This window comes from Rhinolophus hipposideros (assembly GCF_964194185.1).
Source record: "Rhinolophus hipposideros genome assembly, chromosome: 17".
Lineage (NCBI taxonomy): Eukaryota > Metazoa > Chordata > Mammalia > Chiroptera > Rhinolophidae > Rhinolophus > Rhinolophus hipposideros.
The window spans coordinates 805,948-1,094,305 of NC_138063.1; positions in this window are offsets into that span (position 1 = coordinate 805,948).

Genomic DNA, 288,358 nt, shown 5'->3' on the forward strand with positions numbered 1-288,358 from the left:
GTGTCAGTTTGTTCTGGTGTTGACGGGATGCCGCAGTGACTTACCTCCTGTTCACGTCAATTAGCCTGGTTAACACTCATTTTGTCATTCGTCATTTTGCTTAAAGTGGCAGGAGGTACCGAGGACGGCAGTAAGTGAGGACTGTGTGTCCTTCTGTGGGGTCTTTGTCGGCGTATCTACAGGCTCCCATGAGCTCTGTGTCTTTGGGCTTCTCGTGTTCGCAAGCCTGCAGTTGGTGACATCAGCCTGAAAATTGAAAGAAAAATGTGCCAGCCCAACTGGGTGAAGTAAAATAGTGACACAATGGGAAGTGCCAGGGAGCACACTGCCACCTAACACCCGGCACGACTGCCCCGGAGGAAGGAGGGCTGGCCTCTGAGAAGGCAGGTAGTTTTACCTCCGTTGTTTGCTCTCAGGAGGAACCGGTGCTTCGGCGTGGTGCCACCTGCTCCTCGGCCATCACCACTCAGCACCCTGCAAGCGCTGCTCAGTGTTGGGACACACCCGCGGCGCTCCACACCGGTCAGCGCCCTCAGAGGACCCCGGAGGCGTGAGGCTGAGAATGACCCAGCAGATGGTAGAGTCAGCAAGAGGCAGGGTGGAGGCTGGTGCCTGCTCTCGGGCTAGACGGGGATCTGGCCTGGGTGCTGATGTGTCATCATTTGTTTGGGATAAATTTCTGGTGGTTCGTGGCATCTGCGGCGGAAACCATAAAGGTTCCTCTTCATTGGTGGAAAGTTCTGGGTTATGTAATTGTTTAGCTTTTAAGAGAACTCTAATCTTTAAGGGATTCTGTATACCTTGAACTGAAACTATTGAAATAGCTTCTGTTACAGAATTACAGCAAGTTATTTCTCACTGGGAAGGGCAAGAGGGCTCATCAGAGCAGGTCACAGGCATGCATTTGCTTCATCCACCAATTTACCGAGTGCCATGGATGCTGTAAGGAAAAATCCATCAGACGAATACCTGATGAGGGGCTCAGCCTGTCTGGTTACGGGCAGACTGCGGCCATGCATTTTGGAAACTCCCCTGGAACTCCAAGGACATCATTTAGCTTAGAAATGCATTATTAATGTTCCAATTAATAGGAATTCTCAGTGGTATTTTTGGGTGACTTGCATGAGAACCGATAAACCTCATAAACCACGATGCAATTGACCCCCACGGGAAGCAGCAGCCCCCTTCCTAGCTCTGCATGCTGGCCGCTGGCCCTGCTCACTCGCCTTCGTTACTAGACGTAGATGCGTGTCTTCTGAGCTCAGGCTGAATCCTAAACCAGAGACCTCTCACGAGAAAGCGCGTAGCTCCTGCAGCACACAGTGGCTGCTTCTGGAGCCATCGCCATCAGACGCTGGAGATGGATGGGCGCTTTCAAGGTTGCTCACAGTGATGCCAAGGCTTTGCACACTTCCCTGACATTTGTAAATTGCTTTTTAGCTTTACTCGGTGCAACGTGAGCAACTTTTTGTGTCCTGCTGGAGGTTGCAGATACACGCGGCGTGTGCGAAATGCAGAGCTGAGGTTTCGCGGCAGGTAGGGGTTGCTGGGCCGTCATCCTTCTGCATCAAGTAACTAAGAAATCTGAACCAAAGCAGGGCTTCCTTTGAAAATCTTTGAGAGAACTGGTCCTATGGAAGCACATCTGTTTCTGAATGAATGCTCTGGGGGGCCTTTTGATGAGGAGAGTGCATTACAAAGTCTTGCTTTCTGCACTTTTCCTTCATCTTGAATTTCTGAGGTTTCTCACCTCTCCTGCATTTTCCTATCAAATTTGCTATTAGCAGTCCCGGGTATAAACCCTTGTGGCCAGTGGCACATTTGGCTCTGCCATCGGAGTGGCCGGTGGGGCTGGTGGGGCTGGCCTGTAGCACCGGGGCCTGGGTGTCTGCCACCCGCGCTACCCTCTCATCCATCACGACTTAGGAACGAGATCAAGCCTGACCTCAAATGTCACCCCATCCCAACTTCCTGCGTTTTTCAACTGGATGTCACTGCTCAGCCTCTGAGCCCCTGTGTATGTGGCCCCTTCCTTTTGTGGCATTTGTCTTCCTCTGCCTCACTGGTTTGGGATTACATCTTCCCCACCCCCGCTGCCTTTCATGAAATCTCAAACTCCCTGAGGGGAGATAGCCTTAATCCATCCATCTTATCATCTCCTGAAATATTTAATTGTTACATAGACAACACCCATTGAAATGTATTAAACTGAATGGAAATGCCACTACCGGTCCTGTGTATTTCTGAAATTCTTCATTTATTTGGAACTTAAAAGCTTTTTAGGCTTAAAAAACTCACCCCAAGGTCCTGTTGCAATGTGTAAACTCTGGGAAGGAAACCCCCAAGTGTGCCCTCAGCTGCAGCCCAGTGGGGATTAAGTGACCTGGACACCAGTGGTCCCGGGATGAGGAGTGAGGGGCTGCCCCATGCAGCCTGGGCCGTCCCGCACAGCAGCAGTGATGGAGCCGGGCCTTCACACTCTCCTTTTGTGGACAACTGCCGCCCGACAGACCGCCATGCCAAGGCTGCGTGGCCAACTATGGTAGAAGAACCTAGAACTCAGGTCTTTTGATGGCTCAGAACTCTCTTCCGTGAGTTACAAGCGGGAAGCTTTCATGTGATAACATGGCGCTGAATAAAGGTAGAGCCAGCGCACTCTGGATTTTCTTATCGGTGTCTTTCCAAGCCCCCAGCCGGGGCTCAGGCAGTGACAGCCCCCTGACCTCCCAGCTGTCTGCTCAGCGAGTGTCTGCTCAGCTCCGGCCCAGACCCGCGCCCGGGCGTGACGGGCTCCTCAGGCTGCTCACTCCCTGTCCACCTCGTCTCCAATGGGATGTCAGCGGTTAAGCCTCCTGCATCCTGTTTGTAGAGACAATGCCTTTACCGTAGATATCTCTTTTTCCTCGTGTTTGGCTCTTGATTTTCCAAGCCTTATTTAGGTTAGGATCCTACAAACTAACAAACGAACTTCCCAGAATCTGGGGTTTCGTCTTCCTTTGTCCGTCTGAAATTTTGCTGCACCAAACACCGTTGTCAGTCAGTCTGCCCTCTGCTGGGAGTAGCTTTGCCTTTCGTTATAGAGAGTGTTTCTGCGTAGGGTTTGTTATGAAGGAATTTGAAGGAGTGGCAGGAACGCTGAATGGGAGGGTTTCAGTGTACGAAGTGAAGTCTCGGTCCCTGAGGCTGGGTGGCCGACTTCCCTTCTCCCTGGACAGTCCGCCTGAGGTCTGTTCTGTGCCCGCACACCCCTTTTGTATCGCAGCCGTTTGTTGAGTGAATGCGAGTTTGCACTTCTACCCACAGCCCAGCCCAGCATTCAGCATAGTGGGCGCTGGACAATCCTGAGGCAGTTCTGTTTAGAAGAGACCCACTAAGTGACAGGCACCGTGGATTGTGCTGTGCCCATGTCACTTCATTCCCGCCCTGGCCTCTCTGTGAGGGGCAGTGACTGAACCTCTTGCTGCTGGCAGGAATCCAGAGCTGCGGCGTCACCTGCCTCCACCACACGGCCGGTAAGTGGATCGGGTTGGAGCCAGGCTGTCCGGCTCTGAAGTCTGTTGCACGCGACACGAAGCCATGAGGACACGCCCCCAGGAGCAGTTTGCACGAGGGTGCCGGTTAGCCGGGTGCTGCGTCACAAGCCAGCACAACGTCCTGGGGGCTGCAGTTCCCGTGTCCGTGGGTCCATGGGGCTGGGCTGAGCTGAACGTGCCTGTAGACAGTGGCTTCAGTCCCAGGTTTCAGTATGAGTTTCTCATTCCCTGGGACCAGCGGCTGCTCACAGCCCGGCAGATGTTCAGAGCATAGCTGCCCAGGTCACATCTGCGGACAGTGCCACCTCCTAGGAAGTCGTGCCAGGATGTGGACGTGAGACAGTCCCGGGGGTGAGGGAGGGAGACCGACAGCTCCTCCCAGCACGACTGAGACGTGGGGGGGCAGTCAAGCTGCTCGGCCACTGTGGTCACAAGAGCAGTGACCAGAGGGCCTGGTGTGCAGTGAGCTCACCACCTGGGGCTGAAGACAACTCCGGAGAGGAAGCGGGCAGGCTTCCGTTAGGGCAAGAGCAATGGGGGCTCCACACAGTTCCCGCAGGGCTGCTGAAAGGGCTCATTTGCATATGTAAATCAGAGGCTACTTGTCTAGTAGCCTCAGTACTTCATAATCATATCTGGCATATAATATGCAGTATGGTAATGTTTGTAGACATGAGGTGTGTCCAGATACCATACATTAAGCAATTAATGTCTTTTAACATCGAGAAAATTGGTTTCTGTCTACTGACAGTCTGGTGCTCAACCCACCGGTTTCTTATTTAACTTTCGCCATTAGGGTTGCTTAGCACATTGAAATCATGTTCATTATTAGCTTCAGGCAGGAAAAAAATATACAGCAACAGGACACTTGCCATTTTGTGAGGTTCAGACCTTCTCTCCATCAGCTAATTATCCCTAATGATGACAGCAATCGTTGGTCAAAGAAAGAAGCACCACTGTTTGGCCACTGAGGACGCGCTGGCAACTGTGTTCGAAGAGTCGCTGCACTTACTGGACGCACTGTGCACGCGCCTGGTTCCGTGTCGGAACGCCCCAAAGGTACCGACTGAGCTCGACCCCGAATCCTAACGCTCGCCTGTCAGACGTAGGAGCTGTTTCACCCGGGATGTCGGCTGTTCATGCTGGGAAGTCCCAGAGAAGACTGCTGCTCCCGCGCTGGCTGTGTGTCACGTCGCGTCATGTCTGTCACCACTTCCTTGTCACAACTCCGGTGGATCCTGGGGGACTGGAATAACATGGGAAGTCACGGACCGACCTGCACAACAGGGGAAACACAACCGGGCGCCCCTTGAAAGCTCACAGATTCTTGGAAAGCGTCTGTAGGAAACGTGACGCCCATTACAAAGTTGTAAAGACACCGGGCTCACATCTGCCTCTTTTGAAGCCATGATGCTGATCAAGAAAGAGTCGTCAGAGCTCGGTAGAGGGTGTGTGGACAGGAGGGGGGGACGTGGCAACACAGGTTTTCTGGGTTGGAGGCCGGACCCCAGGGGAGGGCACCTGGGGGACCCCGCATCTCATCCCCCAGTGACGGCAGCCTCTGTCTGGCAGTTGGCAGCAGTCGCGGCCCTGCCTGTGGGATACACATGTGGCCGAGGTGGTTTGGCGGCTTGGAGTGTCTGAGCTGCTGTGGCAAATCCCCCAGTGCTGGCAAAGGACACTTTGTTTTCTTTTTCCGTTTGGCGCCCGAGAAGTCTTCTCCTCTTTCCTGGCGAAATGGACACAAAGGGCTCAGTGTGCTTAGAGTGTTAACACCGAGAAAAGGACTCTGGGAATTTTAAAGGCATCTAATCTGACAATTGATGCCGTAGTTAATTCCTAAGTGAATAACTGATCAGCTCCACGTTTTCCAGGAAATCGCAGTGTGACGCAGCGTGACATAATTCCAGATTACGTATCATTTTATTTTATCTCAAAGAAGCATAAAAGCCAAATACGTCTCCGCTTGGCACTGTTCCTTCTCTTGCATGTCTGGACTGGCAATTTGACTCATTAATAGGTAGCAAAAAAAAGAGATCATTACAAAAGAGAGAACTGGCTTTAATTTTTGCAGTTTTTATGTGGTTTGGATTATGAAGATGCCAGGCGGCGGCCAGCCTGGAGAAGGATGGCCTCTTTGCTTAGTGGGCAGACAAAGGAAGCCCTTGTCACGGCGACGTCGTTAGTTTTAAAGCGTTAAGGAAAATCCATTTGTTTGAATATTTTTTCTTAAAATGCTAACAAGGAGGCCACTTAGTAGCCATTTGGTTGTGGTTTTTATGATGTGAACACCCCCCAGCAGGGACTTCCTGGTGGCGATGGCCTCCTGACCCATGGGAAGCCCGGTCGGCTGGCCTTGTGGGGACTGGAGTGACAGATAGGTGAAAGCGAGACAGCATCATGGGAAATGATCTTGTGACATTCTTGTTTTAACGGGAGACCCTGAAGCCCCCATGGCACACCGAGCGAGTCGGCCTCGCTCAGTTGGGTCCCTTTCTCCTTTGGGAAGTCACAGATGATTGCGTCTGTTTATGGGCCCATTGTGCAACCACAGGTGTAGCAGTGCACTTAAAACGTTCCAAAGGCCAGTGTGGTCTCTGCTGGTCACCAGCCTCTGCTAATTCAAGGACACTTTGTTGTTGTTTTGGTGGTTCTTTTTTTCCTATAGAACATCTAGGCTCTGCTTCTGTTTGCCTCTCTCCTACCTCCATCCCACCCCTCAGCACTGCATTAACTGTTGCAACGGCAAATAAGAAAAGAAATAAAACAAACTAACTTCTCAATAGCTCCGGATACACGTTGTGTGGTAGCAACAAATCAGATCCATTAAATGAGGTCTGTACTGGAAAAACCGGAAACAGTTTTGCTGTCCTTGGATGGTGCAGGAGTGACGGCGGACAGGCCGGCGGCCTCGGCCGTAGACACCGGCGGGCAGCCTCGGTTCTGCCATCACCCGCCTGAGGTCACCGACAAGACACTTAACCTCCGTGCCCACAGTTCTTTCATCTGTAACGTGGGGTCACAGTACCCAGCTCATCGGGTGGGTCCTCGTGGGCAGTAATTAGATCGCAGAGTGGCCGTTTGTCTTGGGGGCTTAGGCGGCCAGCACCACAGGCTCCAACCGCGACTTTCTGCAAGATGGCCTCAGTGCCGTCTTTCCGGTTTCCATGGAGTCCTCAAGGACGCAGAAAGCTGCACACATTAAGAAAGGTTCAGGAAGCAGAGTGAAAGTGGCAAGAACCATATGATGTCAAAATGTACAAATGTACAGAAAGACGATTGGAACACGGCAAAGTTAGCATGCCTCTGCGCGTGGGGTTTTAGGTGATCTTAAAAAGAATACTGATTATCCTTCCTCCGTTGTTTGAAATAATTGAGTTATTTTTACAATAAGAGAAGAGAGCCTTCCCTTCTCAACCTCAAACGTCATGAGAAAGGGAAAGTCTGTGTATTTCATTCATTCAAGCTGCATTGACACAGCATTGTGAATTTAAAAGCTGGAGGTATGTGGTGAATTAAAAACCCTTGGGCCGCTTTGTCCCAGAGGCTGTGCTGCTCGAAATGATGCGGCCGCTGGCACTTAGTGACAATTAAGGGGAGGGAGGGGCTGGCTCTGCTCTTCCTGGTGTCCCGTTGCCACAGCGCTCAGAACGGTGGCTGGGATTTGCAGAGGCCTGGGCTCTGCTGCGTGCTGGCTGCTTTGCCCTCAGAGTCTGTCCGTGTGGAGAGCACAGCGTGGCCGAGAAGCTGGAGGGCCGTCTGCCCCCAGAGCTGCAGGAGGGACAGACCTGTGGCCATGTGAGTAGTCAACTGGGTTTTACTTGGTATTTTTTTAGCCAGAGGACTTTTCTCTGTATCGAGAACGTTACATTAGATTTCCATTGTTGTGGTTAGTTCTAAGATACTGTGCGTCAAATTCAAGTCTCGTTAATCCCACTGGAAAAATCCCAAAATAAGCAAAACCAAAAAAAGTCCCCTGAAGTCTGATCAGGAAATGAAGTCAGTCACTGATGCTTTCCTTCCAAACGAGTGTGTTTTGCTTATGCTCCTGTGTGTTCACAGGCACCGGGCCGGATGGGGTGACTGAGCCCCAACCTCGTGTGGCTCTGCAGACCGTCCACGGAACTCTCGGACACACATCTTAAAAAGATGTGGGCCACCTGCTGGCCCATGTGACACCAGGGTTTCAGGAGGGGAAGCAGAGCGCCCCACGCGGAAGGAGGTGCTGGTGGTCAGCACACACACAAGGGCTGCTGCTGTCCACGTATGACCCGGAACCCCTGGTCTCATCCCACAGGAAACGCTTTTCCACTTCCTGCCGTGCAGGCCCCCAAACCCGATGGGCGCTGGCCGCCCCCCACTGCTCTGCGTCTGGGTGACGTGCAGATAATGGCAGGAGCCGCACAGCCGTGATAAACTGTACTTTCCCCAGCAGCCCAGCCCTTTGAAGTTGCAGACAGTTTCATGATAATTGATAACCTAATCTCAGCCCAGCCTGGATGGTTTTCCCTTTCTTTCCAAGCTGCTCTGCAAGGACAGAGTTATTACAGCATGTGTATTGATCGCTGGGTGGAAAGGCCGCTGTGCGGAAGCCACACTGTGAACACAGGTTTGGGGAAAGGTGAAATCTTGGCGAGACAGAAGAACAACCTGTGGGCCCAGTTGCATGTCGGGAGAGAAGGGCCTTGTTCTCCTTACTACCTTACGGCGAGACATGGCAATTACCGCTGTGAGGCCGTAAAGAAGTTGTTAATTGCAGGTTTATGCCCTTGTAGCCCAAGTTGGAATGAAGGGACTAAAGGTTACAAAGCGGCACTTAAAAAAAAGTCACAGGTGATTTCCTTCTCCTTCCTGGTGGAATAACTTAATTAATAGTCAGGTTTGGCCTGATGAAGAAAAGAACTCTCCAAGAGGCATCTTATTAGAATAATTAAATTTGTCTATACCCTCCAATTTGCTTTTCTTAACTGTCTGTTCTGTTTTTATTTTCCTTAATTATCTTTCGAAATCTTTCAGATGTGGGGCCAAGAAGGCATTGGGTATCAAATGTGCCTCCCCAGCAGGGCGGTGATGGGCACCCACAGGCCCAGCGAGAGCTGTCACTCACTACCCGGCTTTCCGGAAGGTCCATGAGCCCCAGGGGGCCGAGCGGTCCCCTGCCCCATAAAGCCTTCCGCCCCTTGGTTGCACTGTCCCGGCCCCAGGTAACATGGCCCTGGGGTGCGGAGGGTTTCCCCCTGCGGATTCAACCAACCACCGACAACCACTGCGCTTTTCCATGGATGCGGACTGTGTGCGTTCTTCTGCACCTTCACACAAGCGACCCGAGAACCTGAGGATTTGGTATCCGTGGGGGCCCAGGGACAACTGTCTGCACACACACGTACACACATGCATAACCCTGTCAGGAGGGGAATCGTCCCTCGTGTCCTTGGCAGGTGTGCCACGTTTCATCACAGCAGGTACATTCTGCACACCCTTCGGGCGCTGCTCTGTCATGTCACCTAGGTCCTGGACACGCTGTGCATGGGTGTGGCTATTCCTATGCCATAGACGGGGACAGGGGGCTCCCTAGGGACCCCAGGTCTGGGGCGGGGCTAGACCCAGGTTTCTTTCCTTCCTCATGGACTCTTACTTGTCTTTAAATGCCATATGAGGGAGAGAGAGACATAAAACCTTTTGTGTTTCTCTAAATGATGGAGTAATAGAGACGCCAAGATGGAGAGAGGAGTAGTAATTTTAAGGCGACGCAGAAGCTCACTTGGAATCTGCTTCCTCATTTCATCCAGGTTTCTCGGATCCCCGTGCTCTGTTTTCACAATCTTACTAAAAAGAGTGACATTAAACCGGAAATTAATCTCAATTTTTCACATTGTCCACAGACTCCCTTTTGAATTAGAAACGGTGTCTGAATTTATGTTAGTGTGTTCAGGACCCGAAAAGGCACATTAGTTGGGGAAAATGTTTCCAGGAGTAAACATGGCAGTGCCCTGTGCACTAACCCATTCCAGGAGGAGAAAACTGAGCCAAAGGGACCATCACACGCACGTGCACCTGGCTCTTTAGGGAACGCAGTGCTGGTCTCATCGCACGAGAACGTTCTGGAAACCCATCGCACGAGGGCTGTAGAACGAGACCATGCAGGGTTGCGTCTCACACAAAACCTGTTTCCAGTGTCTGAACTCCTGATTTTTAAATCACGTGCACTGATCAGTAGGAGAGCAGAGCTGTGGAGGGCTATTTTTATTTCTTGAGGGTGGAGGGTCCTGGACAAATCCGGGTGTGACAAGCCGTGCCCTGTGTCTGATTGTGCGATGGTGGGTGAGGGTGAATGAGGACAGGGTCCAGGTCAGGAGAAGGCGTGGGGAGAGGGGTACCGCGATGTGTGGGGTAGGGCGCTAGGCCAGGCAGGGACCAGAGGGGGCAAGGGTTACACGAGCAGTCCCCTTCCCGGCTCGTCCTGCTCCGTGTCCTCCTCACATCCTCTGCCATCTCCTGTGCGCTCAGTGTGGTGTGTTTCTGTGCTTACCTGGACCAGCTGGTTACCTGGCCTGTGGAGGACTGATCACCCCAGCCCCAGGCATTGTGGGCAGAGCCAGTCCAGAGGCCACGTGACAGACAGGGACAGAGCGTGGGGGAGGGGCTCAGCGCCGTCCCACAGGCTGCCTGTCCCTTGGGGGCTCGGCTCCCCGCCCTGCATCCTCGTTGCAATGGCCTTTGTCTGCTGCAAAGGGCTGGGGGTTTGGCTCTTAGACGACCCCCACTGTCTTCTTGTAAAGGGCAGAAATGGGACCTTCTGGCGCTCTTCCCATTTGTCCCCTGACAGGTGCGGTCCTTGAGTAAAAGAAAACGAACTGATTGGCTAATAAGAAATGAGGTGGGACATGGGCTGTGTGACTAGGAGGGGCATCAATGGGGCAGTAACTCATGTTTTACTCCCTCATCGGTAATGAAAACACACAAACGTGCCCTTTTGTGATATGAACAGAAAATAAAATTATGCCCCCAACACCCCCATTAGGACGGCAGTGTTTATGCTGCCCGTGGCCTTGGGAACAGAAGGCATGAACAGGGAGGTGACTCCCAGCTGTTGCCGGGGCAGTAAGGGCGGAGCGGCCACGTCGGGTGGCGTCTTTGAAGAGGCGCACGCTGCGGCGAGGTGAGCTAAGCTTCTCTGCTTTTCTTTGTTGCTTCTCTAGCTGATGCCGCTCCTGAGAAGCCACAGTGACTTCATGGCCACAGGGGGGACGAAGGGACAATTACAGACAGTGATACCAGCACGCACTGTGGACAAAAATAAAGGGCAGAACAAAAGCACCATTCCTTGATCAATCCGGCAGCAGATTCACTTTCCCCAGCTTGAGAAGAGCAGGAGTCGGGTCCTGAAACCACACGGCAGTGCTTGTGGCCTTGATACCACACAGCGGGGCCTCGTGGCCCTGACGCCACACAGTGGGGACTTTGTGGCCCTGACGCCACACAGTGAGGCCTTTGTGGCCCTGACGCCACACAGTGGGGCCTCGTGGCCCTGACGCCACACAGTGGGGCCTTTGTGGCCCTGACGCCACACAGTGGGGCCTCGTGGCCCTGACGCCACACAGTGGGGCCTTTGTGGCCCTGACGCCACACAGTGGGGCCTCGTGGCCCTGACGCCACACAGTGGGGCCTTTGTGGCCCTGACGCCACACAGTGGGGCCCTTGTGGCTGGAGTGCCTAGCTGTGTGCATGTCGGTGTGGAAAGTGCCGTCAGTGGGTGGTGAGATGTACCTGCTCTGGTCCTGACCCTGTTGCTTTGGTCGCCTGATGTCTCTGTAGAGTTTGGTTGACAAAATGTGCTTGTTTCACGAAATGAGATGTCAGGGAGAAGAATGAAGGAAGTGGTTTGAAATGATCCTTAGCTGGTGCTGTGGGAAGGGGAATGGCCGTCTCACCAGAATAACGCTGACTACTTGTGTCTTCCCATGGTCGCAGCGAGGGAGGCTTGGGAAACCCCGTGGTGAGGACACAGGAGCGGTGGCTGTGGCTCTGTGCTCAGTCCGGTAGCTTCAGCTCTCCTGCTCCTAACAGTCTGCCCAGGCGAGGGGCAGGGCGATGACGCAGGTCGTTCCAGGCTGGGTGGCTTCTGCGAGGACACTCAGGCTGCCCGTCAGCCTCTTCCTCATGGTCCCTTCATCCATGCTGGACTGGGGACAGTCATGGCCGTCTCAGCTCACGTCCCCCCAGCTCACGTCCCCCCAGCTCACGTCCCCCCAGCTCACGTCCCCCCAGCTCATGTCCCCCCAGCTCACGTCCCCCCAGCTAACGTACCCCCAGCTCACGTCCCCCCAGCTCACGTACCCCCAGCTCACGTCCCCCCAGCTCATGTCCCCCCAGCTCGCGTGCCCCCAGTGCGTCCCCCGAGCTGCCACCCTGACCTTTTGTGCACAGCATTTACCTGAAAGGCCCCGTCTCATCACCCACCATCTCTGTGCAAACCCGTGATCTTTCTGGTTGGCAGTAGCTGTGTCCCTCTGAAATCGTGTGCGCTGCTTCATAGCTTCAGATCACTTTTAACTCCTGGGCATTGATTTACGAAACTCCTCTTCCAGACCGCCAGTTCTCCAAGAGCAAGGCCCAAACGTGGGGTGACTTTCTCTGTCCAGCACACAGGCCTGTGGGCCCGGTGCCCCTGGTAAGGGGTTGACGTGAGCAGAACCAGCCCACCTCTGTGTGAGCTGCATGGAAGGAAGAGAGTGTGTGGGGAAGGCAGGAGGGGGTGATGGGCGAAGACGTGGACACAGGCGGGGGTGGGGTGGGGTGGGGTGGGGTGGGGTGGGGTGGCCCTGAATGCCGCCTCCTGGGGCCATAGGGAAGTTTGGGGTTTGGTTTCAGCAGCAGTCCCTTGGCTCCCTTTGGCAAACAGCCTCGGGACATAAACATTCCCGTTGCATTGGAAGATGGAACAGTTAGGACCTGACCAAAGGCCGGGTTTCAGGCATTTTCCCTGCTGTCAGGATTTCCACTTGGTGCTTTCGTGAGGCACCATTAGCGTCCGCACTTCCTCCCCCTGGGTGTTGTGGATGAGCTTACCTGCCCGTCAGAGGCATTCGGGGAAACTTACTGAGGCGGATTCTGCACTTCTGAGCACACAGTGGCTTTCGTCTAGAAAGTGGATGTTTTCAGGCCATTAATTCCTAATGCAGACTAACTGCGCATTGGATTTGAATTGCGGACGGAGGCCAGGGCTCACTGTAGGGACAGGGGCGTCTGTGTCCCCAGGGGTGCAAGTGGCAGCCCTGTGCTGCCCTGTGAGGGAGCGCACCCACTGGGAATGCGCCCAGGTCGTCCCTTCCCCCAGGGGCTGATGAAGGGCCCTGGATGGGGCAGGCTTCGCGCTTACCCTTTGGACGAGAGATCCCACTGCCTCCAAGAGCGCAGAGCTGGGTTATGGCAAATGCTCCGAGTGCACACAGGACACGCAGGTGCATGCGCAGGGAGTAACAGCCTTGCCCGGGGGCTGGGGATGAGCTGACCCTCTGTGGGTCTCTGGGGGCCTGACCGTCTAATGTTGGGTGACACCGTCAGAAAGGGGACGTGCAGATCAGGAAGGTTTCATCTTACCCTGTGGATATGGGAGCAGCGTTTCTCCAGCGGAAGAGGGAGCTGCTGAAGATGGGATAGGAGGGCAGTCTGGTGGTGTGGGCGGGTCAGAGGTCAGAGCTGGGGCATGCGGGGACAGGAGGTGACCACTGCGACAGCGAGGGCAGGCAGTGGGCCGCGGGTGCTTTCAGATTCCCTTCCCTGGTGACAGCGCTCTCCTCACCACCTTGTACTGGCTGTGAAAAATACAAGTTTTTAATGAAAATGTTACTTTTGTGGACATGTCATGACTTTGTTATTGTTACTGTCAAATAATGGAGTGCGAGGTTAAAGCCCTCTCAGCGCTGCGTTCTGGTGTGATGGGTGTCGGAGACGCAGACCAGGGAACGGAAGTCTCTCCGGGCCCTCAGCCTTCCTGACGCGTGCGGAAGGGCGGCCCCTTTTAACCACTGTTTTCAGCAATGGGGGATTCTAGTTACTACAGTTAGTCAAGGCAAGAAATAAGGTGTACGATTTCTGGAAAAGAGATGAAATATCATTTTCTACCTAAAAAGGAAGACAAAACAGGTGGACACTGATTTAAAGAACAATAAAATCTGACTAAGAGCAGGAGAGACAAGTATGGGAATAGTAACAGTTTCCTTCCATACCCTAATAACATGCGTGGACATGTAAGGGGAAAAGTTCTTGTTTGTGTTAACAAATGCCTAAAGATAGTCAGACACCAGTAGGATTTATAAGAAAACACCTGAACTTTACTGAAAAACAAACAGAAAGATTTGAATAAGGGGAAATATACTGTATTCTGGATAAGAACACCATATTGGAAAGGTATGGAGTCTTCCAGGGCTGTTCATATAATTCCAGTAAAAATCTCAATTGGATGCTTCTCGGAACTTGAAAACTAATTTAAAAAATCAGAGCTGTACACACATGCATGCACATACACGCACGTGAACGCACACACGTGCACACACGTACACGCATACTCCCTGAGATGCACCTGATCATTGTTCTTTTTATTTCTTCTGGAAAGGCTGAAACTTAGTCCACACAATTTAGATTCCAGTCTAATTACTTTTCTGTTTGTCTGATTAATATTTGATTTTTATCTCTTTCATACCCCGGTTATAGAATTGTTCTAGAGAATTCACACAGTTAGCAAAGCTTTCTCACCTTTTTCGGATTTCCCTGAGGCCGTGGTCCAGGTCCCCACATTGGAGGTGGCACGTCTGCAGTAGGACAAAGCTGCCACAGGATAGGTTAGAGCAGGGGTGTCCAAACTGCGGCCCACGATCCATTGTTAACTGGCCCGCAGGAAATTCCAAAAATATATTTAGTTTACTTAAATAAACCAGGTGAGGCAATACGACTTCACCTCGAGTGCGTGGCCCGGCTGTTTGTATGTTTTACCGCATATGGCCCTTGGTGAAAAACATTGAAAAAAGTTTGGACACCTGTGGGTTGGAGCGTTGGCCCCACAGAGCTGTGCGTTACCCCGACCACCCAAGTCAGAGCCATGACAGTGTCAGGTGACAAGCGTGACTGTCCCTGGCGATCCTGGCCTGTGCGGAGAGAGGGAGGGTTTGGGGTGGGGAAGTGGGGCCTGGAAGAAGAGGGCGAGGCCACAGGATGTGGGGACTGGAGGGGAAGGGCGATGACCCCCCTCCCAGTCTGGAAGCTGCTCTAAGAGGCTTTGGGGGCCAGGGAAGGAGCCAAGGGCTGGGTCCCTTCCCCTGAGGGCCAGTGCGCCCCATTTCAGCCCTGCCCAGCCTTCTGCTCAGTCCTGTGCTGCCCCCCGAGACCCCTCCTCTCTGACCTGAGACATCTGCCTTCCTGGGCCCACAGGTCCCCACATGTCCAAACAGGAGCTCGTTCTGCCCGGACATGAGGTTTGCTTATTTGGGTTGTAAAAGGATAGCATGTTTATAGTAAGATGTTTCAGATTTTCACATTAAATAAATTAATTTAAAAATGGCATTCTTTTGCTCACACAAATGTGAATGAGGAATGTTGTGAAGGTTCTGATTCAACAACCCTGTCGGTTGGAGGTTGGCAGGGACAGCCTGCTGCTTGTTGCTGTACAGCCTGCAAACTGAGAATGGTTGTTACATTTTTTTGATGGACCAAAAAAATCAAGAAGAGAATCAGATTCCTTGACACGGGGAAATTATCTGCAGTTCCAACTTCAGTGTCCATAAATAAGTTTCATTGGCACACTGCCACACATCCGTTTACAGATTGTCTGCCCTGCTTTGTACCACAACCAACACGTCTGAGCCACGAAGCCCAAGTATTTACAGCCTGGCCCTTCACAGAAAGTGACGGGAGAGCCTGCCTTCTCCTGTATGTACAATCCCCCCTAAATCCTACGGATGGGGAATTTCTTACAAGTGTGTGACTGCTCAGTGTGCCCGCAGGCTGGGAGGTGATGGACTGGACAGGACGCGCGGCAGAATCAGCTCCGGCCCACGCGGGCACGTTTCAGGAGCGGAGGGGCCTCTGCTCTGGCAGGACCTTCCGGGTGGCTCGCGCCTGTGTGAGCTGCTCGTGAGGCTCAGCTCGGCCCCGCGTGAGGCCTGGCCTTTGCTGACGTGACGTGAGCAGCTGCCCACATCCCTGTACTTCTCCTGGGTGTGACTGTGGCGGTGGTTAGGGGTGTGAGACCCACATGGCGTGGCTTCCGGTTTGGAGCATTGCTTTCGATGGACACGATAGAAATCAAAGTACTAATGGAAGGCGGTGTTGATGTGTCCCATCTCTGCAACTTCTGATCACACAAGAACAAAATTATGGAGGAAATGTGCCTTTTTAGAGCTGAAAAAACAGAGGCAGAAGTTCAGGGCCTGGCCGGGTGTTTCGTGGGCTCTTACCAACTGCGTCCTGGGGCGTCTCAGGTGACCTTCCATTTCTCACAGCTTTTTAAGGTGACTGTGTGATGCCCGGAAGGTGGAAGGTGGGTTCCTTGTCAGTGGCGTGTCCTGATGTTGCCAACATTACAACTCATCCCAATCTGCCTAAGCCGGTCGTCTCCAAGGACAAAACTTCCCTCAGAGCTCGACTCGTGACACAGGTGCCTGGGGACAGAAAGCCACTGCGTAGGGAGGAGCGCGCCAGGCTTTGGGACCTCGAGGGGCAGCGGGCAGGAGGTGGGGGAGCAAAGCCTGACTGCTGCAGAGCGTAGGTGCTGGTCACTGTCGCAAAAAGCGCCTTAAGGCTGATGACAGTGAGATGGGCCGGGCTGGTCTGTGCCACGTGCGCCCCACCCTCGCACGCCCGTCCTCATCAGCACAGCACCGCCCGGCTGTGCGCTGCCGGGAAGTTGGGCTGGTGCAAGGTCTTGTGAGAAATGACTCTTGCTCACACTGAGGGCCCTCCGTCTATTTCCTCTGGACTGTCTGCCACCCCGGCCCCGCCCGTGTCAGCATGTGGCCCTGGGCACATCTCCAACCGCTCTGAACATGGTTTTCTCATCTGTGATCCAAGGGTGAGAACGGCACCTGCTGCCTGCTGTGTCGTGACACCGGCGACATGGGAAGGTGCCCGTTGGGTTCACGCCAGCCACAGTCCACGTGGCACCTCTTCTCTGTCTTATTCTGCACTGTGACAAGCATGTTGCTGTTTCCTTCCTTACTGGGGCAACAGAGGTCGTGCTGCATGGCCCGCCTGCACCTCCTCGTTCCCGTTCCCAGCTCTGGCGTCCGCACGTGGACTTGCCGCCCGGGGCAGACAAGACTGGGCTAAGCCATGGTCCCGAGCTGGGCAGCTGCCCCAGGACGCCAGTCTGGGGCTCTGACCGTGGATCCTCGGGGCTCGCAGTTCTGGAGGCTGGAACGCTCACTGTCATCTTGCAAACCAAGTTCAAAGTTATCTGGGAGGCTGCAGCCCCACACAGAGGCCGGGGGCTGGGGTAACCAGCACGGCGGCGAGCATCTGGGGGCCGGCTGGGGCTTAGTCTCCTCTGCGAAGCAGCTGTGTCCTTAGTGCCAGGGCGAGGTCTCCTCTCTGTGCAGCTTCATTCCCTATGACGTGGTGCTCGTTGAGGTGTTCAGTCGTTGAGCAGCACATGCTGGGTGTCACACTCAGCTGGGGACACGGTGGGGTGCTAGACCAAGGCCTGGGGTCCAGAGGGCATCTGTGGGGAACACGAGGGCAGGACGACTCCCACGTGAGTGGCGGTGGGGTCTCGGTGGCCTGCTCGGCCCCTCCAGGCTACTGCTTCCCGTTTGTCGGGCAGGATGATAGTGGGGCTTTCCTGGCCACCCTCCCCGCCTTCTTGCACATATCTCCCCCTGCCCCTCCTTTTCCCACCACCATGTGCACAACCGGAAAAGTATTTTGTTGCTGTCTGCCCACCGGTTGGCTCCGTGGGGGCAGTTTCCTGTCTTGGTCATTTTGTGCTCCAAGAGCCAAGGACCTGGACACTTGGTGGGGCGGTTCACTGAATGGCCACTTCATGGGTCTGTTACTGGGATTAAGTGAGATGGAGTGTATGAAGGCTAACACATGGCACATGCTCAGTAAATGCCAGCTACATGTGTTACTGTTGCATTCCCATCGTATGTTATTGTTGCATTCTCGTCGTGTGTTACTGTTGCATTCTCATCGTGTGTTACTGTTGCATTCCCATCGTATGTTACTGTTGCATTCCCGTCGTGTGTTACTGTTGCATTCCCATCGTATGTTACTGTTGCATTCCCATCGTGTGTTACTGTTGCATTCTCGTCACCTGTAGATGTGTCATTGAGTTATGCTGTAGCAGAAGGGGACTCTGATGAAATCTGATGAGACCCGAGCTCTACAACAACAGGCTGCACTTTGTTCTTTGACCCCAAGAGCTTGGCACGTGAAGGGTGCATGGTGACACTGCTGCCTGTGCAAGTCACACAAGTATCGTCATCTCCTTACTCATGATGACCTTCTTCCCACGAGGGTAGCACATGGACAGCCCTGGAGACCTGGGAAGCTAGAGATGAGCAAAGACAGCAGGTGGTGGCCTGCGTGAGCCTGGAGCGCCCCAGGGGCCTGCATCCCCTCTGGGTGGCCTGGCAGCACCTGAGAACCCTGTGTGTCCAGAGGGCTGTGGTGCCTGTGGGGACAACTTGGCTCTAGGAAACCCACGCCGGTGCCTTGCCGTTCCCCCAGTTTTCCAGTTGGCTTCTTGGGCAGTTGGCGTGTGGGTGGCCTTTCCTTGTCAGCTCAGGCAGGGTACATCACAGGACTCGTGGCCTTTTTGCACAATGACTTGACTCAGTTGCTTGACCTGGTGGCCCAGCAGCAGCTCATCTTTGTGGGAGCAGCTGCTCCGACCCTCTGGCCACGGCAGGCACAGCCACCAAGCAGAGTTCTTGTGAGACTCCCCGGGACTATCTCCAAAAATCGGAGGAGCTGTTTCTGCAAGGCCGACAGTGAAAGAGGTCTTTGCAGAAGCCGTCGCGTTCCCAGATGCGAGCTCCTTACGAGGCATAGGCAGGGCCTCCACACTGCTCTTCTTCTTTTGCTGGGAAATAATTTTCTTATTGGCCTGCAAACAAGAATTGTAAAACATCGGCTGTTCTCCATTGATTTTTCAGAAGAAAAGAATCAGCGAAAGCAGGTACCTTGTTAGGGGCAGATTATGCATGAAAGGAATGTGCAGAGCATTGGGATAAAAAGCCTCAGTCACCGAGATGCCTCAAGTTGGCCTCTGGGACAAGTGCCTCTTAGCTCATTTCAAACTGAGGCCCATTCTTGGGACCCTGGGTGGATTAGGAAATAAAACAACACCCATTGTCCCGTCCGTTGTGGCCACACTTGTGTTAACTCGGGTTAATTGAGGCTTGTGCTTCTGCAGGGTGGGTTTGAGCGTGCTGCTGCAGCTTTGTGCAGATTGGGGTGGAAATTATTGCAGGTGGTGGCTTTGCTCTGCCTGATAATGAGAGAGGGAGGGGGTGGGGAGCGAGGGAGAGAGGGAGGGATGGAGGGAGAGAGAGAGAGGGAGTGAATTTGGTCGAGCCCCTGGGGCCTCATCCTGCTGGGTCCTGCTGGAGGGTGCACGTTGTGGAGCTGGGGAGAAGCACGGAGGTGCCATGATGTCCTGCCGAGGGCCCAGGCCCCCTTTTGGGGACATACAGGGCTTTTGGAATGTTCAATATTAACGTGGTTTTATAACATGACCAGGTAAACAGAACTGTAACTGTGACTCAGCTTTTGTCACTCCTGAAAACACCCCAGAATAAAATGCAAGTCTAGTGACCTCGATGCCACCAGCATTTGCGCTTGCCGTTTGCTAGCAGGCACTGCGCTAACTTTCTAAGCAGCCAGTGGTACGTGGGCTCCCAAGTCCCTGAAATGTAAAGCTGGCATCAGGGCTGTCTGCAGTGATCCAGGAGGCCACACTGCCCGCCCTCTGCTGTGGGGACCCTCCAGGGCCTGGGGGCTTCGTCGAGGCTGGGTGCAGGCTGCTGGAAGGTGTGCTCCCCACCCCCAGGCTGATGCCCTTCCCAGGCCGAGCTGGGTCTCGGTCAAGGGCCACTCAGGGCCTGGAAAGTGACATAAGGAAAAGAACCCTATGCACACGTGGAAGAGACACCTTCCAGCTCATTCTAGAGTTTCTCCCAGTCTCATTTGTACCTTTCTGGTCAGTACTTGCTGGCTAAAAGGTTGTGAATGGGGTGACTGAAGGGAAGACTGTGGGGGGCTCCAAAAAGGCTCATTTGTGATTTCTGCCGACACTTCACCTTCCAGCCTCCCTGCTTCTTTCCCTCTGGCTCTTCCCACCTCCTCTTTCTAATTAAGCCAAACGTGAGAAGACACCTGCAGGGCGGCAAGCAGGAAGGCCGGGGGCCCCTCCTATGACTTTGGTGCCAAGTAGGGGGTTTGAGGAGCATAGAGGCACGAACAAAGCTGGCCTGGGGCTGAGCTCAGGCAGGAGGCCGCATCAGCAGGCACCCATGCCCTTGGCTGTCCATTTTAAACAAACTGCACCTCAAAGTCCAGTGAAGGCACGGGCCTTTTGGAAAGTTGTTGAAAGTGATTTAAATAAAAAACAAAAAAAACTGTTACAAGAAGGATGAGAAGAAAAAGGTACACGAGCTGGAAGGAAGTCCCACAGTGGAACCTGTTGAAAATCCTGGTAAATTAGGGTGCATTTTACAAGTCCGTAAACGTGTCCATAAAAATAGATTTTGTCCCCAGCCTCTGTGGCCAAGTGCCCCCTGCTTTTCTCCGGCCATACCCTCCCCCCAATACGGTACATGGGGTTTAATGTCGTCAGTCACACACGCTGAGACCGTGTCATCATCCTCAGAAACAAGCAATTCAGGCTGAGTTTCATGGGGGAAAAAAATGAGATGGTCAGTGACCAATGCTTGGCTATAGTAATAAAATGTCTAGACAGCAATTAACAGGCATTTCCCTTAAGAAGGTAACTGTGTCATCAGGCATCTTCACTGCTCAGAGGAGCCCGTCTGGGTCTGTCCCACCTAAGCCTGACTGGCACGTGTGCAGCTATGGTCACAGGACGGGAGCTCGCCCCCCAACCCCCAGTTGCTTGGGTCCCTCAGAGGGACATCCGTGGCGGCCCCACTCCAAACATGGTGCTGGAAGAGGCCCTAGGCCCGTGTCTGGGTCCTTTCAGTACAACTGCCAAGCTTTTTGAGCTGGAGCTGGGAGCAAAGGCCAGGCAGGCCTGGCGGTGGTCATATCCAGAGACCGAGTCATCTACTCCTCCTTTACCTGGCCATCTGTGACAGGAACAAGGAAACAGGTGTCACAGCCACTGTGTGCCAGGCTCCCTCTAAGTGGGGACAGCCTTCATCTTCCCTCCGCGCTCTGTCCTACCCCCACTCAGAGCCCCCTGTTCAAGTTCCCCACCCCCGAGGTCTCACCCCCCACCCCACCCCCACACCTCCAGATGATGGGACACTTGGTTGCTGGCGCAGCTGGAAGGTAGGCTCTGCTTACTCCAAGGCGCGGAAAAGGATAAGCCTGACTGTTTTCAGCAGTGGAGCCCCTATACGAGTGTTTCTCAATGATCCCAGAAGTCCTAAGGGTTTTTTACTCAAGCCAGAATGAGAGAAGACTCTAACCCCAGCCCTTTAAAAACAAAGCCAAGGAGACCTTCATTTTGTTTCTCTCTGTGGTTATAAGTGTATCACGCGCTCCCAGAGAAAGTGTTAGAATGCAGGCAGCGGGAGGGGAAGCCCGACATGCAATGCGAGCGACGTGTCTCGTCCCGGAAGCTCCCTCCCGTGTCAGCACCTCTGCCATGGCCTTCAGGACACTGTCGGTTCAGGTGTCACCAATACTCGCAGTTGCTATCTGTCCTTCTGCAACAGGAATGTTATGCTCCCGTAGGGAGGGACTCTACTGCAGCCCACAGAGACGGCCTTCTGCACATTTGGGGAGCCCTGAAACCTGTTTCAAACAGACAGGCTGCCCCTCAGAGCTGAGTGAATACTGGCGTGCCTGACCGTTACAGCCCAGCTCTTCTGATGTCCCATCGCTGAGGCCGCCACAGCGTGCTGTCCAGGCTGGGATGGGGGGGGGTCACTGCGCCATTTCATGGGTGCCTGAACGAACCCACGGATTAGCAGGGTGGAAACAAATTACCCCGAAAAATTATATTCTCTCTCTCAGGCTGCAGATAAGCACACGGATTGCAGCACAGGATGAGTCTGTGCCTTAAATTACACGACAAAGTGCGACTTCCAAACGTAAATCAGTTCTTTAAAATGGGCGGTATTTGTAGAATACACATTTTCTCGTGATTTGCCTGGTTCAGCAGTTGGGTATCTGGCATTCAGCCTCACGTCGACCTGTTCGTTTTCTCAGGAGTGTTCATTCATCGCTCAGCTTTTCTTTAAGAAGAACAAGTGTAGACAGAGCAGCGTCGTCTTGTCTTCAAGAAGCAAGAGGCAGGGCCCTTTCTCTCGCGCTGGCTGTCCTCCCGCCTCTGAGCCTTGGGCGTGTGCTGACTTATCCTGGCTCACGTCTTCCTAACGCTGTGCAGCTTGCACCACTTGCCCTCGAAGCTGGGCTCTGTGGGTCACTGTGGAAAGTACAGAAGTTGTCGCACATCGTAGGGCCAAGTCGTGCCTCATGTGCAGTGGGACCCGAGAGAACGTGGTTCAGGAGTGGGTGAGGCGGAGAGAGCAACTCGGCCCACACTGGCCTTGGTGTTTGATTTCTCGTTCCTATTTCCAGGTTGTCACGGGCCTTAGGCAGAGTGAGCCGAGCACTTTGTGTAAGTATGGAAACGGTTTGCCAGGCTCCCCGTGACCTCGTCCGCCCTCGGGGTGTCACGGTGGCTCCAGCAAGCGCCGTCCTGGGCTCTCCTCGCTGTCCGGCTGTCTCAACCTTCCACACCCATGCCTGCTGCAAAGTTTCCCGAGAAATTTACATAATTGTCCATTATTCCAGCTCAATACTTGCCCCCTGCCAACTTTCCACAGTATATCCATCTCCCACCCCTGGCATGCGTGCGGTCCGTTGTCTCTGAGGCGTTCTAGAGATTGTAAATAAAGCCACAGTGCTGAGAGGCAGACGAGATGGAGCCGGTCAGGGCTGGAAGTCGGCAGCCCACTTATAATTACAGTGGAGTGGTACGAGGTGAATTCCTTCCACCCATAGATTTAATTGTCATCAGCTGCTGGGGATGGGGTGCAGAACTGGGGGAAGGGGCGGCACTCAGAGCCCGTGCAGCCGATGAGCTCATCACTGTGTCTGCAGCTGGACAGACGTGCGCCCTGACACCTGCCAGCATTTCTGCAGAGATGGGTGTTTCAGAATTGCAAACCCGGGAATCCTTGTCCACCAACAAGTGACACGAAAAGGACATCAGAGCCAAGTGGGAAGCAATCTCCTTTTAAAAGAAAGTTAGCAAACTAAACATGTAAAAGACGGCTGCGTTCTCACTCCCCAGGTGTGCAAACCCACAGGCCAGAGGGACAGCGCCATCCCTCCCCCATGCCAAGCATGGTCTGCGAGTGTCTGCTGCCAGCATTAAGCGTGTGTAGGGTCCTTCCTGGGCTCATTTGTGGTCATGTGGACATAGCTCGGCTGATGGCTCTTCCACTTGGTGAAAATTTGTTGTTGGTTAATGCCAGACTCCAGCAAGGATGATAGTACCAGCACCAGGGCAAGGATTATAGGTAAGAAACAGTTACAATCAGAAAGCTGGTCATTATCCCACAGCCACAATTGCACTTTTGAATTTTGCATTTCTTGAACATTTTTGTTCTCAATCGCAATGGCTTTATTAATGGGAAGTGCCTTCTGGAAATAGACTAGGATTCATTCTGAGCAAAGAAGGCACATCCGGGTACATGTGGGCACGCCCAGCTCCTCAGCCACTTCGGGGTGACTGGACGAGTGCCGTTTTTCATGGTGGGGGGCACCTACGTCTTTGTGTGAAAGGCAGTGGAACCTGGCATGCACTTGGATGGATGAGCCTGGTTCTGGCTGCTTCCCTAAACTTCAGATGGGTTTGCAGCCCAGCCCGTCCATCAGTGGATGGCTTCAGGGGCAGCTGAAGAGGAGAGCACGGGAGGGTTCTCGGGGCGCAGATGGAAGTGGCCTCCACGGGGGTATCATCCTGAAGACTCAGAAAGACCTCACAGTTCATGCACATGGAGAAACTGGGCTTTGACTGTTAACGGGTGTGCAGCCCCTGGGAGTGCCAGCTCAGCCCCTCAGCCGGCCACCCCCGTCCTGGTCCAGGTTGGCACGGCCCTTCTGGGCTGAGGCTTGAAGTGGCTTTACCGCACACATGTGCTCTTCTGTGGTGCAGCTGCACAGCCTGGTGACCCTGCAGACGTAGGCCCGCCCCTGCAGTGACATCCCCACACGGCACCTCCTGCGCCCTGTACGGAGTTTGCCGACCAAGAGTCAGGCCAGAGGCTCACGTAGGAGCATAGCAGTTGGGGGAACCGAGTTTGGAACCAGACTTCTGGGTTCGAATAGTGGCTTTACAACTACACGTGACCCTGGGCACATCACACACACAGCAGCGTGCCTCAGTTTCCTCATGTGTAACACAGGACACACTGCACAGGTCACGGTGAGTTCCCGCCCGTGCTTGCTGCTGTTATTTCGCCGGAAGGCGTGTGTGCTGTGCAGATGTGAGGCCTCGTCCCACCGTGCAGGGGACGGAGGTGTCGACCACATGCAGCCCCGTTCCTTCTGCTTCCCGATCCCCACACGTGTGCAGGTCCAACACGTAATGTCATTGAGAAAAACCTCTGAATAAAACTTGGCTTCACCCGGCTGTGCCTGGGTCCCGGGAAGAGGCCGCAGTCTGCCCGCTGGAGCCGGGGCAGTGGCTCTGGTGACACGTGCTGCCTGCAAGGAGGAGCTCGGGGACATCTGCCAGATTTCCTCCTCAGTGTTAGGAGGTGTGCTTAAACATCTTCCCATTGGCACATCAAGTTTCATTTCTTCTCACATGTCATTTTATTTCTAAGGAACACAGAACTCGTATGTAGAAGTGGCCCATGGCGTGGTTTGTCTCTGAGTTCCTCTGCCACGTACTGTCCTGCTCTCCTGTTGGCAGTACCACCTAGTTCAGCCTGAACAGAGCATGTTCTGGGGCGCGGGGCAGCTGTTGTCAGGCCAAGAGCCGTCGTTCTCATGACACCTGCCCATGTGTCAGCGGCTGTGTTGTCCCAGGCCAGGAAACGCACACGACCGAGAACGTGACCTACTCCACTCAGATGCACTTGCCCTGGCTGCAAGTTTTGGGGGCAGCTGCTCTTTTGGGGAAAAGAAGCGTGAAGTCAAACTTTCCTTCTGGGCTCATTGGGCTTAGGTTGCACTGAAATCAGACACCTCCGAGCTGCAGAGGCTGGAGGGAGAGTGTCCCAGGCTACCCTGGGCTGCAGAAGGGAGGCCCGGCTCAGTAAAAGGGGTTCCAGGCTGCTGCGTGGTGCCGGTGATGTCCTTAACCTCTCTGAGCCTCAGTTTCTCTATTTTTAAAAGGCAAATAGTACAACAATTACGAGGATTCGTGACTGTCCTAAAAGGTTCCATATCTAATGTGAGTCATAAGTGTTATCATCATGAGTATTATTAGTGGGCATTGAGAAATAGTAACAATGTCATTGGTGGCTCAGACACCCCCACACGCGGTCCCCGAAGCAGGCAGAACATGGGCCCAACGTTAGTCAACGTTTAAATCTTTGCTGTGGGGAGGGGCCTTTGCCCCCTGTGGACAGTCTCCTGGGAGCTACTGATGTCATCAAGCCTCCTGAGTGACCTAATGTGTCTGGTGAGGGGACATTCAGGTTATTTACGTTGTATACTTAATTAGGGTGCTCATCAAACCCATTTGGGCGACTCGATATGAAAAGAAGCAGCAGCGATCTTTATGAGAATCATCCTGTGTAGAAAGATTAAGCCAAGATTGTGGAATGCTTGGGTGGAAAACATCAACAAACCACCTCCTGCACCCACCAAGAGGGCAGCCTCTGAGAAATGAAGGGGGCCCTGGACTGTCGCTGCTGCCCCCCCAGTGCTCGCGCTGCGCCCAGCCAGGCCACCCATGAGACGTGGGCCCATTAGGAAACAGCTGCCCTGAAAGGGCGGCCGGCTGCTTACATTTATTAAATCTGGGAGAGGCCCATCCATCACGGCAATGGGTTTTAAGTGTTTGCTGGGCAGGGAGAGCCCCACACGCGCTCTTTGAAGTGTCTTTACTGAAGGTAAACATCTGAAGGACATAAATAGCTGGGTCTTCTCTCCAATGAGCAACCTTGTCAGAGGGGCCTGGGCGGTGGGAGGACCTCTGAAAAGGAAAAGCAATAAAGGAATCCTTAGGACAGCAATTTGCACATTTACTCCTCTTTGATATGTTAACTAGATTTTTAAAAATGGAATTCTTAGTCTTTAGAGGTGCTTGGGCTGGGCCGGCCTCCTGAGAACCTGCTATGAGATTAGCCAGGCACTGGAGGAGCTCCATGAACCAGTCGGGCTCCGCCACAGCTGCCTGATCCCCGGGACGAGCAGGAGGGCGGGACCCCAGCCTCCGCGAGGCCTCTGACCCCAGGGAGTTTGTGGAAGAAGGTCCCCTCTGAAAACTAGGACCATTACATGGCCCTGAAATTTACAATGTTTATTTCATGTTGTCAGGATCGTTTTAAGACCAAATAGTTCTGAATGTTTAAATCGAATGCTTTTTAATCTCATGAAGGCTGATCAACTGTGTTAAAATGTTTTATTATAACATGACATGTGGTAATATATGTGATTTGACATCACGTGAAAAAATGAACGGCAGGCCATGCAAATCAACAGGAAAACCGAGGCTTCAGAGTTTGGTGGGTCGAGTGGTGTTATCATTAGTTTCTGCAGATGAATTTGGTTGTCAAAATCGGAGTCAGATCACACACCCCAAACTCCTCCAGGGCTCAGGCACATCACAGGGTCAGTCAGTCACACCCCTGAGCCAACGGGGGTGGCACCGCTTCAGGGACGTGGAAGGCAGCCTTGCCCACGTGCCCACGTGCCCACGTGCCCACGTGCCCCACCTGGAGGCCTCCCACTGCCAGCCAGACATTGTCCAACACCTCCCAGCCTCAGCCGGTGCGCAGACTCCCCAGGGAACCTTTCCCCTCAACTAGTGATTTTCAAACTTGTGTTCATGACCCATTAGTGGTAGGCAACCCGCGTTTGGACAGAAACAATAGAAACCGTGGACTAGAACGACCCCCTCGTGGCCGTGGCTGTCACCTGCGGGCACCATTGTGATCTGAAGTACTTCCTGTGGGGTGTCGGAAGGCGTCGCTGGCCTGGACTGGGGCCTGTCCCTGGACCCCGCGAGTGGCCCTTTGTCATCCCGATTCTGTGTGCGGTTGCTAGTTTGTCCTCTCCGGTGGGGCTGTCTTGCTCCCCGTGCACTGACCACCGGCCGCGAGAGGCCCTCACCCTGTATCACCCACGCGGAAGAAGCAACGAGTGACCAGTCTTAAACCCTGTTGGGGAGGGGGCATCTGTGCTGCCCTTGGACTGGACAGAGCACAGGCACGCCGGCCCTGGGCCTGCTGGGAGCTTGGGGGCTGATGCCGCCCAAGGGGGGGCCCTGGGGTTTGCGACGACCAGGAGTCGGGGGTGACCTGCGCCCCAGGGGACGGTCCCCCCACTCGCTCAGAACCCTCCACGGCTTGTTCGCTGTGTGGGAGCGCTGGGCTACGCACTTGACCTTCTCCAGGGAGTGGTGTGGAAATCGAACTTAAACAAATCGTGCCTTGTATTTCGTATTCAGTCAGGGAGCTTACTTTTTTCTCTTAGAGAACTTGGAGGTAATACCGTTTTAAAAAACAGAATCCTTTTTGCCGTGTAAATTGTAAGGCCTATAACAGTGTTTTCTTTCCTCCCTTTTAATGTAGATGCACGTTTCAGAAGAAGGCATGTCTGATACACATCTTAAATGCCATATGTATGTATTACATGTAAAATAAACATCACTATTAGATTTTAAGGCTTTGAACAACACAAATTAGTCTCTCCTTCTTTCCATGCCTCCCTCTCTTCATCCCTCCCTCCCTTTTTCTTTCCTTCCCTTTCACTCTTTCCTTCCTAAATCTTATCTTGACCTTAATCCTTTAAGTGTCTAGCTGTCCAAGCAGCCTTCCTCAGAGAAATGTAATCAATACAGTTGAATGGACCCTAACGTGATCGTAAACAGGCCCCGATTTCCAACCTGCTCGCCTGGCCCAGACACCAGCCGAGCTGCCTGGTTAATCCCCACCCTCATTTCTTCCACAAACATTTGCCAGGTGCCCATTCTGTCAGGCCTCAATCTTGGCCTTGGAATGACAAGAATAAGTAAGATCCAGCCCCCTTCTCAAGGCGTTGATGGCCTAGAGAGTGGGAGAAGCGGAACGTGGCCGTGAAGCCTGGCGCCTGCAGGCCACAGAGTACAGACAGGGAGGTGCCTGGTGCACAAAAGGGGGGCCACGCGAGGAGGACTGCCCGGGGCCTTGGGGGCACCAGCCGGCTGGTTCCCAGAACTCAGCAGCTGTGTCAGTTGGGGCGCAGACATGGGCATGAGGTCCCTGTGTTCCCCTTGGCGGGGGCACGGGGGGCAGAGGTGGGGAGTGGGCTGTGCAGCCAGGTGAAGTCACATTTGGAACGAGAGTCCGTGTTCCAGCGTGTTCTAGACAGGACATGGTCGGGCTGTCCGTGTCCTGCGTGTCTGCGGCATGGAAAGCCCTGTCCCTCCCTGTAGTCTGCCTGGCTTTGTCACCGGGTCCCCGAGACCCAACACAGCTCCGTGTGGGATGGCTCGCCCTTGACAGCCTGTGACAGTTGGGTTTCCGCTTATCTGAGCGGAGGCAGCCGGCAGGGACTAAGCTGCCAGCACCTGTGACATCTCTTATTTCTCGGAAGTGGAGCCTGAGAGGGCGCAGCCGCCCTGAGTTCAGGCTAGAACTCACCTGTCTGCTCCCACAAGCTTCCGAGGCCATTGTTCCAAGCGCAGGAAACTGATTTTCTCTGGTGACAGAATCGAACTACTTCCCGGGAGAGGAGGCTGGGGCTGGTGTGCTTGCCCCACTCTGTTGCCCGTTTTCTTGCTGTGAAGTGAGGTGGCTGGAGCAGTGGTCCCTGGTCACCTTAGCTGCCGTGCTCTGTGATCAGATCAGGTAGGATTTGCTGCCCTTCCTGGAATGCAGATCGTTGACAACTTATTTTATTAACGGGATTCTGAAGCAATCATCACGTTAGCGCGTTCTGTGTAGAACGAGAGTGACCCACGCTCTCGGCCAGCCACCGCGGGGTCACTCACTTTCACGGAGAGTTAGATGTGGTCCGCCCGGCGGCCTGACGCTGCTGCAGGAGGCCTGCCAGGGAGGGACGTGCCCACGGCTCACGGGCCTCCCTGCGTCCCAGGGCTCCCGCGACACGGTGTTCTGGAAGTGGTCCTATCCACGCAGCAACGATAACAAAGAGAACTGAACGTAGCTTCGAGGCTCTGCTGTCTGGATCTGCTCTCTCACTCACACTTACAAATGACGACTGAGCACAAAACATGTTTTGTGTTGTCTCTCGGACAACTTTTGAAAACGTTAGACTTGTGTGTGTGTGCACAGTGTGGGTGTGAACGTGCGTGTGTGTGGGTGTGCGCACGCTATTGGGTTGGGTTGATTTAGCTGCCTATTATCTGGCTTTGTGTAGTAATTCATTAATAAAATAACTTGATCTCCATAGAATTTAAATAGAGTGTAAATTCTATTTAGAAAGAATTTCACGTTGACGAGTGACAATGTCCAGAGTGTTAGCAGGAACACCGCACCGCCTGGGTGCGGTGACGTCCCGGGTGCTGGCCGTGGGACACGCCGTCTTCCCTCTGCGAGGTGCTGGCAGCTTCCTCAGCTGCCGTTTGCAAAGTGGTGCCAGGTCCTGGAAGGGAAGTTGGCGTTGACATGACAGCCACTGCTATTATGATTGCTGACCTACTGCGTCGTGGGGAGGGAGTTTGTCTTTCTCTAATGACGTGTTTTCATGCCCACACTCTCATGTTGGAAAACGTGGGACAGCAGGAGGTGTGAGGCGCTAGTGAGACAAAGCACGTCACACACAGCCGGGCTCAGAGTGGCTCAGAGTGGCGCCTTCTGGGCCGACCCATCCGGACGCTCTGTTCTCCACACAGCCTTTCCCTGGAGTTTGCAGACTTGAGAAATGGCTGATGCAGTAGGTTCTGTTTTGTCTGAGTTCAAGTCTTCATTGCCCCAAAGAGCTATGGCTGGCTCTCCATGGAAATACGGGGTAAATCGAGGTCCTTGTTCAAACAAAGAACTTTGTTTAAACGGTTGAAACCAGCGCAGCATCAGCGCGAAGCTCAGCTTTGCCCTCCTTTCCAGCGAGAAGACACTGTCATTTTTGCTGTGAGACACCCAAGAATCAAGTGGGCGGTTGTCACGTTAAGCAGAGGCCGTCCATTCATTGTGCAGCTGGGGACCAAGCGAGAGGAGCCGGTGTTGGTTTGCAAAAACAAATGTAATTGCCAATTACGGGATTACAAAACACCTGAAGAGCCTGGCCTTAGGAAGTTAGCTGGGGTGTTTCAGTGAGTTTAAGGGCTGTAGTAAAACGGCAAAGGGGACATTGTTTTGAGATTACTTAAAATCTCATTCTACCTGCTGTGAGAAATCAGCTGTGAACTGCAGATCCTATGTTTTGCGCGTGTGTATGTGCCCAGGTGTGTGCATGTGTGCATGTGCGTGGATAGCTAGGACACTTATAGTGCTTTTCCTCGTTAGGAAGGGGTGCCTGGCGGGTGGAGGTCATGGCGACACACGGGTCCCCTTCACTGCCACTCCCTCCATCCCCACGGTAGAGCCCATCATGCTCCGGTCAACAACCTCCCCGTGTAATAACGGTAACAGGCGTGTTTACACACAAATGCATATGCTTTTCCTCCGTGAGGCACCTGGAAGCCCTGCTAGCTCCGGGACACGGACGGCACTCCAGCACTGCACTTGGGGCCACTTTCTACAGTGACCTCGCCCACAAAACCACAGAGGCGGGAAGAGCATGGCCCTGAGGAGACTTTGAGAAGGACAGGTGCTCCCAGTAGCAGCTGGGGCAGGCAGGCGGCACCTTCTGGATGTGGTGCCATGTGGGCGCTGCCACAGAAGTGCGTGCGCATTGATTCTGAGGGGCCCAATTCTAGTGACTGGGCAAATTTGCCCACATGGAACCCACAGGTCACAAGGACTGATGGCATTTAGGTCTGATGGCATTTAGGGAGGCGCGGACAGGACGGGAGGGAGCGTCTGGCCGAGGCAGAGTGAAGATGAGCACAGATGCAGCCACATGAGGTGCTGGCTTTCTGGGTGAGCCGTTGTCGGCAGTCTGCTGGCCCGAGGGTGGCTCTGCTCTGGCACCTTCCTTGCGATGCCACTCCTACCCTCTGCGTGGTCTTACAAGTGGAAAGTCTCATCTCCGATCTTTGCAACCCTCATGGATGTTGGTTTCCATTGCGCTGACTCTTTAGAAAAACAGCCTCCCAGAATCCTTTCTCAATTCTGTAACTCCTCACGTCTGGTCTGCCAGTGTGCTTGTCAACTAATATTTCACAATGAAGGAATAAGGAAGAAAAACATAGGACCGTTAGTGCCCGCAGGTCCCATCAACCCACCTTATTGGGTGTGAGTCTGAGTCGGGTGTGGAAGGCCGAGACTTACTTTTAGGTGACTTATGTTTCTACTGATGACACATGGATTTTTCCATTAGTTTGTTATAATTTTTATCATTGGCATTCACATTAATCTCCAGGAAAATGAGTATAAAATGGGACAGCTGTCCTACCCTCACTGGCAGCAGAGTGTTCAGGAATCACGCTCGGCGCCGCAGAATGGAACCGTTTCCTACCGTTTTGCCCACGTTCAATCAGTGGCTTGTCTTTCTGTCCCCTGAGCAATCGCAAGCTCTAATATTGACCTTCACCGAGTCCTTTGTTTTGTGCCCTAACAGCCCGAAGCATTAAAGATGCGTGTTTACTTAATTTGTCCTGGCATGCAGTGTAATTACAAGCAGTTTGTTTTCTCTGTTGTAAAATATGGTCTGGAGAAGGAGGAACGTAATGTGGAAAATTAACATTGTGATGTACTGTATGGTGGAATAACAGTAAAACGCCCGGCAGAGCCAGCATTGGAGGTGCCAGGGCTGGTGTGCACGAGAGCAATAAAGAATTAAATGGCTCTTTCTCAACTATATTTGCATGATTTTCAACTGCAGTAAAATTAATCTCAGCTGCCTCTAAGAATGCACAGCATGACAGCAAAACCAAGTTCCCACATAGTCGAGTGCAGCTCTTGAAGCTCCAGAGTCGCGTTTCTGTGTTGGCTTTGGTGGGAGGGCTTGTTGGGACACGAGTCATGGCTGAGTTCCTAGGGCGTGGACCCCCATGCGGGTCGTGCACTCACGCTCCCATCCCAGGGCCTCTGACAGCTGTGTGTTTTGGGTCAGTTTAAGGACATGTGGACTTAGATGGAAATGGGGACATGGGGATAGGGCACTGCCTCTTTGGGCTGCCTGATGGCCTCCCTCCCATTGCTGGACAGGTCTGGCCCCCTTGGCAGTTTTTTGCGTCTGTCTTGCTGCAAAACATTGTGTGATGCTTGGCATGAATAATAAATGACACTGTGTCATTGACCCAACATCCAGTGACCACAGAAGGAAACGTAATAAACCTCTCACCAGAAACGCAGCACATTTGCCAATTTACCCACAGGGCACAGTAGGGCAGTGTCTGCCTGCACATAGGTGTGTGCACACACGTGTGCAAAGTGATGCTGATTTGGGGTGTTTCTTCCTTTGCCCTGTTTGTTTTAAACAACTTGAGGTGGCATGGTCCCTTCAGACACCGGCGAGGGACTCAGCCTCACTTCCTAGCTGCCATCTGCCTTTCAGTGGGGACCTGCTGAAACTGGCTTGGGCTGGCACTCCGCGCTTTGCAAATGCTTTTTTTCAGCCACGAGCCTTTTGGGGACCTTGGTATCGGCTTCGCTCTGAAGTGTCACATGCTTGTGTCTCCTTTGTGCAGAGGGCCCCCATGCGGAAGACCTGACCCCTGTCCCAGAGCTGCCTGCTTTGTCCCAGAAGGTGCTCGGTTTAGCCAGTGTGTCCCTCACCATCGGATGCGTCTTTGTCTTTCCCAAGAAGTGGGGTTGACGTCAAGGGATGGGCTTGTTGACAACAGCCCAGGAGCGAGAATCCCCGGAACCGGCCAGTGGGTGGAGGACGACCATTGGAAGAGGTCAAGCTCAGCAACATCTTACAAATAATCCCTCCTGTAACTTGTGACCCTTGGGCGATACAATCGATAGCATCGCACGCAGCCCATCAGCCAGCCAGCTCTTCCCGGCGGGCGAGTGTCTTGTCTCCTGTGTTTGTGTTTTGTCTGCACACAGGCGGGGCTCTGCCTGTGGTGATCTCACTGCCGTCTCCCCCCCAGCTGTGCAGACACGTTTGACCCTCAGCGCTGTCCCCGCCGCTTTGCCAGCGTGCAGTTCCTGCGTGAACTGGTGCGTGAGGGGACCTGCCTGTTAGAGGCCCACACGCCTGCTGACTGCCCTGCCATGGGCGGGCCCCTCGGACACTGCCCCACCTTGCAGGTGATAGCCCTCATTTCATCACAAACTACGGCACGGCCTGAGCGCTGCTGACCAGTCCATACATTTTGTATGCTGCCCTGGCTCTCCCTGACCTGCCTCCTTCCGCAGCAGACTTGCCCCTTTATCCTGGGAAGCCACTTTGACCTACATTTGTAGGTGGTTTTGGGTAAAAGTAACGTGATGGATTCCGCGAGGCTCTAGTGTACCAGATAGCTCTGCGTCTGTCCTGCTGTGATACTGGCAAGGCAGAGCCGTGAAGGGTTCGCGGGTGAGCTGAGAGCTGCCGTGACTGCTGGCCTTTGCGTCTACCAGGTCCCGTTGCCTCCAAGAACTTCCAGGAAACTCCCTCCGTGGACTCCTCAGGTGGCCAACCTACTCATGACTCTCACACTCAGCTTCATTAGCAAGGAGAATTTGTGGGCGCAGGTGAGGTCAGGGTCCCCACCCCCAGGACGAAGTCCTCATTCTGCAGCAGTGGGGATGTGGGACGGGTCACAGAGGCTCCTTCTCCAGGCATTCCCCCCCTAGAGGGTCACACCTTCTCCCCAGGACAGCCCCCCTCCAATGAGGGCACAGTGGGAGGGGCTGCTGCCTTGGGGAAGATTCTGAAGGGTGGTGTCAGCTGGACCCAGGGCTGTGCTGGTGGCTGAGAACAGGGAGGGCCACCAGTACGATGTGAACATCAGAGCGCTAGCTAGTGTAGGACTGATGGGCGGGGACGGGAGAAGGGGGGAGATGGGCGGGCCCCAGGATTCCCCTCGCGTCACTGCGTGAGTCGGGCGCCACTTGCCTGGCAGAAAGCTCTGGGTCTGGGTGGGACGATGACAGCTTCGGTTTGGGTGTGTGGTGTTGAGGCATCTTTGTTCTGGGGTGGGCAGGACACCTGACAGACCCCAGCAGGCAGGCTGCAGGCACAGCAGGTGGGGTGGGGGCTGGAGCCTGCTGGGGCAGTGACGCCAGGGCCAACGCTGCACTTGGGCCCTGCTCAGCAGATTCTCAGTGGATGCTCCATGCTGGTGTCAGAAGAACCAGGCCACTTGGTGCCTTTATGGTACTTCTATGACCATAGAGTTTCCCAGCTTGTTTAATTCAGTCTGAGAGGCACTGATGTTTCCCGTACTGAGTTACCCCACATTAACTTAAACATTACGGGGCCATTTTTGGAAACACGCACATAACTCAGTAATGCTGGTACCCAGAGCAGAGTGTCCCCACCCCACTCATGGCAGGGCCCAAGCTGTCCTTGTGGGTACTCAGGCCCCTTCTCCACACAAGAGGTCCCAGCTCTGGTTTTGAGAAGGGCCGAGGGATCTGTTTGGTACTGAAACCAAGAAGAGTTATGGCGAGAAACACTCTGCAGTTATGTTGTATGGAATGAAAGAGTTGGTGTAGCTACACTTTCTATGCTTGGCTTATTTACAGTTAAAGAAATCCTTTTGGGAGGAAGAGAAATATTTCCTGAAATTTATCAACTGAGCTAGTATTATCTTCACATAACTAATGCACTGAAAAAAAGAAATCCTCGTGTAAAATGCAAAAGTGTTTTAGTTTTCCCTTTCCAGGTAATTTCCAATTGCACATCAAACAGTAATAACTGACAGGTGCCATTCACAGGAGCAGCCGTGCAGGAATTCCCTGTGGTGGGGCTTGGGTTCGCAGCCATCGGAAACGTCTGTGATGGAAGCGTGTGCCATTGAGCAGATTCCACGAAATCAATGCCAACATCTCTGCGTTCCCTTTGCCGTGTGTGATGGTGGCTACCTGAACGGGGGCGGCAGTCTTTACCAGCTTCAGCAGCTGGTGGGGGAACGGCCACCGTGGGAGTGGTTTTCCTTTCTGTGCATGAACTCGTAGGCCTGTCCCTTTGAAAACATCATCTCTCCTTTGGTTTTAAGTCATACAGGAAAGATTTTATGTCTGTTTCAGGCTGCCCAATAGGGAGACAGTGACTTTGGTAGTGAGGGCCCCACCGTTGAGCCCACCTGCGGGCAGTAGCTTTGGGGGGGCGCGGTACTACGGGCTTAAGATTCCTGTCCCCTTTCTTCTGCGTGGACCTGAATCATTTGGAAATGATACTTCTGAGTGTTCATCTGAGAGTCACTGTGTTAGAAGCAGAGCACTTCTGGGCAGGACTGGCCGAATGCTGGGCTACGCGTGGGAGGCAGGCAGGCAGAGCCCATCTGCTGACCTGCCAGGTGCCGGCCAGGCGACATGGGCCCAGGCTGGGCATAGCCCCCAGTGGGGTTGGTGCCATGCGAGGTCGCGTGTGGTTGGGCCTGTAGGAAACGTGCCTGAGAGGTCCTGGGCGCTGGAAGGACTAACCGATGACACGTCCAGGTCCTGCCTCCTTCATATTCGGCTCCAGACACTCCCATCTGGCCCGGTTTTTGAAGGGATGAGTGTTGGGCCCTTCTCGTGGCGCAGAAGACACCTTTTAGCTGCAGTGCTCCTGATATGAGCAGCGCCGCCCGCCTGCGCTGCATTTCACACGTCTGGCCTTTGGACGTGAGGGCCTGCTGACATCTGCTGCTGTGACAGGCACATAAGGCGGCCGCAGTGTCAGGCAGTGGTGGGGTCAAAGCCAGACACGGCAGTGCTGTTGTGTGTCCCCCCAGGGTTACGCTGCTTCCTTCTTCGCTCACTTCCGAGGTCGTGTGTGAGCACCCGGTGTGCAGACGGTCGCCGAGCGGCAGCATTTGGGTGCTGCTGTCAGAGGACGGTCTGCTGCTGGGACGAAGACCAGGCCAGAGCTCCTGCTGTCATCCCGGCAGGAGTCTGAGACTCCTCGGGGTTTTCCTCAGCGGGCGTCTTTCTCTTCATATCACAGCATTAACCCACTTCTCTTCCGGGATCACGTACGGAGAGGACGTGACCTGGAGTCGCATTGGATAGACCATTAGGAAATCACCACAACTGCTGCAAGGGGTTCTAACTAGTTTTCGTAAAAATTTGAAATAATTTTTGACTTGCGGAAAAGCTGGAGCGTTGCCCAGGGTCCGTGGCGGGACCCAGCCCAGGGTCTGCACTGCCTCTAGTGGCACATCTCCCGTCTCCTGCCTGTGACGGTCCCTCAGTCCTCGTCTTGTGTGGTGTTTTTGGGGAGGACTGTCCAGTTTCTTTGTAGAATGTTCCTCAGGGTGTAGTTATATGATGCTTCCTCCCAATCCTATCGAAGGTGTGCGTGTTTGGCAAGAGAACCAAACAAGTGCGGTGGTAGGATTTTGCGGGTGTCATGTCTGGAGCACGTGGCGTCACTGCGCTGTGCTCCCCGGGATGTACACGTGGTCGCTTGCTGCCGCTGGCGTCTGCCAGGTTTTCACAGTAAAGGGACATATTTCCCTTTGCCATTAACGGATGCCTGGGGAGGGGGTGACACCTGCAGTTGCACCAGTATTCAGCGTCCCCTCCCAGCTGCAGCGGCGCAGGGTGGCCCCTGCCTGGACACTGGAGGTTGTAGAGGTGACTGCCTGTTTCTCTGGCTTCCTCCTCAGCGGCTGACCGGAGTTTTTCCCGAGGCAGTTTTGTACCCCCGCCCACGACTTGAACTTACTCAGGTCCGCGGTGGAAGCTACGAACCTTCAGACGGGTCCTAACGTGTGTCAGCACGAGCCCGTGTGTGAGAAGCTTGGCCGCAATACCTGCTGGATGAAATTTTTTTATTCAGGAACTATTTATATGTCTGGTGTTCTTTTATTTTCTATTTGAACTCATGACATTTTCTCACGCACTTTTTGTACCTTTGCTATTCAGTAATGTGACAGACTAACGTCCATTAAATGGACCATTTTAAGACTTTTGTCCACTTACAGTGCTACATAGCGTGTGCTTTAAAACCAGGTATTAATGCATAGTCTTTGAAACAATCACATAGAATCTTATTATAAGTTCATATACTTAAATAGAGAGTGGTAACAATGCAGAGAAAGCTAAAAATTATCAATGGACGTGGTTAATTCAGAAATGATGGGGAAAAGTAAAAACTCTTGGGGAAAACATCTTTACAGACACTAGCTGTCTGCACTCTTCAGTCTTTCTAAAGAAGTGATGCATGCATATTAAAGAATATTTTTGCAAGATTGGGTGATTCGACTGTGTGTTCTTATGCATATAAATGTTTTACTGCCCCTTAGCAGCTGGTGTTAGCCAAGAAACCAAGATATTTCTTTCTAAGCTTTAAATCAGTTGTTTTATAGAGCACAGAGAATTTTTTATTATAACATAATTCTGTACATAAAATATCACATTAAAAGAAGAAGATAAAGTTTTGTACTTTCATTCTCCATTAATTTGACTGAAAACAATTGCAAAGAAATCTAACGAATCAGAATTGTTTGTTGTGAAGCCAGTAGGACTTGAAATCCAAATGGAGGAGACGGGGATGGGGGTGGGGGGTGAGGAAGTGGGGTGCAGTGGGGACTCTTCAGTGACCAGACCCAAGTGGCAGGCAGGCGTTTTGGTAACTGCATTGAAAGGTCATAAGTAGAAAAAGCAGATACTAGCTAACAGCAGTGCGAGTCAGACCCTGTAGGCTTAGCCAGAGTCAGAGGCCCTACTGTGTGCACGGTGTGCCGTCGACCCGCTCCCCGCTGGGTGCTCTCTGTGCCGACCCCTGAGGCAGCCCCCTCTGCGACAGAGGATGGAAGCTGACAGGTGTGACTGCCTGCAGCCAGCAGCCACCACCAGGGACAGTGCTGCAGGGCCAGCCCCACCTCGGAGCCTCCTAGCACCCGCGTCTGTCACAGCCTCACTGCCAGTTGTCACTGCGGCCCCAGCGCCTCCCCCGCCCCCGCGTCCTCAGGAGTGCTGTGTCCCTCACCTCTCGGAGCCTGGTTCCTGGGGAGCACAGCCTATGGCAGATGGAGCAGGGACTGTGATTTCTGAATGTTCCAAAAATGCCCCGTCAAGAATCAGTGTCCCCTCACTTATATTCTGAGTATATTGTAAACAGCTGTAATGCTGAGTTTTGACTGAAATCATGGGGGGTGGGGGAGGGGAATCAAGGTCCATCTTTTTTAAAAATGAGAAAAGTCCACCTGGCACATCCACACTTGTTCTCCTTGGTGACTTTGGCTCGCCTGACACTCCTGTCAGACAGCCCCAAATGTCGCCACACCTTTGAGAAGCTGGCTGTCAGGATAATTAAAACTTCCTGTCCTAGATGGGAGGGGGGCTGGAGGGCTGGGTGAGAAAGGGGAAGGGTTTAAGAAGTACAAATTGGTAGTTACAAGATAGTCACGGGGATGTAAAGTCCAGCACAGGGAATCTAGTCACTAATATGGTGATAACTGTGTGTGACTGGATAATGGTGGGGACTGGGCTAATTGGGGGGAGTCACTGCACGGATTATACAAATGTCTAAGCGCTAGGCTGTACACCTCAAACTAGTATAAAATAATATTGAATGTCAGTTGTAATTGAAAAATAAAATAAATGGAAGTTGTTTATATGTTAAAACAAAAAACTTCCTCTCCTATTTTTCTGCTGCCTGGATGGTGAGCAGCGCATAAGGTTTCTGGGGGCGGGTCCCTCAGACGCCCACACTTCCCTCCCCTGCCGACCTGCCCGAGTTAGGGCAGTGGGTGATCCCATTTCGTGAAGAAAATTTTAGCTGAAAACAATGTTAAGTGCAGGCCAGGGGATGTGCCGAGAGGAGGCGTCCACCATGGACTGCACCACGGCCAGACAGGGGGTGTGAGGTCCCAGAGGAAGGACGCCAGCTGGGGGATGGGAAGGAAAGGCAGAACCTGAGCCCCCGGGTCAGGAACCCCGGGTCAGGAACCATCGTCCCCACGTCACCAGTGTCTCCACATAAGAAAGGGGCCAGCCTTTGTGTCAGATGGGCCCCCTGAGGTGTGGGGGTCTCCCGGATTGCCAGCTAAGGGACTAAGAGGGGCTCTTTCCAAGACCACAGAATGGTGGAGACGCCCAGGACACTGTGGACCCATTGGAAACAAACGCATTTGACTCTGCAGTGAGTCTGCCTCTCCACCAATCAGTGCTGTTTATCAATCCTCTTCTTAATTCTGTGAGACGCCCTATTGCTGTATTTTCAAAGTCCCCCCAGCAAAATCTCCTGGGGGTAGTTGTTAAAGATGCACAAGCTTGGGGCCCCACACCTAGGGGGGACTGGACCATGCCTGGGGTCCAGTCCTCTGGCCGGGGAGCGTGGGGTCTGCTGGTCCAGGGCACCGACACCACGGCAGCCACACGCAGCAACGCTTCTGAGCCGTTCACATGCGGCTTTTGGCACAGACAGCTTCCGGGCTTTGGGTGTCGTCATCATGGGATTGAGCTGTGGCCAGGAGGTGCCTGTCCCTATAGGGACACATTGTGCTGTCCCCTAGCAGGTTGGGGGGCGGGGGTGGGAGCACTGTGTGTCCTTTTGGGCCAGTAGTTCAGAGCTGCTGGTCCTCATCCCCTCCCCCGCCCGCCGTGACCACATGTGGAGACACCTGAGGCCTTGGAGGACGGTTGAGTCACAAGGTAGAAGGACCCTGGCCCCAGAGTGGCTGTGTGAAGGCAACCGGCAGCCAGTGGATGGGACCCTACTGGACTGAGTGAGAAATAAAGTGAATTGGTTCAGCTACTGAAATATGGGGACTTATTTGCTATTGACGTTGGAAGTGGGGTGCAGGTGCAATACGACTTAGAGCTGTGGCGCGTTTCTAGCAATCTGTTGCAGATGGGGCGGAAATCCATGCTGTAGACTGGAGGGCTGCAGACACAGGACGGCGGCAGAATTGCCACCTGCAATGACTTGGAAGGCAGACCCCCCTGCAGGGGCGTCCTCGGGAAGGGCCAGGATGGCAGTGCTTGGTGGCCACCGGGCCACCAGCAGCAGGCATTATTACAGGGTGTTTTCTGTTCTGCATAAGAGAAGGAAATGCCTAAAGTGTCTTCTGGAGAGCAGAGAGGAAGAATTTTCTCCCTCATGGAGAGAGTTTTTATGAACTATTTGATTTCCTAAGAGAGAAATATAACTTAAGAAACAAAATGTATTTTCAGGATGGCTTCTTTTCAAAGACCTTATGTATTTCATTTTGCTATTAATTTTACTTTGGGCAAACTAAATGGTGTTATGGTCTATTCTCGACACTCACTGCACATTATCATGAGCATTTTATCACCAAAGTCCCAATTAAATATTGTCTTTGTTGGAAAATGATTCCTACGTAGCCCTGCTATGTGGCCTACATGCTTTTTCTTGTATAGCCTCAGTTTTTCTCGTTAGAAATCCAAAAAGTCAAATTAATTTTCTGTTGTTCCGTTTCATTTTTGGAGGGAGTACATTATGGGAGGACAATTGTAGTAACTCAGAGCTTTTTATTTTCTACGAGAACAACGCCATCAGTCACTCGTTGGAGCAAAGAAAAGGAGGCAGTCGGATGGACAGCGCGGACGGCGGCTGGAGGGTCTATTGTGCCTCCATGTCAGGACTCCTTTTGAATGTTGGCCTATTCCCTCCTAGAAGCAGCTCAGACCAGAAGTGCTGGAAAGCTTGGGAATAAGTACCATCCACAACGAGGACTCCATCCGTAGTGCTCCTCCAGGGGAAAATGACGAGAAGTGCATGTGCATTTGCACATGAGCTGCTCCAACAGAGCAGCCGCACACCCTCTGTGTCCCGCCTTTGCTACTTCGTTCCGTTCACGCTCCAGCGTCCTTGTCTTTTCTGCTCACACTTAGTGACGCCGCCGGTTCAGGTGAGCAGGGCTGCAGAGGCCGGCGTGGAGGAGGCATGGCGGGGAGGACACGGACGGCAGACAGCAGGGTGTCCTGGTCGCGTGTCGGTCAGGGGGTGAGCAGCGCAGGCCCCGAAAGGCCCCAGAGCTGGAGGGGCTGGGAGCTGAGGTGACGGGAGCCAGAACGGCCTGGGTGGCACCGACCTCAGGCCATGGCAGGAGCTGTGAGCACTGTCGTTGCACACACGTGTTCCCACACTTACACACACACCTACACCAGCACAGTACACGCATTCACACACACGGAAACATGCATTTCCTTACATAATACAAGTAAGTATTCACATACACATACCAACAGAAAACTAAGGAAGAAACTGGATCTAAGGGGAGAGACTGAGTTTCCATCAGGCAAAGGAAGCAACCGAAAGAACGGTATGAACATGAAAATTATGGCTTTGAGTTGTTTGTTTAATAAAATCCCAGGTCATCTCTTTGTCTTCTAGTTACACAGGTGTAGGAAGTAATAAATGTTTAATGGGCTTGGGGAGCCAGGAAGTAACAGTGATGCAAGTTTATCTGCCTGGGCAGAATGACATCAAATACTAGTGTGCTTGGGACCTGCCTCCCCACGGCCACCGGGCACGGCTGCGTCCACCCCGCAGGCCTCGTCACTCTGGCTCTCGGGTTTCCTAAGGAATGCAGCTCAAATTTTGTCTGTGAAAGTTGTTTTTTTAAATATTGAAATGTACATGTTTGTCTCTGAACAACACATGTGCCTGGTCACAACGGTGGGAATCATTAAAAAATTACATGTGTCAACGGGAAATAATGTCTTCTAATTGGGATGGTCCTGAAAAAATGCTCAGCTTCTAGTTTTTCTGGTTCATTTTCAGTTGTTCAGGGTTCAGTGGGAGCCGAGTACAGGCCAGCAGGCTCCCACGGCTGCATGTCAGCGGCAGTCAGGGTGTGGGGCGGGCTGTCCCCAGACACACAAGCCCTGTTCTCCTATTCCTAAAGCTTTGCTGCTGCTTTTTTCCCAAAGACCCTTTCACAGCCCTGTTGGGGAGAAATGGCTGAGAAGTGACTTGGACATGCTTGCTTCTTGAAAGCCGTAGCTCCATGCACCCCATGGCGAGTGACAGGGCAGCTTCGGAGGAAACAGACGGCAGACACCCACGGGACGCTGCCCGCAATGCTGGCAGAGGTGGCTCCCGTTGTCACAGCTCCCAGCGCAGCCCTGGACGAGGCCAGGTTTCCAAGGCCTGAGCAACATCCAGAGGAGAACGGGCAGTGGAGTGGGCGTCATAAAGGTCCCCAGGTCGGAGAGGCCGTGGCAGTGACCATGCTGAAGAAGGAAGAACTGTGACCTTTCTTTACAATTCCTGCTGTTTTCCTACTGGGCTGCTAGTTGTGAGGACGTGAATACTGCCTCAGTGGTTTGGACCTGACACCTTAATAAATGGAATGATTTGGTATTTCTTTGGCCTGGGGTGCAGTGAAAACACTCAGCACTGAGGGGTCTTGAGCAGAGGACAGTGGAGACCCTCTGCTCTAAGGGCTGGGTGGGACACAGAGACCCAGACCTCCCAAGTGGCTGAGAGCAGGCATGCCGTGGCAGCTGCTGGCAGGGCTGCTGGGCCCAGGGGGGAGCCGGACAGGGGACAGCGGGAGCTGCTGCCTCAGCTTCTGGGCCTCTATCCCTCCTCGACACAGTGATGACTCCAGAAGACGCGGCCACTGGGGTGTCGGCCCTGCCCGCGCAATGTGACACTGCGTCTGGCCTGGGACTCGGGCCACACCGGCCCCCCATCTAATCCCCAGCTCACTTTCTCTTGGCACTCAGGCGATTGCATGGCACCGGCTTCATCAGCTGTGTCATCAGTCAGCCACGGCTCCGAGACACACGAGAGGTGCTGGAGAAGCAGGGACATTTTCCGAGACACACCATCTGCGTGTGACATGTCTGCCCATCGGAAGCCCTGCCGTTTGGAAAGAAGCTGAGAGGAGCTGGGGGCTGCTCAGACCAGCAGCCCGGAGCCGCTACGCTTTCCGGAGGCCACGCGAGCTGGCCTGTGCCCAGTCGTTGCCCTGCCACACAGTCTCCTTCCAGTTTTAAAACTGGGGGCTTTTTTCTGAAAACCAGGGAGGCCAAGGCATACACACGTCCTCTGCTTTGTGAGCAGCACATCTTTGCACGGAAATTGTCCCCAGAGGTTGACCGCCTGCTGGACCCCCTGCACAGCTTGTGGCACACTCTCACGTCTCAGAGGGTTCACTCTGGGTCGTGCGGTGGGGAGGGGGGGCTTGCTGGGGATACTTGACTCTTGAAATGTTGGGAGATGGGATTTTGGTAGCTTTGGAGGTGACAGAAGTAGGAGTAGCTTCAGTTACATATAATTTCATCCTCGGCTGCTTTATTAACACAGTGAACCTGGGCCACATTCTTTCTCACGACTAAGTCTATTGTTGTAATTAAAAATAAGTGGGGGCAAGATGGCCACGGGGTTTTGAATATTAATTTGGGGAATGTAATCAATAATGTTGTAAAGATTTTGTAGGGTATCCGATGGTCACTTGTCCCATTTGGGAGACCACCTCAGGGAAGATGTAGATGCCTGGTCACTGCACTGTACACCTGAAGCTGAGCAATAATGAATGCCAACTACAATTTTATATAGATAGATATGTGTATATATATGTATGTATATACTTACAAGAAGCGGAGTGCGGCATTAGGAATAGAGACAGTGGAAATGTAACGGCTCTGTGCGATGTCAGAGGGCAGTGGATGGGGGAGGGGGGTTCACACAGTGTGAGGGATATAAATGATAAACGTCTAAGTATTACTTTGTCTTGTGCACCTGAAACTAATAAAAAAAACATAAAAAAAAATAAGTGGAGGCTGAGAGGCGGTGCTGAGAATTTGTGAACAAGATTTTCGAGGTAAACGAGACCCTGGGGACAAGGGAGCACGCACCACAGAGCATCTCACTGATTCGCTAAATGTTTATACTGAGAAGCAATGAGGATGTGTGGGACTTCAGCGAGAGGAGAGTTACGTGAGCTGCCTTGTCATAGGCAGAAATACCTGCGATTCTCTACCTGAATGTTGCTAAGCGACTGAGGTCACTCGTGAGAATTGGCTGAGCACAAACACCTCCGCCCCCAACCCTGAGGAAACTGTAGGCACTCGGTGAGCTTGTCTTTCCCACTGACGGCTTGGCCTCCCCGGCGCTGGCTCAGGGCACCAGCTCTCAGGCCACTCCGGGGCCTGTAACACAAACGCCGTTTGCTTCTGACCACTGGGCGAGTTGTGGTTTAAAACGATTAACCATTACGATTCAACCCGTAATGGTTAGGGGTGTGGAGGGGACTCCGCACGGCGAGGCCGCTGTGTCAGCAGGACCCACACTGGACGGCCACCTCCACGTCCCCATGACTGGGCTCCTTTCTGCTCTCGAGCCTTCCCAGAGGCCCCAGGACAAGAGTGCATGCGGGGCAGGCTGCCTGGTGGACAGGAGACGAGCAGACTCCGAAACCTCTGACGTCTGTGGGCTTCCCGCCCACGTGTCACGCTCTAACTGCCCCGTTCGTCCGCACTGCTCTCTCCTTTCACACCTGTTTTACTTTCACAATTACAAGACTAATTCTACTTGGTGGTGGTGAGTGTCTATTTGAAAAATAGACGTTTGTCTATTGAAAAACAGTTCTTCAGAGGACTTCCTAATCCAGGAGACCCTCAGCTTTTAAAAAATCAGTGCTGTCAGAACCAAAGGTTTCTATAGATAATATAATAGAGAGACCAGCTTCTTGTCACGAGGCATTGGTCTGATGTTGACTATGAATGGCATGGCCTCCCGCCAGGCCAACAGCTGTGCCATCTGAACAGGGACACGATTGTCTGGAACTTTCCAGAAAGCGTGGTCTCTCCCACAGAGGGTTACATCTTAACCATGTAATGGCTTTCCATACCTACTGCTGGACTTTCAATCTCATCCATCTTTCTGGTGAGAATGGGAAACGGGGCAGGGGGGTGAGTGCAGGGAGGGAGTGAGGAGCCTGGGGACACCTTTGTCCTAACAGTGAGTTTGGTGGCAGGGACACAGTCAACCTCTGTTCTTGTCCAAACCAAACAAAGAATCCAGAAAACCATTAAATTGTTGGACAACATTGTTTCGGGGGTAAGGATTGATGGTTAAATTAAACATTAAATTGCAAAGTTTATTTCTATTTAAAAATATACCAAAGTGCATAGTTTTGCCCTGAGATACAGCTGGTGCTGGAAAGCATCTGTTTTCAGGGGAGCTCGGTGCCTGACTTGCGGAAGTCCAAGGCCCCCAGATGGACGGGAGGCAGCTTTGGGCATTCTGATTCCGGTCCTGGGCTCCTGAAGCACCTCCTGAGCAGCCGGTAATTCCAGCCCAACAGCGGGTCCTTCTCCAGGGAACACCGGGGACCTGCTCATGGAGCCACTCCCTCTTTCCAGGATGCCCCCAAATGGGCACCCCCAAGCCTTCCAACCTTCTCCAGCGCTCACTAAGAACCAGATCTGCTTCCCGCCAACCTCACCCTCCCCAAACTGCTGGGGTGCTTCGCTCCGGGAAGACCAGCTGCCATGAAGAAGGCAATGCCCACCGAGTAGTCTGCTAGCCTGTGTGGTGCTGGCCGAGTGACCTGGTCACAGGCTCACCTAGCCTCGAACCGACAGGTGGGCTGCTGGCCCCAGTGGCTGCTGTGGTGGGTCTCGGCTGTTTCCTACCGGATCACACGGCGCAGACACGCTTCACGTGTCGTGAATAAACTCTGGAAGCAATGAAAGGGGCGGAGGGATGAGAATAAAATAAAAAGGAATTTTATGATCATTGTGAACAATTTATGGAGTGTAGCTGGCGTGGGATTCCGTACAGTGGAACTGGCTCCAACCAGCCCAACAAGACAAGCGTGCACTTTTCTTCCTGCGGCTTATGAATTATGGCCACCGAGCCGGCCAATATTTACTTCTTAGCATTGAACCTTTGCGAGGCTGTGAGCCAAAACTGCATCGCTGCTAATTGGAAATACCCCTACGAGGCCTGGAAGAATTAGTCTCGGGGACCAGAAGGAGGGAAGTCACACCCAACAGGTCAGCGAGTGCTGCGATTTCCCGAAGGGCGCCTGCCCTGACCGAGAGTGCTATTCAAAACTCACAGCCGGACGACAGAAGGAAAAAGAACAGGTTTCTTTCAGGTTGCCCTGTACACTGACATACATATAATTTAAATATTTATCTGCTGGGAGAGGCCGCCGCGCCTGGCCCACCGGTGCCAACGGGGCCTAATCCTGGGGCGGGAGCTGTGCTAACTTCCGCCTGTGTTTTGCTCGCTGATTGAATAACACATAGCACTTTTCTTGAGAAACCCCCACTATGATTTCAAAACACATCAGTTTCAATTAACTCTAAGAAAAAAACGTGATCGCTAATTCTGGGCTGCGGTTACTTATTGTGGAGCTGGCGGCCTTGAATGGGAAAGGGGTTTGATGGAGACGTAACCAAATGACACACAATCATGGCAGGCTTTTTTTTTTAATTATACCTGGAGTGATAAAATTGCCAAATGGTGTACTTTCTGGCTTTTGGAATAAATGACACCAGAATGTATGTGCCAGACAACGTCCAAAACACAGTGGTGAGCACGATGTTGACCAACGGGCTCCAAGACCAAGAAGCCATTGCCTTTCTTCCTGTTTATTTAACGTGCAGGTCTTACAACTGATTTACCACAGACTCGGTGAACACCAGCCACATTCTCCGGAGGGATGTGCCGGCCGGCGTGGAGGGGCCGGCGGTGGCCGCATGGGGACCACGTGACTGTGCGTTTGGCCCAGGAGGCTCCCTCCCTCCCCACACGGTTCAAGTTCCAGCGGCAGTGGCGCGGGGAGCAGGCCTGAAGAAAAGGAATACGTTGTGGATTCTCCGCAGGTGGACATCATCAGCCTTTAACACAGGACAACAAACGGGCCTGGTCTGGGCTACGGGTCTCGGCCGCCGGCAGATCCACCTGCCTCCAGCCTGTCAGGGCCCTTGACGGGTGGAGCTGGTCACCGCTGGTCACTTGTCTGTTCCTCACAGGCTCGAGGACACCATGGGAGTGTCTGGGCGGCCCCCCCAGCAGGCTGGGAAAGGAGCCGGTCAGGACGGGCGTGTGCTGCAGGTGGGCCCCGCCGGGCTGGGGGCGCTGTGTTCACGGGGGAGACTGTGTCCTCCTGTGCTCTAATTTCTGTTGTTTTCTTCAGCCCTCGGGTCGGCTCTGTACAATGTCCGGGGTTGTCGTCAAAGTCGTAGGTTCGGCCATGGGAGGGGCGTGGTCACCCTGTTGGGAGTCCCGCCCATCTGGCAGGAAGGTGGCCCTGAGTTCTGAGAAGGGCCCCCAGATAAGGTGGAGGGACGCTGACTTCCTGGCGGGGACTCAGTGGACACTTGGGCCTGAGCGGGCAGAGGGCCCTCACCCCCCTACCCGGACGCCCCTATGGGGACCTCCACCTGCGACGGGTCTTTCCTTCCAGCGGCTGCGTCCTGCCACTGTCCCTCACAGAGGCTGTGGTACAGGGTGGGCACCAGCCTGCATCCCCCTCGGGAGCTCCACGTATCCTTCTGTTCAGGACCACAGAGCCACAGGAAGCCCTGGCGGCCACCGTGGGGCCCGGTGGTCCAGGGCAGTGTCCTCCAGGAGGGCACCACGCCTGTGCCATGTTCCCCTGAGGACACCACGACCCCGTCAATCCAGACACGTGTGAGTCAGGCCTCCCGACCTCTCATCACACTCAGCCCGGAGAAGCACGTCCTCCTGATGCTGTCCTCTCCTTATGTCCGCCGAGTGGGAACCGTCATCTTGCCACCTCCCGCTTAGGCCGTGCTGTAACTAGAAAGTCCTAGCATCTCACTCCTTGTAAGTGTCACACGAGCTGGACCGGGTGACACAGGAGGACATGGCCCGACTTCCACCCGTCAGTACCTGACATCTGGGTGGGAGGGGCTGGCCACGTGCAGGCAGCAGCTGCTTCTAGGAGATTCTGGGGATTTTAGCCCCAGTGGGTCTGCAGGGCCCTCAGTTCTGTAGACATAGTATTTCCTGTAGGAAAGAGTGATGAATAAATCTTGTGCTCTTCCCTCTGCTCGACTGACCTTCAGAGCTCTTCTTCCTCTCATGACAGGACGACACAGCTGCCATTGGCCGCAGCTCCTGTGGGGGGACTCACTCGTTTGGGGGCTTAGTTCTCTGCCCATGCAAGGGCCAGCGGGCCACCTCCAGGCCCGGGGTGCAGAGCAGGGTGTGTGATGTGGGCAAAGGGCCATGCGTCCATGTGCAGACACACTTGGTGTGTGTCCAGGTGTAACGGACCAGCCCTATTTTATAGGCGCTGTGTGGGGACGGTGGTGGCCCTGGCGGAGACGCCATGAAAGGGGGGCTGTGTAAATGTGGGTGAGGGGCTTGCTCAACGTGGGCCCGGCCGTGACTCACTCTGGGACTAATCTCCCCACTAAGACAGCAGAGCAGTTGCCCGTCTGAGCGTCGGCATCAGTGTGAGGTCCCTGGAGAGTCTGTGCCAGCTGCCTATGAACCCTGTCTGGGCACGAGTCGGACGCCCTCTGGCCTGGCCGTGCCCTCCCCTCTGGGGGTGCGTCCCCTTCCTAACTTTCTTTTTTGCTGTCCTGTGAGGGGACATGAGCCAGCCACAGCAGAACAGTTCCTGAAATGTGCAGGGGCAGTGACCTGACATGCCTAGCCCCGTCTGAGTTCAAGTTACTGCAAATCCATGGGGACGGGTGGCTCCGAGCCACATGTGCTGCGAAGGCGTCGGCAAGGCCTGGACGCCCTGGACGCCCTGGGCATCAGCTTCGGGCACTGTCACGAGGAGGCAGGCAGCTTCAAAGATGGTACAGTATTTGGAAAGATCTCAAGTCTCTGTGACCATCCAAGAAGGTGACATGAGTGTCTTTCAGGATGTGCCCCTTGGGCAGAGGTGTTCCCTTGTCACCTGTACGGTACATGGCACTAGGCCGCGGTGGGAGCTCAGGCTGTCAGTTCCCACTGGTCGTCCAGATCCAAGTCACCCACTGGGGTTGGGTACAGCCAATGTTACTAAAAACAGTTTCGCCTGTTTCCGTACGTGTTCCACATGTCATTCTCTGACACGTCATATCTGGACCTCCTCACAGGGACAGAAACAAGATGTCTGCTGAGAAAGCCCCTGCAGCCACATGTAACCCCGGGAGCACTGGGGACGGGAGGGGATTCCACTGCTTAGGAAACGTGTGAAAGAGGGTACACTGTGGGGCTGTGCGCCGGGGAGCGGAGCATGGAGGGGATGTGCAGGCGTGGGGTTTGCACTAACACCCTTGATCCCAATTCCTGTGTGCGTCTCTACCAGAACTTGCTTTGACAGTGGCAGAAGGTGTCAAAATACGGCACCCAGGGGATAGCCAAGGGAAAATGGGTTGTGAGCAGACCCTGGAGTTCCTCCAGGAGAGAGACCGCGTTGCCTGGGGAGCTTTCGCCATGACACAACCGTGAATTTGGTCGGATGCAATGTTGAAAACAGCCCAAGCGAGATTCACGTTTCTGGGGTGGGTTGAGCTACAGACTTTAATAGCTGTTTGAAAAGGTCGATGCATGTGGAAATGGTAAAAATCTTGGTAAGTTGGGTTCTGCTAGCTCAGAATTTATGTCACATCAGCGAGGATTAGGAATTTATAAGTGTATCATTGAAGCAAAAATTTTTTTTCCTAACAAAACCTGGACAGAGTTATCGGGGGACAGGGCGTGAAGTTTCATACACACACGTTATGCGCTGACTCCAACGTGTGCTCTATTTGCCTGGACAATATTTAATGACGACAGGCTACTTTTCTTTGAAAATGCTTTAAGGCTCAGATTGCTTTTTAAATAGCAGAGCTAGTTCAAACAACTTGGAGTTCTGCTGGCTACGACCGAACAAGGGGACAGAGCCCTCACTACCCTGTTTCCCCAAAAATAAGACCCAGCTGGACAACCAGCTCTAGTGCATCTTTTGGAGCAAAATTAATATAAGACCCAGTATTACATATTATATTATGTATGTTATATTATTATATTACATATTATTATATTATATTAATTATATAAGACCCAATTTTATAGTATAGTAAAATAAGACCGGGTCTTATATTAATTTTTGCTCCAAGAGATGCATTAGCGCTGATTGTCCGACTAGGCCTTATTTTCGGGGAAACATGGTAGCTGTGTTGAGGCCACCTCACTGTACCTGCATTCGAGGTCGCTGTTGTCATTCTCTCTAGAGATGAGGGACAGGGCGGGGAAAGGCGGGGCTGTGGCCCAAGGCCGTGGAGTGTCTGAGGACTGAGAAGCGGAGCCGGGTCAGCCAGGGTCGCTGTAGGACTCTCCCCTGACGCCCCTGATGCCGAGGGGCCAGCTTCTGTTCTGGGACCTCGAGCTTGTCCCCATCTGGGGGACATTGCCTCCAGCTCCGAGAAGACAGTCCCAACGGGAGGTGTTGGAAGAGTCTGAAACCCACCCTGAATGTGTTTTGTTTTTTTTTAAAGATTTTTATTATTGGGGAAGGGGAACAGGACTTTTTTATTGGGGAACAGTGAGTACTTCCAGGACTTTTTTCCAAGTCAAGCTGTTGTCCTTTCAATCTTAGTGGTGGAGGGCGCAGCTCAGCTCCAGGTCCAGTTGCTGTTGCTAGTTGCAGGGGGCACAGCCCACCATCCATTGTGGGAGTCGAACCGGCAACCTTGTGGTTGAGAGGACACGCTCCAACCAACTGAGCCATCCGGGAGCTCAGCGGCAGCTCAGCTCAAGGTGCCGTTTTCAATCTTAGTTGCAAGGGGCGCTGCCCACCATCCCTTGCGGGAGTCGAGTAGTTGAACTGGCAACTGTGTGGTTGAGAGCCCACTGGCCCATGTGGGAATGGAACCGGCAGCCTTCGGAGTTAGGAGCATTGAACTCTAACCACCTGAGCCACCGGGCCGGCCCCTGAATATGTTTTAAAATAAGAAAACACTGAATCAGCAAACGTGAACTTTGACCCAGCTGTGTCCCCAGGAGGGTTGTCAGGCACCGCACCCAAAGCAGGGAGAAGTAGGGTGGGAAGGAAAGAAAGGAGGTGGCGACCAGCTGCTCTCTGTGCCAGGAGAAGTCACGAGTTAGAAGAGAACCGAAGCCTGGTTCGTGGGAATTGCAGGGGCCTGTTTGCAACTGTGACCAGCTCTGATCTCCGGCCACTCAACCTCCTGGTCAGTGGGCGGCAACACACGGCTGGGCGTGCGGGGTGAACCTCGGGTGGTGGCGAGGCCCCCTGCCCCACTGCGCCGTCGGGGAGGCTGCTGCCACCACCCCACTTGTGCCAGGGCGGGCATTTCTGAGGTCACCTGTTGACACCCCCACCCCTGCTCTGATTGCTGCAGCTGTGAGGAGGCTGGGCCTCACCCCCATGGTTTGTCCTGGGGTTGGGGAGCTTTGCTTTTATCTGTTCGGTTATTTGTCCTTCGCACGTAAGTTGGGGCGGTCCCAAAACCCGGGCAGGCATCTGTGTTTCAGTCGGAAAACTTCTGGACAACCAGCTGGAACAGGTGGCCACTTACATGCAGCTCCAGGAAGCTGCCTCCGCTCGAGTGGCCGCTCTGGGGACTCCTGTTTGCCCCACTGGCGGCAGCCAGCCTCCCCCAGGCCCCAGGCCACTGCTTTCCCGATGTAGTCGCTGAGCCCGCACATTTCGTCTGGGGCACAGGAGTCGCTAAACCGTCCTGGGCAGCAGCCGCGCTTTGTTCGCGTCCCCCCTCACCGGAACCAACCATGGGCCCGTCCTGTCAGATGTGGAAGAATCCTCGTTCTAGCCGTTGGCTTGCTCTGGCCCTCTGCCCCAGGGGCTCTGTGCTTGGATAGGTCCCCTGATTATGTTCCTATCAGGGGTCCTTCCGGTGACCACCAATTCCCGCCACCGTGTTCACCGCCCCGGCTGCAGTCGGCGTCAGCAGTGCCTTCCCTTCGCGTCTCGTCGCCGTGCCCTCAGCCCCGCAGCCCCCAAAGCTGCTGGCTTCCATTTCCCGTGACACGTCCTGTGCCTCCATCTCTCGGTACCTAAGGGACTTGAGGGTGGGCTCCAGCTCCTCTCCTCACTGTATTTCCTTCCCTCCGCGGGGCTCGGGGTGTGTTTACGAGAACAGCTGTGTCGGGTGTGGGCAGCTGGCCTGCATCTTGGGAGGCTTTTCGCTACTTGGAATTTGTTTCCACAAATAGATTTACTTTTGTGTGTCATTTTCTGCTACCAAAGAAAGTCGGGCTTACCCACAATTTTGCTTTATTGTGAATTACTTTTATTCGTAGATTATGTATGTGTTGTATATGCTTATATATCTTATAGAAGATTTACTAAATTTTCACGAAATGTCAGATCAGCAATTGAGGAAGAATGAACTGCGTAGAATGTCATCCCACCCTGACCTCTTTCCAAGGTCATCACCAAACCCACTGAGCCATCAGCGCAGCTCTGGGACCTGAGAATAGTTCTGTGAAAATATTGTTCTTCACGGAGAAAGATTTCTTTAAAGCAACAGTGTGTTAACAACGTCATTTCTTTCAGTCATTTAAATGCCCTAAGTATTGGAGAAACAAAAAGACTAAATTCATTAGGGATAAATTATTAACTTAAGTCTTCAAAGCACAAGCTTAAAAAGAGAAAAGCTCGCCAAACGAGCGGGAGGCCAGCGGCCGGGAGTCCGGACCATTGTCCGGGACTGTTACAGCTAATTGACACACTGGCTGCTAATTGGCAGCCTGGATTCTCCCAGTGTTTTGAGCACAATTATGTTGTGTTGCTTGTTTGGAAGGTGCAGAGTGGGAGCAGGAAGTGCGTCTGCCTCTGCCGATGCGATGCCCTGCTCCGGCCCAGCGGATGCCTCGGCACTTGTAAGGCACAGGAGTTTGTAAACAGAAGGCGCCCAAGCCACACTGACGTCGCCACACTCCACACTGTCCTGTTTCCTTGGCCTAAGTAAACATCTATGTAAGACTTCTGTCACGCAGGGGACCCTGCTCGCTGTGCCATGTGTCGTGCGGGGCGGCCTGCGGGGTCTCTGCTCCCGCTCCCCACATAAGAACGCAGGACACGGTGAGGCCAAACAGGAACACCCACGGAGCCATAGATAGGGGAGTGAAACCAATATATTCTCACTGGCGGCTGGGTTGGAGACACAGGGAGCAGGAGCTACATAATCTGCCTAACAGCGGTCCGCGCTTGCCAGCCACCATCTTCTCGCTAGCCCCCATTTCCTGCTAGCGTAGCCACAGCCATTATATTAGTGGCCAATGGCTCACTGGTTACAGCTGACAGCCAACTAGCCACAGCTGCTGGCCATCTGATCACAGCTGATGGCCATTTACTACCCGAGCCATGGGGTCAGATGTCCCCCATGATATGGATGCTGGCTCCCCTTGCTGGGCACGCGGGGTCCTGCCCTGCGCTCCTCACACCCAGGTCGCACATGGAGGAAATGGCATGTCCCCACCCTGCCCCGTGTGGGTATTATAACCTCCACTTTACATGCGTGCACTCCTGGGCTCTGGTGGGGCCTCGGGAAGCCTGTTTGGTGTGATCAGCAGGCAGCGATCACAGCTGTGCATTTGGATGAGGCCTCAGGGAGAGCAGCCCTGAGGGCAGAGCGGAACCCGAGGTGCAGCGGAGTAGGTGGGGGCCACGCGCAGGGCACATGCAGGCCGCTGCAGGAGCGTCTCGTACATACAGACTGAGAGCAAACCCTAAGACGACAATGTGAGGCTGAGGGCGGCTTGCAAGCACCTGTGGGTGTGTGAGGCGTCGGGGCTCGGCAGGAAGGAGGGCAGGGGACAGTGGCAGGAGGGACGGGGTGGCAGACGGAGGACACGCTGTCCTTGTGTAGGAGGAGCTGGGGTGTTTGCAGGCGGCCGGCTGGGGGAGCCCCGGACAGGCTGGGATGCAGAACAGGGGCGTGTGGGGGGGGCGAGGGGCTGTGCGGTGGACGCGGGCCTCAGAGGCGGTGAGGGCCCGCGTGGCGTCAGCACCCAGGAGCTGGGCTGAAATCCACCTGGGGACGCGTGTTCTTTCCCCATTTCTGGGAAGTCTCCTGGGAAGGAAACAGGCCCCTCTGGTTCCACTGTGAATGTGATGGACCAGAGAGGGGCCGTTCACCAAACACACTCGTGAAAAGTCTATCCCCGCGTGTCTGCACGACTTCCTTTTGTGCTCAGTGCAGCAGCACCGGCGGTTTCCGTCGTTCGGTCCACTGCCAGGTCCGGGGGCTCTCAGATAATGGGCAAGTGCATTCCTTAGAGGGTTGGCTCTTGCGGTAGAGCCTCAGCTGGAGTTCAGTGCAGGACGCTTTATTCTCCGCCTCACCTGTCCCAGGAGAATGGAAGGCTGTCCCTGCTGAGGGAAAGGGGGCACAGAGGTGCCCGCCTCCAGCCAGTGGGGAGGAACACTCCAGAATGAAGACTCCCGCAGGCCTCTGCCTAGGCCCCAGGCATCCAGCCTGGCCGCTGTCCAGTGTCCCTGCCGGCCAGCGCCTCAGCCTGGAAGCCACCCAGGGCCTTCCTCTCTGAATGACACCCGGGCCTGTTTCCTCACCCAGCTGCGACTAGAAGGCTCTCTCCTGTGCGTGCTGCTCAGGGGAGGGAAGCAGGGGGCTATGGGTACTCTGGGGGCTCTGAGGGGCGCTGGGCCCCACCTCATCAGCTCCTGTCCTGTTGGACGACTCAGCCCTGCGTCTGTGACACCTGCTGAACATGGTGTAACAACAACATGCAGTGAAGGGGGCCACGCCCCGCTCAGGAGCCTTACTCCTGCCTACCTGAGCCAGGTGGGGCTGCAGCTTCACCTGTTTGCGTGAGGTCGCCGCACGTCTGTGTTCTGTGAGTTTACTTCTCCATTCTCTGAGCTACAGCGCTGAGGCCTGCTGCCTGGCAGCCGCGTCCTCCAGGCCACAGTGTGCGTGGCAGCCGGCAGGCCCTGCTTCCTGTTGCCGGGCGTGGAGGGTCTGCCTGCCACATTCCAGTGGGAGACATGGGGCCCTTCCTCTAACCTGGCCGCTTGGAAGCCGCCATGATGGCGCCCGCAATACTGAGGCTGGGCGGTAGGAAGGTGTTTTTCAACAAGAAAAGAACAGATTCTGCTGAAAACATACCTACCAAGATAATTCAATTTCATCTGTAAAAATCTGGCTTTCTGCAGAAATTGTCAGTGATATGATACAGCTAATTAAGGCAGGCATGGTGTTAACAGTTTCATTAGAGGAGATAATATTGCACAAGAAAAATAAGAAATCATTATGATGAATGTCTCAACATTACATTACATGTTAATGAAGTGTAAATGATCTAATTATTTTTGAAAGAATACAGATTCGATTAAAACTGTCGGAATTAAATTGGAAAGGACAGCCTATTGTACTTTTTATGTACAGACAAGTTAGCGTTAATTAGTCACAATCTACAGGAACAAATGAGGCACAGCCCTCGGTGAACAGCCCTGGCTGCCTTGCTCAAGGCGGCCTGCATAACGAGATATATTAGGAAAAACTGTAAGGCAATTACCCACAGCGCCGGTGGGGGGGCCCGGCTCCCCTTCCATCTCCACGGGGTTCACAGCAGAACAGCCCCCAGCTTGGCCCCACCTCTAATTTCATAAACTCTGATTCTGCCCATCAAAGAAATGATTGATTTTCATTGTGAATCGGAGATGGCTTCCAGGAGGCAGTGTCACTTGGCTGGTGGCTTCTCACCAAAGGGCAGGCCTGTAAACGTTCCCCACCAGCACCTCAGAACAGAACGCTCCCTGGCATTGCTGTCATTGTCCCGATAACACGGCAGCCACCCTGGGCCATGTCTCTCCCGGTGCCACGGCTAGCCGAGCTGCGAGGCAACTACTTGCTGTTTTGATACCTGTTATCTGTTTCAAATCAATTGACTCGAAAAAGAAGAGGGAAGAAACCACAGCAAAGCAAAAAACCCCAATCTAGAAACTTCATCAACACAGACCCATCTATTTTTCTCTTTTGAAAACTGAATGTTCTGCATCTAGTGTAACTTCTATTTGCTATATATTTTTGTGGAATCCAGATCTGACCGTTTTCTTAAAGGGTATGACTCCTGGGAGCGGGGAGGGTCTAGGGCAGGGCATTTTCTGGACCCCGTTTAGTGACAGCGAGTTGTCGTCATGTGCTGGTCCCCCGGTCTTGCATGATATTTCAGATGGAACGGCCGCTGTGCAGGGTGACCCCTGGGTACCACATCCCACCCAGAGGGCGACCTCCGTGGATCTTCCGGCTGAAATGCAAACACTACAGCCTAGTGACATGTTTCTAGGGTCCCTCACACATGATGTTTGTGAAAGCATCACTCTTTATTTCAAAGCTCTGTATGAGGCCTGCATTTCCAAAGTGAAACTGTAAAACAGATGAAGTTATATTCCTGTTTAATTATGGAGTTGTCTTATTTATTAAAACTCAATACGTAAAAATATGATTAAAATATTCCAGATAAATTAAGGCATGATATTTACAAAGGGAGTTTGCCATATCAAAGGATTTACTGCTGGAGTCTTGTTAATTCTTCTGGTTCATTAAAAATGAGATGTACCGTGTTTTCCCGAAAATAAGCCCTACCCCCAAAATAAGCCCCAGTTAAGATGGTCAGCCAGATGGACACATTTAGTACATTATGACGCTGTTGTGAAGAAGATGGCATGACGGTATTTGGATAAATGTAGAAAAAATAAGACGTCTCCTGAAAATGTGCCCTAATGCATCTTTTGGAGCAAAAATTAATGTAAGACTCGGCCTTATTTTCGGGGAAACACGGTAGCTGGCACGATAGCCATGGATATATTTACTTCATAAAACAAAGTACATAACTTCTCCCTCCCCTTCCTCTTTCTCAGGAAGGTTCACTGGGGGTAAGAAGGAAGGGGGCATGTTTTTTTGGTGTGCAGAAACAAGAATATTTCTTTTTACACCAGCTCCAAAACTTTAGGGTAATTATTAATAATTAGAATTGAGTGAAAAACCCACACCAAGTGTTATTCAATGTAATTTGCAGTTAACAATAGTTTCCTTTTTGAAACCTCAGGAGTAAGAACAAGAGAGTCATACAGTCTTTTTGTTTTAATTTCTGGCAGCTAAAGGGACCAAGATTTAGAAAAACCCTAGAGAGGGAACCACATGCTTAAGAAGTACCAAAAAAAAAAAAAAAAAAAAAAAGCACACACATCAACAACAACAAAAGTAATTTGTAAAATGCATGGAATTTGGGGTTTTTAAATATATTTGGACTCTGCTCAAACAGAATGTTCACAAAAGGTGCTCACAGCAAGCTGAGCTTTTTGTTTCAAAATTTTCACTATGTGCTAATAAAACCTCCTCCTGAAGAATATTCCTGGGAGAAAGCTTCGAAGGCTGTGGGGTCTTTGCTTTCTGGACACTGATGACTGTGGGTACCAGTGATGACCAGTGGGTACCAGGTGGTGACCAGTGGGTAACAGGGGGTGACCAGTGGGTACCAGGGGGTGACCAGTGGGTACCAGGTGGTGACCAGTGGGTACCAGGGGGTGACCAGTGGGTACCAGGTGATGCCTGTGGGTACCAGGTGATGACCAGTGGGTACCAGGTGGTGACCAGTGGGTACCAGGGGGTGACCAGTGGGTACCAGGGGGTGACCAGTGGGTACCAGGTGGTGACCAGTGGGCACCAGGTGATGCCTGTGGGTATCTGAAAATGACCTGGCTGGTACAAGGTGGGGCTGAAGAGCTCACCGCTGTTGCAGTGCCTCTTGCCTGTGGTCATGGCTGGGTCTCAGTGTCCAGCTCACCTGAGCCTGTACCACTGGCTGTGCCCCCCAACCCTGCTGTGGTCCTGGGCAGGCCAAGGCCCAGTGCTGGTCTGGAAACCGAGTCTCAATAGTGCAGGGCCCTCCTGAGGTTTTGTAGGGATTCAGGAAAATACCTGCAGTGCAGTGGGCTGGTGGCCAGCGTTGGTCAGCGCTGTGATGAGGACTTGCTTCATGAATCAGGTGGTAGGCAGTGCTTGGCGTGGTGCCATCTGCAGACATCGCCATCTGGAAAGTTAGGGTGATCTCCACAGTGTGGTCTAGAATCTTCTTTAGATGGAGTTATCCATGATGAGTCTTGCTGTGACTTCAGAACCAGGCAGGCACGTCCTGTGCCTGGGAATGAGGCGTCTCAGTTGGAAATGCTGTGGCGCCCAGCGTCTCACCAGAATGGTTTTCTGACAAAGATGCAAAGTGGTCCAGCTCAGCGGGAGGCCTTTGGGTTCTTCCTGTAGAGGAAACACCATGGACGTGGGGTCAGGGACGTGCAGGCATGGAAGCTGATTGGTGGTGGTGGGGTGTCCCCGTTACTGGGTCCAGGGACCTTTTCAGTGGTGAGGCTCAGTTTCTGAGTGACGCGTGCCCAGAATGGGACCCTGTTTGGTGTTCGGGGTGGCATACCACTGAGCAGGAAGCATGTCACACATCGCGCAAGGCAGGTGGGCCGAGATCAGGCAGGTCCCCACACGTGGGGCGCTCTGCATTTCTCTTCTCTGTGGGGAATTAATATGCCTAGCGCCCGGTCCATAAACCTGAGTGGGGAATGGCACTGCACCCCCTCTTTGCTAGAGCTGCCTGGAGCAAGGCTCGACATGCATGCTATCGTCTGTTCTCTTGAATTGCACCTAGAACATTACCTTTCCTCCACAGGAGTATTTGTGACAGATGAGCAAATGTCAGAAATCACATTTCAAATTACTCTGTTCTGAGAAGAGAAATTGGAGAGACAGACTGTGCTGTGATGCAGGAATCAGTAGATGCTGGTGGTGTGTTCCAAAACGGTCATCTTGGCATCTGTACTCTTCATGGAGGAATAGCATTTCTTTGCTGTACAATCCAGGGACACGTCAAGGGAAAACCCTTGAAAATAACTACGAAGCTGGTGAAAAGCAGTGCAGTACAAGCACATGCAGTAGGATATTAGTCTGTGCTGTAAGCTGGGAAACCAGAATGTTGCTGGCAGCTAATAATTATTATTCACAACAATTCCCTTGCTCTTCCTGGGGGATCGAGTGTCATCACTTCCAGCTAATATTTATTAGGCTCGTATCTTGTATATCAATGACTCAACTAGGTTTTGTAAGTTTTGCACAGACCAGAAAAATACAATATTCTATCCAATAAGTGAATTGTCAAGTTCTATGTAAGCGGGTTTCAGAGGCAGTGGGGGTGTCGGGCTAAGGAACGCGTCTGTGCTCTGGCCCGAGGTGCCATGTCCCTGCAGGGTGGGGACCCAGGCCCTCTAATTAGGGGCACCGTCTGGAGCGGGGTATCTGCGGCACAGCGCACATGAGCACGGGTGATGGCGGTATGATTAGCGTGGTCACTCGGGGACCAATTGTAGCACACAGCCAGGGTGTCAGGCCCGCTGAGCACTAATGCCACATGACGAAGACTAATCGTGGCCAAAAAGAAAGGGAAAATCCACGACTGCCAAACGTCATGGCCACCTTGCCAAGATGGTGGGAGGGAACTGCGGGAGGAAGGGGCTCGCCAGCTGTGGGGCTCAGAAAGAGAAAGTGTAGTTTCTTTCCGTGTTTCCCCCCGCATTATGCATGTGCTTTTCTGTTCAGTTTAAATGGATTTTTTAATGTGATCTCAGGCCAGACTCTAGGTGACCTGATGGCGGTTCGGCCCTCCCAAGCCCAGGTCTTGCTCTTTTGTCCAAAATGGTTGGCGTAGTCTGCATGTCACGTGTGGAGGCCAAGGGAATGGCAGGCTCCTCTGACCAGGGCTCGAAGCACAGTGACTAAGTGTCATGCGCTGTGGACAGTGGTGTCACAGAGCAGGGCAAGCAGCAGCCATGTCCCCCAGGACCCCAACTCGCAGCCCCCCTGCAGCCTGGCCCCACCTGACCAGATCTGGGCTCCGTGTCCCGACCTACATGGACACCGCAGGAGCAGCGGGCAGTCAGGCTTCCTCACAACAGGGACCCACACGTCTCAAGGGAGAGGGCACTGAAGACAATGCCTCTGAGCCGAACGGCAATCAGGAGAAGCCTCCGGAGACGCAGAACTGGTGACGGAAACATGCTGAGGGGATCCTGCTCTTTTCCAGCCCTCGTGTGAAGGTTGACTGGCAGGGTGAGTGCTGCCTCCTCTGGACGGCATTCTGATGGGAAATGTGGGCATTTATTGTAATAGCAAAGCCCCGGGACAGCCTGTGCTCGTGCTCAGGCCAGAGAGGAGAGCGAGCAAGCCGCAGGAGCGTGGGTGGTGCTGGCTTCTCCACCGCCGCCCCTCGCCCTCCCGGTGGTTCCCTGGCTCAGCCAGGGCCTCCGTCCTCCTCCTCTCACCTGTCCTCAGTCTCCTCACCGGCAAAGATGCACCTTCGTCTTTTCCAAGGTGTGTTGCTGACTCTTCCCCCTTACCTCTGTACTTCACAGTTTTCTTTCCCTCCTACTTATCCCCAATAGAGAAGTGGGTGGGGGCCAGGCACAGGCAAGGGGACCCCCGCAGGGGGTTCTGCTCACAGCCCTTCCGTGCGGTGTCCGGTGAGGCCGAAAGCGGGTCCCGACCCCTTTGGTGTGGTACTGCAGGTGTCTTGTGTCGAGACATGTTGAAGGCTGCCAGCGTCTGTGAGAGGGACATGGGACCGCCTGTTCTGCTCTCCTCTCAGCAAACACGCAACTGCTCCAGGATATTGGGAAATGGGTGTGAACCTCGCCTCCTGTGAGATCTGGAGGCACTGAGGAGTTGAATGGTGCTGCATAAGGAAGAACGGACAGATGTGGACAGAGCACGAGAAGGCTGGTCAGTGCGACCCTCAGGTCAGCCTGGTGGTGTCCCTGCGAGGCTGTCACATGCCACGGGAGGACACAGTGTGGGGCTGGGGGGGCCTTGGCTGGACGAGGATGGGCTTCAAGACGCGTGAAAGGTGGGCTCGGACAAGACTCGGACAGACGAGGCCCACTGGCCATTAGGGGCCTGTAGAGCCGGCCGAGGGGGCTACTCTGTCTCCTGACAGGCCCTTTAGTGTCCTGTCTGCGACAAGTAACAGCCGAAGCGACACCATCACACACACAGCCTGGTCGTGAAAACTTCTCCTCATCCGCACGCAACATGGTCCCGCCGTCCACCTGTGCCAGATTTCTGCAAATACTCAGTTTACAAAGAAAAAAAAGAAAGAAATAGAAAAAGTGGCAAATAAAGACTATTCATTAGAAAATGCTGTCATGATTGGTCTTGCTTATGATTTTTGGGTATGACACCAAGACCGCAGGCCACAAAGGCAAGGACTCCACGAAACTAAACACTGTCCACCACCACGGCAGCCACCGACCAAAGGAAACGGCACCAGATGAGCCGGCAGAGCAGGCCCAGGCCTCCCGAAACGTCCTCCCCAGCGCGGGAGCCGCAGGGGACATGCCCGCTCTGCAGAGCACAGTTGAAGCTGTCCGTGGGGCCAGACAGCTGCCACTCGGCTGAGATTCGGTCTCTGTGTGGTGTTCTCTTGGTGTCTGCACACGGGAACAGGGTGCTTACCGGTAGCTGGTGAATGACGTCCGGGTCTTGTTCGAGCTTCCACATGACAACAAATGCTACTTCTTCTGTCGGCTGTAAATTAGATGTGGGGCAACACAGCACACCCTGAGCCTCTGGGAAACTCCTTCCGAGGACTCGCCCCTCCCTTTTGCCCCATGCGTTGTTTTCTGCTTCTTTCCCCTTCTCACTGTCCATCTCTCAGTGTGACGCACAATGGTCTCTAATTTGGGGGAAATGACATTGATGACCTGGGGCTTGTCACATGTTTGTCATTTGTGGGTGCGATGCCAGCTATGCTGGTCACCTCTCTTCAGCCTCCAGAACTGTGCTCTGAGTAGAACAATTGCCAGTAAAAGCTTCTCCTTACTGACTCAGCCTAGCAAAGTGTCTCCACGGGACAGTTTAACAGTTGTCATTGTTTTACAGGTGAAGGAAAGAGAGTTCAGCAAGCGGTGCCCCGAGCGGCTCACACTCGGTCTCTTAACAGCTCTGTCAGGTGGGCGCTATTATCATCCCCATTGTTTTATTGGGGAATATTGGGGAACACTGTGTTTTTCCAGGACCCATCCGCTCCATGTCAAGTCGTTTTTTTTTAATCTAGTTGTGGGTGGGGGGGGGCACAGCTAACTGGCCCATGTGGGACTCGAACCAGCAACCTTGGTGTTATGAGCACCGCCCTCCAACCATGGAGCCAGCTGGCCATCCCCGATAATCCCCATTTCATGGATGCAGAAATTGAGGCACACCATGGAGAGGTGACTTGCTCACAATCACACTTCTGGGAGGCTCGCAGTGGGGCTTCGCGTTGTGTTCTGCCATCTCAGACGTGGCCCCGTGTCTGCCGACCACAGCCCAGGACGGCAGCAGCACGGGCTGCCCCCCTGACCCATGCCCACGGCTGGCTGTGTGCGGCAGCTCTGGCTGCCGGGCCACCTGCTGACTTGGTGGGCACTTACTGTGCGGTGTTTGCAGCTGGGCCTTTAGGAAGGGCTGTGGGGGTGGGTGGTTGCCCTTCAGCGATGGCAGGCACAGAGCTCCAAGGCCTGGGGGGCCTGGCAGGGCGATCACAGCCCAGCACCCGCTCCAGTAAGCCCGTGCCACCATTTGCTCCAGAGTTCATTCATCTCAAGGCCATCATTTCAACGAACACAGTTCAAGCTAATAAGATTCCCAAGAGACTAATCCATAAGTAGGAATGCCAGCGTGTGAATTTAGGTTAAGAAATGAAGCTGTCAGGCGCCTCAAAATGGTCCAAACCGCAGGCCAGCTCGTTCCTCGCAGGGATGGGGAGGATGGAGCGAGGTCCTGGCAGGAAGCTGTCCTGCCCCCTTCGTGGGCCGTGGAGCCATGCAGTGCCCACAGCAGCCCCAGACCCGAGCCCCGGGGCCGCCTTCAGGAGGGGACGGCTCCACCTTGTTTGTTTCTTCGCTGACATCCGGGACGCACAGTGACAGCCTGGCCTCCATTTTGTCCCATCACCAATGTCGACTTTTCCTGGCTCTTTTTATACAACAGACAACTTGATTGTTCACTCAGTTAAGGTTTCCCCACGCTCCAGTCCCCAAGGAGAGGGTGGTTTCCCTTCCCGAGTGTGTGTGTGCTGGAGCCGCTTTGTCATGCCTCCTCGGGCCGTCCCAGCGCCGTGCTACAGCTCACACAGCACTGTCCCCGCCGTCCTGGTGCCGTAATGCGAGCGTTTGGACAGCGTCCAGGGCTGCATTCTAGAGCCGGCTACTTGCTGGGGAGGCTTCATTGTCTTTGAATACAAGCCCACAAAGCACCCCATCTTTTATCCCGACTTATCTGATTGGCGGTTCTCCTTCCTAGGGGACAGGGCTGTGGGAGGCACGGAGATGGCCTCTTCTGGGTGATCACAGCAGACTAGGAGGCCCCCCAGTGCCCCTCCCACTATCGGAAACCCCCACCGTACTTGGTGACAAATCAGGGGGAGCTCGAGGTCAAACCCCGAGTCTGTCACTTTGGATGAGCCAGCCGGTCTCTGATGCTTGTCCGATTTGTGTGTGGGGACTGTCACAGACGTTTCAGAGTTTGGAAGAAGGGCAATGAGATGAGGGCTTTGTAACCCAAACTGGCCTTTGCTGAACCGCACAGCAGCGTTGTTATCTTGTTGCCCTTGCAACTACTTGGTCTGAGTCCTCTGAAATAAGCAGCTTGTGGAATTTGATTCCACCCCCCCACACACACCTAAGGCCAGTCCAGTGCTGTCACATGTTCGCGTGGCCTTCTGAGCCTGGCCAAGCCAGGTCTCTAATCTCGCCCAATGGTGGTGGGGCTGGGCGTGCAGGTCAGCCAACCCAGCTGTGCTCTGAGCCAACGTGACGACTTAAGGCAGGTTGCTTTTCTTCTAGTCGCGTGTTTTCTCGTTTATTTCATGAGTTGTGACTAGACTATCTTCAGTATTTTCACCAGATCTGACATTCTAACAGGTACACGCCAGAGTGGACAGCCCAGACCCACAGATGGCTGCCCACGTGACCCACACAATCCAGGTAGCCCCGTCACAAGGTGTGCTGGGGCCATTGCTCCCACGCGCTCCTGAGAGCCCACTGTTAGACTTTCAGGAACTTTGTTAAAATTTGGTTGTTAAAATTTTAACAAGAAAAAAGGTCATAATTGAAAATCAAATTATATAGACTTACAAGTATATGTTTGTTACCTATGTAACAAACTGTATAAAGCAATAGTTAACAATAAAATCGCATTATGAACAGAAGCACTGAGTCATCACACTCCCCACCTCCTGTACTTCGCGCTGCCTGAGCTTGTGACGAGCTTTGTCTGTTGCCTGCGTAGAGGGGACACCGCAGAATTGCGTGTTTCTTCCGGTCTGCAGCCCGTGATGTCGCCTCGGTGAGCTGCGGTCGGCTGGTCGGAGTTCTGACACCACGGAAGTCGGCAAACACGGGAATCCAGGTCAGACAGAGGCCCAGCATCTGCCAGCTCACCACTGTCAGAAAGGCTCAGTTTCTTGTCTAAAACCGGGGCAGGACCTTCTCCCAGAGGTGGGTGGGCAGCGTGGCCGTGTGCACTTGGGCTCAGCGGAGGCCGGCCTGTGAGCGCGCTCACTGGAGGACACACAGGCTCTGCTCAGACTGTTGACATGTTCCTTACGGCCGTGATGTCCACACTTTTGTGTGTAAAGTCACTGGCAAGCTTGTGAAGAGCAACGTCCAGCCCTCAGCCGAGACACAGACACAAATCCCGGAACCTGCATTTCTCCATGTGCTGCTGGGCCTAGGTCAGCCAGCTGGTGGCATGGACAGGAACTAGGTCCAGTGTTTGGTTTCACATCACACACCCTTGTGTCCACAGCTCTTCACTGTGGCACGTGGTGACCAGCGGGGCTCACAGCCCTGCCTGTCACTGGCTCATTGGAGCTGCCTGGGGAATAGCCTGCTGGGCACCCACAGAGGCTGGGCTGGGAAGGTGGGGCGGCCTGGCCATCAGGGGTCCCACTGAAACCCAAAGACTAGGTGGGCTCTGAGGAGAAGGCCGCCCAATGTGCTGGGACTAGAGGCCGATGATAAAGCCTCCTGTGGGGGCCCTGATGGCGTGGGCTGTGTGACAGCGGGGCTCTCAGGTGGGCCGTGTGACACTCCCAGGTGGGCCGTGTGACACTCCCAGGTGGGCTGTGTGACACTCCCAGGTGGGCCGTGTGACACTCCCAGGTGGGCCGTGTGACTCTCCCAGGTGGGCTGTGTGACACTCCCAGGTGGGCCGTGTGACACTCCCAGGTGGGCTGTGTGACACTCCCAGGTGGGCCGTGACAGTCCCAGGTGGGCCGTGTGACACTCCCAGGTGGGCCGTGACAGTCCTAGGTGGGCCGTGACAGTCCCAGGTGGGCCGTGTGACTCTCCCAGGTGGGCTGTGTGACTCTCCCAGGTGGGCCGTGTGACAGTCCCAGGTGGGCCGTGTGACTCCCAGGTGGGCCGTGTGACACTCCCAGGTGGGCTGTGTGACACTCCCAGGTGGGCCGTGACTCTCCCAGGTGGGCCGTGTGACACTCCCAGGTGGGCTGTGTGACACTCCCAGGTGGGCCGTGACTCTCCCAGGTGGGCCGTGTGACTCTCCCAGGTGGGCCGTGTGACACTCCCAAGTGGACCGTGACAGTCCCAGGTGGGCCGTGACACTCCCAGGTGGGCTGTGTGACTCTCCCAGGTGGGCCGTGACTCTCCCAGGTGGGCCGTGTGACACTCCCAGGTGGGCTGTGTGACACTCCCAGGTGGGCCGTGACTCTCCCAGGAGGGCCGTGTGACACTCCCAGGTGGGCCGTGACAGTCCTAGGTGGGCCGTGACAGTCCCAGGTGGGCCGTGTGACTCTCCCAGGTGGGCTGTGTGACTCTCCCAGGTGGGCCGTGTGACAGTCCCAGGTGGGCCGTGTGACTCCCAGGTGGGCCGTGTGACTCTCCCAAGTGGGCCGTGCTTACTGTCAGTCGCTGCTGTGGGGCTCACGAGCGAGGGGACCGTGCGGCCTCAGATATGAGCCTCAGATACGTATCCAACTTTCATATGATGTATGAGCTGTTCTAACGTACACAGTCTCTGCAACCGAACATGTACCTTTATGTACAATTGCACACACGGTTCCCCCACAGGGACCCCTTCATGATGCGATAAACACAGCTCGTGGCAGTGGGGCTGGTCCACGGTCTGCCTGGGAGCGTCTCCATTTATCCACAGAAGAGAAAAATTGGACGCGATGCCTTCCAAGATCCCTTTTGTTTGGCTCTGACGTTCTATCAGTCTCTGATTCAAGGTCCGCCAGTCCCCTATCCTTAGTTGATACTTAAACATAATACTTTTGGGACGATGGGAACCTGGGAGCAGTGTGGCCCTCCCCTTTCTCGCCCAGCTTGAATTACCGTCGTAAAGGAGCTGCGCTGGACTCTGCCTGTCTGTGTGGCTAACAATAATGTCACGACGTTGTGAGAACCCACTGACCATCTGCTGTCTCTTCCCAGAGACAGCAGCTCTGTTGCCTTTCGTGGTTTTTCCTCAAGGACACTTGCATCAGCAGCGCACATCATGCAGGATGTGGGACTGAGCCTGGCTTCATGTCAGCTGACACCAGCTGGGAAAGGGGACGGCGGGACTGGAATTTAGGTTGGCACCAGCTGGAGGGGGTCTCCCATGAAATAGACTTCTTTGGTGGGTGAATCTCATGGCACGCAGGTTGCAGGCAAATCCCACACAGGTGTCACAAGATGACCACAGCCCCATCGAGGAGCCTGCATGGGGCCCACGGGGAGGGCCCTGGGCCTCAATGGTGGGGTCTCCGTCCCTGAGACCTCACACCAGCATCAGAACGCTGGGTGTGCATGTGCTCAGGCTGGAGCCTGGAATACCCAGGTGCTCAGTAAGCGGTAGCTGTTGTGATTGAGAAGATGTCACCGGGGTAAAAACGCTCAGTGAAAGGGAAACATAATGCTGACTTTTCTTCACACTCACTGACTGACAAGGTGCTCATCTGTGAGCAGGAAGAGCTAAGTTTTGGAGCCCTTGCCGGGTGCGATGACTTTATGTGGCACTCACAGAGGTGCTGGGACACACAGGAAGTGCCCCTCCCATTTGAAAGACGAGGAGAGCCGAGACCCACAGGTCAGTCAGCGGAGTTGCTCAGAGCCCACAGCTGACGTGTCTGCAGGCCCATCGTTCAGCAGAGTGAAGGACAGACAGGGAAACGTCCCGTGAGGGTTGCTGTCCTGCAGGAGGGGCCCGTGGAGGCGGGGAAGACGTTTGCCTGAGTGAAATGTGGCAGGTGGGGCTGGGGCCAAGCCCGGGCTCAGGGTGTGAAGGAATAAGGCTGCTCTGTGCCCACAGACTGTTAAGGGCACAGGTGACGCATGGGAGGCCAGTTAGCAGACGGGTACCTGGTGTCAGCAGGTGTGCAAAGGCTCCTGCTCAGAACGGGTAGCAGATGGCATCCTGGAGCCCCCTGCAGAAAACCTATAACTCACCCAGTTCTAAGTGCTCAAGAAGTGCCCCTCGAGCTCCATGGAGATGGTCGGACAAGGCGCTTTCTCCTCCAGGCTCAGCGCTGCCCCCACAGCCCCAGGAACGATCTGTCCTTCCATCATCAGTAGATTCTGGAATAAGAGCTCAAAACACCTTGGCTCTTCTGAAGAATTTAATTAATAATATTGCAGAGAAGAGCCAATGTCTGTTGTACTAGAGAAATACAATCCTGGATGAGTGGATACGCAGAATGTGACATGGACACATGGTAGAATATTCTTCGGAGTTAAAGGGACGGACATATTGACACCTGCTACAATGTGGATGGATCCTGAGGACGTTGTGCCCCGTGAGATAAGCCAGGCACAGGAGGACATCTGTGTGCCCCCACTTATGTGAGGTGCCTGGAGGAGTCAGTCCACAGACACAGAAATGGCCGGTGGGTTGGGGGCGGGATGGGCAGTGAGTGTTTAATGGGGACCCAATGTCCGCTCAGGAAGACAGGAAGTTCAGGGTGGATGGTGCTGGTGGTGCGCTTAGTGGTGAAAACGCCGCATTTAAGGTTGTGTCTTTTGACTGTGATTCCAAAAGGAAACAAACAGCTACAGCCGGGCTGCCATCCTAAATGGTTAAATCGTTGACAGCACTGTGGGCGGTTCTGGGGGCAGGGGTCACAGCAGGTCTCTGTCCATGCCGTGCTCACAGCCATTTTCTGTCACCCATGCTTGTGATGTGCTGGTGATAATCCCCTGAGAGACCTCTTGTCTGCTTTTTGCCAGAACGGGCAATGTCCTGAAGCAGGAGGACACTGTGTGGCAAGGTCAGCTGGGTCTGAGGGGTGCAGACGGGGCCTACGGGGACACGCAGTCAGGCGGCTTTGACCTCAGCACTGCCAAGGGTGTCGGTGCTTCCTGCACAGTGTCTGCCTTCTCCGTTTTGCCAGGAGGCCCTAACGAGGCCTGGGGGCAGCACACGAGGCCAGCAGCTGGTGTGGACACGGGTGACCCACGCAGGCTTCCTGCTTCTCAGTGGGGAATACTTAAGGAAAAACAGAAAAGAGCTAATTTTTCTTGTAATTCTGAGGCAAAGATGATTGTGTGACATGTGTCCTAATGTAGCCATCTTCCCGAGCAGGTTCTCATCAGTGAGGAAATGGGTCATGTCTAGTGTGGACTGGTCATGTGGTAACATGATGACTGTGAGACAGTAGGTGACCACACAGCTGAAGCTGTAAAGAGGGGCGGCATGGGCTCAGTGCCCCCGAGAAACGCAGCCTGACCTCCGGAACCAGCTCGTTCTTTTTAGAGCATGACCCTCCAAGCTCGGGCTCCTGGAAGCCAGGTAGTCTTCATAGTGAGGCACAGTGACCTCTCACGTGGTCACTCGGACCAAGGAATCCTCTGGCGCCCTATGGCTACCCTGTGTCAGGTGAGATGTCACCCCAGGACAGGTGAAGCCCCGAGTTGTCCAGCATGGATGGGGAAAACTCTATGGTGACAGGCAGCCACTGTCTGAGGCAGCCACTGTCTGACGCAGCCCGTGGCCCCAGGCCTGGAGGAGTCACAGACAGAAGCCCCATCCTGCAAGGCTCAGGCAGGCTGCACAGAGTGTGCGTTCCTCTTCCAGTCAGTGGGTTGCGCACTTTCTCAGGACCTTTATCACAGATGTCACCTGAATAAAAATAATTTTCCAGGACTCAAATCAACTGAAATGCAGATGGCAGGACAGAAGCCAATGACAAGTGCGAGGCAGGGACCGCCGCCCACAATGCCTTCCGTCTTGAGAAGCAACATCATTCCACGAAGTGCCTGATGGCCGTCCATGTACCAACACATGAGGGGCCCCCGTGATGTCACGGAGTGTCTGTGTTGTGCCATCCCTGCTCCTGCCTCACGGCAAGTGACTACGCCCACAGCAGCTGTGGGTGGAAGATGTTCCCCTGGCTGTGTGGTGACCCCTGCTGCCCTTGGGTCGTGTCTGCACCACACACAGGACAGAGGACAGCCACGCACGGGGATTGGGCCCCGAGGCTGTGGTGTTGCATGTTTCCTTAGGTAAAGCTGCTTCAGTTTAACTGGTATGCGTGTGTGTACATGCATGTGTCTGTGTGTGCACGTGTGTGTCTGTGTGTGTGCGGATGCGTGTCTGTGTGTGTGCATGCGTGTGTCTCTATGTGCACACGTGTGTGTGCACGTGTGTCTCTGTGTGCACACGTGTCTGTGTGTGCACATGTGTGTCTGTATGCACGCACACGTGTGTCTGTGTGTGCACACGTGTCTGTGTGTGCACGTGTGTCTGTATGCACGCACACGTGTGTCTGTGTGTGCATGCATCTGTGTGTGCGCACGTGTGTCTCTGTGTGTGTGCACACGTGTGTCTGTGTGTGCACACGTGTCTGTGTGTGCACGTGTGTCTGTATGCACGCACACGTGTGTCTGTGTGTGCATGCATCTGTGTGTGCGCACGTGTGTCTCTGTGTGTGTGCACACGTGTGTCTGTGTGTGTGCACGTGTCTGTGTGTGTGCGCATGTGTACGTGCACCCTGTTTGCACTGCCTTGTCATAAGCTGCGTGCCCGGATCCTGTGCAGGACACGTATGTTCTACGGGCTCTCATTAAACCCTCGCTGTGCCTTTCATGTGGCAATTCCCAGGAATCAGGCTCTTTCCCCGCATAAGAGGACCAGGTTCTCCTTTTAGGGCGACCAGGTAGGCTTTGAGAGCCGTGGGAGCGCTGACCCAGACGGGCGCACAGCTTCCCTCAGCTCTTCTGCATCCCTGTCTCCAGGACTCACATGCACTCTGGGCCCCACGTTCACCGGAACTGAAGACGAGGGCCACCATGACAGTCAGGGGCCCTTCTGTCCTCTGACAGGTGAGGGCTGGAGGCAGTCAGTGCACAGGGGACGTTTCACCTGTTGAGACCTTGCTCACGGGCTGAGGAGGTGGGACCTGGGAGGCGAGGGGCTCAGCAGGGTGGAGCCCTCATGGTGGGCTGGTGCCCTTGGAAGACAGACCCTGCAGAGCTCCCTCACCCCTCCTGCACGGCGGTCACAGCTACGGCCAGGAAGCGGGTCCTCACTGGGCACTGAATCTGCCGGCACCTTGATCTTGGACTTCCAGCCTCCAGGACTGTGGGAAACAGACGTGTGTTGTTTGTCAGCCCCAGACTGTGGTGTTCTGTTATAGCAGCCTGAACAGACTGAGCCAGGGAGGGACTCAGGTCGGAGACCAGGTGTCGCACCCACTTGGGACCGAGGCGTGTCACCTTTCACACATGAAAAACACCTTTCCCATGTTAACACGAGATGCAGCAAGGTCCGCCAGCCACCGGACACCCCTGGGGGTCATCTGGGTTTCAGAACAGGGCCTGGCTCCTCGAATTGCACGTGGTCTTGGGGAGCCCTGACCCACGTTCCGAGTCCCCCCAAGTGGCTGGATGTCTGGCCTGCTCCAGCTTCCCCGTGGGGCCCGGTCCAGTGCTCTGTTCCTCCCATGCGGCTGCTTTTCTCAGGACCCGCTGGACAAATTAACTCACTTGATCACGCAGTGATAAGTGAAGGGAGCATGAGATGATGATGACTGGCCCAAAGGTAACTGTTGGATGGAGTTACAGTCCTTTGCTTTGAAAATCAAGTCTGAGGGAAAAATATACAATGCGCATATGTTACCTGGGGGGTCTACTGGCTTTCCTTGAGCCCTTTTCCATTCTCACAGATTAGTTAGCGAGATTGGCTAATTGTTACGCTGGAAAATCACAGGGGCACACGATAGGACAGAACGTTCCAGTGGGGTGGGTGGGGCATTTGGCAGAAACCGTGAATGGCTGGGGACTCACCGGCTGAGTGTTTCCAGAGGATGAATGGAGGAATGGCGGGAGTGTGACTGTCATGCCAGCCAAACCTGGCACCAGCACCTCCTCAAGTATGACGAGATGACCCCTTGGCTTACAGGGCACCTGTCATTAGAGCAGATGAGTGACGATTTTGAGTGTAGACCCTGGTGTCTTCCCTGAAAAGGACAAATAAAAAAGTAATTTTGGATTTCCACACTTTCAGATTCTGGTCCTCTTCCTGCCTGGTGCTCAGAAGAGCTTTGTGTCACGTGGCTCGTGGTGGGAAACCGAATTTCAGCGGGTGAAAATGGCTTTCGTGTTGGAAACGGTGTGGTCAGCTCAGACGTGATGACGGAGGGTGTTTCCCACGCACAGCCCTGGATTCCGGGTATGAACTTGAGGGAGGGTCAACTTGTATGCCATAAAGTTTCCATTTTCTTGGGTTGGTCTATAACCTTTTGACCCTTGAGAGATGTTAGAGGTGTTGCAAGAATTCTGAGACTGACCTAGGGTGGTGAGATAGGTGTTCTGTAGACAACAAATCATAAAAAGTGGAAGAAAGGGAAAAAAACACACAACGGTCTTTTTAACCTCCCACACAAAAGAGTTGCAGTTTCTGAAAGAGAAAAATAGTGTTTGATTTGAGACAATAAATTCTTCAATTGATTACGAATACTTTGTGTCAGCTCCTACAGTGTCAGAAATGGACGGCCAACAGGGCAGGTGTTGCAGTGTGCATAGGTGACACGACTTGAAGGGCAGGTGACCTTGAAGTGCTGGGACTGTGATACCAGGCAGTGTCCTCCTTGTGGGGTGAGCTGCCTGGGAGGTCGCTTGAGTTCTTGGTGATACAAAGAATGTGAACCCCACTGAGCCGGGAGGAAGGAGTCCTGAACGGGTCCTACCTTTCTGGGGCCTTCCTTTACCTTTGCAGATGCTTCCCAGAAGCCCCGACTCTTCGGAAATGTTATCCACAGCGTCAGAAATGTTTTCATAGACTCACTGATTTCATTGGACGTCACCAGCAAGTTTGCTGTGAATGTCAGTCCATTGTTTTCAGTGAGGCCCAAATGGGAGGAATGAGCTGCACTCCGTCTTAAACGCGTAGAGACCCACCTGTTGGAATGACATCCACATTGGCCGTCTCGGCCAACCCAGACCCTCATGCTGGAGGACACCGGGCGGCCCACGGCGCTTTCTACGCTGGCGTTTAAGACGGCCTGCCTGCGAGCTGCAGCCCAGCGTGTTGTCGTCCGGTCTGCCTGAGAATCTAACCCAACAGGCCACTTTCTAGATTTAAAGTCATGTCTCGGTTAACATCTCAGGAAGGATGAGCAACGGTTGCTTACCCCCAGTGAACAGGACGTTCATGCTCACTGATGAACATGAACTTTTGGAATAACAAAGCAGCAGTAAATGTTCACACTGTAGGGCAATTTGGCACAGCCCGCCTCAGTCGTGGTCTTTAAACAATGAAAGCAGAGGCACAGACTGACTGAATGCCAACATGCGCCAGTCCCAATGAGAGCTAAAGCCTATTAAACCGTTTTCCAGGGAACAAGAGAAAAGGAAGAGCCTGCAGAAGTGACAGCCAGCACTCTGACATCCACAGTCTGAGCACACAAATTAGTGCCCACCTACCTTGGGCTTGGGTCCTGCACAGAGGCTGGGTTTGCATCTAGACCAGAGTTTGCAGCCGCCTGCTGGGTCCGGGCTGGGTGACCCTGGGCCAGTGAGGCGCTCCCTTGGGTCTCCAGGTCCCCACCTCTAACATGAGATTGATAATCTTAGGCTTGTTGTCAGAGTTCAATCCAATAAAAATAATTAAATAGTATGAAACGGACATGAGACATGCCTCACAAATTATAACTCAACTAAACCATAACCAGCCTTAATTGGAATTCTTGTGACTAAACTCAGCCCCCCTCCCCCTATGGGTCTGTCTGCACACTCACCCGCTGGCTTTCCCACCAGATTGTGGGATGTCATTGTGTTTTCAAAGGGAGATGACAACTGTAGGTGGGACAAGGCTTCCACTCTGTGTCTGGCAGGCTCGCCCTGTGATCTCACCTGGTTACAGGCAAGACCTGGGGGCGCGAGCCCTGACCGTCTGTGGTGGCTGTTGGCCCATTGCTCCCCGTCCATCAGACACTGCCTGCCTGGGGACCACCTTGGGGTGGGCGCCAGGGGTCTTGGACCACCTGGGACTCGGCAGCCTGCGTGCCTGCGGCTTTGTGGTTTTGCCTCACGCAGTTCGTCCTTAAAATTCTCTTCCCTGACCTTGACTTGCGCTCAAGTACTTTTTATGTGAGCATATGACCACGTGAACTGTGAGAGCATCTCGTCTGCTATTTTTAGGGGTGGAGAATTGTTTTAGTGGCCCCAAAAGATGCCTGGCTTGGAGTATAAATATTTTGTCCCTCCGGCTTTCCTTTCAGCCGCCCAGGTGCCGTCGCCTCTGCTCCGTGCCGTCCTGGCGTGGTGCTCGTGGAGGTCCCGGAGCAGCACTGGGCGCGCGGAATGGGAGGCAGATCCGGGAGGGAACAAAAGTGTGTCTATTGAGCCCGCAGACGCCCAAATAGCTTTGGAATGAAGTTTCCTGAAGCCATTAAAAGCTGGAGAAGCCAGAATTCCTTTTCCTTGTGTTCTAGAATTAAAACAAAACAAAACAAAACAAACAAACAAACAAACAAAAATCCCCAAACCTAGCCCACAGGCAAAGTTTGGAGTAGAAAAATTAACCCTGGGAAAATCTGGAAAGCCTAAGATTATACAAGACATTCATTCTCAAGCTGATTTTTTTTTTTTTTTTGTACAATCCTGTGTTGTGCTCAAAACAAAAATCTGAGAATACTTCTTAAAGAGAAAACAAAGCTCAGCCCCGCCATACATCTGTGAGTTTTGAAACAAAGGTTTGTTTGTGTCCCTCAATCACTCTGGCCCATGAAAGCAGACACTTACTTGAAAAACTTTTCAGGGAAACACTCTAAACCAACATCCTGGTATAAATTTGCAAAACGCAATACAGGCCTGATTGTTTTTGGAGTGGATGCAGGCCGCATACGAATAGCTCTTTCTGAAACGTAATGTTCTTTGCACGGCTCAGTGGCTAATGTACAATAAATCCACAAAAGAGCGCTTCAATAAAGCTATTGGGCAGCAGCAAGACCACTGCTATTTTATCTTTTTACAGTATTTAATTGGAAGGTTTTTCCTGAAACTTTAGCCAGCCTTCAAATTACTGGACTCCATATAAGAAGAGATTGATAAGAGAAAATTTTTTTTCCAGGATTTTTTTCCTTACAAGAGAGCAAGTTTTTGCCGAGGGAGAATAAAGTTACAAGTGTCTAGCATTTTGCTGAGGGAGAATGAAATTAGATGCTGAATGGAACGGATAGGAAAGGCTGGGAAAATGCAGAGCTGGCAGCACTACCAGGTCAGTGTGGGGCCCCCACTGTCCTCGGGACACCAGGTGTCCACTGCATTCAAACGATACTATTATTCATAGACGGAGCAGAGTATTAAACTCCCCCCAAAAATCATTTGCAACTGAATAAAGATATAATCCTGGAAATATAACTCTCCATTAAGGGTCCCCATTAGCAACACAAGGGCCTCATTGTGAAGGAGTGATGTATATTTATCAAGTTAAAAAAAAAACGTGTCTTAGTGCTTACATGTTAATAGAAAACTTTTATAGCCCTGGTCTCAGAACTAGTTATGCATAAAATGTAAAGCGCCTATTATTCCTTGGCAAACTCTTTCCCGTTTGACAGTGAATTGCCACCACGTGAACAGTCCCCTGGCTGTGGACGGGAAGTCCTCCTGGCTGGTCCCGGGGCGTGAAGTGGGCCAACATGTGAGGCCGCATCTTTGAATGTTCGTCCTGTGAGGGGCCCGCGTTTCTTTGTCCAGGGCTGTGCTGATTCCCAGGGCTGTTTGGGAGCGTCCATCAGTGGTTCCGGGGGCGGGCTTCCTGTCCCCCTTTCCATTCAGTGTCTCCCTCAGAGGAGCCTCCGTGCTCTTCCTGCGAAGGGTCTGCAGGAAGTAGCTCGGCTGGAGCCCTGTGCTGGGCTCGTCAGGGGGCTGGCCTCTGACCACTGCACTGGGCCCCCAGGAGCTGATGTCCCTGCTGCCCGCTGTCTGTCAGCTGAAAGTCACAGAGCGGCATCAAACCCACCCCTCTGGGGAAGAAACAGGATGGTGTGACACCTAGAGGGGCAGGTGGGGTAAAACTAGTGAAAAACAGAGCAGTGCTTCAAGGAAAGGTCCTCTTATTTTCTCAGGTTCTCTCCACTTTTCACACACGAATGTGATGAATAGCAAGGCAGAGTCAGAATGTGCAGGCCAGAGTCTGGGACCCACCTGTCCGTGTTGGAAGCGTCTGATGCTGGGCTTGGGTTGCCTCTTCTGGGTCTCATGCTGCAGCCAGGAGATGCCGGTCACACAGGTAGTGTGTGCAGTGGGCCGACCCGGCATCACGCAGCCCCTCTCCCAAGGGCGTGGACCTGAGCTGGGGGTTCCTCGGACCCTGTCCTGCGAAGCTTTGACGCGACTTTCCCTCAACTCGTCTCTGTTCTTCTCTTACTCGGGTGTCTCCCAAAATCTGTATGTTGAAAGTCCAGGCCCCCAGTACCCGTGGATGTGACCTTATTTGGAGGTGATCTTGGACTTCTGGCCTCCGGAACTCGGAGTACAGATTCGGTTGTTTAAGTTGTGCAGTTTGTGATGGTTTGTACAAACAGCCTTAGCAAATGAATACACGACGTTTATTACACTGAACACAGGCTATACACGGATCGTCCGCCAAATGTGGCCGGTGGGAAGCTGGGGCACTGGCTGGGACCCGAACAAACCGCGTCGGGAGTGTGAAGATGGTCTCAGCTACTCCAGGCGGTCTGGGGGCCCAGGAACAGGGCAGCCTGTGTGCCTGTGATGGCTGCGCTGAGAGGAGACTGTTCCTAGAGGTGATCCGTGTTCCCTAGTATTTCCCCTCTTAACTGCATCTCTGTCTCAGTTAATTCCGTCGTATGGGCAACAGGTGCAGCGCAGCCTAGATGGACGTCCTCGCTTTCTGTTGCCATTCTTTTTGGATTTCACCGTTCCCATCTCTCACTCCTGTCCCTTCCCCCTTTCTCATACATGGTCTCTGTAAGTGCAAGCACCTGGGCACCACAGACAGGTGCGTGCCTTCCTTGGGCCTCATGACGATGGACAAGGAAGCCTGGGCTCGCTGGTGGACCCTGCAGGGCTCGCTGCTTGGACACTACAAGGCACACGTGCAAACTCGTGAGTGTTGACCAGAAACAGCCAGGGCAAGGGCACCAGCCCCCAGGGCCAGCCTGAGGCCCCTGCCGCTCTGCCATTCAGAAGATGGTACCTGCAGAGTTTTACGCTTGACCAGAATAGATGAGTGCAGAAAATGGGGTAGTGGCATGTGGAGGGTCAGGTTGCATTTTCACCTGAACCTGGGCAGCAGTAAACACCTCTGCTACCCTCTGCTTGTCTCGGTGTTGGGCGAATAATCTGAGATGCTGATAAAAGGCTGACAAGAAGTATATCCAAAGAGCCAAGGAAGACTGCACAGGCAGAGTTGGCCAAAGCTGACACAGTGGGGCCTGACCACAGGAAGGCTAACAGTATCCATCCACTGGTGGGCAGAGAGAGATAGAGTTCCAGAATTAGGTGCAAATGCTTTGGTTGAAGATGTAATGCTATTTTCACTTGTTGCCCAGAGCACTGCTCTTTAACCATTTGGAGTCACAGCTCCTTCTTTTGCAAATGAGACTAATAATCCGTCTTAGAATTGAAGAGACTGCAGTAAGAATGTGTGCCAGCTCCGGGCGCGTCCTCAGCAATGCCCCTTTCCCTTTCCACTTTCTCTTCCCTCCCTCCCTTTCTGCTCAATGGAGAATTTGGCCAAGGTAAGAATGAAGTGATAAGGACTAGTTTCCTTTTTTCTCTTGTTGCTCAAAATTCCCCAAGTCAAAGCTGGTACCTTTCAGTGGGAACAATATTAAGTATGTTATCACCGTGCGTGAATAACACACCACATTGCAGTACTACAGCTCATCACCCCTTTACGTGTTAAGTGCAAACAAAGTTGGAGAATAGAGCTCGTTTACCTGTAAAATTGTTTTGTTTCCCTCTGTGCATAAACTCTGAAGAAAGCAGAGCCAAAAACAAGTACCTGCTATGTGCCACATAACAAGTACTTAGTCTCACTTTTTTCCCTCATCGACCATTGTTCATGCAAGGTAACCAAACACTTTCCAGTGGTCTTTGGAAAGAGTGCACTCTAGGTATGTCCCCTGATTTCACTTTGCTTTAACTAGTGGACCAAGTTCATTGAATCCCTGTAGCATGATGGGAAGACTGTCATCACCCCTTTTTATCTGGGAAGAACCTTGCCCAAATCTGACCAGGCTTCCAACCACCCAGGTGTGGCAGGTGACATCTCCATTGCCTACCTTCACGTTCAAGGGGAAGTGAGCCGGTGGTTTAGGGACTCCCCTCACTGTCCAGCATTCACTGGGCAGGAGCTCCATTCGAAGCCAGGATTTTAAAATTAATGTGTCCTATGGCGGACCAGTCACAGCAACACTGAAGGTGAGAAGACAGGTGGGGACACTGATGGCACTGGGTGCCCGTGACAGGAAGAACAGCACAGCGTGCGGGCGGCATTCCCTCCCATCTTTGCACATTTCCTTCAACTCCTTCAAATACATCAGCATTTGCCTCCTTCTGTCAAAGCAGGATGTTTGTAATTAGTAGCCTACCGCCTTAATAAAGATTCTGCAACATTCCTTTGTTTCTTATCCTTACATTTTAGCTGGACTGAGAACTAACTTAAATACCGGTCCTGCTCTTTCACTGAGAAGTAAAATGGCTTTGGCAAATCTATAATGGCAAATGTACTTGTGAATTTGACAAATGGATCAGCAAATACATTTATTATAACCTTATCTCTTAGAATTGTGGCTAAGACGTGGTTTTCATGTCTGTTATCATTTTTAGGTTCTTTAATAAAACACTAACAGCACAGTGAAGAATTTCATGGTCATTTGACCAGAAAGTAAAGATATTTTACATTTAATAGTCTTGTTTCAGAATATAGAGATGACAATAAACCCATCTCAACATCCACTACTGTAAATTTAAATCTAATGCCATCCTTTTCAGGCAAATATCAGATTACTGTTTTTCAGAAAAATCTTCCTCTTGATCACATTGTGATATTTCTAACTAGGGCAGTTTATTTTCTGAAAAGATCCAGATAATTTCAAGTAATTCAAATAAGCTCTTGAGGGGTGATGAGCGATCAGTTGAGGGGCCTCCGCCATCATCACACCTGGCTGGCAGGACGAATGCGCCTCTTTCACTGAAGGGAAGGGTGGGATTCCCACGGTCTCCTGCCATGGGCTGCAAGTGAAGCTCAGTCCTCTCGCCTCCCCGCTTCAGATAATCTTTCTGATGTATTCCCCCTCCTTTCTGCATTCTTTGATCTCTTTGCCATGAGTAAGGAATATTGCTTAGGATTTTTCCATTTTAAATCATGCTTGGAGGAGACCTATTTTTGCCCTTCAGAAATAACACTTCTCTACTCAAAATGAATGTTTTCCCCTGAAAATCCATTGGCCACAAGAAGCAGGCAGCACTTGGGAACTGTGTGGTCGTCCTCTCTGCCCTCAGCACAGATCGCATAAAGCAGGCAGGTGCAAGTTAGCGGAGGTGCCGATTATTTATGGCTTTTCGATACTTTGTGGGTTTAGCTGGTGAGAAAGTTTTGTTTCACTTACATGATAAAACGCAGCCAACAGTCTGGGCTGCTTCCATTCACATTGTTGCATGAGCACATGGCAGGCAGGGGGAGAGTTATGAAATCTCACTGCCTGTGCCATGGCAACTGGGCCAAGAGCTCACGGGAAGAATGTGGGTAATAGGAAATAGCAATATTTCTCTTTGTGATTTTACTGCTGACAGTTTTATCTGGACATCTGCCCAGTGTCCAGTGCACAAGCAGTGGCCATCTGGGGGGGCTCTCCCTCACCCCACTCGCTCGTCAGCGAGCTGCCTGGAAGGGAAGGTCTATTGAAGTTTCAAGGACACAGGCAAGGAAAGTTGACCTTCTGAGCCACTGGACGCACCGGGGCTGCAGCCAGCCCTTGAAGTGACTCAGTGTCCTGTCAGCACAGCTCTGTAGTTCCGAGGACGGTGCTGCTTCCGAGACAATCTGTGATGCAGAGACCGGGAGCTTTTGACCGAAAGTGAAAAGCTAGAAAACTCACACAAACACAGCTGCTCTCTCCAAGTGTTGTGAGAGTTACTTTATTTTTTTATTTTATTTTATTATTTTATTATTTTGAGAGTGAAATTGTAAAGCAAAGACACACTCTTGCCAACTTTTTCAGGAACAAACATCACATGTGGTTCTTTGCAAGCAAAGTTTCTCTCTTTCTCTCCTCTAATCTGACGGTGGCCACCACTCTCCAGTGTTTTCTCTGCTCCCACTGTCCTCTCTGCAGTGGCTCTTCTGTCATCAGTTGTGCATTCCTGTGGGGGACATAGGACGGGGTCCTAGTGATCCTAGATTAGAAGAAACCACTGCGCCTCGTTATGTCATAATTCTCCAGGACCACGGACAGCAATACAACTGGGGCTGGGGGCACAGCCACTGGCAGTGGTGCTACAGCAGCTGCTATGTTTTCCGTTCTGCATACCTTGGTTATTGGCTGCAGAGTCTCTGGTTTTCTCATCTTTTGCCTCGTGTATGTGTACGTCATGTGTGTGTCTGAATATGGGCAGAATGTCCATCTCTGGATGGAAGTTCCTGCTCTGCCAACTACCTCTGCATGACCTAGGGCAAATTACTCAGTATTTTTCTTAGTTTCCTTGCCTATAAAATGAGAACAAAAATATTCTATTTAGTAGTGTGGGAATTAAATGAGAGAATTCATGAAAGCACTTGGACAAGTGCCTGCTATCCGGTAAATGCTCACTAAATGTAAGCTGCTGTTGCTATCAGTGTATTTGTGTGGGGACTAGGTCCTCCCTGGCTGGAGCAGCTCTTGTAGCAGGGTTTATTGTCTCCTGCTTCTGTGTGTGTTGCTGAGCTTCTGACCCACTAGGACAGGCAGGAGACACTTGCCCACCCACAGAGGCAAGCTGGACTCTCAATGGTGTTTTGGGCAATTGCTTTGAATGCTTGCCTCCTCTAAATGATTCTTTACCTGATCAAATTCTAGTGCCAAACTCTAGGACTGCTCCTCTGATCTGATTTCCTGCCCCCAACTGCTGACTGTACTAGGACTTCGTCTCCCTGAAGTGTTCAGACTTCTCAGAACACTGCCTCTGCTGCCTCTGGTTTTTGCCATCACAAGTTTTTTATAGTAAGAATGTCTACTTCAATTCCCGAACCCACCACCTTGCTAGCTCTGGTCTTCTCCTTTTGGGATGGAGATGGGGGAGATTAGACTCTGGTTTGTTCTGTTTTGTTTGTTTGTTTTTTAGGGAGTGTCCAGGCCTATGCCCTGCATACCTTCCTGCTGTTTGCCGGACTATACTCTGGGATTTTCTGTTTTTAGTAGCTGCCGATACCCTGGGCCCTTCTTGTTCCCTCTGCACCCTACTCTCCTCTGGTTCCTGAAAAGAAGGCAGTGGTGTCCGTAGGACTCAGCAGGGAGTGGAGCCTCTGACCCTACTCAGGAGTGTGGGGTCACTGCTCCCCCACCTGGTGTCAGCACTGCCCAGAGTGGAGCTTATTGCCCCCCTTGAAAGAAAGGAGGTAGTGGGAGTCAGTGCCTTGCTCTTGTTGGAATAGTGTCAGTGCGGCCAGGGGGGATTGAACTTTCATCCTATTCACTGGCAACAAGGCTAAGGTGGTGTCGGTGTGGCCCAGTGGGGAACTAAACATACACATCTAGCTGGCCCTGCTGCTGCATCTCAGCGTAGGGACTTCCTGCTAAAAATAGGAGCCTTAACAGGATCCAGAGTGTCACAGTATCTGGAATTCCAGGATACAACCGAAAATCACTCATCAGAACAAGAACCAGGAAACTCACAACCTGCACAAGAAAAGACAATCAACAGACACACTGAGATGGATCATATTAAATGGTTGAGCAAGGATTTGAAAGCAACCATCATAAAAATCCTTCAACAAAGGATTATGATTTCTCTTGATAAAAATATAAAGTAGAAAATCTCAGCAAAGAAGTAGAAATTATAAAAAAAAGAACCACCTGGAAATAAAACTGAAACACACAACCACCAAAAACATCCCACAAAAACCACTTAAAAATACCAAACCAAACCAAAACAAAACAAAAACTAATGGGACGGGCTCAGTAGTGGAATGGAGATAACAGAGGAGAGAATGAGTGGACCTGAGGACAGATGAATAGAATTTACCCAAACTGAAAAGAAAGAAAATAAACTAAAAACAAAACAAAACAAAACTCAAGGACCTGTGGGAGAATAACAAAAGAGCTAACATTTATATCATTGTGCTCCAAGAAGGAAAGGAGAGGGAATGGGACTGAACAAGTACCTGAAGAAATAAGTGCTGAAACCTTCCAAAGTGGGCAAAAAACAAACACACAGATTCAAGAAGTTAAGCAAATCTTAGAAATTGGATCAATTCGCAGAGCTCTACACTGAGACATTATAATTAATCTTTTGAAACTACAGAGAGAAAATATCTTGAAGGCAGCCAGAGAAAAATGACATTACTTGTAGGGTCACACAAATTCAGGTGACAGCAGATTTCTCATCTGAAATGATGGAAGCTAGTAGGAAGTGGCACAGCATATTTCAAGTTCTGAGTAAAAAATAACTGTCAACCCAGAGTTTTATATCCAGTGAAAACATTCTTCAGAATTGCAGGGGAATCAGGACATTCTCAGGTAAAGGAAAACTAGGAGGATTTGTTGGTAGGAAACCTATGCTAAAGAAGGGCTAAGGGAAGTTCTCTGCACAGAGAGGAAGTGCGAAGAAAAGGAGGCCTGAACCTTCACAAAGGGAAGATTAGAATGGGTAAAGGTGAATATAACATACTGCCTTCATGAGTTTTTAAATCATACTTGATTAGTGAAGCAAAAAGTACAATAAACTATATGATGTGGTGCTCAATATATGTAGAAGAAATTATACAATTATATTTAAAGGCACCTAAATGGAATTAAGGTTTTAATACTTAACTTCAAGTGGTAAGATGTTGATATCAGTAGACTGTGACAAATTATGTATGCAGATTGTAACACTGAGCAACAAAGCTGTATAAAGTGGTCCACTAAAAGACACTGTGAATAAATCAAGACAAACTCCTAGAAAGCGTTCAGGTAGCTCACAGGAAAGTAAGAAAAGAGAAACGGAAGAAACAAGAGAAAGCAAATTAAATGGCTGACTTGAGCCCTGACATATCAATAATTACATTCAATGTAAGTGGCCTAAATACAGCAATGAAAAGTCAGAGATTGGCAGACTAGATTAAAACAGTAAAACACTGTCTGTCGTAGGGAACTCAACCCAAACACAGTGACACAGGTAGCTTGAAAGTCAAGAGACGACAGATTTTGGCAAAACATGTGATTTTTATATGCTTCAACCACAATACTCTTGAGCACTTATCCCAGAGAAAAGCAAATTTATGTTCACATTGAAAACTGGACACGAATGTTCACAGCAGCTCTCTCTTAAATAGCAAAAGCTAGAAACAACCCAAGTACTTTTCAAGAAGTGAGTGGCTAAACAAAGCATGACATCATCTCATGGAATACAAATCAGCAATAAAAGGACAGAAACTAGTGATCTGTGCAACAATGGTGATTCCCAAGTGAATTGTCAGTCTCCAAAGGTGACAATTTGGATGGTTCCATTCACACAGCACTTTGAAATGACAAAACTATAGAACTGGAGAAGAGATTGGTTGTTGCTAGGGGTTGGCGGCTAGGGAAGGAGGTAAGGGGGTTGATGGGTTGCTCAGGCGTCCTGGTGATGGAGCTTTTCTGTGTCTTGACCGTGCTGGTGGTCTTATGACTGTGCTCATATAATAAAACTGCACAGACATAAAAGTTACGTAAAACTGTTGGAATGTAAGAAAACTGATGGTTTCTATCAGTGTTGATTTTCTGTTTGGGATAGTGTTCTGTAGGAATGAGAGATGTTGTCACTGGGAGAATATGGGACAGGGCGTGCAGAATCTCTCTGCACTACTTTTTACAACACTATGTGAAGCTACAGTGATCTCAGCCTCAACATTTGAAAATGTTTAAGAAAAGCAAATTTTATTTTTGCAGTTGAAATATCTGGGAGTTCCCAATAATGAGTTAAGCTTTGGCCATCTCTATTTCTTCCAACTCCCCATCATCATCTCTCCGTTCTAGACAGAGACCCTGGCGTGTGGCGAGGGGGGCGCCTGGCCCTGGGAGGACATGGGCCCTGTGTTTGTCCGTCTCTGTGGCCCTCACAGACCCAGGGCGGCGCTGTTGTTGCCTCCGTAAAACAAACCAGCTCGTTCCAGGGTCAGAGTGAGGCTTCGCGTCGTGGTCAATGCCGTCAGAAGTCCCCGGTACCCCCGTGCCGAGTCCCACACCTGGTGTCTGCATATGCCCCACAGTGAAATCCCAAAACACACAGTCTGCTTAACACTGATAGTACTTTAATGAACCCCCAGCACCAGCCTCGCCTCTTCAGCTTTGGGGTGTGTTTGTTAGGATTTGGACAATCAGCCTTCATATTACTAAGAGCCATAATACAATACGCTCTGGAGTGGCCCAGCAATCAATTGTTCTATTTCTACCTTAAATTTTAAAATCTTGGCAGAGAAAGTGATGAAACAGCTTTGAAAGGCAAAACCTATGGGGAGTGTCACTGGCTGTGACACCACGTGCAGTTTGACTTTAAATTCCCCATCAGTTTAACACAAGGCAGATGTCACTGCAGGGCTTTCCTGTGCTAAACCTCGAGAGACGTGGGATGTGTTGCACTCAGCCACCAACGGGTGACTTTGGGAAACCGCTCACCTCTCTGGGTCTCAGCTCTTTTATCTGTAAAACAAAATAGTTGAACGCAAGGAGCTCACTCTTTAATCTCCTTTTACAAATACAGTCAAAGATTCCGTAAATCCCTTAGATTTTTCTCAAGGAATACATTACTCTGACGGATCCAACTTTATTAGCACTGCCCTTGGCCTGAGGAGAAGGCAAAAGTCCAGTAAGCAGTTTCCACACCAGTAACAGCAGCGGACGCTGGTCTGAGCATTTTAGGCAAGATGTCACGGTCAGCATCATTCTCTTTCTGACCATGGTGCACACTGCTGCACAGCGTTTGACAAACTAAATGAACCATCACACTGCATGTTCTATGCTTTCTGCCTCTGAGGCTGTACCTTCCTTCTGGACGCTTAGGCATGAAGAAATGCCATATTTGCAAACCACCTTCATCAAACGTTTGTTCATGACTTTTCCCAGGCAATCAGGTGCATGTCATATAAGCACTTTGCACGCTTCCCCCTTCCCAGCAATTCTGGGCAAAATATAAATTTGAGCATGTTTATTACATGCTCACATTAAAAAGACCTTAACTCTCAGAAAAGTCTGTGTGGGCCACTATTAGAGATCGTGTGCAGAGAACGCACATGGAGACGGCACTCGGAGGGCCCAGCCCCCTGTGCTTCCCCCTCCGCCCGCTCGGCACCTGCCATCCAGGGGGCACTTGTGCCAGGCCCGTGTCCCCACTGTCCCAGCTGCCCCGGCATGAGCTGTGTCCTGGAGAAAGCAAGGGAAAGCGTCCCGCAGTCCCCCGCCTGGCTCTGTGCCTTTCGGGCTGTGAAGTCCTCTGTGTTCCCCTCCCTCAGGCCCAGGCCCCGCGTAGCTGTCTACTGACCTCCATGCACTGCCCTGGCTGATGCCGCCGTCTGTTTCTTTTCCCCTGTTTTCTACACTTGCCAGAGCATTGGAGCACCCAAGGCCCTGGGTCCTTCAGCCACTGCCGTCCCCCAGCTCACGTTGCTTGTCTTCCGGGGTCAAGCAGGAAGACACGTGAAGGTGTCGACTGTCGCGGTGGGAGGGGCGACCTGTCCAGGCCAGGAGCCCGGCTTCGCAGACGCCTCGGCCGGGGCTCCGTGAGCGCTCCTCGGGGAGAGCACCGTGCTTTGGGGCTTCTGGTCTGTTTTTCAAACTCACCACTCAGTCTAGTAGCTTTAAATCTCTTTTGAGAACAAACCAACTTCTTGATTGAGCTTTAGTTTATTGTCCAGTCTTAGTATTTTGTTCTGATGATTTATAACTTGAAACCAAAGGTCATGACCACGTCATTTTGTAAAGAGCTGGAGGTCTTGACAATGGCGTTTATGGGGGTCCTGGCAGTCTGGGAAGACGGAGAGTGAGTCCATCTAAAGTCTTCTCTGAGAACACTCTGTCAGACCCCCCCGTGTCGCAGGCACTGTCACTCTGGCCTGTCCTCCACACCTCGGGCCTCTCAGATTCATTGTATCAGTTCTCTGCCCTGGGGATTGCCTTGTTGGGCTCCACAGTGAACTCGGGGATGAAGCTCACATTTTATCTCAAAACACCTTTTGTGGTGTCTTCAGCCACACGTGTGCACTCCCACTGGCACACACACACACACACACACACACACATATTTGTTCCTAGTGGAAATACAGAAGCCCAGAGATAGAGAGGCTACGGTGACACGCCCTGGCCCCACCCCCGCAGGGTCAGCGGCAGGCCCGTCCCTGACCGGTCTCACGGAGACCCTGCGGCCTCATGTTCAAAAATGATTCGTGTGCGTCCTCATTCCCTGATGCAGGACTGTGGTTAGCGCCGGATCTCTGCCTGCCTCACCGGGGAAAGGGGACACCTGCAGGTGCCTCACCGAGGGGCCGGGGTGAGGAGGGGGGGCCGCAGGTGAGTGGCTGGTGTGGGTCAGCGGCCGCCGGTGGGCATGTCCCAGCACCAGCCGTCTATCTCAAATTGCTGCTTTCCCTGTAAAAGTGACCTCGGAAACACACTAAAAGTTCCCACACTAAAGAAAGTCAGGAGAAGCAATTTACACAAAAATCTCTCTCACTGCTCCAAAGTGCTGGGTTTTTTTTTGGTGATTTATACTAAGCCCTTTAGAAGGTCATATTGGTCCATTATTAGTAACCTTGACAATATGGTTAGACTCCAAAAAATGTCTACTTGTTAGTGAATAGCGTTCATTCTCTAAACTTTGGAGAGGCTAGTCAGCTATGACCAAAGCATGCTTCATGTTTTAATTTTTTGCAACAGAAAAAGCACAGATGATAATAAAATACGTGTTTAGATCAAGCCTTCAATTAAACGTATCTGGTAACAGTTAAAGAAATGTCGCAGTGTTGTCGATTTATTTTAGCAGACATTTGGATGTCGTAACTTGGGTAGAACGCTAACTTTCATTTGCTGAATTAGAGTTAACTTTAACTTGTAATTGCAAAAATAATTTTGTTAAAATACAGAGAAAATGTAATTTTAGAAACACTCATTTCCTAGTGACAAAAGCCTTTGTCCTGTTAAATGCTATTTCCTCTCCATTATGTGTTGAATCACATTTATGTTTTATTTAGATATTGCCACAAATAGTGTAGAGTTTAAGGTGTTAAAGTTACAATAAGTGAGAGAAACATGTATTTGTATTTATTTAAAGAAAACTGTGAAAGCTTTATCTGTATTAACTAAAAAGCATTTGACAACATTGGTCAAGATCCAGGGCAGACAGAAAGAGAGGAATAAAAAGAAAGAAGGAAAGGAAGGAAGGAAAGAAGGAAGGAAGGAAGGAAGGAAGGAAGGAAGGAAGGAAGGAAGGAAGGAAGGAAGGAAGAAGGAAGGAAGATGAAGCCAAAAAACAACAAAACAAAGCGAATCTCTCACAACCACCACCAACAAATTGGAATAAAAAACTCAAACTTCAGCCTTCAGAGAGAGACCCTGTTATGCTTTGCACAGTCCCTAATATTTTTCTGCCCCCACCCCAGTCGCTTCACTGCCCATATGTTATTTAAATGCTGATAATCTTGTTCATGGTAATTTCAATGAGCCACAGCAGACATATAATGCTTCCTCTTTTAATAGGTGCAAAGTGAGTTATTGTCACAAAGCAGATATGAGAAAGGACGTGAAAGCAGAGCCTCGCCTAATCTGTGTAAAGCGGCTGCGAGGGCGCTGACATGGTCACCTGAATTATGCATGTCTATTGTGCCTGAATATCATAACGTGGTACATGAATGCCCTCCCGTCATTTTCGGTGCGTGAGCAGTTATGCACACAGCTCTTGAGCTCTGCGAAGACAATTAGTCATATTTGTATGCTGGAATTAATTGAGAGTGGATGCGGGAGGCAGGCCGAGAGAACAAAGAATGCTTTTTGTCAGTTCTTCCGACTGACAGGGATAATTAGATATATGAAATTGAAATTCCTCAGCAGGGGGCTTCTGTTGACAATGAATTTTCTTCTGATTCCATTCTGTTATTCTTTTATGCTGTCATCTGTGGCAATTTGTTATTCAGCTTGAAGCTTAAAAAAGCAAAGCATTCCGCTTTTATGAGTAGATGATGTCAGTTTGTACACTGCTGGGAAATAGATATTAAATGTAATCTTTAAACTAAAAAAAAAAAAAAAAAAAAAACGAAAAGAAAAGAAAAAAAATCAAACCAGTTAAAGAGACAGTGTGCTGTTTACCCAGCCTGCAGGGAAGAAAGTTCAGGAGAAATGGTCAGAACTTGCCCAGAGCTGCTGGAAGCGGTCGGGAGCCCTTGACACAGGCCCAGACTGCGGGTGCAGCTGTCCCGAGAGGGCAGCACGCAGCCACATGGCACGAGCCACTGCCCTGGGGACACTGGGTGCCCTGCCCGTGCCACCCCAGTCCAGCCACAGGGCCCATAAGCGCCATATACACTTTCTCTCGTTATGTTGCCCTCCGAGTCCCACGTATTCTCAGGAGAGGACTCCCAAATCCAGTCCGCGTTCATTACCTGCCAGGCCCACGGGGAAGTTGCCTCTGGGACGTGACATTCCCCACACTTCACAGTGGCCCATGCAGCTTGCAGTTCACTAACTCTGCGGGGTCTTCTCATCTGTGGAGCAAACGCCCTCGGCATTGTGTGGCCTCAACTGCCCCGCGTACCATCCCTCCAGCTAAATTTGTGACGCGAGGGCAGATTTTCACTTCCGTGACCTGGCCCCTTGTCTGAAAGGAGAGGTCATTTGGGAGGACTTCGTGTGAAGCTGGAGGTGGAGAGGGCATCTGAGAGTCAGATCCCTGCCACCCTCCGCTATGAATACCAGTGCCCTTCCTGTCCCGTCACTCGTCCTTTCAAACACTGTTCCCTCCCAGGCATTCTTGGGGAGCACGTGTCCAGAGCACCTAACCCGGAGGTACCAGGCTTGTGTACACAGGTGGTGACAGGAATGGGCTCAGAGCCAGCGCTGTGAGGCCGGGAAGCCCCTTCACATGCCAGCTGCACATAAACCACCGACACGGTCTCAGGGCACATTGTGAGCCCTCCATGGCATGCACAGGCCCGGTCCTGAGAGTCTGAGTCTTCACGTATGGTCAGGGGGTCCGCACACCTCACAGAGCTGGAGGGCTGGGCTGCTCACGTTGGAGGGGCCGGGACTGCATGTGTGCACAGCTGTGTGCCACACATGATGCTCAGGCCTGCTCGGTCTTTGCGTCTTCGTTCCAGAGGGCGCACTTATCCGAGCACCTGGATGGTTCTGTGGGTACAGGGACCTCCAGAACAGCACGCCCGTTGCTCTCAGGTGTCCCTGGTCAGGCCAGTGCCAATAGGGGCCTGAGTGCCAAGGACGAGCCAGGAGGAAGTAAGAACACACTGCTTGTCATCTGCAGAGCAAAGCGTGTGGCGTGTGTGCACGTTCTTACCTACCGGGGACGTGGCTGCGGTTACTGTGCTGGTTCTCATCTCGGGGTTGTGATGATCACAGAGGAAATACTCTCGGTGGTACTGCCAGTTCCTTCTTAAATGCGTCTTTGTACACAGCACGTAAATTCTGGATTTACAATAGCAACGGTTCCCTCCCTTTCTATGGTTCCTCCTCACTTGCACTTTTCTATTCAGCAGCCATCTTTCTTCAGCCTCTGTTTTACTACTTCATCCATCTCCAGTCTCTTCAGAGTTTGGAAGGTCTGTTTCCCCAAAATGAAAGTTACTTACTCAAAATCAACATCCTGATGGTGGAACTGAAAGAAACACAACACAAAAATCTAATTTTCGTGAAAAACAAAAATGTCCTGAGGTCTTGGCCAGTGTCGTGCCTCAGTGTACCGCTGGCACGTGGCTATGCCCCACAGAACTCCAGCAAACGGGCCAATGTTGAGTTCACCGCCTTGGTTAGCTAAGGAAGCATGTTATGCAAATTTAAGGAGAGGATGCTAGGAAAAGGAAAAGGTCACCTATTGATCTGAGAAATAGTCAAGACAGAAGAACATAGCTGAACACAGAGCTATCTGGAGACGTACTTTAGGAGGAGACACAATGAATTTAAAACCCAGCCAAGCGCCATCATTTCTTTTCAGGACTGAATTAAAGGGAAGCTTGCTATTTATCCACTCTCTCATTTGCAAATGTCTCTGAAGTGTCTAATCAAAGTCTTTTGACTATCTCTGGAAATGTTATTGCTGTTTTGTGTTTTAGTGTCACAAGCTGGAGTTTTGGAAATTTGGGTACGTGGCAGGACTTGGGGCTCGGACATCACCTGTCATCTTCAGACGACAGAGACCGTGAGGGGTTAGAACACACCAGTGTCTTCCTGAGGATATGCTGAAAGCCACACTGTGGGTGCCAGTCTGGGCTGTCACGCTGAGGTTACTGGGATGTTCTGTGACTCCACTGTCCATTTAACAAGTGCTCGAGGGCCACTGTGTACCCAGAGGTCACGAGAGACTCACACAAGTCAGACGGGTCGGTTCCAGACAGGACGTAACACAGGACCCAAAGACACTCATGTTGAGATGAGTCTCACCCAAAAACCCTCCAGAGAGATGTTATAGCCTGGACCTAAGGTAACGGCTAGAATTCAGACTCTAAGGTAGTTATTACCTGCCTAACGATTGTCAGGTTTTTAACATTTTTGCCCATTTTTATGACCTCTCAGAGGGTTGGGAGGTGGACAACACTAAGATGGAGGAAAGGACTCAGTCATGGGTGAGGCTGATCAATAGAAATGACGTAATTTGGACTACTTACCCCCGAGAAGAGAAAGCGAAATAACGAGTAAATGATAGTCATCCATGAATTATGGAGAACAGCTTTATAACTGGCTCTCTCTACGCTAGACCAGGGAAAATTTTACCTACATGTCAGCAAGAAGCAGCGAGCGTCTTGAAGAATTTCCTGGTGGTTTATGGGCATAAGAGTGGTCACGTGGTGGTTATTATGATGTGTGCAGATCCCGTCCCGAGGGTGTTGGACACAGTGTGAGGTGCTGGTGACTCACAGGTGGGTAAGAGGGACCTTTGTCCCCAAAGCCCTCACAGTCTAGTGGGCGAGACAAGTCTGGAGCCAGTGCAATGACAGGTGTGATCACGCTGGACTGGCGTTTTGCTCTAAGTGGTACCAGGGGGCAGAAGAGGACTCTCCAGACTCACAGTGTGGGGCTTCTTGAAGGAGCTAAAGACTTAGGATGAACTGGCTTGGCTGGAATGTCAAATGGGTGGAAAGCGAGGCTAAAAGCCCCTTTCATGGCCAGTCAGTCGTAAGCAGCTCCAGCGTGACTGTCCAGGCACATGCTCGTCTTCCATGGTGGGGTGGGGTGAATTGGTGGCTTTCCTTTGTAACCTCCTTGCTCTCCTGTGCTGTCACATCCAAAGTAAGCTAAGCTGGGGTGTGACGGTGATGATGGTGATGATGGAGATGATGGCAATGAAGCGGAAACACCGGAGCCTATTGCGGATTCCACTGCGGGCAGTGTGCCACGCGTTTCAATGGATCTTCTCATTTAATGCTCATAACAACCGTTTGAAATAAATACACTTACACACGCACGCACATGCATGCACACATACGCACACGCAGACACATATGTAAGCACAGAGGTACACACAGTGACCCTCTCAGGCGTGCAGTCTGTATTAGAGCATTCATTTGCTCACTAAAATTTATTTGCAGCCTGAAATCAATAGTCACACACTGTTGTTGTCATTTATATACAAGCAGAGTGGCAAAACATCTGCGTCGCCTGACGTGCGTGTCCCCAGCTGAAGCTGAACCAGGCCCCGCTCTGCCTTCCTGTTCCAGCTCTCCCACTGTAAACATGGTCTGTCTAGCGATGTCTTTCATGTTTTTGTGTTTTTTTTCTTGGTAATTCATTGTTTACAAGGGTCCTCAAGTGTGGTGTTGAAGCACTTCACTCGGACATGAGTTAGCATGCGCTCAATGGTAACTTCTCAGCAACGTATGTATTAAATAAGGTGTCTTTAAACGGAAACACACGTAAAACAAGGTTTGTACGGAATGCTCGACTGAGGTGTCTGACCAGAGGGATCCAACCCTGTGTTTCCTCAGGAGCAGCCGTTCAGTACTTCAGTGTTCACGGTCACTTCATGGAAGGTACTTTCTGTGAATAACTGAGAACCAACTGTGATATCTATCTATCATCTGTCTATTTATCTGTCTGTCTGTCTGTCTATCATCTATCTATCTATCTATCTATCTATCTATCTATATCTATCATCTATCTATATCATCTATCTTAGAACTGCCAGGTGTTCTGAAACTTATCTTCTTACCCAAAGATAATTGGTGTCTGGAACCAAAGGTAAGAAGAAAAGTCAAAGGGGGCTGGTATGTTCCCAGAGGGACACCTAAGAACTGTCACCACGGGCTTTGTCTGGGGAGGACGGAGGAAGCTTGGCAGACAGCTGGGAAGGTCACTCCACTGTACGCATTTTGTTCCATTTGAACTTGAGATATGTGAATCATTATTTAAAAACTAAATAAAAGATGGAAGAGGGAAATGAAATGATGCCATTCAGCACAACTTATTACAAATGAAGCCCCATGACCTTTCTGGATACAGATGTTTATCTCTGGGGCAGCAGAAGCAGAGTGAGGAATGAGGTGACCAGTTAATCAGTGGGTTTCGGCTGATTATACAAATCACTTTTAAAAGTCATATGGTCAACTCCTATTATTCTAAACATAATTACAATGGTTAACATAACTTTTTCCCCCAGTGTTCACTATACTTTCAGTGATACAATTTTTACAGTAGTGGAGAAAATTATATTAAAGCATATTCTCTTTCCTCCCGAGTTTGATCATCATGGGAAAGTCAGCCAGTACTTCTACGCGGAGACATTTTTGTTTTATTCCCTGTCAGTAGGCGTGAGGCTCCAGGTCGGGAGCCCACAGATTTCATTTGGCTTCTGAGGAGGAGTTCTGGTCCTTCTCACAGAGCGTTGCCGTGTTGTCCAGACCTTCACAGGCACCCATGAGTGTCTCTACTTGCTGCAGGGCTGGGGGTGCAACTCTCACTCACCCTCTGATTGAAACATTGTTGGGTGACAGGTCTGCCATTTTGTCTCCTTCATGGGCCGATGGCACTTACGTCCAGCTCCCCACCCTGCAGTCCTTGAAGTACTACTCCCGTTCTTCCAAAATGCCTGAGATGCGGTGACAACAGGGCGCCTGCTCCCTGTCCGTCCCCAGCCAGCGACCGCAGCCACGAGTCCTCACTGTCCAGCTGGCGAGACCCCTGCCTGGAGCCTGTTCCCAGCTCCTTGAGGTTGGGTCACATGAGGATGGAGTGTACGTCAAGTAATTTGTGGAGTGCGTGTCTCAGGCTGAGGGGAATGGGGGAAGCACGCAGAGCATGGCACAACCAAGAGTGGATCCAGCTGGGCACTGGCTTCGTGTACCCCAAGGGCAGGAAGCTGAGGCATACACCGCCCAGTGGTACCAGCTCCTGCGAGTGCTGGCTGGGACGTGAGGGGACAGCCTGCCAGGCACGTAGTTCAGTCTGAGTGGGGGACTGTCGGAGGCCGGCACCTTTATAGCAGCCGGGGCGCGCTCTGTCAGCATGCGCTGTGACAAGGGGCACTGCTGAGGCCAGCACCACCGTCCTACCGTCCTACCACCCGGTGGCTGTGTGATGGCTCCGGGCCGCCGTTCGTTCCCTTATCTGAAAATCACAGTAACTGTTGTTACTTCCCTCCTCCGTCACTGGAGAGCGGGGTACCTGATGGTTAAGATAGTTTTCCTGATAGGCAAACAAACAAATATCCCCTCAAACTTCAAATTTGATTCTACGATATTAAAAGAAAGGACAGTGAACATCTCAGTGTAAGTGATACACTATCTAGAAGACATACTTGCAGTTACAAAGAGGTCAAAAGCACTTCATTAAAAATATATTGTCAGAAGAAAAGAACCAATTATGGTTCACATGATATGAGTGATCAATATAATTAAGAAATGACCTCCTGATGAAAAGACTGACGAATGGTTTATTCTAGCAGAATTGATATTGTATGGACTGATTAAATATTTATGAAGTGTCAGCAGTGTGTGAAGCTCAGTGCTTGATGCTTCTGGGTGCACAAAATATATTTCCGTTACTGAGGAACTCTAATCTAAGACTGTGATGGAAGGCAAGGTGCCAGCGTGTCACCAAGTGGGGCAGGAAAATGAGCTGTGACTTTCAGGTGAGCTTTGCCAGTGTTTTGCTATTTCTGTATCAAGCGCGGAAGCTGAAATATTCAGAGAAAATTCACTTAGTTGAAATATCAGCTCTATTATCTTGTAACTTTGCTTCTTGGTTCAAAACTATAGATTCTGTGCTCTTGGGAGCCAAACTGGTGGGTTACTTGGAAGAGGGGACAGAATGCCCTCTCACACTCTCTCCCTTTTTTTAAGTTTTAAAAATTTTAAAAATTTGTTAGGTGTACAAAACGCTCTTCATCTGAAAATGGGAATGGAAGGAGGAAGTAATTTGATTTTTGGAAAGCACATAAAATAGTGGAGCATGGTGCACAGTGCTGTATGAGTCAGGTCAGGTGACATCAGCTGTGAGCCTCGTTCCTGTCTCAGAGACTGGACACCGTCAGGTTCGGGTCTCCCCCACTGCAATCGGTGCGCCGTTCTCCCCTGGCACGAGGTGGCCCAGGGCTCGGGGCTCCCTCCATTGGGGGCTACCAGCGTCAACACGAGTCTCTTCAGCCCCCCACCCCCAGATTCTTTTCATTAGGCAGCTGGTAAACATGAGAGAATGCGGCTGGCACGAGACAGCTGCCCTCAGGCCGTGAATACGGCAGCAGCAGCTTTGCGTTCACACTCCATGAGCAGCGGGCCCATTCACACAGGTCCAACTGAGGCAGACGTCCTGTGCCCCAGAACCAGTGGGTCAGCAGCTGCCCCTCCACAAGCACCTGAGGGCGGGGCTCGTGCAGTTGGGCAGCTCTGGCCTAGAGCCCCGTTTTCTGGACACACGTGGGTGATAATTCAGGACGAAGTTTCCAGAGGCTTGAATTCCTTGCAGTTAAAACAGACGATGATTGTTCACCCAAGGTTTGCAAACTCTTCTGCCTTCCTTGGAGATAGCGTGGAAAAGAGTGTAAGACGTGGGCATGGGTGCGTTTAACACAGGAAGACGTTTGTACAACATGCAGCCAGCACACTCTCCACTGGGCCGCGTGCCTCGCGGATCCCGGCGGGGATTCGCGGTGGCGGGGTGGACGCCTTCATGCAGCCTCTCACACGTTCACCTCGCTGCCAAGGCACCGAGTGGGACGAGGACCACGTCTGCTCCCTTTTCCCTTTGCAGCCCCTCTCAGGAGACGGGCTCCAGCTTTGTGTGCATTCTGGATGACACGCTCTGCATCATATTATCTGGGATATCAAGGTTAATACAGAAACATTTTATGACTGTTGTCCTCCAGGGATGGTTATGGAAATAAGACGTCTATCTATCAGAGTTTCTCTCAGTGCGGGGAAAAAATGTTAAATAAATAGAAATAAATAAATAAATCTGAAAAAGTATCTTACGAACATTTTTGCAAATATAAAGTATGTGAGCGATTGTGTCCTGGGGGTATAGAATTAACTTGCACAATGATAATTTATATTTTATGTGAGTTTTATTTTTATACACCTGCTTTTCTTTGCAATTCATGGAAAAACATATTGATATGAAGGCAATTGTGCTGTCACGGAATTCATAACCCTAACCGGGACACTTCACATCAGCATGACACGTCTCTTTTATGCTCACTCCAGCAATTTAGACAAAAATACAGGTTATAAACAGCTAATAAAACCTCCCCCATTTGCTCGTCTGGTGCATTTTCTCCCCCCTCCATGGAGTCAGAGAATCCTGTTGGCTCTGCAGAAATGGAGCCATGGGGGAAGCGGGTGCGGCCACACCTTGGGCTCGGGAGCTACAGGCAGCTTTGCGTCCTCTGCTGCAGGCTTTCGGCTACAGTTTAAAGGACAGCAGCCGGGCCCAGGTCCCACGCGGGGCCATGTGTGGGCAGCACCGTGTGGCCGGTTTGGAACCCGCTGTGAAAGCCGGAGACTCGGTGGTTTGGAGTTTGGGGCCAGCTGGCATCTGGGGCGACATCTCAGCGCTGTGGTGGTCCGGCCAAAGTGGCCACCAGCGTCCCTCTGGACTCCTGTAAAGCGCTGTTTACAGGACTGGAATTTTGAATTTCGTGTCCTTCCACGTGTCGTGAAGTATTAGGACTCTGTTTATTTCTTTGTCAACCTTGAAGGTCCCTTCTCAGGTCAGAATCTGTACAAGAACGGGTGGTGGGAGCTGCTGGCGCGGACCGTTGTGCGCTGCCCTGGCAGGACACGCTCTCCCGGCCGTCCTGCTGCCCTGGGCTGTGCTCGCCCCCGGTGCTCTGACTCTACAGCAAGGACCATGGCCTCGACTTCCAAGGGCACCATGGGGTCACTGAGCGCTGCCTCGTGCTCTGCAGGCACGTGCTGTCATCGCCATGGTCACCTTACCCGGAGGATTTATTGTATTCCCTTCCTCACTACAAATTAATGGGCTTCCCAGTTCCAAAACGTGGCTCCAGGTACGAGCTTGAACTAAACTAGTTGAGGAGCCAGGCAGGGGCTGTGGTTATTCTTTCTTCTTTCATAACAGCTCTCTCAGCCTGTATGGGTGGGGTCTGAGTGCACCGGAGATGGTGGGTGCCTGTGTTTTCTTCTAGGAATTTTTGTCTCCTTTGGAAAAATGTCAATTCAGATTTTCTGCCTGTTTTAAAATTGGATTGTTTATTTTTTGCTACTGAGTTGCATGAGTTTTTTATGTGTTTGGATATTAGCCCCTTATCAGATGTATGATTTGCAAGTATTTTCTCCCATGCAGTAGGTTGCCTTTTCATTGTGTTACTGGTTTCCTTTGCTGGGAGAAACTTTTTAGTTTGATGGAGTCCTACTTGTCTATTTTTGCTTTTGGTGCCAGATTCAAAAAGTCATCGCCAAGACTGATATCAGGGAGCTTAGTGCCTGTGCTTTTTCTAGGAATTTTATGGTTTCCAGTCTTACATTCAAGTCTTTAGTCCATTTTGACTTAATTTTTGTGTGCGGTGTCAGAGAGGGGTCCAGTTTCACTCTCTTGCATGTGGCTGTTCAATTCTCCCAACACCATCTATTGACGAGCCTGTCCATGGAATGTTCTTGGCTCCTTTGCCATAAATTAATTGACCACATATCTGTGTTCTGTTCCATTGAGCTATGTGTGTGTTTCACGCCACGGCCATCACTTTATTCTGTCTTCGTTACATAAGGAAAGGCATGCGGCACAGTGTAGTGACTCTACAACAGCAGGTGAGGACGTGTAAACGGCAGTATCGGGGGATCGGGTGGGGACACAGAGTTTTGCCTTATTGTTTCCGTGTCTTCCTCTAACTTCCACACTGTGACATTCATATCAGAATGAGTGGGACTTTTGTGCGGGCGTCTGTGTCCTTCAGGTCCGAGAGCCACAGCATCTGGGCCTTGTCTCTGCTGACCAATCTCTTGTTGGCTGATGGAGGAAAGACAGAGTATGGGGGGCTGGGAGGAAGAACACACACCCCAGCTTACTGTTCTGTGCAAAATGTTCACTTTCTGGGAGAAGTAAAACAAGCTAAATGCGCAAACAGAAAAAGACTAAGACTTGTTCATTTCTTCCCGAAGCCAAAGAGGTGACACATTTGGAGCGTTGGAGATTAGAGTGTGAGCTCAGTGTCCTCCTGAGCTCTGGAAAGAAATGAGCCTGGTGACCACCGATTTCAGCCCCGGGGTCCCCCAAGTTCCAGCCGTGCCCTTGGGGAGCCCAGTCAGCAACTGCTGGCTCCAGCCCTGAGGTAGGGGGCCCCGAGCCAACCCGAGGGCATGGGTATCCTGCCCCCAGCCCCACGCGTCCGGCAGACACAGGGGCCTGAGGCAGACGTGAATTCCCACCAACCTCCTATCCCAGGATCACAACTTTTCCCCTCCCCAAGAGCAAAGCAGTGTTATTATTATATTTTTAATTCCCTAATGTGTGACCCAGCGGCCCGTGTCATCTTATAGAGGCTGAATAGAGGAGTGCAAGGAGGCCGTGTGGTCAGTGTTTTCATGTCCCCCAGCTAGCCATTACATCATCCAGCTACTCTCTAAGAGGATTTTCAGCAGGCTTGGCTTCGTTATTAAAATAGTAATTAATTTTTTCCTCTTCACAAAACCCAGAGGCCTTCAGATGGCGGCCTCGGGAGCGAGGGCAATCTCCTTTGAAAGTGGCCTTTCTGGAAGCCGTAATCGGCTCTCCAGCTCGGCAGTACACATGTTCCCCAGTAAATGTGATTAAAGAGCCGCACAAAAACCCCCTTGCAGAAAATTAATTCAGTTTCCAGAATAAAAAGTTTGATAAAGTTGTGCAATGCTCCAATGAGAACACATAATAGAAGGGTAGCGTTTTATCCCCTTGAAGGATAAATGAATGGCCAGAAAGGTCCAGCAGTTCCCAGAGTAAAAACATCTGCTACAGCTAATTCACGTTAGCTTTTGACGGGAGCAGTCATGAGCCGTTTCAGGCACGGTCGTTCCAAAGACGCCGCTAGGAAGCACCGTTTCACAGGGATGCCTGTGTCCTGCCCGGCCCCTGGCAGGGCCCATCCTGGTCCAGGTGTCCCCACAGAGATCCTGAAGGGGCCGTGCAGGTTGGCGCTGTCCCGTCAGCCACAGGTCTGGTCCCCAGGTGGTGACCTTGCCTCACTCACAGGCTGTTCAGTGCAGGGGTTACGACCCAGCAAAATGGCTGTCGGCTGCTTTAGTGATTTAACTTCTCTGGACCTGTTTTCTTCTCCATAAGATAAGAGTAATGACGTCTTCATGTGGGGGTTACCACAGTAACCCCCACAAATCTGGAGGGCTCAGCACTGTTCCCAGAAACCAGTAGAGCCTCCGTGACTGGCGGGGAGCCCTTCGTCATCCAGCCTTGTGGTGCTGGAGGGCGCGAGAGGAAACGTCCACGCAGCGCAGCTCCCTGTGAGGACACCATCTGCCTCCATCCGGCAGCAGGGTGAGTGGGGTCCCCCACATTCATGTGCCCTGGGACCGTGACTTTCCTTCTGCACTGGAAGGCTGTCACTGTGAGGGAATAGGAGCTGCTCTAGGGGGCCCCCTCCCACCTAGAGGAGCAGGAGCTCATGGAGGGACGTGGGCCATGAACGGTCATGGGTTTGTTTGAACACCTTTGATGTATTCACGTAAATAAGATGGATCTTGGAACGGAAACCCCCAATCCAGGTGAGTGCACACATCCATGGGGTCCCTACCATGGGATACTGGCTTAGAAGTTTCGCTGAGCGTTGCCCCCAGGCCATTAAGACAGGAAAGTGACCACAGCTGCTTGTTCCGTGACAGACACGCATGGGACAGATGGCCGTTAACCAGGAGTATTTATGCGGGATACAAAGAAGTGTGGGATACACCTTTTGCGGGATACAAAGAAGTGTGACGCTGCCACCCCTCTGGAAGGATCTTCAAAAGAAAGCTCTTCATCACCTTACGCCTCGATGTCCCCCTGTGGAGATGACACAAGTGTTACCTGCTGGCTTCAGCCGCTGAGGCTCAACTCAGCAACCATTCACGGCCGCTCCCAGAACAGGGCACCCACTCTTGACAAGGCATCTGCAGACACGAAACGGCCCTCAGGGAGATGGCCACACGGGGTGGGAGCTCACAGAGGGACGGGCATTCTAGTTTGAACCTAGAGGGGAGGTCGGGCAGGTGTCCCCCGGAATCTAGAGGTCCGAGCTCCTCCCCCCAACATCCGGGCAGCCAGGGGTCAAGCCAGAAGGTCAAGCCTGTGGCCGGGGTACTGGGTGGGTTATTAGGCCCCATGGGACTCTTTGGCCCCTGCAGGCTGATTTTAGTTCCAACCCCGAGCGCCACCTGTCGCAGTGACCGGGGCTTGGACTGAAGGCAGAATTGAGCAGATTTCATTTGAATGTCAGGGACACCTGGGGACACTGTGTGCTGCTCTTGGTGCTGCCAGGACAGCGTCAGAGGAGGGAGGGCCTGGCGGCCTCATCACCTCGGATGCTGCCCTTAGAAGGCGCTCGGGAGGCACAGGCATGTCCTGCGGCCACCGTGACAAGTGCACGCTTCTCAGTCCTGCGGCCAGAGACCGAGATCCAGGTGCAGCAGGGTTGTTCCTTCCAGAGGCCCCAGGGGAGGGTCCTCCGGCCTCTTCCAGCTTCTGGGGCTGCAGACAGTTGTAGGTGTCCCCTGGCTTGTGGCGGAATCTCCTGGTGTCTGCTTCTGTCATCACATGGCCGTCTCCCTCTGTCTGCTGTGCCCACGTTTTCTTCTTCTAAGGACACAGTCATCCTGGCTTAAGGGTTTCTGTGCTCCAGTGTGACCTCCTCTTAACCTGATGACATCTGCAAATAAGGTCACACAGGTTGGGGACAAGGACACACACACCTTCGGGGAGACACCGTTCCCCCTGGAGCACCTGGAATGCGGGGGGAAACAGAACACAGGGTGGTCTAGCAGAAGTGCATTGGTGGCCCACGGGGCAGTGACACTGGCCACAGGAAATGAGGCAGAGATGACCCAAGGCAGGAGCTGCGAGGATGAGGACCCCTAGCGAGTGGAAGTGCCCTGCCCAGACACCTAGGAGGTGGCCGGGAGCTCTGCAGACCACGAGGGCCAGGCCTGTGCAGGCGCAGGGAGGAAATGGCACCGATAGAAGAAACAACAAGAACAAGCCCCAGAGCAGAGGTGGTCCTCGTCCAGGACTGTGCCCCACGCCTGCTGCAGGCCGTCCCTGTCAGTGACCACGACTGCCTCTGCCACTGGGCCGTTGGGCCACCGGCTCCCTCCCCCTGGGCACGCCTCCCTGGCTGACTCCGGCTGAGCCAAGGGGAAGAACACCGGCTGTGGACACTGCCTCCCAAGCCTGGCTTTGACTTGCAGAACTGAGTCTTGTCCGTTATAAGTAGCACCGGGAAATGGAACGTAGAGAAAGAAACAAAGTTCAGGAGACATTTTGCACTAAAGATGTGTTTTCCACCTTTATATTAATATAATAATGTGTGCAGCTTTCTTAGGCAGAATCACCCGGGGAGAGGAAATTCATGAAATTCACTTACCTGGGGCTTATTTTATTTCCTAAGACAAAAGAAAAAAAGTCTTCACTGGAGTTTCTTACTCTTTTCTTCATACTTAACGAGATGCATTATCTTCTTCAACACGGAATAAATTTTGTATTATTTACTGTGCAAGTTTCCACACTGAGATAATAATTAATATAATTGAGTAAGAACATTCTGTTTCTTGGTAAGACCGGTCCCTGCAACCCCACACATTGAAACAAAAGGATTATCAGCAATCGTCTACTTGAAATTCCGCTAAGTTTTTCTGGAAGTGTCGGAATACATGAGAAACAAAGACAAGACACACCCTTGGTTCCATTTCAGTCATTCTACTTGTATCAGAATTGGGAATCTTCAGAATTAGAGGTGACGATTTTGTTCCATTTTTCAGTCGGTTTAGTAAATTAATTGATCTGAAATGAACTTCCTTATGTGACTTGGGGTTACAATCTGTGTGAATAGTCTTGGAAACAACTCGAGTGCTCTGACAGCTTGAGAAATTCAGTTCAAATCAGTCTCACGTGGTGGAAACGCCTTTACTCCCTCCCTCCCTCTCCATTTCCAGAGTGCGTATGGGGCCCCTTGCCTGGGCTCCTCCGCCAGCAAATCCCATTAGTGGGGCTGCCCTTGGAGAGCAGGTTCACTCTCCTGTATGGGTAACGTCCCATGACCGTGGCTCCCATGTTGCCCAGGGTATTGTTGGTGAGTCCCACCGGCGTCACCCTGCGTTTGGCACGCACACTTCCTGGACCCGAGTGGGCTCCATGCCTGCCTCCTCAGGTAGGCAGCTTGGTGAGGGTCGCACATAGTAAGAGGGTGTGGAGAATGGTGCCTGGCACCCAGTAAACACTCAACGGTGTTATTTATTATTTTAATTTACTGTTACTACTTAACTACAATTATTCACGTCTTCCACACTTAAAATTGAAAACCCTTCAGCTTCTCCTACTTCCAAAACTCAGCAGAATTAATTTCCTTATGCCTTCTAATATTTTGTTCCTTTTTTTTAAAAGGGATGTGAACCCAGGTCAGACTCCGTAATCCTGCCCTGAGCTCCAAGAGCAGCACTGAGCTGTTCCTTTGCAGCCTTCCTCCCCTGTCTGCTCCTGGCAGGTAAGGAGGCTAATGGTTCAATTACTTGTGGGGGGAGATGAAAGGGCAGGAAATGGCTGTCATGGCCCCAGAGGAAATATTTGTAGAAAAAGGAGCACAACAGCAAATAAAGTGCTAATTAATGTCCAATTCCAGCACTGATAAACGGACCACAGTCGTAGGCTTTCGGCTCAGTGGACTTTGAATTAGCAGCAGACTATGACGCCACCTTTCCCAACACTCCAAGGCTGTGGGAGGACGGGCTGCCAGGGTTCCAACCACAGCCTTCAGAGGTTATAGATATTTCAGCTTCATGTTCCTCAGGGAGGATCTTTGATCCCCCTGGTAATGGCGCTTTCATTGCCCCTCTAAATTCTGCCTGGTTCCCCCTAACCTGGAGCTCTCCCTGTGACGCATGGCCCCGGGGGAAGGCAAGGACTCTAATCTTTGCATGTCACTTAAAACGTCCTGGGACCTCTCAGCAAACATGAAGGAAGTTTGTGTTTTTCTTTGCTCTGTCTTCATTTTCTCTGGAGGTGCTAGGAGACCTGGTTGCGTGGTGGTGGGTCAGGAGGAGGAAGAAAAGCTAGAGTAGGATGGCTCGCTTTGCATAGCACACGCCATGCTGCGCATTCGAATGATCAGAAATTGATGCCCTTTAATTCCAATATAGACTGTATTCCTCCCAATCAAGACTGGTGCGTGTTGTACATTCCTGCAGAGCCTCCCCCCCCAGCCCATCTGCGCAGAAGGAATGTAACCCAGGAAGAAAGGTGTTTGATACTCTCGTTTGAAATCCTGTAACCTAACTCATCCTAGGCAGAGACCTCGGAGAAACTTGCAGGCAATAGTTGGGAGCTTTGGGGGGACACATGAAAAAACACCCGTATTACAGGCTGGAAGGCTGACAGGGCTCTGCAAGTTTTATTTTTCCCCGTTCACTCCTGACTCCTGTTTAGCCAGGATCCACTTCTAGCTCAGTGGACAGAAACACTGCCGGCTGATGTGATCCCACAATTGGTGCCACACCCGACTAAATGTGTTGCTAAAAGAACACAATGAAAGCCTCCATTAAGAGGGGACGTCACGGTGATGAATTATTTCTGGTGTGTAGTACTGAGAAGCACTCCTTCGGGGGAGTTTTGGGGAGGTGCTGATGAGTGAATGCCAGAAATAATCATCTGACATGAAGCTTTTGTGAATCTGACCAAATGAGCGTCTAAGAAGAGAATTTATGGGGAGTTGGATTGTGTGCTAGTTCATAAATGCATTTCTTTTAGAGTGTAAATGACAGAAAAATTATTCATTATACCTATAATCCAAGTTCAGGTTTAATAGACATGGAAAGTGCACACAGAAACGATTAAAATGACACCAGAAATATGGCTCCAATCAACAAAAGGCCAAACGGCAGAGTGAGTCTCAGAACTTGAACAGAAGTGCTCTCATTGTGTGGATCAGAGGCTCCTGGATGCGGAGAGTGCTTCAGCGTCGGGGGCTCAGGGGCTCGGTGGGTGCTGCAATCCTTGGATGGAAAAGCGGTGCCTTGGGAAAGCGTTGTAGGCAGAGTTTTCCGTGGCTTGAGTACTGCAGTGGGTTTTGCAGAATAACGTGGGAATTGAGTCTCAGAGCCGAGATTATGAGAGCACGTGGACCACTAGTTGCTCAGGAAAATGTAGAGTAGGAGGGTGTCTGGTGGACGAATGGGCTTTGGTGGTGGAGAGAGGCCGGCCCTCTGAAGTTCGAACGGTGCCCTCCAAGTAAGCCTCATCAGATCTGTGACGATTCCCATGAGACACCTCAACCCATCTGCTCCCCACGATTTAAACTGTCAGAGTGGATCCTCGTCAATGGACGTTCTCTTGTCTCACGTTCAGGGATGTCTGTTGCCCAGAGATATGTGAGAGGCACAGCAAGGCTGATGGTGACCCCAGAGGGGCTGGTCTCTGGTGGTCTCACTGCCGGCGTCCTGGGGAGGAGCCGGTCTGAGGGTGCCCTCTCCTCACCCAACAGTACGGATACCTTCCTTTTGTTGTAATAATTTTTAACCTAAAATGTGTATCTTGCCAATTGTCAGTTGCTGTCCTCATCCTAGTTGATTTTCAAGAGTGTTTGAGACAGTGGATCACCTTCTGCCTCTTGAAACATTTTCTTTCCTCGGATCTGTCGCACAAAAGATGTACCTGCGGCTTTTCCTCCCAAGTTCTCTCTCAGTGCACTCTGCTGGCGTCTCCACCCTTAGGACTCAAAGTGGTGGATTCAGTCCATTATTCTCTCTTCTTTCTGTCTTCACCGGCTCCTGTGACCACTGGTGGACCCCTTGGCTTAAAATACTGCATTGAAGTAAGAATTAGAGAATAAATACGTGTGGCATAAACATATTTCTGCTTTATTTGCTCAAACATGATGCATTAATTTTCAGTTGGGTCTCTATATCCTAAAGTTTTTAAAGAAAGGATGAAATTTGTAATTTCATCACACAGACTAGCTAAAAGAGGAGCTGGAAACTGAAAAATCAATTCTGTGACTTTGGCTTAATATCTTCAAGAACAAATATGTTCCATTTCCCAGTCACAGCTTTCCCCTCTGGTCTTAATGCTTTTTGCCAGTTTCTGTTATGCAGTGAGCGCACTCTAGAAACCATATCTGTCACATGCACTTCCTTTTAATTTCATCAGCACGACTCCAGGAAACAAAGTTTTAAAATCCCTGTGCAGGCCCGCTCTCGCAGTAGTGAGCCGTATGGCGGAGCAAATGAGAGCCCATCTGCATAATCACGTACCTCAAGCTGAAGTACTGTCAGATTTGTCTTACCCTCCTATTTCCTACCTTGTTCAACATCCTTTCACAATAACAACACAGAAAAATAAATGTAAAACTATGCGCCTGAAACGGTGCTGTGTGGGATGGCGGAAGTTATAGTGGAGCCTGTGTGGGTGTGTTGTTGATGGGGCAGCAATTTCGGGTGAATAATAAAATCAAGGCAACATAATTCATAACTTGCTTTATGTTTAATATATAAAATTTATATTTAAGGACTTTATCTGAACAAAACCACTTATTTTTTTATAATCAGGGTTGTCACATACTTTGTCTTGTGCTGACTAATGATTAAAGCAGGGGTCACAGACCCTGAGGCTAGACGTCTGTTTTGTAAATAAAGTTTTATCGGAACACAGCCATGCCCATTTTATAAGACACCACCATGCCGCCGCCATGAAGCCGCTGTGGCAGAGACCAATGGCCTGCAAAGCCTGAAGTATTTGTCATGTGGCCTTCACAGCAGATGTTTGTCAACCCTTGATTCAAAGGACTCAAAGGGAAACGTTGTATCCAAAACATATACAATTTTAATCCATTTTTATCAAAAACATAAAATAAATAGTGAAAATAAAAATTGCTTAAATTCAAATATGTTTCAAAGTGATTATGTAAAATATCTCAAAAAGGTTAAAATTAAAAGGTACAATACAAGTTGTAGTTAATGGGTATTAAATATTTAACGAAAAATTATTTAAACAAAGTTGAAGTTTTTGGAAAACTTTGAAAGTGGGGGGAATTTAATAAAACATGAAGTGTTTTATTAAAAATAAAATTATAAATCTAACATTCAGTATTCATCTTGTGGCCAATAGGTCCCTCGGTGGCTGTGGTGACCGTGGGGACACTGCGCTGGCTGGTGAGCTGTGAGGAGACGGAAGTGTGCCCTGAGCATGAGGGGAAACCAGGTGTGGGCAGGAGTGTGTCGCGTTCTCAGGCCGGAGAGCTGTTACAGGACGGTGGTCCCCAGGGAGGGCAGGTACCCGTGAGGGCAGCCACTCGTCCTCAGGAAAGGCTGCTGCGTGTAGAGCGTGGCAGGGGCCTCTACATTTATCCTTCGGACATTTCAATAGAAGTTAATGAATTTTACTAATCTTATTAAGCTTCAGGTGTTTACTGTTTCAAAAGTCACCCCTGGGTCAAACTAGTAGTTCATATACAGGCAATTGCACATCCTTCATGGGATTGCAGCTGTTTTAAAGAAATAAACAGTGTTTGCTGACTGGCTTTTTGAGGTGGCCTCCGGTTTTCTTTCTTTTATCATCTGTATTTCTTTATAGAACTTAAGTAGGCAGTTTAGAGGGGGGAGGACGTGTAACGGAGAGAAGGAAGCGACAGGAGTTCTTGTTTGTGATCCTGACATCGCCTCGTGAATTTTATTTTCCACAGTGAGAAACAGCCACCAAATGCAGACATATTGATATTGTTCATACTTTGCAATCTTATCTTAAATGATCTCGGTAAAATGCCGTCCACACGCTGGACGTTCCGGGTAGCAGCACATGTGATGCCAAACCCACAAGGACATTAGCAGCCCTGGGCGCTCATGAGGACCAGACCGTGAGCTCGCACGGTTTGCATTCATGGACATAACAGTGCTGGAGGATTTTCCCGACAAGATTAACTTGCGGCACTTAGAGCTCTTCTTAGTGGGGAACCCTAACATAAGATTCAAACTCACTAGACTCGATTCTAAACATAAAACAAAAAGAAGAAAAAGAAACGTGAGCATTTGTTTTTCCATCTTCTGACAGCAGCTGGAGCGGTGTCCCCGCCGAGCTCTGCACACACCACCCGCCTATCTTTGCTCTCCGAAGTCTCCTCCCTCTGCTGTCTGCCCCGCGTCCTTGCAGATCAATAGTGAGGAGGGACAATTCTGATCACAGCGTGCTGCGGCCTGAAACCCCTGTGGCCCCATTAGCTGCAGAAAGAGGTGTGACCACAGCCTGGGTATTGCTTCTCGTTCAGCCTCTCCCACCCCTTCACTGCCTCTGAGGATTTGCTCCTGCTGGGGTCCAGATGCAGGTTCGAGTCCTGCCTGTGGGCTGCTGGCCACGAGACCCTGTGCAGCTGGCCCCGTCCTCTACGCTCCATCCTGGATGATGGAAGGGAGGTCCCAGCACCGATGGCGCAGGGTGGAGGGTGGGGGGCCTGGAGCAGCTGCGGTTTCATCCCTACAGCATTCGCAGGTCCCGCGCTTCCTTCGGGCTGAACTGGAATGGCACCTTTAAAACAGTGCACAGGACACTGCAGGAACAAACAGGCAAACAACAAACAACCGTCAGACATTCCAACGTGGAGTGTGGGAATGCACATCTGTCTCCGACGCGGTGAGGACGCAGGGTTAGTGCCATGCAACTTCCTGTTTGCTGGCACGCAGGCGGGTCAGTGAGGCCTGCCCTGCCTGGCTCCATTGTTTTCTCCCTGGATTCGACGATGAGGGTTCTTTGAGCCTTTTAATGTTCCTACATGAGCCTGTGTGTATTAAAAACTTCCAAAGTTATCAAAACCAGAGTTGTGGAGCTCTTAGATCCAGTAACCACAGGGGAACATACTTCAGACGCTTCGCTTCTGTCACTGACACCCCCTTGCACCTCCTCCCCCAGGAAGTGGAACCTCCAAGAACCCAAACAAGTCAGGAAGGTCATAACAACACAAGTTTAAAACGAGGTTTAAACACAGCACAGCACTAATTTCTGCCCCGGGATCTTTCCTAGATCTCTACCTCGCATATTCTCGTAAACAACCTGCAAAGCCTGCAGGACAGCTGTTACTCCCCATTTCACAGACACATAAACAAAGGCCCAGAAGGACTAAGTGACTTTTCAAAGGCCACATCACAGGACAGGGGCCTGCCAAGCCTCTCGATGGGGTAGGGTGGGAGCAGAGGTGTCAAGGTGGGAAGAGGGAAGAGGGACAGGATGCCTTTCGGTAAATAGCTGCCATGTGCAGGGTTAGCCCGGCTGGGGCCGGTGGCCAGGTCTCCTGGCTGGGACGAGGGCGGAAGTCAGCAGAAAGTCTTGGCCCCAGCACCCGTGTCCTTCTTCCTTCGGCCTCAGTCAGCCTCCGGGTTTGTTTGGTGAGACGGGGTGAGGTGTCAACACTGGCTCTTTGTGCTCCTGCCTTTACCTGCCCCCGCTGCACCTGGATGGGCCCCGTCGCTGTGATTCATGCTCCATAGTCATAGAGTTCGATTTTCTTCTGTGCGAGGACGCTGGAGCCGCTGCTAGTCCCCTGCTAGGCTGGGCTCAGGGGAGGGGCAGTGCCAGGCCTGAGCCTTCATCTTCCATCTGGAGCTGGGAGGGGCCACTGCTGTATGGCTACCTTCATTCTCTCTTCTCTGCTCTCCAAGTCTCCTGACTTGTGTTGTGTGGAGTCTGGCGTCGTTCATCCCCCTTGCTGTGACCCTGGGCATTGGACACAGCAACCAGCCCTCCTGTGTCACTGGGGTGTTTCGTGTGTGCCGTGAGTGCGGCCAGCTTCCTGGACTGCCATTATACGAGACTCAGGTCAATTCAGAGCAATTCATGCTGGTTGACGTTGGCATGTGCCCACCTTCTGGTACCGTCTTCTACATGTCCTGAGACAAAATCAGAGCTAAAGAGAATCACTCTATGTCTTTATTTCCAGTGACACTTACTCCTCTAACTGTACAGGTGACAGAAAGAAGGGCCCATAGGACCTTCCAATCTATGTCCACTGATAAGAAGTAACATTAGTGAATCAGATGGAAATGATTTATTGCTCAGCTATGTGACGCCACAAATAGAAGTGAAAGGTATTTTAAAAGATCCTGGTGGGCATGGCCTGGAGACACGAACAAACCTAATTGTTACTGGTGGGGACTCAGGGGTGTCCTTGCTGGTGGTGGGAGGCAAGGCAGGTGCTGAGGACACTCTGGGCAGAAGGAAGCAGATGGAAAAGATTCAGGCAACTAGTCAGCCAGCCTGGGCACAAGGAGCTGCCCTGTGTCAGCAGGGCGGGCGTCCGCAGAGGGAAACAGAGACTCAGGTCACGGCCAAATGTGGGTGGGGCATGGCTGCCCTTTTCAATACAGACAGTCAGACCCTGGAGGAAACGAGACTCTCCACTGGCCTCAAAGGGGCCTGGGCACATCCCAGTTTTTGAAAACTTTCGTTGTAACAGAATTGGCAAACAAATGGCAGAGGTGGCATTTCAATGGCCAGAGAGCCTCCCCAGGACTTGGTGGGACGTGGAGACCACTTCTGTCCTCAGGGGCCAGAGACTGTGCTGGAAACGCACCTGGGTCTGTGTACAGCTGTGGTTTCACTTCCGGAAGTGACCCTGTACACTTTGGAGTCTCGTTTCCAGTGCTTTGCAGGCTCCGCAGCGCCTGGCCCCAGCCCCCAGCCCCAGGCCTGGCTGGAGGCCTTCCTGCAGGGGCCGAGGCCACGCCCCGGGCCAGCCCCAGCCGCTGGCCACACAGATGCCTAAGGGCAGCAGCGCCACCACCTGGCCCAGGGAGGACCCAGCACACATGCCCACTCAGAAGTCCACTCTCCCTCCATTGTCTGCTCCTGCGGGTCTGGTGACCAGGGACAACTCCCACTCCCAGGAAGGGAGGCCACAGCGAGTGTAGACACTCGTCTGTCTCAGATAAGGGCCGGTGGGGCAGAGAGGGGAATGCACGGGCAATCGTCCCTGGGTCACTGCAGGAGGGAGACATCCCGTGGGAGTCTGGATGAAGGTATCTTGGGGATACCATTCAGAAAGGCTCACAGACCACTCCATGCTGGTCTCCATGACCACCTCCAGGCTGAGGGATCTGGAAGGCTCGCCCAATGGAGGCTTGAGGACACAGCAAAGCCCACCCTTCCACAACCTCCATGAAGCCAGCCAGGCCCAGGCTGGCGGGATTTTCAAGATGTCTGGAGGTCCCGCCCCGGACAGGCTCTGGTCCTTCTCCATGTTGCAATGTCTGGCCTTGCAGCCTGCCTATTACAAGTGACAAGCGAGACAATGACACACTGCGTCTGTGCTCTCAGTGGAAGAGGGGATGGCCTGGTCGAGCTCTCCTACCAGCTCTCACAGGGCTGACACATCCAGAGAGCATTCTTGCCTGTCACCTTGATTGGGTGTCCCTTCTGTGATGTATGTGCGAGGCCCGGGCCTGAGGTGAGGTGAGAAACACCTATGGAGGTGGGCGGTACCTACAGAGCTGCCTTGCTTTTCCCAGCACCTGTTGTCTTGTCTCTTGGATGCAGCCTTCTCACCTGGCCAGCTGTCTTGGGGGACTTAGGGCGAGCGCTGGACAACTGCGTGGCCTGCAGGGGAGTCCTTACCAAGTCCACGCGCCCACGGGAGGCAGTTGGTCACCTTCCCTCTTCTCTTTTCTTCTCTTGCCTTTTCTCTCTCCCCTACCCCATCGTCTGCAAAAGAAGCTGGCATTTTCCATGTGCTCAGCTACTTAGAAAAGGAGGTTCTACAAGTATAAATTGTTAATTAGGATTGTTATCATTATTTTGTGTTCCATGCACATTAGTCATTTGAACCTTGCTCTTAGCAGCAGAAGGAAACCAAAGAAAACAACATGGGTCCTCTCATCAATTATCAAAGGGCTTGGGAGGTGTTATCACCATGTGAGATGCAAACCAAGCGTTGGCGTGGAAAAAATAATAGGACGCCAGTCAGTGTTATCTGTTATTAAGCGGGTGATCGTAAGAGGCCAGAATCCGCACGGATGCTTTTGTAAGACGATCGGAGGTGCTTCCTCCCACGGCCGTGTGACATGGGACGTGGCTACTGGGTGGCTGGGGACACTGCACGCAGAGCACACACTCCATCACTCTCACTCATGGTTCTCTGCTTTTGGGCCTAGCACACCGCTTTGTGTTATTATCTCAGCCTTTATGTGGGAAGCCCTTTTTTCTACCAGATAAGCTACTTTTCAAAACAGCTTTATTGAGGTTTAATTGGCATTAAGTAACTACACATATTGAAGGTGTATAATTTGGTGAGTTTTGACAGATGCCATCACCATGGTCTAAGTTATGGTCTCATCCGTGGCACTGAAAAGCTACCTGTGTCCCTTTGCCATTCCTCCCTCCAACCCCTCATTTTCCCCAGTCTCGTTCCAGAGGCTGCTTACCTGACTATACACTCATTTTCATTTCTATAGTTTCACATAAATAGAATTAGAAAGTCTGTACTTCTTAGGTTTGGTCTGGATTCTTTGACTCAGCAAAATTATCTTGTGATTCTTTCATTCATGTACCAGCAGCTCATCCCTGTGTCACTAAGTTGCGTTCCTGTGTGTGAATGCCCCCGTTTGTGTATCCCGTCACCCGCTGATAGAGACGTCGGCTGTTGCAAACAAAGCTGACGTGAGCGTGTGCGCCAGTCTTTGTCAGACACAGACGTGAGGTTCACTCCTCTCGACAAGGTCCCAGGCCTGGAGAAGCTGGGTCACGTGGCCGCTGTAGGTTGAACTTGTTAAGATGTTGCCAAATGGTTTTGCAAAGAGGCTGTACATTGTTTGTTTCTGTCAGCAACGCCTGAGAGTTCCAGAGAGTTCCATCTTCTCCCTGTCCCCAGCAACGTGTCACAGGACCATCTTTTCATTTTAACTGTCCCAAAGGTGTGCGGTAGTGTGTCTGGTGGTGGTGACTTGCGTTTCCCTAGTAACCAGGGATGTTGAGCATTGCTTCTGTTTATCACCGTTGGTGACAGGTCTGCTGAAATACTTTGCTCATTTAACAATTTGATTTGCTTCTTTCCTTATATTGACTTGAGAGTTATTTATTTATTTATTTGGCTATGAGTCCTGTATGAAATATATGATTCGAACTATTTCTTCCTAGTTTTTTTTTGAAATAAAATGTGAAATCATTGAATAATACTCCTTTTTCCAGTAAGAAATCATATTTTTCACGAAAACCTACTGCTTTATGTCGTTGTATCTAAGATAAAGGACGTTGCCCACGCTGTGTGAGTGGTGGGTGAGGGGATGGGTGAGGTGGGCAGCTCCGCATTCCTGCTGGTGTAGAGAGGAAGCTGGGGCCACGCTGAGCCCCAGGCTGAGCCGCAGCTGGACCGGGGCTGTCACATCTCCACAGGGTCCTTGTCACCCGTTACAACAGCATTTCAGCAGTCCCAGTGACTGACTGTAGAGCCCACAGCTGGCCCACATCAAGGTATCTTTCAGGAAAGGGTTTCTGGTCCCACTTCAAATCACCTTGCCTTACAATGTGCTACACGTTCACGTTTTGTTGGCTAATTTCCGAAACTAGAGACATAGAAGCATATTGCTTGTACACTAATAAGAGGCTAATTAGTTTAGTTTGAATGTGGATTTACATCCATTCATCCTGAATGCCCCTAGATGTTCTAGTGTTCATTTCAACATCGGTTACACTTTTCTCTTACGTAACCCAGGTTATATTGGATGTAAAATCGACTGGTTACAGCTGAAAATATGATATTTAAGACTCTAGGAGGCATATTATTTATAGACATTGGGCACTCAAGGGAGTACTACAAATCCATATAATTCGCTTTGGGAAACAGTGTGCTTGCGTTTCTTCACATTAAGTGACAGATGTGAGAAAGGCCATGCAGCCATGCAAGTCCCCAGTGACTCTGCAGCTGTGGGGGTGGAAAGAGCAAGTTATTTCAACTGAGGGTAACTCCATAACTCCCACTTACAATAGCTTCTTGTGAACTGAGATTTTCCCTGATTATGTAACATACGACTTTAAAAAATATTCCTACTTATGATCAGACTGTCAATTTACATGTGGGGAAGAGCGGCCTGTCGATGAGAAACTCGACTCTCTGTGATAAGAGGGGGAGGGGGGAAGGAAGCAGGGCAGAGCGTCCAGACGGGAGACGTGGTGGGGTTTGTGCCCTGGGGGCCCAGGCGCTGAGGACAGAGGCCAGAGTGCAGCAGGCTGTCACCTGGCTGTGGGCCCAGGCGCCCCAGGAACTCTGGGTCTCAGCTCTGTTTGCAGAGGCAACCTGACTCGGCCGAGCCCGCCTAGACCCGACTGTTGTTTTAGAATTCCTTTTTTTCAGGCCAAAGGGAGGATTGCTAGATGGGACCAGAAAGTAGATCATGTTTTTTATAGTTTTCATGTCTAATTGGCAAGTCGTTATGGGAGAAACTCATCTTGTTTATCTGATGCTTCCATGTGGGCAACTTAGGGAAAAGGATAGCATTTCAAAGGAGGATATAAACTCTACAGAGCCGTGCATACTTGCAGCTCATTTACAGAGTCTGGGAGACTGACCTCTGCCCGTGTCTCTGCCTTGCTTCTGCACCTCGTCTCATCTGGTTCTACTTGGTCCAGACCCTGAGCCATCTCGTGACTACGGCAAAAGCCCCTTGAAGGACTCATACTTCTGATTAGCTCGAGTCCCCATTCCAACAGAGCTCAGCCAGCGGGGTCTGGGCTCAGGAGTGTTGAGTGCACACAGCTCCCAGGATGCCTGGTTCCTGTCTACTGGAATTCCTGAGACCCTACGTGCAGAGGATGGGCTTGGCCATCTGCTCCCTCTAACTCCTGTACTCTCCTCCTTCCATGCTCCGTCATCCACTCCACAGGCACCTGCTGAGGCCCACAGTGAGGCAGACACTGTCCTAGGCTCAGTGCACGATGGTGATGGAGACAGCCAGCTGGCGTCGGGGGGCCTGTCCGGGGCTTCCCCGTAACACGTGTCCGGACGCCTGCTGACCACATGAGCTGTATGGGCACATGTTCAACTTTCCACGTGGCCTTCAGACTCGCCTCTGGACGGCTGGGAAGAGTTCTTGTCCCCAAACCGTGACACTGTGACCTTGGATTCTCATTACAAAGACCACTTCCCAGAAGCTGCCCCATGGAGTCAATTAAAACCTCTGGACCCCAAGAAAGAAGATACATACTGAGAAGGGCGCCTGGTAGCTCAAATTCAAAGGCAGAGCCTAGCAGCCATTTCAACGCAGGGGCCTTTCACGCCAACCCCACTTCAGGGAGAAGCTGCACGGACCTGCCTGCCTGCCCTGTGGTCCTGCCAGCTGAGCCAGCGCACATGAAGGACTTCCTGGGATCTGCTTCAACCAATAGGACTGAAACTTTCCCCTTCCCGTTATAGTCTACCGACATCTTCACTAATCAATCAGAACAGCCCCACTCCAACCAATCAGGACAGTGTGTTTGGACCAATCAAACCATGAGGATTTGGAGTCCTCATTTGCATGAGGATGGACCAACCATGGACCAGGGGCGGGACTTATCTCTATGTAAGTCAGCTCAGGAGAGCACACTCTCTTCCCGCTGAAAACTGAAGGTTGTGGCTGGAGCTGAAACACCAAAGTGCAGCAGGTGGAGCAGAGCAGAGCTGCCTATTGGGAGAGGGGCCTGGCCCCAGGGCCGCCTCATAGCCGTGCTGTTCCACAGCTGTGCTGCTGCTTCACAGTTGATCTGTTTGTGTTGAGTCAAGTATCCTGCATCTCAAATTGGGGATTCCTGTTGGCGTTGAATTGGCGCCAATGACCATCAGTTGACAAATCTTGCATCATGGCAGAGCCCACTTCTCCCTCAGAAGATGCATGTCAGCTGCTCAGGCCACTTGCTAGCCATCAGCCTCAGCTATCAGGTCACTTCCCTGGCATCCGTCCTATCCAAGATGGGCCGTATCACGGGCCTGGTCCTTGATCCATACTTTTTATCTCTGGCCATTTTGAGATGCAATAAATTCTCACATCTGAAGCTTGAGTTAGGATGAAAAAGGCAATATTATTTTTCATTTTAACTGCTAGATGAACATGGAATTATGGTTCTAATTAGTTCATACTTATTTGGAGGAAGACCCGAATAGGCAGAAGTTTAGAAGCAGAGATAATATTGATTCTCTTGCAAGATATATTATCAAGAATTTTGGAAATGGAAGATTCTTACAAGAAAGAATTGTTAAGGTGATTGCCTTTAAAATATAATCTACGTCAGGAATCAAAGGCATAATACGCAATTTGGAGCAACTAGTTAATTTAGTAGAATCATTTTATCAGAATTTCTAGGAAAATAATGCTTTAAATCTTTTTAAATGATCAAAAATTTAAAATACTTGAGAAATATCCAGCTGTGTGGAGATTGCTATGAGAAATTAGGTTCACCTCATTTTTTTCCCTTTGTTACTTACGTGTGCACGAGCACACACACACTATGTGTTCACTCTAGTCTTGAGACTGTTATTAAAAACTTAAGAAGGAAGTGAATTATATAATAGCTATTGCTGTCGAACTGCACACTTGTCTTGTCAGTCACGAAAAGTCAAATCCACTTTTCCCTGTGGTTGTCAACCCACTTTCAGTCAGATAGAAAAACAGAAACTTACTAATAGAATTTCTACTTCTTAGTCCAACGTCACAGGTTTTGCTAAAGTTCATTAGATATCCAGTAGTGTGATTTGTGACAGATTATGCACCTTTGAAAGGTAACGTTTCCTTCAGCCAGGGATTCATGTGGTCGACTTACTGCCATTTAATGGGAAGACGTGGCTCCTCTAAATTGCACTGCAGAGTTGGACTTGCGGCACCAGCAATCCACCTGTTGCTTTCTCCATGGTGACCACTCAGATGCAGAGATCAACATGCGACCCCCGTCATTATTCCATCTCCAGAGTCTGCTTTTCTTCACATGGCAACCTGGCCCCTCAAAGGCCCCTCCCTCCAGAGGGCACTTCTTGCTCAATTGATTATGATGCTAGTTTGTTTATACCAATATCACATTTCAGTGGTGAGTCAGCTGGATACTCCTCAAATTAAGAACAGATACAATACCTGTTTCTTCAAAGAGCAAGAAAACTGACCATTTAGATCAGCATTATTTTCCCTTTCAATTTTTAAACGGTTCCTAAAATCCTGCGCTGCCTTCTAAGCCTTTGTTATTGCTTAATGAATTGTGTGCTGGACAACAGAAAACTTTGTTAATGTCTCACTCATAACTTATAAACAAATTCAGCAATGAGCAATTTTTTTTGTCCAACACATGGACGCCAGATATTTGAAGGATTTTCATTGCTGCCCGGGGAACACTTGCTGTGGTTTAGTGTGAACGGCAGCTCTGTGTGACAATTAGAGTTGGACAGCACCCTACACGTGGGCTTGGCAAATCCCCGGGATTCTCTGCCAGCATGCGTTTTCCACGCATGGCAGGAATGACTCCTTTGCTCTGGCGTTCATCTTCCTCCATGAGCGGCCCTGTCGTATCCCAATCCAGCCACAGCTGTACCATCTTGCTGATGGAATGTTGCATGTTGTCTGTAGGCTGTCCACTGGGTTTTAAGCCTGTCTGGTGTTTATTAATCACAATTAAAAAACAACAGAACTCTATTAATTTGTGGTGAAAACTCTTGGACAGTGACAATTTGAGAAGTGAAGCTCCTCATTCCCAGAAGATATGTCCTCCTGGTCCACTTTTCTGCCTTCGCCTGGCTGTTTCCCCTCAGGCACCCTGCTCAGATCACAGCTGGGTGTCTAGTCGAATCAGGACATACCATTACTGGGAAGGTTGCACCCTTAAAGCCCGGACCAACACACAGACAACAAAGTGGCCGCCTGGGTGCTAAGGCTTAGGAGCCTTCAATTACTCACGTACCCAAGAATCTCTCATTAGCCTGTCAAGTTATCAAGTCTCACCCTGTAGGTAAGGCCATTACTACAGAAGACCCTGCCTAAAAACATAATTCCTAATTAGGACGAGTGATGAAAATCCGCTGGTATTTATTATTACATTAGCATAAAACAGCCCTGAGATAATGAGGTCTTGCAGGACGGTTTTCCTACAGCTTTATGATGATTATGATATAATATAAAAGTGTATGTCCATTGTTTTACATGTCATTTAATGGGAAGTTATGTTTGGCTCTAGGAGAGACCCCCAATAACCACAGCTTTAAAAAATTAGGGGTTTGTTTATCTGTGGACAGCAGTTCAAGGCTGATGTGGTAGGTGCACAATAAGCCAGGCTGCTTTTCTCTTTCTGGTCTGCCATCCTGATGCATGCTTGCTTTTCATACTCAAAGTTGCCCCATGTTCACAATATGGCTTCTGACTTCTAGCCATCATCTTCACATTCCATTTCAGAAGAAGAAACTGTACAGAAAGAGAAAAAGAAATGAGCCTCAGTTGAGTTATTTTCTTTTCTGGAAATTCTACTCAATGACTACAAATTACGTTCTATTGGAAATTTTCACCTAGGTGCAAGAGAAGCTGGAAATAACATATTAGGTGGGGAAAAAGTGCTGAATGAAATCAAGAAAGAAAGAGGAAATGGATGCTGGCTGAGCAAGGAGCATTTTCTGCCACAACAGACAAGTACAAATTAGCTAGATGAATTTGCAAATGCTCCTTTGGATTGGGGGACACCACTTGGAGAACAGAAGGTGGTCTGATTCTGTCCAGACTGAATATATGGAGACCAGCACAAAAGCTCCTGTCTGAATGTGAAGGGAAGGCCTCCCTGCCTGTTGGGACGTCAGAGGACGCCTTGCCCTACCCGAGAGAAGACAGAAGAGGCGTGCCTGACACAGCAAACCTCGCTTTCAGCAGACAGCTACATACGAGTGTCATGACCAGCTTCTCACCACGTTGGAGAGCGTTTGGAGTCAATTTGAGCCCACGTGGAATCTAGGAGCTCCGCTGTGTAATTATGTGCATTGTTTTCCCGACAGTCTTGCTTTTGAATTCTGAACATTTGTGACTTCTCTCCTTTGTGACGGTCACTGGTTTATAAATTCACGGTGACATATCCATGCGACAGAGAGCAGAGCAGAAGAAAGGCTGCCACACCGAGCTGCTAGGGATGAGGCCAGCCTCCGTCTCTAGCATGTTGTTTTCTCACGCACACCCACCACACACCAGATTTGATCAGCAAAAGGCCCTTCAATTATAAGACCTGGAGACTTGGGAATGACCCTTGGAAAGGTAACTTTTTGTGCCTCAGGATGAGTCCACTGCGTTTTCTCATTTTAAAATAAAAGTGCTTAAGTGAGATTTGCTCTTTGAAATAAAATCTGAACACGCTGAACTGGCATACTGCAGAGCCGACAGAGCCGTGTGCCCTTGGCAGTGGCTGGGCTGTGGACCATCCCCGATGCGTAGGCCTGGGAGTCCCGGCACTCACTCCCATTTCCCTCCACAGTGGAGGGTGCTGATGAAGACCCAGGGGGGCAGGGAGTGTGGACATGTGGCCATTGCAGGGGGGCCCATCGAGGTGCGAAGGCGGGGGGCGGGGGGGTGCCAAGGGCGGGCGTGCCCCTGGGGCGGTGCTGACGGAACTTAGGACGGATACGTGGGGAGGTGCATGGTGGACGTGGGCTGCTCAGCTGTGCCCCTCGGGGACCTGGCGTGCAGTCCGGGCCTCGCCCCTTGTGTGGGAAGCAGTGGTTTTGTGGGGACGGTGCTTGCCTAGCATCTGACGCCCGCATCCATGAGTAAGAGAACCAGCTCGTTGGTCACAACCATCCCAGTGACGTGGTAGGGGACCCTTCCACTTGGGGACCAAGGTGACAATGTGTCTGGTCCCCCCCCCCCCCCCCCGGAGCTGACGAAACTTTGGTTTCCTTCCTTCTTGTTAATACATCAGGCTTTATAGCACATTACGTGAGAGAGAGAGAGGGACGTCCAGTGCAGGAACCCTCTGTGTGGTCTCATAAAATAGTAATGGATTGAGATGGAAATGGGGAGTCACAAGGGCCCTGCCTGCTCGGGCCTGGCTGGCTGCTGTTTGCTGTGGATCCGATTTCAGCGTGGGCTGGCCACGTGTGCTCTGCTGGCCAGCAGGGCTCAGCGGGCTGGGGGCCTTCCTGGGGGGGCAGTCGACCTGCAGCTGGAAGTCGCTGCAAGGCCACCGACACTCCTGCCTTAGTCACGCCTTTATTTTTCTGGTGGTGACCACAGAGGGCCCAGTGGTGCTTTCTAGCATTGCAGGAGGTGGAGGGTGGGGGGTGTCAGGGGTCCCTGAGGTCATGCATGTCACACCTGAGAGGAACGGCTGGGGTCACTGCAGCCCCACTCCATTCAGGGGTCCCTCTCAAACCCCTGTGGGGGGCCATGCCCTCAGGCTTTGCCCATCCCTGAGCCGATGCCCTCAGCCACCTTCACTCTGCTCCTTCAGCAGCTGTTTGCCCCATGCCCGCGTGGTGTGGGGACATGCGGCCCCACAGGTGAGCCAGGACTGGCCCCTTCATGCCGACCCCAGGATTCCTTCATCTGAATTCCCCTTGGTGCTGCTGTCTGTGGCAGCACGTGTTGGACATGCGGCTTTGTCTTTGGAAATAGCCCTCCTGCTCTTCCAGTGCCCCGAGCAGGGTTCTGTGGAATTTTCCTTCTAAACAAGGAGACGATTTAAGACAGAATGCATTTCTGATATTCAGTAGACACTTCACACATATTTAAAAGGACCCAAAAAGCACTTTCAAAAAAATTTGCTGGCACAGCGGTGCATACCCTAAGGTGGTTCAGAGGTGCTAACGAAGCTAGGGGAGCAGTGAGCCGGCGCCTGAACCCTGTAACCCAGGCTGCACCGTAGCCTGGAGGCAGCGACACCCTCGTGTTCAGTGAGGTGTCTCTGGGCAGGTAGCCGTCGAGAGCCGTCACTGGACATCATGCAGGACAGCAAATTGCAGATGAGAGGTCTTTCTCACATCTCGTGGCCGAGCTGGGCTCTCCTGCCATCGCGGCCGTCTCGGCCCTTCTGCAGCCATTTGTGCAAAGGCCGGTGATGTGGGATTGGTGACTTAAATACTTCATCAATCAATGCTTTCGCCGGTGTGTGGCCGGTGATTGGTGGGAAATCCAAGCCATCCATCTTCCCCTCGTCCTGCTCTCCACGCTCTTCTACTTTCGCCCTCTGTGTGTCCAGTCTGTCCGGCCTGCGGGAGCTGGGGTGGGGGCTTCAGACCAGGGCTGGCGGCGTCCCAACATAGCCTGGTCCCCACAGTGCCCTGCAGGACAGAGCTCTCTGCCCGGGCCTGAAGTGTCACTGTCACGGGAAGCAGCCGAGCACAGGGCAAGGTGGGTGTGCGCAGTGACCTCAGAAGGAGCCCTCCACCCTGCGGAGGACACCTTTGCTCACCCTGCCGTCAAAGCATCGCTGACAACGCAAATGATCGATTCCAGTTTAAACAGGGCGCCGACGGGGAGGGAAACTGCGCTGATCTGGAGATGAAAGGAAACAAAACCACACAGGCCTTCGTTCTCCCCACTGTGGCCTCGGCGCTTCGGGCTTCCTCTTTCCTCACACAGAAATCAGGATCAGAACCTCTCAGGGCGACTTCCTGAGAAGATGTGCTGAGAGGGTCGTACCTGTGATAGTGGGAGGGACCCGTCTTGCCACACTGAGTGCCACACTGAGTGGGGCTGTCACCAGGGCTCAGAGGCCCGAGGACAGAGGCAGGTGTGTGGGCTCAGGATGGCACGCGTCCCTCTTCTGAGGGGCTCCCTGAGGGCATTCCCTGCAGCCCCCTCCATTCGGCAACTCTGTGTGGTCCGGTGATGCGGTTTCCTGGCGGGGCCATTGGGGCTCCATATAAATGTTGAGCTGTGTAGGCGGAGGGGACGTGGGGTGAATCGTGGTCCCAGAGATGGCACATGGCTGCTTCATTCACCCACTGCTGAGCCCCCGCTGACGTCCAACACTGCGGGGTGCCACCCTTGGTTCAGACAGCCCGAGGCCCAGGCGTCCTGGCAGTGGACCGTTGCTGCCAGGGCCGTGGGTGTAGGGACACATTTCCCAGAATATTCTCTTCTCTTTCCAAATATTATCCTATATCGTAGTTAGAAAAGTAGCAATAAGGTACAAAAAATGACATTTGAAAAAAATGAACGCTTTCGATGTTGTTTGCATTCACTATTGCTTCATTTGAACCAGTGTTTAGCAGCCAACGTGTAACTGCTAATTGTAACAGTTAGATTTACAGTGTTAAACAGTTTTTACGGTGCCCAGCTACGTCAACTTGACAAGTCTACTGTTAAAATAACTGTTTAAACACTACGTGGACCGTTGAAACATTCCTTGTCACTGCTAAATCCTTTCAGCTGCTATTTCTTGTCAAAAACATTTTTTTTTGAAATTACAGAGTGAGAACATAGTAGTTTCTATAACTTTGAAATTAAGTCACTTGAACTGCTTGGAATACACAGAAATATTGCATTTTAAACTGCTCTTATTACAAAGTAGGACAATCATGGATTATGTTCACAGTGGAAGCTATTAGGCCGATTTACAGTGGGAATGGGCCCGCAGCGTGTGTCCTCGTGCTCCCAGAGGCTGGGATCTGGCCAGAGCCCCCAGGGCACCCCTTCCAGCCCCGTGACTGGAGAACTTGGGCCTCATTTTCCTTATGGGCAAGTAGATTTACCTTCAGAGGGGAAGTTAATTATAAATATTAGTACCATTAATAATGAATGTTATATATGAAACAAGGTATCATTGAAAAATGTTCATGTTTAATGCACAATGATTATATACCTTGTTTATGCAGGAAGTAAGCAATGTGGACAATTTTGAAAAAGATATATTTTACATGTCTGCTAACAAAAATTCAGGACAGTCCCATCTTTGATTATATAACCTGCCATATAATTTTATCACATATATAATAAATACATACATACCCTACTTTAGATCTTAGGACACCAGTCATCTGTATGTATACGTGCAACTTTTTATGATCCAATTTGTTCTCTTTCAAAAGTTTTTAAAACTTTGAATTACTAAGTTATCATTTCAATTCATTTCTTCTCCCTGCTTCTTAACTGGCTGTTCTTATTTCATTAACCTGTATCTTTGGGGGAGATTCAAAGCAAATGTATGATTTTTAACAATGGAAAAAAGTGTCACTGAATATTAAGATAACGTGTAATTGATCATCAAGACACAAGAGCAATCTTCACTTTAGTTTGAAGTGAGGAAATAAGTGTGCCTCTAATTCAAAGCACCTTTGTAAATCTCGGGGAGAAATAAAAGTGGAAAGCCAGCTCGGTGTGAATTGTGGGGACTCCGCTGGTACAGACGCTCCTCACATTGTAACAACGTGGCTGACAGTCGTGTCGGTTTCACGCTCGCTTAGGTGACCTCTTTACATTACTCTAGAACTCAGGTTCCAGGAAGCCCTCAGATGGCAGGCGAGTGGGGCCTTTTTACAATCTCTGTCGCCATCCTCTTTCCCGTATCTCTGTTAGGTGCTGAGTCTAAACCAGGCCATGATGCGTGAAGGCCACGTAAAAGCCTGCGGTGGAGGGCAGGTGCAGAGGGTGCTGTGTCAGACGCCTGGGCGCACAGCACCCAGGCAGAGGCCGACTGCACTGTAAAGGGAAGGGACACAGAGATGAGCCATCGGACAGAAGGCTGGAAAAGGGCGGTGGAAGTGCCAAAAAGTCTTAGTGGACAAGAGCAGAGAAACTTTTCTAAAGAAAAGCGAGCTTTTTAGGGCAAGCCACTGAATGATTTTAATTGGCAAGTGGGGAAATAATCTTTGAGGAAGCTGCAGAATACGGGACCTCCATGCCTTTGATGATATGGTTCTGATTAAATAGCCAGTGACCTGGGGCCCACAATGAGATGAGCGTGGCCTGTTGCACAGGTAGTCCTCTGTTTGTTCTGCCAAAACATGGATGGAAACTAACATCTGCAGGGCCGACATGTCGGGAGACCCAGCCTGGCCCTGCCCACGTGTGGGGGACGTGTTTGGAAACCTACTAAACAAGAGAGCACAGAGCAGCCTTGTCGGAAAGCGCTGGATCAAGCATCGCTCTTCCTGAATGTGTCCTCGTTGGTGCTTCGCTCTGTGGTTGGGGAAAGCATCTCCTCGAAGGAGCACTGTGCGCGGGTCTCTGACGTTACCAAAGTGCGGCACGTGCATTCTCCCCACTGCCGTTCCCTCTCATTCCACACGCTGCCGCTGCCTCCAAGGTGTGGAGCGACCAGGTGTTGGACTGAGAATGCCGAAGGAGTCAGAAGTGGGGACCAGCTGAGTCACCAAAACAACTGGTGAGGGATGGGCTTATTATTTGAGGAATTTGAACCACATTTGCAAACACTGTGAACCAAAATGTAACTATAAGTTAATATTTTCATTTAAATCTTTCCATGGACATATCTTAAGCCGTTATTTGAAACTACGTTTGTAAACGGCCTGTAGCACAGTTAGGAGTGGCCCTTAAGACATGGGTGGCACAGATGCGTCTTGAAGTTCTTTACCAAACATTTATATTCCTGATGCTAATTGTTCATGAGCAGGGAATCTGTCTGAGCCATTACAAACTACTTTCCCTTGTCTTTAATTGGATTTTATTAACTCGCCTCTATTGTTAAACCGGAACAATAACACAAAAAGTAAAGAAAGAACAGTCTGAATGGCAACCCCACCGTGGTGAGTAATTGGAACAGGTGGGCAAATTGAAACGTTCAGTGAGTTGCTTTGTTTTGCTTGCATTTAAAAGTTTATAATGATCCAATACTTATTCAAAAATAGACCCACAAATTGGGTTTGAGTTTATGTGTAGATTTTCCACAGGCAAGCACGTTGGACATGAAACGTTTCACCAGACCTGAGAAGCTGAACGGGCAGTGTGTCCCAGTGCGTCACCCAGGCTGGCCTCTGACGGGGCGCTGTCTCTGTGACACGCCCTTCGGGTGCTTGTTCAATGGAACTTGTTTTCACTGTCATCCCGGGCCTGGTGTCCTGCCCACAAAGGTCCGTCTCTAGTTGATTTCTTACTTCTCCTAAAGTACTCACATGCCAATTTAGCTCCTCCAGCACTGCCAGTGGGAGAACAGCAATTGCCACGACACGTGTGAGGGTCTTGAGCTTAGAGTCGACACTCCAGGGCCCGACCAAAAACTGTTTGAAGACCTCCTTCCCTCTTGGGCCACACAGCACGGCCTCTCCCCTCCAGCCAGGGGCATGTCCTTGCTTTCTCAGCACTGCAGTTGTCGCCTGCAGTGGACGGAGTGGCTGAGGGAGAGGTCTCCACACTGTCCCGACACCTTTGTGCGTGAAGAGAAGAGCATAGGAACACATCACACTCACCGGGTACACCTGGGCCGCCTGCCCGCTGGCCACGGCCATATCCTGACTCAGTAAGTGCCCCCGGAAGGGCAGGTGCTGTGGTGTGGGCGCTACCGGCGGACTGGGCAGGAAACACAGCTGGGCTGCACGGGCTCTCATCCAGGTGCCTCGTGATGACACGTGACACGTGGTGTGTCAGAAGCTTGATTTTAATACTTTATAAATATCCTACGAGGTGTTTGTATTGAGGTTTAGCTGCTTCATCTTCCCTAGTGAAATGTCAGCCTTGACCCGCCATTGCCATCCCTGGGGTCTGAGCTGAGAGCAGCACGCAGCGACTCGACCTTGTTTCCAAGGGCAAGAAGCCAGGCTTTCATGTGTGTGTTTTTCCAGAATTCTCTTAAAACCTCTGGCTGCCTGTGATGGTTTGAGAGGTTGCGATGAAAGGGTTTATGTTCTTCCTACCACAAGCTACTCGGAAAAGTGTTACTGAGGCAGAACACATCTGTGCTCCTCCTTTCTTCCTGTCCCTTTTCCCTGCTAAGCTCCTCTGACTGACGTCACACAGCTGAGACTCGGGGGTGGCACCAGGCTCTGTCGAGTGACTTTCGTCCTTTATTAATACTTGTATGAGGTTCAGTACCTTGATTTGTCTTACTGGAGATGAGGAAGAAATAATTCCTTTATCTCCAGTTTAGAATCACCATAATTCCAAAGGAAAAGTCAGTTATGGGAGAAGGATACCAGAGCCCAGAAGTGCTTGTTTTCCCCATGGGGGAGGCGTGAGAGTGTGGAGGGAGGTGTGACATCTCACGGGGGATGGAAATCAGGCTCTTGGCGATGCTGAGCTTTCTGCCCCAGCCCTGGAGTTTCTCTGTGTCCAAGGGTCTAGCACAAAGTCAAGGCTGGTATCAGGGCCTGGGCCCTTTGGCCACCCCCAGGGACCTTCTCAGATGGTACCTGCCTGGGCCCTGTTGGCCACACCCCCAAGGACCTTCTCAGATGGTGCCCTTCAGGCCGACTGATACGCTGGTATTGGAGAAAGCAAGTGGGGCCAATGGGAGCCCATGGAGTTGTTTGGAAAGGTGGGAGTAGGACTGGAGACAGGGGCTCAGGGCTGAGTCCCCAAACTGGGGCAGAGGTGTTAGAAATACTGCAAACAGTGAGGTCATGGGGCTCAGAACAGCACCAGACAAAGGGTCACATGCAATCAGGACAGGATGCAGTGACATGACCAAGAGTGACCTCAGAGGGAAGGCTCTCCTGCGGCCACTCCATCCCCTGGCTCCATGGCAGCTGCAGCGAGGAGCCAGAGGCGGGTGTACTGGACGTGTAGTCACGGAGCCTTCCTCTCCTTCATGTGACCTGGGTGCTGTGGAGGGCGCTTCTCACAGAGGGGAGACACAGACAGCAGGAGGAGGCCGCGTGACCCGGTTTCCTAGGGCGGAAGCTGGAGTGACGCAGCCACAAGCCAAGGGAAGCCTGGCTCACTGGGCAGACCGCGTCCTCCCCTGGAGCCTCCAGGAGCGGCCGGCCCTGCAGACGTCTGGGCCAGACTTCTGGCTGCCACACAGTGGGACAATACATTTCTGTTGTTTGAAGCCACCAGTTTGTGGCACTTTGCTACAACAGCCCTAGGAAACCAGGACATGCACACCGTTCTTGAAGAAGATGGTGAACTCAGTGTCAGTCAGGAAGCTGAAGACAAAGGTTGGAGGCGTTGAGGGTGGCAGTGACGTGGTGTCCGTCGTTAGCTGGTCTCGGCCCTGTAGGACGTACACAATATTGTTTCCAAAGCGAGATGCAGGTTGGTGTGCAGTGTCTTCCATACGAAGTCAAGCCCACAACTTCTCGTCTATCCAGCCTGGCATTCTGGGTCTTGAGACCATGTTTCCTGGAGTCACAGCGATGTAGTTCTTGTGGCTTCTGGAGGGGATGGATGGTCTCCTCTGTCCTTTCCAGGTCAACATGCCCCCGCTGCCTGTACTGGGACACAGCTAGCACTGGCCGGTGGCCAAGGTTGGAACAGTGCCTGTGGGATGTGTGTTGCTTTCCAAGGCAAAGAAGATAATTTGTGGATCTGAGAGCATTTCCCAGGACTCCTCGATGTGACACAGTCAAGACCTGGGGGGTGGAGCAGACCTGCTCTTAGAAACCTGGAGAAGGTGCCACCGAGCCGAGCAAAGTGGAGAGCCCCGAGCCACCTACCGTGGCAGATGGCAGAAGAGTGGATGAGCTGCCCAGGGCAGTGCGTGTGCTACTGTTGATGTGTCATGTGGGTTTTGGAAGATTCCGTTCAGGGTTATGTCCTACAGGAAGGCCCAGAGGACACCCCATTCACCAAGGCCGTCGCTGGGTCTCAGGAATGTACTGGCGACAGGGAGCCTGCTTCACTGAAATGTTCAGTGGGGGGATGTCCTGGTGGTCCCAGGCTGACTGGCTAGTAACTGTGGGGTGTTGGCTGCTGGAAGTTGGACAGGCCAGGTGATGGTGCCAAACCACCAAGAGCCAGGGGTCATGGTCTCCACGACTACCAGCAAGGTCAGCGGGCAGCCAAGGGGCTGGAACTGCTGGCAGGTAATAATAGAACATGACGCCCCTGGAGACAAAGAGACGGGCAGCCTGGGAGGGCCCTGTTGGCGTCCACAGTGAGAAGAAAGCAGGACGAGTAGAGTACAGGGCTGCATGTGGACCCCCAACAGAAAGTCAGGCTGCTTTGCTGAAGTGCACACCTGAGCCAAGTGTCCCCCTGGAACCTGTTGGAGGAAGTGGTGAAGGTCCTTGCTGCTGCGACCAGAGCCTGAAGTTGGAACTGCAGTGGTGAGAACTGGGTGAGGGCGTGCTGGTCCTCGGGACCTGGAGCGAGGCAGTGCCATGGCAGAGGAGAATTTTCTGCCTTCTGAGTGGCAACCCTGGCATGCTAGTGAGCCCTGGGGCACCAAGTGACCACATGCCTGTGCTGCCCACATGGAGCGTCTGGACAGGCCAGCTGCAGTCACCACGGGAGGATGGGCTTGAGCAGGACGAGGGGCCCCATGAGCTCCGGGATCAGGGACCCAGACCCTGTGTTACCCACCGGCGCCCTCCCTGGTTTGTACAGCTATTTGGTTCACAGATGGGTAACCTTGGTGTGTGGCACTAGTGTGTCCCGTGTCAATGTCCACTGAAAGCCTGACGCACACAGGGGCTCTAAGCAACAGGGTCACCAGAATGAGCAGGCAGGGCCGGTCAGCGTCAGCTGTGGCCACCCAGAGCTTGCATGATGGGTACAGGAACGGGGGCCCAAATGGACCCCCTCTTCTAATGTCCTGAAATGCTCCCTGGGCCTTCCTAGACTAAGCATTCGTTCATCCACAGCTCACTGCAAGTGCTAAGGATCATTCTGTTTCCGTAAGCGTACTCAGTAAATATGATTGAATGGACGTGTGAACCAATGTATTTGTATGGAATTAGGCAACGCGATGAAACAATTGGACAGGAAAACCAGCCATAGACCACACCCATTTCAATGTTATTATGTTTAAAATCACAAAATCCTGATTTTGAGAAACACAGAATTCCACCCCAGTGAACATGGAAGGTGAGTGAGTTTGGTACACTCTCTTGCTTAGCATTCCAAACTTGAAAAGACATCGTTTATTGTCGGGAGACGGGCCCTTGAGAGAGGAGGTGGAGGCCCTTGTGTGCCGAGGTGCGTTTCTGGCCTGCGCTGGCTCCAGTGTCTGCGGCTTTGCGTCTGCCAGGGCTTTATTTAGGCTCTGGGACCGAAACAGCAAGAAAGGAGTGTTATCCTTGGTATTGTTTTAGGTTTCATTATAAAAGAATGAAGAATGAAACCTATTTTTCCTGAGGAAATTCCTGTACAGACTAAAGAGAATGTTTGAAGTGAAAGACGCTGCTGTTCTATAAAATCCTGTTATAAAAAGTGGGGAAGAGAACGTTCTTTTATGGGGTTTGTTTTCAAAGAAATCGATTTATAAAAATAAAATAATACGTGCCACTAAAGTGGTTTTGTTCGCTTGTTTGTGTAGCCTAGGCTGAGCTTCTCGGGTCTGTTTTAAATCAGATTTTGTTTGCGGGGAGAAAGGTAACACACTGGCTGCCCAGAGTGTGGACACCAGTCCATCTTCCTTCCGTTCTTTCCTGCGATCTGTTCTGCTGTTTGCTTCCTGGAAACAGACTAACTTCACCAGATGTCAAAATAAGTCACTGTGAGTTCATGATTTTAATGTTGATTTGACTTTTCCCCACAGAACATGCAGGGACTTTTCTGATCTTCGCAGTACACAGTTTACGTGTGTGCATTGGTTAGAACGTGTCTGATGGCCAACAATAGAAAAACGCAGCTCTAACTGGCTCAGACCCTCAGGGGAATTCCCGGCTCACGGGGTCGAACGGCACAGTGCTGGTCTCGGTGTCACCTCTGGCTCCTCGTGGCTCTCGCACCACTTCTCTCCAGTTTTCTTTGCCCTACTTTCCCTGTGTGTTTGCTTTTTCCCCAGGAGGCCTCCTGAGCTACCGGCCTTGCCTGACCCATCACTGAGGCAAAGGGGCGTGGATCACCCAAATAAGGGCCAGCTCTGGGGATGGGGTGGAGGAGATCCCAATAGCCTCAACAGACACCACCTGTGCCAGCATGCCAAGGAAAGAAGGGCAGTGCCATGAGCTCTGTGGGTGCAGAGAAAACGCAGGCAATCAAATCACCTCCACAGGAGTCTCTGATAATTCCCGCTCGTGTCAAACACAGCGTGTTCTGGCCTGTTGGCTGTGGGACTCCCCTTCACACCGCCATAGCTCTTGTGGGTGGCATATGCGAGTTCTTGGATGGTGAGGCAAATTCCAACTTAGAAGATTCATTCTCTCCTCCTAAATGACCACAATTCAGTGATGTGGGGACAGAGCCCCAGAGAGCAGTTTCCAGGCTCTCGGCCTCATATAAAAAGGTGCTGGCTCGGGGAGTAGATGGCCGTCAGCTGTGGCTAGTTGGCCGTCAGCTGTAACCACTTAGCCATTGGCCACTGATAGAACTGCCAGGGCTGAGCTAGCAAGCGCGAATTGCAGCTAGCAAGTGGGGTCGGTTGGCAGAAGCGGACGGCGGATTGTGGATCATGTGGCTCCTGCTCCCTGTGTCTCCAGCGCAGCCGCCAGCGAGACTATAGTGGTATGACTCCCCCATCTATGGCTCAGTGGGTGTTCCTTTTTGGCCTCGCCATGTCCTGCGTTCTTATGTGGGGAGCGGGAGCTGAGACCCCGCATGACAGTGATCCCTTTTGTAACAACACTCTTCAAAATTGACCAGGTTCTGAGGAACTCTTTCTCTGCTCTCTTTCGTCATTACAGGCAAAAAAAACCTTCTTTGAGTCATTCTTTGTACATTTATTGGTTTATTTATCAAAATGATGACACATGCTCACTCTGTACTAGGAATTTCCTGGGCGTGGGATGTTAAATAAGCTACAGACAGTCCTGCTCTAGCCAGTGGGTGGGCAGACACCCCCCCCCCATTATAACACAGAAGTAACCTGAAACACGGAGGTGTAAGCGTCAGACTCCGTGCGGTGTAGGGAGCACCCCCGGGGGGAGCGGGCGAGAGGGAGGCAGCAGAAGGACACTCTTCTAGGAGATGCAGCTGCTCTGCGACTCGGGGCTCGTCACCAGCTCTGCAGACGTAACCCCTTTCCCTCTCCCCACTTTGCCATCTGTGCCTCGATGGTTATCACTCCCAGCAGACCCTGGATGCGAAGAGTGGAAGGGGCTGAAATGCAAAGGGGGCTTCTTATGCTGAGTTTAAAGTGACGGCTGGCGCTCTCAGAATGTCTGTGGGCTTGTTTGCCAGGGTCTCCACTGGGGACCCCGTGCTTTGTCTTCATTATGCCTTTCTCTGGGCCTCACGTCACCTGCCAGACAGAGAGCCAGTATCCCGGTCACTGTATTTCTTTCGTCTCAGAAACAAACCCATCCTTGAGCGTCAGGGATTCTTGGGTTTTGCGGCGTGGTTCTGAGACCTCACAGTGAGGTGACGGCAGAAGGAAAACGGGCTGATGGCAGGTATTTATAGCCTTTGCCTCAGCTCAAGCTGCCCCTCCGTTGCCTTTGCCAGCAGAAGGTGCTGAGTGAGGTTTGCTCTGGTGTCCGGGCTGGGGGCCGCGTCCTGAGGCCAGGGCTTCACAAGTAGCAGGGCTTTGGCATGGTCGCATCTTTGGCCGGAGTCAGACCCGGCAGCTCTGCATTCACGACACTCCTTCTGTTCCTGCTTTCCAGCTGCTTAGCAGCCTCTCTTTTAAATTGGCCGGGAAGGCAGGCAAGCTTTACAACCTAAACAATCAATTTCAAACTGCCGAACCCAATCAGGCCGGATGGAGAGTGACCCTTTAAATTGAGTGTGAAATTGGGAGATGGCTCCCCTGTCCCTTCCAGGGAGTAAGGCGCCATCTTCCTTTCCTAAGTGGGGCCCGTGACACTGGTGCTGATCCTGCACCTGCTTTGTGCTCTCAGCAGCGGGTCCTGGGGCAGGGTCGTGGGGCAGGATCGGGGCAGGGTCCTGGGGCAGGGTTGGGACAGGGTCTGGGCAGGGTCGGGGCAGTGCAGAGCCAGGTCACCGGCCCCTACAGGCGTGTGCGTGGTGTCCAGACACTGGTACTTTATGCACTTGTAAATGCACATGGTGTCTCTCCCAGGGTCTGACTTTAATTTGGGTAATATTCCCGTTAATAATAACATCTAATTACAACATCCATTAAAAGTTAGTAACATTAATTTAACAGGGAGAAAACCTAATAGAGTTCTTAGAGTGATATTGGCATTTTTCCATTAAATTAATGTTACAAACTTTCAACAGGATGTCTTAAATAGGCATCGTTAGTGTCGGGAATATTAAACAAATTAAATTCAGGCCTGTAATATGAGGTGGGAGCCACTTATGAATCCAAAAAAAGGTGTCTTTTGGGCTCTTTCATCCATTTAACATATTGGGCAGGAAGCCTGCAAAGTGGTGGGGTGTTGAGTCTGGGACTTCTGAGACGGGAGCTCGGGGCCTGGGGCTCATTTCTTGTCACCTACACCGTGGGGTGGGTCGTGGGTCGGGTCGGAGGGAGTGGCCATGACATCTTTGTATCCTAAAGCTCTGTGTGAAACCCAGCCCTTCCCCCCAGGCCGGAGGAAGGGAGGACACCACACCTGTAAAGATGCTGAAGGGAGCTGATGTGCACACGCTGCCCTTAAGGGCCAGTGCTCGGAATGTAGAACAGGGAGGTCAGGTGAGCTCGTTGCACAGGGGATTTCACTCCAAAGCACCTACTGCTCCATGTACACGGGTTGACTTAGTGTGGTGAACAGTCTCTGCAAAGTGACTTCGAATCCAGGTGGGCTTCAGTCAGGAGCTAAGTGCTTTGAGGTGTTATCATTGAATTTGGATTTAGAGAAAGGGCATTCCCCCAAGAGGTTGTCAAGTAAGAATATAGACAGGCTACTCTATGAAAAAGAGAAGTTCCATGAGCATCCATTGTTAGACGGGGTGGGAGAGGAGAGGGTCTGTGAATCCGTGCATGTTTTCCAGACAGTGGGGAGGACGGGCTCAGCCATCCTGGCCGGTCACTGCCATGGGTGGTGAGAAGCCACTCTTAGTTAGTTTGATCTGCTTTAATAACCTGATCTGGAGCGGTGGGAGCTGGGCAACTTTCCTGGCTCTCAGAGACACCCCGTGTGGCTGGGGAACACTGCGTCTGCTTCCAAGGGAGTGGGTTAGGGTTAGAGTTAGGGGGAAGTTCACCTCCATATTTGCACTGAACTAACCAGGAGCCACCACCAGTGAGGGGACTAGCGTGTGAAAGAAAGTCAAATACCCTGAGCCGTCCCAGCCTGAACAAAGCGCGTCCCTAAAGCAAATGACATTAGCTATAGAATCAACAAACAAATACTGGGACCCTGTCTCTGGAGTTACCCGGGTTCTTCTGTTCACAGCTCATACAAAAGAAAAAAATCACTCGAGCCTCCAGTAACTTAAAATTAATGAACAAACATGCGAATAGAAAATGCTTCGAGCTCATTCTGCCCAGTGCATTTCATCTTTCACATTTTTTATTACGCTAAGTTATTCGGAAGTAAGTTTCCATCCCTAGCTCCCCAGGAGGTAAAACCCAGGTGTCACAGTCACATGTTGGCTGCTGGGACTCTGGATTGGTGTCTGGGCACGAGCACGCTGCCGTCATCCCGCTTAGATGGACACGCTGCACTGGCACCGGGTGTCCGGGTGGGCCCGAGAAGAGGGAAATCTGGGATTTATGAAAGCCGGGAACTTGATCTCCATTCTTTCCCTGGTTTGCACTATAAATCAGTTCCCACAGGACACTTCCGTCTGTTATGTTTTTCAAAAGCTGCACCTATGTGTCACTGTCTTGTGAAGTGTTGGACGCAGCCCAGCTCTGACACAAAGTGGCATCCTCCGAATTTCCCCAAGTCACACTCTCCTCTGAGAGATCGGGACAAAATGACACACTTGGAATGAGAAGGGCAGAGTGACATGGAGACGCCGGCAGGACCTCGTTGGATACAATTCTGGGGGTTCAGTCCCGGAATTGTGAGGAGAAAGGATTTTAAAGCATTTTCCTAAACACTTCACATTTCCAGGTGGCTTTATCAGGCTTATCTCAGTTTTGAACACTGTCTAACTGAGAGAGAAGCACGGGGTATGTGTCCGTATGTTGTCATGTGTGTGGATGGGATGCATGGGGACATATTGGGACTCTGACTGGAGTCCCGTCTCCTTATTAAAGCAAGAGGTAGCCTGCCTCTTAAGGCCAAACGAAGGGTATAGAAAAATAACTAGCCTCACACATCCCGTTTGGTGGCACTTGCGCACAGCTGTAAATGAGGTAAGTTGTCCACACTGAGGTGATGTATCTGAGCGCCTGCCAGTCACTGGAATGCAACAGCCAACCCAGTGAAGTGCCGCTTCTGCAGTGACGTGCTCAGTGTTTCTGGGCATTTGTTGCCTTCGCTCATCTTCCTGCCTACCTTGGACTATCTCGTTACATAATTAAATGTTCTTTTCCTTGGTACATATCCTGCTTTTGTTCAGCACATTCAATGCAGTCCTGAGTCTGATGTCTGTGTCTGAAGCTGTAGGTCCAGAGCTGTGTCTGAGGGACGGGCGGGCAAGAAGGCCTCCCAGGGGTCCCCAGGGCCTGGGGCGGGGGGCAGTGCCACTCAGGGGCCCTTCACCCCACATGCTCGTCAGGAAAACTGGTTGTAGCAGTCGTGGGGTTTTGTCAGAGCTCCACCCAATTTGATTGGCTCTCCTGCAGGGGGTCCCGATGCTCAAAGAACCTCAGTCATTACTTGTTTGGGGGGCCTCACTGCGAGGTTCAGAATCCACTATATTGCTTGTTGTCAAATGGTCCAGCAGTGGCTGCCAAGGAAAGCTGATCTGTGACCTGTGTGAAGAGGAGTCCATGAAGAACCAGTCTCATGGACTAATTAATTGGCATAAAGTCCTAAGAAAAAGCTCCTGGAGAAGGAAATAGGACAGGATGTGTTTTGTAGGTTCTCTGTGGGGAACGCACAAGATAAAACATATATGGCCTTTTTTCAGTCAAATCATGGGAACAATACATTCTGAAGTTCTTCTTCAGGCTCATCTAAGTTTAACTTTCTTTTAAAATATGCAGACAATAATGACTATTTACATGTCTGTGCCCCGGAGATACAGTATTAACATTGGTTGTCAGTCTGTGGCTTTGCGTATTTCTCCCTGGTTAATAGGCAGCACGACAAACAGAAGACTGGACTTGTTACGGTGACGACGCTCAGACAATGTTATGAGGAATGGGACATATCTATAGCAAATTGGTTGGGATCAAAATGTAATTTAAAAGTACTTTAATGCATATCTTAACCTAGAGCATGGCACACCGTGTGCTAGAAGAAAAGGTTATGGAACGGATTACATCCCTTATCTAAACTCTGACACAGAAAGGAATAGCAACCCTCTTCATAATTTAATATCCTTTAGGTTAGGATATTCACCTAAAAGGTAGGACCCAGGCAATCAGTGTGGCATAGACTTTGATTAGCACAACGCTGCACAAACACAGATATGTGCGCATTTAGTGTGTGGTCAGGGAAGGGTGCCCTGTGGAGCCTGCCTGTTTTGAATTAAAAGAATACCAAATAGAATCATCATGTTTACCTTTGGAAGAGAGCTCTCAATAAAATCTGCAGCCCGCCTACTTATAGCCAAAGGATTGATTTTCCTTTGGAACAGAAGCACTATAGATCTTGGTAATATGACTTATTGATTATCACTCTAAATGCCCTCAGCGCTATTGATAGGTCCAAGACGCCCAGAATCCCACACACCGTCTGCTTTCCTCCACTGTCTGGGGGTCACGCACATCTGGTTTCTCTCAGCCCTGAAATTCTCATTAGTGAAGGGTTGCAGGGAGTACTTCCTGGTCTTCCAGGAAGTCAGTTAATTAGAAGTTGGTTTTACACCTCTCGCTGGCTTCATTGCAATCTTCACACTTCTGTGATGGCTCTTAGAAATTGCCCCCTCCTCGCCCTGCCGTCTGGAGCCAGGCACATGGCTGTCCTCTGAGCTGTAGTCTTAGCCAGGTTACCCAGAGCGCACTGGGTTGGGGTGGTGGACACAGCCATCTAAGGGCCCTATAAATCAGCCACAATTAGCGTGGGGTTTTCTTCCTGCGTGTGAAGGCTCTGGAGAGAAAGGTTGGTGTGGTGTGTGTGTGTGCGTGCACGTGTGTGGTGGGCGTGTGTATGTGCACGTGTGTGGTATGTGTGTGCATGCATGTGTGTGCATGCACGTGTGTGGTGGGCGTGTGTATGTGCACGTGTGTGGTATGTGTGTGCATGCACATGTGTGGTGGGCGTGTGTATGTGCACGTGTGTGGTATGTGTGTGCATGCACGTGTGTGGTGGGCGTGTGTATGTGCACATGTGTGGTATGTGTGTACATGAACGTGTGTGGTGGGCGTGTGTATGTGCACGTGTGTGGTGGGCATGTGTGCATGAACGTGTGTGGTGGGCGTGTGTATGTGCACGTGTATGGTGGGCATGTGTGTATGAACGTGTGTGGTGGGCGTGTGTATGTGCACGTGTGTGGTATGTGTGTGCATGCACGTGTGTGGTGGGCGTGTGTGTGTGCACGTGTGTGGTGGGCGTGTGTATGCGTGCACGTGTGTGGTGGGCGTGTGTATGCGTGCACGTGTGTGGTGGGCGTGTGTATGTGCACGTGTGTGGTATGTGTGTGCGTGCACATGTGTGGTGGGCATGTGTGCCGGTCTGTGATGTGCGTGGCTGCGCTTGCAGGTGCCTCTGGTTGTCCTCAGCAAGGCTGCACTGACCAGCCTGGCAGCTTTCGAGTGCCCAGTGAGGCTGACTTGCTTGGCTCAGTGTCATCCCGGCTGTCCTGGTGTGGATTCGCCCTCGCGGGGTCTGCAGTGGCGTTTCCTCTGCCGCCCAGAAGCCTCCACCAGTTGACTGAGTGTGATGAGGGCTCTGAGAGCAACCCAAGCAGGGCAGTGCTTCCACCAAAGGCTGTCTCTGAGGGAGACAGGAGCCCTGGGCAAAGCTGAAGCCACCTCCATGCAGTCATCACCCAGCACACACGGCCCAGAGGCGCCCCAAGAGCTCAGGAAGACACCCGTTTGATCCCAGCTGAGAAAATAAAGCAGCAGGGAGGGCCCGGTGACTTGGGCCTGGGTGTGAGGTGACATTCCCAGGGTGGATGCCTGGAGGGGAGTGGCGTGGTGAGGTCGACAGGGTGAGAGGTCTGTTGGCTGATGTTGTGGGGTCCCAGCTGTGCTCAGGCCGGGCACCGATGCGGCATCTGTGTGGGTTTTCAGCAGAACCTTAGAGACAAGGGCGTGAGTGATGGTGGGAGGTTTGGTGGTCAGTGCTTCACCTGATGGCAAAAGGAAAAGGCAAACAGGCTCTCACCTCCGTCGTAGTCACGTGGGGCTGAGATTTGAGCAAGGCAGATTTCAAGATCCTGTTGAGGCCATCACTTTGGCACTGCAGCCTAATACCCAGAAATGAACAGGCCCCTGCTCTTAATATCTGCAACCCTGGCAGTCTGCAGCCACACGGTCCTTTATGGTGACTGCTGTGGAGGTGTGAAAACATGAAGCTTTAAAGGAACGCAGTTCCTCGTTCCATCAGTGTGTCCCCTCTCCTCTGTGCATACCACAAGGCACTAAAGCTAACGGGGGGAGAGGGCGCTTTCGCACTGCATGAGCTGCGTCAGGCAGCCGGGCAAGTGGGTGCTTGAGGAACCCCAGACATGTCAGACAATGACGGTTCTCCAGGAATGAGGTTTGAAGGAGCTGCAGCTCCGTCCTGCCCGCTCCAGTGGCTGCCAGGCTGCCGTTTTCACCATGATTACAGGCCTTTGGTGTTAAGGCTGCTGCAGAGCTGGAGATACAGAAGTTCTCCCTGAATAACTGCTTCCTGGATTTCTGCAAACTTTTGGTTCCTTCCCAGCGTTCTGACAAAGTTGACTCTGACAATTTTTGCTGGGTTTCTCCTTGCTCTTTGGGTGAGAGAGTCGCCAGAGGTCCTTACTTGCTGTTTGCATTGATGTCGTGGCCCCAGCTCCAGGGGGAGCAGAGAACCCAGCTGGGACTGTGAGTGTCACCGATGGGTTCAGAGGTGGGTGCCATGTCCAGGCTGGCCAGTTAGTCCTGGGCTTGTGACATCCCGTGGGAAACAGACTCTTTCTGCTTACGTTGTTCAACTGGTAAAAATGCAAGCATCCACAGAGGAAGGCGACACTGAGAAAGCTGAGATCAGACTTGTAGCAAGGGGCCAGCCTGACAATCGGGGGTCCTGGGTCCAGCGGCGCCTGCGCTGCATTTGAACATTTAAATTCCTAGGTAACTAGGGGCAGTGTGCAGGCACACCGTTAGGTGACTTAATTCTTCCTCACTTTAGGAGCTTGTTGGCGTTCTCACTCCTGCCTTCCTGGGTTCCAGCCCGCAGTGAGAAACGGTCTGGCCTGCAGGGACAGGCCTTTGGAGGTGCCCTGGCTATGGTTCGCGTGTTCTCATTCTCACCTCCCTGCTCCAGCTTTATGCCCACGCAGATTTAGGGAGAACGATTCCACGTCCCCATCGAAGTCTGCAGGGGTTATTTATTACTTCCGCTGGAGACGACAAAAACATTAGCATTTTCATTTCCTAATCTTCATATGGTTTGGGACTTCAGGCCCTGATTACCTGAAAGACAAATGCTTTTCTTGACTTCAGATGTCCATGCACATGACGGTTAGCCCAAAGGCAGGCTACTACCGTCTACGTAAACTTTATAGCAGGAATAATAGACCCACAGCCTTGTAACTGAACCACATGTAGGATTTTTACTGTGGTCGAACATAGCCTGGGTGAAAACGAGGACTTAAGTCATTCCTCCTAACATGCCATGGCCACGTAGCTCTTTAGATTATCCTGTTAATCTTCCTCCCTAATGCTTCGTTTATTCACTTATTTCCATGTGGGGATGTTATTTTTATTACCTGCTCACGCTGTGTGGCCTCTTGTGTAAAGCAGTTGAAAGACTCTAATTTTACAATGACTGGCTAGGAGAAAGGATTCTGTGTTCACTTCCTTTTAGGTAAACTCTGATTATCCAGATTGACGAGCCACCAGCGTCTCTGTGAATGGAGCTCTTTTGTACAACTTTTATGATACCTTGTGCCAAGGAAGGTCATGCTTTGGTGTAACTGGATACCCTTGTGTTAAAAGGCCCAAATTAACAAATTCCTGAAGGCTCAGCAAGGAATGCATTTTTAGGGGTTTTTTTGGGCACGAAGAGGGGACACACAGTCCCTCCCGGACAGGAAGCATGTGCTTTAGGCCTCATTGCTCATTTACCACCGTGCCTTCACAAATGCCGATGACAGAGACAGTAGGGCCTGGTGCGGGTGTGTTATGGAGATGGCGGCTACCTGCACGTTCATATCCAACCACTGTTACGTGAGAAATTGCCAAAAACTGTCTTCCCTGTGACAAATCTTCAGACGGCTCACTCATGAGATTCTCTAGATTCTTTTCAAGTCTTCCTTATGTGACATTGTTATTTGAAAGACTTTATCACTGTTGATTATGTGTTCATTGAAAGAAAAACAGAGCACATTGGCCTGTGTGTGTGGTGGCAGCACAGGGCCACGTCCTGGGGGCTCTGTGTCCCGTGTCCGGCCAGTGAGGGGTCTAGCAGGAGCCCGGTGGGGCCACTACCAGTGAGCCGTGCCCGCTGCTGGAAGAGCTTGTACACCTCAGACGTGCTCACTGAAAACCCCTCCATGCCCGCCACAGAAGCCTTCCCAGCGCTCTTCTGGAGGAGAACACACATTTCTGCCTCTTGTGATAAACACGTGAGGCTCAGTGACGCGTCACCAGGAGGCGATGACCGTGGCATGAGAACTGCTCAGACAGGCATAAACATTACCTGGTGTGTGTGTTCTTCTCCCCCTTACGTGTCAATGCCGACTTATTGAAATGCATATCACTCTGATATTTGACCCCTGGCCTCCCGGGGTCAGCTGCTCACTGACCAGGCTGTTGGAGCCCAGACCTCTCAGGTGGTCTTTGCACGCACCCTACCTAGCTCATCAATCAGGCTCCAAGTGGCACCACAAATGGAGACAGAAGCCACAACAGCCGGCTCCAGGGGCAGACAGCTGGTCTTCTCGCCTCTCTAAGTTGCAGCCTTTCTTGCTCCTGTTTTAAAAGGAACGTGAGTCCATTGCAGGTCCCGATAGCACGTCCCAGTTCTGCTCCTCTGTACAAATCGTGTGCCCCATGACCTTCCTTTGCACCACATGTCACGTGCTTGTCACATGGGTAGACGCTGCCGCTATGGCCCTGTGCCTTATGATAACAGTAGTGGAGTGAGGGTCTAATTGGTCCAGGCTTTGTCACTGCAATGCTCCAAAGGGCAGAAAGGATGAAAAGCCTGTTAGCACGTGTGTGCTGCCGGTGAGGGTGTTTCCTGTCCGGGCCACGTGCGTTTCAGAGCCTGAGAAGGAGCCCCGCCGTGAAGGGACTTGTCTGAAACTTTCCTGGAGCCTCTAGTGCACGGGCCCATCTCTCTGGAAAAGTCAGTAGCCGGCCCCAAAATGCTAATCACTCCTGTTGACTTTTGTTAGTTAGATGATTATTCTTAGCCGTGCTGAAGAATATGATGATGGGTTTGGCAGCACAAAGTAGGCTCACTTTGTTTGTCCCCACGGGACAAGTAAAACTGACGGCCTCCTCCATCTGCAGTGAGTCATAATTAGAAATTAGAGCTGCGTCAAACTGTTCGCCACAGCTGCAAACTCTGGCAGAAGAACTGACGAACACCTCAAGACCCTGTCAGTTACCGAACTCACATTTTAAAAAATTGACGGGCTTTACTGTAAGAGCGATCCAAACAGGGTTTGTGGGTTTTTATACAGTTCTTGAAACAGTTAAGAACTGCCCTCTTTTTGACGGGAAAAAAATTAATCTCACTTGTTCTTGAAATCTTTGCTTTATTTGGTTTAGACATGCATTGGTTTTTATTATCAAAGCAAAATATTTTACAAAATTAATGTGACGGGCACCCAGGAGCTGGGTGAGAGTTGGGACCAGGCCACGGTGTGTCCCGTGTTTGTAATCGCTCATCCCGCGCACAGAATGCTGCTGAGCTGCCACGGTTTCCTGACCGAAGCCCCGTCTGCAGCTGACTCGCACCACTGCCGAAAGCACGATGCCTGCGTGTGGGTCGGGGGCACAGTTCTGGGGCTGCCTCGATCTTCTGGGTCCCCATGTGCATTCTTTGTCCAACTACGGCCTTTGGATGGAACTTTAATTCATTGTGAGTTTTCAAGTGATAGGCTTAGGAAAAGTTTTAGATGACTTTTCATAAAAATTACGGGATTGTATACACAGCTTTATAAAACACAATACATTTTAAGCATGCATTTGAAAACTCTGAGTCCGGTCAAAATAGCTATTTTGGGGACTGATTTAGACAGTTGCTAAGGCAGCAAACTTTGCCCACTGACTTGTGTTTAGAAGCAGCTTTGGAAAGGACAGTGGAAAAAAAACGTGCCCAGGTTGGTGGCCTTCAGTGACCTCAGGGCCTGAGCCATTTGGGTTCTGCACTGGGTGTGCTGGAGGGATGAGGATGGTCTGTCCTGGGCGCCTGGGCCAGCCTTTCTCATCTGCTGGCCCAGCTCACACTCACAGAAGCAGTCGTTTCTCAGCACAGCCTGAACGTCCTCCCTCTGCACTGGTGGCTTGTCACAGCTGTCCCTGTGTGCTTGCAAAGCCTTCGTTTTACAGCGAGGGCCACTCTCTAGAGTGCTGGGTGCCCTCTGCATCGGCAGCAGCTGCTGTTTGGGGCACAGCCTGTTGCGAGTGGAGGAAGTTTGCAAAGGAAGGTAGGAAATCTTGGCGTGTGAGTAGGAATATTTTGTATTCTCAAGTCACTAAATGTGTTTCAGAAAAGTAGCCCGCTGAGAAGGATTTTAACTTTTATTTCATGGACGGCAACACAGTAGTGGTTTGGGGGCCAGGTCCTATCACCAGTGGACAGTGACGCTGACAACATACATACATTTGCACAGAGCCTGTGGCAGGCTTCGTAGCGAAACCTGGCTCCTGTACTGGTTTATTCTGTGACTTGAGGAAGATGTTGACCTATGCGCGCTTCAGTTTCCTTACCATTAAGGCCCACATAAGATGACCTTTGGGCCCGAGTTTAGCCCCGAGCACCCACGCTCCTGCTTGGGGTATGTCCCCATCGGCACATGGAAAACCTGAGTGGCTCCCTGCTGAACGCCTCTCAGCTGGAGACAGGCAGAGCCAGACACATGCCTGCGCCCTCCCTGTGTGTGCGGGGCCCTCCCCTCTCCTGGGAGGCTGTCAGAGGCTCACAGAGGGGTCCACTCATCACTTTCTGATGGGGTCACCCAGCCCATGAAGGTCAATCCACGGAGAATTTGTCACTGTTACTTTTAATTCTTTAGGGAAGGAGACCTTCCATCTTCATTAGAGTGTCCTGAGGGCACCCCCGTGGGGTGAATTGTGTCCACTAAGAAGAACAGTTGAAACCCTACCCTAGATACCACAGATGTGACCTTACTTGGAAATACAGTTAGTGGTTGCAGACGTCATTACTTATGATGAAGTTACACTGGGTTAGAATGGGCCCCAACTCCAATGGCTGGTGGCTCTGTACAAAGAGAAGAGGACACACAGACACACAGAGGCCATGTGGAAATGAAGGCAGAATCTGCGTGGTGAGACCACAAGCCAAGGATAGCTGAGCCGCAAGAGGCTGGAGGAGGCGGGAAGGACCCTTTCCTCGGCGCCCCTGCAGTGAGCCTGGCCCTGGGACATGGCAGCACAATTCTAGGCACTGACTGCAGGGTCCTTGTCACACATGGCTCCCGGCATGGATGCCTGCCGGGCCTGGCTGGTGACAGGGCTGGGGAAAGGGCCTGTGAGTAGCAGCAGGATGGGACATGGCAGGCAGCTCACTTGGGCAGGAAGGGAAAGGCCTGGCCCTTTGCCCTGGGCTCAGTGAAAATAGTAGGAATGCGAAGATGGGCAGGACCAGTCACTTTTGGGAGCCCAAGCTCTCTCCTTGGTGGCACCCCCCGGTGGGACGTCAGGCCCCTCGGCCCCTTCATGCTTCCTTTTAGCAGAACAAGCTGGAGGTGGAGTAGACCTGGGAACAATCCTCCCTGCCCACACCATGTGCTAGATGGTTGGGGTCTGGGACTCCCTTCCCCACAGGTAAGGACACCTGAGTGCAGTTCCCTAGTGCACCTTCCGCTCAGGGCACTGGCCTCCAGGTCTGATCCAGGGTGGAAGGGGCTGGCAGTGGGGACGTCCTTGGATGGCAGGTGGGATTCGCCTTGCAGCAGACCTCAGTGTCCCCTGACTGCCCCTGCTTTGCTGAAAATAACACATTAGTCGTTTGTTATAATTACACATGTTCTGATGACACGGAGCGCAGTCGCCTGTGAGTGTTGCCAAGACTTAGAATACTGTCAGCGGGCGCTGGGAGCCTGTTGCCACCCACCCAACCAGAACAGAAAAGGTCGCACGTGACGTGCGAGACGTTCCTCGCACATGATTGATCTCCTTGCCACAAAACTAATAATTACACAGCTCTTCAATTGCACTTGTCTTTGTAACGTGAAACTTCCCACCGTGTAGGGGCCTCTGCCCCGGTGGGGTGAATCGGGGAAGCACACGCCCCCTCCCACAGGTGCCGCCCGCCGCCCTGCTCCACGCTGTAGGTACTTCCTGAAGACAAGCTGTATGTAACACACGCCTCACATTTTTGTGTTGTTTTCTTTTGACACAGTTTTTTAATCCTTTCACTTTTGGAAAACACCTTAATGTTTTTAATTCTTTTCTTACCCTCATTCTCATATATTTATCCCATATACATTGTCAACTATTGAGTTGACTTTAGGTTATGGTTAACCTAGGGGAGAATTAGAAAGTGTGTCAACATAGGAGCAACAGCTGATCGCATGGCCGATGTTCTCTTCTTCACCTTTCTTCTCTTGGTCTTCGTGTCAAAATATCTACCACATCGAAAACAATTTAAAAGCCCTTCCCCTTCTCATGGGAGAAAACCTCAGCAGGGAATTGTGTTGCTCCTACAACTAACACAGTTGTCATTAGTTCATGAACCCCCAAAGAGGTTTTGCTCCCCAAAAGGAAGCTTGGCCCTTGAGACAGGAGCCCTTGGCCCTGGGTCTGGGGTTGGGTTGGGTTTGATGGGAGTTGGTGGGGTTTGGGGTTCTGGCATGTGCTGTGACGGGACACAAACATCACCTGGTTTTCGCCTGAGAGGAAAGCTGAGAGCATTACTTAGCCCCAAGTGCTGAAGCTCACACAGGTCCTACTGAACTCAGAGCTGTTTTCTGGGATCCAAAGTGATGATAAACGTGCAAGTGCTCTCTGAGGTCTGTCCCCATGACCACTGCATTCGTGTCCTGGGGCCACAATGACAACAGACTGGGGGCTGAAACAACAGGATTTATTGCCTCATGTCCTAGAGGCTGGAATCTGAGGTCAAGCATCAGTGGGGGGTGTCCTCCTGAGGCCTCTCCTTGGCATGTGGACAGCCACCTTCTCCCTGTGTCATCACACGGTCATCCCTCTTGTGTGTCTATGACCAAATCTGTTCTGACAAGGACACCAGTCAGATTGCATTAGGAGCCACCCCAATGACCTCAGCTTAATTTAGTCATCTGCAAAGACCCTATAAAGGACCCAGATAAGGTTCATGTTCATACTCTAAATGTAGTAGATGGGACGTGGAGCCTGGCCCTCCTCCTGCGTTCTCATCGCCTAGCAGGTCCCTCCATCAGGGCTATCAGGGCACCAAACTCTCTCTAGCCCAGGGCGTCTCAGAGTGCTGAGGAGTTTGTGTCACTGGCCAGTCATGGTCGGCGATGTACAGGCAGAGGTGAGCTGAGGACAGGCTGGAATGTCACCTCTTGAGTAGCTCCACTCGCACCATTTAAACCTGATCTCACACTGGGTAAAAATGTGCCTGTGGCTCCTTATCATGAGAGGAGGGAAGGTGCGGCCCAGCATGCTCCCTGCTGTCACAGTGAAGGCACACATGCTGGGGTGCGGGGGCAGGGGACACGTACTGCTGTGGGTCAGAGCAGATTGCTCGGTGCAGCTGATGGAAGCCGAGATGAGGATGGCAGGGGACAGATGGCAGGAGCTGAGCCGGCCTCACTGGGCCAGTCACCGTCACACCCCACCCACCTAGAGCCATATCCTGCAGGTTCAGACCTGGGGTCTTCACTGTCTCCCAGGACAGAGGCAGGACAGCTGTCTATGGCTGCACTTGGAGGTGGGGCGTCCCACAACCCTTGTGAAGTGCCCTGGCTCTCTGACATCACAATGCACCCCTGTCATCTTGGCAATTTTGGAGGCAGAGCAGCCCCCAGATTTCACTGGGGCACGACAGATGCCAAGCTTGTGTTAGGCTGGTCCTCCTGTCTGCGCCCTCCTGGTGTGCACGTCGGGTCCCTGAACCTCCCACACCCTGCAAATGTGCACACATCCTCACACTCACAGCGTACCCCCTCACAAGCACACACATAGTCTTGCACACTCACACCATGCTTACGCACACACATGCACACACCTCTACAGTCATACATGCAATCACTCTTACACGTACAGGCTCACACACTACAGTCACATGCACACACCACACACTGTAGGCCTCTCACATACACTCACACTCACATACTCTATTGCACACTTGCTCACACGCATCACACACTGACACACACCTTCCTCACTCCCACATTGTCTCAGTGCTGTGTCACAGCAATGACGCATCTCTTAAGATCTTAGAAACCAGGAGAACAATGTTGGCTTTTGAGTTCAAATGCTCACATTGATTCATAATTGATCATCAGATCCGAGATTTGCAAAGGCAGCTGAAAGAAACAGAATGGCTCCCGAGTGAGCAAAACTGAACTGTCAGCAGACTGAAGACACTCGTTTGTTGTGAGGAAGAATGTGTAATGAAGGAGGGGACTGGTCAGCCTAGATACCCAGGAATGCGGGAGGTGGCCCTGTCACCAGGCGGGCGTGTCTAGGTTCCCTCTCAGTGTGCCCGGTGGCCTCCAGACCACACTGTAGGGTGATCGGGTTCCCATCCAGTCCACTTGTGTCTTCTTTACAGCTGTCTCTGCATACACTTTGCAAATTCCTCACTCTCATCGTGTGACTTAAATCAGATAACTCATCTGTCCCACCAAGCCCCCAGGGCACATCAGCTGCAATTTGCTGAAATTGCCTGATGTCTCCCATTTTCCTTCTGCCTTTGCTCTTGCTCCCCACTCAGCTGTTTCTCTGTAAGCTCTGCATCCTGTCTGCCCCCTCCACCCTTACATGTCACCTGCTGGACTTAAGTCATGAGCTTCCATCTGTGCTTGAGAGCAAATAACTGTCCTTCAAAGCTCTGCTGAATTTCCCCCTCCGCCAGGGGTTCACAGAGTCAAAAGTAGCCAAGGTTGCCTCACTCTACTCTGGTTCTTTCTGCTCTTAGCCTCCTCCAGGGTGTGACCACCTTGATGGAGACCCTGAGCAGAGCTCCTGGCAGCCCTAAAGGGGACAGAGGAGTTCAGGGATGTCCAGCCCACCCATGCCATTGGGCCATCTGAGCTGAAGAGGCTCTCCTGGGTGTGCAGGAATGAACGACCCCGTGGGGCAGGGCCAACGAGGTGGAGGTGAGATTTGAATTGGATCTTAAAGAAATACAAGATCTTGGAAAATTTGAGAAGAAAAGAAAATGGAGAACATTCAGAGATCTAGTGACAGGTTAAGTAGGAAAGCAGTGACTGGTGACACTCAGGAAAGTGGCTTTGAAAATGGAGAGGACGTGATAGGCAACATGGCTGACAAAGCAGTTTGCACACAGTGGCAATACTTCCTGGGTGCCATTGCATCTTCTATGATGGGAAAACGGGGCCAAAGTTTTATATCTGCTCATCTTTACTTGTAGACTTTTAATTGTTAGCCAATTTCCATAAAATTCAAAGAATTCTTCAGAAAAAATAAATTAGTAACTGTCTTTAAACAATAAGCACCGCCTAGCACACACACAACCTAGACCTCTTGGCTCTTTTGAATTAAATAAAAGAACTTAGAAAAACAAAGAGAAAAATATCTGATTTAGATATAAATTAAAAGTTACATATTGAAGAGAGCATGGCCAGTTCTTGAACAGCAAACCAATGAAATGTTTATTGAACATGGAAGTCTGTAAGACACCATGGTTTCCATGGGTGTTTACAGTTTACAAAGCACTTTCTCATGGATTACTTAAATTTGGGAAGATGCCATCCCCATTTACAGGAGGAAAAAGGTTCTAGAAGGTGAGGCGCTTTACCCAAGCTCACACAGGTAGTCAGAGGAGTCAGACCCAAAGTTTCTGCTAAGCATGTTGCCTTTGTGTGTGGAATGCATGTCACCTCTAGGCCTGTGGGGTGATTGGAAGGAAAGCGACTTCCAGGAGAGCAAAGCTCATTTACTCCATCACCCGTTGGTGTCATGTGGGAGTCCAGTTAACTGCCTTTGCTCATTCCTTCTCTAGAAATTGAGCAGCATAACTTTTGTCTGCCATCATCAAGGGACAGTGTCCTGGTGAGGATACGACCTATGGCTGAGACTGAAGTTTCATGGAGATAGTCCTTGAAAAAGCAAATCTGCACCTTTCACTCAAATTCTTCCCTGCTCATCGGTCCTGTATTTCCAGTTTAGAAGGTGCTTTCAGTTTGGCTGTTCCTGTCAGACACACACTAAAATTCAGTGTGTCCAAAAGCTGGTCTGAGATCTCTCTCCACTGAAGTTGGTGCTGGAGGCTGAGTGGCTGGGAAGGCAGCTGCTTGGTGGACGCAGGTGGGGGCAGAGCCAGCCTCTCCCTGCCAAGTGTCTGGGGGTCGGTGACTCCAAATTCATGTTTTGTGGACTAAAACGTTTGGAAAGTTTCACATGAGGATAGAGTATATTATGGAATGAAACTGAACAGGACTGAGAACCTGCGTTTATTTCTCAGTCAGGTTGAAGATAATACTGCCTTTTAATTTTTTCATTATGAAGCTCACTTTTGAATCTCAGGTAACGTGCTATTTAAATCCCAATACAGAGAGTCCCTTGCAGCAAATGATGAGGATTTACAGGTGTGGACCCTGAGAAAGAAGACATCTATCGGGAAGGACTCCTGGTGGCCTGCTGGGCTCAAATCTAAAAGTAGAGCCTAGTGTCCATTTCTACACGGGGCCTTCACGCAAATTGGACTTAAAGGCCTGCACACCTGCCTGCCTGCGCTGTGTGCCCGGCACGGAGCCAGCCCGTTGGAAGGGCTTCTGGTGATAGTATTTCAGCCGGTGGCGAAGTCTTACCTGTCCAATCGAAGCTGCGCAGCTATATCCATCCACTCTGATTTTAACGACCAATCAGAGTGGCTCCATTGTGACCAATCAGGACAGTGCCTTTTGGACCAATCAAACTTTGAGGATTTGGAGTACTCATTTGCATGAAGATGGACCAATCAGGGACGAGGGGCAGGGTCTTCTGTCTATATGTCAGCTCTCCTTTGGCTGGGAGAGCACTTTCCCTTTCCACGGAAGACTGGAGACTGCGTGTCCCTGGCTGGCGCTGAAGTGGAGCTGTTTAGCCAGAGAGGGGCCTCGCCCCAGGGCAGCTTGGGGGCTGCTGCTTCATGGTTGAGCTGCTTGCACTGAATGAAGTTCCTTCTCCACTGCACTCCAAATGGGGGACTCCTGTTGGTATTGAATTGGCACCAACGACCATGGGTTGACAGAGGTGACATAGAAAGGATGACTAGGAGTCTTCTAGAAATACAGAGACAATCTTCCGGACACTGAGTTACAGCCTGACAATCAAAATAAGTTGAAGTCCGATCTGACCGAGGCTGAGAGGCTGCGTCCATCCTTTGCCCCCGTACCTAACGCTGCCGGCCTGCCTGGAGCCACCCTGTTTGTGCTACTCAGGCCGTCTCTGCATTGGGCGGGCCACTGCAATGTCAATGCAGGGAAACCAGTTTTGGTTTTCCAGGGATTCTTGGTCATTATTTCTAGCCACAGATGGAGTTCTCCCACCGAGCGTGTGGTTGTTACTCTGCTGACGGAAACTGCTCAGAGGCTGATGGCCTGGGGTTGGCCGCTCACACCTGACAAAGACCTGTCCAAAACTTGAGAAGAGAGTCCATGGTCTCCCTGTTCTGAAAGCCAGGCAGCCATGCCCCTTAGACCTTACACAGAATCGGCAGAAAGTACAGGCTGCCATTTCTCCTGTGTGGGGAAGCCCTTTGAATGTGGCTCAGGCCAGGAGCAGCCAGGTTGGGTTGGTGACAGACGCAGGAGCTGAAAGCCAACTCACCTGTTGTGAGAAAGCTCATTAAACACCAGCCGCTCCAGGGATTTTACTGCAAACCAATCAACCTAAACTGTAAAGGAGGCTGACCTCAGCCCGATCCATGGGTCTTCCATCCCGACTTTACCAACCAGCAATAGGAATTGATTTCAAAGGCTCTAAAATTGGCTCCCTACATCGGAGACTTGTTCTAAGTGCCTGTAAGCCGCGGGCTCACAGGTGTCAGCACGTGTGCCCTAATGCAGGCCCACTGGGCAGAGTTAAGTCCCCCTGAGTTGTCACTGCAACTGACTCCTCCACTCAGATAGAGGATGGATGGAGTGTGGGTCTGGGCATTAACAAGGTGTCTCCGCTGCCCGGACCCGGGGTCATTTCCCTCCCATGGCCAGAGGGTGCTTTAGTAACAGACGGTCTCCCATTTCCTGGTCCAGTGTTGGAATGTGATGGATAGAAACTTCAGGGCATCTGGGATGCGTGGTGCCCGTGATGCTGCGTCCTCCAGGGCAGGGCTGACAGGGCCTCGCCCTTTTACTTCTTGTAGTAACAAGTGCTTGGGGGTTTGCGACTTCTCGTTTTAATCATGACATGCTGCTTTCAAATGGTCAAATACAAACCTTTATTTTTAAGCCCTTAATTTTACTTTACTGAGACAGTGCCTACACTGGTACACAAACCCCATTCCACACTTCCTTTTTAGTAGTGGGAAATTTGATGATTTCGGAACCATGTATTTAAATTTCTTCCTTCCTTCCTTCCTTCCTTCCTTCCTTCCTTCCTTCCTTCCTTCCTTCCTTCCTTCCTCTTCCTCCATTTCTTTTTTCCTTCTTTTTTCCTCCCTCCTTCTTTCTTCTCTCTCTCTCTCTCTCTCTCTCTCTCTCTCTCTTTCTTTCTTTCGGTGTGGGTTGTGGCTTTGCATGTGCCATTTTGAAAAATCTGGTCACTACAGTCAAAGAATTAGTTGATACAGTGAGCAACAAAAAATTCAATCACATCGCTCATTTGACTGAATAGACCAGCCCTCATGGACACAGGTAGATCATTACTAGAAAATCTAAAGTCCATAGAAATCTTAAGGGCATCATCTGTACATAGCCAGGAAGTGTGGTCCGTGTCCCACGAAGCGGGTCATCTGTGCCAGGTGCTCTGTCCTCTACACCATTACGATTCTCTCCCTCTGACGCCCAGCTGGGCTGTGTTAGACTTCACGACGCTGTGACGTGCTCCGGGTCTTTGCGCTTACAAAGCTCTGAGGACTGGGCCATCCTGGAGCCTCGTAAAGGATCTTTGCCCTTAGGTTGGGCCACCCTGAAAATTCAGGGTAATCTGCCTTCTTTACGGTCGTTTGATTAGCTTGATTCCATCTTCAGCCTTCATGCCACATGCTCTGTAACGTGACTTATTCACAGGCTCAGCCATTAGGATGCAGACGCCTTTTGGGGACCAGTGTCCTGCTCCCCACACTTGTTTCTCAACTTGCTCAGATCAGGGGACTGCCTGTGTGTGATCAGCAGGCTCATTCATTCATTCACTCACTCACTCATTCCCAGTCCTCTCCTTCGGGCATGGTCAGCAGCCGGTCAGCAGTGGGTGGAGGGATCGAGCATTAGTAGAGTACCTAATTATCATTCATACCTGGATATTTTATGTGTGTCAAAGGGTAGTCACACTCCCCAAGCTATACCATTTATGAGTTTCGCAATGAGAAGACTGGGGCTCAACAGACTGAGCGATTGTTGAACTCCTTCATTAGTAATGGCAACAGCTGGACCTCAGTAGAAATGCTTCTGCCTCCAAACCCTATCATTTGCATAATACATGTTTAAGAATTCTTGTGCTTTACCAGGAATTAAAACTCAGAGACAAGCAGAGTGAATGACCTGACAGGATGTTGGTGACACTTCCTAGTGTGGCACACAGGTGGCTGGTCCTTTGATCTGCCTGCGGGGCGGTCACTTCAGCTTCAGGTTGAAAGGAATGTGGTGAGGACCTCCCCCCCCCCCTCAGTTTTCATGACCAATTCCATTCCAGTTTCCTCGAGGCTGTGTTTTATAACCTGGCTGAAATCGTTTTAAAGGTTGACACTAGCTAATATTCTGAGTCCTATGAACTTGCGAGGAGACCCTCTTTACACGAGGAAATGGGGCTAAAGATGGGGAGTGACCCACCCAAGCCAGTCAGAGAGAGCAGAGTAGTCACCCCGGAGCCAGGCTCCCATCTGCTCACCTGCTCAGGGATTTTTGTGGCACATACCACCTGGACAGGTGTGTGCTGCTGAGCTGCTTAGCGAGGAAGTCTACAGCATGGACATGCAACCTCCCCCCAACGCGACAAACACCTTTGTTCTAAAACAGCATAATTTCCAGAAGCCACTGTAGCTAATTCTGGGAGAATGACTCATGAAAATGATGGAGAAAATCTATACATATGCTAGGTAAACGTCACTAGGTAGCAACTTAGACTGTTTATGGTTGTAAATAGACTATTTGTGGTCAGTCACCAAGACCATGAGAATTAAAATCTCAACATTGTCTCAAATATCCCATCGGCCACAGTTCTGGTCTCTTTCTTCCCACAACCTTCCCGGGGCGTGTCTGGGAGGGTGACTTGGGCTCCATGTGCCTTCTGTGGTCCTGTCCTGCTTCGCATTCAGCTCCACTGATGAGCCATGTGCTCAAAGTGGGCAGTGGGGGCCAAAGCAGCAGGACGGAGGGAGGACGAAGATGGGTGAGGGTTTGGTCCTGAGTCAATAACACATACGGTCCTTCCAACTAAAATCTAGTTCATTACGCTTCTGTTTCCCACATTAGTGTCATGACATCCTTTATTGTTTCACTAAATACTGAACTGTTATGAGAGTAGAATTGTAAGTTAATATTAATTTTTCAAATGGTAACCAGATTCTTCTAGTAATTGTTTCAATATTGTCACCTCTTTTTTAGCGTGTTAAGTTGTAAGTCTGATTTTCTACACAGTGTGTAGATAGAAAGAGCAGAAGCATTAATTTAAATGTACAATTTGAGTCAATTGCAACAACTATTGGTTTGTTGAATTTGTGTTGCATAAAATACCTACTGCAAGTTATGCTCTCCAAAGCCACCCATGAATGACACAGACCACCTGACCTCATGCTGTGCCAACATGCTGGTCCCTGGTCAGGACGACTCCCACATGGCACCAAATGTCCCCGTGAACGGAATTCCCTGACTGCCTGCAGGCTGACTGCGTGCAGCCAAGTAGTCACTTACTAGGAAGAAGGTCCCCACTGAGGGGCAAAGCATGGAAGGTAACTCGATTCACTCTGAACAGATATTATTTGTCATGTTGAGTTGAGCAAAATACAAATTGCCTTCAATTTTCCGGGGTTTGTCAGGGTCTAGCAGCTACTGGCCACACGACTTGTCGGGGGGAAAGACGTCAACGCAGTATTTTGTACAGCATGGTTTTTGAGGATTGGGTTGATTTATGCCACCAAAAGGAGCCACATGTTGCTCTGGACGTTTCTCTGCTCCTGGTTATCCACGTGAAGCTATCATTCCCTCTGTGTGAGACTCCAGGCAGACTCTCTCCCTAGTAATATCAATCCATGAGATGCTGAGGGACACATGCTCAGCATTCCCAAGCTCAGCGGAGAGTGGGAGCAAATTCATGCTCTCACATCCAAAGGGAAGGTGCACAGGAGAGACGTCATGGGTGCAGAGGCCCCCAGACTCAGAGTGGGGGGAGCACCAGGGCGCCATCCGCAGCCGGAAAAGCTGCCCATGGAGACAGGTAAGGCTGAGGGATTTGCGTAAGGCATACGCAGATTTGTTAAGGAAAGTCACCATGGCTCACGCAACTGAGGGACATGGAGCACAGCGGAGCAAAGTCTTGTTTTGGGAGAGCCTGTTGTGAGCCTGTCGTTTCTCCAGCAGGGTCGTGGTGGGAAATCAATGAGATGAGTGCTTCAGACAGGCGAGCGCAGCCAGGCTCTCCAGACACCCAGCCCCAGGGAGCTCCTTCTTGAGCTGGTCACTGAGGCTGGGTTCTCTCCTGTGGTGACGGTTCTCCTTCCTGCTGCCCTTTTCCCAGTGTGGCTGCACTGATTTTCAAATCAGAAGACTTCATTTCAAATTTGGGGGCTGCCTTACTGTTTACCTGTGTCAGCTGATGCGTTTTGAAAAAAGTCAGAGTGATGTGCACATGTACTGAGTGTTTCCCACTCCTGGAATATTCCTGGTCATACAGGAAGCGTAGTTTTAGATTTTAAAGAAAGTGCCAAACTGTTTCCAAGAGTAGCTGCACCATTTTACATCCCCCCCCAGCAAAGTATAAGTGACCCAGTTTCTTTGCATGCTCACCAACATTTTATGTTGTCATTGTTTCCTTTGTTGTTCTTTGTGTGTCTGTGTTTTCAAGCCATTCTAACACAGGTGTGGTGAGGTCTCGTTGTGGCTTTAGTTTGCATTTCCCTGATGGATACTGATACTGCACATCTTTTCATGGGCTTATTTGCTGCCTGTATTTCCTCTTCAGAGTAATGTCTTCTCATGTCTTTTGCCCATTTTCTAATTGGGTTGTCTGGTTTTTTGTCATTCACTTTGAGAGTCCTTTATATATTCTAGGTACTATCGTTTATCAGATACATAGCTTCCAAGTATTTCCTCCCAGTCTGTGGCTTGTCTTTGCACCCCCCTTTCACAGAGCACAAGCTTAAATTTCTGAAGATGCACAATTAATCCATTTTTCCATCAATGGATGGTGTTTTGATGTTAGTTCAAACGGTACTTTGCCTAGCCAAAGATCCAGATTTTATCCTGTGTTTCTTACCCCCAAAGTTTTATAGTTTTACATCTTATATATAAGTCTGCAATCAGTTTTGAGTTAATTTTTGCATAAGGTGTGAGGTTTACATTGAGGTTAATTTGTTCTTATCCAGAAATCATATGGGCCTTGAGATTTATTTTTGGGGAAACTTTTTAATTAGAAATACAGTTTCTGTAATAGTTATAAAACTCTTTGGATTATCTCTTTCATCTTGGTTGGGTTTTAGTGCATTTTGGGCTTCAAGAAAGTGGTCCATTTCTTCTTAGCTGTTGAATTTATGAGGATGAAGTTGCTTGCAATATTCCCTTATCATTTTAATAGCTGCAAAACCTGTGGTGATATCCCTGTTTGATTCTTGATGTTGGTGATTTGTCTTCTTCCCTTTTAACTTCTTTAATCTTTCTAGGATCATTAATTATTGATATATTTGAAGAATCAGCTTTTTGTTCCATTGATTTTCTCTATTGCTTTCCTGCTTTCAATTTTCTTGCTTTCTGCACGTTTCTTTATTATTTTCTTTGCTCCTGCTTGCTTTAGTTTACTTTGTTCTTTTTCTAGTTCTTGAGGTGGGGATTTAGATTATTAATTTGATACCTTTCCTTTTTTCCAATGTAAGCAGTTAGTGTATAAATTTCCCTTTTGGCACTGCTTTGACTGCGTCCCACATAGTTTGACTTACTATACTCTCATTTTCATTCAGTTGTTTGCAGAGAACACATTCAGAATCATGGTTTCTTCCCAGTGGATTCATCCTTTGTCAAAATGTAATATTCCTCATTGTTTTTACATAGTAAATTTTTTGCTCAGAAGCATGATTATAATATAGCCAATCCGATTTTTAAAAAGTTGATATTTGCATGGTCTATCTTTTTCTACCTTTTTACTTTCAAAACTACCTATGCTGTATTTTAAGTGAGTTTCTTGTCATGTTTTTCCTCTTCTAGCTCATTCTGCTAATCTCTGTCTCTTAATTGGTGCATTTAGAGCATTTGCATGTGGTAAGACACAGCCATGTTCAGACCTAAGTCTGCAATTTTGCTTTCTGTTTGTATTCACTGTTTGTCATTTTTCTATTTCTCTTTCCTTGCCTTCCTGTGGTTACACGAACATGTTATAAGATTATATGTTAAATTACTTATAGTATTTTTGGATAGTTGTGTTGTATAGTTTTGTTGGTGGTTGCTCTGGGTATTGTAATACACAATGAATGTTATCACAGTCTACTGGCACTGACAGTTCACTACTTTGTGTGAGGTATAGGACTCCATTTAGGTTCCATCCCCCTTCCCACTTTTTAAATATAATTGTCCCAAGTATCTCCTCTATGTACACTGAACTCCATATCAACTGGTATTACAGTTTTTGCTTCAACCATCAAATATGATTTGATAAATTCATAAGCAGATAGTATACTACATTTACCCCTATTTTTATCCTTTCTACTGCTTATCTTTCTGAAGTTCCAAGTTTCCTTCTGTGATCAATTTTTTCTACTTAGAGAATGTCCTTTAGTCAGTTTTAAGGATGGTTTTGCTAGTGACACTTCTTTTTTCCCCTTAAAATGTTTTTATTCCCTCTCCTTCCTGAAGGACATTTTTGAAGGACATAGAATTCATGGTTGACAGTTCCTTTGTCTGGCACTTGAGAACGTTGCATTCCTTCCTTCAGGCCTCTGTGGTTTCAGATGAGAAATAATCTGTCATTGGAGTGGATGTTCCTCTGTGAGCGATGTGCCATTTCTCTCTGGCTGCTTTCAAGATTTTTTATTGTTTTTATATTTCAGAAGTTCCATTATGATGTATTTTGACAGGAATTTCTTTGGGTTAATCCCATTTTTCATTCAGTCATCTTCTTCAGTATGTAATGTTAATGTGTTTTGCAAAATTTGGGAAGATTCAGCCATTTTTTCTTTGAATTCTTTTTTTAGTTCCATTTCTTTCCTCTCCTTCTGGGACTCTGATGGCAGGAAGGTTATCTCTTTTCTTATTGTTCAACAGGTCGCTGGTGCTCTTTTCATTTCTTTCCACCTTTTTTCTCTCTATTGTTCAGACTGTGTAAATCCTGATGTTCTGTTCTCAGGCTGATCGACTCAACTCTACCACGCAGCCCCTCCAGCCAGTGTTCACTTTTGGGATCGTAGTTTTTGATTCTGTAATGTTTACTTAGTCCGTTGTTATAACTTCTGTTTCTTTGCTGAGATTTTTTTCCACTTGTTTCAGAGAATTTGTAATTGGCATGGAAGCACTTTTATGATGGCTGCTGTACAGTCATTGTCAGATAATTCCAACATCCGATCCATTTCCTGATCGTTTGGCCCCAGTCTTGTCAGTATTTCCACAACATCAACAGGAGGCCACAGGGCTCCCATTGCAGAGGCAGCACGACGCCCACGGTCCTCAGCCACCAGTGTCGGCACAAAACACTCATCGTGGCAGGTGGCACTAGCCTTCTCAGTAGAGAGCCAGTGCAGGGTTCCAAGGACCTGGTGGGACAAGCCACATGGGATGGGATGCGCAGCAGTTTTCTTTACTGATTAAGTTATAATTTAATATACAAACTGTCTGCACTAACATGCAGATACCCCATCTTAGAAATACTTCCACAAAATGACTTTGAGGGGATAAAAACCTTAATAATGTTTAAGTTAATTGGAATATCTATCTATTTTGAAAAAGTCGTTCTGCTACAAATACATGAGGCTCTCTGAATGCGCTTGTGTGGGTACGTACCTGTCCTGCGTGCAGGTGCACACGCGTGTACGTGGCCTGGTCCATGTGGGTGAGTGTAATGGTGGTTCAGCCCTCCATGAGGGGCTGAGGGCCATCCCCACGGTGTGTCCACTTCTGTACCACTGAGCCCCCCATCTCTCCGCCTCTCAAGGAGACACGTTTCTGAGATTTGGGTGAGCACTAAGAGCTTCTGATAAAGGCAAACACAGCTCCCCGGGAGCAGGCTCACGGTGCGCAGCACACACAGGCCGCTGCCGGTTCCCAGGTGCCCACAGAGAGAAGCCGAGCTGCGGCCAGCGAGAGACTGGGGCCTGGAGAAGAGAATGAGGAAGCAACTCAGTCTGCTGAATGCAGCCACCAGCACGTGGGCACTCTTTCCTGGGGTGCCTGGAGCTCGTTCTTCCCACCTCTAAATGGCTACAGAGGCTTGTTTAGAATGAAAATTCCTTTACACGTTTTATTTAAAGTGCATTTGTTATGAGGACCAAACCAGGAAAACCTATATTTATCATTATTATAAGACCAATTGGAACTGGAAAGTGGTGCCTGAGTCCCAGGCAATAGATATCGTTCCTTTATGTTTCTGTCTCTTTCCCAACAGGAGTTCTTGACCAAGAAAGGACATCTGTTGGGGAATGGATGATGGTGCCCTATGAGGAGGGAGGGTTGATAGTATCACTGACGAGCTGTCAAAATGTGGGTGGGGCGAGAAACAGCTGCTCTTGTTGATTATTTCACACCTCAGCTTCAGGTTTTCAGTAGCAACTGTATGGAGTCTTGGGTCTCAGCTGATGACATACAGATGGCCACAGGCTCAATACATTGGAGTCAAACCTCCATGGAATGAATGTCACACGTGTCCCTCTGACATGGGACAGGTCACTCACACCCTGGCCTCCTGCAGCCCTGAGTGTGAAGCCTGTCAGGGTGGTTCTGTGCCGGGTGTCCCAACGCTGAGTTCATCAGTCTCCCTGAGGCGATGCGAGATCAGATAAGGGGCCTTGCACACGGCAGTCATTATCATTATTATTATTATTATTATTGTTATTATAAAAGTGAGTCTGTGCCCGGAGGTTGCCCCAAGCTTGTCCGGCCTTGATTATGACACTAATACAGTGATTATGGCTGCTCCCTGTCCCCACAGTGCCCTGGACCAAACGCAGATGACGCCTGCAGGCCGCGTGGGTGAACCCTGACCCAGGCTCCCACTCATTAGTGTCTGGGGTCAGCAACACGGTGGCTCCGCAGTCATTACCGCCGTCCCTTGCTTCCATGCATGGAGACAAATGGTGTGCTGCCACAGAGGTCGGGGGGCAGATATGAGCTGTGCTGTTGCTGGGTGCTGAGCAAGGCCAGGCGGCGGGGTCGCGGATGGGGCAGGCCTTTGTGGCCGTGTTTGTGCGGGCAAGTGTCTGAATGCACGGCGGGTGACACCTACTGTGTTTTTGTTTCCTCCTTGCAGCTGGAACGCACTGAGCAGTTTTTCTCTTCTCCTTCCTTCTGGTGCAGGGGGAGCAGAGGGCTGTGATTTCTCTCAGTGTCTTTTCTGAAACTGCAAGGCCAACACTCGCTGCAGGCGGGCAGCCTCTCCCGCGTCCCCTAGCCCTGTCCGAGCCCTCCACCCAACATAGCTCAGCAGCGGAGAGGCTCTTGTGTCCCTGCCACCTTCCACTGTGCCAGGCGACCTCAGAACACTTGACAGCTAAGCGCCCAGTGCAGGGTAAATGAGCCCCATTCATTTCCTGCCGCTGGCATATGGCATGCCATTGTCCTCGGTCACCGAGGCAGAAGTGATGCAATTTGTTGGCATGTCCTACCCCAGCACAGACTATCCACCCCACTGAGCCCCCAAGAAAACAACAGAAGTCGGAAAGGGCAGCCAAAAACTTCACAGCTTCATCACAGCCTCGCACACGGCCCAGGAACAGAGAAACGCCTCCTACGCGGTCGTCTGTGCCCGCGGGAGGGAGGCAGGGGTCTCACGACGTCTCACGTCTCTCTGTCTGTCTCTTTCTGTCTGTCTCTGTCTCTCTCACTAGAAAGAACGTCCACGTCGTTGATATTTAAGGAAAACAGGACATCATTTGGAACAGTCTTCCATTTGTACCTGTCCTATTTCTACTTTTTCTTCTTCCCAACAAAACAGAACACAACAAACCAACAAACAACGGGATATAAATGCATCTTCAATGACAGGAGACAAGGTCCCTGTGATATGCGTCACATCCAAAAGGATGGAGGCTGTGAAAAAGCCCAGCTACTGTTCCATGTGACAGGAAAGGAAAAGCTGGTATGTCCTGTTGGGCAAACATATTGACAAAGGGGTCTGAACGGGTGCTCGTGACTGGGTTTTCCCCAGTTCCCGCCCCCTGGGGCAGGGTTTACACAACAACCCACTTTCAGTGTCTGAAGCCAGTTTGAAAACAGGCAGAAGTGTCCTGCTCCAGGTGGTTTGAATTTTCACAGCGGTGACAATCATATCTTTGCTTTAATTGAGCCAGACCTAATGAGCCACACCTTGTGCTGACACAGGTTACCCTGGTGCCATTTTCCTCCTGGATCATGTGTATGGGGGCCGAGTCCCGGCTGAACTCACCTCACCACAACACAGGGCTGGAATTAGTGCCATGAAAAACAGAGCCAGTTCAGGGGACCAAAGGGGCCTGTGGACCCTTACCTGGCACTAGACACGCCCACAGCATGTGACCCAGCACAGCAATTTGTGGTCATTTCCTCACCTCTCTGAGTGCAGGGTGTTGGACAAGGTTCTCGATTCCTTCCAGCTTCGAAATTGTTACCTTCAATGACTGGACATTGCTGCTGACCCTTTACTAGCAGAAGCTGGTGGCCGTCACGTTCTGACCCAGTGGGACACTGCTGTGCAGCATGGGAAGACGGGTGCTTTCTGTGCGGGCATGAAGCAGCCTGTGTAAGGGGGGGGACGCCCTCACACAGGCAGTGGGCATAGGAATGAATCTCATCATTCCAGAGGTGAAGTTAAGACGTGAGACCGCAAGCCACCTCAGGTCTGCTTGAGAAGTGACTGTTGGGGACCACAACCCCAGCTCCTGCAGCTGCCATGTGCTGTCAGTGTGTGTGGGTCTGGGGATGGTTCATCTCCTTTATTAAAATCTCAGTGAAGAGAGCGACGTGCAGAGACGCTCTTAAGAAAGACACTTTGATTAATTTGTGTAGATATATTGATCCCCAGAGATTAGAGGACAAGGAACAGAAATTATTTTTTAGCTTAAAAGAGTGAATGTAGGACTAGAACATTGCAGCTTACATTGTAGGAGAATTAAAAAGTTTCCAGATTAGAAGACAAGTAAACATTTTTCTCATTTTGTGAAAAATATTTCAATTTTCAATTCTCACATCCTTATTTTAAAAAGAGTGAAGCAAACTGGAAAAGGAAGGTAAGTAAACTTCATTTACTGCTTTTAAATTATAGGGCGTAGTCACAGGTAGGAGAAAAAATAAATATTGTTGTGTACTCACCGAGTGTTCCGAGTGTCAGGAGGATAGTCAGACAAATGCTCCCACCTCCAGAGCCTGAATTCTGGTATGTGGTGGAGATGTCTGCTTTCAGGAAGATGGAGAAGACACATTTTCCTCATACCACCACCAGTACAGAACCAAAACTCTGGACATGACCTAGAAAAGAGACAGATGAAGGCTCTGAATCAAAAGGATTGCACCCAACTTCCTAAATGCAGACCAACAAAATTAACTTGGGCTCTGCGCAACACGTCCTTTACTTCCCTGGCACACGTGCCCCTCCCTCTCTGAGCCTGATCCTGCCAGTGGAAACCTGTCCCTTGCATTTCCTCTGTGAGCTCATTCTCCCTTTCTTTTGCCTTTATCTTCACGTTTTCCTTTCCACTGGCTTTTATTTTCCCCATTAGCAATTCAAATGGACAAATCTTTCTTATCCAAAAAATAAATTGAACAGACATCCACTCTTGGTGAAAGGGACCCAATTTATCCTTCTACTAAAACAACTAAAAAATATTGACAAAACATATGGAAAAATGAACCTGAAGACATTGGACATCAGGTAACAAGAGCGATTCCTTAAGGATAAGGGACAAAAAAGGTGACCCCTACGCAACCCCAGTTTATTGCAGGGAAAGACTCCTGGAGACTGCACAAGGAGGGGTTGCCAGACACAGCCTGGTGGTCACCCTGGATTGAGGAAATGGAGCTGGGCATCCAGCAAGATGAGGAAGTGGGAGCTCGTAGGCAGAGCCCCCGAGGGATGGGATCTCTGAGCGAGAACCCCCAAGGGCCTCGGGATTGGGAGTGGTCAGTGAGCACTGACAAGCATCAGCATGTGCACGGGAAGTCCTGAGGCTGGAAACAGAAGCACCTGCAAGGATTATAGGGAATGGTCCCAAGTCACAGGAGCTGGGACAGGCTCTGCTGCCCAAGGCCCAAGTGGAAAGCTCATGGATCGGGGGCATCAGTTAGACTTGTAAGGAGAGTCTTGACTGCATTAAGGAAGAATGAATCCTAACCCTAATCATAGTTCTGAGACCACCTAACAAACCCAAGACCCACTCGACAAATCCAAATCCTTCATCAAACTAGCAGAGGCATTCCTCAACCCGATGAAGCATCTGCAGAACACCCACAGCTCACGTCACACTCCACGGCGGACACTGGAGGCTTTGCCTCTAAGACCAGGAATAAGACGAGGACATCCACTGTCAACACTGCTGTCCCACATGCACCAGAGGTTCTGGCCAGGGCAGGTAGGCAAGAAAAAGAAGTAGAAAGCATGTGCATTGGAACAGAAGTACAATTATCTCTGTTAGCAGACGACTTCATCTTGTATATGGAAAACCTAAAGAGCCCACAAAAACTACAAAAGCCAATAAATGAGTTCAGCAAGATTGCCAGACACAAGATCAGTATATGAAGATTAGCTGCATTTCTATGTATTAGCATGTGAATCCAGAAATGAAGTTACCTGCGATTCCATCTTGATGGCATCAGGCAGTGACTGGGATTGGAAAGCTTGTGTACGTGCTCCTGGGCACGGAGGGTCAGTGCGGAGAGCAGTGGGCATCAGAGGCTGGAGCCCGGAGGTTGGAGGCACGGGGCTTGGCGGTTCAGGATTGGGTGGGCACCACAGATTAGAGCAGCGTGAGAATGGTGAGATAGGGCCTGAGGGCATGCCTCGCTTGCTCCAGCATATCTGGGAAGGTGCCACAAAGAAATAAAGAAGCATTTTCCCAGAGAAACATACCGAGAATCGGAGCTGCCAAGTTATCAAGTGGAAGCAGTTGCCTCACCTATTTTTTTAAACTTTAAGAAAACATTTGAATGATGTTTATCATAGAGAAAAAACATACCTAAGTGAAAATCTTGGCCAGAATCCTGATTTCATGTTTTCTTTAGCTGTCTAGGTTCTGCTTATCGTTTCTACTGCTTCACACTGAAATTTCTACTTAAAAATTTTCTTCAACATAAGTTATTTTTAATACAGCTAGTTCATATTCATTGTGGAAAAATATTTAAAAAAAAGAGAAAATAAAGAAAAATCATGAGTATATGCCCTAAGCCTGTCGGATATGTATTTATGTATTCACAATTATATACCAAACTTGGTGGTGAGAAAGACCAATTGTTGTGCAGGGTACCCTGCTCGCTGCACCATTTGTCGTGCGGGGCGGCCTTCGGGGTCTCAGCTCCCGCTCCCCGCCCAAGAACGCAGGACACGGTAAGGCCAAAAAGGAACACCCACGGAGCCATAGGTAGGGGAGTCAAACCAATATATTCTCGCTGGTGGCTCGGCTGGAGACACAGGAAGCAGGATCTGCATAATCTGCCTAACAGCAGTCCACGCTTGCCAGCCACCATCTCCTTGCTAGCCCCCATTCTCCCCTCTGCTAGCGTAGCCACGGCCGTTATATTAGTGGCCAATGGCTCACTGGTTACAGCTGACGGCCAACTAGCCACAGCTGATGGCCATTTACTACCTGAGCCAGCACCTTTCCATGTGAGGCCGAGAGCCTGGAAACTGCACTCCTGGCTCTGTCCCCACAGGAGGCACGAAGCCATCCCCGTAGTCTCGCCATTTCTGTGACAGTGGTGTGTGCCGGCCATTCATGTTCCGTACACGTTAGCCCGATGTGCAGTGTCTGTTTCACTGACTCCACCCAGCCATGCCCACCAGGAAAGAGGTGCCAGTCCCGAGCCCTGATGTTTATTCTTAGAGCTGTAAATTCTTATGCGTTACTTTATAAATGAAATATCACCATTCTGCAGTTAGACATAATTCACAAAGCTGTTTAACTGCATTTGGGATTTTACAAATTCCTTCTACTATTTTTGCATTTATTTCAACCTCTGCTAATTTGTGACTTTAGTGTGTGTGTGGGTTGTGTACCATCTATCTATTGACAAATGGTATTATCTACTACCCGTCTTCCTTATCATATCTGTGTAACGATAATCTATCATCTGTCTCTGTCTGCCTGTAATTTCCTTAGTGTCTGCCTTGGATTTTTCCTAAACATGAAGGTCATTCCTATGAGAATCCTGGCGGGAAAGACGCAGCACTTAGCTCGAGGGCAGTTTAGTAACTGTCTCCTTACGAAAGTGTGGGCCAGGCTTAGGGAAACCTTGAGGCTGATGGAGGACCAAGGGGCTGGCAGCAGGGGGGAGCGGCCACATGCCCTGGGCTCGGAGGGCCACCAGGTCTGCCTGCCTGAGGGGGCACAGCCAGCCCAGGGTGGCCCAAGTGGGGCTCTGCACCCCATTCTCCTGCAGCCCCCAGGTCCTCGGTGCTCCCATGGCCACACCCAGTGGGTCCCCGAGGGAGAGGCAGCCCATGCAGGTCCAGCCCCAGCATTGGTCTCAGGGATAGACGGCGACATCCAGCAAAGCCATAGAGCAAACGCCTCCTCTGCCCTGATTTCTCTTTAGAGCAGTAGTGAAATGCGGGGCCAGTAGTTAAACTTGCTTCCAGAAACTTCTCTAACTGCATGTCAGCAGCCATGGTTCCTCTGGGCCTCTGTGCATGGTGGACTTGGGGGCTGGGCTCCAGCACCTGTCAGTCCGAGTCTCTGGGTCCCTGCTCCCAGAAGCCGGTAAGCTGGGGTGGGTGTGGGGGGTGCGTGTCGCAGCCCACCTGAGCCTCTGCTGCTCCCCAGTGGGAATGCCTTCTGTGAGCCTGTGGACCCTGGGGCCCCTCTGTGGCCTGCTCGGGGCACTCATGCCCACCCAGGCTGTGCCTCTGCCCAACGTGATCGTCATGGCTGGGCAGTGCCTGGAGGACTTGTCCCTCAATGTGGGCAAAGCTCGCTGCATGGAGGCAGCTCCCAGTGTAAAGCCAACGTAAGACCCTGCTCTGTCCTCTCTGAGGCCCGGTTTTCTCTTCTCCTGCAGAGAGAGTGTTGGCTGTTCTGTGACATGGGGACTACATGAGCCAGTCCTTGAAATAAATATCTTCACATCTGTCTACTGACCTTCCCACCTACCTTGGTTCTCTTTGTCTGGAGAGCCCTGACTGATTCCAACGCTCGTCCGTGTAACATTGTGTCAGTGTCCCCTTATTCTGTGGGTGCCAGCTGTGATGTGGAGAAGCCGATCCAAATAAGAAATGAGCCACAGTGAGTCACAGACATAGGTCCTCACTTTCAGGATTGCAGGTGACAGGCGGCGGTGCGTGAGTCCCCACGGAAGAGCCAACAGTCTGATAAGCAGAAGCACAGCGGCCACGACTATCAAGGAGCTGACGGATCGCATGTTGCATGGGTATTGAAGGCAATTCACATTGTTGTTTGCCTGAGTGTGTGGACATGTGTTAGTGTGACACATTGGTCAAGATCAATGAAGCAATACTGGTACATTGTTATTAAGTAAAGTCTATACTTTATTCACATTTTCCTAGCTTTTACCTTATGATCCTTTTCTGTTCCAGGATTCCATTCAGGACACCATTATAGGTAGTCGTCGTGCTCCTTAGGCTCCTCGATGCTCTGCCATTTCCTCAGAATTTCCTTGTTTTTGGTGACTTTGACAGTTTTGACAGTATTGGTCAGGTATTTTGTAGAATGTCCCTAAGTTTTGGTTTGTCTGATGTTTTTCTCATGATTAGATTTGGGTATGGATGTTGGGAGGAAGACCATGGAGGTGAAGTACCATTCTCACCATATCTTATCAAGGTGACTTACTGCTGTTGGTGTTGGCCTTGATGTACGTACACCTAAGTACTTTCTTGGTGCTGTAATAAATGGCATTGTTTTTATAGTTTTAATTTCCAATTGTTCCTTGTTGGTGTATCTGAAAGCAATTTTCTTGCGTATTGACCTTGCTTTTCTTGCTTATTCATTCTAGCAGTTTTGTTTTTGTATTGTTTGGAATTTTCTGCCATCTGCAAAGACAGCTTCATCTCTCCTTTCAAAACTGTGCTTTTTATTCTTTTTCTTGTCATATTGCAGTACCTAGGCCTTCTGCTATGATATTGAATAGGAGTGGTGAGAAAGGACACCCTTAACTTGTTCCCAATCTCAGGGAGAAAGCACCAGGCTGTCACCGTTAAGAATTGTCTTAACGGTAGGTTTTTTTTTTGGTTGATGTTCTCTGTTAAGTTGAGGAAATTCCCCTCTATTCCTGGTTTGCTAAGAGTTTTTATCTTGAACGGGTGTTGGATTTTGTCAAATGCTTTTTCTGCATCGAGTGATATGATTATGTGAGCTAACTCTACTTGCCGCCATAAAACATCACCCATCATCTGACGTTGCAATAGTGGCAGCTTTGAATTCACTTGTCAGCCCATAACCAAGCAGACTTCTAAAAGCCTTGCCCTTTCATTTGGATGCTTGGGGTCTGTTTAAGCTGCATCTACACTAACATCGTGATTCTGTAATTAGCTGGGGTTTTGCCAGATGGATTCTACTAGCCGGCATTTTCCAAAATTCATCTCAAGAAAGATTTGCCTTGGTTACACCCTCTACGTGCCTTAACCAGTGAACACCAGATGATGCCATTGTATTTAGTAATTACATCACTGGCATGGCATCTCTGGTGGCACACAGCTCACATTTACAGTGCTGCCCAGGTGTGTAAGTTATCATCTAAGGATGTGGCAATACTTTGAAAAACACTCATCCATCTACTTTATGTGTGATAGTTCACCACGTTTTCTGATTAAGCAAATGAAATTTATTTCCCACAAATAGCAAAAGAAGGAAACCTACAGCAACTTTGTCAGTATGTCAAGTATCATCTTACCTTTTCTATTTCTCCCACTTTCTTTTGTCCCCTGAAAACAACATCTGTTCACTACATGTTTGGTGTTTCTCATGAATAGAAATGAATAATTCAGCTGACAGTACAGTAGTCAAATGACAGCTTTAGGCACAATTTACATCCAGTAAATAATTCTTTTGGCAAGGTGGATGGTGGAGGCAAACCAGCAACTCTAAGTGTCCAGAAATGACTTATAGGTTTCCTATCAGACTAGTTCCTCGGGCTAAATGTGACACATGGAGGGGGAGGGGCTGATTAGTTCTATATACGTTACTTTAGTTCTCAGGGAATTTGAACAATAATCTGATTGTTTCATGAAATATAGACTTATTGGTGACAGCCACATGTTTGTTTGTTTTTCTTTTTAATTGCTGAGAACATTAAATAAATAAAAACAAAATAAAATATATTGAAATAGTTTCCAGCAGAGAGATATTTTAAAAATATTACTGGCGTTGTAAATGTGTGGAAAGTTCTGTAAGGAACAAAATTTATGTGTGGGCAGCAATGACTTAGGACAATTTCAACAATAATTCATTTCTCCGTTTTTTTTCCATTTCTTTCATGTCATTTGTTGTTACAGAGTGTAGGGCTCATAGTAGTTAATACATATTGCTTATTGATTGGTGATTCATTCTGTGGAAGTTAAGCTTTAAGAACCCATCCTTAATGAATATCTGTGTAATTTTTAAGTGCATGTTGTACAGTTTTAGTACACCATTGAGACTGGTGAACTAAAGACTGGTAATGAATACATTTCTAATTTTAAATTATGTGAACTTCGATATTTCTGGTGCAATTTAAGTTTTCTAAAAGAGTAAGACCAGCTTCCAAAGGTGCATAAGGAAATGAAAAATTACCGAGGGTCAGAGAATTTAGCAGTTATCACCTGTCATCTCAAGGTTTTGGATTTCATGACAAAGTAAAATAAAAATTAAAAAAAAAAATTGATAGAGATTCATCAACATTTTAAAGAAAAAGTTTTTCAATTAAAAACATTAAACACACACTTGAAACACAAAATGTGACTTACTACCATCTTTCTGAAAAATAAGCAACATTTAAAGATTTTTCTTTTTTGATTTCCCGTTTCTCTAAAGATTCTTTGTAAACTTGGTGATGGCGTGGCTGCAGCATCTCGGGCTCAGCACCTTTGACTGGTGCATTAATCTCACTGAGTGTAAGGAGAATAGACCTACTGTGCGCTGAGGGGTTGCGGTGTGTCGGGAGCTCCAGTGTGTGCGTGTATGTGTGTGTGTGTGTTGTCATGTAACTGTCCCAGCATTGTCATCTGACAAGTGAGGAAACCACATAGCGTCTGTGTGACTGCAGGGCTTCTGCACCCCACACCCCATGAAACCTTGGTGGCCTGTGCACTGCACTGGGGTCCACTGGGGCCCCAGGGACTAGGAAATGGCCAGACGCCTCCTCAGAGAGGTGCGCTAGGCTGCAACAGAAACTAGTTTCAGTGTTAGAACTGGAAATAAGTTACAAGAGTTCAGGGAGGAAATGGTTGAAAAGAGTATGTCTATGGACAGAGTTTCTGACAAACTTGTCAGGAAGCAAAGGGGAAGAGTAGGGTATGTGTTTCAATGGAGGTGGGAGAAGCCCCTTAGGACGAGAGTTTCATGGACCCAGGAATTACCTTACTAACTGGTCTCTGTGCCTCAATCCACCCCCTGAGAACCACGCAAGAGATTATTCCTAGATTTTAGAGTCGTTCCGGGTCGAGCTCCAATGTCCTCTCCCTATTGTTACAGATACATTCAGAAGGGGCTGACTGTGAGCACAGCTCCCCAGCCATCCGCCTTCTTCGCGCTCTCCCTTCCGTGCTTTTTACGATGGCGCATCTGGGACGCTCAGTCACAGGCCGTTTTCTGTCAAACCTGCTCCTCCTCCCTGTGCCTCGGCACATGCTCCTTGTGACTCTGACTCACTCTTCAGCTGTCTGCACAATGGCAGCCCCCACTCAGGACCTTCTTTGACTGGTTTCTGGCACTTTCCTCCACGCCCCACACCACTGAGCCGGCGTTTGCCTCCATCTGCACTTCCCAGCTGGAATAGGAAGTTCCAAGGCTGTGACACTACATCCCTTCCCCCCACCTGGCATGCCGCTGGGTTAAGGACTTTAAGAGAAATTGTTTGAAGCAATGAGTAACTCTCCCTCTGGGGAGGAGAGGAGAGCGTGGGTGATAGGATTTGTTTGGTGGAGAAGAAAGAACCTTTTGTTTCCTCTCGAAAGAGTGGGAGAAGAGGAGCCCTTGACTCGAGAGAGGAGCAGCCCCCAGGCTCGATGTCCTCCTTTGATGCTGACAAGTGTAGCATGCACCTCAGCATTGGTCTCATACGGGGAATGCAGTGTAAGTGTATGTGCGGCAGCCGTAACGAGCAGCCCTGCGCCCCACGGGCCTAGTGACGTGGGTACGTGGCAGGTGATGCTGCCATCCCCTGAGTCAAGAGAAGTCAGTTGCTCTGGCCACGTCGCACTCAGCATGAGCTGCCGGGTTGGTCAGTAGGGCCCCTGGGGTTCAGTCTGGGCTGGACGTCCAGAGCCAGGGATGGGTGGCCAAGCGGCTGGAGCTGACTGGTACCTGAGGGGTGGGGAAAATGAAGACACCACTTTGCATCTGGAGCTTAGGGTGTGCTCAGGAAAGAAAGTCTGGGTGAAACACAGAAAGTGAAGAGACACTGCATGAGGCAAAGCCAGGATGAGCTCGGAGCTGCAGCCAGCGTAAGGCCGAGTGGGAGTCCTGTTTGTGGCTGGAATGGAAGCCTGGATGGATTTCTGAGCTCGTCCCACGAAGGCCAAGAAGCCATCTGGGGCCCCCTGCATGCGGGAAGGGAGGAGGTGAGGAGAAGCCTCAGCGTTGGCATAGCTGGGTGGGGCCGCAGGGCTCTGGGCTGCAGGTGCCTGGGGCGCCCTGTGTTGTGCCATCTCCCCTACAGCTGCTCAGGGTACCAAAGGCTTTCCCATCCTGGCTCCATTGCTTCACTGATTGGTCACGTCCCAGGGACAGGTCTCCTTAGGTGTGACCTGTGTAAACCACAACTGGAGACTGGGGTCCCACCTGGCTTTACTTCGACACGCACGTCACACGAATTCTTCATTTCCTGATACCCATGTGCCCTGGTCGACTGCAATGGACCAGAACCAAAAATCTGATGGTGTGTGGAGCGTGAGCAGAGGCTCAAATCTGTGTCTTGTAGATGCCAGGTAACTGTTGCCTGAGATCAGTAACAAGGGTGCAAATATCACAAAGCTAAGCCTCTCAGTCAAGCTCAGTTTTCTTCCAGAAGAGTTGCTGCTTGAAATTAATAGATTATAGGTAATCCCTGGAAGGGGAAGGGTTAACTCAGAAGATAAAGCCAAGTCCTGCCTATTTTCATAGCACTTATAAAGCAGAAGCCAGAGGGGACACTAGGCCACCTGAGGTGCAGTTAGGGCGTGACCTCATCTGTTGTAGAAATGTTAGCTTTTCGATGGAAACAAGGAAAAGCTAGGGTGGAGACCACAGCTTGTGAACCCTTCCCTGCCTGTACATGTGTGATGATGCTTTTCCTGACAATACCTGCAGTTTAGGAAGCGTAGTGAGAGCAGATTCCCTATTGCTTAGCTATTGGAGAAACAGAAAATTAGGGATCCGTTGTATAAATGTTTATTTGATGAAGGCAAGTATTTCCTAAGCAAGTGGTCCATGTGAAAAGGAGAGGTCATTTTATGACTAAAAGTTTTCTGCTCCCATTTCCCTCCTTGTCTCTCCTTTTCTCTCTCTCTCTCCCTCCCTCTCCCTTCCTCTCTCACTTTTTCTTCGACTGGTAGATTCACCTCCTTTCCATCCTGAGATCTGACAACACAGTCCGGTTTTGCAATGATGGAAAGTGCACAGGTCCTGAGACGGCAGCTTCCTCAGCTCCGGGCAGCTATTTCCACTCGCTCTGTCACTTTTTCTGGGAGATGGTGGACATGGGCGCCTGTATACCGTCTGTGCCCAGGTGCTAACTGCTCCTTCTACACAGCAGAGGAGAGGTGCCCCTCCCTGTGGGCGCTGCGTTTCATGGTGTTAGACAGTCACCTACCGGGGTTCTCAGCATCCAAAGTGCTCAGGGCTCCAGCTGCGCAGGCCACCGGGTCACCCAGCCTGAGCGCCAGCCATGCGGTCACCGTGTTGCTCAAACGCAGACCTCATCGCATACTGACGTAGGAGAAGGAAGGAAAAACCAAGCTCACAGGAGACTCAAAGTAGCAGCGGGTCTTGAAAAGCTAGAGAATGAGGAACAATGAGTAAACAGTCCATCAGAGACACCAGGGGGAGGAACAGAAACTTTGTGAACATACCAATTACTTCGTGAGCAAGTTACTCACCTCTCCAGGGTGTGAAGTTTCCTCTCCTAAGTTCCCCATTATGTTACCGACAGTGGGTTTCATGTGCTGTTTTCAGTGACCACACTGCGAACCTCCACGGAAGCAAGGAATTCTGTGTGCTGCTGGTCACTTCTCTAGCGGGGTTTGGTGACAGGCACGTTGACACGCAAGCAGGTGTTTGGGCTCTGCCCGTGTGGGCGTCCCCAAACCCTCGCTCTCTCTGTGCAGGGGCAAACCCGCAGGTCCCCAAGACGAGCAGTGGCAACATGTACAGTTGTGCAAGCGTCTGTTTGGGGGACTGAGGGCGGAGAAAGAAAAGAGTCGCATTGCTTCTCCCACTCTACAATATGGAAATTACGGTCTTGTTGTGAAAAAGCAAGAACACAAACACCTTCCTGAGTAGCCTCTTTTTAGTTCCAATGAGAACTTTTGGAAGAAGAAAAGAGCACACTAAACCGAAATCTTACATGAGCATTTCCTGAAATGTGTAGACGCACAAAAAAGTCAAATCAAACAACTTTTAATAACACTTTACTGCCAGAGGAAAATAAAATGGGAGCTGCCACTACAAAATAAAAAAGCAATTAGCGACTTTCTGATTGCCATTTCTTTAGGGATTTACCTCAAGAAAACAAATGACACAAAGCAGAGGGAAAAAAATCTGATCTTTCTGAAGGAAAAAAACAAACACATCTGTCTATAATTTGGGAAATCATATCTGGGAATATTTGGGCCAAAAAGTGTAGCCTGAGACAGACAAAGAGACAGACAAAGAATAGTGAATCCTAAGGTACAAACTCTGCATCCAAAAGGCCCCGGGGAGCCTGCTGGTTCGTGGGTCGCGGACGGCTGTGCCCAGTGACCAGTATTCCACAAGGAGAAGATGAAGTTGTGCAGAGAAAAGTGACAGGTGAATACACGTTGACAGGCCTTGCTCAGGTAAGCCGGTTATGTCTTTTCTAACAAGCGGTATTCAAGCTTCTGCCTGGTATTATTATCCTTACATTCTATTTACTCAAGACTTACCAAGACCCGAAGAACTGGCTTTGGTAATACAAGCATGATAAACTGGCTTATTTGCCTCAACTTCCTAAAAATATCCTTGTACCTCCTACTCTCCTTCTAGAAAATTCCCTTCTGAATGAGACCGGTGGGGCATGCCCTGCCTGGCTGTGTAGGTCCCTGTGATGGACCACGTGTCCTCACCTCCCCACACCCTGAGGGGCCTTTTCTGATGCTCCGAGAACTAACAGCTACGCAGAATGTCAGTTCGCTGTGTTTGGTCGCTACACTCGTTGCCTCCACCGGGAAGTTCTTGCCCCGCCTTTTCTGAGGCCCAGTGCAGCGTCAGGCTTTGGGACCAGTCGGAATGAAGGTCCATGACGGTGCTTTTGCTTGTGTGCGTCTAGGGCACACGCATGCTTTCCCCCCCGCACTCCCACGCCCCCTGGGGTGTGAGCCACACACACACAGGACCTGCGCGCACAGCCTTCAGAGGCAGCTGGATGTCCACCCAGGCCTTGACCTTCCGGAATGTACCCCCGTGAGAGAATTAGACAGACATGCAAATGTTTGTTTTCCAAACACAATGTTAGGAAAGGCTTACTGCAAACATCACTGTTGTTTAAAGCAGGTGAGAATAAAAAAACCCCTAAGTAGCCAAAAATAGGGGATTTATCTAAAGAAAACCCTAAATAGCCCAAAATAGGAGTACTGTGACATGAATACTGTGCAACCATTAGAACTGAGGCTGATGTGTGTTTATTGACACGGGAACACGTGTGAGAGACGTTGTTGAAAGAAAAGTTATTAAATAGCAGCTATGGGTTTTCCATCTATCTGTCTGTCATCCATCCGCCTCCTACATATTCCATGCAAACAGAAAGAAATCTGGAAGAAAATACAACAAAATGCTCCCTGTTAACAATATCGATCTGGTGGCATAAAATCATCCTTAAATAACTTTTCTAAGTTTTCAGTTTTACCCTGTTCATTTATAAACATAGGAACAAAGATAATTTCATTTATTTTCCTGTGACCTCAGGTGCGCGGGGCCAGTCTTCGTCACATCCACTGGTTTCTGCCTCAACTTTCACTGCGGTGCCCTCACAGAACAGGGCTGCAGGGCTGAGGCCTGAGCCCCGGCCTGGGCACTGAGGCAGAAGTGTCTGTGCCCTTTGTGCTCCAGCTCCATCCCCAGGGGCTGCCAGCACAGTGGGCAAGAGCCAGAGGGAGCCAGCCACCAAACGTCCCCTGGTTAGAGTTTTCCCAGTGACAGCCAATGATGGAATGAAGGGGTAGGAAATGGCATTAGGCACATGTTTGTAAAAACACGAGTTTCACACAATTTGTGTCACTTAGTGTAAGAGCACAGCATGGTGGTGCAGTAAATATTATAACATATTGTGACGAGTACATGCAGCTGTACGTTCACATTCAGAGAGCAATGAGCACGCTCAGTGAGTGTGTGAGGAATGGCCTAGACAGACGTTTCTGATGTGGGACAGCCACACACTCCACCCCATCCCCACACGTCAGCTCTCGCCAAGGTTCCCAGAGGCTCAGCTTCCAAGGGATGGCCATGGGTCACAAGGAGCTAACAGGACAAGGAGTAAGTCATATCTGTTATGTGCTCAAACCAAGAGCAGGCAGCATGGACTGAGAACACAATGTTCATTTTCCAACATACTGAACGTTTCATTAGTTTCTCCTCGCTGCAGTCCCATATTGTAGACACAAGAAACTTCACTGCTAAAGCGGAAAGGAAAGAAGGATGTTGGAAAAGGTTAGTTGTCAAGACATCAAAAACTCCCCCTTAGTTGGACTGACTGTTGGATGTCTCTTCTGTGATGGCCCCACCCCCAACCCCTCTTCTCTCATTTAATTTTGCAAAATTCCCAGTGAAACCGTTCTTGGCTTTGCTCTGCCTAAGACTGAGGAAGGTGTTGCCTATTGCTAGACGGCAATGGGTCCTACTAACAGACTGTCACCTTGCATATCACCTACTCCAAGTCCACCGTTTACTCATCACCTCCCGAAGGGCATCTCGCATTCTTCCAAGTCTGGGCGATTATGAATGAAGCTGCTGTGAGCATTCGTGTGCAGGGGTCTGCGTGGACATAAGTTTTCTGCTTCTTTGGGTAAACACCAAGGAGCACGATGGCTGGATCACGTACAGGGTGAGAGTGTGTTAGTTTTGTAAGAAACCTCCCAGCTGTCCTCCAGGGTGGTGTCACCGGCTGCCTCCCCCGGCAGTGACTGGGAGCTCCTGGGGCTCCACGTCCCCGCCAGCATGGAGTTGTCAGTGTCCACATTTCAGCCCCTCTAGTAGTGTGCAGTGGCATCTCATTGGATTTACTTGGCATTTTCCTAATGACAGATTAGGTAGCATACCTTTTAGTGTGCTTTTTTAGTGAGGTGTCTGTTAAGGACTTTGGCCCATTTTTTAATCAGTTGTTTGTTTTCTTAGTTGATTTTAAGAGCTCATAGCACATTTTGCATAAGAGTCCTTTGTCCCAAGAGACAAATCAACAACTTCCTCATTCCCGGGGATAAAAGAGCCATTCTAAAAGTTTTGCTTTGGACTATCCAGATTCTAACTCTATTCTGGAGGCAGAATCTTGAATGTGAACGTTCCCAGTATCAGCCAGGCATTAAAAGCTACTTTTGAGGAAGCCTCCCGGCCGGAAGGAATCCTAAATTTGGACTCGCATTGCCTGGGAATGCCCAGATTGAGGCTCTTTCTGCTGCCTCCGGTCAGCGGGTGTCCTAGGACCCTGTCCAGGAGATCAGCACTCTACATGGTCAGGGCTCCAGCTTCCACCAAGCTTCCTGCCCTGGATGCCGGGGTGCGCTTCCCACTTCCTCAGACAGCCCGTCACCCCTCCAATCAGATCAGGCGCTTACTGCAGGGAAAGGCCAGGTTACTCCTTCTGTGACGAGTCTGTTCAAATCTTATGTCCCATTCTTGTTGGGCCGTCACAGTTCTTGCTCAGAGTTGTGAAAGAACTTTACATATTCTAGGCACAAGTCCTTTGTCTGATATATGTGTTGTGAATATTCTGGTCTGCGACTTGGATTCTCACTGTCTCAATGGTGATGTGCAAAGAGCAGTCATCTTTAAACTGGATTAAGTCCGACTTGTCAATTTTTTCTTTTTTAATTTGAGCTTTTTCTGTTCTATTTAAGAAACGTAAAACTACCCTAACTTCATAAATATTTTCTTCTCGAAGTTGTATAGTTTTAGGTTTATTTTGAGTTCAGTTCTGTGAACTGTGAGGTAACAGTTAGTGCTCATTTTTTCCTATACGAATCCAGTTGATCTAGCACTACTTATTTAAAAATTTTTTTCTCATTGAATTTCTTTGGCAGTTTCATTGAAAATGAATTGATCATGTATGTGTGAGCCTATATCTAGATCTATTCTGTATTGTGAATCTATTTGTATATCTTTACACCAATACCAAAACAAACTACTTGATTACTGTCGCTTAATTGTATGACTTTTCTTATAATTGGTGGTGTAATGAATCATCCAACTTATTACTTATTTTAAAACTGCTTTGATTATTCAGGCCCTGACATCTCCATATAAATTTTGGAATCAGTTGGTCAATTTCTACAAAAAGAATCTTGCTAGAATTTTTATTTGGGTTGTACCATCTACAGATATAAAATTCTCTGTTAGTATTTCTTTTCTTACAGTTTTCAAAAGGGCTATTTCCTGTCTTCTGGCCTCTGTGGTTTGATGAGAAACCAATGGTCATTCAAATCACTATTCCTCCTATATAGTTTGTCTTTTTTCTCTAGATATTTTCAAGTTACTTTTCTGTATTGCAGGTTTTCAGCATTTTATTATGATGTCATTAGGTATGGTTTTCTTTGACTTAATTCTATTTGGGTTTGCTGAGCCTCTTGAATCTGTAAATTTATATCTTCCACCAGGATTGGCATGATTTCAGGCATTTTATCCTCAAACATCATTCTGTGTCTCAATCTCACTGTCTTCTCTTTGTTGGACTCCAATGACAGGTATGTCTCTTGTTATTGCCTGATGGTCTCTGTGGCTCTGGTCACTCTATTTCCTCTCTCACCTGCCACTGGATATTTTCACTGGTCTGTTTCAAGGTGATGGATTCTTTCCTCCATCATCTCCATCTGCTGTTCATCCATTCAGAGTGTTTTTGTTAAGATATTTTAATTTTCCATTCTAAATTTTCCATCCGTGTCTTTTCTCATCTATTTCTCTGCTGAGAATTTCTTCATTTTCATTATTCTCAAGTGTATTTTCCTTTGTTTTATGGAGCATGGTTACATAATAGTCATTCTCGGTTCTCTTTCCAATGATCCCAACATCTGTACTATTTTTTATTTCCTATGCTGGTTGTTTAGTCCCTTAATAACTGGTCAGCTTCCTGGTTCTTTTTATGTCAATTATTTTGATATATATCCTGGATATCATAAAGACTATCTGTGTAGACCCTGGATCCTGTTAAAATCCTTTAGAGAATGTTTACATTTTTATTTTGTCAGTCAGTGAACCGAGTCAGGACCAGACCACCTTCTGTAGGTGTTGCTCAAATCTCAATTCAGCACTTCTAGCCTTAGTTTCACTTTTCTAATAGTCTGGGATTTACGTTTTAAATCACATTTTGTTCTATAATTATATAAAATATTCACATAGTTCCAAAATAAAGTTAACAATTCAAAGTATATACCTGCTACTATTTTTTTTTTTATGTTGTGGTTCATCCTTCTATTTTTGTTTTCTGAATATAAGTATTTATTAATATGTGTCTTTTTCTTAGACAAACTATGGAACATCATACATTGTCCATTTTTTTCTGTACGAACTAAGTGTTATCTAATTCTGGGCGACTATGTGAAACAATTTGCACAGTTACGACATAATATTATTGAAAATCTTTGATTAAGTCAATCATTGTTCTTCTTCCCTCATGGATACTGACTTAAATGGATCAGTAGTTTGTCTTATTAAATTCTTATATAGCTGAGATTGATATTATGACTTGGCAACAGAATTTTCATTTATATCTACTCTGAAATTGAATTTCCTATAGTCAACATGAAAATTTTTATCTAAAAACTGGAAAGATTGTTTTGGCAGCTGTGTCTCCTTCTGTTAATATAAGGAGGACTAGAATCAGTATCTGGAGCTGTGATCCGTTTACTGCTGTCCTCAAGTCTGACCCTTTTGTCTGTGTTTTGTTCCTTCTTTTTGATCAGCCTATCGTTTAGTAAATAAAAATAGAGAGGATGCATGAATCAGTTCATAACTGGAAAGGGACTCTAAACAGGCAGGTGACAGGTTGTTAACTCACCTCCTGCTCTCTTTCGGAAGTTGTCTGATGACATGTGTGTCGTGATTAAGACTCTGACGTGCTCACTGCTCAACAATAAGGCTTCAGGACCAAACAGCGTCGTCATCGCCAGCCGTTGGCTGCTCCATGGAGAAGGAGAAGACGGATTTCTGAGACCTTACTGGGGAACATATGGCAGGCTCTGATTTCCTTCCTAAATCAGATGATATTACTAGAACTGGGTCATTATGCGCACACTGTCATCTATCGTTAAGCCCAACAAAGTAATATTTAGCTAGTGCTTTAATTGTGCTACTGGGATTTATTTCTGCTCTTCAAAGAAAAAAAAAGTCAAGTGGAAAGGAATGGGGAAAAGCAGTGAATTTTCCATTTTGATCAAAGAGATTGTCATTTTCTGCAAATGACTATGGAACAGAACAGTTACGTGTTCTGGTAAGAGGGGATTCGTGATGTGTGCAGGAACGTCCTGGGGTGCGGTTCTGTACAGAAATGTTCCACAGGGAATGTGGCTTGAGTCAACATGACAAGGTTGGAACCTATAATAGTTCCCCATTTAAAGTAAACGCACTACATGCATGTTTCCCCTCCAATATTTTATTGAACTTCTATTTATTTTGAGGCGTTTTTGCTATAGGTTGTCAGGAATAAAACCATTAAAAATCTGGAATATTGTAGACGAGATTTCCTGTATAGGAGGCATTGTCTCAACCTAATACCTCCTCCCCGCCACCACCATAGCAAGGCCCTGCGGTCTGCAGACAGCTTTTCCTTGGAATCAGCTCCTATCAGAGCATAATTACCTGCACCCAGACAGACCGACGGCGGCGGGGGGTGGGGTGGGGTGGTCAGCAGTGGCTATTGTCTCTCACACCGTCCCGGGATGAGTGCCAGCTCCACGGCCCGGCCGTAGGAGGACTGAGAAGGTCAGCCCAGCAGACCCATTCAACACACATCTTCTTTTTGCAACATGTTAGGGAAAGAAGCCACCCAGACAAACTCTGGCTCTGTCTCCAGCAGCCGGAGATAAAAAGCCCTGTTTTCTTTTCTGTCAGGGTTGATAAAACAAGCAAGTTATTAAACAGCATTTTGACAAACATAGTGCACAATGAATCCCGTTACATAGTTAAAGACTTTTACCAATTAAAAAGATTTATGAGCTGAGCCCGAGAAAATCGGTGCCTGAGGAGTGGGGTGGAAGCGGCATCAGTTCCCGCTGAAGCTGGGGGGTGGCAGGGGGCACGAGGGGCCGGGTGTCTGTTGCCAAGCAGAAGGACGCCGGAGGGGACGCCACGTGGCTGGACTTTGGTTTCCCAGCTCCGGGTTGAAGCACAGATGGACACGACTTGCTCAGGCCACTGCCGGGCAGCAGCTCCACTGCAGGCCCAGGGCCCAGAGGGGCATCACGTGATTCAGGGGCTGACGACCACGGGAGGCAAGCTGATCCAGGACCTCGTGACACTGCCTGTTATGGGCCCTCCCCAGCTCGCCAAGGAGCAGTGCGTGCGCCCAGGGATGTCCTTGCTGGGAACGGTCCAAACAACGTGAAGGAACCTACATTTACGTATGTATACTATGCTGGTATCTTTGGAATACGTGGTACAAAAAGAAAAAAATGAATGAAAAGAAAAGTTTACATTTTTCAGAAGGTGAAGGGCGGGAGGCAAAGGAGGAAAGAAGGCTGACCGCTTACCTGTGCTCAGCCGAAGAGGGGGCTGTGCTGGCGATAAAGCCGACAGAAGTGCTTTGTAAGGAGAACACAGTCCCCTGCAGTACGTTAGGCCCGAGTTGTCACCCGGACGGCTCACGGGTGTCTGCTGTCACGCTAGCTGACAGCTGCTGACGACCCCAGGACGTCTAGGCAGCACAGGAGCATTTCCAGGCTCACAGCGTCTACATGTTAGCTGGAAAATGCACACCAGGTTATGAAATATTTCAAGAGCTCTCAAAGCACGAGGAGAGGGTCTCTCCGCAGCTTACGTCTGTTTGGAGGTTTTAGGGAAGAAAGCCCAGGGAAATCGAGCCAGAGGCCCTTGTGTCCTGCTCGCGTTGGCTTGGAGCACAGGGACACACAGAGAGCAGTGGATGACACTCTCTGCCTGGGCTCCTGTCTGGTGAGAGGCAGGGGTCCTTTGTGCCGTGCGTACCTGTGGTGGCCGATGAGCTCTGTTGGGATTGACTCGGATTCTGTCGCAGTGGCGTGCAGGCACTCAGGCTGTGTGTCCGGAGGTCCAGCTACTCCCCAGGACGCGTCTCTGTCCTCAAAGCCACAGTCACGGCTCCTGCATGCGAGGCCATCAAGGCAGCATACTACTGAGGAAAGAGGCTTCGTCTCCGGGAAACCGCACAACTCGTCTTCCACCATTTTTAGGACATTCTTAGTCTGGTCTCATAATTCTTTATTAAGTTCAGACCACGTTACTTCTTATTTGAGAGTTTTAGAAATTTTATTCATTGTCACCAGCTATGAGTCAGATTCTAGTCTTGGTGATTTACACGTGTCATCGCACTGAATCCTGAGAACAATCCTGACAGGTGGGCATTACCTATATTTTGATAAATTGAGAATTATATCAAGAATGACTAAACCCATTTTTTTCTTTTTACTTTTCTACTTGTAGAAATACATCTGAAATAGGTATCTAACCCTATTCATATTGTATTTCTTATTATTCATCTTTTCTCTTCTTGGAAATCTGAGTGTCAGACTACCTGTCGGTGTCCAGCAAGTGTGTGCTTATTTATTTATACATTTTTGCAATTTCTGTCTGTTCAGTAACACAAATCTCCTCAAAAAATTCAACCCTGTAAATGTGTCAGCATTTTCTCCCATGAATAAAGATTTTCGTTCACTCTGGGAAGCAGCCAAGCTTGGTTGAATTTGTTTGCGTTGAAACCAAGTTTGAAGCCTTTAAAAAAAGGGGGGGGGGAGCTGAAACCATGCCTCGTCTTTGTAGCTAACTTCTTATGCATGATGATGAGCATATTTTCCATAAAGTGACTTGCTGCTTCCAGTTCAATCTATATTTAATTAAGAGGACTAGATCTCATTTTCTTCTTCAGAGCCGTGCAGAACCAACAGGTTCCCCACTTTGCAAACTCGTGCTGCTGTAAGTTAGAGCTGCTGCCTCATTACCACTAGCGCTCGGCTCGTGAGGCCTGCTTACGAAATTGCGTTCTGTGCTCCTAGGCTTCTTCTGCACGAGAACAGTTGTGCTGAAAAATATCCACATTTACCAAAGTCATCTCCTCCAAAAGGAAATCTTGCAATGACGTGTTAATAGCACTGTTTTATATGGCACAGCGAATCCAACCTCTCCCTCGAGGCGCAGCAAATTTGGATATATTCTGCCTCTCCTTGATGATGCTTATCTGCGTGTATTTAATTTGCAACTTGTTATCCATTATTCATGCTGGTTGCCAATTTCTCTTCTGAGTTTCATACCATTGTCAAATTAACTTTTCACTGGAATATGCCTGGAAATGTAGGCGTCGCTCAACAAACTGCTTTATCATTTGAATTTCTCTTTGCCCGAGTGGTTTCTAGAACTTGGGCATTTTATAGATTATAAGTCAAATTAATGTGTAAAAAGACCTCTTGCTATGGCTATAAAGCAGTCTGTTATGTATGGATGTGTGTACCCATCCGTCTACCGTGTTTCCCCGAAAATAAGACCTCACCGGAAAATAAGCCCCAGCGTGGTTTGTCAGGATGACGTCCCCTGCACATAAGCCCTAATGTGTCTTTTGGAGCAAAAATTAATATAAGACCCGGTCCCATTTTTGGGGAAACACGGTATCTATCATCCATCTAATCTATACACATGAGGTCTGACAATTAAATTCACAAACACGTCCTAGAAAAAGTGCTACATCCCTCATTGCTGAATATCACTATGGTCACCTTCGAAGTACTCCCCCTGGGAAGCTATGTACCGACGCCAGCACCCAGTCCACCGTTCAAAGCAATTTTGGAACTCTTTCTGGAATGGCCATCAGAGCTGTCGTCGTATTACCCTGGATGTCCTGAATGTCATCAAAATGTCTTCCTTTCAATATTTCCTTTATCTTTGGGTAAAGAAAGAAGTCATTGGGGGCCAGATCAGGTGAGTAGGGAGCGTGTTCCAATACAGTTATTTGTTTACTGGCTAAAAACTCCTTCAAAGACAGCGCCGGGTGAGCTGGTACATTGTCATGATGCAAGAGCCATGAATTGTTGGTAAAAAGTTCAGGTGGTTTTTGTCTAACTTTTTCACACAGCCTTTTCAGCACCTCCAAATAGTAAACTTGGTTAACTATTTGTCCAGTTGGTACAAATTCATAATGAGTAATCCCTCTGATATCAAAAAAGGATAGCAACATCGTTTTGACTCTTGAGTTGGACTGATGGAAATTTTTGGTGGTGGAGAATTGGCTGACTTCCATTGTGCACTTTGACGCTTTGTTTCAGGGTCATATTGGTACACCCATGTTTCATCACCAGTGACAATATGGCCCAAAACATCGTCTTGCCTCTCCAAAAGGTCTTGGGAAACTTCAACTCTCCTTTGCTTTTGTTCATCGGTGAGCTCCTTCAGGACCATTTTTTGCACATACTGTTCTCATGCAAAGATTTTCAGTTCAGATTTTCCTGTTTCTCTATCGATGTTTACTTGGTCTGCTAGGCTTCTCATAGTCAGGCAATGATTTTGATGCACAAATCGAAAATTTTTGCAATGTTTTCGTCAGTGCTGCTTGTTATTGGCTGCCCTGACCTCTCTTCATCAGTGACTCATTCCCTCCCCTCAGAAAAACATTTAATCCATTTGTACACTGCTGTTTTCTTCACGGCATTATCCCCATAAACTTGGACTAACATGTCCCTGATTTCACTTCCACTCTTGTCAAGTTTAACAAAAAATTTATTGTTTGTCCATTGTTCTACTTTAAGCTCAGACATTCTCGCGACGGCACACAAAACCATGCAATAACAAGAATGAACGCCATTTGGCAAGACACCACCACACATCGACGTGAACACAGCTGTGAGACACTGATATACCGAGGTTATGAGACCTTACTGAGCTATCTGTACAGTGCTGCCAATGTAGGCGCACGGTGGCAAGTTCTAGAACTTAACTGTCTGACCTCGTATACCTAACCACCTACGTCTCTATTATGTCAATATCTATAACACCGACATATGTTGGAATCTGCATACTTGACTTCTCTTGATTAGCTGCCACCTGAGTGCCCCCCCTGTTACAAGCTGGTTGCAATTAGGAAATCTATTAATAACCACGGGAGAATTTCACTCGGGTGCCGAGACAAGTAAATTGAGGGTGAAATTAGATTATAGACAACAGGTTATGATGGGTAAGATTTTTTTTCTTTACCAAAGAAGAATATGTTAAAGGATCACGTTGGGGACACAGAAGCCCCACTCACCAGGCTTTCCAGGCCCCACTGAGGACGCCTCGAGGACACCCTATGATGTTCACTCTGGAACACTTTTTGGACTTTGACAAGTTGAAAGACCGTTTGAATGTGTGTTCTTCTCTATACAGATTCCAGTGCCAGACTTCACTCCATCATTCTTAATTTGTTTTTTCGATGTGATTTTCTCATGGAAACCTATGATGCGTGGCTTCCCAGGTAGATTGAGCTTTTGTTTCTGTGGGGAATGACAGATGGGAACAGGCTCTTGGGACCCAGCTCTGCGTGGACGCCCTCTGCATGACAGTGGGTCCTGGGCCCTGCACTCCTCCGGCACGTTTGCGCACTTGTGCAGTGTTGTGGGGGGAGGAGGGGTACCCACGGCCCAGCTCTGCACAGACACACATGGTATCCAATGCTGGGATGGGACTGCCAGGCGTTGTCGTCAGCCTCCACCGTGGCCACCGTTGTCCTCAGCCAAGATGGTAGAGACCAGTGCGGAGGAGAAAATGATTATTGTGGAATGAATGTGTGCCATGGACACATGCCGCGGAAAGGTGTTAGACTGGGTGACAGGACCACTTGCATCTGAGGAAGAAACTGCAGCCCCAGAGCACAGCCTGCAGAGGAAGCGACAGGTGGCACAGAGGCCGCTCCTAGGGACTGGGAGCCTGAGAGGAGGCAGGAGGAGTACACTGGGTTTGGAGAGTGGCTGAAAGGGAGGGAGGAGGAAGTGTGCCCGATGGCTTCAGACTTCCCCTTGGGAATGGGAACATTGGGGAGGCACGGCCTCAGGGGACATGTGACGGGGAGGTGGGCATTGTTTCCAGGGGTGGCAGTGCCGGTGGATGTCCCCGCGTCCCCTCCGTCACAGGACATGGGAGCCGTGCAGGCTTGGGGCTTGGGAGCCAGTGGCAGGTGGGAGCCTGTGGTGCTGCCACCACATGAGCAGAGGGCTGCCCACTGCTGTGTTTGCCTTGTCCCTCCTACGACAAAGCCCCCAGGCCCCCTCCAGGGCTGGTGCCGGGCAGGCTCCCTGCTACCTCTGACCTTTGGCTGCAATCGGCCAAAGACAATGAGGACTGGCCTGGGCCTCCTAGGAACGGGGACCTCATCACAGGTGCCGCTGCCAGCCCAGCACTCCCACCTGCCTCAGGTGGCTCTCCCCCACCTGTCTGTCTGTCTGTCTGTCTGTCCGTCGCTCTCTCTGTCTCTCACTTGTTTCTCCCACCACCACTGAAGCTCAGGCTTCAGGTCCACCTGGTTGAGTGGGGTCACCCTTTCGATGCTATGAGCTTCCTGGGACTGTAACAAAATACCACGGATGGGGGTGGGGGGCTCAAAACAACAGGTGTCCATTTCCCACAGCCTGAGGTCCTGCTCCCTGCGAGGGCTCCTGGGGGTCCTTCCTGCCCCTCCTGGCGTCTGGTGGTGCCAGCGTCCCTGCTGTGGCCACATCAGTGCAGCCTCTGCCTCCGCCATCACTTCCTGTGTGTCTGTGCCCAATGCCCCTGCACATGAGGACACAGTCTTGTTGAACCAGGACCTGGTCTTCACTTGATCGCATCTGCAGAGACCCCATTTCCAAACATGGTCACACTCACAGGCTCCGGAGACTAGGACCTCCACATAAATTTTGGGGGGACATGACTCAACACAAACACACAGAAAAGACGAGTGGGATGAGAGATACCAGTGGAGCCATTTCTGGAAAGTGGAACCTGCCAGCTCTTGGAGCGCTGAGGCTCTGGCTGGCCCTCGTCCCCAAGGCCCCTTCTCTGGGTGTCTCCCACCTCCTCCGCGTGGGCCACGCCTCCCATGTGATGTCACCATACTCCCGCCTGGTACTTCTCTGGGCAACCCCTCATGTAAAACCCCACGTGGACCTCAAACTGGGGGGCCTCTGAACACCCAGTGGGAAAAGCACCCTGGGCCTTTTGTTCTCTTTTCCTTCCTGAGGATGGAGGAGGCAGAGTGTAGGGGAGACAGGAGAACGCTTTCACTGCCATGGTGTCCTCTGGGGCTAGCTGTCATCGGGGTAGGGGTCGCCCAGAGCTGGCTGGGTGCCTGCAAGGGCTCTGATAGTGAGGGGCTGCGGGGAACCAGCTCGGGCCCTGAGGCAGGTGGAAGCGCCTCCGGGGGTATCATGCTCACTGGCCTTCCCCGGGGCTAGTTCAGCTGGTATAGCCACTGTGGCCCGTGGGTCCTCGCTCAGCAGTCTGCTCGGGTCACCCCTGTGCCCATGGTGGTGCTGAGCCCTGCTGACCCCAAACTCAGCTTTGCTCTGCAGCCTGTAGGGCTCGCACAGCATGGCTACTGTCCATTACATCCCTTCCATTATCAGCCCCCAGGCCCTGAATTAAACGCTGGAGGGAGGTTTCTTAAGGAGTGGGCTGGACAATGAGGGTGTTTGTGCTTAATAGCAGCAGAGGTCATGGGTGTCTCTGTCGAGTTAATGAGATCTAAAGCTTGAAAAAACCTTCCACTGAACACAAGAGACAAGTATTTCCACTTAGTGTGAAGCCACACACAAGAGGGAAGGTGCTGCATTCACACTGGGGCTGGGCAGAGGCTGGGCATTTTGGCGACCGGCACGCAACTCATGTTTTCTGTTTCTTCCAACACAGAAAGAACGTGGCTCCTGTGGAAGATGAATGTCCTAAGTGAACAGAAGCGATGACAGCCCTGTGGAATTCTGGGACTTTGCAAAATCTAATTGGAAAACTACTGGCCGTGTTTTGTTGATGAAGCACTTGAACCCCGGGCTCAAAGGCAGAGACCCTCAGCTGTTTGGGGGCACGTGTATGCACACAAGTCCTCACGCTGGTCTGACTTACACCGGCCCGAGGTTGGGAGGATGCAGGTACCAGCCGCCAAACAGGAAGACGGTGTGTCGTTTGCGCTGGACCCGAGGGAGGCAGCTCTGGAGTTCAGGTCTACAAGGACACACGAAACAATTCCCATGCTCCGATAGAATCCGTCTCTCAGCCCATCCGTTCCCCTCCCCGCCTCTCCTCCTCCCCTGGGAACACACATGCCCTTAGAATGGAGGTTTATCTCGTGGTAGAGGCCGTGGTAGAGGCAAAAAGAGGAAATATATATGCAGGAGGCCTTTTCAATGTAAAAACTATTTTACTGAACACAGATGTCACAACTGAGATTACACTTTCCTGTTTGTCTCTGTTTACCTGGTGATTTACTGAATGCTTCTCACAGGACAGGGTCCCCATAGGGAAAACTCTGCCCACGGGTCAGTCTGAAGACGCCGGCATCAGGCTGGGACTCGCTTCGCATCTGGTAGCAGATAAACGCCAGGTGTTTACCCACAGTGCTGGACGCCGTCTGTCTCTGTGGGCTTTTGTGCACATTTCCTCACAGAGGGGAACTTCCCTAAAAGGGGTCCCAGCCGCGTGCGGCTCTGCCTCTATGGCTCTTCTTGGTCCTAACTCAGTCTGGCCTCGTTCATTGCACACACCAGAGTGTTGGTGCGGGACTGGGAGAGGCCGGGGCTCACTCACCCGGGCGTCATCCTGTCTCCACTTCCATGACGGACGTTGGAGATGGGCCACAAGATCCCCGATCCTAGCTTCTGCCACCGTTCTCGGATGAGTGTAATCCTGCCCTCACACCTTGAACAAAGCAGACACAAGTGTCCCGGTGGACAGTGGACAGACTCACTGGTGCCACTTCCCTTCAGGGACACCCGGGGACGCAGAGGAACGGCACCAAGGCCTGCTGCTCAGTGAGCCCCCCGTTCTTTCCAGCACAGAAATAGGGCCCTGCGGGCTCAGGGAGGAGTGACACTGTGAGGGCCTCGCTGAGGACTTGCAGCTGTGCCTACAGGTGCTTTCCTGTGAATGAGTAACAACACCTGGTCCCAGGAGCACGACGTGAAGTTTGAAAGGTATGGGAAGAAACCAAGTCTCCTCCCACTCACGCCCCTCAGGTGTCTCTTCTTCCCCAAGCCCAAACCCACTCACTGTCCTGCGTGTCCTTTCAGAGACAGTCTGTGCCTCTACAGGTCTCGAATGTGTGCTTGCATAGCACCCCATCCTCTGGGCCTTCCCTGATTTATGTCCCTGCCATCATCGTTTACGCCATTTCCCAGCCTGTGTGACCACAAGCAAAGCTGTGTGCAATATGTCCAAGTTTCCTGCCAAGTGGTTTGCAAGCGTGCGTCTGCAAGACACGCTTCTGGGGGTGAGGTTGTTGGGTCCGAGAGCATGTACGTTTTCAATACAGAAACGTGTTTCAAATTTCAATAGCAGTTTCTACGTTACCTACAGACGTTACACTGGTTACCACACATTTGGGGCACGAATGACAGGCCCTTCCCTCAGCTCTGCCAAGTAGGTGCACCAACAAAGTTTGTCTTTGTCAATCCGATGGGTGAAAAGTTGTAGTCCGGCCACGGTGATTTGCATTTCTCGTGTAACGAGTGAGGCAGAGCGCCGTCCAGACGTGAGGAGCTCTTCTTCAACCTTGGCGTCTCCTGTTTGCTCACACATTTTGCCTCAATTGCTATCAGGTTACTGATCTTCCTCATCGATTGGCAGAAGCTGCTTAAGTTAAGGGAGGTGGGGTTTTCTTTGAGATACGTTGTCAATATGCTGCCCGGCTGTGATTTCTGTTTTGCCCGTTTTGTGGAGCTTTGCAATCAGGAAACGCCTATTTTTCTGTAGTTGAATTTATCAGTCTATTTTTTACGGCTTCTGTACTTTTGTTCAGAATGGAGACCTTCTCACTCAGCGAGTGGAACATCTTTCAGTATTTCCTTCCAGTATTCTACTTTGCTGTTTTGTATTTGCAGTTTATTCAGTTTGACATTTATTTTGATGTCAGGAGTAAGATAGGGATCACACTTTTTCTCCCCCCACATTGCACTGGTGTCTCTGCAGCATTTATTGAAACTTATTTTCTGAGAGGTATGACGTGACACCTTTATTATATCCTAAGTCCCCGATACTGATATTTTGGTCCATTCTGCACTCACTGTTCTGTCCCACTGATTTCTCTGTCATTCAGCTCGCCTGCTATGACAGTGACACTATACTGTGTTTTAACATCTGCTGCGATTGCTCCCTCCTTATCACTCTTTTTTTACCACAGCAATTTTATAGATGTTATTTTATGGTATTTCCCTTAGGGATGTTTTATCAGGATTTCATGACATTTTTAAATTAATTCAAGTAGAATTGATATCTTCATGATATGGACTTCTTATCTAAAGGTAGAGTGTGACTTCTAATGCAGAAAATTTTTCTTTCGGAAAACTCAGTCAAGTGCTAAAGATGTCCTTGTACCTCCCTGGGTGTGTCATGCTAACTGTACAGCCCCATCGCGTTGTTTGTCTGGTGGTGCTTACACAGGGAGCGGTCGTTGTGCTGCTGGTTTACTCTTTACTTAGCTGCCTTGCTGGATTATTGTATAATTCATAACTGTTTTTGTATTTTCTAGGTGTAGGATCCTGTCACCTGCAACGAAGGATGGTGCTTGTGTGATCTTGGTTCCAGCCCGCCAGCCCTCCCCCATCTCATAGACACGCTTCTGTCCCCACCAAACTCTTACAGACTCTCGCACACTTGCTTCCATTTCCCCTTTCCTTCCTCATCATAAACAACTCATGTCATGCTGTTTCTATGTCACCCTCACCTTAGACGCAGTCACCTCAGCCATGTGTACGTTAGTCAGAACACGTGTGGACCCAGGAGGTCAGAAGAGGGGACCTGCTCGGACCTCTGGCTGAACTCCTCCTCCAGCCCCTCAATGCCCTCTACTCATGTGCCCATTAAATGACTTCTCTGGAGTTCCACAGCCCTCTGTTTCTTTCCCTTTTCTCCCAATTCTCAGCTTGATTTGTCACATGTGCTCCTGGACTCAGCTGTCACTCCAGTGTGCTGTCCCTTACCTCCACTGTCCCCCGCTCGGTCCCCTGACCACCCCCGGCCACCTCCCTGGAAGCCTGACGGGCACCACACGGCCGCTCCCTTTTCAGTCACAGCTGCTCACATCCACCTGGCTGCCCAGGCCACACCCGTGTCCCGTAAGCCGTGCCCTTGTTCTCTGCACTCCTGTCGTAGCCCCACGGGCACGTCTGTCCTGCCAGGCTCAGCCCACACATTCTGAATCCCATGTGGTCCTGACGAACCCCTAGGTAATCCTTGGGGTAACATCGTTCTCCTTCTCTGCGTCTGAGTCACCGTCTGCACAGCTGTGCTCTGACCAGCAGCTCAGCTCCACTGCTTCACGCAAAGCTTGTGTTACAGTATCTGCCATGCTAGGAAGCACTCGGTGTTCATTATTAAATGAAAATGTTCTGCATTGTTTGGCTGTCTTTGCCAAGCGTCACCGACCACTGTGACTGGACACCTTGCCACCCTCTCTGTTCTGCTTCTTCAGTCAGAAGATTCTGATTCTGATTCTCATGTTGTAGTTTTCAGATCTAGTCCCCTACTCTTCCAGAAAAACTACTCTTCTGCCGTGTCAGTGAGCAGTCTATGTTGTGTAACAGCAGTGAAGTCTGTGTTCTCAGTTCACTGCTGGGAAGCGGAGTGACAACTGCTCATTGTGCTTAATCTCAGTTTCCAGTGGCTCAGTGTGGTTTGTGGCGGAGATGGGGTGGGGTGAAAGCTTCGGGTGATAATATTAATGAATACTCCGTCCTACGAGCATAAACTGACAAGTTGCTGCGCCCCAGACAGGGGGGAGGCCCTGAGGTTAGGACGACCATGACAGATAAAATACTCACATGAGCTCGGCCCTGTGCGACGTATTTGAAGCGGTTTCAGCCCTTTACTTCTCACACACCCCTGGAGACGGTGTTTCTATGGCATCAGGTTAGTGACTGGGGACCCATGGGTGACACCCTGTTGCACATGAGCGGAGATGGGGGCGCTCAGCGCTGAGTGTCTGGCCACAGAGCCCCGTCCATGTGACGTGGACCGAGGGTCACGGGGTGCCTGGCGCTGCCCAGACACAGCAGGTTGCCCCTCGTGCGGCTCACACGATCGTGGAAGGTTTGTCTTGTCCTGTGCTCTGACGTGCCCTCTGCAGATGTTCTCCAAGGTCAGATCCTGTAGCTGTCATTTCCCTCCTTGTTGTGCCAGCACAGCCCTGGGTCATATTGTAAGTGTGGAAACCGTTTTGCTGAACTGATCTGAATCACAATAAAAACGTGACTGAGAAAACTTAAGCATTTGCCTACAAACATTAACTACTATCCCATGGGATAGAAACCCTTTCTTTTCCCTTCTAATCCTGGAAAAAGTCTCAGACACTCATAGGTCACTGTTGTGGAATGGTGAGTCTGTGCTTTTCATTTTTGTTTTGTGTGAATGTGTAAGAATGTATGAGTGTGTGTGTACGAGTGTGTGTGTGTGTGTGTGTGTGTGTACAAGTGTGTGTGTGTGAGACGTATTTCCTTTTGGGGCACGAGGTGAGCATTACTTCTCTATTAAAGCCCATCTGTATACAGCTTGGAATCCCACAGTCTCGGGCTTTCCGGAAAATCCGTGGGCAGCCACAGACACAGATTTAAGACCCCGATGGAACAGATGATGAACCACTGAGCTGGGATCATCCACCCACGAGTAACCTATGAGAATTCCAGTTGCAGAGAGATGGCCTCAAACCAAAGAAAACACACTGATAAATTTTATCTGTAAGTGTGAGAACTTGACAGTGAAGAAAAGCAGTGACCTCATAGCCCGTTTCCTCCAGTGACTTTATGCAAATACTTGCCACCTGCAGTTCTTCAATTCCTCTGGCCGGAGGGTGGGAACAAGAGAGCATTGACACGAGGTCCAAAGTCAGGCCAGGGGTGTGAGTGTCGTCTGACCGCCAGCACCATGGCCGATTCCCTAGGCTCCCTGACCATGGGGACCTCCACACAAACAGCTTTAAAAGGCCCTTCTCGGCGTGCTAATGGCCCCACACGGGACAGACCCGTGAGTGTTTGAGCCTGGGTCATGTGGCCACTGTTCCTCGTACTGAGCACAAGGGGACCAGGACTTAGGGAAGGTCCTCTGGGAGCGTCCTCACTCACCCCGAATGGCACAAAATCAGAAGGGAGTGTGTACGTCTCACTCCGAAGAGGGCGACTTTCCCTCCTCTGATGCTGTCCTTGATCTGCTGCTCCTGCCAGCTGCTGACCCTGGAACGTGAATGCTGGGCAAGGCTGTGGCAGGTGCCCTCAGGCTGAGAACCTGGCGACAATGTATGAGCAATGAGGACATTGGCAAGGTGACCTGTGATGAAGGTCGCGCCCGCGTCCACACGATGCCGTCCATCTCCGATCTGCGTGGTAGCACCTTTGGTGCCACACCACAGAGGCAGCGACAGGCACTGGCCAGCACGTCCTGATGCAGGAGGGCAGAGGGCAGAGTGGCCGCGTCGTGGACAACACGCGTCTCAGTCCCCTGTGTGGCCCCACTGCCCTGCCCCAGTGTGCTCCAAGTCTCCCCTCGAAATCGTTCACCCTCAAAGTCCAGTCTGCACAAAGCCTGACTATTCTCTTTTTCTTTTTCTAATATATTGATTTGCTCATTTTCTGCTAAAAAGGATGGTTTTCAACTATCAGCACATGTCAATATCAATGGAAAAATGGTCGATTTTTTGAAAACTCCAAAGAAAACTCAAAGATACGGAGGAAGGAAAGCTGTCGCATGCCGCCTGGCCGGACACACAAGGCCTTTCACGCTCCCCCAAAGCTGGCGGGTTCCCTGCTCACAGGGGCCGAGCTGAGTGCACAGCAGACTGAGAAGGGCTGGGGTTTCTGGAGGCTTCCAGGAGCGGGGAAGTCAGCAGGCGTAAAGGAACAGGGAGTCAAGAAGCCACATGCTCCCTGGGGGACGCACAGAAACCCCGAGGCATCCTGGGGACAAGCATGCTCTGTGTTCAGCTGGGCTCTGCTGGACCCGCCAATGTGACATTCCCTCCATCATCCTCCCCCGTCTCCATTCGGTCTGACACACATGCCTTTTGTGAGGGGTTTCTAGGTCCGTATGCTGGCTTCTGCTCCACGCTGTGGCAGGAAAACCCAGTGTGATGGGGTCTCGTGCTGTGTTAAGGACAGCCAGGGGCAGATTAGTCAGGTGACGCCTGCCCTGGAGCCGACCCTGGAGCAGGACCTTGGCCTGAGGGAAGACGCAGAGCCTCCTTGCCGCTCGCTCGGTGGCAGCGCTGGGTCTCGAGGCAGCCCTGTGTTTGTGCTCATGTACGAGACGGCAAGGGGTGGGCAGGCAGCTGAGCCCAGCCTGCCCGAGCCCAGCGCAGCGCTGTGTGGGTCAGTCACTCCCCTGGAGGACTTCAGCCTCCCACCTGCAGGTCCACAGGTAAACCAGAGGTTTCAGAGGTGCCACCTTGTCCAGGGGACTCTGCTCTGCCCTTCTGTGTGGGAGGTTTTGTATTTTCAAGTACGCTTCTTTGACCTGAGTAGCCTGGGGTGTCGCCAGGCTTAGGGGCCCAGCAGGGTGAAGACGGAGGTGGGGTGGGGGTGGCAGCGTCCTGCCCTGGCCTGTGTGTGAGCCCCCGGGGGTGGCAGCAGGGCTGGCTGAGCACCAGCCCGTGGTGTGGGTCAGAGTTTGTCTTCGATTTTCCTTGAAAATAGAGGAACGCCCTGAACGCCACTCAGGAAGCCTGTCACTTGCCACTGGTCCTATCTGGACGGGACCCAGGGAATGGGCTCCAGGCAGGGTGCCACCTTTATCTGGCTCTGCCCACCACTTGTGTGCCTTCGGGGTGACCTTCCAGAGAGCCTGGGCACGTGGGCTCCACGTCATGGGCCAGGAGAAGAAGAGGCTCTTTCAGCTGAAAACATGGGCGTTTCCGGCAAAGCAGACGTAAGGCAGGACCATGAGGCCTGGCTGTGGAAACCCCGTCCAGCCTTTGCTGGGGACGGACAGCAAGCGTCCCTCTGCGGCCATGTCATTCTCAGAAGCCCTGCTGGGTCTCCAGTGGAAGATGATTTGAGAGGCCACGTTCAGCGGTTGCATTTTGAAAAGAAATAAGGACGGGGGCCAAGCTGCGCCCGTGGGGGCCGATGGGCCAGCCCGTCAGATCCAGGCGTGGACAGTGCAATGTGTGAGAAGCAGTCCCGGGGGCATCGTGAAAGGAAAAGGGGGCAGGGGCTGGGACGAGATAAATGTTTCCCAGCTCTGCGCATCCACTGACAAATTTGCTGTTTTTGCATTGCTGCCTCTACCTCCTGGTTACTGGGGCGATGACATTACCATGGATGGAAGGGCTGATTCTGTGCGATAGATTCAAGCGGACACCACCCACTTTGCCCATGAAGCACACCTCAGAAATTGTGGGAAACGCCGGTTGTCCGCAGGGAGCTGTGGTGCATTCTGGGCTGCAGCCTGCGGTCTCTGGCAGCAGAAAGGTCTCCGTTTGAGCTGGGCGACACCGGGCGTGCGGAATACTAGGAGCTCGGAGGTCACACGAAAGCAAAGCACAAGGAAAGAAGGAAAACGGGGATGTGACAACCTCAGGCACTGGAGGGCAGGGGTGGGCGGGGCCCTCCAAACAAGGGGTGGGGACTAGTGGCCCCCCTGCACTTTTCCTTCTGCAGCGGGCACCCCTCCCCAGAACCGGGAAACAAGCCACATGGGGCCGGGTGCCAAGTGAAGGAGTGGGCGCCCCTCTCCACAGGCTGCGTCAGCCCCCAACCAGGCCCTGCAGGGACGCGCGGGCTCCTGGAACAGCAGCTGGACAGGGGCTACTCTGTAGTTTGGGAAACAAGGGGACAAGCTCCATCCTGCAGTTTCTGGGAACTTGCTTTGGTTTGGGGTATATTTCATTTGGGAAAATAAAGGAAGGAAAACAAAAGAGAACCCAACACTCAAAACACAACAGAGGAGCCGGCCTTGCTGCTGGCACATTAGGACGAGCGGGTGCTGTCCGGGTCCCTGAGCAGGTTGGTGGGTGGTAGGGGCCTGGGACACCGGCCACACTGCAGTGCTGTCATCCTGGTGACTTCTCGGCGTCGGGAAGGACACAGGTAACTTGCTCTAGTCAGTGGGTGATCTCACCGGAGCCCCACCCTCAGCTCCCTACAAAGTACAGTCCTAGAAAAGACGGGCCAGACCCTCCACCGGCTGCCACACCCCACATGTCACAGGCGGCCTTCTGGGCCCTCCCTGGTCACTCGCCTGAAGGGGAGTGGCTCCCTGCGCCGGGCACGGGGCCAGGCGTCCTTGTGCAGACCTGCTGCTCTGCTTCCGCTCCAAACCCTCGCTCGTCAACCCGCCCCTGCTCCTCTTTCTCTGTTCCCAGAGCGGATCATTCACTGTCAGAGGCCCTTGTTGATGGCCATGTGACACGGACGCTATCGGCCTTTTTTAATGAGGTAAAGATTATCCCGAGCGATGGCAGGAAGGCAACCGCCGCCAGCTCCCCCCGGTCAATAGTGGGTCTGCAGGCGGGGCTGGGGAGGCCTCCTTCTGCGGGGCCGCCGGCACGCACCCTCAGGCCTGAGGAGGAGTTGGTACCAGGACACCACCGTCACTTACAGTCCAGGACGGGTGCCCGATGGGCGGCCACCTGCCAGGGACTCGGGTCAGTGTGTGCCGTGGGCTGCTCAGTCCTGCTCCTCTGGTCTCGGTCCCACACCTACCCAGGCCTGGGACCCCCAGCCCTGCACCCAGTCCATGGGGACGGAGGGTTTCCCCAGGTGATCTGAACGCAGTGTGCAATGGTCACATTGGCCACGGCACCTTTGGGAACATAGAAGTAAAGGGACGGTTCCATGGGGGTGTCCTGGAAGCTTCTTGGAAAATTTGAAGGTGAGAGTTAAGCTGGATCAAGGAATCAGGCAGGGTGTCATCACAGGCAAAGGACAGGTTGGGGACAGAGGCCCGCAGGCCAAAGGGTCTGGTGCAGGTCAGGGGCAGACCCGTGAGGCCTGGGCTCGGCGGCACTGCCAGGCTGGGTCCCCTGCCTGCTGAGTGCCCTTCCTTCTACGCATCCTTGTAGACAGAAACAATGCTCAGAGCTTCTCATCAAACGTGACCTGAGGTTATGCTCCGGTGCGCCTTGGTGGGACATGGCTGCTGGGAGCTTCTGCGAACACCATCCAAGTCCATGATGATGGGAGCGTGCCCGAGTCACAGGGGCTGGAGTCAGGGTGGTGGGGTTCCCGGGGGGAGGGGCAGTCAGCAAAGCTGTTTCCTTCTGGAGGAAGAAGAGAAGGAGCAGCTCACTGGGGAGAGCTCAGTGGGGTGTGAATGGCCCCCCAGTACCCCATCGCAGCCGCACGGCTGGGCCAGCATTCAGCAGGTGAAGCTCAGTCAGACCAGCTTCCTGGTCTTCTCACACGAGAAGAGCATTTGCCTAAAAAGGCAGACGTGTCCTCGCTTCAGCTCCAGCCGGGACCATTCCCAGCAGCCAATGCACAGGGAGCCTGCTCTTCCTTGGAAACTCTCGGCCAGTGGGAAATTCCAGCGTGGCGCCCCGGGAAGCATGCAAATGGCAGAGGACATGGCCAGCCTGGAACGCAGCCCTGGGCCAGTAAGATGGGGGCACCCACCTGCCCACCTAAGGGCGCCCGGCTGGTTGTCACGCTGGCCCTTGTTTTGAACAGAAAGTAAAATCTCTTTTCTCTACTCCCGCAGCACTTTGAAAGGGGCTTGCACTGGCTTGCCCTCTGCTTCGGGGGTAGTTCAGGCCGTCATTCTGAAGTCGGTTCCCTGGGCTGATGTTCCAGGGCCAGCAGGGCCTTGCTGCCACTGAGATTCCAGGGAAATGGTTTCCATTGTGTGTTCAGACTCTGGTGGCTGCTGGCCACCTGACCACACACTGCATTCCCTCCCCCTAGGGTTCCGTGATCTCCTCCTGTCCTGTCTGTCTAGTGTCCATCTGCCCTTCCTGCAACGACCCTTCTGGTGGTACAGACCCCACCACATCACCAAGAGAATCTCTTCTTCCAAGACTCTTAATTCATTCAAATCTGCGAAGAGCCTTTCTCCATCGATGGAAACACTTGCAGGTTCCAGGATCAGGGCCTGATGCTTTGAGGGGCCACTATTCAGCTGGCCCCTCGTCCGTCTCCCCTCCTTCCTGGTCGTCCACCTCAGTTTCCTACCCGCTGCCCACACACTGTCTGTGTCCATCACATTTTGTTGATCTGTAACTCATATCCATTTTGTTTTCCATGGAGCAGGGGACACTGGACATCTGAATGCTAGGCTGCACGAGGAAACAGATGGGGCCCACCATGGAGTTAAGACATGGGAAGTGTCTGCCCTCAGTGGCCCAGGACACTGGTCTTATTCCTGGGGGGAGGATGGAGGTTATGAGAAGGGCAATTGCTGACTTCACGGAGTTCAGGCTGGGGTCCGGGTGAGTGTGGCCTGTGGGGTAGAGATTCTCCTCAAGAAAGCATTTGGACCTTTTCCTTCAGGCCTACTATTCTCCATTGTATCGAGGCAAAAACAAAGCTTTTATAAAAGGACAAGGAATGGCCTACTTAGCTCCCTGGAGGGGCGGCTGCCTTTGTTGGGACACCTGTGGATAGGTCAGGTCGGGGTGCACCGTCTGTCCACAGGACTTGGCCCTGTTGTTAGGGGAAACACTGCCCACCTCACCTGGATGGGCCCAGGCCACTCCTGTCCCTGCAGCCACGCCGGCCGGCCAGTGTACCAGGCCTTGCCGACGGAGGCCGTGCTCCTACTCTCCATGCTGTACTCCTCCCCTCCCCAGACTGTTTGATGTGGAATTAGATACACGTCATGTCACACTGGAATCGGCTCCTGTCTCACCGTGGTGCCTTAGCGAGAACCCCTAGGTGTGGAGGCTTGTGGGGCTGGGGTGGCCGTGTATCGTCTGGTGACAGTAGACGGGGTGTCTGCCCAAGGTCTACTTCTGAGCCCACCCAAGAGGCAGCGAGTCGGCGCCCTTCTTACAAGTCCGCAGCACCCACGGAAGCCGCAGCATCTGAGCCCCTGACAGCCCGTCTACAAGAAACCCCGGTTGTGAGGGATTTATAACTCAACCATAAAATCCACTCAAGGCTTGAGGCTGGCATGAGGGAGCTCGCTCAGGAGTGAATTAATTAATGAATTTGTCTTTTCTTTCATCAATTTGACTGACACCTTCAAACATGCCCCCTTGAGATGTGATCTCAGCAGCTCTCATTGAACAAGAAACTTTAGGCTTGGCCAACGCTTCCAGGGAAAGACCGCACACAGAAATTACCAGCTCCGCGAGAAGCTGGGTGGTGTGTGGAGTGAACAGGGATACTGGGAGTCAGGAGTCCTGAGTGTGAGTCCAGAGGAAGCCCTGTGGCTGTGGCCTACAGGGCCATTGGGAGGCCTCTCTCTGCCTCTGCTGACCAGCAAGCTGACGGTCCAGACACAGCCTCTCGGCAGGGAGCCGAGCACAGAACTGTGAGTGCCAGGGGCATTCTCAGTCCAGCTTAGCGTTGGTAATGTCGGGTTCTGGAGGGCAGGAGAGCGAGTGGTCAGAATTCCGCAAAGATTCCACCAACGGAGGAGGCGAACGGCCGCCCTGCACAGCAAGCACGGCTGCAGCTACTAAAGTGTGGATTCACAGCCCTCTGTGGTCACCGAGCCTGGCCTCTGACCGTCAGGTATGATGGTGACTCACCGTTTTCTGCAGTGGGCTGGGACTAGCTAAAAGTAAATGTCAGTTTTTCCGAGAGGGACTCTGGTCTGTCGGAGGCAGGTTTTCCAGGCAGCAGGTGAGGGGTGGGTTCTGAAAGCAGAGCAGCCTCTGTGGGCCCCTGGAGGCCTGGATGCAGGAGGGGCGTCTGGTCAGCACGTCTTCTAGGAGCAGTGGAGGTGTGCCCCGCCACTCAGCGCAGGTCCCATCTTGAACACCTGTCACTTTGCCTGGCAGACTTGGTAAGGGGCCAGGCGGGACAGGGGACCGGCTTCCCAGGGACTTTCCTGCTTGGTTTTGCGTCCTGTCTTTGAGCTGTTGACCTAACATTAAGCCACGGTCTGTCCACTTGTTTGATGCTTCTCTTATGTGATGGTCAGTGCTGTCCATGGCTCAGCTGGGGCCCAGGGCCCTCACAAGCTACTGCCAGCTGACTGAGGGCCCCACGGCCGAGTCCTGATGTGGAGAGGGGATGTCGACAGTGGGCGCCCTGTTTGCCGTTGTAAAGCTTCACTCTGATGGTACAGCGCCCCCATTTCCTTCCGCCAAGCATCTCTGCAGAGACGAGATTCCCGCCAGCGATTAGATTCCCTGAAAATCCTGGAAGGGCTGTGGAAGAAACGTTCTCATCATACAATCAGTCCCCACACCACTCACTACTGTTTGCTCTGTCAGTTGATTTTAGACAACAGACCCAGGAGCTCGATGTAAAGAATGTAAACACCTAGGGAGGAGAGCTGAGCTGTGGGAAACTAGTCTCCCCACAGTGTCTGTTGGACGGCTGATGACTACGTCCTTGTCATCTGCCGAAGGATGATAACCAGTCTTCTTTTGAATGAAATTCACCTCAATTAGGGCACACTGAGAGATAACTGCTTTTACATTCTATGTTTGGATATCTACAAAAGAAAAGGCCCAGACCCAAACCAAACAGAAATAAAAACCACCCAACCAAACAAAAAATTAAAAAGAAAACTACATTTAAAAAGCTAAGATACCCTGGCTTAAGAAACCCCAGAAGCTCGTTAGTGATGTGGTCACCACGTCTGACCTACTCTGTCCACACCCGTTACTTCCCTGGTCTTTCCTTGTCTCCTGGCTGGGTGGGAGTTGTTGGCCGCTTTGTTATTATTATTATAATTATTGTTATTGTGGTGGTTTCCGTGGCCGGGAGGTGCTGAAGGCCACTGATGGCGAGACCGTATTTCGGGGCCTGGAAACTGCCTAGAAAGAAACCTTTTCCACAAACTGACTGATGCATCTTGAAGAGGAACGTGTTTGTAGAACAGAGGATGGACATGCTCATACAACTGTGACTGAAGGGGGTTAGAAATGACACCTCAGGGGAAATCCCCAGGGGTTCCTGGGAAGGGGGTGGGCCAGGAGGTGGGTGAGCATGGCCTCGGGTGAGTGTGAATGTGCTGGGCGCCCCAGGCCGCGGGGGCTCCTCACAACTCCTCGGGGTCGGGGGGGGGGGGGCGACCACCTTCTCTCAGGCTCTTTCACAGACTGTTTGTGTTGGCTCACGCTCTTGTGGTTTTACGCAGCACTGAAAGGAACCCGTTTTCAGAAATAAGTCAGTGGATGACGCCATGTTAGTTCAAGTAAGTTCATCTATGTGTCTAGATTGTCAGGACACGTGTACATTTTCTGTGTCAGCCAAAGAAGCCTCGGTCATCGCTAAGGGTGTTCAAACTCATTTAGTTGTGTCTTGTTTTGTTTCAATCTCTCCTACCCAATTGTTTTGGGTTCAATTGCAGCCCCCCAAATTCACATGTTGAGGTTTGAACCCCTTGGACTTCAGAATGGGACTGATTTGGAAATAGGGTCATAGCAGATGAAACCAGTTAAGATGAGGTCACACTGCACTGGGGCGGGCATGAATCCATGTAACAAGTGTATTTATAAAAAGGGAAATTTGGGCACAGAGACAGGCATGCACATAGGAAGACGAGGACAGAGACCAGAGGGATGATTCTATTAGCGAGGGGATACCCACAATCTCCAGAAACCACGAGAAGCTAAGACAGAGCCCGACAGCCCTAGGCAGCAACTGGCACTTAGCCCTGTAAGTCAGTATGATGTGCTGTGAGCTGGGCTTTCTGGGAGGTGTGACAGTGCCGAACATAAAACAGAAATGGGGAAGCAAAAGAGTGCTGCTCTGGTACAGTGATGGGAAGAGCAGATTTAAATCCAGACTTTAATAAGCATTTTTAAAAATTAACAGTAAGAAAAACACTCAATTGTAGGTACCAGGATTTGCACACAGGAAGGGTATGGCTGGGCCGGCTTGCCTTACTCATTGGCGCCTGTATTCTGGCAGATGCTTGGTGTCTGGGAGCATTTAATAAATAGCTGTTAACCCAGTGACCAGAAACTGTGCACAAAGAAGACATTAACAAAAACAAAGTGTTTGCCCGTTTTATTTGATAAAATTTTCCTAATGCTATGAAATGGTGTTTTTCTTTTCTGTTCTTGTTTCTTTTCTCTTCTCTTCCTAAGTTAAGGTTGTACAGGGTCTTGTTTTACTAGCCAGGGGGAAGGTGCCAACATGTCACACCAGAAATACAAAATCACAGTTATATTAAAGAAAGTAGATAGCAAGTAAAGATTATGTCACAGCACTTGATAAAATTTGTAACAACTTTCAGACAAATCCTAAGAAAAAAAGAAACTCAAACAACAGAGCTTCAGATAAAGAATAGACATAGTCAATGATTATATTTCCCGATGTCACAACAGATAAAAATCCATCTTAAAAATTGTTTTTAAGTAATTTCTTACAGCTTACAATCTTTTATCTGTGTAGTAAGTCCAGACAGCACAGAGAGCAGGTGTGTAGCAATAGCCAGCTTTTCATAATTTATGTTTTAATCTTACGTTTCGAACAGAAAGTTTTGCCTCATATTTTAGCATCACGATTGTCTAGTGTTTTTTAGAGCATCTCATACATTATTAGGTTATGTGGAAAACTTTATGTATCAACTGATACAAATCCTCTTAATTGGGGAAATTGTTTTCTCTTTGAAAGTCAAATAGCAAGTTGTTTTATGATGAAATTATATTATTGGGCAAGGAAAGCATTGGCATAGCTTGAAAATAGGGGTGGGAGGTAGGGAAGAGGACGGTGTCTGGACAAAAAAGCGAGCCATGCAAGTTCCTCAGGTGTGTCCAGGAAGCCCCAAGTGCCCTGTTTCTGACGTAGGGCACCAACTGAGTGTTTAGCAAAGATGTGACAAGAGGTGAGATTATACAATGGGGAGTTTAGTGTGTGGGCGGCCTCTGTGCCTTGCAAAGGGGCACATTCCCATCTGTAGCATGAGTCACAAGAAACATCATGCATGTGGTAGTTCACGCTATGATGGATCACACATGCTAACTCACAACCTGATAATTCACACCGGGATGGCTCACGCTCGTCATTCACACCGTGATGAGTCACACCATGATAATCCACACTGTGATTGTACATACTATACGAAGCACCCAATGTTCCAGGCACTATGCTGGGGTCTTCACATATATCACGTTCAAAACAATTCAGTGAGGCAGGTATCGCCAAACCCATGTGAAGAGGAGAAAACCACCGTTAGGTGAGGCTCTGAGAATCAGGAATCATTCCCTCTGCTTTCTCCTGTGCGTCTTTGGCTGAATGAATTAAGGTCAAACGACAAGTTTCCTGAATTTGGCAAAGGGAAAGGTACAAGGAGAGCACTGCTTGTGTTGACAAATGTCTTCCCACGAGAAGTCTTAGCTCTGTCCACGTGGGCTGCTGAGACCTCCCATGCAGACATGCAAAGGGAGACACAAAGAGAGGCCGAGCATAGCTTTGTGGGGACAGATATTTTAAAGGGATGTAGAGGAGGGAGAGCCTGGAAGAAAGAAAAGTGGTTGGAAAAGTTGGAAGAGAACAGGGAGAGTAGAGTTCCAGGATTGAATGGAGAGAGAACTCCCAGAAGGAGCGAGTAGTGACATGTAGTCACAGATCTTGTGCACACTGACAAGTGCATGAAAATGATCTCCGCTCTTCTTGAGGTCGCAGGTACAGAAGGTTGTTCCATGTCGTAGAGCACAGAACGGGAGCCAGGAGCTTGGGGTTGCAGCCACGTGAAACCTGACCGCTCCTGGCTTCAGTCTCCTCACCTACAGAGCTCTGGGATCGGCTCTCAACCCGGCACTGCTGCACTCTGACCACTGTGGGGGCTGGCGGGTGGTGCACAGATCTTGTGCACACTGACAAGTGCATGAAAATGATCTCCGCTCTTCTTGAGGTCGCAGGTACAGAAGGTTGTTCCATGTCGTAGAGCACAGAACGGGAGCCAGGAGCTTGGGGTTGCAGCCACGTGAAACCTGACCGCTCCTGGCTTCAGTCTCCTCACCTACAGAGCTCTGGGATCGGCTCTCAACCCGGCACTGCTGCACTCTGACCACTGTGGGGGCTGGCGGGTGGTGGCAGCGTGAGTCGCAGCACCCAGCGGACCCCAGAGGACGCCAGAGTGCATCCCTGAGTGTGGTGCCTGAAAATGTCTCCAGACGTAGTGCAAAGTGGTCAGGAACCGCTGCGTAGACTTCACCCCCTCCTGTGCGGAGCCCTCACAGGAGGGGTCTGCCTCCTTCACTTCTAATCTTTTTGCTTCTGAGGCAAGAGGTGGGATGCGTGAGAACAAGATCAGCACAAGCCATGCATAAGCTTACGAGAGGGAGCTCTGTTAACTAGAGGCTCCTCTCACCAAAAGCTAATGATTGCGTCCCCCAAGAGACAGCTGTGGCGTGGCAGGCAGCCACCAGCAGGAGGCTGTGCGAGGGGCTGGTAGAATCAGGTGGGGACAGAGGCTCGGGCGCCTCCCTCCCGCACACCCGCGCCATGTCCACCTCGGCCACAGGCTTTGTTTCCTCCCCCCATTTTGTTTTCTCATTGACCCTCATGATTCTGGAGACGTCTAATGGGCCAGGCCTTTGATGACACTGGTCACGTTTTTGCCTTTGAAGAAAAGTATCCACATGAACATGAATGCACCGATGTTTCTCTACGCCCCGGCTCACATCAATGTCGTGTCCTCTCCCCATTTCTTCTCAGCTCGTTTTCTTCCTTTCCCCGATACCGACCAGGCCTCACTGTGTGCCTCGTGGCCTCACACAGATCCTGTCCTGATGGCACTCACTCCCCGTGCGTTCTGAGGGTAACCCCATCGACACGATGGCTTCAGCTCCCATCAAGGCTGACACCCCCAAACCTAGCACACAGTAGGGCAAAGTATCTGTGAGACAGAGGAGTAAACATAGATGGATATGAGTGGTTATTACCTAACGTATTTATGGATATTGTCATGGGTGGAATTGTGTCCCCCCTCACCCCCCGACAGTCCAAATTATATGTAGAGCCCTCACTCTCAGCACTTTAGGATGTGATGGTGTTTGGAGATGGGTCTTTAAAGAGATGATTCAGGTGAAATGAAGACTTTAGTGTGGGTTCTAACCCACCAGGATTGGTGTCCTCGTAGAAAGAGCGGATTAGGACTCAGAAGCACACAGAAGAATGACCATGTGAGGGCACAGGGACAAGAGAGGCATCTCGGGTGGAACCAGCCCCACCGACACTTGATCTCAAACTTCCTTCCTCCATAACCATGAGAAATACATGTTTCTTAAACCACTTGGTCTGTGGTAGGTGCTATGGCGGCCCTAGAAAACCAAAAGACACAGGTAGATGTAACTGGTAAGAAGGTTTTGCTAAGTCTTGGAACTGTCCCATCATTGAGTAATGACAGCACCCTCTGTACGTGCTGTGTATTTTGAAAGATTAAAATCATTCATTCATTCATTCATTCACTCACTCAGTCACTTCCTCTGTTACTCCTCAGGCTTTAAGGTCACAGCCAGCGCTGAGGTGGCTCAAAGCACCGTTCCATTTGCTGCACAGGCAAATGTGTATGACATTTGTGTGTATGACAGGAGGGACCTGGCCATCCGCACAGCTTCCAGGAGCCTCCCCGCTGTGTCGCGTGGCCCCCAGATGCGCAGCTCTTGCCTCATGCCCACATTGCGGATGCGCTCGCAGGTTTGTTACGGACGGACGTCCAGAGGTGGCTCCTCTCCTCATGGCCTCCTCCTCTCGGCTCCTGATTCTTGTCACCCTGTCACCTGTCCGCCTGGTCCGTCCAGGAGGTCCCGGCCTTGGGGAAGGGGCTGTGTAGCCACACTCATCTCTGAGTCACACGGAAATGGTCTGTGCAACTGGTTTCCAAACCATATCAGTATATTCCACCAAAGTCTTTCTCTCAGTCATGTCAGAGAAAACCAAAGACAACTGTATCTATAAATATATTTCTCTTATGGCTAATTGTGTGTGAAATATATTCATAAAATAGAACATATTAAAATAGGACTATTTTGGAAAAAAGAAAATGTTTACATAAATCTCTTTTAAGGGTTTAAAAAAGAAATGTAGCATTATATGGGTATCAGTCTAATAAATTTGGTAAATATTTGGAATTGCTCTTTCCATAGATTTATACTCAGTTGAAGTATGTCATGGAAATAAAGTAAAATACATGTTAGGATTTCTCCCCTCCCCTCCCCATAATCCATTAGTCTAAGAAATTGCCTTAAAAGCAGCATGTCATTATTTTAGAGTTAAACAGTTAAACGTTTTTATACAGGAACATCAAAACCATATATGCTTCAAACACCAAACCTTTTTTAAATGGCTTTCAGATAAAACAATTTATTTATGCAATTAACAACAACATGCAATTTCTAATAATTAGCAGATAATAGTTATCTGCAAAGTACTTTATAAAATTGCCTTTGAACTGCATTCGTTCTGTGGGGAATCACTGAAAATTGGACTATAAAATTACCAGAAAATGTACTGCATTAACAAGAATTCTCTGTATTCAGTTTCTCTTCAAATTTATGGGCTTGAATATTTGTAAACATTTGGTTCCATAGACGGAAACCTTGTCACCCTCCTATAGTATGTTTGGTTACTATAGGATTTTTATTTTCTTTATTTTAACATTGCTTTCTCCTCTTCCCCCACAACCCCCATAATGAAAACATCATTTTATTATTTCTTCTTTGAGAATTAAAAAGAAATACCCAATATGCCATTTTTATTGGTATAGATCAGTTCTTTCTAATTCCCTCTTAGAAACAATATTTTACATGCAGAATTGTAAACCATTTCTATTAAACTGAACTGTCTTTGAAGAAAAACAATAAAAACATTAAAGAAATATGTTGAACAAACATCAAGAGGACACTGAATAGGAAAGGGTGTTTTCTGCTCCTTCCTTGTTCTATAAGAGAAATTCCCATCGTGTCATCCACAACAGTTCAAATTTGTTCTGCAGTGTTGGAAAACGTCACTTACAGGCACATTTCTGTCCTGTTTTGGACAGATCATTGCATGTTAATGTGTTGCCATAACACAGCGCGGAACACACGTCCGGGTTCCTTCCGCCAAGAGGAGAAGATAAAGCCAGGAAGTCTCCGTGTGGTGGCCCGTGGCCTGGCCTGGCCTGGGTGGCCACTGAGACCCTCAGGCCAGTGGCATGGTGAGGGCCTCATGCACCCCCCTGCTGGTGTGCCCATGCCTTCTGGATGCCACGTCCTGTGTGCCAAGGCCACCTGCTGACTCCTGGCAGGAGAATGACTGTTACCAAGGGCACGTCACACTCACAGAGGGCAGGGGTGCTGTAACAGGAAAAGGAGGACCTGTCATAGAGGCAGCCTCAGTGACGAGCTGGTCCCCTCAGAGCTCTGGATGTTTCTTCTGGGGGCCGGCCGCCCCTGGCATGGGGTGCCCACAGAGAGCGTCTCCACTGTGAACTCTGGTCCGGGTTCCAGGAGGGGCTACACCATGGCAAAGAGCTTCTTCACAGGCTGTTAATCCGGGGGCAAAAGGCAGAACGTGTAGTCAGAGACACTCCTGGGGCATCACAGCCTCTGCCAAAGACCCTGCGGGAGTGCGGGGGATGGGGCTGGGGGCGCATGGGAGGGCTGCTGACCCCAATGGCTGTGCCCTGGAGCCTTCCCCTCTGCGGTGCTGGCCACCAGGCTCCCCTCCAGGAACACACAGTGATACTGGTCTTCCTGAGGATACCATATTGAAGGCGTGGGGGTATGTGAACATTTATTCATCATTTAGAGCTTCATAGGTAATCAACAGAATCACCCACACCCCAGGACGGAACCTCCAGGGAGCAGGAATGGATGAATGACGGAAGAGGCCCCTAGAAAGACCCATGGGCTTTTCCTGGCCCAGGCACTCTGCTGTAACTTAGCCTGGCTCTGTGACAGTCCTGTCACTGGAGCTTGCTCTCAGAGGCCCAGCCCTTTCCCTGCAAAGCACATGCCTTTCCCTGCCTCAGTTTACCTTGCTGTGTGGGAAAGGCATTGGGCAGGACAGCTTTGATCACTGTGCCAGATACATGAAGTGGCCGACCACAGGTTTGCAGGAATCACATTTCGGTGGAGGAAAGAAAAAGTGGGGAAAACGTGTGCATGCTACGTGGCCGCAAACATACCAAATACCCCGACTTCTCAGGCACAAATCTCAGCCCTCCTTGCACATCTGCCCTCTTCTCTCCCCAGTCCGCAAAATAAATCCCCAAATTAACAGTAATAAGAAAAGCAGCCAATTGAATTTAAAATGCCTTAGAGGAAAGGTACTAATCCACACACTTAAAAAAAAATATATAAAATCCTTTATATTTGTGAAATACTCCAACTAGAAATTTATAATTTTGAATAAAATGGAAAGAATCATTTGGCAGTTTCAGTAAATTTGAAATGCAATATATTTTGTGAGGTCTCAACAGCAGTGAGCTTTGGTGAACAGATCGTTTGGCAAACTGGTTGTCAGTGAAAGCTATTCTGCTAACTGGCTTTCAGAGATGGGTTTGCATCTACGAATCGGTTTATCAGTGGATTGCTGTTGTCCAAAATGACTTAAGGCAAGTTAATGTTTGGTGAATTGACCCAAATTTCAGTCTTTCACTAGAAGTTTTTAAGTGAACTTGTCATTTTGAGGCGGTTGTAGATTCACATAGTTGGGCACTTACATGATCACTGCCCAATTCCTCTTCAATTTGAGTCCATGAGCCAAAACAGCTTAGTGAAGACTTTAAAATGTGTCTTATTTGGTTGACAGATTTTGTTGTCTCCTGCTCAAACTGTAAAATAGCAGATTTGTCCCCATTCAATAGACTATAGCCATCACCACGTGCTTTCTCTCCCTCCTTAAGTATTTCTCCTTTTTCTCTTCACTCCCTTTGCCCAAATATTTTCATTAAGGGCAGTCGTTTTACTTTGAGGCATAGTTTCACATTTATTTTTGTTGCTATGTGGGTAATCACACAACTTTTTTGTATTTTTCTATTTAGAAAATTGCTTCCTTTTTTAACAGCTATTTTTAAGGGTACAATGAAGAAAGTAGAGACGCTGGTGGGACACTCGTGACCTCCGGAAGTTTGAACAAGCGTCTACGACTAAGGTCACTGAGTCACTAGTCTTGCTGGTCAGAAGACAATGACCTCAGCAGGAACAAGGGGGCGGGAGCTCTGCCTGGGAAAGGCTGGGTTGGCTCAAAGTAAATCAGTGGGCACTCGTTCATCTGCTCAGCAAATATTTGCACGTTCCCGCTAGGCACCGGCCACTGTCACTGACCCTGGGAATGAAGGAGCAGCTTCCATGGGCGGTCGTGTGGACAGCAGTTGATCTTAACTCGGAAAATTCACCTCGCTACTTCAGCCGTTTGAATGGAAACCAAACGAGTTCTTATGAGAGAATATTTGGATAGTTCAAAAGTGGTAGGTAACACGTTCACTTATCCAGGTGGAGGGTATTTTTAAAAGTCAGTTTTATACATATTTAATAAAAATAATGACGAGGGGGCTTAAAATATAATAATTTATCGACTTACTTTCAAATATCTTTAGAGGAAAGAAAACAGAGCAATACCTCTTCAATGGTTTCATAATATCGCTTATTATCTGTAAAAAATATACCGATCCGACAGGGGACATTTACATAAAGGTACAGTTGTAGGGGCTTTAACGCTTTGGGGGGGGTCATTTTCACACTCGTGATTCTTATATCATGGACAGAAACTATACAGACCGTGACTCAGTTTTTCTGTTTACTCAGAAATGGAATGTTCTCGTGTTGGGAATGTTGGGGGGCATTTACACTTCGCATTTAGCGCACGCCAATATGATGAGATCAATTGCTTCCAAGGCTTGTTGACTGCAAACCAGTATTCATTGCTCTATATTAATGTGTGTCTCATGCTCATAACATGCTCCGAACAGCAGGTTAGAGACACGCAAGGAGGAGTTCAGTCGTGGGAGCCACAGGGCAGGCAGACAGCGTTTGTGCAGGTTCTCATTTCTAAGGAGCTTTACATGCAGTGGTTAATTTTCACTAAAGAGTGATCTTGAAATATGTGTGTGTGTGTGTGTGTGTGTGTGTGTGTGTGTGCGTGTATATATGAAATGAATTACTGTTGTTTCTACTTCACATAAAAAGAAACCGACAATTAGGGAGTTCGAATGACTTGCCAAAGAGACTGAAAGCTCTAAATGCAAAACAGAAAGAGAAAGGAAGAAACGCAACGATTTGTGAAGCTGACCCAGTAGATGTCGTCACATGCACCCTCCCCTCCCATCCCTACAGCAACCTGCCCAAGCGGGTGCGACCACCCCCGTTGTACCGTGGGTCATGCAGACCTGAAATAGGGGGAGAAGCAGTGTGTCCGAGGATCCCCATTATTGGGTTTTGGGTTTGTGTTCACCTCCTAACTTTACACGTTTTCCACTTCCTTATCATGATGGAATATTTCTGATGTAAATTTTGTGATTATTCTTGGCATCCCTGTTGCCTGTGGTCTTGAAGTTTATAGTTTTCCAAAATAAGGGCTTATGCCGACCAAGCGTAATCCATTGTGTGTGCTAATGGGTGGAACTACAGATTAACACTCCTTGTCACGCTGGCTGATCACCAGCCATAGCAAATGCGCACAGAAGCGCACAATCGCCACCGAAGGTGTGAGGAAATCGAATCTGAGAGCAGTAATTTGGTTTTCTCCACCATGCTACTCCTTGATCTGTGGAGGTAATCACTCAACACAGTTAAGACAGCTAAATCACATTACCAACCTGCTTAGCTTTGCCTGCGTATTAACTGCCTCCGTACTGTGTTCCCTCTGCAGGGTTATTGACATGTGTTCCCAAGACTGAGGAATGCTTTATTGACTTCATAATTATTCGGCGTGTGTGGTTAGCTTAGTTTATATGTACATGTAAGCTTATTTTATGCTCTTTAAAATGTAATAAACCTAAATTATATATGATTCTCCAAGAGCAGACAGGGTATCAGAACAGAGAGAAGGACTGACTTTCATTGTCTTGACTCACTCACTTGAAAATGGGCGTCCCCTCTGTATGCTAGATGCCACAGGGAATTAAACATGTAGCAGACAAGCTGCGCCTTCAAAAAAAGTTCGTGGTGTGATAAGGAAGGTAGAACATAAAGAAATAACACATATTTAGCAAAAGTGGGTTCAGAGACCTAGGGGCGGAACCATTCTTTGCTGATTTCGAGGTTCAGGGACTTTTTATGACTATGATATTTATCTAGATTTGGAAGGATCTGTACAATTTTGAGAAGCAGAAAAAGAAAATACCGCTGAGGATTAGAAAAAAAGGGGAAAGGAACTTTCAGTGGGGATCTAGTGCTCTGCTCATGAATCAATTCAGGTACAAAGCTAGAGACTAAGGGGGAGGAGACATCTGTGGTCGGCTGTGTAGGCTGAGTGTAACGCAGCAGGCGTGGGTGAAGGCCTGGCTCACGGCTCTTAGTCAGAACAGCCCGGCTTGAGTGCTTATTCTGCTACGTATTGACGGGGCAGCTTCCGTTCCTAACCCAAGCCTTAGTTTCCTGATCTATAAAATGGGGTTAAAAACAGCTCCCCTCTCAGGATGATTTTCAGAGAGTTAAGGAAGAAACGGAGGTGCTTGGCATGCTTCTTGGCATTCAGAAAGTGGTCACTGCATGTGTGGGAACAGAGTCAGGAGTGCAGTTTCCAGGCTCTCGGCCTCACATAGAAAGGTGCTGGCTCAGGTAGTAAATGGCCATCAGCTGTGGCTAGTTGGCCGTCAGCTGTAACCAGTGAGCCATTGGCCACTAATATAACGGCTGTGGCTATGCTAGCAGAAAATGGGGGCTAGCAAGAAGATGGTGGCTGAGCTAGCAAGAGCGGATTACAGTTAGCACAGCGGATTGCAGCTAGCAAGTGAGGTTGGTTGGCATAGAGAAGTGGACGGCAGGTTGCGGATCATGTAGCTCCTGCTCCCTGTGTCTCCAACCCAGCCGCCAGCGAGAACATAGTGGTGTGACTCCCCTATCTATGGCTCCGTGGGTGTTCCTTTTTGGCCCACCATGTCCTGCGTTCTTATGTGGGAGCAGGACCAGAGACCCCGCATGACACCCTGCATGACAGTGTGTGAACTGTATTTGATTAAAGACACAAACTTCATACAAACAGAGTTGTTGAGCTTACCTGGGCTCGGTGGAGAGAGGAGGAAACAGGAAGCACACAAAGCTCTTGGAGATCAGGAAGGAGAGGGAGACCAGTGCAGGGCACAGAGCACAGTGATGATGGGTGGGGCTCCTTGGGACCAGGACACGGAGAGGGCCGGGCCTCGCTTAGGGATGGAGGCTGTTGCAGACGGTTCAAGGTGGTGTGAACTGAGGAAATTCAGTGGGATTTGCCATGAAGAAATAATTTTTAAGAGGGTAGTCTGTAAGAAATTAGGAGAAGCAAACGAATGGCACAGGTGAAGCAGTGAGTTGGTGGGGCAGGAGTAATTGAAAGCAGAGGGTACTTGAGGACTTTGGGGTGGATAACAGAGAAACAAGCCAAGAATAAGGTGGGGGAGACTGCAGAGTCTAAGGGGAAACGTTTAGGCTGCAGGAGGCCTGTAGGGACAGAATCCCAGGCAGGGACGTTGTCCAGGAGAGAGGGGTGATGCAAACGGAAGGCGCAGAGGGAAGGATCAATAGCAGGGTCCAGGGCAGCACAAAGAGAAGTCTGGTTTGAGGGACGAAGAGCAAGAGTTGCAATAGAGTCATGTGAAGGGAGCGGTGACGTCACTCACTGGCAGACGTCCCCAATTGGGAGTCAGGAGTCTGAGCCTTAACTTCGGAGCTCGACGACCTTTCCAGGCTGGATGCAGCACTCAGGGGCTCAGTGTCCTCCCTGGGCCATGCAGAACGTGACCCCTGGATGGTCCTTCTAAGGTAGGAGGCCGTGTTGTCCTGTTCTGTGTGGGTGGCCTATCATGTTTCTGTCACTCTGGTTGGAGCAAGGACTTTTTATACAAATGCACTTTTGACTTTTAACTAATACTGCCGTTTAGTAAGTAATGCCTTGTTTCGAAGGGCTGGGTGCTTCCAGTGGGGCAGGGCTGCCCCAGATGTGGGTGGGGCGGCCGGGCCCAGCCCGCTGCAGGGCCAGACTGCACGCGCTCAACAGGCAAGGGATCTTTGTGAGGGTAACATGCCCTCCACCGATGGCTGCCTCATGTGGGTTGTCTCTTTTGGTCTTTTAAGAAATCCCCTATTACAGAATATTTTCATTAGGGAGGACTGAGGATCTGTAAAGTACAAAAGTTACCAAGCCTGCCACTCAAACATGCCGACTGTTAATGTCTTACCGTATATTCCTCTAGTCACTGCTGAGCACGGGCTGTTGGTGTGTTTACATAATTATAATCCTACCACATGAACACTCTTATTTCCCTTTTGTACTTAACGTGCACACTTTCCTACATTGTCAGTGCTTTGAGACAAGCAGAATTCACAGCGCAGTGATGAGCTCACATTGTGGATGGAGGGCATTTTCAGGGCTCTGGCTGGCACAGCGGTTGTGCAGGGGCAGGGTGGGTGTGAAGACTGGGCACAGAGGGTGCAGCAGTTGTCACAGGCTTCCGGAGGACCCCCGGTGGCTGGCCGATTAAACTCGGCTCTTCCACATTCTATCAAAGTCAGTTAGAAATGAGTTGGTCTGAGACACTGGGACGTGCCTGAAATTCAAGAGCAACACGCTCAGGTTAAATACGGAGTGTGCCCTATGGAGGGCAGCAGACAGGCCACCGCAGAAGCAAAGGAAGGAAGGGAGTCCAGCACTGGCACCGCGGCTGCGCCCAGAGAGCGAGAGGACTGACACAGGAAACGGGACCGACGGGTCAGAGCAGCACGACCGTGTGTGGCGGGGCCAGGAGTCCAAGGCCTATGTGAGGCTGCGGGCCAATCGGGCCCACAGGACAGCATCTGGGTGTCCCTGCAGACAGTGACCCGTCTCAAGACATTGGTGAGAAGGATGAGAGTGTCCCACACGCTGGAGCTACAACAGCCTGTCAGTGTAAGTTGCGCCATTGGCCAGTCCAGAGTTTTTAATCGGGGTTCACTGGGGAGCTGTGACTGGTTGAATTATTATCCACGCCCTTAACCCCATCTGCAGGCCCCCCCACAAGTGGGGCTGATACCACCTGGCACAAAACCCCAGGCCATCCATGGTCGGTCTTGCTGGTGTGACCTGCCCCGTGCACCTCCTCATTGCAGTAAACCCAGGTGTGGTCCCAGGCCCACCTGGAGGCACAAGGACCTCCGGTTCTTCAGGAAAGTCCAGGCCTTGAGGGTTACCTGCTGGGGCCAGGACAGACGCCAGGCCTCTCTGGGTGGAGCTGGTCACTGCCCAGTTACTGGACTTGAGCTGTGCACTTGTTGAAGCTACGAGATTAAAGGGAAGCCAGTTGTCAGCGAGGCACCTGCTGTCGTCAGACTGTTTCCAAACGCTTCATGCAAACACAAGCCCCACGACAGGTCAACGAGCTTACAAAAGGGACAAGCACAGGGTCCCTGCCTGGGTCGAGGGCAGGCTGTCCCGTGCACACAGAGGAACTGTCACTCTGGCTGGAGGCACACACGTCTTGGGCTCAGCCTGACTGCTGAGGTGGGTGACCACTCGAGTAGGCAGCAAGACCCCGCCTCACGTGCCAGTCACAACCGGCGACCCCCCAGGTCTGAAAAGTCTCTCACGTGTGACCGTGACTTTGAGAGTTGGATGTCGTCCTGCTCCGACCACCAGGAAACACCACGTGCCCTCAGGCACCATCGACATGTCCTGTATCTTCAAGTAAACAGCTCATAAGATGAGTCATGGAAGGCCTAACTCAGTGTTTGCTGAAAACTTCCTTTGCATTGATTTTTTTCTAAAATTGCAATTTTTTCTAAAACAATTGCAGCAGCCTTTTAATTCATCCCTGCCTCTCATTTCCATATACTTTTCTTATAACTTTAATATCCAGGTTCTGACCACACATTCTTCAATTTTGAGGGTCGGCTTCTGGAAGCTAGGTTTGGGTGTCCCATCTCAGAGAACAGGAGAGGTTGGCGTGTTTCACCAAGCATCTTTCACGACAAGACCATTTCGGTAGATTAAAACCGTCTGTCATCATTGAAATGAATTCACCCATTCCTCTGGGGGTTTTATGTCTTTATATTATTTGAACTTTGGAATTACGGCAGTGAAGTCAACATACTTGGGAAATTGGTGAGGCTTTTGAGAATTTCATATCAGTCAAAACACTGTCAGCTGGTCGAAAAGGAAGAGTGAGAGCACAGAATGAAAGAAGGCTGTCAGATTCCCCCAGTTTAGATGAACAAAACCACTCAGCAGAAAATTAGTGTTATCTTTCATGAGACAAGAAAGGTGACTCAGAGCCACACATGACAAAGCATTGACCCCAGACCTGGAAACCTAGTGAGTCCCCAGTTTGGAATTACTTGGGACCAGTGACTCCTTTTCTCCTTCCATTTTCTCCCTTCTGAACCAAAACGCCCGTGATTGGTACCCCATACTCATCACATCATTGTGTTTTGAGAGCAGATGACTTATTTTCTAGTTTCACAGGTCTGCGCATGGAAAGGAGCTCTGCCCCATATTCCTGCCTCTCCTTGATTCAGATGAGGACTAATGGAAACTAACAGAATATTTTAGGAAAAGGTAATACAACGCGTGATCAAGAGCTGCCCTTTGTACTCAGGAGACCTTCATCAGGCTTTCTTGCGTGTGTATTCATTCATAGAATTGTGCTTAAACACACAGCTATGCGATTATTTGTAGGCAGTAGCTGCCGCTGTGACTTTTAAAGGCCACTACACATGGAAATCCAAAATGGGGAATCTTTATGAACTTTCATTTTGTTTTTAGAATAAAAAGGAGGATTGTGATCATTCTTTCCATAAAAGATTGTAATCATCCCACATTTTACTAAAGTTATTCTTCTCCCCAATTAGCAGAAAGTAATTTACACATACATTTTAGACAAGCGTGGTCTCTCATGGGCTTTGGGAGCTGGAATGAGTCCAGCGGCACCACCCCATTTCACAGAAAGAAGACACTCGGGAGAGAAAGGCTTGTGTCAGGGGACACTGTGTGTCAGTGGCTGGCTGCAGAGCATGGCACAAGTTGGCCGAGTCAGAGCTCTTGCCTTGGGTATCAGCTATTTGTGTCTCGTGACCTTGAGTGACACGGAAGCTTGTCCCACCCTCGAGGGAACAGGTGCCGACTTACGGGCAATCGTTCGTATACAGAGCATGTCTGTTAGGAGCTGAGACAAACAGCTCTGGAGGTGTTGTGTGATTCTGTGCCCAGGGGTGGCAGGGTGCCAAACCAGGCCCTGATTTGAGAATCTGAGAGTTCAAAGAGGTCAGATGTTTAATTGAAATGGAATATTTGGACTAAATTGCTAGTGTGCTACTTCAATATTATTGAAGTACTAATAAATACATTAAAAGACTGTTAGCAAAAGTACTTCCTGCTGAAGAACAATCATCACAAGAACACCATCAGCTCAGTTTGTAATATGCAGAGAATGTCGTTTCCAGCTAATTAAATGCATGCATTTTTGATAGCAGTTAACAATATGTGGTTAATTATTATTATGCAGGGTTTGTTCTATAGCATTAATTATGATGAACTCATTTGGCTTTATAAGAACAGGAAATGTGCTGGTTTGGGGAGGTACAGTGCTTATGGCATTTTGTTGTAATTTAGATTTAAATTAATAAACTTTGGAACTTTATATGAAAAACAAAGAGTTTTCTAAATAGGCTCTCATATTGAGACAAAAATAGGGTTGGGGGCAGACTCGCAGGTTAGACATCTTTATACAGTCAAGTTTATTCTACATTAAAAAGTATCATCTTTATGCAAATCACTGTGTGAAATGCAACCCCACGTTGGCTCTCGATGGCTGCACTCAGCGACGGGTCACCAGGGCCATCGACCCCTGAGCTCTGGGACTCGCTGCCCCTGCCCCTGCCCTTGGCTCCTCTGGGGGCAGACTCGGGCCTTCCTCCCCTCAGGGTGGTCCTCCTACCTGGGGCAGTCCTTGAAGATGGGAGAACACACGTGTTGGAACCCAGGTGTGCAGCCCGGGTCTCTGGGCTCTGCAGAGGGGGTGGGGCACTGTACTTTTAAAAGAGGCCGGGGCTCAGGCTGGTGGGGGGTTGGGGAGTGATGAGCACGTCTGCACAGCCCCCTGAAACCCTATCTCCTTATTCCCCAGCACCGTGGGCTGAGCGGGCGGGCATGCCAGGCGGCGTGCCAGGCGGTGTGCCAGGCGGAGACAGTGTTTGGTTCACGGCAGTTCTCCCGTGGAGGCTGCTGTGCTTCAGGTAAATGCCCACGGGGCTGCAAGGACTCTGAACATAGACGGTCATCGTCGCTCAGGACAAGTCCCTGAGTTGTGCCTCTTATGGTCAGGAGACAGGAACACTGTTAGTCGCAGGGCAGGTACGCAGCATAAGGGAGTGTCACCTGGGGCCCGAGTGCTCCGTAGTCCGACACAGCCGGGAGTCTCCACTCCCTGGAAGTTCTCAGAGTGAACACAAGACTCAGGTTTTCACTGTGTGGTCTTAATGTGCTGCTGTCTCTGCCATCCAGGTTCACTTCTAAGCTATTAATAGTTACCACAGACCATCCCCTCTAGTGCCAAGTAGCAGCAAAGAGAGGAGGGCAAAGCTCATTTAGACGAGCGTGAGTCTCCCTAAATACATCAGGAGAATGAAAACGGAGAGGGCAAGCATTGCACGGATATCACTGTTCTGCCTGTCTCTACTTGCTGAAGACATGGACAGAGAAAGAGAGCCGCGTGTCCATATTTTTAACAGTATTTAAAATTATGATGCCTTCAGATAACACGATTTCACCCTGGAGCTAGAATGGCCTTTACGAATATATTCTTTTTGCTGTTTTGGGGAAAAGATCACACCGTGACACTGTGATCGTTTTCATAGAGAATCTGGGAGGAAGGTACTCTGATGATTCTCATCTTATCCCTGAGGAAACAAAAGGAGTGGAAAGACTGGTCTTTAGTATTGAACTAGTTAAACTGATGTATCAGAGGGAATTATAGGAAAAGAAGATAGAAAAACAAAACAAAAAAATATAAAAAACAAAAAAAAAAACAAAAAAATGAGGTAAATTGGGACAGGCAGGTGTTTGCAAAATGTGACTGACACACGAGGAATCTCTGGAAAATAAAAAGATGCTCGGTTTATGGAAGACAAGATTTAAGGAGCAGGAGCTGGGATGAGAACAGAAGTGAGGGCTCTGAAAGGATGAGCTCTGGCCCCAATACTAGACTCTTTTCCTGTGTGTGCTGGAGGGGAAGGGGCTAAGCAGACACGCAAGTTCGGGGACACTGCTTTATGCTGTACTGCCATGTCTTCGGCCTCTTAATACTTCCCAACAGGGGCCCCCATTTCTGCATGCAAACCCGGGGGGAGTGTCTGTCGTCTGCCTCATTACAACACCACCCCTACACCCCCTCACACCGCCTGCTCCTCCGACGGGCTTTCTCCTGACTGTGGGGTCCTCACTGGCGCAGCCCTTCCTGCACCCCAACCCCGTCTGTAGCTGCTGCTAACCCCTGATTCTTTTGGTGTCTGATGCAGGAACTTCCCAAAGTGGGAGCTCCATGCTGTGACCTGTTGGCAGGGTTAATTATTGTCACCCTTGGGTCCAGTATTATCTCCCAGTAGGAGAAGGGGACTTCTTTTAGTTTCAAAAGTTTTATTTTGCTGCTGAGAAGGATTGGCACAAATGTATAAATTAGAGTGTTCTGTTGTTATTATCCAATTGTGAACAATCTTGTATGACATCTTTGGGTTGGCAGCAAAAAGTATTTTTTTCTGAGGATTGGGACATTATTCCTTTTTACCGTATAATCCTTTACACACAATCTAAAGATTTCTTTTTAATTGTCAGAAGGAAAATATGACTGGCATCACTTCCTTTCACCTGTCGGCACAACAGAAGACGAGAGGATTTTCCCCCCCTTCCCTCTGAGGAAAACACAAGTGTCTATAGATTATCTCTTAGGAGGTGCTTGGCTTGTGTTCATGGCTCCTTAATTCTCATATGTTGAAAATAGTTTTCCCCAGCCACCTTCCCCATTTTTGTTTTTTATATAGGATCCTGTTTATAGGGAGACACTTGAGGCTGTATCTACAATTGCAATCATTAGTATCAGGCACTTCATACATATCCCTTTAAGATGTTATGTGATACCTCCTGTAGTCTTGGAGGAAGCACACTGGGTACTCCTGTTTCCCAAGCAGCTCAATGTATTACAATAAATTTGCTTTCTGTGTGCTGTGGGATTGGGAACCTATAAGATGTTGAATAAGAAAACTGATACCGCTGCTTATCTGTCCAAAAGCTAGTGGTGTTAGGAAGCCCAGTAATTGAAAAATGGATAGCATTGATATTTGAACCTTTTTATATAACCTTTGAAGTGTAAGCCTTTTGGGGAATAAATTGCTTTTGTAACAAGAACAATGTCAGATCCCATATTTAGAAACCGTGCACTTAATTCATTTTCAGACGGAGAAACTCATGTTGTCTTGTTGGGAAAAACATTGCAAAATGGATTAAGCTTCACCCTGGAGAGATGATAACCTAATATAAATATCTGCAGGCTGATCTTTATTAGTTACTGAGCAAATATTGCCAAATAGGACAGGCGACCTTCAATGGTGATTGATCAGGGAGAAGTCATCAGCAGCATGGTCTTTGGAGAATAACTTTGGGGCATTTGGGGATCTTTAGTCTCTTCTAATTTAAGGGGACACACTGAATCTAATGTTCGGAAAGAGTGAGCTCACCTTATTTAATGGTGAGAATTAGCGCTCACACGGGGCTGACCGGTGACATGCGATCCAGGGTGGGCAAGCCACTCAGTCTGCACGAACTGACCAGACCAGCAGGAGCAAGGTCCTGGGCTGCAAACCCACACCCGGCAGGACCTCTCAAGTTCAGGGGTGTCTACTTGAGCTCTGCGTTTCATCAGTTCTGTAATAATGAATAATTCACTCAGTGTGACATGGGGTAACTGGACCGTCACAGGCTCAGCTGTGTGCTAGAGCCCAGAACCCGGCGGGGGATGGGGAAGGTAGTGTCACTTATATCTGCGTTAGACTGAGAAGCCCTTTAGTTCAAAGAGGGAGACAATCAGGTGGAGATGTTGGTTTGCACAAAAATATAATTAAAAAGAAACAGTAATAAACTCAGATGTGTCCCGATTTCCTTTTCAGATCCTGGGCTTTTTCACGTTCCTCTCGTCCTCCTCCTTAACTTTTGTTTACAATGTGTATTTCCACATTTCAAAAGCCTTGGGAACACCTTCGTATTCCTCAGTCTGTCCTTATTTTTGATGGCTGTGGCAGTTTTGAGGAATGGCCAGGTAATTTATAGATTGTGCCTCGACTGGGACTTATCTCACGTCTTTCTCACGATTAGGGTGGGACTAAAGTACCGTCCGCATAGGTCCCATCAGCGTGCCCGCTCTCACCGCCCTCCTCACCGTGATCGTGACTTCTGTCACCTGGCTGCGGCCCGTCTGTCAGGCGTGTCCACTGCACAGTCAGGCTGGTCCCCTTTGCATAGGAAGTCAGATGCTGCCCACATTCAAGCAGTGACGGAATGGCTCTCACCTCCTGAGGACAGAGTATCCACATGAATTATTTGGAATTCCACACAGGAGATTTATCTGTTCTCTCCCGTTCATTTACTTATTCAATCATTTATTTATATCAGTATGGATTCCTGCACATTCATTACACACTTTGAGTGATAACGCAATATTTCTCTATCTTGTTGCTCAAATTGTTCCAGCTCCTTCCATTGGTTCCTCTGTCCCTTTGAGGCCGCTCCCGTTCCTCCATCAGTGTTTTCAGCACTTCCCGACTTCTCAGCACTGTAAGAGGCTGCAGGATCGTCTGGCCCGTTCCTCCCAGGACAGCAGGCCTATGATTCTGCTGAAGTCACGTTCTAGCGACCGGGTTGGTAAGCTGGTTGGTTTCTTTGTGACTTAGCTTCCCCGTCCTTAAAAGGAAAGGAATCCCAGCGCCCAGCTCACAGCTGCCCCAGGAGTGAATGAAGGCAGGCCGGTGGGGACCGGCGACAGCGCGTGCTTGTTTTCCCGCTGCGTGGCAGCCCCACTCCCGCCCTGGGTGGGGTCAGCCAATTCCATCACCAGGTCTTGCCAGCTGGCTTCTCTTTGGCACCTGCCAGTGGGAGGCGCCGGCGGAGATGGAAGGGCAGGGGGGGGAGGCTTCCCGCGCTGGCGCAGTGGGCAGGCCCGGAGGGGTCCACAGCCCACGGCCCGGCGGCGGCAGCGCCGTGTCCTGGGCGGGTGGGAGTGGCTTCTCTTCTGGGGACGGAGAGCCGAGTGAGCCGGTGTCTGCCCCGCCGCCTCGCGCCCCTGCGCCTGTCCTTGTGCCTCCGGCCCCTTCCTCTCCCTTTTCCTCTTACAGACCTTTTAACAGCACGACAAACAACCGGGCGCTGCGCCCCTTGTCTCACCAACAGCCGGGAAGGATTTGTTTCCCGGGCTGGTACAGGGTTCTCATCCTCTCCGCCTTGTGCTGTGGGTGACTCGGGGTCCGCTCGTCTGCGACAGCGTCCTTCGGGGAACCGCACCTTGGAACACAGTCCCCTGTGGCAGCCGAGGCAATTCCTCTGTCTTCACCACAGCGATGCCACGTGCGTGCCGGGCACCCAGGACCCTCGGCGGCCAGCGCCCGTCCCTGACCCTCGGTGAAGTCCAGCAGGCCCTCGGCTCACACCAAGTCCTGCTGTGCCCCGGCCTCGCAGAGCTGGGCCGCCTGGACCAGGCCAGAGCCTGCCTGCACCCCCCCCCCGGAGAGGAAGGGGCACACACAGGTCACACAGCCAAGGGCACGGGGCTCCAGAGGGCTCCTCGCGGGCTGGCCCTGCCTGGGGGGAGAGCGTGCACAGTGGGGTGGCCCTCCGCTCTTGTTCCTGAGGCAGGGACGCAGGCAGGGGCGGAGGGCTGTCACCGCCAGCCACGCCTTCCTGGGAGAGGCCTGTCCGCAGGGTTGGGGGGCTGACCCCAAACTGAGCAGTGTTGTGTCCACCCGGGCGACTGGACACTGGGGGAAGGGCCTGGGAGGGCTGGTCCCCGGGGGCGGGGCCTGGGAGGGCTGGTCCCCAGGGGTGGGGCCTGGTCCCCAGGGGCGGGGCCTGAGAGGGCTGGTCCCCAGGGGCGGGGCCTGGGAGGGCTGGTCACCAGGGGCGGGGCCTGAGAGGGCTGGTCCCAGGGGCGGGGCCTGAGAGGGCTGGTCCCCAGGGGCGGGGCCTGAGAGGGCTGGTCCCAGGGGCGGGGCCTGAGAGGGCTGGTCCCCAGGGGCGGGGCCTGAGAGGGCTGGTCACTAGGGGCGGGGCCTGAGAGGGCTGGTCCCAGGGGCGGGGCCTGAGAGGGCTGGTCCCCAGGGGCGGAGCCTGAGAGGGCTGGTCCCCAGGGGCGGGGCCTGAGAGGGCTGGTCCCCAGGGGCGGGGCCTGAGAGGGCTGGTCACTAGGGGCGGGGCCTGAGAGGGCTGGTCCCAGGGGCGGGGCCTGAGAGGGCTGGTCCCCAGGGGCGGAGCCTGAGAGAGCTGGTCCCCAGGGGTGGGGCCTGAGAGGGCTGGTCCCCAGGGGCGGGGCCTGAGAGGGCTGGTCACTAGGGGCGGGGCCTGAGAGGGCTGGTCCCAGGAGCGGGGCCTGAGAGGGCTGGTCACCGGGGGCGGGGCCTGAGAGGGCTGGTCACTAGGGGCGGGGCCTGAGAGGGCTGGTCCCAGGGGCGGGGCCTGAGAGGGCTGGTCACCGGGGGCGGGGCCTGAGAGGGCTGGTCACTAGGGGCGGGGCCTGAGAGGGCTGGTCACCGGGGGCGGGGCCTGGGAGGGCTGGTCCCCAGGGGCGGGGCCTGAGAGGGCTGGCCACCGGGGGCGGGGCCTGGGAGGGCTGGTCCCCAGGGGCGGGGCCTGAGAGGGCTGGTCCCCAGGGGTGGGGCCTGGGAGGGCTGGTCACTAGAGGCGGGGCCTGAGAGGGCTGGTCACCAGGGGCGGGGCCTGAGAGGGCTGGTCACCAGGGGCGGGGCCTGAGAGGACTGGTCCCAGGGGCGGGGCCTGAGAGGGCTGGTCACCGGGGGCGGGGCCTGAGAGGGCTGGTCCCCAGGGGCGGGGCCTGAGAGGGCTGGTCCCCAGGGGCGGGGCCTGAGAGGGCTGATCCCCAGGGGCGGGGCCTGAGAGGGCTGGTCACCAGGGGCGGGGCCTGAGAGGGCTGGTCACCAGGGGCGGGGCCTGAGAGGACTGGTCCCAGGGGCGGGGCCTGAGAGGGCTGGTCACCGGGGGCGGGGCCTGAGAGGGCTGGTCCCCAGGGGCGGGGCCTGAGAGGGCTGGTCCCCAGGGGCGGGGCCTGAGAGGGCTGATCCCCAGGAGTGGGGCCTGAGAGGGCTGGTCACCAGGGGCGGGGCCTATGCCCAGCCGTACCTGCAGTTCCGCTTGCTAACACACAGCTCAGGTGCTTCAGGAAGAACACGGCTTGATGATTGCTCAGTCACCCAACAGCTGAACATGACATGATCAGACAACAGCACGTGTGCCTTCTGTGTGCCTGTGTGGGCACACGTGTGCATGCATGTGCGTGTGTGCATGCGTGTGCATGTGACCAAGACAAGTAAACGTGGGAGCCGGGCAGCGTGAGGGAGTGAGGCCATAAATCCATTTGTGGAGAATAGATAAAAATGGGGCTGAATCAATATTCTGGTGGTCGCCTAATTATGAAAAGAATGAAGAGCCACTATGCTAAGGGTCCTGCCATCTAGATGTCTTAACGTGACCGCCAACCCACGTGGATACCGTCTTTTCCTTTTGAAAAGGAGACTTCGATTGGACTCATTTTACTGTTTCTTCAAGACCAGTGTTTCCTTTTTTTTTTTTCCCCAGGGGGGTTGATGTTACAGGAAAGGTCAGGGTGATTATTTAGTGGGGAAAATTGTATTTGCCAGGACTTTATTGGTTCTCTTTCAGAAATCGGACTTATTTATGACATAAGTCATTTTAGGGCAGTTGATAGGAGTAATTTCTCTTTTATGACACTTCTTCTTCCGTGTAAAATTGTGCCATAAATGATGCTGACAGTGTCACACAGTAGTACTGTACTTTTGTATGTTGTAAAACTTTGCTACTTTACGGTCAACCTGAAGCTGTGACTGTCAGCGTCTCAGAAAAAGAGCAGTCGGGCCTTTCAGGTTTTGAAGGATGCGCTTAGGAGAGTAATATATGGAGTGGAAAATTCCGTCCAAAGACGGGTGACCGAAGCCTTTATTTTATGTTTCCTCCCAGACAGAATTAGTCTGGGGTCGTGCTCCATGCTGTGGACAGTAAACACCCAGGGTCATCACTGGTTGTCCTTGAGTTCTGGTGCCCAGGGCTCCACATTGTCAGTGTTGCATGCCGTGTCTTTGGCGTGAGGTCTGAGTTACTGCGTTTCTCAATGTGCCTGGACAGTCAGATGTGTGAGCACCCTGGAAGAGGCTACTGGAAAACCCTGGTGACTTCTGAGTCAATGTGGAGAAATAGCTTTTTGAGTCCCAGACCCTGGGACCGTTCCCTTTAACACTTTCAGCTTTGGCTTGTATCCAAGATCAAGAGTCCCTCAGGATGGCTGCTCCTGAACCCATGGCATCCGAGTTTCATGGAACACACGGATCATAGTTTAAACACATTTTCTTCCAGAGGAAACGTATTTAGAGAATGGTGTGCCATGATTTCTACCCAGGAAGGACTTAGGGCTGGCTGTGGGGCGAGAGACTCTTCCCACGCTGCCCTCTGCTATTAAGAGGAGGCTCCCCACCCCTGCAGTCCCAAGTAGGGTGTAGCAAATGCGATGTCTTTTCTGCCCCGGAAGTGACCGCTACTGGCATATGTGGCCGGCATGTGCAGCCAGCGTGTGGAGGCTCAGACTCTGGGCTCACATCTAGCCTTTCCACTCACACACGGAGCATCTGGGGAGGCAGAGAACAGCTTGTCACTGAACTCACTCACCTGTGCACAGGTGCTGTAGTGACCCCTCACTTCCCAGGGCTGGGAAAACGTGGGGCCCAGAGTTGGAGCCCAGGAAACACCGCCCACTGTTGTTCTCTGCACTCGGCACAGGACCTGGAAAGTCACTTTCCTTTACCAGGGATTTTAAATTTGTAAGGTTTAGAAGAAGAGTGTTCCTGTGAGGAGTAATAATAATTAGTTTTTCTATAAATTTTTGTAGGATCCACATTTCCACTTCCCCCTTATCATTCATTTATTAATTCCACGGAAATGTTATGTGCCAGGCCTGGGTGTGCAGAACTGAACTGTGAGGGGAGAGACAAAGTGGGAAATGAACGACTAAATACACGTCACATAAATGGATGGTGACTCTGCAGGTCCACAGGGGAGCCCAGGGTGGACACAGGGACACGGGAGCCCTCAGTCATGTTCCTTCGCAAGTGGAATGCTGGGGTTCTGTGGGGCCTGGGGAACTGTGGGTCTGTGCAGCCGCCTGCGCCCACACTCTCTGCGCTCTGTGCTGCAGCCCAGTCTCTCCAGGAGCCCTCTCAGGAAACTGCAGCACTGCCAGCATCAGATTCGGGCTGTCTGCCTGCCTGGTGTGCTTTTCCTCCTGGACAGCGGTGTTTCAGGAGCTGCCGATACGCACAATTCCAAGTGTTGGGAAACCTTCTCCAGCATCTCATAATTTTGTGTCCTTGCCTTCCCTTGTCCCAGGGTGCAGTACAAAGTTCACATTCTGCCAGAATGTCTTCATCCTATGCTTTAGTGTGTTTTTAAATGAACTCAGCTTTTTTTCCCCTTTCTTAAAATGTGTATGCATGTTTTTTTATTAGTTTCAGGTGTACAAAGCAATGTAATAATTAGACATTTATCATTTATACCCCTCACAAAGTGATAACCCCCTCCCCCATCCACTACCCCTCTGATATCGCACACAGCCATTCCATTTCCACTGTCTCTATTCCTTATGCTGTACTCCGCTTCTTGTATATATATATGTATACAATATGTATATATATATACATGTATATATATATACACACATATATATGTATATACACACACACACACACACACACACATATATATATATATAATTATAGTTGACATTCATGTTGTTCAGCTTCAGCTTCAGGTGTACAGTACAGTGGTCAGGCATCTACACCATCAAAAGGTTGAACTCAGCTTTTGAAATAAAGTAGTATTTCCAATTTTAAAAAGTTGTATGTTGGGTTAGGAGAGGATTTTGTAGAACAAAATGTCCAGGATTTTTGCCCCTTAACAATAATATATCAGTTACTTCGTTTCTGCATGGCCATTGTTGGTCCATAATATTTAGATGAGCATTACCGCTAAATGTGATATGTGGCAATACATGAGCTGTGTCTTTTCACATGTCTTCGGGTGTCCCGCTGAGTATAGCTCAGGGTACGGGAAGCCTGGTGGGTGTGAGGTGCGGGGGATGCACTGCACATCGCTGTCCCCACATGTACTCTACTCCGAGCAGACTGGGGAGAACAGTCGGCACGAGTATGTCCACCAGAAGGTCGTGGTGTTCAACACGCAGTGGCCGGCCACAGCCCCTCAAAACACCATGATTTGCGTCCCCTTCCTGACAGCAGTGATGTTGGACTTCCGCTCTCTAGAACTTGAGCATGTGCGTGCTGCGTATGTGTGTGCACGTGTGCACATGTGCATTGCATGTGTGTGCATGTGTACGTGTGCATGAATGCATTGCGTGTGTGCATGTTTGCATGTGTGCTGTATGTGTGTGCGTGCTTGCATGCTCCATGTGTGCACATATGCACGCATATGTCTGAATGCACACACATGTGTGTGCGTGCCCCATGCATGTGTGCTGAGTTCCCAGGGACTCCAGGGCAGGAATGTTTTAAGTCCTCCAGTTGGTCTTGGCCAGGAGAGTCTGTACCGGGAGCTTGAGCCAGAGGGAGCTGTGCGTGCGAGGCGGGGTCCCGGGACAGGAAGAAAGCCGCAGACAGACAGGCGACAGAGCGATGTGGGGAGGGACAGGGAGGTGCAGAGCCAGTTTTAACTCCTCTGTGTCTCACGCTGGCTCACGAGATGCCACGACCAGTGAGACTTTCATAAGCAGCGCGGCGCATTTGTTCTAGAACCTGCCTGCGGTCCCCGAGGAGGCCAGTTCCACTTTTCTCTTGCACTGTTTTGTTTCCCTTCCCTTCCTTGTCATTTATGGTGCCCTCGACAGCGCGGGCGCGGCGCCCGCAGCTCGGGACGCCAGCCTGGCACTCCAGCGCGGAGCCAGCAGCAGCGCGCAGTCTACTAATGGCTTCTTTTCATTTCAGCCTCCCTGAGAGACCCAGTGGCAGATTGTAGACTCAATTACTCTCATGTCAGGTGATTATCCGAGGTCTTAATGTAATCTTCCAGTCACACATACCATATTTCAATTACGGCAGCTACGAAACAAGCTGTGTATTCAAATCGCCAATCACCTTATCACTGCTGAGCAATGTCAACTGTAAAAAACGCCAGCTGAAGGCAATTACACATGTGTTGAGAACCGATTATGATTACTCTCTGTGGTATTTGTGATGAGCTGGGGAATGTTCTGAAAATTTAATTTAATGACAATATGCTTGCTGTACAATCCATAACACCTCCTGAATCCAGCACGGGGCTATTAAAACTGATAGGAGCATATTATCGCGCGCGGAGAGGCTGGGCCGGGATGGTTGGTGGATGCCTCTACAGGGAACGCTAGGTAATTTCCCCACATATTTCTAACGGCGAGGCAGCTTCAATTCCAGCTGCACTCTGAAGGTGGTCCCCCTCTCCCGAGCTGAGTGAAGGTGTTTTCTCGGCTGCTGCAGCTCCCAGGAACGAGGGGATGTGGCCCTTCTCGTGGGGCCCCAGGAGGCCCCTCCTGAGGACCGGACCATGCGGAGGGGTCCCAGGTTGTTCCCCTTACACTGAGGGTGGGCCTCCTGGACACCCCGTCCTTCCTGGTCACAGCCCCCATGTAGTGGTGACTGCAATCGTTATGCCACACCTTGAAAAACCATGTAGAACAATGGCCCTGCAAACGGACCCTGACAGTGGGCACCTAGAGAATGATTTCAAGTGGCTGCCAGCCAAGGCCCTGCAAAGCACGTCCATATAAGGACGATGTGACATCCCCTTGGCCCCAGCCACCAGCCAGGCTAGGGCTGCCTCCATCATCAGACATTTGGTTCCAGACCTGGAGGGCTGTGTGTGCTGAGGGGCAGGGGACAGCAGGGGACCCCCAGGCTGCATGAGCAGAGGCGGGTGGGTGGGGACGGATGGGAGATGTGCTTCCAGTGGTCATCAGCAGGATGGGAGGGGCCGTCTGCCAGCGAGGGGTGGGGGGCGTTACCGTTGCCTCTTTGAAGCTGGGACCTAGGCTGGTGTGCTGCTCTCAGAGTTGTCACACAGAAAGGCAGCTGCTTGGGTCAACTTCTTCAAAGTCCTAAAGGTTTTTCTCCCCACGTGACAAAAGTCCACATTTAGGTCCATCTTCTGAGCAGTGATGACCTAATTCATTCAAGAATAAGACAACGGCCCACCGTAGTTCGTTCATGTAATGGAAGTAATGGAGAAAACGGAGACACAGAACTTGGTTTTACGAGAAGTTTGAATTGTTCTAAGTCTGGTTATTTATTAATTGAAGTGCACACTTGTCATGTGGAATTACCAGCTTAATTCTTCAGATCAATCTTAGTTCCATGCTATTATAAATGAGTGCTCATTTTGGACACATTTTTAAATACTGTGCATTTCTTTAATACAATGTATTTCTTTAAATTAGGGTGCTCTAGTGCTTCATTCCTTTAAAGAAAGCCTCAGTTTGATGACCAACACATGCAATCTCTAAGCCTCCTTCCTGCTTGAGATTTCTCTGCGGAGTGTTATCACCATCTAACGTTGTAAATATTTTCCTTGTTTACCTTTATCATCTGTCTCCATGTACCAGGATGTAAGAAGCCTGAAGACAGGTATTTTTGTCTGTTTTAATAGCTGAAATACAGACATATAATAAATGTTTGCAGAATGGACGTGTACCTCTTTCAATATAAGTGCCTAAAGTGCCTACTGTTTACTTAAATGATGGTTGCATTTTGGTTTATGCAGCAAAAACTAGGTCTGGTGTTAGATTTCTCAATTGCTAAATAACCCCCCAAATTATGCTGACTAGAGTTCTGTTAAAAATGATACACTACCATTTTAAAACATGATGTGCTAAGAGTAACAAATAGGTACTGGTTTTTGCTGATTTTATCCATAGAATTGAAGACGGAAAGGGTTAGAGGGAAGGCCAGAGCTGAATGATGGAACTCCCTGAATTTACAGTCAGGACACCCACTGAGGCGGGAGGTCTCCAGCCGTCCTCACTTTGTGAAGGTGGGCCCTGTGTTCCTGGCTCTTGGTGCCCAGGGCTCTGCGGCTCGCGTCCAGGGTTCTTCCCTCCCTGGTACTGACTAACAGATGAATGGTCTACACACACTTACACCATTTGCCTCAGTCCACGTCACCCTAACCCTGAGCCCCAGCCCCTGCCCACGTGCAGAAGGGAGGTGTGGGGTCCTGGCTCCCCCACACACTGTGCGAGGTTAATAGTTGGAGAATTTGCTGAGGCGTTTCTGAAATTGGGGGACCTGCCACTGAGGCTTACTGTGGTAAGCGTGTCTGCTTCTATCAATTTCATAATAACTAAAAGAGTGAAGGGATTTTCTGCTTTCAGAAATTCTGTAATATGGACATTGGCTACCTCAAAGTTGACTGTAAGCAAATACAGCTTGGTTTGATCGTGATTTATTTTGTCTAACATAAGCTAAATAATTAATGCAAACAGAAATTTAGGGAAAGTGTTCGGTGACTGTCGGCGGCCTTCTTAAACTCCACCCTGCGTTGCCTTTATCTGGTCATCACCCTGGGTGGGGGGATTTATAAGAGCAGGGCTGCTGAACGGATGTGACCTAAAGGCCCTGCTGGATAGCAGAAGTTCCCGATGGGGACCAGGGGCCATTGGCGTGGCAGAGGCGTTTGGTATCTAGTGCGTGGGGGTCAGTGGTGCTGCTCACGCCTGCTTGCACTGACCCCTAACATGTCAGCAGAGCCGAGGCTCAGAGACAGGCAACCCTAATCATCAGAAGAGCAAGCTCCTGGAAGAAACGGAGTCAACCACGCTGCTTTTAGGCAAATTGAAACAGATCTTCAAGTCTTTAAATGTTTTTTCCTAATCACTGTTTTTTATAATTTTTCTTCTGTCAGTTGCCTTTTCTGATTTGTTGCCCGTTTCCCTTTTGCTTGCACTTGTCTTATCAATTTGTGTGTGATCTGTGCACACAGAGGGCAGTGATGCCCTGTCACCTTTGTCACGACATTGTCTGCACTGCCCCCAGACAGGAGACTCTGTCAAAGGGACCCTGTTCACCAGAGGGCTTCGTAGTGAGCACAGCAGAGCGACACTGAAGGAGTAGAGCTGACCCAGGATGTGTCCCTATGAAGCTGAGCTCTGAGAAAGGGGGACCCAACACCCCTCTGGGTAATCGTGAATCAGGGCTACTGGGTCGTGTCCTCCAGGAGGGAGTGGGGCTGGGGGCTTCCTGGCTTGCCTCTCAATGGCCTCTGGGGCTGCCAACATGCTGGCACCCTCACTGTGCCACCGCCGGTCACCGGGACCTGCAGAGCCTGTGCTGCAGAATAAGCCACCGGAACGAAACATTCAGAACTTGTCGGTTTCTAAACAATTACTGTGATCAACCTTGGGTCTTTTCCATGAAAAATATTTAAAGAGTGTGTATTTTTATAAACCTATGGATCGATGAACATTGCCCTGGTATGCTGAGCTAAAATTAAGCAAAGAGCATTTTATAATATTTTCCAGTAATATTCTGGAGATTAAGATAGAAAAAGAGAAGAACCACGTAAACTCAAGAAAATTGACTTCCTGGACACCGAGTATTCTTTTCTTCTTCTTCCTCCAAAGTTTATAGGTAAAGGAAAAGTACAGTATTTCTGATCATTTAGATGTGAGAATTTTACTATTTTCAAAGCGGTGTTGCAAGTATTACCATACTAGTAGTTATCATATAGTTTATAGATGTGAGAGAAAAAGCATGCTGTCTTCATGTTATGTGTAGCTTAGCTATTAACCTTTTAAAATAAAATACATAAAATGTGTTAATTATAGAATGGAGCACAGTTCTTGTATTTATTTGTATAAGTCTTATAAATCACATATAAAGAAAGCAGGCGTTTGTGCTTAAATATGATTCTATTTTCAAAGACAAGCAGCTGAATGCATGTGGGGTCTTTCCAGCAGCCTGTGTAGAGAGCTGTTTTTCTTCATGTATAATTCTTCACTCAGAAAAAATGCTATCTGATTACAAATTATGTGCCTATTCTCACTTCTTTTGCCCAAGGCAGCAGTTAATTTTTGCCATAGGTCATAGAGGATAAAGCCCCGAAGATCTGGGGGCTCCTTAATTGCGTTGCATACAACTAGCTGTCGCCAGGCACCTCGAAGGAGTTATTGCACCTTGCAGATAATGCCCTTTCCCTGGGAGCCATGAAATGGATTCTTCCTCTGCTGCTATATTAATTAGACTTCAAGGATGTTAGAAAAATTATAGCTCAGGCTTCTGTTCAAAAAATTTGGGCAATATTATAGAAGGAATCTTGCCAGAACTTCCTAGGAAATGAATTAACCTTGAGGCTTGTTTTCTGTTTCAGAGAGAAAAGGGAAAAAAAGAACCGCAACCCCTCTCACCCCTGGCCCCCTTACAACAATATATAAGTTTTGATAGAATTCCAGGTTAAGTTTGTCAATTCTGATGTTGTAAAAACGGAATGAATTGGCACGACCTGTGGAAATCTCAGGAAATGGTGGAAATGTCCACAGCTCGCCATATATCAAGCGTACAGTGAGAAAAAGAAAGGGAAGGGAAGCAGGAAAGAAGGGCAAAAGGCGAAATGGTTCGTGTCCATTTAAGAAAAAATCAATAATAGCATAAAATTGATTTAGTGCTTGTCATAAAACATAAGTAAGTGCTGGAAAATAGAGAAAATTGAGTCTCAATGTAATCTGCACAAAAGCCACACTGTCCTGATGAAGTGGCTGGGGTGGGGGCTACACAAAACCTAAAGACAGATACTTAATTGTCATATTAAAGACTCTTTTCGGCTGCAGCCATCGTGGGGGAGGCTCCATTAATCATGTGGATAAGGGGCATTGAAATCAAATCTCAATTAAAATCTGTTCAATAACGTCTCTAATATGTTTCTCAAGCATTAATTTTTTTCCCATCGATCCCACACCCCATAAATCAGCTATGTTGCAGGGCATGTAATAGTTTATGGAGGAGACGATTATGGCTTTATGAAGTTAATGCAGCACATCCATTTAATTTACACGGGCTAAAGTTTTATGTCTGTTGTTCGTTTCTATTATTTTCTTCAGCTAAAAATTATTTGGGCAATAAAAATAAAACCCAAGTTCATTTTTTTTCCTAACATCTATATATTTAGCAATCAGATTCCAGGTTGCTTTTCCCAAATTTAGCTGGGAAAGCCCAGAAAGCAGCGAGTGTCCTCTGTGGAGAGGGGTGTTCTGCGAGCCCCCAGAGGGCTTCGAGGGGTTTCACAGGAACTTTTGACAAGCTCAGTCTGTCCATCTCTGCTTCTGAATGTTCTTAGGTTCCTTCAGAGAGCTCTCACCTTCTGAATAGAAAGCTATGTCTTTTCCCACAGCTGCTGTACCGGCTGGCGGGTGATGCTACTGACAGTGGAAAGTACGGTGAATTTTTGTTTTGAAACCAATTCCATAGATGTCTCATTGTCACCAACAAATTCACAGAGGGGCTGCAGCTCTTCAGAAAAGGGGGAGAGCTTCCTAGCGTTCTGTCACTTTGGAATTAACTTAAACTCTATTCAAAATTGCAAGTGATTTAGGAAAGAGGATGAGAAAAGCAGCGGCTTTCCAAGACGTTAGATCATACAATGTGGGAGAGGGAGACTGGGAACGTCAATGGCTCCCAGCCCCCTACTGGGCTGTGTAATAATTGAGTGGCTACCCGTCAGGCAGCCTGTGGCCAGCAGAGGATGGGGTGGGGCCCACTGACCTCCGTGTGGGTACCAGCTCCGGGCCTACGAGTGCAGCGTTTCAGAAATGGCTCCCGTGATGCCCTGGCATTAAAATCCTCACACCTATGTCTTCTTGAAGACATCTAAAAAGTCATTTTGAGTGTTTTCATTTTTGCTTGATGAATGTGTATCTTTACATTTATGCCAATTGGCAGCGAAATGAGGGTACATCTGGACCCAAATGGTTTTCTTCCAAATCATTCTCCACTCTGCTAGTCGAGACTGGGCCTGACGTGTCTAGGACTTCAGCCATGTCCCTGCGAGCCCCGCACCCAGGCTGACAGAGCAACAGCACTGAGGGGCATCCTGCACCCCACAATCCCACCCCCTCCTCACTCAAGGCTTCTTAGAGGGATATTTTTACCGTCACTCTGTTCAACATCCCACTGTCCATACGAGACCCTCCACGGGCCGCACTGCTGCCCTTGAAACCAGTTCCTTGTTCAGGACCATTCCAGTTGGGCAGCAGCACTGAGGAGTACCGGGAGCTGCCAAACACGCATGCCCAGCCTGGCTCACCACGGCGCATCTGTTACCACGAGGGAACCCTCACCGATGCATCATGTGAACTAAAGACCACCCTTGATTCAGTTTTCCTTATTTTCCGTCTGCTCCAGGCCCCCACCCAGGACACCCGCGAACTTCAGTCGTCACAGCTCCTTCGGCTGCTCCGCTCTGTGCCAGTTTCTTAGACTTACCTTGTGTTGGATGCTGACGATTTTGATCAGCTCTGGTCAGGAAGCTTGAACAGTGTCCTCCCCTGGGATTTGCCTGCTGTTTTTCTCATGATTGGACCGGGGATGTGGAGTTTTGGGTGGGCAACCACAGAGGTGAGGTGTCATTCACGTAACAGCACATCCTGGCACATTCTGTCAACATGACTGCCACCGCTGCTGTGGACCTGGTTCACCGGTGGGTGGGGTGATGCCCAGGATCCCCCCTCCAAGCTGAACCCTTCAGAAGGAGGGCAATGTGAGCAAACGCGTTTCAGGATGGGGGGTGCTCGGCCTCTCTGAGGACAGAGCGCCTCTGTGAGTTCGTGGGGACTCTTCCTCCTGGGACACCTGTCTCTTCTTCCCATTGACTTATGTGTTGTGTCGTTTATATGAGTCAGTATGACCCACGGATATTTGTTCTTTGAACTGTACTCCACCACTTATTTTCTGGCTCCGCCTGCTCCAGCTTTGGTGGTTGTCAGCCCTGAAAGGGCTGCTGCTGTGTCCCTTCGACATGCCCGCTCATGGGTTTTGTTTTTGTTTGTTGGAGCACTTCTTTACTTTCTAGTAATTCAAGATGCTCCAGGCTCCTCTTATGCATTTCCTGACCCAGTTCTAGAAGGAGCCATTTGTCCACGGATTGCTGGTTCCTTTTGCTGGATGATTGTGTCAGAAAGCAAGATCTAGGCACCAGGTATGGTCACTGCTTCTAGACCCTGTCAGCTGCTGTAAGGTAACAGGTCTGGGGATGAGTGCTGAGCCCTGCCTGTTGAACACCCATGAGGACTTCTATATGTATCTGTGTATATTCATATGTGTATATTCATATATCTCATACACGTGAATCCATTCACACATGAAGATGCACACACACATACACACATGCACACATACACGCACACATCCACGTACACACGTGCACACAATGCACACGCATGCACTCACACACGTGCACACACATACACACACGCACACACACACACTCACACACGCACACACGTGTTGGCATGGATGTCTCCAACCCAAATGTACCAGCAGTGGATCATTGCAGCCTCCCCCACACCCACGTGGAGCCTCGTTGCACCAGCGGGAACCCCGCCCCCCCACGTGCCACCCCAGGCACATGACGGCAACATGGAAATCATCACCCCGGGCCCCCATCCACAGCTACCTTTCAAGCCGCTTGTTTTGCTTGTCTCCATGACACACCGACTCTCACCTGACTCGAGCCTGGCCCCCACCGCACAGTTCTCGCGCCTGTCAGCGCCGAGGGGGTGGCCTGCTTCCGCCTGGCAGGCCTGTCCCTTCCCGCCCCCGCCCCGCGCGGCTGTCCGCTCCCCTGTGCAGGGACTGTCCTCCTGACTCGGGCGCCACGTCATGTGAGGGCCTCCACGCAGGAAGGTGGCTTTGTCCCAGCACTTACAGGAGCCCACGCACCCCTCTTCCCAAGAATTTCGTGTGCAACAGCTCGGCGTGTCTGCGCTGACTGCTCCCCCCCCCAGCCCCGCCTGGTGCCACACGGGGGCTGGGGACCCTGCCTGGCTCGGCGGCGACAGAAACAGGCGGCCCGCGGTCAGGACGACGGCGGACAGGGTGCGGGGACGCGGGAGAGCGCGAGGAGCCGGGGACCCACTGTCCCGCCCGCCCAGCCGAGTGGAAAGATCGCGCGCGCGGAGCCACGTGTGGACCGGGCGTGAAGGAGGTCAGCGTGGCCGTGGGCGGCGTGCGAGAGCCACGCGAGGGACAGTGGGGGGGGACCGCCTGGGACAAGCGTGGGTGTGGGGCTCACGGTCAGTAAAGGAGAACCGCCGGCAGCGGGGCAGCCTTCTCGAAATACCGTGGAACGAGCACGTTGTCCGGCGCCCAGAGGAGACCCAGGGTCTGACCGCGCCTGAGGCCGTGGATGTGAAGACAGGGGCGGTTTCAGGCCACATTCTGGGAAATCAATGGACGCTCTTCGCAAGGCTCGGGGTGAGGAGAGCGTCAGGGGCCGACCCTGCCGTCTGTATGTGGACGGTGCACGGGGGCTTACCTAAACAAGGTAAGGCGGTAGGAGACGGCAGGGGGAAGCAAGAGACGTGGGTTTGGTCCCGTTAAGTGTGGCATGCTTGTGACACTGGGGCGGGGAGGGCTGAGCAGGCCAGGGGCACACAGGTCCTGTGGCTTGGGGCCGGCTCCGGAAGCGATGGGAGCAGAGTGACGAGCTGAGACTGCATTCCAGGAGAAAATGGTGCAGGCTAGGCTGGAGCTCACTCAGCTCCGCCTCCCACAGCTCCCACATCTGCAGGAATCCAGGGATAATTGTCAATGTGTGGGTCAGTATTGTCTGTCTGGCTTCCAAGCCAAGGTGCAAACATGGTGATGGAGGCAGCTGCCCGCAGCAGCCCCGGTTCACCCCCAGAGCCGGCCTGAGAACCTGCCAGCTCTGGCTCAGCACAGTGATACACACCGCAGCCCCTCTTTCTGCTTCCATCAACAAAGCCTCTTCTTCTCGGCACTCACTGTGATAAAAGTAGTCACAATGGAATCATTTGATATGTATGTGACTCACAAATATCGTTCCCCAGGCCACTGTTCTAAATTAGCAATAGTTAGGCACCCAGCGATGGACACTTAAAACAAAGTGTTACCCAGCGGACCCCCACGTTAGCCCTATGTTACCCCAGAAGGCAGAGGGGGCTTTCGGAGTCCTTGCCATAAACTGCATATATTTGACACTTTGCCAGAAAATTTGGGGACCTATTCATTTCTTTCCTTCCTGCAATGATATAATGATGTCTGTCACAAGGGCATTTTTATGCCTACAAATCTTGATGTCACACGTGGGCCTTAGAGAAACTGAAGGCTTTATGTTTTTTCTTCTCCTTTCTTTTCTCCTTTGAATCTTTTCAGACTAGAATACTAAAGACTGAATTAGATGCAAACGGATTCTTTCAGACCTTCCCCGTGACAATGCAAGCTTGAAAAGAACGTATTTGCAAGCTCAAACGGCTCTAGTTGTCTTGCAAAGACTTAGGTCCCCTGAGTAGGCCAATTATAAATTATCCTGTAGGTGAACCCTTTCTCTCCATTCACTGGGGCTGGTTCTGTGTCATTAATGTCAGTTGGCTGGTACCTTGCGGGTGGAGGGAGGGTTTTCATATCTCATTAACATTAAAGAGGGCCAACGTGAATTCGATGATGGATGAGAGTTGCACAGGCAGGTAGAGCTAACCTGGCGTCTACATTTTCATAAGCCCTCTACACCTCTCCTGTTGCAAAGGGCCTTCTAATCCTCCTCTTCCCACTGACCTCACTGCACAGAATGCCGTTGGCCGCGAGTCTGGACACGACAGTCCCATCAGGTTGTGTGTGCAGTTCGGGCCCCGAGCTCTCCACGCTCAAATCAGGTTTCGGCGCTCCCCACTTCATCATGAAATGTGTGGCCTGAACCAGGAGCCACAGGCAGGATTGGATGTCGTCAGGGCAGGACAAGCAAATGTACACACTACGCGGGCTGCATCTTTTTGTATAACTTCCTTCCACACACGCGTAATAAGAAGTAGGCGAGCCAAAACAGCACCATTCATCTCAAAGATAATCCGCTTCCAAAATTTTGGAAATGCTGTGGTCGCCCACCACAGCCCTGGGCTGGGAATTCATAAATTGTCACAATTAGGACAGAGATCAGGCTAACGTTGAGATTGACCTTGAAAGCAGTTAAATGTGCCTTCTTTTCATGGTGAGAATGCAACTGTCAGGTGTTTATTTTTTAGTAAATTCTTAACTAGATCAAGCACTAAATTAAGGCATTTTGTCTCCATTAGGTGTGGCTACTTACTAATTATTTGCTGTAAATGAACAGAAGCGGCTGAGAGGTGTTGTAAGTCAAAAATGTGCTTGTTTATATCTTAAATTCAAATTTAAATTCATATTACAAAAATACCCACAAGCAATAATAATTCAGCTAGTTAGATAAGAACATAACAAACAACAACAAACTAAGAATATGATAACTATCCACTAAGCAATAGGCATGTTTTTGAATTTAGGAGATTTAAGAGCATAATTGTTTGTTTCACCTAAATAATTCTCAGACATGCTCCCTCAGAAACCAGCAGGGTAAATCTCTGACTAAGATCTCACTACAACTGTCATATTAGGGCAGGAGAACTATTTTGTCATGGCTGTGTCCACAAACACCAGATTGTTTCCCTCTGCTGAGGCTTGATTAATTAAATTAATTTAGAGACGTGCTCCCTTTACATTAAAATTAGCCTGTCGCATTAGACATTTCTCCTCTGTCACAAGACTCTCCTGGCAGGTTCTGGAGCCCGCAGCCCTGCCACCTTCCACAGCCTCAGTCAGACTGCCCCCTGCAGCCTGCACTCTGGCCTCTATTCTTTTCACAAGGTGACACCTTCTGCAGGCGTGTCATGGACAGCACAGCACCCAGGGTACACACGGCGTCACTGGAGGAAGTTACATTTCCTCTCACTGGGCACAGCACTTGCGTTTGTCTGCGTGGTGAAGTGTGTCTGCAGCCCAACGGCAAAACATAGAAATTGAAAAAAAAAAAAAATCCAGAGGTGATTGCAGTTATCAGACAGGTTTGTTCTAGAATCTGCAGAGATTAAATTTTGCCTTCCAGATGCTTATGTCTCACTAAGTAGAACATTTTCAATGTTAACTTTAATTTTTAGTTTATTCATGGGAGTTGCTGGAACATTATTATTATTATTATTATTATTATTATTATTATTTAGCTAGAATCATGCTTTTCATGCAGGGAGAGATCAACAACTTCACAAAATAGTCTAGTCCCTGAAATGCATTTTGAGGTAGGCAGTTTCCCATGAATGGTGAGTTTTAAAAAATGTTCTATTGACAGATAAAACTTTAAAAAAAATTAAGGTCTTACAGAAAACCAGAGCATCAAAACCAAATACAGGTCGTATTTCATGAGCATAAACGTGCTGTCCCTCAGCCATGTCCTCAATGTTTAGAAGAGTAGGAAGCTCACGTGTACATTCAGCGAGTCCAGGGAGGAGAAACTGGGGGAAGAAGCCACGGTTTGCTACTAAAGTTTATGAGTATAATAATTATCAATTATTCAATCCTCAGATTTGAGAGGTCCAATGAATTCCAAGGAAGATATATTAGAAGAAGTATATATTTAACCATATTCTAGTCAAACCAATTATGAGGAGAGAGAGCTACAATTATGAGGAGAAACTGTAAAAGCAGCCCCAGGAGAAAGAGTTTGCATCTTCAGCAATAATAGACTTGCAGTTGACTCCTGAACTCCAGCATGGAAGAGCATGCAGGCCTTTAAAATTCCGAGGGAAGGTAACTATCCTAACTTTCTCTCTTTCAAGAACAGGGATGGAATGATTAGGTTTCTGGAGATTAAAACAGAAATCGTTTACGAGCCTCGGATACTCACAGAAGGAAACCCTGATGGACAAACCCAGGAAGAAAGGAGGTGACCTCAGGAGAGAAGCTGAGTGGAAAGAGGATTTGTGAGTAAAGAAAATGACAAACATGCAGTGATATCCAGGAAAATAATGACGGTGATGGAATCACCGTGATACCTCATTTGTTGCTCAACGAATTAAGATGGTGTGAGAAATGCTGGACAACAATGGCATCTGGTGAGGGTGGCCGTGGGCAGGAAACTACGCTCCATGTCGAAGTTCCCTCTGGTGTGTCCTGCAAAGCCCTGTGTCACTGTGTGGGACCACAGGACAGCGAGCAGAGGGGCACGTCCCAGTCCTGAGGTTGTGCTCATGTGTCCAGCAGTGTGACTGGCCCCTATAGACCTCCATGGGCTGGGGCGGAAACCAGGACCGTGCTGACCTCTGGCATGTAAAGGCCGTTTCATAGTCTACACCACGTCACCATGTGAAAGTTGTAAGATGGCTGGTGGACACACACGATCGTCATGACCATTGAGGGTTTAGAGAGAAAGGAGAGAAATGCTCAGAAGTAAGCCTGGGGAACTCATCACAGATTTAGAGGTGACAGCACATGAAAAGCAGCAAAAGGGACTGTGAGGGAATGATATGGTCAGTAAGAGGAAGAAGTGGAGAGTGTGTTTCAAGTGTGTGCAGCTGGTAGGGCAGACGAGAGGACTTCTGAAACGTGTTGACTGCATTTAGCAACGTGGCCACCCTTGCTGATCTTAGCCAAAGCAGTTTAAAAACTGATTGGTTTAAAAATTTTAGAGTAAGATAAGGCATCATGACCAAGTGGGGTGCCAGGAATGTAAGGTTGATTCAACATTTGAAAATAAATTATTGTGAATCACTATATTAACAGACTAAACCAGAAAAACGTATGCTTATTTCAACACATTCAGAAAAGCACCTAATAAAAGTCAACACCCATTCAGGGTAAAGTGCCCCCACACTCTAGGAATGGGAGGCAACTCTGTCAACCCGAAAACGGAACCCATAAAATGGACCAGCTAACATGACACTTAATCAGCCGTTCTCCCTAAGAGTTGGAGAAAGGCTACAGTGTCCACTGTTACCAGTTCTGTTACACGTCACAGGAGCAGCCAGAGCAACACAGCAAGAAGAATAAAGAAAAGGCGAGCTGGAGTCAGGGATGAAAGTGTCTTGTTTTGAAGATGACACAGAGTCTCCAGAGAACCCTAGGGATCCACTGAAAAGCGACCAGGACTAATAACGTGGGTTGAGCAGGACATGCAGTCAACATACAAAGGCCAGTTGTATTTCTATGTCTTTACAATAAGCAACCAGAAATTGAGCTTTAAAATACCTTTACAACAGCATCAAAATGTATGAGTCACAAAAGTTTCAATTTAACAAAATATGTGTGTCAGCTATACACTGAGCTGTAAACTACTGCTGATAGAAATGAAGGAAACCATAACTAAATGGAGAAATGTATCAAGAGGGTACAATATTATCAAGATGCCAGTTCTTCCCTATTGATGTAGAGAGTCAATGAACTCTCAATGAAAATCTTAAGGTTCTTTTTCTTTTTGGTAAAAATTGGAAGCTGATTTTAAATTTATATGAAAATGCAGAGGACTTCACCTAATCGAACCAATTTTTAAAAAGAAGAACAAAGTTGGATATTACCTGATTTCAAGATTTATAGTAAAGCTGCCATAACCGAGACAGTGTTGCATAAAGATAGAAACCTAGACCCGTGGAGCAGAATAGTCCAGAATAAACTGACACGCACAGGGCCAACCTTGGCAAAGGTGGAGTATGTTCAATGAGAAAAAGATAATCTTTTGGAAAATGGGGTTTCTTCGCATTTCTTTATACAATTGGATTTCTTTATATAACTGTATAATAATATGTACATGTATCATATATAATGTAAATGTAACATGTTATTTATATAACATACGATACATACAATGTATAGAACATATTTGATCCTTACCTCCTGTTATACAAAAGTTAACTGAAAGTGCCCAAAATGGATTATGAACCTTATATAGAGCTAACCTGTAATTTCTAGAAAAAAATAGGAGAAAATCTTAAAAACTTGAAGCAAAGATTAGACAAATGTTTCTTAAATAAGACCAAGTTTACAAATTACAAAAGGAAAAGCTGATAAATTATGTTTTATCAAAATCAAAAACATTTTAAAAAATACAGTTGAAATAAAAAGGAAATGCAAAGTCGGGGAGAAAATATTTGCAGAACATGAATCTGAAAAAACACTTGTGTCCAGAATTATAGAAGAACCCTTTAACCCCAATAATAACAAAACCAAAAAGTGAATAAAAACATGAGTAAATGATTTAACAGGTCTTCACCAACATGATAGAAGCACATGAAAAGATGTCCAGCGTGACCAGACATCATGGAAATGCAAATCAAAACCACAAAGATACCACCACACAACCCACCGAATGACCAGAACAAAAAGACTGACCATATCAAGGGTCAGAGGGGCTGTGGAGCAACTGGCACTCTCATAGCTGCTAGTGGGGGTGCAAAATGGTACAGCCATTTGGGAAAACAATGTGATGTTTTGTTATTAATTGAAACATATATTTCCATGTAACACAAAAATACCATTCTTAGGTATTAACCCAAAAGAAATACAAACATTTAAATAAAAACACAAAGCTGAAATTTTCAACAACCGGGTGTTTGTCAAATAGGGAGTGGATAAACAAATTGTGGTATATTCATAAAATAGATTACTGTTTGGCAATAAAGAAAAAAACCCTGATATGTGCAATAATATGCATCTTGTTAAATGAAAGAAACCTGCAAGACTATGTATCATCGGATTCTGGTGCAGATGAAGCGATTGTGTGAGAGCGAGACCCAGAGGACCGCCTGCAAAGGGACACACAGCGATGCTGGTGGGGCGGGGAAATAGTCTATCGTGACTGGGCGGTGCTGCACAGCTGCTCACATTTGTAAAACACCAAATTTCACACACCAGTGAATTTTTGCAAAGCCGACCAAAAATCGGTACACTCAAGTCCAGAGAAACTGGAGTGAAAACAAAGTGAGAAAAAGAAAATTCCTTTGGAAGTTTGACAGTAAGAGTAGAGGCAGAAAGGCAGCCGGGGGAAATGCAGAGTCAGGAGCTGTGTTGTCTTTGAGATGGAAGATGACCCAGCATGAGTGTATGTGAAGGTTGAGGTTCACAGAAACGCACGTCTGAAGGGTCAGGAGGCAGGGGAACAGGAGTGGGGAGAGTGGGAGAGGAAGAGGGAGAAACAATGCCAGAACCTGTGAATATGGCTTCTCATTTCTCTGCCACAATGGGGGACGTCTGCTTGCAGAGAATGAGGACTCAAATGGTGGGTGAAGGAGTACTGTGACGTCAGAAATGGTGTTTGTGGAGACCAGGCGCCATAAGGAACAGAAAGACCACCCGTGTTTTCTTGGTGTCTTCTGTGTCTCTGACCTTTGGTTTTGTCAAGCCTGTGACACTCCCTTCCAGGGTTGGGGGCGGTTAATGGACCTCGCTGCTCTTTGTCCCTGGGTCTGACCTCATGTGGGGCCCACAGGTGAGTGAATGTCTCTGCCCCATCACAGCAGAGGTGGAACCCACTGGCCTCTCCAGGTGGTGCAGCCCCTGAGCCTCCAGGGAAGAGGACAAAGACGGGCGCCCTCCTTAGAGGCAGGAGGACCCCGTAGGAAGAGCAGGGGAGAGGCCGAGGAAGCCAGCGTGGCCCTTCCCCAGCTCCCCAGTCAGACACATCCCTCCCTTCCTAGCGTGGAGAGGAGCCAGCGTGCGGCTGGACTCAATCACAAAGGTGTCACTGCCTGGAAAAGAAGTAGGCATCACACCTGCAAATGGCTTCTCATCGTGTCTCCCGCCCTTGTCCCCTGCCAGTCTGCCAGTCAGCCCTTAGAATCTTTCCTCTGGCTTCCTCCTACCCTTCCCAGTGCTGACCTCTCACCTCCACCCTACCTGCACACCACAGCCCACAGAATCTGCTTGGGACACTGTCTATCAGTGTGGTTTCTACTTCAAAGAAGGTCTGTGGCTTTCGGCAATGCAGTGGGTACAGGAGGGCAACACACAGGCTGGGAGGCTCCAAGGGTGGCAGCTGAAGTCACACCGTGACGTAGGACAGCTGTGCCCGACAGGGAGCTGCTCACACCCGGGCCGTGGGCGTCAGTCGCAGTGTGGACGCAATGCTTGCCTGAGTTCAGGAGGACGTGGCCGGTATCCTGACCATGTGGGTTAATCTCTGGTAATGAGGATGACGGAGCAGGAAGGGGACTCAACCAGCAATGTCAGCACTGGAAGTGTGACCTCCTTTTGTCATAGATTGGTGAGAAATGACGTACTGGAGACATGCATTCACGGGGATCAGAACACCGGCATTCCAGGGGCACACGCAGAACACGAGAAGTTGATCTGAGTCTGAACGCATTCTGTTACAATGAGGTAGGCAGGTAACCATGAGCCATGGAGAAGTGGAATGCCCAGCTCAGGGTCGCAGAGCTTATTCTGTGAGTGAGGAAAACCACCTGAAAATTGGGGCTTGAGATGAAAAGGGCTTCTTTGCTGAAGTGGGGTGCCTGTATCAAGACCGAGAAACTGAATGAGGGCCAACAAAAGTCCAAGGCAGAAGATTCTGGGAAGACCCAGACGTTCTGTGGGTGTGTGATGCACATTGTGAACAAACAACTTGCGCAGTGTTGGATACCATGTCACGACGCACGTTCAGGTTTCAATGAAGGGCGAGATAAACCCTTCGAGTTTAACATCATGTATTTCATCTGTACGCACACCAGTGCTCGGAGACCCGGGAAACGTGCAAGCTGTCGATCACAATGGTGGGCCCCAGTTATGGAAGGTGTTAACGGCTGGCTTCTGCCAGGGCAGCTGCAGGGAAGCCACCACACCTTACGAGACACCGAGGGCCAGCCCAGATCACTTATACCGTGACAAAGACAATGGGAAACCAACACGCGTCTTGCTGTGGCACTTAGAAAGGAATTGGAATCCAGCTTGAGGCAGTACCCCCATCCTCTATGAGAGCCATCATGAGTGCTCCCCAGAAATTCGTACTTGTCAATCATGTGTGAGGATCCCATTAGAGACTTCTGGTTCAGCTGGGAAGACTATTTGTGGACACGGCACCGAGAGTACTCCATTAGGATAATTCACGCGTAAATTATTATTTTCTGTAAGCTTTAGTGTTCTGAAAAGATTTTATTTTCATGTAAAATGCCTGATTCTGCAGTCTTCAATAAGGCAATAACTTTTCATTAACTTCATTTTTCATTTTTATCTTTCTTTGAGTGTTGCAGAACATAGCATATGATTTCAAATGTCATGTAATAACAACTCTCTAAAATTATCTGCCCTTGCTTCCATTTGAGACTAGTATTTGATATGTTAAGTTAAGCAGACTTACAAATGTAGGTCTGCATCATTTTGCCTTGGGTGATAATAAAAGCTGTCAGTTTTAAATTTCCTCATTGTATTCATGTGGCTAATGACTACTGATTCCTTTTTATTAAAAAAATATATTGTGTGTGTGTGTGTGTGTGTGTGTGTGTGTGTGTGTGTGTGTGTGAGTGTTGGTGATGAAACAGAGAGAGAAAGAGAGAGAGAGAGAATAAATTTCAACTGGTACCAAAAAAAGACAAAAGTAATATTTCATATTTTTTATTTGTTTAAATGATTTTGATTCAGATTTTGTAGAAAAGATTATAAGTGGCTTTTTCCTTAAAACAACATGTGGACTTAATTTTATTTTAACAATTAATGTGGATCCACAATAAAAGTTTTATGCATTTAAAAATAAAAACTTTGTGCATTAAAATTAATGAAATATTGTTTAATCACATCAAAATACATGGTTTCAAAAGTACCCTACTTTTCCTATATTCAGTGTTTTCGCAAGGGAACCACGTTGAATCTCATGCTAATGATTTATTATGTAACAGCTGCAATTACTGCTGACTTGTCCCTTTGGACACTGTGGATGGCTTCTCTGCGGTAACAGCCCCAGCTCCACCGTCGCTACATTATTTCCTGTGTGGCCTTAGGTAGCTGGAACGTCTTCACTGACTTCCTGTTTTATCAGTTACAGACATGTCTTAACTGCCTGCTCTGTGAGAACAGGATCTGAGAATCCCTGTTCTTACCAGTCACTCCCCCCACCACACACACACACACACACTCACACACACACACACACACACACGTGCACGCACACACACTCACACACACACAATTCTGCTTCCTAATTTCTGTCCTCTGGTACTTTTACCTTCAGGCTGGGAAGGTTGGCAATGTTTACTTACTTTTTTTCTCTAACTGTGTAGGTTCACACACCTTTGAAATGCCTCTCGTCAGACCCCTCAGAAGCACAACCATCCTCAAGGGAGCACAGAATCTTAACTCTCCTGTAATCCCACCTGCCTTGCTTCCTCCCACCTTTATGTAAACTTCCTTGCATTCCTACCTTAATTTCAAATGCATAAAAGAAACTGCAAACTGTTGTTCTCTGGAACATTTGAGGTGTTGTTTTCTGGCAATTGTAGTCAGTTTGGATCAAATAAACTCTTGTAAAAATTTCCCACAGGTTTGAATGTTCTTCTGTTGACAACTTCTTCTTCTATTTGCAGCAGCACAGCAGCATGTGGCCAGCACATGGCAAGTGTCACTAGGTGTCACTTATGAATTAATTCTCACTGTTGCAAAGATCATACCGGGCTTATCTTGGGAGCCTTAGGATTCCTGACAGCAGCAGGTGTTCTCCAAGGTCGGTTTTGGGAAGCGCCTTTCAATCAGGTGGTGGACAATCAGTGAAGCTGCGCATGTGTCGATGAGCTGCTTCCTGAAGATGGTCCTTTGGGGTAGATTCAGTGAGTTTCCTAGAGCTCTGTCTGTTCTGGCAACAGTCGGTGATTGGCTTGTTGGCGATGGCTCAGCTGTGTCTCGGGAGCCCAGGCACCTGGTGGGCCAGACTGTCTGCAGGTGCCTGGGTCACACGGCCGATGTGCTGCTTCCCTTCCTGAAATGCTAGAAGCTTCCACCTCCTGACCACGATGGTCAGTTCCCAGATCAGTGTGGCTGGGCGACGGGACTGGCTGCCTGGTCAGACACCAGCCTGGATGCTGCTGACGGGCCATGCTCAGATGGCACGGGGCTGAGGTGGGTGCAGCTGGGGTACAGCACTGATGGGGTGACTCTGTTGTTTGGTTCCAGCCAGGAGTTCCATGCATGTCAATACACTGAACAAACTGCGGTGTGAACACCCCTCCACATCGTGTTTACTGAAACCACATTTTTATGAATTCTGATCACCAGCCTTGTGGCTCTTCCTGGTATCAAGACCCCGTGGGTGCCACAGCCTGGAATGGCCAGGGAAGAAGGAGGCTTGCTTGGCACATGACTCTCAAGGATGACCTCTGTTTGAGGGGTTGAGTAGGATGAGAGGTGGAGCATGGGCTGTCCTCGGCGAATGTCCTCTTGTCATCATGAGATCACAGACCCCAGATTACAGGGACTGCTGAAGCAGCACACCGAGATGCCCACCGCCGTGTGACGTCCATCGGACTTGCTGTGCTTCCAAGAACAGACCACCTTCGTTCTCAAAATCAAAACTGTTTGTAAATATTTGTTATACAGTGTAGGCTGAAGGAACACAAGCCTAATTTTGGAAAATATTTGAAGAAGTCGTCACCAGTGTTTTTGTTGCTACGTGGAGTGTTTGTTATACTCCTAAGGCAAGCGGTACTTTCTGGCCTGGATTGTGTACATTGTAATGATGTAGACACAAAACACAGAATTTTTGTGAAATTTAATCAATGTTCACAACCGACTTTCCACGGAAAGAATTGATTATATGATGGAAACACTGCTAAAAATTAAAGGGAAGAATGGGACTTTTTAAGGTTCGTAAAGTGGTCATAATGTAAGAAATGTTTTATGAAGTCAAATCACATATTAAACCCAGAGAGAACATTTTCTTCTTCCATTAAGTGGCACCCTGAAAAAATTAAAGCACGAACAAAAATACTGACACAGTTAACCAAATTTATACCCAACTTCATGTGAATAGTACAGATTCCACATCATCTGAACAACCATATCTTTGTCAAAAATGTGCCCCAAATTGGAAAAATAATCCCCCAATTATTTGGAAGCTGTTCTTACTTTTCCCTCAATGTCAAAAATTTCTTTTCATAATAATTATGTCCTTCAATTTTTCAATTTTAAAAGTATGCTGCATGTTTACTCTCCCTATTTTAACATATTGAATTAGATTTAAATGCCAGTTCAAGAAGCTTAGTTCCACAACATATTTTAATTGGTGGTTAGATGTTATGCTCAATTTGGAAGAAAGGCTATATTGTCTTATAGTATTTGGATTTTATGTGTCACAAATGACTAATTGTGAACAAAGTACACCCTTTGTCCTGTTTACCAAACTTTGAGCATTGTGTAGGGGAGTTTCGCATTTTGCTTCGTTGTACGTTCACTTTTAAATGGTGGAGGCACCTCTGTCTCCTCTAGGGTCTGTTGGAGGTACCTGGGCTGCCTGAGCCTCGGACTTTAATGGACTTTCCACCTGCAGAGGGAATGTGGCCAAGATAGGGATGCCCGAGGAGGGAGATAAGCCGTTCCCTCTTGGGGATTGGTTGACAATTCCAGGGGTGCAGCGACCAGCGGGATGTGTGCAATGAACAAGAATGGCAATTCGAAATGTAAGTACCTTTTTAAAAGTGGCAAATGAAGGGTTCTCTGTAATTTAACATCCAGATGGGACCGTAGGGCAATATGCAGTTACAGCTTTGTCTCATGACAGTTATTTGGAGACATCAAGATTATTTTTTCAAGGGTGCTGTCTTTCAAGTTCAAAGATATCCTCATTAATTCATGTATCTTGGGGTTTGATTTTCCAACGTAGTTCCTATAGTGGAATATGGAGTCATAGCCGTAGCTCAGATAGAGCACACCCTGGCCTTGTTAGGAATGTCACAGAGCGAAGCCAGTGGGCCCAGACGCCGCACCACTTACACTCTGCCCGTCCTGGCATGTGCACGTTCCTCCCAAGAGCCACGTCTTCTGATAGAATTTGTCTCCCATATAGCATGTGCTCATAAAAGCCTCTCTTCATCCCGACAGAATACAGATATGTAATATTTTGGAAGTGCACGCATATTTACCATCTTCTGAGGAACCTGAGAAAAGCTGTTACAGAGCTGAGTTCACTGCATTCTGGCCTAGATGTCCTGGCAGCGCCGAGTAAGTGAACGGACCCCATCCAGTTATTCTGTCCTCAACAGGCATTTTTGAGAAATTCCTATGGAAAGGCAGTGTGAGAATGAGGGGTTCAAGTTACACAACAGCCCTCCTCTTGCAGACCTATGTCTGGCCGTGGGAGGAGGCAGCTAAGGCAACTTCTAACCAAAGTCCTGAGACGAATGTCTGCTTTCCCTTCTCTGCCCGAGGGTCCCCTAGTATTTTTATGAAGAACGTGCCTGGATGCTGATGCCTGTGCCCGTGTTGTCTCAGGTGAGGTCTCGTTACCTCCAGGATGTCTCAGGTCACCTGAGCTGCCATCCAGGCATCGGGAGCTCAGGCCACTCACTGCTGGTGCCTTCTTCCCCTACGTGGGATTTTACTGTGGAGCAAACACCTCTGGATACATAAAGTGTTGTGCAATCCCAGCGTGGCTTCTCTGGCTCGATCTGGGCTACCTTCTCTTCCTCACGAAACCATCCTCTGGGCTGGAATGCCTCCCAAATATACACGCCTAGCTCCTTCTCGTCTGGTGTGTATTCATCCGGAAGTCTCTTGGGCATATCCAGTTGAGTCTGATCAAAACATCAGCTCACATTTCTGACCTTTAAGCCACCACCAGCCCTGCCCAGCCCCGCTTTGTCCTCAGCAGGAGACAGCGTCCCCACCAGACACACCCGCCAGCAGAGGTCTTACCCTGAACTTTGTCCTCGGCTTGTTCCCATCCATTCAGTCCCTCAACAGGTCCAACCCCAGCTCTGGGTCCTCTGTGCCTCTCATGTCCAGCCCTCCATCTTGGTCCAAACACACTCATCCCTGCTCACAAGGTCCTGCTTCCACTTTGCCACCTTGGGAGCTGTATTCCACATCACAGCCGGTGACATTTTTACCTCTAAACGTAAACCAGATAATGGAATCGCCCCCTGGCAGCCCCCCACCTCCCAGGGGCTTCCAGCAGTGAGCCTTCTCCCCACGGGACACAGGCTCCTTGTGCCTGGTTAGTCTCGCCCACCGCACCCACATGTGTCCCCCTTCTCAGCAGCCATTTCTTGAATTTGACCTTGGGAAGTCATTATTGACTCAGCAGGAATCGATCACCTGCCACGTGTCTGTTTCACATGTTGGGGACTCAGGAACTAATGCTGGTCCTCATGGAACTTATAGTTTAGTGGTTCCTGGGAAGGGTTTGCTCTCCCTCATCCTAACTTACTGGGAAGAGAGAACAAAACATTTACAAGCTTGGCCTCTGTGGTTTTAATATTGGAACGCATGCTGTCACCTATTTCATTGTGATGTGACACACTTTATGCTCTTCCTACCCTCCTGGGCGTGGTTGCATTTCCACCAGGGTAGAAGGCAAGCCATAAATGGGCAACCCTCCAAGGTCAGCAGCAGCATGGGGTCTGGTGGCTGAGAGTGCAGGCGGGGACAGGCCATGGCTGTGCCAGGGGCTGATGGTCCCACAGCTGGCAGTGTCAGAGACAGCATGTGTTACTTAGGTCAAGATTCTCGCTTCTCTGAGCCTCAGTTTCCCCATCACAGCATGGGAACTGTGTTATCTTCCTCTTGGTGCGTGTGTGTGTGAAGAGTGAGATAAGCATAGTAAGTGGTCAATAAAACATAACCACTTCATAAGGCATACGTTATCACTATTGCCCCCAAAGTAGTAAGCCGAGCAGGGCCTTCCTCATCCAGCACGGACATGTCACGGAACTGGAACCCACAAAGTCTTTGCGGGGGGAAGGTGGTCCCACCTGTGCTAAGAACAAGGGGAGCTGTATGTCGCCTTCAACAGCACGCCCCACCCTTCTGCCTGGTTCTCATGTGGGCAGCGGCTGCTTTGCACTGGGCTCCACAGGCTGGCGTGTCGGCACCATGTACTCTTCTCACAAATAAAGACTTTTGGCCCAGCAACCTGCTCATGACATGGCACTAGTAAATTCGCATGACAGTCATGAAACGCTCCCGTAATCAGTGACACGGGACGATTTTCCGCCGCTGACAAGGCCTCGTATTGAGTATGATAACAGTCACTCTGTCTTCATCCCCTGCCGAAGCATAATGCCCATCCATCTGACGCCCGACCGACGAGCTCGGTACTTCTGTATCAATCTTCACAGAGGGCTGCCTGTTGTGTAACAAAAAGCCTGAAATGAGGTCACTCAATCACCGTCCGCACCGGCTGCTGTCCCGAGGAGCCAGAGCTCCCTGTCACTTCCCACCTTTACACGTGAAAAAGGGCGAACCGCAATAAAATCCCTAAATGCCATCCAAACAGGGCTAAGGTCCGAAGTGCAGACAGAGAAAGAGAACACAGGCCCCACGAGTTCACGGCTGCAGTGGGAGGGGGGCATGTACCTGTGCTGCTAGACCATCTCCAGACGTGGTCTGCTGCGGACCTGCTGTGGTCTTCCTGGGAACAGCTGTTTGTTGCCACACTTCTTCCAGAAACATTTAAACAAGGAAACCATTTTTGTATTGGATGAGCCATCACCCCTCCCCCAAATACCTTCTTGAATTTTTCATGAATTTCAGACAAAATGAAAATGCTTTATAAATCTAAAAATGAAATAAGAAGAAACACTGTGTGTCTGACAGGTGTCCCAGTGAAACCAGAGGGCAGATGGCATGGCTATACACACATCCTGTCCCACCTGCATGTGGAAATCACCATCACGAGGAGGAGAAAGGCAGGCCTAGCTCGGCCTCATTCTCTCCATTCCTACTCCATTTTGAGAAGTTTTTAATCTTATGAGGACGAGTTTCTCTGCGTAATCAAAGGAAATGAAGACTACAATGATCCCTGATACTTCTAGGCACATTTTCCCCAGTAAGACTGGAGGAAATGGTGCTGTGCTTAGAAGAGTGGGAATAAATTTCAGGGCCATGGTCGTAAATCTTTAACGAAAGAACCTGAGGTTCCTTTCACAATTGAAATCTGTGCAGCGTTTAGAATCTGTTGAAAACGTCATTTCTTATAAATGCAATAGAATGCATTTAAAAAGAGTAAAAGGATGCTGTGTCATGGCTTGTTGATGAAGAGACTATTCAGTTGACCCCGAGTGACCCCGAGGGAGGTACTCAACACGTACCTGTGAGTCATGTCGCCATGTCCACACATCTTTGAGAGAAAGGTTGTATTATTACAACTATTCTTCTGAATTACTAGAGGACTCACTCATGATGACGTGGGATATTAGGAGAGTTTGTCGCTTTCAGGTGATGTCCCTGCTGGCCAGGTGCCAAGATCCCTGTTAAATATTTCCCTTAGTATCAAACTTATATGTTTCAAATGCGGTGTTTCAGAAACCCAGGAAATAGATGTGCTGTGGTAGGACACACGTGGAGAGCCCGGTCTGACGGGATGAGGCGTGCCAGTGGGGACTCCGGGGTGGCCGGCGTGTATAATCGGCCCTTTTTGCATACCTGTGGCTTAGGGTCTGCACATTTATTTTTGTCCTACGTGTAAGTGGCACAGGAAAAACAACATTCCCCAAATTTTCTTCCTGATTTCATTGGGCTATAATTTCTACACACACATATACACACACACCCATACACACACTCACACACACACACACACACTCACACACAGGTTTTGGTACAGTGTCAGAAAGATGCAGAGTGACACTGAAGCTCATGTGGCTCAAACCTTGTGGGTACAAGTGAAACATGAGTGAGAAGGTGCGGGGATCATTTTCCTGTTTCCAGGAAATATTTGCCTCTTTGATGACATTGGAACCAATGTGTGTATCAATTTATCGAGTATTTTTAAAGGTAAGGGAAATGCACAGCAAACACATGAACGAAGCGCCCCTGGCTTCTACAGAAGGGGGTGGACAAAACGAGCATGTCTCCCAGTCCATGCCATGCGCCCATCTCTGCTGCTGAACGAACACCTGCTGACGTGTTTTGCAATGCCACCAATGTTTCCCTATCATCCAAATACCACCAGTTCAATTAAGCTCCAGACTCTGAGCCCTGGTCCTCCAGGGTAGGCGGCCCCGTCTCAGGGCGCCTGTGGAGGAGCCCGTGCTGTCCCTGTGAGATATGGTTCAATCAACAGCCAAAGTTTTCCTTGTCAGTTTTGATATACCCGATAATAGCTGTAGGTTGTTTTGCGACGTCCAGTGTTCTGTGAAGATGGGCTTTTCATATCCTTTATTGTTTTTTACTGACAAAAGGTTGCCTGGACTTCTGCAGTTTTCTGAAATGAAGCTGCAGGATGAACAGTATACAACTGAAGCCTCAGACACCCAAGTGGACTCCCGTCCTTGTGGCCAGTTTTGGGCAGGATCTAATGAGTCCCTGCTCATTGATCCGTCATCAGCAGGCTTGGTGATTGAACACGACCCCGCAACCAAAACACTACAACTCATTCGGGTCCTCGGCCGCCCCACGTGGGTCCTGATGTGACATCACGGGGCAGCTCAGCGATCCATAATTATATTTCACTGCCTCTTGGAGTCGGCCTGACAGAGAGAGAATAAAAATGGGTCTTTCCGAAATGTGTGCCGGCTGCTGTGGCTTCCACATTTATACTGCAGTGACTTCTTGCTTCCCTAGGGAGCTTCATTTGTTCCTTTTTCATTCTTTTCTGTTTTTCCATTGTGTGTAGAGACAATGTGACACAGATTTGGTACATTAGTCAGCAAATTCTGGTGCTCAGGGAGCCAGTCCTTGCCACCCCTGCGCCAGGGGCATGCACTGGTGGGCCTGTAGGCAGGTACACACACAGGGACGTGTGCACACGAAGTCACTTACGTGCTCCCATGGAAGGAGTATGACTGCTGATATTTATCTATTTGTGCACATATATTGTACCCACAATTGTGCATTCACCATCGTCACACACAGCCGCACACACGGTGTCTGTTGTCTTAGCTTGATGGCAAACGGTATGGTTTTGTAACTGTGATAATTATTTAAGACTTAGAGTCTCCAATACTCCAATACTACGATCATAATCCATGCATAAATGGCTTCCAGTTGTGAAAGTACACGTGAATGGCATCACTCCCGTTTTCTGTCTGTTTCCCCCCCGCAGCAGTCAACAGGTGTGAGTCGCTGCTGGTTACTGTAAGCGTCTCTCGGTGCCGTCCTGTCTTCCTCAGACCGCTCTTCCCACTTGATCATATCCGGTTTCCAGAACATTCTTACCTCCAATTGAACTTCTCCTGGCACAGAGTGAACTTCTTTTGAAATGGATTATGTACAAATATGAGGCGTCATCTAAAAATACGGTGAATGTTTAAATAAAAAATTATTACAGTAAAAGACACATTGCCATTACCCCCCCTCAAAATACCCGCCTTGCTCGAACACACGTATCCCATCGTTCTTGCCACTTTCTGAAGCAGTTCTGGAAGTCCTCTTTTGTGAGTGTCTTTACTTCATCCTCCATCATGACAACGCTCCATGTCACACATCGCTTCTGGTACAGCAATTTCTGTCAAATAAAAACATTACGGTGTGTCCTCATGCACCTTATTCACTGGATCTGGCGCCGTGGGACTTCTGGCTCTTCCCCAAAGTCAAAAGGATTCAGGACATCGAGGCAGCCACAACAGCACAACTGAAGACACTCACGAAAGAGGACTTCCAGAACTGCTTCAGAAAGTGGCAAGAATGATGGCATAAGGGTGTTTGAAGTGAGGGGAGTATTTTGAGGGGGATTAATGGCAATGTGTCTTTCACTGTAATAATTTTTTTTATTTAAACATTCACCACATTGTTTAACACACCTTGTATCTATCTATCTATCTATCTATCTATCTATCTATCTATCTATCTATCTATCTATCTATCTCTGCCTTCTATCTCTCAATATAGAAAGAACTAGAATGTGAATCACTAGTTTAGCATGGTAATCTAAAAGCCTTTTTTCAAATCCTTAAATAGCTTGTTTTTCTAAACCTTATTAATTATTAGATTATTTTCTAATCTGATGGGTGAAAATGCTCTTATTTTTTAGATTCCATTTCTTTCACTATTTGTGAGAATGAGCATATTTTAGATATTTTGCTTGCTATTATGTTTTTACTTCATCTAATCATATTTGTCATTGGAGTTGCTGATTTTAAGTATTTTACTTATTAATATCTTGTCATATTTATACCAAGTGTTTCATAAATGTTTAGTAGATTAGTTATTACAAATCATAAAAAGTAAAGAATATTCTAGGTCTATTTGAAAAAGTGATGTACATGTGCTTTTTATGGGATTTTGGAACTTTTGTTCAAATGGATAACTTATTATAATAAATTATTACTGTACTAGAAATGTACTTTCAATTTACCTAGTTCTGAAGAAATACTGAGCCCAGGAGGAGTTTCAAGGAATGTATTAAATAAACAAAAAAGACCTAAGAAAAAATCTGTCACAAAGTGGTAGTACAGAGTATGTCCACTGCAGCATTATTTAAAATACTTTCAAAATGGGCAGCGGTGGAGCAATAGTTAGGCAAATGATGACCCACCAAAAAGGCTTGTGTATGCAGCCATCAAAGCAGATATAGAGTCTCCATATCTGTGCAATTATTTTTCAACTATGCAAAACTATGCCTTATATTCACGAGGACAAGAAGGAAAAGTAAGGATAGAAAGTGGGTGATTTTCTAGGCTATGGGACCACAGGCATATTTTCTTGAATTCTATTTCTTTTTCTAATTCCATTACAGTGTTGTAATTTTCCCCCCAATAAATTCTAAAACAAACAAACAAAAATAACTCAAAAACCAAAAAAGGTGTTCAAACGGAAACTAAAACTATTTTGGAAAAGGTTTTTAAATTAATGCAAGGGAGCCCATGAAATGACTGCAGAGGTGTAGACACCTGCCGGTTGGATGTGTTGGAGCGAGGTGGGTGCTCCCGCATTTCGTGGGTGCTTGGTTCCTGTCATAAAGGGCGCCACTGTGCTGACGCTGCCGAAGGAGCGTTTCCCTAGAGCTGTGGTGTTTCCTTGGCTCACACCACGCACATGACACACACACACACACACACACACAAACACACACACACACACTCACAGGATCAGAGGAAGACCCCTCCTTTCAAGGCACTTCCAACTCTACGGTGCCGAGCTGGGAGAAACAGATGCAGAGATGCTGTAGACGTGTTCATTCTTACTGCCTGCAATCGCGCAAGCTTCTAATTAGACCTGGAAGCTCCAGTCGATGCAGCGCGGATGTGAAATGTGTTGAAGCTAATGTTACAGTTAGGACATTGGCATTTGCATTTACTGACTTTTTTGTGCTTAAATTTGTAATCTTAACTTTGCCTTAACCAGTTATGTTTAATTTCTTCTCCATTTTTTGAAATAGGAAGAAACAGACAGCCCTCAGCAGTGTTTGCATTTAAATAGACAATGTAGGCTGTGACCACTTCACTGAGCTGAGTAGCTGAGCAGGGGACAAGCTCCTGCTGCTCTGCTTTGTCCCACAGGACCCCCCTGCCAGGCCACCCTCTCACAGCATGCGGGATGTGGTCCTGCTGCCTGGGAACTGGCAACCAGAAAATAGAGAGACAATGTGTGTGTGTATATTTACTCAATCATGTTGATAATTGTTGGTGTTTCAGTTTCCTCATATGCAATTTATGTGCATAGCTGTAATCTTTATACTTACACAAAAATGTGACATTAGTTTTTCAATATTGTTATACAGTTGCTTTCCACATCACTACTTAGTCTGCATAACCATTGTTTTTAAGATTAAATACCATTTGACAGTTCTCTCATCGTTCAATGTCTGGATATTTAAATTGATCATCACTTGGAGCTATATATTTGTATAATGTTAATTATACATTAATGTTTTAAATGACTTTCATATATTCCACATTAACCTTGAAAAACTAACTTTGTAACTGGGTTAAAGTTTATGAATAAAAAAACAAATTTAAAAATCTAAGGGAGAATTTTAAATACCTCAGTGTTCACCTGGGGAAATCTCAGCGTCTTCATTGGTAGAAGGAAGTTAGAAGTTGTAGTCAATTATTTCCGCCTCCATTAAACCGACAAGTGAATTCACCTTGGACCGAATTTCACATTTGAACAGAGAAAAGGCATGAGGGGAATGAAAAACTTGGCATTTATCCAACAGTGGTATATAAGTGGGAACTTTGTACATATTTTCTTATTTGATGCTCAGAGTATTTTACAGATGAGAGGAATGGTGGAGCAAAGGCGACTGACAACACCCTGCCAGGGAGGGGTGGAGCCGGAGTAGAAATCTGTCCCTCTGCCCCATTTCCATGCCACCCTACCTCCAGGGGAAGCGTGTCACAGAGGGTTTTTCTCCATGTGGAAACTTGGTCCATAAAATAGTAAGTAACTTGTACATTCACACATTTAAATCAGAGTTAAATGATTGCATGAAACTATTGAATTATTTGTACACATTGCTAAGATATGTCTTATGAAAATACCCATCCGTGTTGTTAAAAAATATTGTGTCCTGGGCATTCTTTTCAATGAAGAAGGTGTGCAAATGGCCAAAGACCAGCTCTAGTGGAGATGGGGTCACCTGCTGAACCTATGTAGATGGCGGGAGGGTCACCAGTGATCTCTACCTGGTGGGGGGAAGACTTTGACCTCCTGAGGGCTCCCGGGAGGAGGGATGACCTCAAAGGCTTTGTAAGTCGTGGCTGGGCTCAGAGCAAGGCCACTGCTGGTTGTCGGCTTCCCTGTGGAGAAGGACACAGGCCCCTCCAACAGCAGGGAGCCTGCTTCCTGCAAAGGATGTGTTTTAGACCCGGTGTTTGTGATGATTTGGGAGTGACTGGGTAGTGTTTAGTCCAAGTTGTGTTAAAAATATTCATCCAATTTTGAATGGATTGGCCTTAACTATTGATGCTCATTTCACCTTCCTTTTTAACCCCACACAGATTGTGACAGACAGGAATTCCATGAGTCACTGCTGGCACCAGAAGGCCGTCCCCTACTCAGACTCTGATCATAACTGGTCGAAAGGCACCAGTTGTCACGCGTCAGCATTAGTTCCCAGCCTCCCTTTTTTTCTGAGGGCTTCTGTGTCAAGGTTGCCGTTGGAAAATATTAAGATCTGATTTATTCATTTTCTTTTGGGATCCTCAGTTGGTACTTAATGTGAAATAATGTGAACGGCGTGTGAAGACACCTTACCCGGTGAGGCAGATCTCTGGGTAAATTACCCGTGGTATTGGGAACTCGCAGGTCGTTGACTATCCCAATTTAATTTGGGCAGCACAGGACATTTCTAATAATTAATACTGTAATAACACTTAATGATCTGCACTCATGCAATCTGAAAATCCAGCTAATGGTGCAGTTTTTAGTGATTGCACAAACAGCAAGTTTTAAATGTGTCCAATGCTGCTATTTCAGCATCGTGGTGCCATGCAGGAGACCCTGCCCGTGGGGTTGTCACTGACCCGACCCCAACCTGGACATGGATGTGACAGCAGCGGGCTGGGTCTCCGGGGAGTGGATGCCCGCCTGGAACTAGACCTAAGGCGAGACTCTTTGGGAGCCGTGGTTCTCCCTCCAGATGGGAAGGACATTTAAAAGCTGTGACAACAGTCACTAGAGAGAGAGCAAAGAAATGGGAAATAAGGATCAAGATTGGGAAGAGTCTGTTACAAACTTCATCAGAAAGGAATTACTATGTTGGAGGACTGCCCAGTAGACAGTGACGTGTTGTTAGCCCACCCTCTGCCGGTCTTTCTGTTCTATTGGGCAGGACACACATCCCTTCTGGAAGCTCTTCCAGAGACACAGGCCCTCAAGCCTGTTCTGGAAACTTCCCTTTCTGGATCAGAAGTTGGTAATGTTATATTGCGACAAGTGCTGCGGCATTGTTTTGTTTTCTTTTTCATTTTTTTTTAAATGGGGAAGACATTCAATTGTATACCATCCATTATTTCCATAAGAGCAGAAAATGGTAAAACTGAATTTTAAAAAATGTAGTTAAAATAATTATGGTAGCTGTTAGCAGTGATGATTTTGCTGTTCTGTTGCTCATTCCCTTCCTGATACATCCATTTTAGGACTAATCACCAGTTGTCATTAAAGGAAAAAAAGAAAGTAGGGAAGAAAACATGAAGGAACGCACAAGGAAAATGCCCTTCTGACTCCAGACCACGTGACATCTTGTCTCCATTCTTTCCTTCACGAAGCCCCGGGAACGTGACCTGGGCACAGTGGGCTGACCTGGGCGGACCTCCGTGCAGAAAGCACGAGTGGAATGCGGTCACCACCAGCTGAGGCCGCGTCCACAGGCTGATTCCTAGACTCATGGAGTTTCAACGCCTCAAGTGTTGAGGATGGTCTCTGACAAACAGCACTGATTCCAAAGTACATTTTAAGTATTTAAAAATTCATCTTAGTTCGTGTTCTGCATTCGCACGAAAGGAAAACGATGGGATGTTTTCAGGTGAAGAAGCTTCGACAATAAATACTGAAAATCGTTAGATTGCGCGTTTCTCATCTGCTTCAATGTCCTCGCGTCCACGCGGCGTTGCTGTTGTCGCGGGGGTCGGGTGGGTCCCCGAACCCGAGCTCGGCTGCCTGAGGGCGGGAGCGCCCACCCCGCGCGGTCTGTGGGAGTCACGGGAGCACGAAGGGACACGGGGAAGAGTGACTAAGTCAGCGAGTGAAGCCAAGGGCGGAGAGGAGGCGAGGCCAGCGCGGGCGCAGGAGGCGGGGCGGCGTCTCCAGCGCTGGGCGGCCTCCGAGGTCCCCGCGGTCCCCGAGGTCCCCGCCGCCCCGTCCTCCCGCCTGCGCACCCCCTTGCGCAAACACAGGGTCTCATTACCTAACAGACTTCAACTAAGTTACGCAAAAGCCAGCTCCTCTCCCGTGGCACAAGGCGCGTCAGCAGGTTCAAGCGCAGAAAGTCAGGGCCAGGGTCACTGGGTCCGGCCGAGCTTGGAGAGCCCGTGGGAGAAGCACGGTGGGTGGGTTTTCTGTCTCTAGCGGAGCTGCTTCTCCCCACGCGCCCGAAGGAGAGGCCTCCGCGCGGTGTGTACACTGACCACCCGAATTAATCCAACAAAGTCAAGGGCACGTCGCGTCCTTGGGTCGCCAGGCCAGTCGGTGAGGAGAGCAGTGGCCTTTAAAGTCCCGGGGACTCACCTTCCAGGTGCGCAGAGGAGGTCAGGTAACTGCGGCTGGAGCGCAGGTGGGCGGGACCGGCCTGCGTGCTGGGGACACAGCGCCACGCCAGCCCTGGGCCCTGTGACGAGCCTGACCCCGGAGACCGGGTGTGCAGCGCGGGGGGAGTCCTGGGGACCACGTCACGAGTGGAGGTGTTAGTGCTGCCGCGGAGCCAACAGCAGGGCGCAGGACCCGCCCGCAAGTGCCCACCTTAAAGTCGGCTGTCGTGGGCCAGAGAGTCCACTGAGATGGGCTGAAAACCGGTGGCGTCCGTGCAAATGCAGGGAGAACCGAGCGCAGACGTTCGCCAACCCCTAAAGCGATGCCTTTGGAATAAGTCAACTCCGCTGATAAAAGCCACTCCGCTGCCCTGTGAGCGCACAGCCGCCGTGCTGCAGGCCCCACGCGAGTCACACCCCCTCCCGGAGCAGTCCCACTGGGCAGACAGGGTCCCTCACCCGGGGTGACAGATGGGGGTGACAGATGGGGCGACGGGGCTCAGGCACGAGACGTAGCCCCGCCGAGGAGTTAACTGGCCATGGCCCGTCGAATCAAAGCCCGTTTTCAGCTTCCCCGTTCCTCTGTCTCTAGTGGAAATTCATAAACGTGAACCCAGGTGATAATGGCAACAATAGCAAGTTGCGGGACCTCGTTCCAGGCCCCGACCCTGCGGCTGGGAAAACCCTCCCACAAGGAGGTCCATGCCCAGGGCGAACAGGTTTTTAGGTTTCGTTTTGTTTTCCTTTTCTAAAAATTTCTTTTTATGTCCTACCTCTTCCAAACATGCGTTTGAGATTCTGTGTGCCCAAGACACGTACACTCGTCAACATTAAAATATACACAGAAAATAAGATTTTCAAGGCCGATAATGCGACGTGCTGACTGGTTGGTGGGTCAATGTGGTCTCTGAAAATAAACTTTGTTTCCATAGAATACATTATTGATACAGATGTGGATTTAATTATTATTTGGATTGAGAGATGCGGCTTGTCCACCTATGGATTTTCCATCTGCTAATAAGATGTTTCCCATTTTATCTTCACATTAAGATACAGATGCAAACTCTCTGTAAATTAGGTTTTTTTTTTTTTTTTGAGAAACATATTTTGAAAGCCTCACGCACAAACACAAAAGCTACAAGGAGCTTCCCACTTTTGCATTAGGATCCACTCCTGATGACTGCCTTCATGGAGGTTCATTGTTCAGGAGCATCTTGAGAATATTTAAGACAGTTCAGTGTTGGATGAAAGCCCTGCCTGTGGCGGCTGCATTAGAAAAAGACTGTAGTCTTTGAAGGAGTGACACACAGAGCGGTGGAGCTCCGGAAAATAATCTCTTTTCTAAAAAGGACTTCCGTTCACATCAAGCCCCTTTCCTATTTTTTTTGGATTCCTTTCAAGGTTAGATCAGAAAATTAGTAATTATAGTTAAAACTCCTAACAGGAAAAGTGTCAGCTTCTGTAGGAGAGGCTCCTGGGAATGCCTGTGCAGGAGAGACTCAACACAACGCTTTCCCCATGTTCATCTGCCAAAAAGAATGTCTGGAGGAGAAATAAAGATTCATAACAGAAATATAATGAGCATAAACGTAGTCAGGGGAGTGAATTAGGAGAAAGCTGATGACTTGGACGGGTCCTGTAGGCCACGTGTTGGTTCTTGCCTCCATCCTTGCCATTTTATCTCACTTTCTCTCCAAATAGACCTTCATTTCTTGTGGTTTCAGAAAACACATCTTTACAGATTCAAATATCTCATTTAAGATGTTGGTGCATGTTCTGTCTAGAATTCATATCAACATATGTTAGGGGCCATGACAGCTGGGAAGGGAAGTGATGACTTGGTTGTATTTTACTGACCGTAGTTAATTCAGGGCTTAGGTTGAGTTGCTAAATTACTGTGGGCCAGTAATCTTTGCCTTGTATGTTTGCAAGCTTGGACACCTGAGACTAGAATTGAGCAAATTGGCCTTTGCTTGTGGACAGGTACACATGAGCCTGTGTGTCCTATCTCAGGTTAGTGAAACTGGTCACTGACTTCACGGGAGGGGAGTAACAGCTCTTGAAGCTCTAAGTCTCAGGGTCCAGCTGGTGGTGACTTTCTGTGTCGGGCACTGCCAGTGTGCCCAGCTTTGGGCTTCCTTCCTGGTCTGTGGAGAGGGGCAGCAGTAGTGCTGTGCTCGGTCAATGTCCCCTGCACCCTCACGTCACAGCAACGAGTCACATGGCCAGCGGTGCTTCAGATGAGTGGTCAGAGCTTTCCGTGAGGGCCCCATCTGCCCGGCTCCCTGGAGCCCCCTTCCCCCACCTCCTGGGCTTCTGGTTTGAGGGATGGGCAGAGGTGCCTGAGGGCTGCCGTGGAGGACACACGTGCTGGGCACAGGCGTTTCCAAAACAAATGAAATCGTGCTCGTCTGTCTAAACCCAGCCACCAAGGAGCCCACTGCTGATTTCAGGATCGTGCTTCCATTTCATGTGAGAGAGCAAACGTCATAAATATCCCCAGGGATGATAGAGTAGAAAGCAAAGACATGTCTGGATGTGGGTGTTTGTGTCCCCAGAAACACTCTGGAAAGTGTGAAAGGACTGTGAAAGGCGCTTCTTGTATCCCTGATTCTAAGGCCAGCACTGGCTTCAGAGATGACTGTTCCAAAACAGTATTGATCCAGTTTGTTTCTCTGATGGGGAAACTGAGGCCCCAGGCCATGGTCCTTGCTCTGCCATTTAGTGTCAGAGTGAAGGCCAGAATGCCGATGTTCTGACTTCCTAATAGATGACCGCCGACTCTCACGCCCTGGCCTGCGGGACCGCGGGTACCAGGAAGCCGTGTTCTCTCCGTATTCTCCTAGCTCATCCCTCGGCTGTTTCCTCATCTGTGCATAAGAGATGCTCGTCTTGTGTTTCATACCTTGTAGTTTGGGAAAACCAGATTTTGTCCTAACATCATGTTTCTTAGGAAGATTCTGCCACCGTGTGTGTAGAGGCAGTTTCTGTTAAACATGTGTGTCATGGGCAACACTTGGTTCCACAACGCATGGAAATACACTCCTGAAACCCTTGCTTTCTGGCACCCGGGCAGAAAGGACTCAGCAGTGAAGCATGATGGCTCCGCCCCGCAGCAGGAGCCAGGTGGCCCCCCATCCGGGGGAGGTGAGCCCTTCTGGCTTCACAATCCCGTAGCTGCTGCCTTCAATACGGCTTCAAACCTCTCACTCTGATTAACCTTTCTTTTGACCTAGGCAACTTTCAGGAGTGGCGTCCCCATCGGGTCTGCCCAGCATGCGTCCTATGACACTCGTGAATGTTGGGTTTGTTGTCTTATTCACAGTCTCTGTAACACTTACTGAAGTGGGTCCAGCACATCAGAGCGCTCAAACCCTTGGAATTCAAAGATTTCACTGCGTAGACTCAGATCATTTTTCATAACCCTTGTTTCCTTGTCAGCGTGTCTTCGGCAGTAAGGGGCTGTTAGATTTGTGCACACACATAAATCCTTTCTCAGCCTCACTGCACTGCCATTTAATGCCACTTGGCTTGGCCACTGCTCACGAGCTTCAGATACCTTCTGTTGGAAGAAATGCATGCTTATTAATATTACGGAGGAGTTTGCGTGAGATTTCCCCCAGCACAGGCTGACAAGCTGCCTGGCACATTGTCATTTATCATTGTACACTAGATCTGTCAACTAGAGAAACAATTTCAATAAAAAATTTCTGCATGAAATTACTTCACCGGAGAACCGACTGGGTCTGCCTTCTGTGTGTGCTGTTCTGTGTCTCTGTGTCGTTTCTGTTTTTGCCTTTTTCTCCTCCTTCTTCTTCTATTTTTTTTTTTTTGTAATTTTGGCTGTGAAAGGTACTTAATGTACCAAAAACAATTTGTACAGACATTATTTTACCAATTGCAAGTGTGTACGCCTTGCTGAGGTCCCCCTTATCTAACTGTTGCTAATACACTTTCATGCTGTGCTCTTACGGCTTCATTTTACAGTTGAGGAGATCACCCATTCCATGCTGTGTTGGAAATGGGACCCTCGTCACTCGGGTCCACAGAGTGTAGTTAGCATGTGCACAACGAGCCCCAGAAAGTTGGAACATTAAAGCATCTTCATTCCTGTTAGACTTGCTTGTTGCAAACTTGGCTTGTTTGATCTTTGGTGTCTTGAGAAAGCGAAGTGAAGCTCCTGAGAGCAGCAGGGAGGGTATGTTTGCCAGAAAGGGCAAGACGCCCGGGGACCACAGCAGATAGGTGGGTTTCAGAAGGAGGTGGGAGCGTCCCAGCAGCCAACGTCATGCAGGAACTGGGGTCCCACTCTAGCCATGGTGCTCTGCTCTGCAGAGAAGGCAGTGGTCATTTCTGTGGTTCACTGATAAGCCCTAAAGGTTTTTGTGTTCGTTGGGTTTCTTGTGTGAGTCCCATAACGAGAAAAGCCTGCGAGCCCCACAGTGCGTGGAGCCAGCTGGGCTGGTAATTGCTGTGGAATTATGTTCCGGGCAGCTGGGAGGGAGGGCCGGCCTCTACTGCCCTGCTTTTCCACCCCGTCAGGTTTTCACCCAGCTATGGATTTGTTGTCATTCGCTCATGATGATTCTGCTGACACCCCTGTCAGAAAATAAATTTTTCACTCCCCACTTGGTTGACTCCATTCATAGGGTGGAACTCTGTCAAAAACTGCCACGCTGCAGCCCGCTCCCGCGTTGGCTTGCGATGCCCAGACCTCAAAGCTCCCTGCTGGCCCGGTCCTTCTCCCCATCCCCCATGCTGCTTGCAGAGCTGGGGTGTTCTATCTGCACCACTAATTTAATTAAAAAAACAACCTCTGTTTGCGTCAGAATTCACGTAGAATGGAAGATACAAAATGCGATGTGCAGAAGAACAATGGAGACTTGGCCATGACGTGGAATGAGGGTAAAGCTTACTTCTTGTGCACCTGGCTGTCTAAAGTCTGTGTAATACATCAGCCTCACCTGTAACATCTAACTGACTCCTCACACAACAAACATCCACGCCAAGGAGCGAGGCCAACACACAAGCCAACCCATGAAAAGAGTCTAGGAAATGTGTAATGATATGTGGTCTCCATGTTTTCTTTGCCCAGGTTACACAATGGTAACAAAACTCAGAATCTGTACTCGTTATCTGTAATGTAGACATACAGGGAAAGTCATCATCAAACAAATATTGTTTGTCCAACAAGAGTTGTTGAGTGTGAGTTATGTGTCAGTCAACGTACAGAGGCTAAGAATGCAGTCACAGCTGAGTTGAACTAGCCTGGCGTGAGCCAAACTCTGACAGTGAAGGCTTGTAGGCGTAGGAACAAAAACGACAATTGGTACATTTGCTGAGCCCTTGTTCTGGGTTTGTGTTTGTTGACATTACATGACGGGGTCCCAGCCCCTGAGGATACCTCGGGGTAAAGACCGGGACCCTCACGTTATAGAGGTGAGGGGCAGCGGCCTGTGGCCCAGAGCTTCCGAAGCTGACCTTGTTTGGAAGTAGGGTCTTTGGCAATGTACTGAGTTAAGTTAAAATGAGGTCATATGGAATCAGAGAGGGCTCTAACTCAATGATTACCGTGTTTATACAGTAAGGAGAGAAGAAGGGGACATATAGGGAAGGGAAGAAGACCAGGTGAAGATGGACAAGCAGATGGGAGTGACACATCCACAGCCCAGGAGCACTGAGGATTGATGGGGGCCACCGGAGGCCAGAAGAAGCAGGAAGGACCCGCCCTACCACCGTCAGAGGGAACGTGGCCCTGCCCAGACCTTGATTTTGGACTTCTGGCCTCCAGAACCGTGAGAGATGAGGTTTCTGTTGTTTGAAAATGTCCCATCTGTGGGACTTCTTTGTTATAACAGCCACAGAAAGCTAACACAAGGAGGGAAGTGCAGCTTCTTGCCGAGAGTCACAAAGTAACTGAGCAGGTGGGCCAAGTTTACACACTTGCCACTTAGACTTTCTTTAGTGTCTCTGCATGTAACACTGAGCTGCATTGGAGGCAGCAGTGGAGACTGATGGGCGGCCGCAGCCCGATTCTGTGTAGGGATCATGACATTTCAGAACATGTGAGATGCACAGAACTGCATCATCGAGCCTGGAGATATCTACAGAAGGGCCACTCAATGTCAGGGACAGTCTGGGATGGTGGGTGACAAGCAAACAGTACAAAGTCCCTACAACCAATGGGCTTGAGGGCCACCACCGGCCCACTGGCTACAGCAATGTTTTTCATACATCAACACATGCCCGGATCACCTGGAGATGTGGTCCCATTGCAGGTTCTGACTCGGTAGGTCTGGGGTCCAGACTAAGAGTCTATGTTTCTCATCCGTCCTCCTGTGATGCCGGCCGAGGCATCCTGTGCAAAGCGGCAGGATTTCAGGCACTGCCACTCCAAGATATGTGTTCTGTTTCCAGTGGTCTGGTTGGAGACTGATTAGGTACCTTAGGTGGGAGCCTTATCGAAGGGTCAGTGATTTAAAAATCAGACAAGATAAAAACAAGACAGCCTGGAGCTCAGGAAGCGGCGTCTCCTTTCTCTTGGCTCCTTCCTCCTCCCAGAGGCCACTTGCAACAGTCCAGCATTTCATAACTGTCGTCTGCAGATGTTCCACAGTCTGCACAAATTCATTATTTCGTTCTGTAATTCAACAAATTTCTGATGAACAGGGACTCTGCACTGGCCCTGTGCGACATTCTGGAGATCCTAGGATGTATACAATAGACTGAATGCTTATGTTATGGACAAATACCAAAAAGAATGTTTAAAACTTTAAATTGTGGCAAACCCCATGAACTGACACATGGCCTGAGAGCAAGGAGGACAAGAAGAGCTCCCCCAGCCCAGAAGGAGTGACACTCATGTGCTCTTCCCAAGACAAACTCTTTCTTCTCACTTATGTTAGCCCTTTATCGTGACCTTTCTGGACTTACACGGGGCACTTTATGACTGCTGGAATCCAGTCCACACAATCGCCATCCTTACCCCCCATCCTCAGACTCTGTCTTAGTGGGTCTGGTCTACACACACCCCTAGGCTCAGGGCTGAGGAAGCAGAGCATCTTTCCAGCTTATCCCTGGGAGTCATGCTAACACACTTGGGGGCCATTCAAGCACTAGGCTCCCTGAGAAGCATCTCTGAAGCAGGAGCAGCAGGTCCATCTGAATCTCTAACAGGATCCAAGCCAACACCAAGTGCAAATGCAAGAGCGTCAGTGCAGAAGTTGAGTCACTTAACTCCAGAACCCGGAGGCAGGGCTGCTTCCAGCAGGATGACTGATCAGATGGCATCCAGTGTTTGTTGGACTGGTGTCGACCGAGGGGGAGGGGCGGGTCGCCAGAACCCAGATGTGTGGACTCATGTCTTATATATCCAGTGTTTGGCCTGCTGTGAAACCAGTTTTCTCAAAGGGACATGCCGTGATGAGTCAAAGCAAGATGGAAACATCTGGGCTTGAAATCAGATCTGGGCAGGAAAGTGGGACTTAACAAAACAGCTGCCATAATGCATCTCCCTTTGTAAGTTGTTTTTATGATCGGAATTGGCCTCAGAATCTAGAAGTTTCTAGACTATAAATGCAATCAGCTCTACCCAGGTAGGGCTGGGAGTGAAAGGACAAGGCTTCAGTTTCTCTGACAGCTATTCTGGCCTCTGCTGAGCTATTTGTTCAAATACTATCTATTCTACTACCTGCAGAAGAATGTGATTAAAGGATCTGCACAGGTTCTACCAGCCTAAATATTCAGTAGATTTCCTCTGGTACCTTTTTAAACTAAAAATATGAAAAATTAATGCAGTAAAGTATAAAGTAATAAGAAAGAAGAAAATAATAATCATCCAATCCCTACCATCCAGAATTAACTAATGTTTACATATTTATATAATTGTTTCCAGTTTCCTCTTGTTTTCTGAGGAAAAAACATCCATTCTTTTGTAGAAATTATGCATGCATGCACTTATAAACAATTCCAATAAGGCATAGAAGTATAATGAAATGCATAAAATTAGAATCAGAATAACCTTTATAAACATTAGTGAATATTATTCCAAATGTCTTTCTATAGGTAGACTTAGGTAGAAAGATGGATGGTGATAGTTATATGAAAATAAGATAATACTATAGATATTTTAGTAAAAGATAATTTTATGTGAATTTAAGTCAAGTATATACAAGAAGTATATACAAGTATATATATATACATATACATATGTATATATATATATACATATATATATATATACACATATATACAAGTATATTCTTTACAAGAAGTAAAGAATATAATGGAAATGCAAACAAGTGTTTCTTTATTGCAAGAAAGGATTCCAGAAAGTTAAGAAAACAAATTATGAAACATAGATAAACAAAATTAAATAACCTTGATTAATTTGCCATGAAACATAACGATTTAAACACACAACTTCTCATTCAACTTTCTCCTGTCTCCTAACTTCGGGTGGTTATATTGTACTGCATTATGCAATTTATTTTACATTCTATGTATTATATTATGTTATTTTATATTATGTTATGTTACATTACTATATTGTATTATATTATATTATATTATATTATATTATATTATATTATATTATATTATATTATATTATCATATTATATTATATTATGATACAAGTTATAGTCACATTCTGTTCTGTAATCTAGCATTCCCTGAGTTAGTTAGTATTAGTTCTTTAGGTAACTTGATTTAATGTTAACTCAGTTCTTTTAACAGGTGTTTCTAGTCGTAACTATTTAACTGTTGAATTTGACTTCTTTTCCGATTGGCTGTCCCATTTCCACCTCCCTTCCAGCATGTTCTCGGGCTCCTGCTTGAATGTCATTGCGGCCAAGGCACCAGCCCTGTTCCCTCTTGTCCAGAACTTGGGAAACGCTGTTCCATCTCCCGGTGCTTAATGGATCTGAGGTCTCCTGTGCCCAACCGACATCCCCCATGCCTGCGATTTGCTCTGCTCTGGTTGGGGGCCTGGACAGACCCTTGGCTTTCCTGGACCTCCAGAGACCTAATGAATCTGTGGCCACTGACTGCAGATAGCATTGCATATTTGTTTCAAATGTAGTGTTTTCTTTTAATCGAAAATCTTTTTTGTCTTCAGTTCAGGAATAGAAAAAAAATGTCATGTCAATTTTTAAAAATTAAATTTGGTTATTCTTTATTCTCCAAGGAATATATGCATATGTTATTAAAAATCAAACAGTTTTAAGACTGATGACAAAACCATAGCAGATCCTGGCCCTGCTTCCCCTGGGTACCTGGGTACAATGATGAAGTGTGTGTGGGGGCCTGTGTGTCAAGTATGTGCACTTCTGTAAATACAGTTGTATGGGAACAAAGCCACGGCCATCCTTTTGTGTTGGCAATGGCTGCTTTCATTCTGTAATGTCAGAACTGATTATTTCCACAAAGCATAAAATATTTACTATCTTCCTCTTCAGGATAAAGTTTGCCCACCTCTGATCTGGAGGAGGCACTTTAAAATACAGTAGCTGATACCTCCTTCTATTTAAATAGTATTTTACACTGTCATGGTTCTTAGTCTACATATTACCATTGCCATTCTTGAAGTAAGAACATCTAGTTCCCTTAAATCCCCTCATAAACACAAACACACACTCCTTGTCTTTATCCTCCAAATGTGTTTCTGTGATATTTTTGTGATATCAAAATTAATATAAACAGTGTAGCATGGTTATAATTTGTTCACTGTGTGTCATCTACCACCATTACTTTTCGGTACACATGTCTTTTATTCCTGGAATTAGTAATTGTCATTTTGTTAGTTCAGCTTTCTATGTACTTAATAATTTGACCCTAACATTCTGACAAGGCCACGTATCTTCTCAATATAGTCAAACTGATGTTTTTCGTCAGTGCCTTGAAACTTTAAAAAAAATTTATTCTTAGAAGATCTCTGACCTCCTGCTCCTGAACTTGTTGGTCTGCTGCCATCCCCATTCTGGAACTTTCTTACATCATTTTGTTGAAAATTCTCTTTGAATCTCTCTTCTGTCCCTTTTGTGGTTTCCCCCAAAGATGCACAGGAGTTAAGATTCTTGAGCCATTACATGTTTTCAAAATGTCTTCATCCTGTGTTTATACCTTAGCTGGGTATAAAATTCTAATGTTGAGTCCTTTTCCTTGAGAATTCCGAAGGATTGTTCCATATTCTCTTAGCTTCTGGTGTTCCTTTGGAGAAACTTGATGCCATTTTCACAGCTCATCTGCTCTGCAAGTTTTCAGGATCCTCTCTTTATTCCTGAGTGACAAGACACTTTGTGATGACATGCTTCGATGTGCTGCTCATTTTCCTGGGTAGCTCATGTGCTTGCATGATCCCCTCGGTTCCAGGAGATTTCCTTACTTTATTCTGTTGCTAGCTTCCATTATTCCATTGTCTTCATTCAATCTTGAGTTTAAAAACCAAAGCGTTTGCATTATTACAGAACATACGGACTGTAACTTTTACTGTGTGTTTTTTAGGACATCGAAGTAGGTAGTTCTTTGATGACACAGGGGCAGGGGGCCATGCCTGCCTTCCTTCCCCAAGCTTCTGGTGCTCAAGCATCACTGTGAATTTCTCACTATACAGATGCTCTGCTGGGCTTGACTCAGGTGGGTCCTCACAGCACCCACAGTTGGGAATTTCTCCACTCCTGGCCCTCTCCCCTAGGTCCCACGTCCTAACCTCCTGGAAATACTGCTTCTGGTCAGGTTGCTGGGCAAGCTTCTAATAAAAATAGGACTTGAAGAGGGAGAGGCACAGAGTGTACAGCTGGCTGGGGCTCAAGGCAGTGTCCCACAGAGGAAATAACTATTTTTCTAATTACTATACAAATATTCAACCTAGAGCAACATACGAGTAATTTAATTAAAAGCTCAACAAGATGAACACTGGTATGTTCTGTGTTATTTTATTTTCAAAAGGCATTTTCATTTATATTTTCCTAACTTCTTAAGCTTCAAAGGAGCCATGGGATGACATTCATCATAAATAAAAACAGAGCTGAATGACACTGCCATTCAGTCTTAAGTGAAGCAAATGTTTTAATTATCTTGTTTTAATTCCATTGCTTTCCTGTTTTGCTTTCAATAATAAATGAATTAAGTTTCATTTCCCTTTCCTTTTTGCTGTTCAACAAAATCTGTATTTGGAGAGATGGGTGATGAAATGAGAAGGAGAGCAAGACTTGCCTCTTTGCCTGCACAGATCTTACCTTTCTTGGGTTATATTTGTTGTGTTTTTGGTTGGCTGTATGGAAAGATGGGTGCTGCTGGTTGAACTATCATGCCTAAGGTGTATTAAATAATGACTTTTTGGTCACCTTAGAAGAGAGCTTCTAATTTTGTTCCTTTGAGCTCTAGCCAGAGTCCTGCCTTATTAAAAATATAAATTTATTTAGAAATCAACAAAGATGAGCTCATCAAATTTGAAATAGCACAGTCTAGAGGTAGCTAAGACCACAAACAGCAGTTCGTTTCTAAAATTATTTTTACTGACTATAATAGTGTATTGAGAATGATAAATGAACATGAATAAATACAAAGCTTATTGTTCACTCTTTTGTAAACTTATAGTTTTGTTTTTAAGTCTGGGATGAAGCAGAAGTGATTGGGTGGAAGTTTACCTGAAATGATTTGTTGATCAGTTAGGGTAAAAGAGTTGTTAAATTTAGGCCCTGGAGTCAGAGAGGAGCAGACTCAGAAACCAGCTTAGTGACCTGCGGGGGGTGTAATTATAACTCACTCCTATGCTGCATTTTCTCATCTGTAGACTGGGCGTCACAACCAGGAATGCTAAAATAATTAGCTAATAAATTATTTAACAAACTGAGTAATGTGTGTAAAACACATTACAAACCAGAAAGCACTAAAAAGTTATCTGCTGTTAATATTTTGGAATATTTATTTAAATGAAAATAAACACAGAAGCAGAGTTCCCATATCACGAGCATTCCATTTGAAGAGTAAATTTTTATTACTCTCTATTAAGGTGCTCTGCCAGTACTAGTAAAAACACCCACAGACAGCACAGCCTCTGTGCACACTGTGGCTCAGGGACAGCCAGCCTCTGGGTGTGGCCTGTTTACACTCATCAGACTGGTACATCTGTGACCAGTTCATCCCTTTTCATGCCTGAGTTCTAGTCCATCAGACAGCTATACCCTAATCTGCCCATTCACTCACCGGCTGATGTCTCCAGTTTGGGGCTGCTATCAGCATCAGTGCACAGCTCTCTCTTTGGACGTAGGTGTTACTTTCGCTAGGTGAACCCGTAAGAGTGGAAAGGCTCTTACGGGTATGGTAAGTGAGAGCTAAGCTTATCATGAAAATGCCAAGCTTCTTTTTTTTATATAGCAGATTTTATGTTTTAGATAAGTTTTAGGGTTATCTAAAATGAAGCAGAAAGTATAGAGAATTCCTATAGTTCCCAGCCTTTCTCACAGTTTGCCATATTATTAACATGATGGGTGGTTGTGTATTTATTAGAGTTGATGAGCCAATAATGGTATGTTATTATTATTATTAACTAAAATCCATACTTTACTTTAGCGTTTACTCTGGGTGCTGTACAGTCCATGGGCTTTGACAAATATATGACAGTATCCTACAGAGTAGTTTCACTGCCCTAAACAGCCTGTCCTTTGTCTATTCATTTCTCGCCCCACAAAAAACTCAGCAACATGGATATTTTACTGTCTCCATAGTTTTGCCTTTTATAGAACGTCTTGCAGTCAGAATTATACAGTAAGTAGCCTTTTCAGATGGGCTTCTTTCTCTCAGCAACATGCATTTAAGTTCCCTATGAGTCTTTTCATGGCTTCAGAGCTCATTTCTTTTCAGTACTGAATAATATTTCATTATCTGGATGGACACAGATTGTTTATTCATTCGTGACTTACAAACTGTTGAATGACTTACAAAGTATTTTCTAAAGTGGCTGTACCACTTACTATTCTTACCGGTAGTGTGTGAGAATTCCAATTGTTCCTATTCTTGCCAAAATTTGGTATGGTCAAGGTTTTTAATTTTAGGCTTCTAATATAATTGCATTTTGTGATTTTAATTTGCATTTTCACATATCTTCTTTGGTAAAGTGTGAGCATTCAAAACTTCTGCCCATTATTTTCATTCAATTTTATTTACTATTTAACGTAGTTCTTGAAGGTGGGAGGGTAAAGCTGGTCCCTGTCATTCTGTGTGGGAACAGGGAGAATCCTTAGTATACACCTTTCACAAGAAGACACGGAAGCGTGAAGATGCTGAGAATAGATGCTAGGAATGTTCCGAAGAAAGCCAGGAAGTTAATTTTTTTCAGAATCAGATTGTTTCAGGATTTCCACTGAAAATATTGCAGCACATGCAATATGTAAGAAAATATTGCAGCACATGCAATATGTAAGAAAATATTGCAGCACATGCAATGAACTCTCAGTTAGATACAATATGTAAAGAATTTTTATATCCTTGTATAAACATAGCTTTATATCTGGTATGCTTAATAGGGGTTTAGGCCATCAATAAGTAAGTTTCAGAGAGTCTAAACTTCCTGAAATAATACACAAAATGTTGCGTAATTGGACATTCATGCAGTTTTCCAGGTTTGAGGCTCCAAGGAATTTTGTTACATTCTTAACGCCTACTGGTCTTATCCGGAATCGGTTTTTGGGCCATTTTGTATAAAAGACAGTTTCTGATAAATCTGGTTCAACAATTAATACGCAGTGTGAGTTGTGATGACAGGGTTGAATTGGAAGTAATGAGGGTTTAAAAATAGAAAACAGATGTAATATTTTCAATGACATTTTCTTGGTACTGTATTTATTTCCCTCTTTCAGTGATTAGCAAACTGTTTTCAGTTTTTAAAACAACTTATCACTGTGAACACAAAAACCCACATATAAAAAAACCCAAAAGAAATTGTGAGAAACAGATGACATATACATTGGATTGTATGCATATGGAGAAATAGTGAAAAAATAGAGTACACAAAAATATAGGGCCAGATATATAAATAATTAAAGTAATTCAAACAAAAAGAACCAGTATTCAAGGAATTCTGGAAATCTGTTCTTTAATTATACATATATAATTTGTTATGGAGAGAAAGACTATATAACTGAAAATACATTTCACTGGGGATTTTAAAAAAAATCTGCGATTTAAAGATTGAACAAATTTACTGCCATTCTCATCTGTTGTCATCAATGATGGCGTTCTTTTTCTAAAGAGACTAAAATGACCAACTGGCTACTCAGACTCAGCAAAGAACCAGTGAAGGTGGAGGTGGAAATCCTTCTTCATGCCGCGATGTAACCGTGATGGCTGGAGGCTGTGATGGAAATTCACTTGGCCCGCCGACGCCCCAGCCCCATGACGTCTGTGGGAACAAAAGGGACTTGATACATCTTGTGAGTACAAGAATTTTCTGGAACGGCCCATTGACTAATTTTCAGAGCAAAGTTATTAATACGTTTAAAAAATAAATGACAATGGTAACTTTATTTTAAGGAAATATCAACTTAATTTTATTTTATTTTATTTTTTTGGCTTATTCTGTGAGTTTTGGTTCCAGTAATGAGCTTTTACTTCAAGCCCATTATAACCCTAAACACAAATTAAATGTAATTACCTTTTTATTGACACATTAAAAGCAAATACATAGCATAGCCAGTAGTTATATTCTTTTCTACAGGTGTAACTATTACCAAGCCTGGAGGGAGCATACACACAAAGCTGGCGCGGTGTGGACAGGAAGGAGAGGCTGGCGGGGGTGGGAGGCGTGACACAGCACAAAGGGAAGCGAAAGGACTTCCCCACACGAGCTGACTTAGAAACACAAGAGTAAGTGCAGGTTGCTTGATTGAATCACGTCAGGGGGTAAACCGCTCCTTTTACAAACACCACAGCTTTGCTTTTTCACCTTTAGTTATGATCTCTGAGCTGCCGTGAGTGGTGGTGCTGCCAGGCTGTACCCATTACCGCGGGCCCCCAACACAGTCACCATCTTAATTACAGCTGTGTGGCAGCCAGGGCAGTGACGTTACAGCAGGGAGAGACTGGAGAATGTAGAAGCAGGAGCTGAGGGCATGGCTGTGGCTGGAGATCCAGGGGACGGTGACTCAGCACTCCAGTGCTCAAGGGCTGTAGCTGTGGGGGACAAGACAGGGTGTGTTTCCCATCTTGACCTTCGGTGGCATGCGGCCAGATTCGTAGCTGCAGAATTCTTGAAGGAATGCCTACAGGTACACCTGAGCTAAACCAGTATTTGCCACGTTGGAAGGAGAGCAACATAGATGGAAATGGTTCTTCCGTTAGGATTCAAGAAGAGCACGGAAATTCTAGTGAGACTGGGGACGTTTCCCCAGTTCTCCGAAGCAGTATAAAATGGAAGAACAAAGACGCAGGCTCGCCAGCACCCAGCAGCGTCTGAAGCACAGACGTAGTTTCCCATTAATAGTCACACATGTACCCTGACTGTGCAGGGCACAAGTGTGACTGTGAGAATACAGTGACATGTATGGGTTTCCACTGCTTCACAACCAAGGTGCATTTGCACATGGTAAACCTCCTTGAATGTGCACCTTTAGTCATTCTTTGGTTGCAAGTAGCAAAAATCATTTTCCTTTTCTAAATTTGAAAGTTCAATAGCAGACTGGCTGGATTTGACCAAAGCTGTACAAAGCTCAGTGGTCTACCGCGTGGTAGCTCCTTGTTCTAGGAAGGTTAGCTACCACCTTTTCAGGACCACTTCATGCAGAAGGGCTGAAAAAGGACGGCCTGAACCTCGGCGGTCTTTGAATCACTTACAGAATTCTACATCACAGAAAGTAGCATCTAGGAAATGTTTACGTTGGTTCCAATACACACGCCATCTGTTCTCTTTCACAAATATTAGATTTACCCACTTTCTGTGTGGATTGACCACAAACAAGGAGCAGTCACTTCTATATTTAATGGGTGGAATGATGGCTTGATGGGCTGTCTCATTCCGCTCGGGCTGCTACCACACAGTACCACAGACGTGGGTCGGTGGGGGGGGCTTGTAAACAACAGACACTAAGTTCTTGCAGTCCAGAGGCTGGGAGGCCACACGGAAGGTGCCAGCAGGCAGATTTGGTGTCTGGTGGGAGCCCTCCCCCTTGGTCACAGCTGCTTCTCCTTTCGCTGTGTCCTCACGTTGCAGAGGGGACAGGATAGCTCTCTGGGGCCTCTGATGAGAACACGAATCCCATTACGGCAGCCCCACCCTCATGACCTAACCACCTCCCAAGGCCCCACCTCCTAACACCATCCCGTTGGGGGTTTCGATTTTAACATGAATTTTAGGGGGACACAAGCATTTAGTTTACAGCACAGTCATTAAAATAAATCGTGTTATTTAAAAAAACAAACTATGTAGCAAAAGTAACTGTAGTAAGTGGTGTCTGCTGTGAATATAGTCAACTGAATCCAGTCTGCTAATGTAACGCTGTAAAACACGGAATTCTATCTTTTAGAAACTGAACCACTGGGCTCGCATCCGTATGCCGCCTGTCCCAGGGAGGTGGTGGGAAGGTAATTGCGGTGCACAGGGGTTTGTGCACAAGCAGGGACAAGACAGGGTGCTGCTGAGCGCCTGCTCCTTGACGCCTGCAGGACTCTGGGCTAAGTGTCCGCTGTCTGGGCTGGGCCTTGATTTCCCCTGTGGAGTGGCTGGCCACTGCCCTGTGTCCTGACCGCCCCATGCTTTCTCTCCGCTGTCTGTGCAGTTTCTGGGGAAAGATGCGTTTTGCTGCTTCTGAGCTCTGCCACAGCTGGGTGGTGTGGGGCTGGGGGTGATGGAGAACCACTGGGCTATTTACGGTGTCATCTACCTCAAGACCAAGCCGGGGCTGCCCAGGCAGGACTCAGCAATTTGTGTGATTAATGTTTTGTGTCCCTAAGCCACGTAGTAGCGGATGCAATTTTGAATTTAGACAAATGTATATTAAAGTGTGTGTTTCAATTTAATGGCCAAGCCAGGGTATGGGGTTACCTGGGTTCTCCATCCTTTGCAGCACTCTGATTATTTAAGAATTCTTGGAAGCTACGTCTTCATAATTTCCCCCAGGATACCAACTCCTATGTTCTCCCCATGTCAGAACTTGCATTATCTTTCCTCGTCTCATCATCCCGAGTCCACTTGTGTTCAGCGCAGTGCGTTAGAGAAAGGACATTTTCTGCAGAACTCAGGGACTCTTCTTTTCCTGTTGTATTTGTTTTCTTTAGGGTGGCACCTCTTAATCTTTGGGATTTTATGTCAAACATTTTTAGGCTCCCTGTGGGACGGTAGTTACACATGGAATAATCAATTGATGGCAAATGACACAAGCTGTTGTGAGCCCAGCAATACCATTGAGTCAGATTGTGGTTCACTGACCCCAACAGCATTTCCATACAAACTACTGTGTTTCCCCGAAAATAAGACCTAGCTGGACAATCAGTTCTAATGCATCTTTTGGAGAAAAATTAATATAAGACCTGGTTATTTTACTATAATATAATACCAGGTCTATAATATAATGTAATATAATATAATATAATATAATATAATATAATATAATATAATATAATATAATATAATATAATATAAATGTAATGTAATATAATATAAAATATAAATTACCAGGTCTTATATTAATTTTTGCTCCAAAAGATTCATTAGAGCTGATTGTCCAGCTAGGTCTTATTTTTGGGGAAACGTGGTGTGTGCATGTTCTCTCACTTCTGTAGCCTGTGGCCAGTGAAGTGCTGGGCTCATAATCAGCACCACTTCCTGCCATGCGTGCCCCCAAGGCTATCGCCAGGGTCTAAGATGGCCCTGTGTTCTAGGGAACCCCATGTGTTTTAATGCCTTGTATCCATGTGCCCACACTTGGGAGTAAAGAACGAGGAAGTCGTGTGAAGAAGCATTGGTAAGAAGTAAAACCTTAAGGTTTCAGTATTCATAAACACTTTTTAATCCCTAAGATAATTAGTCGTGAATAGTACCTCCCAGCCCATTTGTTGAAGGGGCCAGGGCCCCACACTCCTTGACCTCTGGTTGAGGAAACAGTTGAGGAGGGGGCAGACTTCATCTCTATCTAGAACCATCGGTCCTGGGCCTGAGCAGTGTGGCAAGCCCCTGAACCGAGCCTAGGTGTTGGCATGTGGGGGCCAGGGAGGGGACAGTGTGGGAGGAGGGAATGAGGCTCCTGATCCAGTGGCTATAAAATAAGTTTCCTTTCATCTCTGCAGTAATAATTCAAATATATCACCTTATCAATCTTTCTTGATACAAGTCCATGTGGAAGCAAGATAAGAGAGAGAAGTGGAATCTCAAATGGGAAAGTAGAAGACACAGCCAACGTTTATTGATCCTGAGAAACAGGAAATGTGTCAAGAACTGGGTGGGGTGTAAACATTAATGAAAGTGAGGAATCCAGGAGATCGTGAAGAGTACAATTGTCCTGTTATAGAACACTGCCACTTATTGGAGGCTTGCAATGGGCCAGACGCTGGACTGCGCATGTTCTGTGCGCAACCTCATTCACCCCTCAGCACAATGCTGTGTAGTGGAAGCCATGTGGTCACCCACTCCTTTTCCCACGTTTCCTCATCCTCAGGAGAGAAGTTTACTCACTGCTGCCGCCCTACTAGGTGGACATAACTAGCTATATTCAAGGGGCAAACAGGTGAGTCCAGTCCTAAGAATACCACTCAGGGAGAGGACGCCTCTAGAGGGAAGCAGCACCCAGAAATCTAAGGAGGCAGGGCTTTGTGAGCCTGGGGAGGGGGGCACGGGGTCTACTGCCTGCGGGTGGATGGACTCAGTCTTCGTATCTGTGCTGTAAGTGTCTGTCTACTGAGTTCTTGGTATGGACAATGGAAAAACAAAATAAAATGATGCTGGCAATGAATGACCCAGAGAGTCGAGGCATGATAAGCAATCACCTCAGATATTTGCCACCAGCAACTTGTTGCAGGGAAAGCTGTGTGGAAGCAAATGATCTCTTTGAAGCATTCACCGAAACAAAGCAAGCCATTCTTTGCTGATTTCTAATTTGTTCTCAAACTGTAAGGTAAATTCTCCATCTTCACTGGAAAAGAGGGAGCTGAATCTTATGTCAACCTCTCTGCCTTACTTGTCATTCTCATCTGGAAATGAAAAGGGAAAAGGAGTCTCCTGGCTGGTAACTGATAAAGAGCGCACAAACAGCATCGTCGGGAAACTTCAACCTTAACTGCGTCCTTTTGACGTTTTTGAATATATGGAAAAACTTCACTGTCAAAAATTCCCCGGTCTTCACAGCATTTACAAAACCCAGAAAATCTGGTTAACACCCAAATCTCCTCCAGGGAGCAAGTTCTCACAATTAGAGAGCGAAACGGAGGGCACGTCTTTCCAAGTCTGATACAGCTTTGAGCAGCCAGAGTTCGTCTGTCTCCCTCATCTGTTCCGTGCTTTGCGCGTGTTTCTGGGACTGCAGTAGGTGGGGATGGACAGAAGCTCAGAGACGGGCCAGGAGAACAGGGACCCCCCCGCTTTCTGACTGCTGCCCAGATCCAAGACTGGCAGCTGGACTCCATCACTTGGATTAATGGGTTAAAACTTGACATCTTTTTAGTATTTTCGGTTTTATTTTCTTTATCAGCTTGACTTTCATGTCCAGAGTGCTCTTGCTACAATATTCTTTTAAAAGTACACTTGTCAGGGTCCATTTGCTACCAGCTACCTTGATGGTGACATCGGCCAAGCCTGTGGTTTACCTTTTGACCTTAGAGAGGCAGCAGATGGCCCAGTAATAAATCCTGGTTATTAGTGAAGGAGCCAATAGCTTGGAAAGGCAGAAATCAAAGTCGGGCAGTTTTACACTGTGATTCTCGCTGTCAGCTCTGACATGGAGCTGTGGGCCTGTCAGGGAGGGTGACGGAGGCTAAGATAGCAGCAGGCGTCTTCCACCCTCCTTTCTTTTTCTGCCCCCCCACTCCTCTCTCCTCCCTCCTTTGCTTTCTACCCCGTTTAGAGGAGTTCCACATTAGAGGAGTGGCTGATGTTCTCTCTATTTCAAAAATTCACCTGCAGTTCTGTTCTCAGTAAACTGCCACGGCCGTGCTGTGTGATCTGGGCAAACGCTGTGACCTCTCTGTGCTTGGTGCCTACTGACACTCAGAAATGGCATGTGAGTTAAGGAAACACGTTCATAGCATGACTCCCACTCTTTAATGAATGTAAGATGTCTTATTATTCCCCCTCCTTCTTCTCCTTCTCCCTGTGATGCACCAAGAGGGTCCTGAAAAGTTTCACCGACAAGCAGGGCTTTGCGCCTCTAGCTCCTAAGACAGAGGTACGGGGAAAGGTTGTGTGTCAGCTAGCAGACAGGGAGCTCATTTTAAGAATTCTTAGCTATAAACAAGAAATTATATATGTGTTAGCATTACAATTCACATTCATTTATGAATTTTAAATTTAATAATAATTTATAGAAGAGTTCCCAAACCTCTTAAATTTTCTTGGCAAAGGAACAGCAGGTGATAAAACACTAAGACATATTATCGAGGAGTCATATTCTTGTTCCCAAGAGGGTTCCACATCTACCTGACTCAATAGAAAAATTCAGGCTGTGTCCTTTCTTTTTTGAAATCTCCATTTGGTTTATGAAGAAAAAACCCGATATTTTTAAAGGATTTTGAAAGCGCATGAAATAAACATTGCTTTTGTGAATATTTTTGGTTTTTATTTTTTCACTGTTGAATTCCTTCTTAAGCTAAGATAAAAGTTTTGGTATTGTATTTATGAAACTCTTCTCATTTTTAGCCCCATAACTTCTGTACCTGAGACTAACATCTCCTGATAAAGTTAGCAATCCAGCTTTGAAAGGTACAGATAGTGATGGGTGTGTGCACAGGAGAGGGACTCTGGGGCTGAAGTAACCAAGGTTGAGTTTACTACGTTTCTCTATTAAACTGATAGATATATTCCCAGAACAAGGAGATACTACTTAGCACGTACAAACAAAGGCGGGCTCTAAAAAGTGCTTGTCACAAAATTAAAGTTATTTTTCCTCCTTAATGAAGATAATTTACAGCCCCAACATTAACAAATAGAATGTTATTTTTAGTGTCACGTTGTCTTGTTAATTGTTTACAAAATGCTTTTCCCAGTGCGTTGTCACACTGTTCCTGTCCCAAGTCTGAGATGTAGCCAGGGGTTACATTGCTGCAGTACAGATCAAGTCGCAGAGGCTTGTTATCAGACCCCATGTGAATATTAATTTCATAAATCAATAGGTGTGGTTGAGCCAAGAAATAACAAAAAATACCATGCTTCCTAACTAAAACCAATGTCAGAAACCGTTACTCTGAAACAGAATGAGTGAGCTCTAATAAAGGAAACATGGAAGCAAAGCACTCAGTTATTTATTAAGTGTGTGAGACGGACATTTTAATTGGAAATTGGTGCAACATAAAATCATTGGTTTCCTTTATCAGTGTAGAGCTGCATAAATTATTTCAATTCCTGTGTTGAAATTAAATGGTCAAGCTCACTGGTTTGTACAATGAGGTGTGAGTTTGTGTGTGCCTGTGCAAGTGTGTGTTAGTGCGGGTGTTTACGGTGTGGTTTTTTTTGTTTGTAAATACCCAGTTTTTAAAAAACATATCCAGGTGTTTTTTTTTTTTTTCCTTTTGTAGAAACAAAAATAGCAAACAACCTGAGGGCTATTGTGCTAATTATCAGTGTCTGTGCAAGCCTCCCAAACGCGTCTCTCCCATAACCCCTAGAAAAATTCTGACATATTATAAACTGTTTGAATTAGCGTAAATCAGTAAACAACAAATTGGTGCCAGGCCCGTAACAGAAGAGTGAGATGCATACTGAGGGACTTCGTCTCACGGAGCCAGAGGAACCACAACACACCATCAATGTAATTCAGCCCGACAATGTCTGTGTTCCTAGAGCACGGAGGGCACTGCAGTGGGTGTTTCACAGATGACGGGACAACACCAGGTGCGTCCTCAGCTCCCTTGTGTAATGCGTGTGCATGTGCACGTGTGTGCACGTGTGTGTGCAAGCCAAGAAAAAAGTATGCTAAACACAGAGACAGCTACAGGTAGAGCAAGAGAAGGTGGGTTGTTTTAATACCGCAGTTCTGACTGAAGCACTCACGGTCCAGCTGTAATTACTTACAATGAACAACCACCCTGGTGTACGCAGGGGAATCAGTAAATACATACACGAGTGCTCCTACGATCTCTACACTTCTCCTAAGATTCTTTTTGTCCTTCAAAATTTAAACCTACTACAATGCTAAAACTTTCTTACTGGCAGTAAAAACATTCTACCAAATATTCATTATTATTTTTTAATGTCACACAGATTAGCATACATTTAGGACTTATTGGAGTATTTTTTGATACATGTAATTTGGTTTAAATATATCCTGAAAGATTCAGCTACGGAACAACTGATGATTCCTAAAGAGCATTCCTCAGGTTTTATTAGGTTTCCTTTAGCAGGTGCTCAGTCTGTTGGCTAGTGTAGACGCATTTTTAATTTTAGGGTCAACATGGAGGAGGGGAGAGACATTCTCTAGCTCTCAGGCCAGTTTAGAGGTAAAACAATTAAACATTCCTGGTCCTGTTAGGCCTGCTCTTTTCTAAATAGAAAATAGAAACTGTTCTGATTTCTTTGTCTCTTCTATTAATATTAGCACAATGTTGGACAGGGGGAATGTTCAGAGAAATGTTAGCGAAATGAATCACTTAACAAATGAATGATTGACCATCTTAAACGTGAAGTGAAGGTACTGAGTTAAGAGAAGATGGAGAACGTTTCTTACGATGAAATTGTAAGTTTCTTTGTTAAGGGAATTTTGATATCATAAAATGAAACCTTTTCCATTTTAAAAGACTGGGAAAAACACAGCTGTCCCCACAGAAGGGGACAACTGGTGCTTTGGAACCCACAATCTGTGGGTCTGTGCAGACTTAGAGACCTAGGAGATGATGGGACCAGACAAATGGTTTAATCACAAGGTACCTAAGCTCCTTTTTAGCTGCTTAGGAATTTATTTGTTCCTCTAAGTGACTCATTGTTAACTCCAGTTTCACTTATAGTTTGTCTTTCTTAAAAGAAAAGACAAATGTGTGTGTGTGCTACTATTAATAGAACAAACACAATTTTTCTAAGTGCCCCAATCTAGAACACAGAGCATCTGGTGGGCTTTAAGGACAGAGGGATTGTCCATTTCTGACACTGTCGACATGGGGAGGTGGCAGAGTATCATTGCATCTCGTCTCCAGTACACTAATCCTGAGAGGAAGAGGACGGAAGTGGCAGAAGGAGGCTGACTTATATGGTGATATGTTTATATTTGTGTCAATGCATGCACTTCTCTTTATTTCCCTAAAATGCTGCCATTATTGTTAGTCTTGACAAGTCCCTTATTTTTAGAATAGATTGAAGTGAGTGATAAGAACGCAAATGAAACAAGGTCACAGGCTATTCCATCATCTCTCTGACGTTTTGAGTATTAGCAGGACCTCTTCCATGAGTGCACACTCTGACGACAGATGGTGACAGTCACAGAAGAGCGTGGGTGCCATGTCACCTCAAGACACAGCAGCTCAGAGCCAGGGATGACCTTGTCTTTCCAACAAAACTGTGCAGGTTCTGGTAAAGAAGCCAAAGCCTGTTTTAGTCCAAAGTATAAAGGCTGGTGACGAACAGTGATCACACACGAATGACAATCTCACAAGTGTTTCAGTTTGCAAACTGGAGGCAATGATTGGTAGTTCACACGACGATGAAGGCATCACTTCCATCAGGTGACACGCATGTCATTGCTAATATTCTGATGTGACATTGCAGACCGGGTCTGACCTGTCAAAGCAGCTGTTTCCTATGGTTCAGCCTAACAGTGTAAGAAGCTACAAGTCCTCACTGCAGGGTTTCTGGACACAGGCCAGCTTTGCGGAGGTGGGGGACGGGTGGGGGCAGAATGCCTGGCATGTGACCCGTGTGGGATGTGGGCGAGAAGGGGCTGCCGTGAAGCCCCCTGGTTTCTGGCAGGGGACTGAAGGGCGATGATCACATGATCCACTGAGCTCTGGAAACACTCAGAGCAGGCGGCTTGCAGGGGAAAGGCGTGAATGAGTACCATTTAAGATGTGTAGCCTGAGGTCTGGTGGGGCATTCAGCTGGAGTGACACAGAGTCAGGAGCCCACGGCTGGCCAGTGGCTGCAAAACTGGAGGGTCACCTGGGGAGACCACGTGGGCGGAAAGAGCAATGAGTCAGGAATGGGACTTTGGGGACCGTGGCATTCCACAGGAGGGTGATGAAAGTGTCCCAGGTGGGCTCTGGGAAGGAAGCAGCGCTGTCTGCACCTCTGACGGGCACCGGCCTCCCAGCCTGTGGGGGATGCTTCAGGGCCCTCCGTCCACCAGCCCCACTCGCTCCCACACATGACGTCTGGTCTGTTTTATGAGGCAGATGTTTGATCAAAAGGTTCAGAGGCCAGAGCTGCAAACTTGGAAATGCTCAGGGCTCCACTAGGAAATGTAAGCTGCCACAGAGCTGGCCCTGCCCACCTGGCTGGCCAGCCTGCCTCCTGCCCATCCCCGGTTGGCCCTGACCTCCAGCTGCTCCAGTGGGCCACAGCCCCCACCCACGTGTGGACCCTCCTGAGTGCACCTGTGTGGGTGACAGGGCCCATCTGTGGGGGCTCAGCGCAGACGCTTACCTGGCTTCTGGACAGACGTAGGGGTCCTCCCCCAGTCCTTCCTCATCTAAATGGTCATTCTGTGTCCTGTGCTGCTGCCTGCATGTAGGATGCCCTGGTCTTTGAGCTGTCACTGGTGTGCGCCCCCGGCACTGGCTGAGATGGCAGCAGTAACAGCTCTCTCTGTTCTGGGACTGAGCGGAGTGGTCCATCGTATGAACTCCCTGAGTCAATACCCGATTAATCGCAGCGCTTACTGAGTACAGTACCTGAAGGCCGGGGCTTCTGGCTCCGTGTCATCCAGCTGAAAATCCTACCCGCACCTCCGACTACACATCTTGAATGGTCTTCATGCACTCCCTTCCTGCACCATCAATGTTTTTAACAGTTTTCCCCTGTAATATGGATAGTTTATGATTTTAGGAGGCAGAAGTAATGGTTATGGAAATATCTGACAAGTTTCTGTTTTTCTGTGGACAAGGTAGCTATAGAAAATACAGATAAGTACTGACAACAAGTTAAGCATAGATAGGAAATTCAAATGACTTAGTTCTCTAGTTCAGCCAGTCTGAATTTCAGCAGGTCCAAAGCTGAGATTTCTTCTGCGGACAGGACCCTGGGCCTCAGGTGGGGTCCTGAACCTGCACCCGGGGCCATGGGCTCCAAGGCACCATGGTCAGAAAGGGTCCTCGGGGTGGGGAAGCCTCCGCTGTGGCCCTGCTGGAGATATCTGTCTGAGTCTGAGAGAGAAAGAAGAAACTTTTGATAACAGTTAGGGGAGCTCTAGACGTACACAGACTGCAGAGTCTGAGCAGAACGGTGAGTGGTGTCTGCAGCTAAATCACACTTTATCATACTTACATCTTCTTAAGTGGTTTCCGTATTGACCGATTGATTTCAAGCTCATTTTATGGAAATCTTACTATTTAATTAGATTGCTCTCCAGGACCTGACAGTCCTGCTTTTCATTAATAACAAGTGCCGTCCTGGTCATAGGAGAGGTTGTTATAAGTTTTTAAAGCCTACTTCATAGACAGTCGATCAAAAGCCGGAGACAGCCCGTCTCAGAGGCCCTGGGTCCACATGCGTGGCCACCCCGTCAATTAGGAGAAAATGGCCAAGAAAAGACGGAGCCTTAGCATCCGACTAAATAATGGAGACGGATAAGTGAAATTTACTAAATCAAGATGAAATGCATTTCTGCGCCTGTGTCAGCTTTGCCCTCATTGGAGGACAGGGATACAATTGATCAGCTGGCTGCAGTCAGGGAGCAGAGGTCTCCATTGGAGGCTGCTCACACTTAGTTACTGCATGTTCTAGAATGACAACAGGACAACAGGGGCGTTCCCCCCAGTGTGTCACTCGAGTGACTTCTGCTGGTTGGTTGTTCTCTCTCTCTCTCTCTCTCTCTCTCTCTCTCTCTCTCTGTCTGTCTGTCTCTTTTCTGACAATATGCTAAAAATTAGTGTGCACTGAACTTCAAGGTTTTCTTATAGTTCTCTAAGAAATCTCAAAAACAATTTTGGATGTGCTTAAAATAAAACATCTTCTCCTGACGCGATGCTTCCATTTTGCGCCCTATGTTCCCGTGTGGACCCGTGCGCATCAGGTTTTCAGTGAGCGAGGCCAGGAGCCATGAGCAGGCGATATAGGCCCCTGTGTTTGGCTCACACATCAAATCCGGCTCCGGGCTGACACTTTGCAAAGACAGGAGACGACGGCCCAGTCCTAGGACCGTGCTCGGGCCCCCTGCTGTGATGGGACCTGGAGTGTGACAGAAGCCAGCTCAGAGGTACGTGGGGACGCAGGACCCTGTGCACAGGCAGCCCCATGGGATGGTCCACACGGCCAAGCCCCGAGGCCAAGGGAGGCCCTGGGACAGCCCCGACGCCGCGTCTCCAGCTCCCCTCACTCTGGGCCGGGTCACTGCCGCTAAATTGAAACCTTGGTTCTGAGTCGTGGGCGATGCAGCCTCGATCTGGCATTTGGCTCAAAATCACTTGTCTTCCTGATCAGTCCAGGAAAAATAAATATCCATTCCTCCTGCTTCAGAAGCTGAGAACAAAAGGCAGAGGGGACACGTCCACGGCCGCAGAGCAAGAATATTTCTGCCAAGTGGAGCCTGGATGAGAGCCCCGCTCCCAAAACTCCTGGTGGGTGTGCAGCTCGGCAGCATTTATAATAATAGGGGCAGGATGGCTGCAAGCAAACAGACTTCATGTCCAACGGGACAGTCACACACAGACGGGGTCATCGGCAATTACTTATCGCCCCTGATACCAAGGTGGGCCTGGGGAATGGACCGAAGGGGACAAGGAGAGGTTGGTGCGAGTCGCAGACTGCATGGCCACCTGACCGGAGGCGTGAGGGGCCAGTGTGGACATGGCCCCTCACTCAGTTCACCAAGGGCCCCATGGCTGTCTGCGGATGGACTGACATCTCACCAGAACCACACTGTGGGTACAGCCGATGGCAGAACATCGGGGGAGGTCCTGATCAGACTGTGCTTCCTGTGTGCCAGGGGCTGTGTCTTCAGCACAGGACATGGTCCCTGCTCGTGCCACTCTTCGGAGCAGGGACCCAGGGCTCAGGTCGCCCACGGGAGGGGCGGCTGCTGGATGCTGGGTGTCCTTGCCTGCGTTCATCCGTTGCTCTTCTCCTCACTCCTCAATTACCTTTCCCCCTTTTGTTGTGAACACAGGCTCGTCACCTGCACCTGCAGGACAAGGATGGGCCCGGCCAGCTTCCCTAGAAGGCGACTGTGACAGCGTAGACCTCAGGGCAATATCAGAGCCCGTGTCTGCTGTTGCGTGGGTCCATCCCCGTTCTTGCCTGCGGGACATCAGATAACGTACGGAGGTGTCCTGAGGGCATCCCTCAAATTACATGCAGTGTGCGTGGCCTGACATATGTGTCAATGCCGACACCCAAATACTCATCCTGAAAATACCTCAAGCTGCAGGAAGCAAGTAAATAAAAGTATGGAGCTTAAGGCAGATAATTTTCTTAGAAAACAACCCTTTGACAGCACTGCTCGGTTCTGTTTTCATTCCTGAAATGCCAATGAAATATGCCTCATGCCATGTTCACTGCTACTTGAGAAGGCTCCTACTGTAAAAAGGCAAAAAACAAAAACGAACAAACAGAAAAATGTTTTCAAGTGATCCAAGTTGTATTAATCCAGGCTTCACATTAGAGTTTTGTCAGGAGGCACAAATGTAGGGAGTAAGAAATACTAAGAGAGGGAGGCAGCATCCATATATTGAGAGTAGGAGTGGCCTTAGGCAGCACACAGGGACTCTCTCTCAGTTTACGTGGGAACGCGCTGTCACGTGAGGTGACTCACCGGCATCTCAAGCCCTCCAAGGGGCACGCCTGGTTCCCCACAGGCCACAGTGAGTGACAGGGAGCACTCCAGAACACAGAGGCTCTTGTGTGAAAATGCCACGTGCTCAAACCCATCACAGGTTGCCCTGCCATTTTTAAAAAATTTTAACCAGAAAGGGACATTAAAGGGACCTTCAGATTAGGAGCACAATTGAAAAACCTCTAAGAAAGGAAATATCTTATTAATTCATTAAGTCAAACTGCTTGTATCTACACTTGTATGACTAGAATTATGGTTCATTAACTTCATTTCTTTATATGAGTTAATTAGCTCAGAGGAGGCCAGAAATTAATTACCAGCTTATATAGTTTGTGCAGAATGGCGTTCTGTTTATTTAGTTTCTCCTATTAACTTTTAATCTCTTCAAACAATAAAAGAGGTAATTAGTATTTTATAAACAAAAAAATGAATGCAACAAAGGCAGATAATTTCCCAAATACTGAAGCTCCCAGGAGGTCCCTGTAGCTGGGTGGCTGAAGTTCTGGACCTTCAGCACTGACTCTGAGCAGAAGGCACTGGCGCATGTGGGTGGTCCTGAGGTGGCCGCCACCGTCCATCACACAAGGAGGGACATCAGAAATACCTCACAGAGCCGAGACTCCACCTCCCAATGTTTCCCGCTGTTTGAAAATAATTGCCCATGTATTCAACTCCAGTTGTAAAGTTTCTCCAAAGACATGGGAAGAGCCACTTACGTGAGACAAAGCACGAGAACTCTGCTTCAATATCTAAGGCTTTTTAACGTGCATTTATTCCATTATCATAGAGGTTTAAAAAAACAGGTGGGCTACCGGGATCACCTGACCCACAGTAGTCCCTCTCATGGCCTGATACATATTACGTAGCGTACGGCATCTACTAAAAGAAAGACATGGCAACGTTCAAATGTTAACTTAACACTAAAGTTGATCTTTCCGAATGAGTAAGTGCCATGTGCATTTTTTAAGAACAATTGTACCATAGTGACAAAAACTAACCACGTGGATCTTTTCAGTGTGATGTGTTTTCTGAATTTGTAATTATTGTATCATTTTGAAACTTCCAAGGGGGTTTTCATAGTCTGTATGCTCTGCCACTTTCTAGCAAGACGTTTAATGAATTACAGGAGTTAGTTAATCAATGTATTTTGTTAGCATAACATTAATATTAATTAAATGTTCATTAAAAAAATTGGATCCTTAACAGCCTAAGACCAGGGGTCCAAATGCTGCTTCTGCACAGCAGGCTGCCTCCCCGCGAAGCTCTTATCAGGCAAATTTCTATTAGTTGGAAATATCCTACAAGTCCTTTTAACACGTTGTTTCCTTCAAAATAATAACTGGAACTGTAAACGTCTACTGAGTTTGATTCTCTGCCCTGAAACTGGGATGCTTTCTCCATCTCAGGATCTCGGCTGTGCTGGGCTGCTCACGTGTCTCCTCTGTCCTGTCAGATAATGGCAGGAAGAAAACAACAACAAAAAAACCAGTGTACCGCATCTGTGAAGTCGGTAAATAACGTCCAAAAGAAAGCCCTCACTGAGTCCTTTTCCCTGGGAGGAACCAAAAACAAACGTGGACCTTATTAAAGGGTGCTTTTCACCGAGATGCAGAGTGTGTGGGTTCCCCTCTCTTGGTGGAAAAGTCCCGTAAGAAAAGGGTTTTCAATGATGGTCAATGAATCCCAGATGTGTCAATACCCCTGACTGAAACGTTGTGTGTTGCACTAGTGATGTGGGGGGCATTAAATTCTTCATTAAAAAGGTTTGAATCAGCAAAATTGATTTTTCACCTGCGACAAGGCAGGGGTTTTCTTCCTGGGCTCTGCTCTGCCCCTTTGTCTCACGTTCCTCGTGTGGCACAGCTGCCATCTTCCCCTGATTCACAGACAAGCCTGGGGTCATTATTGCTGACATTAGTGTTCCCAGCACAAATCACAGCTCAGCGGACACTGCCACCACCGTTACCAGCTGCCAGGATGTGTGAGGAAAGCCTGGACAGAGCCCAGTGCTCTGAGCAGACGCCATGTGGCTGCCGCAGCCCAACACGTTCTTAACATCCACACCAAGTGAAGACGTCACTAGTGTGTGTGTGTCCTGGGACAGCCAGACAAAAGGAGCAGGTTGTATTTGTACTAGACGGCACCCCTGTTCCAGTGGGAAAGCGCTGACAGCCGTCCACGTGAGGAAGGGACAGACCCAGTGCCCTGTCCCTGAGTTGCCCCATTGGCCCTCACCACCACACGCAGGCGAGCACTGAAAGGAAAGTATGTGAAAGGCGTACAGGCACCCAGGACACATCGAGTGTTTGCATCACTGCCACACGACAGGCTCGGCATGGATGGCGTTTCAGTGTCCACATGGCCGGGGCCCCCACCCGTTCCTGGAGCCCATTTGCTGCTCACCTTTCAGGCCTGAGCAACGTGTGTGGGACATGGCCCTGTCTTGTGCTTCTGTTGTCCTGGTTTACAAAGCTGAGTGTCGTCCCACGCCAGCAACTTTAACCTGACCACTCCTCCTTCCCTCATCTCTCCCAGTGCTTCTCCTAATTTATTTCTTCTTCTTCAGAAATGTTGGTGTTTCCTCGCTATTTCTGAAATGTATTACTCCTTTACCTGAATGTACTCACAAATCCCCACAGTTACCTTAGAGGCTGTGCTCTGGCTTCTCGCACAGCCTTTTCTTGTCTGGATATTTCCAGACAAAACAAGAACCAAGAGAACAAAGGGAAAGAGAAGTGAGAGCGCCCATGTTTCCCCTTCAGCGTGAACTGTCTCCCAGAGCCGCCTCACATCTGGTGGATTTATTCCCTAAAGAGAAGAAAGCATCGTACACTCACCAATTCACAGGCTATTCTACTTTCAAGGGTGAAAACATTTTTAACTGGAAAACCTCAGTCCAGGGGAAGCGATCAAAGTCAGGTCACATAGATACTGGTGTATTTCAACCAGATTCCATCAAAAGTCACTATAATTTGTTAGTAAAATAATAAATTGGTATTTCTGTTTTATATGTACTGAGATTTTTCCAAACTTGCAAATACTCCTAAAGCATCGACTGTGCCCTGAACAGAGAAATTTAATTCTGTGGTGTTGGGAGTTAGACTGGGTTACTGGCAGGTGGTCAAACCCGTCTTGGTGCTCGGGGCTGTCGTTCCCGCCCAGATGTGGTACCCAGCTGCCTGGTGCACCTCCAGGCGTGCCAGACCCGGTGGGTACTGCTGACGTACACGCACCAGTTCAACTGACCCCACAAAACAGAAGCAGCGGTCCAAAGGCCTGTGCCTTGGGGTGGTGACACACAGTGGGGTGTCCCAACAGAAGTCCTGAATAGACTGGGGTATCCCCACAAGGACTTCCTGTGCCAATAGCCTCAGTCACTGCATGCGGTGTGCCTTCCTGTCAGCTCTCGGTTCTCCCCACAGACCTCCCTGCACACAACCGCATCCGTCTGCACAGAGCAGATGTGGGCCAGGGGTCCAGGGTCACCAAATGTGGGCTTACAGAGCAACGCGTGGAAGCCCCAGACTGTCAGGCCTCCGTCTGCCTTTGCTGTGTCACCCTGGGAGGGTTTCCATCCGGGAAGACTCAGAATCCTGGGTATTTCCCAAACTCCAGTTGTTCTAGCAAGCAGGAGAAAAACAGGATCTTGTGGGCACTTTTTGGGCACATGGTTAGTCTACCGGCTCTGACTTTTGGAAACACCTGTGCTTTCAGATGTAATGAAGATGTGTAGAGTGATGGTATAAATATCAACCTTTCTCCCCACCTACGGTTTCAAAGAATGGTATTTTCTTAGAAATATAGAAAAGTCAATAATTCAGTGAGCATAAGTCACTGTGATCTTTACACTCATTTGAACTCCTCTTGCTGACACAAAAGCTCCTATTTTTTTAATAGAAGGACCTGGGAGCCTCTGTGTGAAGATGAAGGTGGAAAGACAGAGTGCGGGAGAGCCCTGCTGAGCACAGGGAAGGAAACAAACAGGTTTAAGACAACTGCATTGTCCCGGAATTTTAACGTATCCCAAGCCTTCCACAGGCCTCATACTTATAACAGTGTGTTCTGAGCCCTTCCTATAGGAAGTGAGGACAATGCGCTCAGGCACGCCCCAAAGAGGTCAGCCTGGGTCGCGTCCTATCACAAGGTCCAACTTATTTGCTACACCAAGTAAATTTAGGACCAAGAAATATCTAGGAGTAAAAATAGCACAGTATGGAAAACAATTTACCTAATTATTTTTAAGTACATATACCTTGAGATCATATTGTAAGCCTTAGTTTCTTTCTTTTTTTTAACCTGTACAATGGGGTTGTAGGAATTAAGTGAAATTAAGTAGGACTACATATTTCATTTAGACAGGTAGTGGCTGGCACATGGGAAGCCCTGGTGAGTGCTGTATTGTATTCCTGTTACGGTGACATTGAATTATTCACAGCTCTCAGCTCTTAAGTTCTGTTCCTTTCCATTGTTACACAGATCATCCTGTCATACACATTGAAATCTCTTGAGTTTTCCTTCACTGACCTATGAATTATTCCTTTCAGGCAAAATACCACTGCTCTACTGTGTTCTATTTTGAATTATCTTATACTTTTCTATTCTCTCTGCCCGTGGTAGGCAGCCTGCCTACCACGGGCAGAATCCTTGGCTCCTGAATCCTGAACTCTGGAACCTGTGGTAGGTTATGTTCCATGAGGGGTAGGGGGGCCGGGGGTTAAGGCTGAAGATTAAATTAGGGTTGTTAATTAAATGACCTTAAAGTAAAGAGATTA